Source organism: Orbicella faveolata, unplaced genomic scaffold, assembly GCF_042242905.1.
Source record: "Orbicella faveolata isolate gen_17 unplaced genomic scaffold, um_ofav_v1 contig_4, whole genome shotgun sequence".
Taxonomy (NCBI): domain Eukaryota; kingdom Metazoa; phylum Cnidaria; class Anthozoa; order Scleractinia; family Merulinidae; genus Orbicella; species Orbicella faveolata.
The window spans coordinates 4982217-5235000 of NW_028301569.1; the positions used below are offsets into that span (position 1 = coordinate 4982217).

A 252784-nucleotide genomic window follows, 5' to 3' on the forward strand; every position below is an offset into this window, starting at 1 on the left:
GTAGCCTTTAACTTCTCCTGTCAGATGATAAAAAAACGTCAATTAAATTACTTATCATGTTAAGCAGGGACCGATCAATCTGGTCAGCAAAATACAAGTATCAATGCATTAATTTTAGTAAGCTACTGTAGAAGATTGTACAGCCACTGTTTGGAAGGCCCCTCTTCAAAGTACGATTTTCCAACAGTCCGTTTTCATTTAAGAAAACCCTGTTATTTGGAAATACAATGTTTACTTTAAGTCTTAAGATGAACATGAACTCTCACCTTCAGTTTCTAAGCTGGCTTCTTCGGTTCTTGGGGCTCTGTCGTTAGCAATAAAAATTAAAGTTGTCAAAATACAAGTACTTTTTGCTAATAGGACCATGCCGTATCTATTGAAGACCTGTTCAGGCCTTCAGGAATTGTTTGATGCTAATTCCACTTTTATAGGGTTTCCTTTCATCATTTAAATACCCCCAACATTTGTATGTAGGGGTCCACTTCCAAGCCCTACCCTCTTAAACCTGACATAATAATTTCAAAGAGATCTCGCCTGTCATACCTTGCCCTAAGTTGGCTAACTTTACAGCAATTCCGTGCCTCACAAAAAGCAACTCCATGTGCAAAGCTTCTATCATCCTCCCCAACAAGTTGGGCTCCACAGGCTCTGTGACTTTATCTTCAATCTTGAGTTTACTTACAGTTGAAGAAGGCTAATGGAAAGGGAAAAAACAAACAAAGAGTTGGCACTTGGGGTGCAGCGAGGTTACTAACACTGCGCTGTATTGGCAGAATTGTCCGCATGAAGTCAATGTTTCATGCAGTGCTTCACACGGGTTTTACGGTAGAATTCTCCCTGAGTTGCGATCCTTTTGTTCTAAGTAAGTCTGTCAAGGAATCACTGAAGCGACAAGCTCATTATTTCTCCATCTTGCAAGACTCGTTTCTCAACTTGATTCTCGATACTCGATGCTCGATCCGCGATACTCAATTCTCGCGAGAATCGAGTCTCAAGTCTCGATCCTTGACTGAACTGTGTGTCCCAATAAAAGCTGTTGGCATATCAAGTGCGCTAGCCATTAAGATGTATTTACTCTCTAGAATGTCCTTACCTTAATCCAGCTGATATCAGCAATGTTCCTCTTGCTTATATCAATCACTGTATCACGTGCCCCGGTAATATCTCGTAATATAAGTCATTTTAAAGGAAAAAAATAACGACTAGAGAGCGCCATTTAATTTGCATTTTCACTACAAGAGTTGTGAGATCATTATTTATCACTTCGGTATTTAATATTTATTTTCTGAGAAAACCAGGCAGGAGGTCAAAGATGGGGGTCAGCCAAATTATTCCATACTAACATCATAGGTAGGTTAGGTGGACTAAGGGATAAATATACTTAAGTTTGCTCTTCAAGTGTTTTGGTACAGAAGATACCAGATGCACTCTCTATCACTCACCTAGGTCCTAGTTTTTCTGGCAAATTTGACTCAAATTTGACAACGGGCACAAACTGTAAAATTTAGTGAACGAAGTTCCTGTTTTGTACAAATGGACATAAAACTTCTTGAGAGGTGCGAAATAATCATAAATCAGTCTACACCTTTAAGCTTTTGAATGCCTATATTTCGAATTAAATTTGTGAAGTAGCAAGAAATTGGCCATTTTCAACCTCCCGCAGAACACTGCACAACTATAACTTTAGCAATAATCGGATGCCAAAACCAAACACTCTTACCTTCACTCTATCACAAACAGCAATATTCTTTTTGGGCTATTCAAACTGCAGGATGCTACATGCCTCCATTTCCCGTATCACCCATTGTCATACACAGCACGAGACGATACAATAGTCTGCAATCAATGTGCTTTTTAAGCCGCTTCTGGATTCCGCATTGGGTTTGTTCCGAAGTTAAATAAATACAGTAGATCAAATTAGTTCCAAACAAAATTCAAATCCATTCTCTTGCCAATCTAACGGAAAGAAAATTAAGAAAAAACGGAAATAACCAGAGCGATGCCATATTGAATTTGATGACCCACAAGGGGCTGGGAGCTACCTATTTTCACGTCGGGTGGTCGGGTAGGGAGAGAACTTTCGCCGACGCACTATTTCCTATGGAGTAGTGATACCTTTTGTGTTTTTAAATTCATCTTTAAATCCATTACTGTACTTGTGGAAGATGAGGGAAGCACATGTAAGGCAAGCAGTGAAGAACACGAACAAGCACTAGTGATGGTTTTTCTGAAGTTTATTTTCTGAAGTTTCTTTTAGATTAACCCTCTGGCAGTGAATCAACAATTACACCATGTTAACATAAAATTATCTCTTTTATTCTTACACTTGCACGCTTTGCTTCATTCTGTTGTTACAATTGATCACAATTAGCATTTTTGACATTATAATTAAATTCAGCTTTCATCGTTTTGTACTTGTATCAACTGAGGATGACAGAAGTTTCTGTCGAAACATGTTTCATAAACTCTGCCGTTTTGTAAAAGAAGTAATGATATTTTACAGTTTATTCACAACTAGCTGGCTCCGTTTTTGTTTCTCCTTACGATAAGGTAGCCTGTGTTGTAGACGGAAATTCCCCTATAATTAAGATCTAGATATGAATGATTCTAATTTGATTTTGATTGTACTTGATCGTAACGTTGACTTAAGATTCTGATCTCGTGGTTTGATGTTTTACTAGATGATAAATGTCTCCGGTAGCTGTGAGCGGTGGTAAACCTTCTCTTAAAAGAGAAATCAATCATAGCCGTAACTGTAATTCATACTGAGAGTCCGACCTCGGATAGCATTTACAAAACGAAGTTCATGATCCAATGTTCTCAAAACAACCCAGCTAAAATTGATTTGTTTACACCGTGACTGAACACTGTTTACACTATATACATTTACTTTTTTAAACTAGGGAGCAGTTTTAAGAGCGCTCGCTTCCGACCAAACGCGGCCCGGGATCGATTCCGACCCTGCGATACATGTGGGTTGAGTTTGTTGTTGGCTCTCGCCTTGCTCCAAGGGTTTTTTTCTGGGTACTTTGGTTTTCCTCCGTCATGAAAAACCAGCATTTTCGAACTCCAGTTCAGTCAGGATAGAGGACCCGCATGTGAAACCCAGCTAGAGCTGATGTGTCTTCCTCTCGAAATATTACAATATATTTTATTCATTGTTCTATTTACATAAAGTATGATATTCATCTAAAGGGAATTTCCTGGCAAATTATTACTTTCTAGCAATCAGATTAGACAACTGTACCGGTGTTGTTATCTCCTGTATGAAGCATTAACTAAGAGATTGTTAGAAATGTCTTCGTGACAAGCTGTTGACTCCAAAATTATACAGAGGGTGACAAACTAAAGGAAAATTTTACACTTCTACCAACAAGCTGAGAGAAGAGCACGAAGAAAATGGCGAACTTAGCTAAAGATTTTGGATGAATGACTGAATATCCAGTTCTTGAAAAAATAGCAACATATACTTTCAATATTGCCCAGGAATTAGTCCTACATTACAACATTACAGTGCTTTTCATCAAAGCGTACTGGCCAGCAGTATCAAAAGAATATAATCAGCGTAATAAACCGCAAATAATTTAGTTTTTAAATGAAATCAGAAAAGTTAAATTGGCACGAGAATACTGCTAGAGAGGTGTAGTTGTAGTTGTTGTTGTTGTTGTTGTTTTTAAGATCAAAAAGTAATTTTTATTATATTTAAACAAGCGTTCAAACTTATTCAGTACTTCTATATTTTCATTATTATGAAAGACATACAGTTGAATCTTATTGAACATTATTTTTGACTAAAATCTGTGCCGATCAAAACCACAATCAATCAAAGATTGTTATTTCAACCAATAATTTCGGCTGGGAAATACGACCATCCCTTATTATTATTATTATTATTATTATTATTATTATTATTATTATTATCATTATTATTTTAATGTTTATTTGAATACACTCATTATTTACAAACTAATATAGCTTACAATACTAACATTACTTGCAATACTAACATCACTTGCAATACCAACATTACTGAGTTCCTATACTAACATTATTTACAATACATTATTTGCAATATTAAAATTACTCGCAATACTAACATTATTTACAATACTAACATTACTCACAATACTAACATTACTTACAATACTTACGTACATTACTCAGTTGCAATACTAACATTACTTAGAATACACTAACATTACTTACAATACTAGCATTAAATTACTAAACTAACATGACTTACAATTCTAACACCACTTAGAATACTAACATCACTTACAATACTAACATTGCTTACAGTGCTAACATTACTGACAATACTAATATTACTTACAATACTAACATGACTTGCAATACTTACATTACTTGGAATACTAACATGACTTGCAATACTTAGATTACTTGCAATACTAACATTACTTTCAGTGCTAACATTACTTAGAATACTAACATTACTTGTAATACTAATATTACTTACAATGCTATCATTATTTATTTATTTATTTATTTATTTAGTTAGTTAGTTAGTTAGTTATCTATTTATTGACAATATTTAGTCTGGAATGCCAGTTAAGCAATGCTGGTTTAAACGGGGCCTTGAGTTACTTATGAGCTAATTAGAATTTACAGGAAATAACATTACTTGCAATACCAACATTACTGGTAGTACTATCATTACTTAGTACGCTGGACAAAACTGTTCCGGATCGACGTTTTACAACAAAAAATTAAAACAAGCAAGGTGACACAAATCATTTTGTGATTGTCTTAAACACATGGAAACTTATTTTTATATGGATCACCCAAGAGAGGCTTGCTTTACACCTTGTCCAAAGTTGGTAACTGAGTCACAAATGTATGCAAAATCACGCAATTTCTGAGAAAAAAGAGCCACATTTGGAGTGTTGTTTTGAGAAGAACCTTTTTCCGTGCTGGCGGATTTTTTTTTGTTGTCAAGATTTTGACAAGAAAGCACGAGAAAGACTTACAACTTATTTGGCCACTGAAATATGATACTATCTTCAGAAACTGATATTCTTTTAAGTCTTGAAACTGTTGTTGCCACTAGATCGGTGGTCGACCTGTTTTAAAGATAGCTGCCTTTAGCTCGAGCTTCGTAGAGGCCACAATTGCACGAAACACTGCTGTGTTAAAGCGCTGTCGGTCAAGAACCTCAGACACGGCTATTTGTGCTTTTAGGAAAGTTTCCGGACCTCTTTCTGGGCTCATCCACCAGAAGCTTGCCATTTTCTCCTATTTTCATGCATAAAAGCGTGAAATTTTTGTTTGGTTTGCCTTCTGGCCCTTCAGTGGTAGCACTACAACATGAATCTTTGATTCTCTAAATCGCTGATGTAACACAGGATTATAAGTACTATTTACATGGATCATCTCTCCTTCCTCATACCATGTCCTCGCCGAATTCATGAAAAAAATCCACGAACACGTAACGATGTTCTTCGCACAACAACACTGGTCTAATTACTCTACGATGTCGATGTAAACCATGAATATTTTTCCCAGAAACCGCGCAATTCTCCGTACTTTTGTGATTCAGTCCGCAAATTTAGATACACTGTGACGCAAGTCTTCCTTGCGTGATCTATGTGAAAATAAGTTTCCATGTGTTGAATTTAATAAGGTTTAAGGCAATCAAAAAATTATTTGCATCATTTTGCTTGTTTTAATTTTTTGTGGTAAATCGTCGATCCAGTTTTGTCCAGCGTACTACAATACTATCATTACTTACAATACTTACATTACTTACAATACTAACGTTACTTGCAATACCACTATTACTTGCACTCTCCATTCGAGTGAAAAATTTCTCCCAATGACACGCGAATGGAAAACTGCATAGACTTTAATCTTAGCGTGGCTGTTTTGGATTGAATAATCTATGTTATACCAGTTTCAAGACAGAATTTATTGGATGACTAATTACTATTTCCATTTTTGAAGGCATGTGCATGAAAGCCAAAAAAATCAATAACAACAATTCTTTTCCAAGTGACAAAATCTCGCAGTTCTACGTTTACAGCACAGCTAACCTGATAAATGAAAAAAATTTCTGATTGTCTCTAGTACAGCTCGTCTTACTCCAGCGATCTTCCAACAGTAAAGAATCGGGTTAAGAGATGAATTGAACATAAGGAGAGTAAATGTGAGTTCCCAAAGGAAGTCAAGAGATGGCGGATACGTTTTGAGTACAGTAGTTAAAATTGTTGCTAAACCATATGGAAGATAACAGGCCACTAATGACATCTGGACCCACAGTACACTAGACACGGTCTTACTGTATCTTGCCATATTCAGTGGAGTTCTTCCTTCGCTCGGTGGTTCTTCGTGCATATTGTCGTGTACTTGAGAATGGTAATGGCGAAGTGTGCGATATATTTTGGTGTAACAGAAGGTGGAGATTGCCACGCAGATTAAAATTCCTATACAGGTGATTGAGGTATGAATTAATAGTTCGTTGAATAGATATGTTAGTGAGGCGGCAATGCTCAAAAGCCAAGACATACTTAAAAAGACTCTCACTCGCCTTATAGTTACAATCTGTCTGTATCTCAGACCCAACGACAAAGCGAGAAGTCTGTCCACACTTATTGCAGTTATACTTTGGATCGATACTCCGCAGAAAACTACAGCTGTGGTAGCATAAATGATATCAACATAGTAACAAAGTGACGTACGGTCTTGAGAAACTAGATATGTAATGTAGAAAGGCTCTAAAATAAGGCCCACACTGAGATCAGACCAAGCAAGGCAACCCAACAACAGCTTTGAAGACGGATGAATAGACGACACCTTTGGAAGAGCAGCAATGATCAGAGCATTCCCCAGAAATGCAGTCATGGATATAAGAATATTCAATGCTAAAAGAAACGCTTGTTGATGTATTCCATTTACCACTCCATAGCAAAAGAATTCTTCGTAAGTTGTTTGGTTTCCATCGCTTGTTAAATTGGCCATTATTTCTTGGTAAGTTCTCTGTTCTACTCTGTAGGTAAACAAGTCTGTTGAAATACCCAGAATAGCAAGGAAGATGTTATTGATTGGTTATTTTCCTCCTGCGGAAAAGAGTGTTGCCTTTAACCTTAATTTAACACCCACCTAAAGAAGAAAATCAGGATAAATATGTTGTACGTGCATAAAAAACCCTGAAATGACTCATCATCCTCGTTTAGAATTTAAAAAAAAAAAATAAGTATAATATTTAAAAAAGAAAAGTTCGAAGTCTTAATTCTTGCTAACGAGCAAAAGCTATACCTATTGGAGAGAAATTATCTTTTGAAACACAATCTTTAAATCGGGGAACTTGGTCTTTCGACATCAAATGGTAGGAAAATAATATTTCCCATTGTCGTAGGAGTGAAATGGAATATTATTTACTCAGGTGAACCTGAATATTCAGAATTATATATTTATTGAATTACAAGCGATAAATGGTTTTAGTGTTAATTATTGTTTATTGTGTATATATTTTCTTATTTTATACAAGGTGACTTAGCATGCTTTCAACGAACAATACGGGAAAGAAATGGAAAGATTCCCTTAAAAAGTCAGTTTATCAAATCGAGCTCAAGTCCGCACTGACTTTATTTACTCAAGATACGAGATTATATTCATTATTTTTTTGCAAATAATTACATATAAAAACTTAAAGCCTCATGTAAATTTATGTGTCATATTAATGGCTCTTTAGTAAACGAAACAAGTGAAAACTGGATGTTTTTTGTGTCCATCGAGTAAAGAAAATTGGCAGTTTGGCAAATTAGCAATTTGTCACTTTGGCAGTTTCACTTCTTGAATAAACTCATAATCTTAACTCCTGACAAATAGAGAAAAAATTTTCTGTGGAAATTTAACAATGAAATAATTAGGTATTTAAGTTACCCGGATTATGCTTGGACGTGAAAATGAAATTAAAACATGTTTTTTTTGTTTAATATACGGAGCACATATTACTAATTCAAAACATTCAGTTCATTTAACTTTCGTCGAAAACGATAAAGAAACTCGAATACATGGTGACTGTACTTGACTCTTGCCGAAAATGTTTAACTTGGGCGAATATTAAACGTCACTGATTTAGGATCGATAACACACGATGGTCGATCAAAGTTCACTTCCATATTATGGTAATTTCGTCTTTATGTTTGGTCTCTTCAATTATCAACCTTACAACCCTAAAAGTTGCGTGTTATGCAAGGTCCCATTTGGCCATTACATCGGTGTCTGTCACTGCCCCTAAACTTTTTTAAAACAGCAAACGGATATTCGCCGATCCGTTTGCTTAATGCGATCGAAGCTCGAGAACACAAACCTTGTACGAAAATCCAACATTTCGAACACTTATCCTGACATTAAGCAAAAGATGCTCTTCGAGAACTAATGATTATAAGTGAAAGCTACCCGCGATTTTTGTGTTATTTCAGCCCACATATCAGCTCTGGTCTTTTAAGATAACATTATATATCTGACTTCCCGAATACGCAATTTCTCATTACTTTCATCAATGTATGCAGAATTCATTGCCAGGGCACTATTCTAAATATACTGTCACCTTTTTTTTTTTTTTGTAGTCAGTGATTTTCAGCTCCTTTCTCTTTCAGGATCTATAAGCGATTTTCTTTGACGAACCAAACACCCGTTGTACAGGAAGAAAGCGGCTTTGAATCCTCTTTGAATGCAAATCGTGATTATTTTTCACCCTTTAATAGCTGAGAAACATCACGTATTGGGAGAGAAAGGGTGACGTCACCTTTTGTGATTTGCATTCCCAACTATATAAGTTTACCCATAATTACCGATCATTATAAGAGCAAAATTCTATATACGACTTTTTATCTAACAATTATTGGACTATTTTATGTGATCTATTTTATGTGATGTACTTCACGACCAAAGTCAAAATAACCTTTTTACACTGAACCCGAAGGCTGATATAAGTTTCCATGCCGAACTATTTATAGCGAGAAGAGCTTGCTGTTCAAGTATCACAACCGTATTTAAATTTAAACCTCTGCAATAGAGTGTTTTCTGATCCAATGAAATGCCTTACTATATAACAAGCAATAAATAGCCATGGTAACTCGCTCAACTTTGCATTGAAAACAAACAGCTTGCTGTTAAAGTATCACAACCGTACTTACATACAAACCTCTTTGTGAGTCACGGTGTCCTTATTCAGTGAGATGCCTTCCTATATAACCAGCATTAAAAAGATATGGCAACTCACCCAAGTTTGCATTGGAAAACAAATGTTCTCCTATCAGGCAATAGATCTCTGGCATGATTTTCCTCATTACCAAAGAAGTAAGACATTATTTAGTGTCAGAATAATACTCTAAGAAATTTGAATCGTAATGCTATCATTTAGTTCTTCTTTGCCGCTCCTATTTGTAATTAAAATTAACAATAAAAGGCTATTAGGGCTAACTCGAAAACCTGCGGTTCCTTTAGCCTCAAGGCTACAATTGGCAATTACCTTCCCTGTTATTTTCGTTGATGTAGATAATACTAGTCACCTCTAAGTGCAAGTCAATGAGGATTGTTTTTGTTATTTTTATTATTGTTCCTGAAAATTTGTATTGAGTGCATCAAAACAACGCCCGCTGCCGATCTGATGTGTGTTTTTTACCCTGTCAGTTTGGAAATTGCCGTTGAATTACAATTTTCACATACAAACTCCTTCATTTTTTTCTAAACTCAGAATAATGTCTGCATAACCTCCTTTGAAAGTAACAAGCTAGCAGCAATTTTTATTTTCAGCCTAGGCTAACGGCTGGGAAACGGTAGGGCTAACTTTGGAAGACAAAATACCGTCCTTATGAATTCTTTCACTGCCGGCTTGTCTTACTCCTCTTATTTTCAAGCAGTAAAGAATCGAGTTAAGAGAAGAGCATCAGCTGATGGGTTTTTGCACTGCTGCGCAAATTGCAAATTAACGGCAAATTGAAGTAATTTTCTCAGTGATTTAATAAGTTGTTTTTATTGTTTCGAATCATCCGAATAATCGAATAATCATCGAATTATCCCTTAAATATCTGTTGAGAACAAATTTGTACTTTTTTACAATTCCTTTATTACATGTGTTAAGATTATAATTTTGGAAAGGTTGAAAGTCCTTACGCGTCGACACAAGATAGTTTCATTATTTTTCAGTCGATTAAGTGGCATTGTTGCGAGTAAAATATTATTCAGTATAATATATATTTACTATTTTATGACATAAACGAGTAAAAGTTAAAGCACATTCATTCACGTACAATACTTCCTTACAGTCTACCTCAATCCATTGGAATGTTAATAAGCACACAGCACTGGAGGAAATCAATAAATTCCAATTAAGTCAAATACGGTGTAGTCTAGAAAGTCAATTTCGCAGCCCAAGACATTAACGTGATCTTCCTTTCCGCAGGATTTCAATCCAAACTCAGACGTATTTACTCAGGCGTACAACATGCATTAAAAGATATTTGCTCAGGAGTTTAACGATATATACTTTGAATATAACTGTGCGATTAAAATTTCTGGTCCACTGATGCGATTAAATCCACAGAAGTCTTTCCCTAACCATATTATATAATCTCATTTCGGGTGTTTTTAACCAAATGTCAGCGGTGAAAATAAAGAGCTTTAACGTGTGAACAAAAGTCGCTCGAAAAATTGCCAGATAGTTAATCGTTTTTAAATGTGAAAAATATTCATGGGTACATAATTTTAAGACAATTTTCAGGGCAGTATCTATTATGAAATAGCCCGGTATTTTGTCGTTTGATTATTTAGACGAGGTAATGATATCAAAAGCTCACGATATTAAAACTCACGGTTTATTATAACTTTACTTCGTTTTGACATGTAATGTTACTCACGCAAGGAAGTTTACTTTAACTAAAAAAATAAAATCGAATTTCCTAGAGTCTTGCCTTTAAACGTAGAGGTTTACAACAATGGGCCATATCGTACCTTCGATTTTTGGCGTAAAATAATGATAATAATAATAATAATAATAATAATAATAATTATTATTATTATTGTTGTTGTTGTTATTATTATTATTATTATAAAATGGCTACTAGAAGGACACCATATGATGATAACTTAGTCTCAAACTTTTGTCTATGTGCAACTTCCTAACGGCTTACATGTTTCAACTCAGCTGTAAATATGTTGCGAAGGTACCACTTTACACCAAGTTAAGTCTGTACTACAAGTTAAGAAGAAAGTTCAAATAGCCTATGGAATTAATAACACGACATATCAGTTTACCAAATCAACGTTTAAAATTTGGAAATCACAGGATAACAAAAATAACTCACGGGACATTTTTAACGTGTAGTATAGCTGCACATTTTTACTTTCCAATTTGATTTTGAAGCGCCCTACAGGCTGGCCAAAATAGTGTTACACATTAAAATATCGAAAATGGTATATTTATTTGCCGAGGGCAAAACACTAACATTGCGAGCAAACCTATGCCGACATATAGCAAATGAACAAGTCTGGAAAATGGTGTTCACTTCTGCTCATAAAGATTTTCGTGTCGTTTCAGTGACAGCTCTTCAGTTGTGGGGCAAACTAACGCGATTTATCCCCTATTTAGAGTTTACACTTTACAATGTATCTTATCAAGTTAATATTATGAGCTATTACTGAGTTATGTACTTGCCTTTTTAAGAGTAGCTTCGCCTAAATATCAACTAGACTTGGAAATAGCGAAAAAATCGAATTTCTTCAAACTCGCCCAGAATGAAGCCCTACGGGCACTAGTTACAAAAATATCGTTTTAAGTTCGATAAATCAAAAATTATTTTTTTCCGCAATTTTTTTGTTTCGATGCCCCAAATCGGCCAAAATCCATCGAAAATGAGCGGCATATTCAGAGGCTCGTAAACTCAAAAGTAAAAATCTTCATTACAAACTGATTGCACGTCGTATTTGTACTTCCTTTCTTGTCTATTTAGAGCTAAATAGATCGTGATTTGATGAGAACTTAAATATTTGACGAATTTTCTAAATTAACGACCCAAGACAGCTTTACAAGAGGTCTACATTTAGCCTATTTTCAAATGCTAAAAAGGCGTTCTGGTACACGGCTTTTCCCAAAACGACTAGTTTGGTGTGAAAGAGCATTCTTTCTTCTTCAAATTAGTGAAATAAAATTTTCGGGTAAATAAAATCGCGAGCGCTGAGATAGCGAACTAAATGCAGCACTTCTTCCTGAAAACGTGACCTTTGACCCGAGCGTAACGAAACCGATTACTGCAAGAAAACCCGGAAGAAAAGCAAATGCTTCGTTATTTTGAAACAATTTCTAGTGATATCTCTCCGAAACCATGATTGCAAGAAACTATTTCCAGATATGAAATCTTACAGGGTCAAAAAAGGAGCTAAAGGGCGCATTTTGACACAATAACTTTGTTTGCTGAGAATTGAAGTCAATGACCGTTAACGAATTCCAGTGAAATTTGCAAACTTGAAGTATGTTAGCCGATACTTACCTGAATATTTATATTGATAGAAGAGTCGTCTTCTTGGATTAACCTTCAAAAGAAGCAGGATCCAGATTTGAAAACCTCTAAAAGAAGAAATGTTTAATGTTCCGTGACCTGCCCGCTGCTATAAATTAGCTTAAATTCCATGCACATGCCGACCGCATGTTTGTCGTAAAACCAACTGAACTCCACTGACGGTTTCCATGGGCAACCCCAAAATAAACAATCCCCAAAAATGTAAAGTGAAATTGGCTGTCTTCATGAACAGTTAGAAGCTAGAGTCAAGTTCCATTACCTTTTAAAGGTGCTTGATTCTACTTTGTTCACTCAGTAGTTACTGTCACGTTCGAATACTGCGTAGTATCGGTCACGCCAAAACACTGCAGACCGTGCAGACTGAGTAAGTTTCCGATACAAAGTCTTGTACGCGTTTGTCTATTGAATCAAAAGTCAATTCTGCGCTTGTGCAGCCTGTGGATAAATGACAGACTTTCAGATATATTTAACACTATTTTGTAACTAGACCCAAAAAAAAGAGTCACAATGAAAAGCCCAAACAAGTGTCTGCAGTAACACAGCGGTCAAACGTCTGCGCATGTGCGAGCAGTGGAGCAACTAAAAGGCGGCCAAAATATTTTCATGACAGTGTTCTTTTCGTGGGTCATCGGTATCCTATAAATGACATTTTCCTCGTTATTTATATATTTGTTTATGTTTTAGCCGGTACAACGAGAGCTAACAGAAATGACTTGAGAGTTAAAAATTGTTCTACCTTCTGCTTGTTGCAGGTCTTTCTTTTCCGTGGTATGTATTTTCCGTGTTCCTTGAATTTTTTGTCCGCCTCGACTTTGCACTTAGTACACCAGTTTTTTCCAGGTTTGTAGTTTAGAAAAGATTTTCCCACCTGGTCAAAGACCAGATACAGTCGGTTTGGGATCGCTATTTTGGCCAGCTATGCCCCCATGACGATGGACATGAACTTCGTTTGTCGTTTCGATTCATCTCGTTCCTGTGCTTCAGACAAATCAAGGATCCGGATGGAATCCCTCAGTCCTTGCCAAAATTTTTCCAGCTCGTCTGAGCGAAGCTGAATCACTGCAATTGTCTTTTTCTTCTCCCATTTTTCCTTCTTTTACACATCGTTGTCGTCCGTTTCCGGCGTCACGCATCGTGTGATTAATAAAAACAAATAAAAATATACTACGCCGTCGGCTCGTAGCATGACACGGGTTTTAAGACTTACAAACCTTTTTTGGTAAAGCTCAAAACAAAATGGTAAATCAACAGAATACCGGTAACTTAATAAACTTTGTGTCTGAAAAGTCTTAAGTTTTCCTTTTACCTGCTTTCTTTTCCTTTTACAGATTTCTATGAACTTTTCAATTTTTTTTCGTAAATTTTGCGTGACACCGGTTGTTTCCCATGTTTTCCTTTAAATTTTTGCGCGGGAAATTGGCGCGCGGCTGCCAAAAAATGTACCAATTTGCGCATGCCGACGTTTGACCGCGGTGTTTTCTGCAGTCTGCACGGTCTGCACTGTTTTGGCGTGACCGATTCGCGGCATTCGAACGTGAGAGTAGTGGACAAAGTCGACGCAAACAAATAAATTCAAACACTTTTAAGGTAATGGAACTTGACTCTAGCTTCTAACTGTTCATGAAGACAGCCAATTTCACTTTACATTTTTGGGAATTGTTTATTTTGGGGTTGCCCATGGAAACTGTCAGTGGAGTTCAGTTGGTTTTACGACAAACATGCGGTCGGCATGTGCATGGAATTTAAGCTAATTTATAGCAGCAGGCAGGTCACGGAACATTAAACATTTCTTCTTTTAGAGGTTTTCAAATCTGGATCCTGCTTCTTTTGAAGGTTAATCCAAGAAGACGACTCTTCTATCAATATAAATATTCAGGTAAGTATCGGCTAACATACTTCAAGTTTGCAAATTTCACTGGAATTCGTTAACGGTCATTGACTTCAATTCTCAGCAAACAAAGTTATTGTGTCAAAATGCGCCCTTTAGCTCCTTTTTTGACCCTGTAAGATTTCATATCTGGAAATAGTTTCTTGCAATCATGGTTTCGGAGAGATATCACTAGAAATTGTTTCAAAATAACGAAGCATTTGCTTTTCTTCCGGGTTTTCTTGCAGTAATCGGTTTCGTTACGCTCGGGTCAAAGGTCACGTTTTCAGGAAGAAGTGCTGCATTTAGTTCGCTATCTCAGCGCTCGCGATTTTATTTACCCGAAAATTTTATTTCACTAATTTGAAGAAGAAAGAATGCTCTTTCACACCAAACTAGTCGTTTTGGGAAAAGCCGTGTACCAGAACGCCTTTTTAGCATTTAAAAATAGGCTAAATGTAGACCTCTTGTAAAGCTGTCTTGGGTCGTTAATTTAGAAAATTCGTCAAATATTTAAGTTCTCATCAAATCACGATCTATTTAGCTCTAAATAGACAAGAAAGGAAGTACAAATACGACGTGCAATCAGTTTGTAATGAAGATTTTTACTTTTGAGTTTACGAGCCTCTGAATATGCCGCTCATTTTCGATGGATTTTGGCCGATTTGGGGCATCGAAACGAAAAAATTGCGGAAAAAAATAATTTTTGATTTATCGAACTTAAAACGATATTTTTGTAACTAGTGCCCGTAGGGCTTCATTCTGGGCGAGTTTGAAGAAATTCGATTTTTTCGCTATTTCCAAGTCTAGTTGATATTTAGGCGAAGCTGCTCTTAATTAGTCGTCGGAGTTCTCTCCCTCGTTTTTCTTTTAAGAACAATAAACAATTAATGCAAATTATTAGTATTCAACTGTTCTGGATCGTGGGAAATAAGTCAAAAAGACAGCTGGAGATCGATTAAAAATATATAGTAACGTCATTTCCTCAGTTGTATAACTGCTAGAAAGAGCTGGAAATCGGAAACTGTTTCCAGCCACCTTAAGTCGTTCGGAACCCTACGTATTTCTTCTTTTACAATTTGTGAAAATGTATACTTTGTTCGGTAGACCAAACTACTTCAAGAACGGAAAACCGGCTTTGCATCGAGTTTTCCGATTAATTTATTAGTCTCACTCATTACCAAGTTGCACGGTATCCCGAGAAATAACAACGATGCAGAAGAAAGCAAATTACTACCATGTTATAAGAGGACACATGTAATACACTTCAGTTACTCCAAATTTTAGCCGTTAAACGATTTTTGTTCAATTCTTCCCATGACGTTAAAGGTTCTCACATTTTGTACTTGGTTATAATATAAGCTCCAGGTTCCATTGTGAAATTGTAGTTGGCACTCTTTCAGGAACATGAACGACCGGCAGGTTTTCTATGCTTGATAAGTTCTCAAGGATATTTGGAGACTTAGCAAACAGCAAAATCGACTAATGGTGTCCTTCACTGCTTATTTTATATCTTTAATTTTCTAGCAGTAAATAACTGTATTCAGGAATGAATTTAACAAAACGTTAACTACCGTCGTTTCCAAAGTCCATAGATGGCGAATTAGTCTTGTTATAGCATTGCTTTGACGACACCAAATGAAAGATGACAAGTAATTAAGCCGCTAATTTTATGTGTACCCACGGTGCACTGGACACTCTGGACTCGATCTTTCCGTATCGTGTTATATTCAGTGGAGTACAACCACTTGTCGACTGTCCTGGCATTCCTCCGGGTGGTTGTCTTTGGTGTAGTTTACATTAATGTTTTCGTAATGTAAGATGGATTTTTAGTAAGCAGAAATTATTGAAAGCAGAAATGTTATCGTGCAGACGGCAAAATTGGTACCCATTTATACACCTAAGTGGAGAGAGGCACACTGTTCGGAGTAGTGTCTTGCCCAAGAACACAACACAATGTCCCCGGCCGGGGCTTGAACCCGGACCGCTAGATCGATCGGGAGTCAAGCACACTAACCAGGAGGCCATCGCGCCTCCCGTACGATTGTAAGATCAACATTTTAATGGTAATTTTTATAATCAGTTATTTACGTCAACTCTGGGTTTGCTAACTGGTTTAGTCGCATGTTAAAAAGAAACGGATTGATATAACTGAAATACTTTCGGTTGACAATGTGCGGCCAAAAATTCAATTCAATCCCGAAACAAGATTTGATTGGATGGCGACCTCATTACAGGTATATAGAAAGCATTTCATTAAAATAATTAAGGTTGTAGTCAGTAAATTCTCGCTCTTGCTTTGACTGCTCGTTTTACTGTCATGACATCCAAAAAAAAAAAAAACGTAACCATTCAATAAATAAAGACAAGAATCTAGTATGATAGACGATTCTTCTATAAACAACCTCGCTGATATTTAAGCCTGTGTGATTTTTCTTTCGCGCGTTATTCGGAGTAAAGTTTAACCCAAATTTTTAGAGATTTGTGGAGACGCCACGCCAACATGACTACAGGACTAGGGTGAAAGCCTTGCTAGATCGTTACAGAAGGCTATGACCCGGTGCGCCCTTGTGATCTTTGTATCGAAAAATTTCGCAGACTGCTTTGCGAACGCAAAGAGTTCAACAATTTTATTGCCTGTTGTCTCGCTGAGACGTCTATCGGAAAGATTTTCAAATTGCAAGGTCAGAGATCTCACGTTTGAAACCAGCAATCGATACTTCTCTTTGCCACACCTCGAGCTGATCAACCTCAAAAACAATGGAAGTTTTGTTGCTGCTTTTTATTTGAAGAAATCGACCCTGACTGTTAGTATGAGCCCGGGCTTTTGCGCTACAGTGTACATGACAAGGCTCGCGTAAATCACCACCCTCCGGGAGATCACGTAACCTAATTACCAATCTGATTTCATTTTGAGACAAGCCTTTTCCAAGGAGCTCTACAGCTTCCTTTTAAGTTGATAAGCTGCATTACTATATGGCTAGTTTCGTGAACAAGCAAGATGAACCAAATCCTGCGCTGTGATCGGGAAAGATGGCGCTATCTTGGTCGCTCAGGACCACCCACTGTGTCCGGCCAGAAAAATTACCGCGAAAGCTATATAATAAATCCGTTATTGACCAAGTTTGTTGACCAGGGGCTAGTATGGGAAATGGAGTCTCCGGGTCGTGGGCTCCTGATGAACTAATGAAACGACCCATTTCTGTTTAGAAAAGAATGCTTCATCGCGCTACGTTTGATTTATTATTTTTTTCACGGTTGACAGAAATCTTGAAAATTAAATATCATTGTTTTAACAAATTCAAATTTATTTGTCATGTACCTTCATTTATTTTGATTAGTTTAAACCGTTTTTTTAAAAGTTATTCGGACCATTCCGGGATGGAAACAGTGTTACGATTAGATTTGTAGACTAATCTAGCTAACACGCCCAAAAAGGTACGGAACTTATTCCGGTGTCTGTAGCATGAAGTGACTAGAAATATTTCTACGTCCCTCTGGATGGGATACTAGTCCATCGCAGAGTTACCCCCAGCATTAAGTTCGCCGGTACCCATTTATACACCTGGGTGGAGAGAGGCACTGTGAGAGTAAAGTGTCTTGCCTAAGAAGACAACAGAATGTCCCCGACCAGGGCTCGAGGCCGGACCGCTCGATTTGGACACGAGCACACTATACACGAGGCAACTGCTCATCCCATAACAAGCCACAAAAAAAGTCTTGATCATGACAAGAGATTATAATATCTGCTCTGGTAAGATTGTGAGAAGGAAACCTCAAAGGGAGGATATCTTTTGAGCAGGTGCTTCGATTCTTCCCCTCCACTCCCTCCCCCTCTCCCCGCCCACCATCGCATTTTCTTCTTTGAGTTCCTACAGTTTTTCTTCGATCATTTATTTACAGTTAATGTTGTTATAAGAAATGTGAATGACATGTTTCCGTGCTTGATACGTTCTTTAAGAAATCTGGAGACATTTACCATGAGCAACAATATAACCGGCAAATAGTATCTTTCCCAGCCTGTCTTATTTCCTTGATTTTCCAGCAGTAAATAAATGGATTTAGGGACGAGTTTAACGAAACGATAACTATCGTTGTTTCCCAAGCTAACTCAATAGATGATGTAGCTTGTCCAGTAATAGCTAGTACCGCTATGACAACACCAAAAGGAAGATAGCAAGCCACCAACGTCATTTGTACCCACAATGCACTGGCGACTGACCTTTTGTATCGTGCTATATTCAGTGGAGTAGATCTCGTGGATTGTCCTGAGCATTCTTCCTTTGATTGGGCTTGCGGAGTATGACTCCGTAACTGAGCTTGATGTTTTCGTAATGTAAAGTAAATTTTTGTATAAGAGCAGGTTGAAATTGTTATGCACAGCAGTAAGATCGCGCATACAACAAAATCACTAATCGAAAAGACAAAAAAGATTGTAATTACAATGGCAGTTATAGAGAGCCATTAACTAACAACAACGACCCATATTCGCCTTAAAGTTACCACGTGCCTGTATCGTAACCCCAACATCAGAGCGAGAAGTCTGTCGATACTTATTACCGTCATTGTCAACAAAGATACTCCACCGAAAATGAGACCTAACGTATTATACAGGACCCAAGCATAGTAACAAAATTTGGAATGTCCTGGAGACATCAGATAGGTAACACGAACAGGCTGTGCAATGAGGCCAACGCCGAGATCGGTAACTGCCAGGCAACCAAACAAAAGCTTTGATGGTGGATGAAGGGACGACGGCTTCTGAAGTGCAATGATGATTAGAACATTCCCAAGAAATGCAGTGATGGAAAGAGGAATATTAAATGCAGAAATAGCTATCCTTTGATTTACGTCGAGAAGTCCTATTGTACTGTAATATAAACCTTGAATCGCTGTCTCGTTGTCATTCACAGTTAGATTCACTATCTTCATCTTGCCTTTACTGGTGTACATGCCAAGAGCTCCACCTTGTTACATTCACGTGCTAGGAATGTCTGTGAGGATTCCTGACTGTTTAATACCTCTTCTTCTTTCTTGATTGTTTGTATAACTATCTAAACACAGCAATAAGACCTTGACCTTCTTTAGATTGGCCTGCGGCAATGGTCAGTGTCAGTGTCACCCTACAATCTCTTGTTTGGAGGAGTCTCCTAATGAATATAAAGCAGTAAGTATGGCAATCACAAAAAGGAAAGTTAATCCCACGAATAAGTATTGAGAGCTCTACTAAACACTCGGTGAGATCTCTTTGCCTATAGTTTAAAAGCACGGTACTAATTTAAGAATTTATCTTTCTTAGCATCTGCCAACGCAACAGCCAATTTTAAATGAACATGTCTTAGTTAGTCTTGTTTGTTAAAAGCCGTCAGCTGCTTGAGGAAAAAAGACATGCACGCACAAAGAGAAGAAAATCCCATTAAGTTTTTGAAAAAAATATTGAAATATTTTGAGTCTTTCGATGGCTTTCGGTTTACTTATCGGTGTGCTCGATTTAACATGCAGGACTTGGTCAATTTACGAAGTTTTATAAGGATCCGTTTCAAACTCATGAGAACATGGGACCCTAAACTTACCAATTTTAACAAAGAAATGTACATACCAGCCCCTTACTTCACTAAATTCGGCGTGAGATATTGATCTATGGAGGTTTCTTTTTTGCTTATATGAAAATACAAAAAGAAAAAAAAATTGTCAATTGTCGTTTGAAGGTTCGTCTGTTATTACTTAGCGGAAACACCTTAAAAATTCGATGCGCTATGCTCTATTGGGCGCGAAGAATCGATTTACGGTGAGCCATACTAGCTACAAAGTGACTGATGGCGAAACACGCGACGTTTCATGCTTATTAAAACATTTTTAATCGTAATCCCACTAAAATGCAAAGAGTGGAGAATAGATGAGGAACATAACTCTCAAATCAGAACTTACAAAAATAAGATATAAAGAGTAAAACTTTTTTCTCTCTTTTCTTTTACAAACGGAAATATTTTATTACTGCTGTCCCTTTCACGAAGATATTCATGCTTTTAAGTAGCTACAACGGCGACGCCGAGGACATTATCCATCAAAAAAAAAAGAAAAAAAGAAAAGAAAAATCATATTTTATCCACGAGTCTTGCGATACTCTAAAGTCATCTAGTTTGTTCATCTTTGTCAAAATCTCGAAACTGAATATAGAACACAGAGCAAAATTCGAAATACAAATTTTAAAAAACTGCCCTTCGTGGTTCACGTTTTTCAGACAACGCAAAATATTCACGTTGCTTTTTTGCAGAGGACGGCGAAGAAATGTACCAAGAGTAACGCAAGCGCACAGTTGCTCTATTGCTCATCAAAACGACGTTCCCCTTGCCGTTGCCGTTGTGGTTTTCTTTCAGCTCCCTTCTAAAACGAAAAAACATGTACGTGTTTGGATGCACGTCGTAAAGAGATTCTCATCATCGAACTTTTTTTAAATTACGGGACGTACTCACCCAGACCCGAAATAAATATGTTAAGTCACACACCTTTTCAATAGAAACGTTTCCTGCTTTAGCTCAGCGCTCCTTCTTTGCCACACGAATTATAATGTTTACAGGTGGCAGGTTTAATTTATTTGTTTCCATACACGTCAGCAAATATATATATAGGTACCTCACTGAAGGCAACTTCCTTTGTCAGCTTAGCAGTTTTTAAGATTAAAACAAATTGAAGCATTTCAACTCTGCCTAGTTTAAATGCAAAGCAGTAAAATAGTATTATTAGTATTTGGATAATTTGCGATGAAACGACGCTAATAATTATTTATAATCAACAGTCGCTAAGAATCAGTCAACAAAAGGAAACACGTATCATAAAAGCAGGATATTTACTTTCCATGTGTCTTGTTTTTTTAGAAGTCGATTCTCAGTGCTTTATTCTAAAGGTTCTAATTTTTTTTTTCTTTAAAAGAGTACTAAAACTAAATGTTACCATTCTATCGGATGAGAAAACAAACAAGAAACAAATAAACAAGACTTTTCTTTTACCTCCAAAAAAGCTTCATAGGAACATCTTGTTTCGAAACGAAAAGCTAGAGAAGGGAATATCAAGAAATCAGTAAATATGTGCCCTACAGTAATCAATAATCTGTCAACATTATTTTCAAAATTGCATAAAATGGTTACGTATCATGAACGCGGCATTTTTGACTGGATTGCTTTTCTGGGACTTGTTTCTATTTCACGAAATTCGATACACGGTATACTTCATTGCTCGCTTACATGACAGTAAAGAAGAAAGGCAAAACATCTTTGACTAGTTTTCAGTTAGGGAGACGCTGAATCGAAGAAAACTCTAAAGGTTTCTTTTAGAATTGAACCTACCAAATCGCCTCTGGAAGTGGCAACTGGCTAGTCCAAATCGCCTGTTCACTATTGTCACTAGTGCTTTATGCATGTTTTAAGCGGTCAAAAACAAGGTTCTAAATGTGTAATCTGAATAAGAAAAAAAAAAAATGGTTTGTTTCTATCCAGCAGCTATACCATTGCTGAAGTGACCAGCATATTTTTAACACAGGTGGCCCAATTCGAAATATAATGATTGTATTGGAAAGACGGTTATGTTCTTGAGCCTAAAAATACGAAGGAGTATGAACAAATCTTGTTTCAGGTGTCGTTTTCCATGGATCCCTTTGAGGTTTCTTCTTGGCGGTTAAGATGTACTTAATAACTCAAGTAGCTAAAATGCATTCACTGCGTAGTCTCCACTTGTCGACGCCATCTTGAATTTCACACACGAGATTGAAATGGTCTGCCAGACTTTTTCAAACTCCAGATCGAAAGTTCGCATATGCGCAACCCGTGAAAGTATCCCTTCAACAGTGCAAAATGGGGTTAACAGGTCTACACGGTTCTTACAGTTCGTGAAAGCTATACGTTTGCTCTTTTCATTTGATTTAGAGTCTCGCGACCTTCGAATTTCCTTAGCTTCTCTTGTATTTCTGACGGGCACTTTATGCTGTGTTATTGTTAGGAGCAAATTTACATGCCCACACCCAGAGTGTGAGTATATTCAACCTTTAGTTCACGAGGCTTTCTCATAACGACTCATTTGACGGGTCTCAACGAAACCTAGTACAGGAACTGACGGGCGTTTATTATTCCATCTCAGTGTAGATGATCCAAATTGGACGAGAAATAATCAAAAAGGTGTATTATTTTATCTCCGAGCCAACCCATCAAGATTTCATATTAATTTCTCCTTATCATCAATCGGTAATGATATGTTTCTTTTACTCTAAATTAATTTTGATTGGGTATTCTTAATTGTAATGATCCTTTCTGTCCGTCATTTAAACTTAGTATTTTCATTTTTTTTTAAATGCGGCCAAAAGATCACAAGTTTTCCATTTGTTATTTATTCCAGGATTTGTCATGGTGAACAGAACGCTTGTCGTATGGTTTATTGAAGAGCCTGGGTACTAGTTTGTCGAACACCTCGAAGCTCGAAGTCGGCCACTTTTGTTTTTTTTAAATGCGTAGATGAAAGCTGAGGGAGATACTGACTGCGGTCATGTATCCGTTACGACAGCAAGGTCGGGAAGGTCAAATAATTAATACAAGAGGCCTTGGATTAGCAGATGTGGAAATTAAGGTCGTATCTTTTTTCATGGCTAAAGAATTTGATGGTTTTCCACACGTTTTCTCTCTTTGTGGAGTCCAAAGTAAGCTTAAGTTCTTGTTACGTTTTAGCCTAATTGTTTCTGTTTTCGGGCCGCTTAAGTTGTTATCCTTGTTACAACAATCCAGAGGGAAACACGCTTGCAACGACGGAGTTTGTCAGACTCCCAGAGGACTCGGGATCTATTACGGCAAAACAATCCAAAGGGCAGACAGAGAATACGCAGTTACTTGGGTCCAACAGTAGAGTTTAATCCACTAACGTACTCAGAACGTAACCAAAGAATATTTTACACGGCAGGATTATTTAAGCCGAAACATAATTCGAAGCGATCACGCAAGGCTAGTAAACAGTCATAATTAAACATTATGTCATACATTTCAGAAGGCTCGATTGGTTAACGGAATTCATCGTTTACAAGATTAATAACTTTCGAAAACAATACAGGTAGATAACAGTTTAATAAAAGACTATTGCAGGTAGCAATTACAGTTCAATTCTAACTACAGTTATGATATAGTGAATGCTTTGAACCCAGGAGTATCAGTAGTTCGTATAGTGTGATCGTCCGGGTGAGTGTAGTTCTGAAAAGAACTGTTGTTGGTGACTGGCGTTTCGACAACCTGAGCGAAAGTCATCTTCAGAGTCAAGTGAATGGTGTTTGTCAGTCGATGATGTTATAAGTCTGGTCCGTTGAACCGTGATTGGTCAGTATAGCCATGATGGTATTGACTGAAAGACTCGTGTAAAGTTTGATGTGAAGTTTATATGAAATAATTCATATATGAACTGCGGTTGTGGATGAAAGTGAAGAATGTTCATCGCAGTTAATTTTCCAATTGCTTAAATTGGAAAGAAGAAACCTGAAAAAATCAGGGCTTCAACGGGATTCGAACCCGTGACCTCCGCGATACCGGTGCGATGCTCTACCAACTGAGCTATGAAGCCACACATTGGGAGCGAGGTCAATTAGTTGAGTTCATATCTTCCCATGAGGAGTGAAATGATGTGAAGTTTATATGAAATAATTTATATATGAACTGCGGTTGTAGATGAAGGTGAAGAATGATCATCGCAGTTAATTTTCCAATTTAAGCAATTGGAAAGGAGAAGCCTGAAAAAATCAGGGCTACAACGGGATTCGAAACCGTGACCTCCGCGATACCGCTACGAACAGGAACCCTACACCTGTTACTACAGTGACTATACCTTACATTAAGGGCTCTTCTGAGACCATCTCACGGATCCTACAGCCCTACAACATTCGTGTAGCCCACAAACCTACAACTACGTTACGACACTTACTGACCAACGTGAAAGAGAGAGACGAACCTAACAACAGACAGGGAGCAGTTTACAAGATCAAATGCTCCGACTGCCAGGCTTCCTACATTGGTGAGACTGGCAGAAACCTTAACACGAGACTGACTGAACACAAACGAGCCACGAGAAATGGTGATACCAACAATCACATTGCTGTACATCATCAACTGACAAACCACAACATTGACTGGGACTCTGCTCAGTGCTTAACCTACAGTACAAACTATTTTCAACGACTGACTCTGGAAAGCTGGTACATTAACCTAGAACAAACGCCTCTTAACAGATGTCAACAACTACCGGCGCCTTACAAACGACTTATCCATGACGGAAACGAAACCGACAAACGGACTTCTAACAGACCGACTTAACAATACACGGACCAAAAACCGACCTATTTGACTAACAATAGACGGTAATCGAAACCTACCAATGACTGACGACAAACTTTACACGAGTCTTTCAGTCAATACCATCATGGCTATACTGACCAATCACGTTCAACGGACCAGACTTATAACATCATCGACTGACAAACACCATTCACTTGACTCTGAAGATGACTTCCGCTCAGGTTGTCAGTTGACAGTCACCAACAACAGTTCTTTTCAGAACTACACTTACTCGGACGATCACACTATACGAACTACAGTTATGATCTTACACAAACAGCAGGTGTTTGTTACGGTTAATGAACTGGAACAGTAACCTCTAACTCAGAAATGCAAAACCGCGGGAACTAAAATTAAACTATCCACGTTGGATTTCTATATTTTCCGATAGCGAAAGCAAATATGTAAAACATACTAAATTATCTGATTTTCTCTCCTCACAGTATTGTTATATTTTGTACATACACATTGAAATTATAGCTGTGTTAAAATCAGAATTTCGAAACCCATTGATTTAATTTGTATTTTAAAATACTTCAAGCATCAAATTCGAATTGTGTTATCTTTTAATTTGCTGTCGTTCACATTTCATTTTTTTTGTATTCCATGCAGTTCGACCAGAGTGAAAATTTCTTAATAGATGGTTTTCAAGTAAACCTACATGCACAATCGAGTAAATATAAGCTACGCTGAAATATTTTAGTGATGGATAGACAAATTAAGTCCAAGAGACTGTGAAGATTTACTTTTTGCGAGAGAGATATGCTGTCCAATCATGTCGAACATAAGCCGTGTCAAACACGCATGGTGGCTGGTGATATAGAGTTTGTTTTTGCTTCTAGAAATGAGAGATTTAAACAAATTGAAATCAAAACTCGAAATAATTATGAATAAGAGAATGCTCGATACTTAATTGTCAACATAGGTTTGTTTTGTAATCATTGCAAAAATCTATTAGAAGAGATATATCTGCAATCCTTTTGAATGTTTTCTGCATTGCTAGTGAGATTTGCGCAAACAATTACCAAAATATATAGAAACAAAATGATTTGTGAAAGAAAGAAAATTATTTTTATTTAACTTGCATAAACGACGTACAATATGCAGTACCCTTATTATTATATTGCATCAAGCTGTGGGGCTACCCTATCATAGTTGACTAAACTTTAAGTTGCACATTTTTTTTCAGGTTGGAGGTATTAAAAAACTTAACAGGGCAGGGCTTAATTTATTACATTAATTTATCCAATCAACCTACAAACTTCAGAACTCAATTCCACTTGCATGGTTACGTAAACAAAATTATGATTGAATCTATCAGGCCACTATGGGGAATTATGCTGAGTGAGGCTATTACATGTGCAACCTTTGTTGTCAAAGTAAGACTTCGATAACAAATATTGACCAATAGCCCTCATCTTTAAAATGAGGATTTCAGGAACTCCGAAATGGTCTGTTGTATGTTAACTATCTTGTTTTCTTGATTGAAAGGAAAATATGGAAAACTATCTAACCGTAATCACATACTAGCTCTACTAATAGAAACTCAATAAGAGATCAGGTACTAATAAATTGTCAGTTTCACCTAGAAGCAGCTTAATTTCGTAAGCCGAATATGTACGCTTTGCGGACCTATTTCTTTGCTTTTGTTTTTGCGTGTGTGTGTTTTTTCTTTGATTTTACGTTTTTAACTGATTCTTGGAAAAGTAACTTGGAAATTTTGGTTACGTACGTATACTGCGGCTTCTTTGATTGGTTGTGAAGTAATTCCCCGGAGATTTAGAAACACTTGATAGCATTTTGTTGGGTTTACTTTAGATACGACATGAGGAAACGACCCATTTCTGTTTAAACAGCGTGACACGGGCACTCAAGAAAGGATAAAAGAACAAATAATATTAGAGATGAAAGGGAAAGCACGTGAAAGGGTTTCTTAGATCAAAGTAACCCGCCATCAAATGATTGCATAAGTGATTAATTTAATATTTAGCTCTTATTAACCGAGCTAAGTCGGTCTGTATGGGAGAATCTTGACCGAGGTCGTGAGTGCAGACCGAACGTATTGAGGTCTGTACACACGACCGAGGTCAAGATTCTCCCATACAGACCGACTTAGCTCGGTTAGTAAGATATTTATTATATGGCAAAGAGGAAAACTTGAGTTCGTTTAATGTAACTGGTTTGCTGACATTTTGCTTGCAAACGGAGATGAGCGTAACTTAAACCTGTCGAAATTTGCTCGTCCTCTTTACTTTTTCTTTTTTTGTCATCAGGCTTTTTGGCACTTCCATACATGATTGAGAAGAAGATAAAAAAAAACGGTGAACATTTTTGTACTGGAGTTTGCTACTTTTTCAACGCAAAATGAAACCGGTCTAGATGCCGGTCTAGATGGGAAAATCTAGACCGCGGTCAATATCGATTTCAGCCAATCAAATTCGTGAATTCGGTAGTTCCCAGTCCTTGTGAGACACAGCCATATAATAATGATTTTATAATAATATAACTATAATGACATTAGAAACAGTTCTGTAGCGTCAACTCGCTAATTGCACATGTTAAACGTTAATGCACCAGTACAAATCGAACAGTACACATCATTCTTATCAGCTGCCAACTCTAAAAGTACTAACATATCACTAAAACTAAATGACTTGAACTAATACTGTGTTAGCGAAGCACGCGAGTGACGTCATAACTGAGACAAACTCAGACAAACAAAACGAAATGGTGAAAGATTTGACGCTGTTTCAAGCGCGTAAGCAAGTGTTCCTAAAACGATTTTAAAAAAGAAAATTTGGCGTTCATTTTCCTCCTATTTCTCTCAGAACACGCTTATGTTGCCTGACTCTCGCGGGGCTCCAATAATTTGCATTCTATTTAATTTTTAGATTTCGCGCGCTTCGTTATCGGTGGTAAAGTTGGGACAGGATAGTATTTTCTTTTCTAAATCGTGCGCCCTTAGCCCTTAGTTGCTTTTCACGATAAGCCGTTTCAGAGGAGCTATTATTCCAGATGATTGATTACTAATTCTATAGCAGCCTATATACTAGATGTTGGGTAAACAATATTCTATTGCAAAATGGTGAATCACTGGAGAAATACACGTGGTTCCTAAATGTATTTGCCCCCAATATGCGCGTGCAGAAGGAAACTTATAGGAATACACCTTAACTGAGACATTTTTTGCCTCCACTCAGCTTTCCACTCCATTTCATCATTTTGATTTAATTCCTACAGTTGTTCTTCAATCAGATAAAGTGGCAAATATTGTTTTCAGGAATATGAATACACTTGTCTCCTAGGCTTCATAAGTTCTAACAAAATCGACTAATGGAGTCCTTCACTGCCAGTCTTATTTCCTTAATTTTCCAGCAATAAATAAAAGGATTTAGTGATGAATTTAACATTGCAACAACTATCGTTGCTTCCCAAGCTAAGTCAAAAGATGGCGTATTTAGTCCAGTAATGGCAAATATAGCTATGACGGCACCAAACGGAAGATAACAAGCCACTAAAGTCATATGTACCCACAATGCACTGGCGACTGACCTTCTGTATCGTGCTACATTCAGTGGAGTAGATCTCTTGGATTGTCCTGAGCATCTTCCGTTTCGTTGGGCCGGAGCATGACTCTGTACATGTAGTTGAGTTTGAAGTTTTCGCAATGTGAAATAAATTTTCATGTAAGAGCAAGATGAAATTATTATACACAGCAATGTTATCGCGCAGACGACAAAACTGGCACTAACTGAAATGTAAAAGATTATAATTAAAACGGCAATTAAAGAAAGCCAAAAACTAACAACAACAATCCAAATTCTCCTTAAAGTTACAACGTGTCTGTATCTTAGCCCCAATATTAGAGCGAGAAGTCTGTCCACGCTTATGGCAGTCAGTGTCAACAGAGATACTCCACAGAAAATGAGACCCAAGGTAATATAAAGGTTCCAAGCATGGTAACAAAGTTTGGAATTCTCTGGAGACATTAGGTATGTAACACGAAGAGGCTGCGTGATAAGGCCCACACAGAGATCGGTGATTGCAAGACAACCAAACAAAAGCTTTGATGATGGATGAAGGGGCGACGGCTTTTGAAGAACAAAAATGATGAGAACATTCCCTAGAAATGCAACGATTGAAAGAGGAATGTTAAAAGCCGAAAAAATTATCTTTTGATTTACGCCGAAAAGTCTTGTATTGCAAGACGAATCTTCAATTGCTGTCTCGTTTTCGTTCCCAGTTAGGTTCGCCATCATTGTCTTGTGATATACTGAGGTACCTGCCAAGATATTTTCCTTGGTACATTCAGTTGCTTTGAGGTTTTCTTGATTATCTTACACCTTTTTCTTTTCTTTCTTGAGTATTTTCATCAAGTTGTTTAAACAAAGATAGGTTGCTTCTTGTTTCCTCTACCTCCCTTTAGATCAGCTTGCGCTGATGATCAGTTAGTGTTTACAGCCGTTGATCGTGAACGTCTTTCACTGGTTTGGGGGACTATCCTAATAAATGTAAAGCAGACTTACTGTAGAACGGCAATCGCAAAGTTCAGAGCTGAGCAATAACCGTTGAGAGCTCTACTAAACCCACGGCGAGATTCCCTTGCCTATAGGAAGCAATACTTTGAAATTTTTTTCTCTTTCGAGAATCTGTCTTCAGTCGATTTGTACGTGTCTTATTTAGTCTTGTTTGCCATAAGCCGTTGGATGTGACGACTTTTACTTAATGCAGTAAGTTTGAGTTAAAAGGCATGCACTAATCCCGTTAAACAGAGTGTTTTATGGTGGATACAAACGATTTTGACATACATATGTTCGTAAAAACTGGCAATTTTCGGGATCCGTATATTTTTTATAAGTTTCCAACGGATTCTTGTAAAACTTGGCATATTTCCTAAATTCGGCATGATGAATTGATCCATGGAGCTTCTTTTTTTTGTCGATATGAAAAATACGATAAACACTATTGATCGATATTGCGTGACATCGTAAAAATTGTCCCTCAAGCTTGATTTTTTGCGCCCAAAGACGGTCCCGAGAATGCAACAAATTTGCTAACATTTTATCGGGTTGTGATTGTTGTTGTTGTTGTTGTTGTTGTTTTTTTTTCTGTAAGTACGAAACTTTAAAGCAGGAGTTACTTGGCACTTCTTTGAAAGTTTGTCCGTAATTATTTATCGAAATCACCTTGACAATTCAATGAAACGATACCAACCGTGTTGCACTTTGTTGGCGAAAAAGTACATGGTAAAGAATCGTACAGTATTTCATGCCCATGTAAATTTTTGTTAATATATATTTTTTAAAATTCGTATTCACGCTCAAATACAACTAATGGTAATAGACGTAGAGCCAAACTCTCAAATCCGAACTTACTTAATTAACGTGTAAAGAGAAAAATCGTTTTCGTCTCTCATCTTTTAGAGACGAAAATATTATTCTAACTGCTGCCCCTCTCCCCATGATAAGAAGCCAAGAAAAACGATCGCAAACCAACGGAGGATGAAGTTGTTTTTTCATAAACTGTATACAATAAATATTAATGGTTTATCAAATTTTAAGCGAATGGAGGATTTTATTTTAGTAAAATGTTACATATTAAGTAATAACTAATATAAATTAGGAAAGCAACCCGTTTGAGTTAATAATAAAATGATTTCAAACTTGCAAAAAAGTAGTCAGCTGACAAAAAAAAAGAAAACTGAACGTCAATGAATGTTTGTTGCAAATATATTCTTATTATTGAAGGTTTCTAATTTATGCAGAATACTCCCCAGACCAGCAATAAATATAAATAAAGTCCCTTACTTTTTCACAGCTTAGAGCAAAAAGCTGTCATGTTTGTCGACGTTGTTCTCCTTTGTAAACAGACACTTTTCGTGTTTAGCTCAGAGCTTTTCTTTGCATCACAAATTCTAATGACTACACGCAGCTGTTAGTCTTAATGATTACACCAAGGTGATTATCTATTGTTACCTTATCGCGCCTGAAGAGTATTTCCTTTAATTTCCTTTAGATATTAGATCCTTACTCAGTTTTTATTGAACATTAAAAGTTAAGAAAAAACGCTGTGAAACTTGTCCACGTTGTTCTACTTTTTAACAGAAACGTTTCTTCCTGTAGCTCTGCGCTACTTCTTTGCATAAAAAATTCTCATGTCTACAGGTAGCAGTTTGAATTTGTTTTCGTGCATGTCAGCAATTATAGGTACCTAACTAAAGGCCAGTTCCTTTGTCAGATGTTGGGTTCCTAACATGAAAAATTATATCTTTAGTAGTTTTAAGATTAAAACAAATTGAGGCCTTTCAACTTTGCCTAATGTAAATGCAAAGCAGTAACCTTGCGTTATTTCTATTTGGATATTACCATATGTTGTTTGCTTGTGAATAGACTATTTTCGTATTCTCGGTATTGGACCAGAAGTAGTTTGCAACTAAGGTTTTTGCGGGGAGTCTGTTCAAAAGCAAATGACATCTCCCTTTTTAATGGTGGGCGCTTTCCATTCGACCAAAATTTCGAAATTTTCGAAACCGGATCAAATGGTACAGAAATTTCCTAAGAAAAGTTCTAGAAAATCCGGAAATTGTTGAATTTCCGAAAAGCGAACCATTCGGCCGAAAACTCTGGAAATTCCGGGATGAAAATTAAATGGAACTGAAATTTCCAGGGAAACGTTTTCGAAAATTTTGGGATACCTCAGGAGGTAGTCTTTTTTTTCGGAAATTATGTAAATTCGCAACTTCCTATTCTGCACTAGTTCTTTTGGCCACGATCCCAGCGAGTTGGACAGCTCACGCAAGGATGACGGCGACGCGCATTCGAAAACGGATCAATATTTTACTTTAGAGTCTTGCCACTTGTCTGTTGATAAATAATAGCGACAGCTAAATTTGTTAAGAAAGCGTTTAATTCCAATTAAATAAAATACGCATAGGTTGGCTACGACATTTACAAAGATATTTAACGCGAGCGAAGCCATTGTACCACTCATTAAACTCTTTGTTTTGCGACTTTTCCGCTGTCGTTGTGGTTTGTATAAGGTCCCTGCTGTACGTTGTGGTCTATAAAAATTCGCCATTTCGACTTATCAGTGTTCTGTTTGCTTCTATATTTGCGATTTAACCTCGAAGTCATCGAAAAATTCCAAGCGAACAAAAGTGCCGTTTTCCACTCTGGTGCAGTAAACCGGAAAATTCTGTTCCATTGGCCTCATGAAATGTCCGAAAATCAACTCCGGAATTTTTGGTCGGATGGAAAGCGCTCAGTGTTTTAATTTCCCCGTACAAGCCTCCATTTCAAGCTAGTTCCAGTCCAACACCGGGAATACGAATATAACCGCTATTGCTCAACAATAATTATACGCTCGCCTATTGGAGATCCAGAGCATTATTTTTTAGGAGCTGACTTGTGATATGATTTCAATATTTTAAGAAATTTGAACTGATAATGTGTACAAAACTTAAAAAAATAAACCCTATATTTCACCATTGAGAAGGATAAGAGAACACCAAGACTTTCTTTCATCTCCAAAAAACTCTCACAGACAAAGATTGCTTGCAAAGGAAAAGCTACATAAGGGAATAGCAATATCCATTACCTGCTGATAATTTTAAGAGATAGAGAATAAATGTGATACCGAGTAAATGCATTGTGTCTATAATACATCCAACAAATGCAAGGAATCGTTGATGTACTTGTAATATTTCGATATAATTCTATATCATCGTCAGACTGAGGTGACATTCAGGTAGCAGAAAATTAAATACTGCAAGATGGTACATTAGCATTAGCACGTGAAAATACAAAACAAAGACTATACTATCAAGAGAATAGGCATAGCTCCCTACTGGCTTTTAAACCAGTGTTCAAATATGTTGCTGAACGCTAGCGCTTGATATGGTACGCTTCTTTATATAGTAATCGATTCCAATTATCATCGCTGTCTGTTGTGTTTGTGTTACCACGAACGGCTTGGGTGAGAAATTCTTTGTTCATTGCGGTAGAAGGTGGGTTGTTCTCATTAGGTACTTTAAGCAAATCGCTACGGCTGGCGATGATACGGGTGCCGGAATTAAATTTCCCTCAAAATGAGACACTGCGCATGTACGTCGGTTGCATCCAACCGTAGCGTGAAATCTGACTACGTGAGTCGGGATGTTTTGTCGTAGTGGCTACTACGTCGGGTTTATTTCGCTTCTCTGGCCCTTTTCAACCGACATCTCGGCATTTTAAGAATTCCATTGGATACTATATCCTTTAAAGTCAATTTAAATCAAAGATTGTGTCAAGGTTGCCTCTCAAAAGCTTGTAAATCCGTATCCTGAATTTATGATACGTTTTGGCAAAGGTGTTGGAATAGCGAAGTGAGTCAAGTATGTCAAGTAAAATATTTGTGTCGAGCACGAGGTTGTTTTTCTTCGGTTAAGTTTGCTTTGAGGGTTTAGTGAAGATGTTTTATATCTGGATAACTATACGATGCTATTTTACTTCTTTGTGTATTGATATATTTGTGTTCTTCACTCGATATTCTTTGAGATATTTGTCTCTGAAATTATATATATATATATATATATATCATCCATCGAATTGTTATGGCACAAAGTGTAAGGCATTCGCTTTCGCTCAGAAATAATCTATTCGCTTTAGCTTTCTTCTATCCAACAATAGGAAGTTTTAATTTTTTTTTAGTGATCATACAGTTTAAAAGCAGGAAAGCAAAGTAAAATTAAAAAAAAAAAAAAAAAAAACTTGCGTTCGCCTTAACAGGGACGAGCTAGGTCAGTTTGCCGCCATCTTGACCGGCCAATCTGTGTCAAAAAGGGATGTTCCAAGGAAACATAAAATAACATAGAATAAAATAGTTACTTAAAAATTAAAGCAATGGTTTGTGAGCGGTGGAAATTGCATGACATTTAAACATTCCAATTGCAGTTTAAAAAGATTTGCTGTCATGTTTGGTATCAAACGAAAAGTCTCGATTTCGTCGTTCCCGCTGACTTGGTCTGAAGCCTTCAGAGATTATCCCATGAGCACCAAAAAGCTTGGAAAAGTCGCACGTGAAGGGCCCGTTGAGTAGTTCCCAGGTTCTTGACAATATACACGGTCAACTACGCCATTTTGGCTTTAATAGCCCTTTTCACGGTTACCTCTGCTCATTTGCAGTACAATAAAATCTAGCATGTAGGTGAGGCAATTTCGGGCTATTTTGTAGTTTTAGTCCGAAATTGCCTCGCATCCACGTTGGATTACATTGTAATGCAAATGAGAAAAATTAACCAAGGAAAGGACTACAGCATGAACAGAAGGTCTCGACGGCTGACCCGGCGTGCGCGGTCAGTTTGCCGCCATCTTGACCGGCCAATCTGTATCAAAAAGGGATGGTTCCAAGGAAAAATAAAATAAGTAAATTAAAAATTAAAGCAATAGTTTGCGCGCAGTGGAAATTTCATGGCATTTAAATATTTCAATTGCAGGTTAAAAAGATTTGCTGAAAGACTTTTTAGTGTCTGCTGACCCTGAACAAAATATTAATTACTAGGATAGTTGCACGATTTTTTTTTCCTCTCGTCTGTGGTTGCTGTAGTTTTCATTTAACAGTAGCGCAATGTTAAATAGTTATTGGTAGTTTGCTTATTCATTAATTTTTAAAATTGAAAGTTTTAATAAATCAAAACGAAGCAAATTCAGCTCAAAACAAGTCAAATAAATTAGGTCCGGTCCAAACGCCGCTCCACTCATGTGCCGAACCAAACTTGATTAAGTTCGACTTTAGAGCGACTTTGGAGCGACGGCTGGTTCAGACGGCGTACTTGCGTCGAACTTAATTCGATCAGCCGGTGGTAACAATTCTTGACGAGAAAATAGGAGTTCTGAATTCAAGAACTCTGTCCAAATAGAAAAGCTGTGACTAACTTTTCGCTGTTATAGCAATAGTTAGGGAAGCATATTCAAACTCAAGGTTCAGTATTTGTATTTCGACAGGTTTTCTCCCGGTTAATTCGACTTTTTAAAGGGAAATCTCGTAAGCTGAGCTATTATCTCGAAGAAAAAGAAAAAAATGAATTTGCGCTAAAAAAAAAACTCGCTTATACAGTCTCGTTTCTCATAAATCGAACACACATTTTGTTGCCTTTATTTTTAGCGACGATTTCGAGCTTCATGGATGGCTCTTCACTCCACTCAATTTTGAGCCAATCACGAGTCCCGTTATATGAAAATACTTTACAGTAATTTATGCATTAGGTTCGACACATGAGGAGAACGTCGTATGAATCAGCTGCCGCTCCAACGTCGCATAGTGCGACAGAACCTGCCGAATTTAATGCTGTTTGCCGCACCAAACCTAACTTGCTGAACCAAACTGATTCAAACGTCGCTCTTCTGCCGTACTTAACTCATCAGTTAGGTTCGGCGCATGAATGGAGCGGCGTTTGGAACGGGCCTAATATATTTGTTTTTGTTTGAGAAAACGTGGTTATTTTCCGTTTAACATCAGCGAGAAGCGAAGAGAAGCGAAGAACGCGTGCGAGAAGCGAAAAGCGCGTGCGATAAGAAAGTTTGTCGGGTTCACGGTTTTGTTTTGTTTTTTCGCCTTTACCTTTGTCCCTCAATAAAGAGATTTAGTAGATTTTGACGACTATCCACATCCTTACAAAGTAAGGTGCCTGGCTATTTATTTGTACTTACAACGTTTTTTGGATATGTTTCCATCCCAAATAAATATAAAAATCCTATCTTATTGGTATTAAACAAGGACAACAAAATTGAAACTGATTAACAATTCAATAAATTTTTGAAACTTTAGAAAGCATGCTCTCACTCCTTTGTTACAACTGACTGGGTGTTGGTCTTTTCTACTAATTAATTTTTTACTAAATTTTCTTTGATTTTTATCACAGAGGTGTTTTTTCTCATCCACCATGCGGCTCTGCCCACCTTGTCTCTTCATGTTCACCGTTCGACGTCTGATTCCCTTTTCCTGCATTAACATTACTGCTTACTCCAACCTGCCTTGACCCTAAGATTTTCATTTCAAGTTCCTCAGCTTGTGTAATAGTTTTTCTTGATAACAACTGAACGAAAGCTACGCGAAAATGTCTTATTCTAGCAGCGTAAATCAAAGGATTACACAACGAATTCATTACTGGTAATAAAGTCAAAAGATATATAGCAGTAGCCCTTATCTTGGGAACAATTATTTCCTTTAAAGAGATCAGAATAACAACACAAACCTGTGTTGGAATATAACACAGTAAAATAACTAGCAGTACAATAACAGTCGTGTAAAAAGCTTTCCTTTTCTTGAGTAACTTCTCCTTGGCTTCTAAAGAAACTTGGTTAGCAGCAATTTGTTTCTTGTTGCGACGGACTTCCTTGTATACAGAGACATTGAAGTAAATGGGAAGAATGATAAGCAGTGTTTCAGCAGCTATTACTATTGCTGTGGCCAAAAGGTTTTCGCTGGAAAAGATGATGGCCACAGCCCACGCCAGAGCCGAGGCCATAATGATGCGAACTTCAATGACCTTGGTGTCGTATACGAATGGGTGTTTTATCGCAATATAACGCTCGGCGCTCATCAAAACCAAATGATGAAAAGAAGCCAGTACACATGTTAATGTGACAGTTTTTGATAGGTAGGTTATAGTACAAAACATGATGTCTCCTCTGAGAGATGAAATGTCGCTTGCAATTTGTAGAGGTTGAAGAACTAGTCCAATTATAAGATCAGTTGTGGCTAAACACGCGAGTACTATGTTAGATTTGGTGCGAAGCTGCGGTTTGGTTTTCACTGCAAACACCAGCAGGGTGTTAAGCACAATGATGAGAGGACAGGTGAGAGCGTTCACCACGATTCTGACGATTAATACAGCGCCAATATCAGGAGAAACGTTTACCAGATTTTGAGGGCGAAGGCAGAAACCAGAACTAGAGAATTTGGTGTGGAATGTAGTGTTATTCATCTTTGCTCGATTCTGACTAGTCACTTCTTCACTTCGTGCTGTTGACTGAGTCCGTTTACCTGTGTTTTGCACTTTGCCAGTTAAATAGGTCTGAAGAGATTATCCCTTTTCTTTGATTTGGAATGATACCGCTTTAATCACCTTATCACAATTTCATGAACTTACTTTACATTTGCGTTATTTCATTAGCAAACTCTAATTAATAGTTTACTAATTTTAATCGTCTTTACATGGATTGAGCAGATTTCTTTTTTTTTTTCTTTTTCTTAACACGCAAAATGAACATTTCTCTTTCCTTGGCGTCTGTGCTAAGATTTTGTCATGGCAATAAAATATCTGAAATATTCGTGCGTTTACAAAAATTTACTGATCCGAATTTCTCTTTCTAACATCTTGTCATTACAAGTGTCGTTGTTTTCCGAATAGTAAATTATGTTTTTTTTTTTGTTTCATTTTGTTGTGTTGTAGACATCTGTGTTGCCTTTGAAGCTTTGCGTTCATCCCCTATACTCTACCTGACTTGTTTATTACACCATGTTCAATGATGTTGCTTTCTTTAATTCGCAAGAGATGGTTGTCGTTTCTGTTGGAGACATCCTAGCAGCTTGCACTAATCTGGTTGTTAAATTTTCTTAAATCTTCAACACAGTGGTAGCTTTACCCAATTTTTTGCCTTTAGTTTTAGAATTTAAGTCTCCGCTACTTCTTATGTCTACCGCCTAGATCGAGGCGCAGTCTTCAAAGAGAACAAGATCAATTTCCAGTTATCCTTGGGGGCTAAGCCTGGTCAACAAAGCATGGTCCTAGTAATTAAATTCAAACAATAGTTTACACTGAACGGAAATTTCATGGTATATACATATTCAAGTTACTGTTGAAAGGCTTTACTGAAAAGACTCTTTGAGTGACCTTTGAGTCTGGACAGAACACTCATTACTCCTGCAGTTACACGACAATTCTCTTTTCCATTCTCTCTACAGTTTTCAGTGAGCAGTAGCGTAAAGGTAAACCCTATTTTGCAGTTGGCTTTTTGATAAGTTTTTCCTTGAAAAAAAAAAGTGGAAATTGCAGATAAAGTAATTCGAAAATGACATCAAGTCAAATCAAATAAAGTTAGCGTTAAAGAAATCCTGTTATTTTCCGTCAAACAGCTGTGATACGAGAATTTTCTCCCAGGCTAAAGGTGAAAACATGTGCGCCTTTTAGCTAAATAAATTAAATGAATAAAAATAAAGCAGCAAATTAAATTTGACTACACCCATGTAACGCTGTTTCGCGGTATCACTGTATTTTTGTTTCTTACAAATATATATATTATTTGCCGGTTAGGAGGTCCGTATAGTTAAAAACTGTGACCGAGTTCTTTTTCACTACAGTGGATATGGACCAAAGTCGGAAATTAACAAGTTTATTTTTTTTCCTGCAATAAATTGGTTTTAATTACACATGGGTTTGTTTACGCAGCTTTATCATTGAATCGGCTCGTATGCTGTCTAGTAACGATTTGTAAAAAAATCTTTGCAACGAGCAAGTAACTCAGATACTAGACAAAGAAAGATGTATTAAAGAACAGATCTATTTCCAACTACTTTATGTTAGTTGCATTTAGTTCACTATTTAAGTTTCCAAATTTTTTTTTACCGTTGTGAAATTTCGTGCCAAATTTGAAGTTGTTCTACAAAAACAAGTACTTTCAGTCGTTGCAAATCACTTGAAATCGACTTTTCTACCGTAAAAAGCGAGGAAATCCGTTAAGGGTATTCCACAGAAATTCGTGTAAATACACTCAACGATCAGTGGGTAAACTCGACTGAAATTGATTCATTTTTACTTAACATTTTACGGCGAGAGAAGCACAGAATTACGCGCCAATACGGCGCCGAGCTACGAATAACGAAGCAAACTCTCACAACTTCAAAATGCTCAATTGAATTTACTTATAGTGACTTTCCTTGCCATTATAAAGTGAATAGAGATAGACTTGCGTTGATTAATAGTCGATTTTACTGTGAAAATGCTGGAAGATTGACGATTACCGCTAATTCGTTCAAAAAAATAGATCAACACGACGTCCCCCCCTCCCTCCACCCTCCACCCGTCAGCTGGCCGTATGGGAAGATTTCACCTGCTGCCAGAACCAATCAGATTGAAAAATTTGTTAAATACTGCCCGCTCACGAAGTGAGAAAAAAATAAATATATGTTACTGGCCGGCTGGGAGGTCCGTATGGAAAGACCGAGTAAACGCTCCTGGAGTGTTGTTTATTATATGGTATTTTTCATCTCGGCCTGATATACAATGTATGTCGGACTTCACAAAAATTTGTGTTGTTTTTCTTTATTTTCATGTGTTACGATAATCGATTGGGCTATTTCCCGTACTTATTTCAGCTCGAGCGGATGCTAATTGTAAAAGCTTAAACAGCATATTAATTCACGGTTTATTTTGCAGGAAATTCTGTAAACGAGTGTTAACTTCTTTTGTTTAATGTCAAAGGAAACAGATTTTGTTTTCAAATTAAATAATAGGTCCATAAATTCAAAAATACTCTTAGGTTATTAATTTTCATTTTATGTTTCTCTGATTCACCTTGCCTTTCGGGAATCAAGAAAAGCTCTCGTTAATTTAATGCGTTCAATTTACGGATTTTTAAAACGGTATCAAAATGTCACCGAAAAACATTGGCGTCAGAATTTTCCAAACAGTGCACGATTTCACTTTCGTTTCTGTTTATCATAATGTAACCGAATTGAAAAAATACAATTTTGTTAAATGACAATTCATTGAGCACGAACAGGTGAAACTGCACAATATATTAAACAAAAGACGACAGAAATGCACGAATTCTTAAGAGCACGAACCTATTACACATCACAACGGTGAAGACATGAATTTGAGCGCTACTTCGACAAGCGGGACTATCTCTCATGAAAGTGAAACCTATCACTTTCTGCGAGGAAGTCCTTATCATACGGCTACTGAGGCGTACGCACTGCTTATCTTCATAACAGTCGTGAAAATCATAACTTGTTCCTTAACCATCATTTTGAACGTACTGGTGATTATCGCTGTGAAAACCAAAGCTCGACTGAAAACTAACCCCAACATTGCACTCAGCTGTTTAGCTCTCACGGATGTGTTATTGGGAAAAATCGCCCAACCTGTGCTTAGCGCAGTCACAATATCAACCTTACAAGGTGAAGCATTTAACAAAGACTGCACGAGGCAGGGATAGTGAAAACTGCGCTCACGTCATTAGTTGGAGGTGATTCAATCCGTCATCTGGTCTTGATAAGCGTGGAACGGTATCTTAGCCATAAAACACTCGTTCACCTACACTACGATGGTTACTAAAGCTCGGATACTTCATTCATCTGGTCTGGCTTGAATGACAGTTCTCGTGGCAAATTTACCTTTACCCTTACAGAACAATGTTATTATTATTGAACAATATTATCTTGCTAATTGTTATGCCCACTATAGCCTTCTGCCAGACTACAGTCTTCATCGAAACTCACTGGAAGCCAGACAATTTTTATTTTATTATTATTATTATTATTATTATTATTATTATTATTATTATTATTTTATTTTATTTTTTTTTTATTTTTTTTTTTTTATGGAGAAAAAAGCTTTTAAGTTAATAACTGTCCTGCTTGTACTATTGTTGTGTTATTCACCACTGTTTGTTGTTCTAATACTACTGGTAAGTTCAAAAATCACAACTGTAAATATCGCTTACAGTGCCATTTTTAGTGCACTTTTGATATATTTATAGTCATTCTCAATTCGTTTATAACCCCTGTCGTTTATTGTGTCAGAATAAGACAGTTTCGCGTAGCGTTCATTGAAATATTGCGAAGAAAAAACCATACACAAACTGAGCAATTTGGAAGGCAAATGTTAGGAATGAGGAACGCCGTGGGACCGCTTGAACCACGAAAGGAAATAGACGATCAAAAAGGCAACACCATAAAAATTAAAACAACATTGTCGCATCAATAACAACATTACCAAAAGCAATCTATGACAATGACAACAGGAACAACAAAGAAAACCGTGTGTCATATGGTTATTGTAATTTCGTCGTAATATTTGGAGAAGGACTTTAACATGCTTAAATTCGTTATAAAAATTTTAGTAATATACCAAGTGGTAGCAACTGATTAAAACGACATCCTACGCGTAACGATATCATTTTTATTCACACATGTGGGATGTCATTTTCTATGACATTTTTGTCTCTTTAACCGCCTTTAAATTTGTTGATGTACGATCGAAAATCTTGGGATCTTCCTCAGAAGTCTTCGGCCTCGGAAGATGTTCGGAAAAGTTTGTCCGGCCTTTGAAAAAAAAAAAAAAAATTGGAGCATCTTCGGAAATCTTTCTAATGAAACTACACATAATCACTAAATTCGGCATGCGGTTTATTTTTGGTTTGAATAAAAAAGAATCGGAAAAGTGTGACATCGAGTCACATCGTGAAAAAAAAAAAAAAAATTATAGTGATTTAAATTTCTGGGTGAAATCTGCCCACCACAAGTGTCGTTGCTTTCCAAATAGGAAATAAGGCTGTTTTGTTGCATTTTGTTGTATTTGAAAAAAAAAAAAATTCTGTTACTTTTGAAGTTTTGCGTTCATCAGATGTACCTAACTTCAAGTGTTAAATTATGTTTAATATTGTTGCTTATACTATCGCGACAGATATTTCACGTCGTTTCTTTTGTAGCCATCCAAATTAAACATTTTGAAAAAAGGGAAAAAAAGATTAAACAAGAGTTTACACGGAAAGATCATTTACTGGCAAATAGACATTCAAGTTGCAATTTGAAAAGCTGTACTCAAGAGACTTTCTGAGTGTCGGCGTCCGGTGAGTTTTGACAGAATATTTATTACCTCGGCAATTACGCGAGATATTATTTCTTAACTCTCGTCTGCTACTTCTGTAGTTTTTTTTAACATTATTAGTAATTTGCTTTTTATTTAATCGTAAAATTTAAAGTATACATAAGCGTATCTTTTAAATTCCAGTTATTTTCCGCTAACCAGCTGTTAGGTACATTTTTGAAATAATCATTTTTGTTGTTTTTCTTTTTTATCATACAAAGAATAGATTCGCAGCATCTCCTGTGTTGCTCCGTGATGAAACATTCGCATCTATTTAATTTTGAAATAATTACTTTTGTGAAGTAAAATGATAATCTTGTTGTCAACGTTAGAGGAATAGAAAATTATAGGTAAAAAAACTAACACTATTAACATTCTTGTAAAGTATATTTTTCTATTTTCTTGTCTACCCCGTATAAATGACAAAAGATCCCACTTCATCAGTAACAAACAAGGACAACAAAATTGAAACTTTTACAGTAAGAAAGCACGCTTCCATTTCTTTTTCACAACTAATTGCGTGTCTGACGTTTGCGTCTTCTAATCCATTTTTTTTTTTAATGTAATTTTCTTTGTTTTTATCCCAGAGGTGTCTCTTCTCATCCGCCATGCGGCTCTGCTCGTCTTGTCGGTTCGTAATTATCGTTCAATGTGTGATTTCCTGGTCCTGTATTGACAATAACGTTGACTCCTATCTGTCTTGTTCCAAATATCTTCCGTTCAAGTTCCTCAGCTTGTGCAGTAGTTTTTCGTGGCAACAACTGGATGAAAGCTACGCGAAAATGTCTTATTCTAAAAGCGTAAATCAATGGATTAAACAGCGAATTCAGAACTGGCAATAGACTAAAAACATACACAGCAGTAACCCTTATAATAGGAGGAACTCTTTCCTTGAAAGAAACCAGAATAACAAGCAAAATATTTGATGGAATATAACACAATAAAAGAACTAGCAGTACAACAACAGTCGTGTAAAAAGCTTTCTTTTTCTTGAGTAACTTTTCCTTGGCTTCCAACGAAACTTGGTTAGCTGCAATCTGTTTCTTATTGCGACAGACTTCCTTGTATACTGAAACATTAAAGTAAATGGGGAAAATGAGAAGCAGCGATTCAGAAACTGCTACAACTTCAGTGGGCAAAAGGTTTTCGACGGAAAAGATTATGGCTGCAGCCCACGCCAGACAAGAAGCTAAGATGATCCGAACTTCAGTGATCACGGCCTCGTATGTGAAGGGATGTTTAATCGCAACATAACGTTCGGCGCTCATCAAAACCAAATGATGAATTGAAGCCAGTATACATATAAATGTGGTGGTTGTTGATACATCGGTTATAGTGCAAAACATCAGCTCGCCTTTGAGAAGTAAGCTTGTCGCGGTAATATGTAGAGTTTGGACAACTAGTCCAACTATAAGATCGGTTGTGGATAAGCAGGCGAGTGCTATGTTAGATTTGGTGCGAAGCTGCTGTTTGGTTTTCACTACAACCATCACCAGGATGTTAAGCACAGTGGTGAGAGGACAGGTGAGAACGTTCACGACGATTCTGAAGATTAATACAGCGCGAACATCAGGAGAAATGTTTTTGAGATTTATAGAATAAAGGGAATTACCACAACTAGAGACTGTGGTGTTGAATGCAGTGTGATTCATATTTGCTCGATTCTGACTTGTCAAGGCCTCGTATTTTTGCGTTGTTGAAATGGCTTAATTGTCAGCGTTTTGCACTTTACACACTTGTATTTAATTGGTTTGAGCATGCATTGGTCAATATTCTCTCATTTTTTCTTTCATTTGGAGCAATGCTTTAATCATCTGCTCTCGATTTCCTGAGCTTAATTTATATTGGCATCATTTCATTTTCAAAGTATAATTAAGTATCTAGTAATTTTAATCTTCAATGCACATATTGGGCAGAATTTATGATGCACCGTAATAAATCAAGACTTTGAATGGAAAAAAAAGTATTCAGTAGAGATGGAACAATAAACTCCAAATAGAAAACACTTTGTGATGGGATTTGAGACCGCTAAGTGCTATTTCAAAGTTTATTCAGAATATTTTTTTGCTATAGGACTATTACGAAAGCGGTGTTTTCCAATGCTTGACACCTTAAGCATTTCTCTTTCCTCGTCTTCTGTGCTAAGAATTTAAGTAATAGAAATTAAATATCTCAAATAGTCCTGCGTTTACCAAGATTGTGCGATTTAAATTTCTGTCTGACATCTACCCAACATAAGTGTCCTTCTTTTCGGAATTGGAAACAGTGTTGTTTTGTTCATTTTGTTGCATTAAAAAAAAAAAAGATCTGTGTTACCTTTGAAGTTATCCGATATACAGAATTTGATTATTAGTTTGCTCTATTAATAATGTTGCTTATTTTCGTTAGTCGTTTAGGTTGCAGCCATTTTTGCAGCCATTCTAACAGCGTGCAAGAAACTAGTTCAAAAATTGTTCTTTTTTTGAACTTACTTCTAACGTTAGCTATATTTCTGCCTTTAGTTTTTAAATCAAAGTGTTCGCTATTTCTTGTGTGTACCGCCTAGATGGAGGCGCGGTCTACAAAAAGAACAAGATCACTTTCCAACCATCTTCAGCGGCTAAGTGTGCTCCATAAAGAATGGGTAAGTAATAAAATTCAAACAATAGTTTGCACTGAACCGCAATGTATTGGTAAATAGTTATTCAAGTTGTAATAAGTTTGAAAAGCTTCGCTCAAAGGACTTTTGAGTGCCCAGTCATTTAAGACGGAATACTAATTACATCGGCAGTTACACCAAATATTATTTCTTAACCTTCATCTGCTCTATCTGCAGTTTTCATTTAACATCATTGGTACTTTACATTTTATTTTGCTACTTTCCTCAGAAAAAAAAAATTGCAAGCGATATATAACAAATTAAAAAGCCTTGACTGTACTTCGTTCTGTTGTAAAGAGAGCAGGCGGTAAAACACGAAAGAAACACGAGGTACGTAGTCAAGTGTTTCTTCCTGCTTCTTGATTGCTCTACTTCTTCCTAAGTGCTTTACAACAGAACTGAGCACGCTGTTAGAATGGCTGCAAAAATGGCTGCAACCTAAACGATTAACGAAAATAAGCAACATTATTAATAGAGCAAACTAATAATCAAGTTCCGTATATCGGATAACTTCAAAGGTAACACAGATTTTTTTTTAAATGCAACAAAATGAACAAAACATTGTTTTCAATTCCGAAAAGAAGGACACTTAAGGTGGGTAGATGTCAGACAGAAATTTAAATCGCACAATCTTGGTAAACGCAGGACTATTTGAGATATTTAATTTCTATTACTTAAATTCTTAGCACAGAAGACGAGGAAAGAGAAATGCTTAAGGTGTCAAGCATTGGAAAACACCGCTTTCGTAATAGTCCTATAGAAACAATATTTTGAATAAACTTTAGAAATTCATAAAACAAATATTAAAAGAAATAGATAAAGAATCCATAGCTTTCACACACATTCAGCTAATATTTTCAACCCAGACTTTATTTTCAAAACGAGGAAAAGTGGCGTCAACGTGTATCTGTTCTCTGAGAAAGCACGCTAAAATAAGCAAATCAGAATCCTTGTTAGGAATATTCAAATAATTGGCTAACAAGACAACAGCTCTCAATCAAAAACTGGACTTTTCCAATGGAACTGACGAAACAAAGAGCTCAAAGCTTGCGGATGAAAATGCGAAATTCTGAGCTGTATTTGAAAGGAGTTACAGGTATCTACGGCTTGCAGCAAGATTGCCCGGAGCGTTTACTTTGGGTCAGATTTGTCAAATCTCCGAAGCAAAAATTCAAAATTTAACTTATCGTGCATATTTTTTTTTTCTGATAGAGCACGCTGTTTAAGCCAATAAGAGCGCGCGTTATATGGAGACCTCATCATAAATAAAATTAAATAAGGATGGAATTAACTCAAATAAAATATAATGACCGTTTTTTTCATCCCTGTTATTTTTGGTCAAACAGCTGTAAGGTAATGCGTATCAGCTGTTAAGGAGAAGGAAACAAATCATTTTCTTTTAATTTATTTTTTTCGCTAATTTTCCCCTCGCCGTTCCCGCCGATTCCCCTCAATTTTGAAATAATTGATTTTGTGCCGAAAAATGAACTTGTTGTGGTCCATATAGAGAAAAGAATAAAGGAGTTGCCAGTAATCGGATACACGTGTCTGCGCAAAGAACTCTGGGATCGTCAGGGGGCAAACATTGCAAGTCGCTAGAAGGAGTCAGTTGTACAGCGAAAAGTTGATTCGTGATACAGAAAAACTGTTTTGGAGAAAGTTCAACCCTTTTTCGCCGTCTTTTTATCGCAAATTTGGGCAATGTTCATACGTGGAGAATGTTTTTTTTTTTTTTTTTTTTTTTAATAACCGTGAAATATGTGATAAAATCTACAGATAAACTCCCTTGCATCCGTGAGGTTTATTGTGAAATTTACATCGTGTAATGGTCTGAAAATATTACAAAATATTTATTAATTAGGTATAAATCGAGAGGAAATAACCCAGTTAAGCTTTTTAAGCTGTGCACGGGCTACTTTTGGGTATTTTGAACCTCAGATAAACAAATAAAATTGGAAGTAATCCCGGTGGCGATCATTGTGCTGTGTGGGGTTGATTAAAATGAGTAGACAGACTCATGCTTGTTGGCTATTGTGTCGTTCAAAGACTTTGTTTTGCTTTTAAAAGCACATCTCTAAGCGATATTCCTTTTCTAATATCCTATCGAGGATGGCTCCTGAATATCTCTTTGAGTATTTGTATTTAAAATTGCCATTTGTCCGTGATCATGCATTTCAAATTTTCGTAAAGACGGTTGAATTTACGTGACGAACGGTAGAAGTTTCTCGTGCGTTCTCGTTTTCTTTAGAGCTTCTTTTCCGTCTTTATATTTAACTTTTCAGAGGGTCTTTTCTACCATTTGCTCCGGGTAGCCTCTCGAGAGAAGGCGTGTTTTGAAATTTTAAATATTCTCTTTAATGTAAATTTCACAATAAAACTCACGCAAGCAAGGGAGTTTATCGGTAGATTTTATCACATATTTCGTGGTTATTCAAACAAAAACTTACCTTTTCCACGTAACAACAATACCTAAATCCATTTACGATAAAACAACGGCGAAAAAAGGTTGATCTCTTCCGAAAATCGTTTTTGTTTTTGGACGTCGAAACTACTTTTCGCTATACGTTTCCTTCTAGCGACTTGCGATGTTTGCCCCCTGACGATCCCAGAGCTCTTTACGCAAACACGAGTAACCGATTACTGGCAACTCATTCATTACAGTGGAATTCAAATTATTAGAACCTCCGAGGAAAATGAAAATCAGTCTAAAATATCGCGTAGTTTCAGAAATTGAAGCAAAATATCGTCGCACACAATTGATAAAAAATAGGTCAATAGTACCTATTTGTAGAGCTCCTTTTCTGCAAGTTTACTGACCGAGCCGCAGTCGAGACCCACAAACCTGTAAAGAAAAAAAACGAGAGCAATATTCTTTGTTACGGACCGAATACTAGCTAGTTCAATTAGGTATTCATTATAATGGCTCTTTCTAATCTGCTGATAAATTGATGCGTTGTCACGATTCAATATCGGTAAACGCGCGCGTGAAAAGTAAGCATTTATTTATGTTTGACAAAGCAATTCATCAAAATTATTTCGTCAGTGGGTGATGTTTTCGGTCTGTATTGCAAAAATGTGGACCAAGTTCTCCTGATGTTAAAGTGCAATAAATCTAACCAGGTAATAATAGGCAATTGGCTGAGAAAATTAAAACCGCATTACAGCTAAAGGACGAGATTCGTCGGTTTCTATCCAAAATGTTGTATTTTTAGGTACTTTCTCGAATTTTTCCGCGTCAAAATTATGAGTGATCATATTTTTTTTAATACAGATATTTGTAGGCTAAACCTAGTACATTGAGCTGATAAAAGTCATAATTTATGGAGAGTTCCCGCGTTTGAAAAAAATACATTTGGCTATGTCAGCCAAAATGGCAAATACGTTTTCTAGAGGATAAGGAGATTGAGGAAAGAATTGTGCAAATTTTGGAGTTTGAATTTCCGGCCTTGTGTGGTTTTTGAGGTGCGCTTACAAAAAAAAAAAAAACTCTTCAAAAAATAAAGAAAGCGGGTCTGTCAAAATAAAGGCCATTTTCGTTCATTACATGTGTTGCTTGACTTGTCTGGCAAAAATGAAGGCAATTCATTAGCCACAAAAATTTGAGTGGTCGCTTTTTACATGGACACGCTCTTAATATGTACCTTAAAAAATAAATTGCTGTGCTATTTTCCCGGTTATTGGATATACTGAAGTTGTTTAGTCTATGGCCAATAATGTTGCCTACTTTCGCAATACATGTTTGTCGTTTCCGGTTTAGCCATCCAAACGGCCTGAAAGCAACTGTTTCGTTATTTATTTTTTTTTTTTAACTACGTTAGGTCCCACTTGATTGGGACCTGCAACTGTTTTTGATGTATATTGAGAATCACTAATCGCTGGCCAGGCTCGAATAAACTCAAGCCCTGTAACTTTGCCTAAAGAACACTTTTAGGGAATCACTTTCGAAAATATCATCCCGATTTTCTGCGGAGAATTTAAGTCTTTGAGAAATTCACCAAGAAACGGAAATACAACTTTCTGCCTCATTAAATACGCAAAAATATCGGGAAAAAAATGAGAAATATCTCGGTAATTGCACTGAAAAAAAAATGACAATATTAGAGCGCGGGATAAACTTAGCTTAAGAGCTTTACCTTTCTTCTATCCAACAATAGAAAGTTTTGATTTTTTAAAACGTCAGACACTTTTAAAGGAAGAACGCGTACGGACAACACTACGAAATAGTATTCAAATGAATATGAAAGCAGCTTCAGTTACGTTTTCCGTGTTTTTAAGCGTTCGCCTTAAGGTTACTTCCCACCTTCGCGGGTGCCCTTCGGGAAAAAAATCGTACGCGCGCTAGTTTCAATAAAACCCAAACAAACTATATATCATAAGAAAGCTTAATAAATGTACTTTACGAAAAAATACAATTTCAGCAATGCTTTCTTTTAGGAAGTGTCAGGAGGCGGTAAGGCGTGAAACGATCGAGGCTTCTTCTATTCAATTTATCGGCTATCGGATTCTGCAGTACGAGCAAAATGGCTGCACAGTCTTATTCACAAGGCATCAATCGACGAAAGCGTGTCGGGCTTTTTCGATATTCTGATTGGTTGTCTAGATATCCACATCTAAAGTTGGAGTAGCTAAAAATATGCGAGACGTGTTGCGTAAATGGACGCCACGGGAAAAATGTGTTAAATATCAAAATTTTCCGACAAACTTTGATTTGTCATTATCTCTGGAATGTTCTGGCGAAATTTCACGAAAATCCGTCAAATCTGCATACCCTATAAATTCGCTCAAAGTGGATGTATTCCGCCAAAAATCAAATGCGAGATTTTAGCTGGTAAAGGTCCGTAAACAACTCGCGCCACGCCCGGAGATTATCACGCCTAATAAAACCGCAAACCAATGGAACAACAGGACCTCCTAGTGTCTATGACAATAGATCAAGATTTCCCGGGAAAAGCATCGCATTGCAACATTTTTTTTTTTTTTTTTTTTTTTTTTTATCTCGCTCAGTGGAGTTCAATTTAGGACGGCGACGTAATATAAAGGGCAAAGACGCTAAAGGTAAAGGCAAAGGCGAAACCCGCGCCAAAATTGTTTAAAGCGGAAAGTGTGCCGCTGAAAAAACAAGACGTTAAGGAATCGACGGACAGCTTATAAAAATACCCTTACCGCTGAAATGAGTTCCCTAGGGTAGGTTTCATTTTGTTCATCGCTTGTTCGCAGCCTGCATTGACGTTGACTTTGATTATTAAGCTGCTTGTTCCGAGCTTTTTCTTTCTTCTTTGGGCCGATTTTTTTTCCTTTTCTTGACCCAAGGACTTTTTTCTGCTTTTGATTTTTCGATAGGAGTTAGCGTAAAGAACTTTCACGTGGGAATTTTTGTACGTGATGTAAATAAAACTATGCAAATGCCACGAAATACGAGCGATGAGCGTTTGCCGCGAAAATTTCCCCAGGGTTCTCGCCCGTTGACAAGATTATGACGCCTTCCTTGTTTATTAACTTTATTTGAAAATACGTTTTTCTAAAGAACTCGGCCGCTTTTTGAGATTTTTAATGTTTTTCCTTTGGAAACACTAGATAAAATGACGAACTTAAATTTTGTCAAATAAAAGAAAAAACGATTTTTGGCCTCTGAATGTGGGAAGTAACCTTAAGAGGGACGAAGTCAGTGTGACGCCGTCTTGACCGACTAATCTGTGTCAATAAGGGATGATTCCAAGGAAAAATAAAAAGACATAAATGAAAAATAGTAGTTAAAAATTAAACAACTGTTTGTGCGCGGAGGAAATTTCATCGTATTTACACGCTTAAATTGCAGTTTAAAAAGATTAGCTGAAAAGACTTTTTAGTGTCTGTTGAGCTTGAACGAAAAATTAATTACTAGGGCGGTTACACGAATGTTTTTCTTAACTCTCGTCCGCTGTCGCTTTAACTTTCATTTAACAGTAGTGTCATGTTAAAATGTCATTGGTAGTTTGCTATCTCATTGGTTTTTAAAATTGAAAGAATTGAAAAATTGAAAAAAAAAAAAAAAAATTAAGGCGAATTCAACTGAGATCAAGTCAAATAAGCGATTGTTTTGTTTTTTTACATAAAGCGGTTACTTTCCGTTAAACATCTGTCAGATAGTGTACGTCAGCTGTTTATGATCCACACCTAAGAACAAAAATGTTTTATACGCATTTTAGCGCAGGAAATGAAAACAGTTTCAAACTGCCCTCATTTAAGTCTAGTCTTGCAAAAAGCGAAGAGGGCGAGCTATAATGAAGTTTGCTGGGTTTACGGTTTTGTTTTGTTTTCTTGTTTCGCCTTTACCTTTGTCCTTCAATGATCAGATTTTTTACGACTATTCCAATTTAAAATACTTACTTTTGTGTAGCAAAATGATAATTTTGTTGTCAAAGGAAAGAAAAATTGAAACTTATGGATTTAAAAACTGACACAAACTTTAGGAATGAACGCTTCCATTCCTTTTTAACTACTGCTTGGGTGTCCGTCTTTGTCTTCTACAATTTTTGGTGACTTTTTATTACAGAAGTGTTTCTTCTCATCAACCATGTAGCTCTGCTTGCCTTGTCGATTCGTGTTCATCTTTCAATGTCTGATTTCCTTGTCCTGCATCAACATTACCATTGACTCCAATCTGTCTTAGTCCAAAGATTTTCTTTTCCACTTCCTCAGCTTGTGAAATAGTTTTTTTTCTTGTCAACAACTGAATAAAAGCTACGCGGAAATATCTAATTCTAAAAGCGTAAATCAACGGATTAAACAACGAATTCAGAATTGGAAATAAAGTAGAGGTAAACAAAGTAGTAACCATTACATTGGAAAGGACCTTTTCCTTGAAAGAGACCATAATAGCAGAACAGATACTTGATGGAACATAACACAGCAAAATAACTAGCAGCACGATAGTTGTTGTGTAAAAAGCCTTTCTTTTCTTGAGTAATCTTTCCTTGGTTTCTAAGGAAACTTGGTTAGCTGCAATTTGTTTTTGGTTGCGAAGGACTTCTTTGTATACAGAGACATTGAAGTAAACGGGGAGAATGATAAGCAGCGTTTCACAAACTATTACAATCACTGCGTACGGATGGCCTATGATGTAAAGGATGATGGCTGCAGCCCACGCCAAAGCAGACGCCATGATGATGCGAACTTCAGTGACCTGGGTCTCGTGTGTGAAGGGGTGTTTTATTGCAACATAACGCTCGGCGCTCATTAAGACTATGTGATGCAGTGAAGCCAGAGAGCATATAGATGTGGTAATTGTTGCTATATCGGTTATGGTACAGAACATGATGTCACCTCTGAGAAGAGAACTTGCGCTGAAAATGTGTATTGGTTGAAGAAATAGTCCAACTATAAGATCAGTTGTGGACAAGCAGGCGAGTGCTGTGTTAGATTTAGTGCGAAGCTGTCGATTTGTTATAACTGCAACCATCACCAGGATGTTGAGTACAGTGGTAAGAGGACAGGTGAGAGTGTTCCCGACGATTCTGACGATTGATACAGCGCGAACATCAGGGGAAATGTTTGCGAGATTTATAGAATAAAGGGAATTACCGCAACTAGAGACTGTGCTGTTGAATGCAGTGTGATTCATATTTGCTCGATTCTGACTTGTCAAGGCCTCGTAACGTTTTCCAATTTGCCATTTAGATGGATTTAATTGTTTTGAAAAGGCACTGGTCAATATTTAGTGTCACTTTTCTCCTTGATTTGCATGGAGTAATGCGTTAATCACCGGATCACAATTTCACCAACTTAATTTACATTGCCATCATTTTTCTCATTTTCAAAATATAATTAAGTAATCAGTAATTTTAATCTGCAATACACAGATTGGGCAGAATTTATGACGCACTTAAGTCAAGATCCTGAATGGAAAATATTCAGTAGAGAAGACACAACAAACTCTAAATAGAAAACGTGATGGGATTTGGAACCGCTAAGTGCCATGTCAAAGCCCCTTTAAAGGTTGTTTCTATAAGGCTACTGCGAAAGCGGTGTTTTCCAAAATCCCGTCGTAATCTTGCTTTTATTAACACGTTTGGTTTTATCCTTTCTCGGCTTCTGTGCGAAGAGTTTAAGTAATGACAATTAAATATCTCAAATATTCATGCGTTTACCAAGAGTTAGTACTAATTTCCATTTCTGTCTGATATCTGCTCACCACAAGTGTCGCTGTTTTCCGAATAGGAAACAATGTTTTGTTGCATTAAAAATAAAAAAAAAAGTGTTACCTTTGAAGTTATCCGATTTACAGAACCTGATTAATAATGTTCTATGAAGTTGCTTACTTTCGTGAAATATATTTGTCGTTTTGGCATCGTTGCAACCATTCTAACAGCGTGCAAGAAACTGGTTGAAAAAGTTCTTTTCTCGAACTTAGTTCTAGCGTTATAGGTATTTTTCTGCCTTTGATTTTAGAATTTAAGCGTTCGCTATTTCTTGTGTTTCCCGTCTAGATCAAAACGCAGTCTTTAAAGAGAACAAGATCTATTGCTAACCATCTTTAGCGGCAAAGCATGGTCCGTAAAAATGGTTCTAGTAATAAAATAGACATTAGTTTGCACTGAACTGTAATTTACTGGTAAATAGTTATTTAAGATATAGTATAAAAAGCTTCGTTCAAAAGACTTTGGAGCGCCCAGTAAGTTTAGACGGAATACTAATTACATCGGCTTTCTTAAAATTAACCCTCGTCTGCTCTATCTGTAGTTAACATCATTGATCATTTACATTTTGTTTTGCTTTTCTCCCCAGGAAAAAAAAAAACCAACAAAGAGAAAAAACAAAAAATAAAAATAAAAATAAAAACCAAACACACACACACACACAAAAAAAAAAACAATTGCAAACTTTATTTGACAAATTATGAAGCCTTGACTGTGTTCTGCTCTGTTGTCAAGAACGCAGGAGGCGGTAGAGCACCAAAGAAACACGAGGCGTAGTCGAGTGTTTCTCCCTTCTTTTTTAGGCCTCTACTGCCTCTGAAGTGCTTTACAACAGAACAGAGCACGGTCAAGTCTTCTTTTAATATTTGTTTAATGATGAAGAATCCATTTATTTCCCCACACATTCGAATAATATTTTCAACGCAAACGTCACTTTAAAAACGAGGAAATCGAAAGGTGGCGTCAGCGCGCATCTGTTGTTCTATAGAATTGTTCAAATAAACTAAAAAGACAACAGCTGTCAATCACAAAAAGGACTTAAGAGCAGCTTCGCCTAAATATCAACTAGACTTGGAAACAGCGAAAAAATCAAATTTCTTCAAACTCGCCCAGAATGAAGCCCTACGGGCACTAGTTACAAAAATATTGTTTTAAGTTCGATAAATCAAAAATTATTTTTTTTACGCAATTTTTTCGTTCGATGCCCCAAATCGGCCAAAATCGATCGAAAATGAGCGGCATATTCAGAGGCTCGTAAACTCAAAAGTAAATATCTTCATAACAAACTGATTGCACGTTGTATTTTTACTTCCTTTGTTGTATATTTAGAGCTAAACAGATCGCGATTTGATTAGAAGTAAAATATTTGACGAATTTTCTAAGTTAACAACCCAAGACAGCTTAACAAGAGGTCTACATTTAGCCTATTTTCAAATGTTAAAAAGGCGTTCTGGTACACGGCTTTTCCCAAAACGACTAGTTTGGTCTGAAAGAGCATTGTTTCTTCTTCAAATTAGTGAAATAAAATTTTTGGGTAAATAAAATCGCGAGCGCTGAGATAGCGAACTAAATGCAGCACTTCTTCGTGAAAACGTGACCTTTGACGCAAGCGTAACGGAAACCGATTACTGCAAGAAAACCCGGAAGAAAAGCAAACGCTTCGTTATTTTGAAACATTTTCTAGTGATTTCTCGCCGAAACCATTATTGCAAGGAACTATTTCCAGATATGAAATCTTACAGGGTCAAAGAAGGAGCTAAAGAACGCATTTTGACACAATAACTTTGTTTGCTGAGAATTGAAGTCAGTGACCGTTAACGAATTCCAGTCAAATTTGCGAACTTGGAGTATGTTAGCCGATACTTACCTGAATATTTATATTTATAGCAGAATCGTCTTCTTGCATTAACCTTCAAAAGACGCTGGATCCAGCTTTGGAAACCTCTAAAAGAAGAAATGATTAATGTTCCGTGACCTGCCCGCTACTATAAATTCCATGCACATGCCGACCGCACGTTTGTCGTAAAACTAACTGAACTCCACTGACAGTTTCCATAGGCAACCCCAAAATAAACAATCCCGCAAAATGTAAAGTGAAATTGGCTGTCTTCGGGAACAGTTAGAAGCTAGATTCAAGATCCATTGCCTTTAAAAAGTGCTTGATTTTACTTCGTTCACTCAGTAGTTACTGTCACGTTCGAATGCTGTGTATCAGTCACGCCAAAACACTGCGGACCGTCAGACTGAGTAAGCTTCCCATACAAAGTCTTTTACGCGTTTGTCTATTGAATCAAAAGTCACATACAGCACTTGTGCTGCCTGTGGATAAATGACAAACTTTCAGATATATTGAACAACATTTTGTAACTAGCGCCCAAAAAAATGAGTCAAAATTAAAGGCCCAAACAAGTCTGCACGGTCTGCAGTATTTTGGCGTGACCGATTCGCGGTATTCGAACGTGACAGTAAGAAATACTGCGTGAACAAAGTCGACGCAAACAAATAAAATCAAGCACTTTTTAAAGGTAATGGATCTTGAATCTAGCTTCTAACTGTTCCCGAAGACAGCCAATTTCACTTTACATTTTGCGGAATTGTTTATTTTGGGGTTCCCTATGGAAACTGCCAGTGGAGTCCAGTTAGTTTTACGACAAACATGCGGTCGGCATGTGCATGGAATTTATAGCAGCTGGCAGGTCACGGAACATTAAACATTTGTTTCCAAATGTGGATCCAGCTTCTTTTGAAGGTTAATCCAAGAAGACGACTCTTCTATAAATCAGTATAAATATTCAGGTAAGTATCGGCTAACATACTCCAAGTTCGCAAATCTCACTGGAATTCGTTAACGGTCATTGACTTCAATTCTCAGCAAACAAAGCCCTTGAAATGCGCCCTTTAGCTCCTTCTTTGACACTGTAAGATTTCATATCTGGAAATAGTTTCTTGCAATAATGGTTTCGGCGAGAAATCACTAGAAAATGTTTCAAAATAACGAAGCGTTTGCTTTTCTTCCGGGTTTTCTTACAGTATTTGGTTTCGTTACGCTTGGGTCAAAGGTCACGTTTTCAGGAAGAAGTGCTGCATTTAGTTCGCTATCTCAGCGCTCGCGATTTTATTTACCCAAAAATTTTATTTCACTAATCTGAAGAAGAAACAATGCTCTTTCAGACCAAACTAGTCGTTTTGGGAAAAGCCGTGTACCAGAGCGCCTTTTTGGCATTTGAAAATAGGCTAAATGTAGACCTCTCGTTTAGCTGTCTTGGGTCGTTAATTTAGAAAAATCGTGAAATATTCTAGTTCTAATCAAATCGCGATCTGTTTAGCTCTAAATATACAAGAAAGGAAGTAAAAATACAGCTTGCAATCAGTTTGTTATGAAGATATTTACTTTTGAGTTTACGAGCCTCTGAATATGCCGCTCATTTTCGATCGATTTTGGCCGATTTGGGGCATCGAAACGAAAAAATTGCGCAGAAAAATAATTTTTGATTTATCGAACTTAAAACAATATTTTTGTAACTAGTGCCCGTAGGGCTTCATTCTGGGCGAGTTTGAAGAAATTCGATTTTTTCGCTATTTCCAAGTCTAGTTGATATTTAGGCGAAGCTGCTCTTAAGGTGGCCGAGCACAGTTTTCGCGAGCGCTTTTGCTGATGCAATTAAGCGCGCGCACAGGGATTGCAAAAACAAACATGCCATCAATAGAGCGATCATTTTATTTACTCAACACCCGCACTATCTGTGCTATATTTCTCTATTATTGAACGCAGTGCGTTATTGATGGTTTTAGTCTTTTATTACAAAGATATGTCAGAAAAGGTAACGACGCAAAAAACCCAGCAATTCTCGGCTTTTTCTTTCTCACCGAAAGAACCCAGTTAAATGCAGCGCATGCGCAGTTGCTCGAAAAATTGAGACCGATTGCTTTTGCAGAAACTTGCCGATTTCTGACGATCCAGTAGTTAGAATTTCAAGAAATTTGGCAAAAAAAATAGTTCAGAAACCACGTGAATGATCTATCGCAAAAAACCTGAATTTTGACATAGGGAATTTTTAATAATACAGAACATGCAGTGAAAACGATTTACGGCGAATTACGAAAATCGCCTATGTCAAAATTTGATTAGAACAGTGTTGACAGAAGGGATTTAATGTCAATTCGTAGTGGGCAAATGATGAAAAAAATCTAACGACTGGATTTTTTTTAAATAAACAAAAACCATTTTTTAAGCCTTGTTTTTAACCAGCCCCGTTGCCATGGCAACAGCACACACCTTAGCCAAAATGCGAGAATAAACTTTTCTGTGATTAACCTTGACTCTTGCAAAAAACGGGCGCCAAAGCATAAATAGCTTAAAAGAAATGGTGAATTAGACATAGGCTCTTGAAAACTGTGTTCGGCCACCTTAAGCTAAACTTTCGGTTTCGAGTGGCTTTCGAGAAAAGTACGATCGTTTCAAGGTTCGCTTTTTAGTTTGATTTAAAAATAACGATCTAAAAGTTTCTAGGCCAGAGGATTCTGGACACATTCTGGCCCATGAAAACGTGCACTTTTCCAATGTAAATACGAAACAAAGAGCTCAAAGCTGACAGATGAAAATGCGAAATTCTGAGCTGTATTTGAAAAGAGCTAAATGTATTTAGGGCTTGCAGCAAGATTTCCCGGAACGTTTACTTTGGTTCAAATTTGTCAAATCTCCGATGTAGAAATTTAAAATTTAGTCTACCGTGCATCTTTTTTTTTTCTGATAAAGCAGGTTGTTTTAGCCAATTAGAGCGCGAATAAGAAAATAAGAATGGAATTAACTCAGATAAAATATAATGAGCGCATTTTTCATTCCCGCTATTTTTCGTCAAACAGCTGTAAGTTAATGTGTATCAACTGTTAAGGAGAAAAAACAATTAATCTGTATTATTATTATCAGTAATAGTAATTGGACGGAGTAACCGGGAGTAACCGCGCGAGAAATTTCAAAATTGGAGAGCGCGAAGCGCGAGGTCGGTAAGAAATTAAGAGCACGATTACTCCCTGAATTGTACGACACGAGGTCCAATTACTAATTAATCGTATCTATAGCAAATTTCGGAATTAAAAATGTCATTTGAGAAGACTTCTTTTGAGTAAAAACGTCTGTAGCGCTTTTCAAAAGCTTTGAAAACTGTGGGAAACAGTGCGAAGAAAGCCATTAAAGCGCGCGTAATTGACGTGCGAATCACGTGGGTATCCAGTTACAGGTGTCCAATTATGAAAAGTTCAAATTGGATGCAAGTAATTGGACACCCACGTGATCGCGCCCCGAATACGTGACCAATAGGCGCGCGGAGAACCAATCACGATTATTATTATCATCATCATCATCATCATCATTATCATTATTATTATTATTATTGAAATAATAATAAGATTTTTATTAAAAACCTATCGCTCTTTCTATTATTATTAATATTATTATTAATATTATTATTATTATTATCATTACCATATTTGAGACAAGAAATATAAGCGATAGAAACCGACGTTTCGGTGCATCTTGCGCCATTATCAAGGTTACATAATTAATTTGACTGCCTTGTTAATGAAATGCTGTGTATTCAAGATCTTAAACCAGCACTGAATGTGCAGTCTGACTCTCTTCGTGCTTAAGTATTCATGTAATTAGCTTGGCACTCTTTTATGCAAATTCGCTTCAACTTAGCCTCTTCACAAACCGCTCTTTATCTTTAATTACGTAACCTTGATAATGGCGCAAGATACACCGAAACGTCGGTTTCTATCACTTATATTTCTTGTTTCATGTATTTCCAAATCGTTTTTTATTATCATATCATGATGATAATGAAAGTCTGCCGTTTAAACGCTAACCGGGTGTGTGTCCACTAATTTTAGGAAAGTTGATGATGGCATGAGCTTGTGAATTAGTATTTTAGGATCTCATGATATTTTCTATTTTCATGAAAATTTTAGTCTACAATAGTGGAATGTGTGAAGATTTGTAAACAGGTTTTCTGAGGAGATTTTAATAAAGTTCTTGTTATATATTATTATCATTATCATTATCATTATCATTATCATTATCATTATCATTATCAATCATTATCATTATCATTATCATTATTATTACTATTTTTAATATTATTATTATTGTGCTGCTTTTACCCTCCCCGCTCAATATTTTTGAAATAATTAATTTTGTACAGAAAAAGGAACTTGTTGTAGGCCTTATAGAGAAAAAAATTACAGTGGAATTCAGATTATTAGAACCTCAAAGGAAAACGAAAATCAGTCCAGAAAAATTGCGTAGTTTGAGAATTCGTAGTAAAATATCGTCGCACACAATTGCTAAAAATAGGTCAATAGTACCTATTGATAGAGCTCCTTGTTTGCTAGTTTACTGACCGAGCCCCAGGCGAGACCCACAAACCTGCAAAAAAACAAAGAACGAGAGCAACATTCTTCATAACCTACCAAATAAGCTAATTTAATTAAGTATTTATTATAACAGCTCTTTCTAATTTGCTGATACATTGATGTGTTAATTGTCACGATTAAATGTCGGTAAACGCGCGCGCGAAAGGCAAGCATTTAATTACGTTTGACGAAGCAATTCGGCAAAATTATTCCGTCAGTGGTTGATGTTTTCAGTCTGCATTGCAAAAATGTGCACCAAGCTCTCATGGTGTTAAACCGCAATAAATCTCACCAGGTAATGTCAAGCAACTGGCTGAGAAAATTAAAACCGCATTTCAGCTAAAGGATGAGATCCGTCCGCTTCTACACAAAATGTTGTATTTTCAGGTACTTTCTCGAATTTTATTCCGCTTCAAAATTATGAGTGATTATACTTGTTTAGACAGATATTTGTAGCTTAAGCCTAGTACATTGCGCTGATAACAGTCGTCGTTTATCAAGAGGTCCTTCTTTTGAAAGGAATGTCTCTGTATGGAGGCTATGTCAGCCAAAATGGCAAATACGTTTTCTAGAGTATAAGGAAATAAAGGAAAGAATATCATGCAATAATTCTGGAAGAATTAAATCGTTTCCTTAAAATGACAGACCGAACTGTGCGATCTTTATATGTGCTACTTTTAAGAAAGTATAAGATAACCCCAACGCACGTACATGCTGCGAGGATTTTTTGCGGATGTTGGGCGGGGAAATGGCTTCCGAAATTCCCGAAATGTTTTGTGCTTTTGGCCCACAACTCAATACATTCATGTCTGTTGGAATTTTACTTCAGTATTTTCGTCCTCGGCTGCTCCAGTTTGAGTGAAGTAAGACAGTGTCGAATTTCGTTATGTCCCGCTTTATATCACTGATCAAGTCGTGTTCCCCTGGTTCTTTTACAAGAGCTCCACATTACTCCACTCTAAGTTTTACATATGTTGAAGATTAACAGCTTTTCCATAACACAGCAAAAAATTAGTTGGATATACTTGGATATGGCAGCGTTTTAGGACGTCAAAGTTTCCCTCCTCTTGCCACACGCTTGCGAGGATTTCGCAGGAGTCTGTCGCGACCGAAAAGTAAAAAAAAAATAAAATAAAAATAAATATTGCAATATTGAATTTCGCCTCAATTGTAAGCAACGCTTGATGTTTCCTCAAGACCCAATAAGGGACAATAAGTTTATGTCTGTAGATGCTGCTCAGTTTTGTTTGTGTAAAAATCCAACAAATTGTCTGCTGTCGATGAATATGCGCACCCGCCGATGAGTGTTTTGTACAGCCAGTAAAACATGACAAATTGGACTTCCGCACTTTCGTGTGAAAACGTTCATCGAACTCATATAATATCTCTATTTTTTAAATACGTTTACAGTTCTAAATAAATTTTTGAGAACATAATATATAGATTTAGCCAAGCCTGAAAGCGGAGCTCCACAGTTATTTTTTTGGAATGTTGTTACTAATGAAAATAATCCAACATGTACATGAGGTATATTGCGAACGATTTAATAGTTTCAGCCGGAACTAGGATTACATCAGCAGATCGAGGTGTAAGATGGTGTGATTATGAAATATAGAGCCATGATTTCAAGGATTTCTGGGAAGTCACCAAAAATCCTGATCACATAACAGAACTGTCTTCTCTTCTTTTGGTGGCATTTCTTGTTCTTTCTTACCTTATTCAGAAGACAAGACATTGTTATTAATCATTATATTCTTTCTTAGTTAACATGGGGACTCCCACACAAAAGAAGTTAACACAATTTTTTGTTGTGGGGACTGATTGAAATGCAGTGGTTACAATACTCAGTCCCTAAATCTCTACCAAATCAAATCTCACAAAAATACCGCAAGGAGAGCAAAGGGCTTCATGAATCAAGTATATAGCTTTTTGAAGAGATCAAAGAAGTAAGGTAGGTCTATGCACCATCAATTTTACGTAGTGCTCACAAGTACCTACACCATCCTAACACCCCCCCCCCCCTTGCTGCAAGCCTAATTAATTAATTGAAAAATTAATGCATTAAACAAACATTAAAGTTTACACCTTATGGCCATAGTGCCATATTGCCATAGTGCTTTAGCGACGTCAACCTTCAAACCACCCCAATAGTACACTCTGCACTAAAGTATAGTATACATAAATTATGTAAAAAGTTGGAAAGTTTTGTTTTCTAACTTGTCCCCAAAGATACATTTAGCCATCTTCACTTTCGTATGGAGTCTCCTCCGCCTGGAAGGGTTTGCAATAAGCAAAATCACTCTCGAATGAATGGTAATTATGATAATTTTTTTGCTGATCATGAATACTTGCTTCTAATAATAATTTTATTATTCAATTTCAATGTGATTTGTTCTTCTTCTCGACTGAGATTGTAGACTACAGGAGCTGTTATTGGGTTCCATTAATTAATTTTACTATGATTAAATTATACCAGAATTAATATATAGATTTAGGCCAGCCTAAAAGCGGAGCTCCTCAGTTATTTTTCGGAATGTTGTTACTAATGAAAATAATCCAACATGTATGAGGTAAATTGCGAATGATTTAATAGTTTCAGCCGGAACTAGTATTATTTCAGCAGATCGAGGTGTAAGATGGTGTGATTATGAAATATAGAGCCACGATTTCAAGGATTTCTGGGAAGCTACCAAAAATCTTGATGACATAACAGAACTGTCTTCTGTGCTTTTTGGTGGCATTTCTTGTTCTTTCCTACCTTATTCAGAAAGACAAGGCATTGTCATTAATCATTATATTCTTCCTTAGTTAACATGGGGACTCCCACACAAAAGAAGTTTACACATTTTTGTTGTTGTGGGGACTGATTGAAATGCAGTGGTTACAATATACTCAGTCCCTGAATCTCTACCAAATGAAATCTCACAAAAATACCAAAACAGTATACATATGTGAAAAGTTGGAAAGTTTTGTTTTCTAACTTGTCCCCAAAGATACATTTAGCTATCTTCACTATTGTATGGAGTCTCCTCCTGCTGGAAGGGTTTGCAATAAGCAAAATCACCCTCACATGAATGGTAATTACGATATTTTTTTTTTGCTGATCATGAATACTTGCATAGGCTTCTAATAATAATTTTATTATTCAATTTCAATGTGATTTGTTCTTTTTCTCGACTGGCATTGTGGACTACAAGAGCTGCGATTGGGTTCCATTGATTAATTTTGCTATGATTAAATTATACCAAGAATTATCAGTGAGCTAAGAGGAAGTTATATTATGTACATGTATTTTGTCTGCACTACATAACCAAATGCACTCAAAGGTTATGAGGCATAGGTACATTTGTCAGAAGAGCCCAGCATATCCAAGATATGTTTTGATTGACACATCAATTAAGATAATTTACAGCAAAATGGATAAAAAATACATCAATATCCTACATGCACCAAAGCCAGACATGGGGTTATAAGGCAATCGTTTAAACAACAGATTGAAATAATTTATAAATTAGAGAACACTATTTCTACAACAGAATGGAACAAATTAACCTTATCGGACATTGCGAATGGCAAGGCTGTCTGTAGAATGTCACAAATTTCTCAACCCTTTCTTTCTACAAAAATGCTAATCCTGCAACTTTGCTTAAGACCCAGTTCTCCATTTCGTGTTGGCAAAATATCAATTTATGCCATGTCCAATGCAGATTATCACAAAATTGATTTAAAAGCTCAATAAATATCATTTTAAAGCCAAAAAGCCAATTATTTAAATAAACCATGAGTAAATTATCTCTAAGAAAAACTGATTAAATTAACAGGCACTTAAAAATAATTAGTTAATATGTGTTTCTTAATAATGTAATGCAGTGTATCTGTCACAATGTTGCAGCTATGATATTACTACAAACAGGATGGGTTGCAGAACTGAACCTCCAAGTCAGTTTATTCAATGAACTTGGTGCAGAAATATAATCCCATCAAGTTGTCTGTAAATACAGAGAAACTAAACAAAGCATTACAATCATAAGTAATGAATTACTAAACTCTTTTACATGTACTGTATGAACAGTGTATGTTCCATTAATATTGGGGATCTCTCAGAAGCTGCATCCATGATAAATTAATTTGTTCCCAGATGCATTTGTTTATAGAACTTTTCACAAATTAATATCTGTCATAACAGTGACCTCTGTGTTCTCCAACCAATAGCACACAAGAAAAATACACTCAGTAAGATATTGTTTACAATAAAAATCAATGCCTATAAGCAATCATAAGGACCTTAAATTTATATTACCTCATTATTGCAATGTCCTCCCCAATGGTCATATTTGTTCTGTGGGTCCAAACTTGAGCAAGTAGATTCTGCATCGTACCTAGGAATTGCCGTTAACAGTAAATTAAGGTGGTCTGACCATATCTCATCTATATCAAGCAAGGCGAGTCGATCCTTGGGGGTGATAAAGAGAAATCTTTGGAACTGCCTCAGGAAAGTACGCGAAACGGCCTATACCAGCATCGTCTGACCCAAATTGGAGTACGCAAGTGCCTCGTGGGACCCACATTACAAAAAAGATATTTTAACCCTGGAGAGAGTTCAAAGGAAAGCTGCTCGTTTTTCCCTTCAAAACTTCAACAACACAGCAAGCGTGACAGACATGCTATCTGACTTGAAATGGGACACATTAGAAACAAGACGAAAGAAAAACAGACTGACTCTAATGTACAAACTTAGTCATAACTTAATGGACATAACCACAGAAGAACACTTAATACTAAACAGTGAAAAAAGAACACGCAACAGCCATGCTTTTAAGTATAGGATGCCAAAAGTATCTAAGGACGTTTTTAAGTTTTCTTTTTTTCCTAGATCAATAACAGAGTGGAACCTACTGCCCGCTGACTTAGTAAATTGCAAGTCATTATCTGATTTTAAGTTAAATTTAGGAAAACACGTGAAATGAGTAAAGTAAATTGTACTTAAGAATTATTTTTTAATTATCCTTTTTGTCTAGCTTATGCATATGTGCATATATGTTTGGTACAGTTGATGTGATGTCTTGCGGGACTTTATCAACTAAATAAATGTAGATGTAGATGTAGATGAAATATCTCACCAGGCCATGGTTGCTTTGAAAACCTTTGATGTTTTAATACAGGCTCCCCATCTGTAACCTGTCCATATATTGACTGACAGGAACAGGCATGTAATTCCTTTCTTTGATATACAGTGTACTTCATTGTTAGCTGTTTACTGAGTGTTAGTAGTGAATCAAATGCTAGGGGTTGGTACTCCAACTTTCACTGTGGCAGGCTCTGCCCTGAGATACAAAGCAAACTTACATAACTGTTATGAACTTTGCCACTTGCTTTCGAGAGCAAATGCAATTTGCTTCAAACAAGCAACTGGAACATTGAGGGTTACAACAATGTGCACAGTCCCAATCACAGGGTCATCCAGGCTGTTTGGTTGTACATATAACTGTACAACTGTATATGAGTTCAGCTTCCAGAAGAAAATCAGAGTTTGTCAGGATAAATACTGATGTTCTTGCCTACTCAATGAATGAATGTGCAGTTCCAGAAGATATTGATCACACCCAACACCCATTCACAGCCAGTCTTTAGAAATTCCAAATTAAAGTATCAGGAATCAAGAGCTCTAATAGAGAAAAAACCTCCATGTGGGGTATGAATCTTTTCTTGAAGAAAACAATGTCTGAGAAATCATTAATTACAAAATGTTTAAGAAACATCTTACCTTTCAGAGAATTTTGTAATCTACACTGTCTGGCCAGTTCATATACATGTATTTGACAAGTTGACACTGGGCATGTTTGTAAATTTGTGCACTTCAACATCACATTACTATGTAGTAGCACTGGCCAACTAAAAACAAACAGCATAATTTGGTTAATTAATATACACTGTACATTATTAGGTTGAAATATTGGTGTAGATTGTTGCACATCAACAGATACAGAAACTATTTGCACCTGAATCATAATGAGTGAAAAATCGTGCATGAGACATTTGCATGTACATGTAACAGCCCTCCACCTCAGAACCATCACAGATATGATACATTTGATATTTTTAAACTCTCTGAAATTTCAGATTATTCAAGATTAACATATGCACATACATCATCTGGAGCAACCCTAAAACACTGAATTTGGAAACCGAAATCCGGAATCCAGAATCTGGAATCCAGAATCCGGAACCAAAAACCAGAATCTGGAATCCAGATATTATGAATGATGATAGAAATAATTCACTTCAGCAATGTCTAATAAATAAATATGAGCAAAAATCATTTTGTTGTTATTTATTTTCTTGGCTTTACTTCAGCCACAGACTGTAATTGCTAAAAAATTATTGACTAGTTCTGAACAACCCTTAGCTATATATCTGGCCCCGTTGTTCAAAAGCTGCATAAAGCTATTCATTCGGTACATCACTATCCAGTCAGGGTTACTGATTTTTTGGGTGGATAGAGTTACTCATAGCCTGCGAGCAGGCTCTAGTATCTGTCTCTATTGTCTGAGCAGGCTAAATAGGTGTCTAGTGTTTTTCTGCATTGGCATGTCACCAAGAGCCTTCATGCGGCTTTGCCAATCACACCCCCAGCCCAAACACGAGAACCTGCTCATAGGCTAAGTTACCCATCTTTTGTTCAAGCTGGCCCTGGTGAGAGCCCGGTTCTTGTCTAGATCAAATTGCTCTGAGAAGACTGGTGAGCAGCACATTAACAACAAGCTATTATAGGCTATTGCAGTGAGTTTCTGGCAGTCTTTTAGCATCTTTGAACAGCATGTGGTCTGATCTGTCAGCAAGTGAGAAGCAGACGGAAGTAAGTGTGCAACATTTCTACAAATTGTTTTAATATGATGGCCGCCAAGAATATGAAATGCTGATTTGTCACAGTATGTGTGGAAATTGTGTTAATCTGGAATTGGTCTCGTATCTGTTGGAAAAATCAAATTTCATATTTAGACCAGACGGGTTAGCCCTTGGACTTCGAAATTGGGGGGCGTGACCGTCAATGTACAGGGGGCTGCCACTGATGGATATCCTGTTCTCTATGACATTTTCTATCTTGTTCAGTATGTACTAGACATAAAGGATAAATTTATACTTCCGGTAAATTGAAGATCACTTATTAAACAAAATGGCAATTACCAGCAAGCTTATTTTAGACACTCTCAAGGTGCTTGGAGTAAAATTAAGATGCACTTTACTGAGATTCTCATAATCATAGCCCTCACTAAAAATAACGGTTGCACAATTTCAACAGACGGGGAATTTTTGTTTCAAAAAAGGTTAAGTTTGAGGTCCTTTTTACTTGGCAGCTTACTTTTTACAGTCGAAAAGCTAAGCAAAACAATTTTCGCGTACTTGAAGAACTTACTTTCTTTGATTTGCGGATTCTGGTTTCCAGTTTCTGGATTCCGGTTTTTGGTTCCAGATTCCGGATTCTGGTTTCTGGGTTTTAGGGTTGCCCCATATTTAACATATTGTTTGCTTCACATTCAGTTTACACATGGCTGTTATCCAGCATAGGCAGACTGATAAGTTTTCCTTCAAAAATATATTGCAACAACTATTGCATCTTTCGTTACCTATTCTTGTGATGAAATGACACAAAATTCAAGAACAAGAAGTCATAAGCATAAAACTAACTTACATGGTAGTGCTTACAGTTCCTCTTACCATCTGCATATGCTGTCCATAAACTGATGCTGCCTGGACAATGTACTCATTATTTTTCTGATCACACCTTTTAAAACGTCACTGTTATATAATTTGTCCTGAAAAAGCAATACATGAAATGTTATGCCTTTGGCACTCACCAAATGCCTTTACAAGATGTATAATGTACACCATATCAACATTCACAATTCTCTTTACTTTCATTGTAACTCTTTTGTGTCATTTTCCCTCACTTGAAGACAGGACTTCCACATTAGGTTATAACTGCCTCTGGAATCTCTATGAATTCACAGGGAGTGATAACAATTAAATCATGACTAATTTTAGCAAAGGAGGCATTCAAATGCCAGATTTTAATGCTAAGTTTATACAGTAACTTTACATTACTCTTCGTACATATATATAACCTCTCAATTATTGCACCTATAGACTGAAGGTGTGCTGGGGGAAGAAATGTTCTAAACCCTCTGAACTTTTCCCCCTTACCTGTAATAGGATGACTATTATGAACTACAGTTTGTAACCAACACCAACATCAGGTTATGTATACACATGTATATTTGTTGTCATCTGTAATCATAAAAAAATAAAAATTTAAAATCCCCCATAAAGTTCACACTCAATAACACTACTACATGTAGCGCTGTTACTGGAAATCAATTTAAGTGAAACTGTTGAAACAGCTCTGCCAAAATTTTTCCTAGCAGTTAAGGCAGGATAACAGAATATACATGTAGCACACAGCAAAGGCTAGAGATACTCACATGTTAGTTATCAGTTAGGATTTGGTGAGCTTCTGTGCTGTAGGTATGGTGGAAAATAATAGATTATCAGAAATGAAGGTTCCTGAGACATTTTGACAGCACTGAGAGGAATTAATATATAAATTCACAAAAGAAGGAGAAGTTCTTGCCCTGTCCAGTTCTCTGTAATAAAAATATCATTTACATGAGTCATTTATAATATGTGGTTTGTGTTTAAAGCCGATATAATGCACACTCTGATTCGCCAATTCCAGTGCATTATTTACATTTACATGGTATACCTCGGTAAAACCATAAAACATTGCGTGGGACTAAAATAAAAAATATAAAAAATAAAAAGAAATGCCTAATTCATAACAATTTAAAATACTCAACACTAAAACGAATGTAATTCTTTACTTGAAAATTATTCTCCCGTAATGCCCATGGGCCAATTACAGGCAGGTTAAAAAGTCCTAACACAAAGTAAAAGAAAATTAAGAAAACTATTGCTTTTTTCCGGAAAATTGTAGCGACTGAAGACAATGATGGAACACTCTGAGAGTGCATTCTATCAACCTGATGAGATAAAATTTAAGGAGAGTAGAGAATTCACGAAGTTATATCACAAACAAATTGGTACAGGACAGGAGAAAGGGAACTGTACAGCCAGGAAGAAACTGAAACTTTCTTCGACCAGCAAAAAAGTATGCATGCACAACAAAGAAAACAGTCAGTGACATTCATTTAATAAGTTAGTAAATAAAAAATTAGTGTGAAGAAGAGAGTAAAGAGAGAGAGAGAGTGGAGATAGGAGAGCACTCTCTCCAACTAAATTGTGTATATATGTATGTAAAAGTTCTTCTTATTACTGAGAAATGGTCAGGGCAAGAACTTCTATTACACTGTTCAATTTACCGAGTCAATTAGTACTATCTCACTTTTTTGGAACATTTCCATATTAAGTGTAAATACCGCATTGGGGAATAACCTCTTATTAACAAAATACGGTCCATGTACCCCCAACCAAAAGCAATGGCACAAATAACATGAAATAGCCAATCAAAATCAAAGCAGAGCTTCATTTGCAGACAGGATTGCCATGCATAATCGTCTACTCGACATTTTGGACCATATAAGCATTTCACCAAACCGAACTAATTGGACAGACAACAAAATAAAACGAGGAAATCTACATTATAAACACAAGATGCATATCACTACATCTGAGCTCGAGTATCAACAGCAAATCCCTTTTCAGTGAACGGTGACCGAATAAAAGAGAGGGTAAAGAAAATTCGTTTAAGCTTGCGGTGTTAAAGTTGAAAAATTATTCACGCTTAAATTTGAATATTACTGAGAGTCTGTATTTTTGCCGACGGCTTAATTTAGCTATTCAGTCATTTCATTGGCAGTAGCCAATTTAACCTCGGAATTCACAAAAGCATTTCGCCAAACCGAATAAATTGAACTAACAAAACGAGGAAATCTCCATACTTTGTAATCACAATATGCAAATATTCACATAGGAACGAAAGTAAATTTAGCAAATCTTGTTCGCTTCGGCTTAAAATGATTTGTAGACCTTTCTTGGTTCAGTTTTCAACAACAGAAGAACAAATTTTAGCAGTCTACGAAGCGGCAGTGCTACCTAAATCAGAGAAAACTTCAAAACTCGCCCGGCCGTGTTTACAAGTACGATTTTGGTTAAGCTTATTTTTAGATGTGAGGTTATAAGCTTAAATTGACGACGAAAATCGATAGAAAACATAATTTGTTTACAACTTACAGCAACCTCCAAAGCGACCCACTTGTTATTGTTTAGAGACGAGCGAAATTAAAACGATGCAATTTTTAAAATCTCTTACAGCATGGCTTCAAATAAGGAAGACTTTTAATGGATTCCAATTGAAAATAAGCTTATATCGCCGAGGAAACTTGTTAATTTTCATACCAAACGCAACAACAAAAGTCACTTACCGCAAGTTGGCAATTCAGTTCGGCCAGTGTAAATCTTCCAGGCAGAAACTTGCAGCAAAAGTTGTGAAGACTAAACTGAAGTTATATTTTCGATAGATCAACGAATCAACCACTTCTTTCCGCTACGTTTAGTGTTTTGCAATTTCTCTAAAACACTCGGGTACGTTTGATTTCTCTAATGTTCATCACCTGACCAAATCAGGTGACTTTTGAATTTTCTTGCACGGCTGCACAGCATCACGTTCGCGCGAATTTTGAACTTGGCCATGGGGAGTTCGGCAGTCTTCTGAATCAATTTGTCGGGTACTTTCGCCTCCTTTCTATAGCCCTCGTTAGCTTTGGTTCACGGCATTGTTCGGTATTATTTCACCTCCTTTCTCTAGCCCTTGACTAGCTATAATTCACGGCATTGTTCAGTACTGTTTCGCCTCCTTCCCCAGCGCTGGCCCTCTCAGTCTTTTTCGCGATATTCTTCGCTACTTCTTTGCCTGTTAATTCTTGCTTTCTGTCTTTTGCTTCAGCGTAACCCTGTCTTAAAAATATTAAATCAACCTCCGCTATCGTTTTTCTTTAAAAATCCCGCCAAGAAAAATGGCATTCACCCGCTACCAACTGAGGGTGCATGTCTCTGTCAACCTATTAGCTGGAGTATGGCCGCCATCTTACGCGACTCCGTCGTCGTCGTCGTCGTCGTCGTCGTCGTCGTCGTCGTCGCCGCCGTCGTGCGTACGCGCCCACGAGCAATACCGCTAGCCATGATAACCATGAGAAAATCAATTCATGGGTTTCCTTTTCTCCCCTATATGGGTATGGGGCTCCGCCGGAGCTCCGCTATAAGTAAGCTAAGAGTAAGTTATACTATGTAGATGTATTTTGTCTGCACTACACGACCAAGTGCACTCCAAGGTTATCAGGCATACAGTAGGTATATTTATCAGAAGAGCCCAGCATATCCAAGATATGTTTTGATTGACACATCAGTTAAGATAATTTACAGCAAAATGGATAAACAATATACCAATATCTTACATGCACCAAACAGGACATGGGGTTATAAGGCAATCATTTAAACAACAGATTGAAATAATTTATAAATTAGAGACTACTACTTGAACAACAGTAGGGAACAAATTAACCTTATTGGACATTGCGAATGGCAAGGCTGTCTGTAGAATGTCACAAATTTCTCAACCCTTTCTTTCTACAAAAATACTAATCCTGAAACTTTGCTTAAGACCCAGTTCTCCATTTCGTATTGGCAAAATATTAATAGAACTTTTCACACATGAACATCTCTGTCATAATTATAGTGATCTCTGTGTTCTACGAGAATTGGTACACAAGAAAAATACACTCAGTAAGATATTGTTTACAATAAAAATCAATGCCTATAAGCAATCATAAGGACCTTACATTTATATTTCCTCAGAAATATCTCACCAGGCCATGGTTGCTTTGAAAATCTTTGATGTTTTAATACAGACTGCCCATGTGTAAACTGCTCAAAATATTGACTGATAGGAACTTGCTACTTGAACACCACTGTTATTCATATAAAAACATATCAATTATAATTTATTATAATCATTGCAGTACACCAAAAGATGACATTCCTTTTTTTGATATACAGTGTACTTCGTTGTTAGTTGCTTACTGGAGTGTCAGTAGTGAATCAAATTTTAGGGGTTGGTACCCCAACTTTCACAGTGGCTCTCTTGCTCTGCCCTGAGATGCAAAGAAAACTTATATCACCTTTATGAACTTGTCGACTTGCTTTTGAGAGCAAATGCAATTTGCTTTAAACAAGAAACTGGAACATTGCAAATTACAACAATGTGTACAGTCCCAATCAAAGGGCCATCCAGGCTGTTTGGTTGTACATATACAATGTAACCATACAACTGCATATGAGTTCAGCTTCCAAAAGAAAATCAGAGTTTGTCAGGATAAATACTGATGTCCGTGCAAGCTTACTAAATCTGAATGTGCAGTTCCAGAAGATATTCATACCCAACACTCATTCATGGCCAGTCTTAAGAAATTCATAATATTTCAAATTTCCAAAGTATCAGGAAGAGAGAGCTCTAATAGAGAAAAAAACCTCCATGTAGGATATGAATCTTCTCTTGAAGAAAACAATGTCTGAGAAATCATTAATTACAAAATAATGTTTAAGAAATATCTTACCTGGTAATTCCAACTTTCAGAAAATTTTGTAACCTAGACTGTCTGGCCAGTTGATATATTTCACAAGTTGACACTGGGCATGTTTGTAAATTTGTGGGCTTCAACATCACATTACTATGTAGAAGCATTGGTCAACTAAAAACAGCATAATTTGGTTAATTAATATACACTGTACATTATTAGGTTGAAATATTAGCGTAGATCATTGCACACCAACAGATACAGAAACTATTGGCAGCTGAATCATAACAAATGAAAAACCGTGCATGAGACATTACTTGTACATGTAACAGTCCTCCACCTCAGAACCATCACAGATATGATATGATATTTTTAAACTCTCTGAAATTTCAGATTATTCAAGTCTAACATGCACGTACATCATTAAGGGCAACCCTAAAACACTGAATCCGGAAACTGGAACCCGGAACTGGAAACTAGAATCTGGAATCCAGATATTATGAATGATGATAGAAATAATTCACTTCAGCAATGTCTAATAAATAAATATGGGAAAAATTATTTTGCTGTTATTTATTTTCTTGGTTTTACTTCAGCCACAAACTGTAATTGCTAAAAAATTTTGACTAGTTCTCAACAACCCTTAGCTATACATCTGGCCCGATTGTTCAAAAGCTGGATAAAGCTATCCATTGGGTAAATCACTATCCAGTCAGGGTTAGTTTCAACAGCTTTTGGCGAATAAACATCACAGGTTGCATGATTGCAAATTTGGCCAAGAGGAAGTTTGGGTCTGGACACAGACAAAAAAAAAAACACGGGTAGAACATGAACTGCGCTCGGCCCATGGCCACGCGGTTAATTACCAGCAAGCTTATTTTAGATGCTCTCAGGGTGATTGGAATAAAATTATGATGCACTTCACTAAGATTCTCATAATCATAGCCCTGACACTTGAAATAACGGTTGCACGAATTTCAACAGATGGGGAATTTTTGTTTCAAAAAAGATTAAGTTTTAGGTCCTTTTCACTTGGCCGCTTATTTTTTACAGGCAAACACCAAAGCAAAACAATTTTTGAGTATTTGAAGAACTTGTTTTCTTTGATTTGTGGATTCCGGTTTCTGGTTTCTGGATTCCAGTTTTTGGTTCTGGATTCCAGATTCCGGTTTCCGGGTTTTAGGGTTGCCCCATCTTTAACAGTGTGTTTGCTTTACATTCAGTTTACACATGGCTGTTATCCAGCATAGGCAGACTTATAAGTTTGCCTTCAAAAATAAATTGCAACAACTGTTGCATCTTTCATCACCTATTCTCGTGATGAAATAACACAAAATCCAAGTACAAGAAGTCAAAAGAATAAAACAACTTACTCGGTATAAATACTTACAGTTCCTCTTACTGTCTGCATATGCTGTCCATAAACTGGTACTGCCTGGACAATGTACTCGTTATTTTTCTGATCACAAATTTTAAAACGTCACTGTTATATAATTTGTCCTGAAAAAGCAAGACAAGACAAGCACTCACCAAATACCTTTACACAATGTACAATGTACACAGTATCAACGTTCGCAATTCTTTTTACTTTCATTGTAACTTTTTTGTGTCATTTTCCCTAACTTGAAGACAGGACTTCCACATTAGGTGATAATTTTCCTCTGGAATCTCTATGAATTAACAGGGAGTGATAACAATTAAATCGTGACTAATTTTAGCAAAGGAGGCGTTCAAATGTCAGATTTTAATGTTAAGTTTATAACTTTGCATTACTCTTCGTATATATATAACCTCTCAATAATTGCACCTATAGACAGAAGGTATGCTGGGGGAAGAGATGTTCTAAACTTTCCGAACTTTTCCCCCTTACCTGTAATAGGATGACTATTATGAACTACGATTCGCAACTAACACCAACATCAGGTTATGTATACACATGTATATTTTGTTGTCTCCTGTAATTATAAAAAAATAAAAATTAAAACCCTCCATAAAGTTCATACTCAATAACACTGCTACATGTAGCGCTGTTACTGGAAATTAATTTAAGTGAAACTGTTGAAACAGCTCTGTCAAGAATTGTTTCTAGCAGTTAAGGCAGGATAACAGAATATACACGTAGTACACAGCATAGGCCACACATACACACATGTTGGTTATTAGTTAGGATTTGGTGAGCTTCTGTGCTAGGCATGGTGGAAAATAGACAGTTCACAGTCCCCTATTTTTCCGTGAGATCGTAGATGTCAATCGTTGAGTTCGACAGGCCACCATCTTGGTCTCTTGATGCGAGCGAAACTGGGGAGAGTACAAAATGCCCGTGGGTAGTGGCGGTGGGGCTAATAGCGTGGGGGTGAATTTTGAACTCTCCCCAGTTTCGCTCGCATCAAGAGACCAAGATGGCGGCCCGTCGAACTCAACGATCGACATCTACGATCTCACGGAAAAATAGGGGACTGAGACCAGTCTAGATGGAAAATAATGGACTATCAAAAATGAAGGTTCCTGAGACATTTTGACAGTGCTGAGAGGAATGAATATATATATATTTACAAAGAAGTTCTTGCCCTGTCCAGTTCTCTGTCATAAAAATATCATTTACATACATTTATTACATCTGGTTTGTGCTTAAAGATGATATAATGCACACTCTGATTGGCTAATTCTAGTGCATTATTTACATTATTCATGTGCGACTAAAATAAAAAAATAAAAATAAAAAGTAATGGCTAATTCATAGTAATTTAAAAATACTTAACACTAAACAGATCTAATTCTTTATTTAAAAATTATTCTCCCGTAATGCCCATGGGCCAATTACGGGCATGCTAAAAGGTCCTAACACAAAGTAAGAGGACACTACACGCTTTGCTGCGCGTACCCAGGCAGTCGTTATACTGAGAAGCAATAGCTATATTGCAATTGAGCTAAATGTTCTGCATCTGAAGTTGTAGGAAATTCAATCGAATTGATGTGCTTAAGCTATTCTGCTTTTGATTGCATTTCTTGGAATCGATTAATAGCTTATTACTCGTCTGCAAGTCTTTAGGGTGTGAAATGAATCAAGGTCTTTATATCAACCTATAAACGTTTCAGTCTATTTTCCTTAGCCTTTGTCGTTGTTACCTGCGTTTCTCAAGCAAGCGAGATATTTTGAATTTCATAGTTATGGTGATGCGTGGCATAGACCTACGAACGCGGTTGTCGAAATCATATACTTATCTCGTGATTTTTAGCCCATTTAGAAGTTAAAGTATTAGGAAAAGTGCTTATGTAAATGCTTGTTTGTTCAGTACAGATAATCAGTCGCCTAGATAGCCAAAGTAAGTTCCAGATGTTTACAATATTTTCCGGCCGCAATGTAGGTCTACCGCGGAGGTACACCAACATGGCGGTTCCATACTGGTCTCTGTAAATTTGTGCAAATATTTCGACGAATATCTGAGCTTGGGAAAACGCACAGACTTAAACTTCGAGGAGTGTCATCTTTATTAATCTCCTATAACATCACAATTTCTTGATTTTATCCACTAAATGGTTTTCGAACAAATTTCTTATTGCGTCAGGATTGCGTGACAGTGCGAGCCAAGAATTGTTTTGCTGGGGTCAACATACTGTACTACATTAGTTTCTTTCAGCTAAATGTACAATAATTTGCTACATGAGTTTCACTCTTGTAAAGACACATAACTCTGTTACAAGCAAATAACGAGAGAATATCGTTTAGTTCGAGGTTTTATCTTTATTATACTTTACGAAGTTTCTCAGAGCATTTTACTTAGGTGTACTCCAACAGATGAATTGGTAAACAAATTCTCTAACCTCTCTGCTCTTGTCAGACGTTCTTGAGCTCGTGCTGGGATTCTGCTTGGTTCACGATCATGTCTGAAAATACGAAGACGCTTCTGAAGATGCTTTTTATCAAGTTGAAGAGTTGATAGCCCCGGTTGATGGCTCCTTTGGTATAACATGATTCATGATTCACTCAAAATGCTCACTCGTAAATTTATCTCTCGTAAGGCTTTCCGCGACCCGTTCCGAAAACGTTTAACGCCCTTCAGAGTTGGTCTACCTTGAACGGTGTGTTCGTTTGTATGTGATTTCATCGCCCTAGAAATCATGGAATCCGTGCTCACTTTTCTCGACGACAACCTCTGTAAGTCCCATGTGCTATACGCATGCACAGGTGGCGCGATTGACTGCGATTTGTGACTGAACGTGGAAAAAAAAAAACGGAGCCGAAATTTAAACCCAGGCCTCACTGTCTGGGTAATTATGAAAACTATTGCTTTTTTCCTGAAAATTGTAGCGACTGAAAACGATGAATGAACACTCTGAGAGTGCATTCTATCACCCTGGCGAGATAAAATTTAAGGAGACTAGAGAATTCACAAAGTTATATCACAAATGAATTGGTACCGGACAGGACAAAGGAAACAGCGAGGAAGAAACTGAAACTTTCTTTGACGAGCAAAAAAGTATGCATGCCCAACAAAGAAAACAGTCAGTGACATTTGGTTAATGAGTTAGTTAATAAAAAATTAGTGCGAAGAAAAGAGCAGAGAGAGAGAGAGAGAAAGTGGAGAGAGGAGAGTGCTCTCAGTAACTAAATTGTGTTTAATTATATGTACGTAAAAGTTATTTGTATTACTGAGAAATGGTCAGGGCAAGAACTTCTACACCCAAAATTTTTTCTAAGTATGTAAATGTCATTTACACTGTTCAAATGTTCACTGTTTTTTTTGTTAGTGCTATCTCACTTTTGAGGAACATTTCCATTTTAAGTGTAAATACTGCATTGGGGAATAACCTCTCATTAAGAAAATACTGGGCCCATGTACCCCCAACCAAAAGCAGTGGCACTAGTAAAATGAAATAGTAAATCAAAATCAAAGTAGAACTTTATTTGCAGACAGGATTTACATGCACATTATCGTCTACTCGACATTTGGACTATATAAGCATTTCACCAAACCGAACTAATTGGACAGACAACAAAATAAAACGAGGAAAGCTACATTATAAACACAATATGCATACATGTATCACTTCATCTGAGTATCTACAGCAAATCCCTTCTCAATGAAAGGTAACCGAATGAAAGAAAGGATAAAGAAAATTCGTTTAAGCTTGCAGTGTTAAAGTTTAATAATTATTCACGCTTAAATTTGAATATTACAGTGTGTATTTTTGCCGACGGCTTAAGTTAGCTTTGCCAGTCTTCAACCAAATTAACCTGGGAATTCACCCAGGCATTTCGCCAAACCGAATAAATTGAACTAACAAAACGAGGAAATCTCCATACTGTAATCACAAGATGCAATTCTTCACATAAGAAAGTCAAAAGTAAATTTAGCAAATCCTGTTCGCTTCGTCTTTAAATGGTTTGTTCACCTTTCTTGGTTTTCAACAACAGAAGACGGAAGAAATTTTAGCAGTCTACGAGGCGGCTGTGCCAACCAACACAGAGAAAACTTCAAAACTCGCCCGGCCGTGGTTACAAATTCGGTTTTGGTTAAGCTTATTTTCAGACTTGAGGTTATAAGCCTAAGTTGACGACGAAAAACGGCAGAAAACTTTTGTTTACAACTTACAACAACCTCCACAAAGCGATTCATGTATTATTGTTTAGAGACGAGCGAATTTAAAACGATGTAATTTTTAAAATGTCGCACAGCATGGCTTCAATTAAGGAAGACTTTAAGAAGGATTCAAGTTGAAAATAAGCTAATGTCGCCGAGGCAACTTGTTAATTTTCATAGCAAACGTCCCAACAAAAGCCACTTACCGCAAGTTGGCAATTCAGTTCGGCCAGTGTAAATCTTCCAGGCAGAAACTTGCAGCAAAAGTTGTGAAGACTTAACTGAACTAATCTTTTCGACAGATCAACGAATCAACGACTTTTTTCCGCTGTGTTTACTGTTTTGTGATTTCGCTAAACTGACTCGGGCACTTTGATTTCTCTTGTTCATCACCTGACCAAATCATGTGACTTTTCTTACACGGCTGCACAGCGTCACGTCGCGCGAATTTTGAAACTTGGGACAGCAGTCTTCTGAGTCAATGGCCGTTTTCACACTAGAGACGGATAATCCATCTAAGATGGGTTATCCGTCCAGGACGGATAATCCGTTTTAGTGCGAAAACGGAACGGTGTTCATTTTAGACGGATAATCCGTCTGTTTTTATCCGTGCGATTATCCGTCTATATAGACGGATTTGAGGACGGAACATCCGTCAAAGACGGATGATTCGTCTTGAATTCACATCAGGACGGATAAAGTCATCTCATTTTGCCCCTGAAAAGCCTGGAACTAGAAAGAGCGCACTGAGTTCTGGGAAGGAAAACATGGCGTCTAAAGTTGCGAAAAGGAAAACAGGAAAGAAACCTAGAAAGAACACGTGGAAGGAGAATGAAGTCTTCCTTTTTGCTACCGTGTTGTCTTCTTTGGAAGGCAGAGACAAACCCTGGGCTCTTATTCTGGAAACTTTAGCTCTGAAGAAGACTGCCAACGAAAGTATGTTTAGGGAGATACTAGAGGAGTTTGATGATGTATTGGCGAAAGAAGGTAAAGACGAGAACTACCGGTTTAAAGTGGCACAACTTAGAGCAAAGTACAGGTGGTTCAAAAAAGAATGGAGAAGGATAAACACGCAGATCAAAACAGGAAGAGTCCTGGAAGCAAAGGATACCGAGGCACCAAGTTGGTATGATCTTCTTGATCCACTTTTTAGCGAAAGTGTCGATGATATGCTATCTGTCAGCAGTAAAGCAAGCGACTTACATGGTTCAGATCAAGATTCAAGTGACGATAGCTCAATAGATGAAGAATGTCAAAGTATTGCCTCGGGTCATTCAAATAGTGGAAGTGTTGACAACCTAACTCTGCGTAAAACATCCTTAACCCCAGTCCCCACGCCAGATGATGGCGATCTTGTTGAAGAGGGTGGTAGTGTAGATAAAGGCGATCATGATAACGAGTGCCTACCACCCAAGAAGAAAGTAAAGAAAGAGACTGCTGTGAAAGTGGCATCAAAAAATACGAAACACCCCAAAACACAGACGGTAGCCATGTGGCAAATGATCCAGAGTATTGAACGGTGTTCAACACAACAAGAAAAAAAAAAAAAACAGCGACGAAAGGCTGGATGCCTTGCTTGAAGCCGAAAGGAAAAGGGATGAGCTATTTTTAAATTTTCAAAGAGAACAAGCAGAAGCCAATAGAAGGCATGAACTGCAAATTGCACAACTACTCATGTCTGCAGCAGGCCAAAGCCCCCCATCATTTGCCTCAACAAGTGCGTTTGGAACCTATCCACCTGTACCTGGGCAACGACCACGAGCCCGGTATGATGACGCAAACGGTGCTGAACAACCGTCGGCGAATAATATGCCTTTTTATCACCTAATGTGATCTGGACATCGTTTTAGTCTTTGTTCAGTTTATGAAACTGCCTTAATGATAAAGCTCAACGTTAACCATTGCCATTGTGAGAAAATACGAGAAGGCTGTTGTTGGTGTGGTTCTTTAAACTTTTTTAATGACAAAACTCAACGATTGTTGTTGTTAGAAAAATGGTTCTTTTAACTCATGGTAATTCTACAACATTGTTTATGAAAATTTAATCTTTACACCACCGTTATCAATGTGCTTTCAGGTTAACTGAAATCAAAACTTCACATATTTGGCCATTGTAATACCTATGGGAGTTAGTGTTATTACATGCTTCGTTGAAATTACAAGTTGAATACTTATGGTCTGCTTTTGCTATTTACTTCAAAAACATCAACAACCCTTTTTCCTTGTAAACAATAAAAGAATGTTTTGAAATATGCATTTTCTTTCTGGCTCGAAGCCCCCTACATGCATGGGTGTGGGGGATGGGGATAGGAAGAAATCATAGTTCGCCGAAAGTGCTCTCACCAGTTTAATAACACGCTGTGCAAATGTCATAAAGTAAATAGCATGATGGTTATAGCACTGTTTAAAGGAAAACCTAAATAACCCATGCAAAGATCGCAACCAACTAGTAATCTTTTGTCGAATATCCTGAGCTAGCATTCTATCTTGCGTTCGTTTTGTGGCCTTTCTAATAATGTTAAGATCCTCTATTTCAAGCTTCCACCTTGGATTGCATGGGTCGTTTCTCTTTATACACAAGGTATGAAGAGCTATGCAACACATAATGACTGCTGTAATATTGGATCTTCTACATTCAGTTTTTTGGTAAAGGATTCGCCATCTTCCTGTAAGCATGCCATAGGCATGCTCAGAAACAACCCTGGCAGATCTTAATTTGGCATTAAAATTCTTTTCTGTAGCATCTTTGGTAGTGTCTGGAAATACTTTAAGCAACCACGAACGCGAGGGAAATGCAGCATCACCCACTGTAGTAAAGGGGAGTCGTCCATAGTCAGGTAACATCAAAACCTGATGTAGAATGCAGTGACCAGCTTCAATTTCGTTGAATATGTTTCAGGACTGAAGGAGTGTTGAGTCATGCATAGAGCCTGGTGCTCCGACGCCAACCCAAAGAAATCATTTATTTGAACCAATTAAACCCAAGTTTGTTACTGAGTAACGCTTTTTGAAACTGAAGAAGTTTTTAAGGTAACAATTTATGTAGACATGGAAGCCGTCCCATGCCCCCACACATGGATATTCCCAATCTTCTAGAAACGAAGTAAGCTCTTTCTTCCATTTCTCTTCATTTTAAGGCAGCCTCACCAAATCATCATACAAAGATTGTACAATGACTTTAGTCGCAGTGTTAAAGATCGAGCAGGCAGTAGATGGTGACACGCCAAACAAGTCGCCTACTGTACCATACGAACATCCATGTGCAAGACGATACAGTGTAAGTCCTAGCTGGCAGTTTGGAGAAGTGGGCTCTTTAAATTTAGTCGTCTCCTTCCTAATTTGATCAGAAATGGAATCGAGGATGAACTGAAATGTCTCACGTGTTATCCTCACTCTTTTCTTAAACTGCGCCTCATTCCAGTTTTGGTAACCATAATCCCACCAACGATGGTTTCTTTCTTCGTCAGGTTCCTTTCGAACCCTAAAAGACGACCCAAGCAACACGCCACTAGCTGCATACATAAGAGAGGAAGTGTTTGCCAAGAAGTGTTTCCAGAGTTGTAATTCGCGAAGCTTTCCGATAGAGCGTTAAATTGTCTTCAAATTTTCTTTTTCTCCTGGTTGACATAAGAAAGTACGCCATGGCTGCCATATTGAGTACTATGGAATTGTAACCGCGCCTGAAAAAAAAACCCGTGTTCTATCCGTCTATTGTGAATTCAAGACGGAAGAAATTCAAACGGTTTATCTGTCTCGAATTCATACCAACACGGAAAATGTAGCAGACGGATGATCCGTCTAGACAGATTATCCGTCTCTAGTGTGAAAACGGCCAGTAGGGACTTTAAGATACCTGGACAGTTGGTTTAGAGGACGGCTGACCGGAAGTAATTTAACACGTGTAGACTATATTGCGCATGTCTGCACAACACGTGTTGCCGTCCTGCTGTTCTCGAGGACTTCAGAGTTGGAGTGTTGCCGTCCACAAGTGAACGTGAGTACATTTGTCGTGATTTCCTTTTAAAATTCATTATTTTTTTAATTGACAAGGCTGCCCTTACTGTTACTTATTGTTTTAAGAAACAAAACTTAAAATATTGAATTGTAAAATACCGTCGCGAATGAGTATTTGTTTGTCGTGCTTCGTAGTCATGGCGAATAAGTCAGCTAAACGCTTTGGGGAAAATTTAATTTTCTTGCTTTTGGTTTCTACAGTTATTTTGCTCAGTCTGTGCATCCCGTAAATTAAATTACCGCTATTCACCATAAACTTTCAGCTAGAAGCGCCAATTTCTATTTTTTTTTTTTTTTTTTTGACCACTTGTGATTTAAGACTCAGAAATTGCGTTGTTTGTGTTTACACGACGTTCTTCTCTGCCGTGAAATACTCGATTCTCAACCCTTCAAGTTCAAAGAAAGAACTGTCGAGAGAGGGAAAATCTGGGACGAGATTGCCAATCGACTGAATAACTGTCAAACTCTGAAATTCAGAGTGAACAAGCTATCAGTCAGTCAGCGATTTAAACTAATCAAGGAAAAGTTCAAGCGTAAAATTCAAGAGGAGGAAAAGGCGTCGGGGATTGATGTAGAACCCGCCTCAGAACTTGAACAAGCTCTCGAGGACATTTAATTTGTGCATTGGAAGAATCGCTGCCGCTGATTTTTTTCAGGCTTCTTCTTTCCAGTTGCTTAATTGGAAAATTAACTGCGACGATAATTCTTCACTTTCACTTTTATGATTCATGTCACCTTTTTTATCCATATTACCTGTTAAGTGGCTAAATCACTCGGCTGCAACATTAATTGTTGTTGTTTCTTGCTACTGAATCCTTCGTTGTATGTTTGGTTTGTTTTACCAGTTTTTTGCAGTACCTTTTCTGTACTCAGTTTGTTTGATTTAATAAGACTGCATTTAACTGATATCTGTCTTTTATTAGGCTTCACTTTTCTTATCACCAAGGCAACTGACAACTATTGTCAGAGTATTATTATTGTAATGATAAAAATTATGGCTTAATGGTAGGTGCAGAGATCTGAACTTTTCATCATGGAAATGAAAATAAAATTTTGCTTAAGCGAAATATTCCTCAAGTGTAGGTGGATCTAGCTTGAAGTAGCTTGATGTCGAATTCCCATAAAGGCAAGTTAACGCATTCCTCAACAGGGCACATACAACATATAATTTTCCAATTGAGCTAAGGCCTATTTTAAGGTTTTTCTTAAAGTCCATAAACTTGAAATACGCAACAATGTCTCCAAACAACCATTCAAAAGACGTTCGTACATTGAACATAGATTTGTTGAAGGCTTCCATTTGTGTTGTTAGGGCGGCACCTCTAAATGGGGCTATGAGATTTACTCTTAGAGGATAGGCGGGGTCCCATATATGCACATTCCCTGTTCGGTTGGGGATACAGCATACTGCTCCAAGGCGTTAAGGAGGTTAGAATCAGCGAGCATTGCAGCATTATGCCCCTTTCCTTCTGAAGATAAAGAAGTAAGCTTATAAAGGAAGTTTTCAAGGGATGAGCTGTTAATTAAAAAAAAGAAATCCTTCATTCCTAATTCTTACCCACAGGTCCAAACAATTGTCCAATAAGGCCGTTAGGGAGGGCAACAGCCTGAAATTTGAGGGCATGAACTCTCTTGTCCCCATTGTATACCATCCTTTGATGCTCTCCTGGTCTACAAATCCGACGGACCGTTCCATCTACAAACCCAAAACAGTTGTTGAGGGCAGCGCCTTTGTCAGACACAGCATCAGCATATTGTTGAAGAGCAAGTGGATTGAAAATAGCCTGATTCCAGGCTGTGATTCTCCGATGATGCAGATCGTAGATATAGTCAAGCCCAATGTTCGATATCATACACAAAACAGGAACTGGTCTTGCAAACCTGCTAACCATGTCGCTGTAACGAGATGGATAAGCAAGCCGGAGAAGAAGGATACAAAGTCCCTCTATTCGGTCGCAAACACTTCCTTGTGGGCACTCAAATGTGGGTGGCAATTGAAGCACATCCGCGAGACGCTCGATATCTCCCCTTTCAAATCGAAAGTCAGCTTTGCATTCGGCCTCGCTAATGATTTCTTCTAAGTTAAATTCTTCGTACTCGTAGTAAGGCAGCTCTAAATTATCAGGTTTATTAGCTTCGTGCACGCGCAGAAACAGAAACTCCTCGTCGGTCAGTAGCTTTTGTGCGTAAGCAATAACAATCATTTCGCGAGTGTTTTTAAAAGATGCCATTATTTACGAACAGTGCTAAAAACTTCAGGTTCGCTGCCATCCTCCGTTCAAACAAGCCGCTCCTTAACGTTGAGAGTTTCCCGCCAAGAACGTCGGTTTCGGCCCAGTCCTCCGTGCCTAATATTACCGTCCTCGAGGTCAACCGTCCAGGTACCTTAAAGTTCCTACTTTGTCGGGTACTTTCGCCTCCTTTCTATGACTCTCGTTAGCTTTGGTGAACCGCATTGTTCGGTACTATTTCACCTCCTTTCTCTAGCCGTTGACTCACTATAATTCACAGCATTATTCAGTAATGTTTCGCCTCCTTACCCAGCGCTGGCCCGCCCTTTTTTGCGATCTTCTTCGCTACTTCTTTGCCTGTTAATTCTTGCTTTCTTTTTCTTTTCTTTTCTTTTTTTTTTTTTTCTTTTTTGCTTCAGTGTAACCCTATCTTAAAAACATACAATCAACCTCCGCTATCGTTTGTCGACATAACAAATAGAAATGAGTTTTCTTTTCTTTAAACATCCCGCCAAAAAAAATGGCATTCTTCCGCTACAAACCGAGGGTGCATGTCTCTGTCAACCTATTAGCTAGAGTATGACCGCCATGTTTGGCAACTCCGCTGCCGTCGTCGTCGTCGTCGTACGTACGCGTCCTCGAGCAATACCGCTGGCCATGAAAATCATGAGAAAGTCAATTCATGGGTTTCCTTTTCTTTCTCATATGAGTATGGCGCTCCGCTTGCCGGCCCTTCGGGCCGCCGGAGCTCCGCTATTAATAACTTGGTTGAAAATATGTGAATACAGCAGAAATCATCAGTAAAGGTAGGATGACGCTTTCTTTAATTCTTGGGTTTCACCCACGTGACTAATAGCTTAACAACGACTACTATCCGCCATCTTGGTGTCCCTCAAGCGTAAACAAAGCGTATCCAAAGAAGAGTTCATGTGAGAAAGAAGGGATGGTTTTATCCGTTGTTGTTGGCTGTTCGAGCAAAAGTGGAAATCGTTAAGGTTTAGGGGTTTTGCGTATACCTAAGATTATGACAAATCAAGGGGAAGAACAGGAGGAACTCATTATTAGGAGGAGAAACGAGTGGATTCCTGCGGTGAGTCGCGGCGACGCTACAAACAAGAGAGTGCTAGAGAGTGAACGAGTTTGTAGCAAACACTTCGCTCTGAAACTACCTGAACAGGGTGGCTTTGGTCGATAAATTGGTCAGCAAAAGGATGAATTAAACTTAAGGCTACTACTTTAATTTTGCACTGGTTGAGTTTGGCATAAAGCTGATCCATTTCCTCTTTCGAAGGTGCCGATGCGCGCTGCATGCGCTGAGGCGCCGGTTGATGCAGTCCCAGAACTAGAAGCTGCTGCATGGTTCGAGGCTTGCGCCTGTTGTAGATCCTCAATTTTCTGGTCGAACTTTTCTTTGAGCTTGTTAGCCGATGAAAAATCGATGTCCTTAGCCCTCGCATCCGGCACTTCATTGACATATGTCGGCAAAATCCATGAGCATTTTGCCTCTAAATAAAATAAAACACTCGCGATAAGTGAGCATGACTCAGCCAGTCCAGCTTTGCACCCCAAGCAATGGGCTGACAAAATAGTCCCATCGTTTTCGGAAATGATCCAAATGTTCACTAAAGGATCATTCATACGCTGTGAATGCCGAACACTTGCCGGCGATTACTTTGCCTACAACTGAGGTTACAAATCCCGACACCATTTGATTAAACGCCTCTAGACTCTTGAACGCCTTGAACTGCTTGTCCGAGACTTCCACAGGAGGCAAGCATTCTGGACTGAACTTCTCGGCTGTTATGCTTGCGGGGTCAACCTCGATTACTGAGGTCATTTGCGAATATCTTTCCTTTTTTATTTACTCGACTCTCTAAGCTTTTGGCATACTCAGAGAGCACTGGGATACCTTAAGATGAATGCGCGGTACTTTTTTGGTTTTTTTCTTTCTGGAAATTCATGTAGTTGTCGAAATAATAGAGCGATAATAGAGAAGCTTCACAGTAGAAATGGACTATTATTAGCATAAATTTGACACCCGAGGGACACCAACATGGCGGACACTGATTTGATCAAAGTTTGTGACGTCACGTGAAACCCAAGAATTAACTCGAACAACGATTTCGATTTTGTTGGTTGAGTTATCAAAACTCCTTGTCTATTTTATTTCCGCATTATGAAATTTCACTATGTTAAAGAAACACACATGATGTTAGTAGCTTTTTGGCTTTGGTAAAAATTGTTGCAGCATGCAGCACGAAAGACAACGGAAGAAATCTTGGTCAAGATTTGTTGGCAATTGAAAACACCGACTCGGACTTGAAAGTGCACGCACTGCACCATGCAAGTGAGCTACTTAATGTACGCGTCAGACTTTCCTTTCAAAAACTTTTGCAAACTCGCCAAACAAGCAGAAACAATAAGAAACTATCAGAAACAGGTTTTGGTTATGATTAAGCGTTGTTTGGGAAACTCACAAATTAACTCGATACCAAGGTAAAGGGTTTTCTTACATAACTTTTTTTACAGAACAAACCCAAAAGCTTACTCGTACAACTAGCGCGAGGAGATATTATATTATTCATTCACAGCGCGAAATTGAAGGCTTGATTTCGACGCTGAAAAACTCACCTTTTACATTAGCTCAGAGCATAAAATTACATATAAGAGCCCTGGTTCTTATTCCCTGCCTTATTCCCTGCCATCGCTGTGAAAAATTTGCAAGAGAATCTTGTAACTCTCACCATTTGATCACGCATCGTGATAGCATCCACGCGAGAACCCCCGACATGTACGCGGATTCGCGCGGATGTGTCTTCAGGGTGGCGCAGTTTGATCTAAAAATAGAAAAATTGTCCCATATCATAGGTGCGCGCGGATCTCAAGACTTCCGGTCTCCGTCACCGATCATGGCTCCTAGTCTTGTGTGGTTTTTGAGGTGCTTACAAAAAAAAAGGGAGGCGCGGTGGCCTCATGGTTAGTGCGCTCGTCTCCGGATCGAGCGGTCTGGGTTCGAGCCCTGGCCGGGGACATTGTGTTGTGTTCTTGGGCAAGACACTTTACTCTCACAGTGCCTCTCTCCACCCAGGTGTATAAATGGGTACCGGCGAGCTTAATGCTGGGGGTAACCCTGCGATGGACTAGCATCCCATCCAGGGGGGAGTAGAAATACTCCTAGTCGCTTCATGCTACAGAAACCGGGATAAGCTCCGGCCTGATGGGCCACTTGGCTGGCATGCAGACTTGACCTTAACAAAAAAAACAAAAAAAGACTCCTCAAAAAATAAGGAAAGCGAATTTGTCGAAATAAAGGCCATTTTCGTTCATGATATGTGTTGCTTGACTTGTGTGGAAAAAATGAAGGCAGTGCATTGGCCGCAAAAATTTGAGTGCACGCTCATTACACGGACACGCTCTTAATACGAACTTTTAAAAGCATAAATTGCTCTGTTATTTTCCCGGTCATCGAATGTACTGAAGTTGTTGAGTCTATGGTCAATAATGTTGCCTACTTTCGCAATACATGTTTGTCGTTTCTGTTTTAGCTTTCCAAACAGCCTGAAAGAGACTCTTTCGTTAGTTCTATTTTTTAACTACGTTAGGTCCCACTTGATTGAGACCTACAAACTGCTTTTGATGTATATTAAGAGTCACTGACTGGAAATAAGAAGAATCGAAAACCCTAAAACTTTGCCTAAAGAACGCTTTTAAGGAACTACTTTCGAAAATATCATCCCGATTTTCTGAGAATTCAAAGTCTTTGACAACTTAAAAGAAAAAAAGAAAATACATCTCTCTGCCTCATTAAATATGCAAAAATATCGAAAAATTGAGAAAGATCTCGGTATTCGTACTGAAAAATATTCACAATACTAGAACACGGGATCATCTTAGCTTAAGAGCTTTACCTTTCTTCTATCCAACAAAAGGAAGTTTTGATTTTTTCAAACATCAGACCATTTTAAAGGAAGAATGCGAACGGAAAACACTACGAAATAATGATTAAATGAATATGAAAGCAGCTTCAGTTACTTTTTCCGTGTTTTTAAGTGTTCGCCTTAAGACGGACGAGGTCAGTTTGCTACCAACTTGACCGGCCAATCTGTATCAATAAGGCATGATTTCAAGGAAAATTAAAATGACATAAAAGAATAGAAAATAATTAAAAATGAAACAATAGTTTGTGCGCGGTGGAAATTTTATGGCATTTACAAGCTTAAATTGCAGTTTAAAAAGATTCGCTGAAAAGACTTTTTAGCTTCTGTTGAGCTTGAACGAAAAATTAATTACTAGGGCGGTCAGTCAGTTTGTTTTGTTTTGTTTTGTTTTTGTTTTTTAACTCTCGTCTGCTGCCGCTGTAACTTTCATTTAACAGTAGTGTCCTTGGTAGTTTACTATTTCATTGGTTTTTAAAATTGAAAGTTTTAATGAAGAAAATGAAGTGAATTCAACTCAGACCAAGTCAAATAAGAGATTGTTTTATGTCGTTGTTTCGTTTTTTTGTTTGTTTGGTTGTTGTTTTGTTGTTGTTTTTTTTGTTGTTGTTGGTTTTTTTTTTTTACATAACGCCGTTATTTTCCGTTAAACATCTGTCAGCTGTACGTAGGCTGTTTATGATCCACACCTAAGAACAAAAATGTTTTCTACGCATTTTAGCGCAGAAAATAAACATAATTTCAAACTGCCCTCATCCAAGTCTAGTCTTGCAAAAAAGCGAAGAGGGCGAGCGATAATGAAGTTTGCTGGGTTGACGGTTTTCTTTTCTTTTCTTTTTCGCCTTTACCTTTGTCCGTTAATGATCAGATTTTCATGACTATTTGAATTAAAAATAGATTGTTGTCAAGCGAAAGAAAAATTGAAACTTATGGATTTAAAAACTGATACTATCCAAATCTTTGAAAAAGTAGGATACCTGGCTATTTATTTGTTCCTAGAACTGTCTTGGATATGTTTCTATTTTGTTGCCTACCACGCGTAAAAAAAAAATTGAAATATATATGTCCTATCTTAATGGAATTAAGCAAGGCCAACAAAATTGAAACAATAACAATTCAAGAAATTTTCAAACTTTGAAAATGTACACTTCCATTCCTTTCTATCAACTAATTGGGTGTCTGTCTTTGTATTTTGCAAATTTCTCGTTGATTTTTTATACAGAAGTGTTTTTTCTCATCCACCATATGGCTCTGTTTGCGTTGTCGGTTGGTGTTCATCTTTCAATGTCTGATTTCCTTGTCCTGCATCGACATTACCGTTGACTTTAATCTGCCTTGGCCCAAAGATTTTCCTTTCAACTTGCTCAGCTTGTGAAGTAGTTTTTCTTGCAAACAACTGAATTAAAGCTACGCGGAAACATTTTATTCTAACAGCGTAAATCAACGGATTAAACAACGAATTCAGCACTGGAAATAAACCAGAAGCAAACAAAACAGCAACCGTTACACTGGAAGGGATTCTTTCCTTGAAAGAGATCAGAATGACACCACAGATACCTGATGGAATATAACACAGTAAAATAACAAACAGTACGATAGTTGTTGTGTAAAAAGCTTTTCCTTTCTTGAGTAACCTTTCCTTGGCTTCTAAGGAAACTTGGTTAGCTGCAATTTGTTTTTCGTTGCGAAGGACCTCTTTGTATACTGAGACATTGAAGTAAACGGGGAGAATGATAAGCAGCAATTCCAAAATTACTACAATTGCTGCTTGCGGATGGGCTACGATGTAAAGGATGATGGCTGCAGCCCACGCCAGAGCAGACGCCATGATGATGCGAACTTCAGTGACCTGGGTCTCGTGTGTGAAGGGGTGTTTTATTGCAACATAACGCTCGGCGCTCATCAAAACCAAATGATGAATTGAAGCCAGTAAACATATAAATGTGGTAGTTGCTGATACGTCGGTTATAGTACAAAGCACGAGTTCACCTTTGAGAAGTAAGCTTGTCGCGGTAATATGTAGAGGTTGAACGACTAGTCCAACTATAAGATCAGTTGTGGATAAGCAGGCGAGTGCTATGTTAGATTTGGTGCGAAGCTGTCGTTTGCTTTTCACTGCAACCATCAGCAGGATGTTGAGCAAAATGGTAAGAGGACAGGAGAGAGCGTTCACGGCGATTCTGACGATAAATACAGCACGAAGATCAGGAGAAATGTTTGTGAGATTTATAGAATAAAGAGAATTAGCACAACTAGAGATTGTGGTGTTGAATGCAGTGTGATTCATATTTGCTCATTTCTGACTTGTCAAGGCCTTGTAACTTTGCGTTCTTGAAACGGCTTAATTGTTTGCGTTTCGCACTTTACCACTTAGATGGATTTAATTGATTTGAACAGGCACTGGACAAGATTCAGTGTCATTTTCCTTCATTTAGAGTGTTGCTTTAATCACCTGATCACAATTTCATGGACCTAATTTACATTTGCATCATTTCATTTCCAAAGTGCAATTAAGTATTTAGTAATTTTAATCTTCAACACATATATTGGGCAGAATTTATGATGCACTTAAATCAAGATCCTGAATGAAAAGTATTCAGTAGAGAAGACACAACAAAGTCCAAATAAAAAACATGATGAGATTGGGAACCGCTAAGTGCTCTGTCAAGGTAGTTTTAAAATATTCCTTCAATAAGACTCATGCAAAAGCGGTATTGTCGAATGCTTGGCGCGTTAAGCATTTCTCTACCCATCACAAAAGTCATTTTTTTGCGAATAGGAAACAATGTTGTTTTGTTCATTTTGTGTGCATTTAAAAACAAAAAAATCTGTTACCTTTGAAGTTATCCGATATACAGAAATTGATTATAATTTTGCTCTATTAATAATATTGCTTATTTTCGTTAGTCATTTAGGTTGCGATTGTTGCAGCCACTCTAACAGCGTGCAGGAAACTAGTTGTAAAATTTTCTTTTATCGAACTTATTTCTAGCGTTAGCTATTTTTCTGGCTTTAGTTTTTGAATCAAAGAGTGCGCTATTTCTTTTCTGTACCGCCTAGATCGAGGCGCAGTCTTCAAAGAGAACAAGATCAATTTCCAGTCATCTTTAGCGGCAAAGCGTGGTCCAAAAAGAATGGTGCTAGCGATCCCGATGAAATTTAAACAATAGTTTGCGCCGAACGGTAATATAAAGGTAAATAGGTTTTCAAGTTGTAGATTGAAGAGCTGAGCTCAAAACACTTTTGAGTACCCAGTGAGTTTAGACAGAATACTACAGTGCGCAATTACATCATCAGTTACACCAAAAATTTTTTCATAACTCTCGTCTGCTCTATCTGCAGTTTTCATTTAACATAATTGGTACTTCACATTTTATTTTGCTTTTCCCCAAGAAAAAAAAAACTTACATTAAGCTATATTTAACAAATAAAGAAGCCTCGACTGTGCTCTGTTCTGTTATAAAGAACGAAGGAAGCGGTAGAGCACTCAAGAAGTGTAGGGGAAACACTAGAAGTAGTCGAGTGTTTCTCCCTACTTCTTGAGCGCTCTATTGCTTCCTAAGCAACAGAGCACAATTCAAAAACAGTACAATTCTTTAAATATCTGTTTTACGATAAAGAATCCATTAATGTATCCACACGTTCAGCTAATATTTTCAAACCGAACTTTACTATCAAAACGAGGAAAAGTGGCGTCAGCGCTGGCGTGCAGCTGTTCTCATATAAAGCAGACTAAAATAAGCCAATCACAATCCTTGTTAGAAGTGTCAAATAATTTGATTGGCTAACGAGGCAACAGCTGTCAACCAGAAACTGGACTTCAGCTAAAGTTTCGTTTTCGAATGGCTTTCGAGAGAAGTACGATCGCTTCAAAGTTCGCTTTTTAGTTTGATTTAAAAATAAGGATCTAAAAGTTGCTGGTCTAGAGGAATGCGGCCGCATTGAGGCTCATGAAAATATGCACTTTTCCAATGGACATTGCAAAACAATGAGCTCAAAGCTTGCGGATGAAAATGCGAAATGCTGAGCTGTATTTGAAACGAGTTACAGTTTTATTTACTGCTTGCAGTAATATTTCCCGAAGTAGCGTCAAAGTTTGAAATACTAAACTGCTCCAACTGGTTCTACTCCAAGTACAGGAGAGAATATCAGAGCAAGCTTTCAACTCAATACTCGTCGGGTGAGCGTTGTAATTGTTGATTTTCACTTCGCTGAGATGACCGGAGATCGTTGTTTGGATAACGAGCGTTACAAAGTTACGAAAATAAAGCTTCTCATCATCTACAGAGACAGGTCAATTGATGTTTCCTGTCGTTGTTTTACCTCTAGAGTATAATTTCTGCCTTAGCAACAAATATAATGTCTTTTATTCGCTGGGTTGAGAATTTGTTTATTTCGCACCTGATTACCGTTTTGTCGGAATCTAGCAAAACTTGTTATTAATGTCGTTGTTCCTAGCGAAAGTAAGTTAACCGTGGTGACTTGCGATTGAACCAGAGCTATTACTCAAATACAAACAACTCGTGATGGCGTTAATGGGGGAACACTGCCTTGCGTTTGGTTAGCCCATGCGACTTCCGGCGATAGCGTGACAAAACAACCTCACTTATCTCCCCAGCACTACGAGCTGAATGACAGACAGCACGTGCTGGATCGGACAAGAGTATCGGTTAGCAAGCGATGTTCAAAGGCGATGAAAAAACAACAAGCTTGGGGGAAGTCGCTGCGCAGACTTAACCGCACCACACAGGAGTGACCCCTTGTTTATTATGCAGGAAGACATGACCAACCTCGTCTCCAAAGGGAGGGAGGGAGGGAAAATTAAACGATAGATTTACAATAAGTAATAGCTACGTTGCTTAGACGAACTCAGAATGGACTCCGAACAGTTTTCCGAGCTTTTATACGGAGACGTTCGTCTGCTTGTAAGCCAGTAGAAAAGGCTGTACTACCGAACAGCTTACCCTAACACGTGTAACATCTTAAACATGAATAGTGCTTTAATGCTTTGCACCAATGCTATGGTACGTTATAACGTTCAGAAGATAACAAAGCTACAATGTTTTAGGTTTAGCTACAATAACGCTTACAGTTTGTTGACCTTTGGAATATAACTGCTCAATAGCTCTATAGAAAGTGATGCCGCCATGAACGGCTCATTCAGAACGTACGTCACGCTCCATTAACTATATTTTACTGGCGTGACAGTAAAATCTCATTTAATGTCGTTGTTCCTAGCGAAAGTAAGTTAACCGTGGTGACTTGCGATTGAACCAGAGCTATTACTCAAATACAAACAACTCGTGATGGCGTTAATGGGGGAACACTGCCTTGCGTTTGGTTAGCCCATGCGACTTCCGGCGATAGCGTGACAAAACAACCTCACTTATCTCCCCAGCACTACGAGCTGAATGACAGACAGCACGTGCTGGATCGGACAAGAGTATCGGTTAGTAAGCGATGTTCAAAGGCGATGAAAAAACAACAAGCTTGGGGGAAGTCGCTGCGCAGACGTAACCGCCACTGATGCATGCAAGGCAATGCATCCCCCCAAGCCATGGAAGCCGGTGAGAAGCTAGTTCGGCGAGAAACGTTCAACAATGTTAGCCATCCTGGGAGCTACTGACTCTAATGTAGATTGAGGAGTTCTTATATAAAGCTGGTAACAGTCTGAGGACCAGCGACCCACGACTTTAATAAGCCAGTCTGGCAAGCCGGCAGCAGCGGCAACCGACGCAGCACCTATGCGGAAGCTGTGGCCCTTGAGACTCTGGTAAGGAAGACCTGCGACCCTCGAACTGTCCCGTAGAAGGTGCGAAACCGCTCCCCGAGTAAGCAAATTACCTGACTGGAAGTAAAATAAGGGACCTTGTTGCGGCCGTGCTAAGAGAAAGTACTCTCGCATAGCCGAGACCGCGCAAAGGGTGGACGAAGTGCGAGCGATGGTGAGAGATTGCCCTCGCCTGTAAACATCTGTTTTTGAAGATTTTAGCTGCACCGTCATGCGCTGCGGGCATGCCAGGGTTGGATGAAAGGCTATACAATCAGTAGAAAGATCAAAAAGCGGTCTAAATTTGCGAACACTGTTGTAGGTAAATTCACTGCATCGCAGGAAGGCGAAAAAGGCTAAATTGAAAGCGGCCCAGATCATGGAGAAATCCCGGGGGCTAAGCCATGATTGCAGAACAGGACGGATTGCCGAGAGAACCTGAGGGGTAACCGGTTGACGGCGAATACGCTGTTCGCCTTGGTAGCGGAGAATACCGCGTAAAACCTTGTGGAGAAGAAGCTTGCCCTTCAGAGGGTCACTGTACCCAGCAGTGATATGGAGGTTGCGAACAGCTGCTAAATAGAGTTTAATTGTGCTATGACGCACCGTTCTAGCGAGATAGGAGGCAAAATAAATAAGAGTACCCTCGGAGGCGGGTAGGACATCCCCGTCTGGACCTAGGAGACGATTCATCAGGCAGAATTGTAAAAAGCGTTTTTCCCCACAGCTGTAGGCTCGATTTGTGTTCTTGGAAAGACCCCAAGAAGCGTAGGTGAGCACTTCCTCTCTCAAAGGGTCATTAGTGAAGGCGGGATGGTACAAGGAATCTGGTCGGCATCGGGTGCGAGGGCCCAGAAACGCTGCATCTGAAAGCGGGAGAGGGCATCAGCAATCTCATTTGAAACCCCAGGGACATGACGGGCCCGTACAAGAAAATTATGTTCCATGGATAGGAGAACAAGCTTTCTGACCAGTTCCATGATAAGGGGAGCTTTTGAATGCCCCGAATTTATGATAGATACCACTGATTCATTATCACACCAAAACTGCAGACGTTTTCCCTTGAAAAGTGGGTGCCATATAGCGCAGGCAACAACGATGGGGAAGAGTTCTTGCCACTCAATGCTTATACCCCGCTCTCGGTTCAAAAGCATAAGGGGAGGCCAGTGCCCTTGGAACCACTTTCCCTGAAAATAACCGCCGAACCCCACGGAGCCCGCTGCGTCAGTGTAGAGCTCTAGGTCTGGAGTAGGGGTAGTGGTGGACTCAAGAAAAAGGGAGCGCCCGTTCCATTTGGAGAGGAAAACTTTCCACATATCGAGGTCCCTAAAGAACTCCCTGTTAAGCCTGATGTGATGAAAACGACTAGGGACACCCTTAGTTAAATTAATGGCGCGTTGAAGGAAAGTCCTGCCGGGGACTACCACTTTACATGCAAACTGGAGAGTACCAATGAGTGATTGTAACTCAACCAGGCGCACGGAGCGGCGTTTCTTAAAGGATGTCAGCAAGTCATAAGTCCTGGAAAGTTTGTCCTGGGGTAAGCGGGCCTCCATGCGAATGCTATCTAAAACGATCCCCATAAATTCTATTTCTTGGGAGGGGCCTATGGTCTTGGACGCTACTACCGGGGCCCTAAGTGACATGAATACCCGTAAAAGAGTGCTGAAGCTAGTAAGACAAGCTAATCTAGAACTTTCAGCGATGAAGAAGTCGTCCAGGATGTGAATGACCCGCTGGAGACCATAGTTATGTTTTAGGATCCACTCGAGCCCATCGGAGAGCTGATTAAAAATGAACGGGGCACTGCGAAGCCCGAAGGGTAAGTACATGTCCACATAGTATTGAGATTTCCACAAAATACCCAGTAAGTTCCAGTCTTCGGGGTGGATTGGTATAAGGCGAAAGGCTGATTTAAGATCAGTCTTAGCCATAAAGGCTCCCTTTCCCAGGGACTGGAGGATATGAATTGCATCGTCTACCCGAACATAGCTCAGGGAATAGGGATCCTTGGCAATGTGGTCATTTATACTATTTCCCTGTGGGTAGGAGAGGTGATAGATAGTTCGCCAGTCATTTGAGTGTTTTTTAGGAATAACTCCCACTGGATGACACTGGAAATTTGCTAAGGGAGGGGCAGGATAGGGGCCGGCTACCCGTCCTAAGTTCACTTCCTTTTGCAGGTTGGCAGAAACTACATCAGGGTGCTGCGTCGCAGATATAAGGTTGGGGCAAATCCGGGCTGAACGCGGCCCACAATAACCAATACGAGCGCCTTCTTTAAGCGTACTTAGCAAATTAAAGACAAAATTACGATCTGGGTGATCGGTTAATTCTAAATCTAAGCGATAAATGTCAATAGGTGAGGATACTAATGGCTTCTGATGACGCCTTTGCTGCTCCACTTTACTTCTTGCTTCGCTCACTGGGTCTGGGGACTCCCGCGTTCCGGGCTTGGCCACTGGATTGTTGCTGAGGGCAGTCTTGGACGGTGTGGCCGTTTGAGTAGCAGCGGCGGCACACGTGCGGGTAGCTGCAGTTTCGGCGCCGGCACCCAGAGGACTTGTTGAAGTCAAAGCACACCGTCTGGGAACGACGCTGTTTTCTGTAGGGGTCAGCGGAAGGACACACATCTTCAGCGTGATAGGGACTCGAGCAGATACCGCAATGGGGCTTAGCTAGGCCCGAGAAGGTCACCGTCCATAACTCCAGGTCTACTTTGTCCCACTGAAGGGACAAATTGGAAGAGGCACGGCGACGAAATTGCTGGTCGTAGGAAAGCCAAGCAAGACCCTTGAATTTAGTTACCGCGCGACTAATTATCTGCTGGTACTTAATCAGCTCAAGGGCCCGTCTTGGATAGGCAGTTACAATGACCAACATGTACACCATGTAGGCCTCCAGCCACTTCTGAAAAGAGTCTATAACGGGTTTTCTTTTCCTAACCATGGTGACCGGGGAACCCAGGGGACCTGAGGACGAGTCGTCTAAGCGGAGCTGAATTTCAGGGGCCTGGGACTGATACAAGTTGTCAGGTAAGAGTAAGGCAAGATCAACGTACTCACCCCGGAGTATTTTGTCCTCCATATTACGGTCCACTGGCCTCGACAGACCCAAAGGAGACGCCATACCCGAAGCTGCGAGAGTTTGGCTGGAGGGCGTTGGGCTGAAGGCGCTGTTTGTACGAACGGCGTCCAGAGCGCTGTGTACGGACCGGGATACAATGTCCTCAATGGCAGAACGCTGCGCTGGACTGAGGGCGTCTCTTTGATCAGTAGAGTGATTAGTATGGAAGAGATCTTCCTCTGTATCTGACTGCAGCATGTCCTCAATAGAAGACAACGAGGCGCGGTCGGAGAGGGCGCTGTCCTCCGGAATGCTGAGACGCCGGCCTTGAGTGGCGTCGATTTCACTGGCTGTAGTGGACGGCTGTTGTGTGGATGTTTTGTTCGCCGTATGACGAGTGCGTTGAGGCCGACCAGGTCTTCGTTTAGATTGACTGGCCTTTCCCGTCGATGCTCGCTTGAGCCGGGCGAGGAGTTGCACTTTGGAGCCTGTTATGGGCAAATTCAGCGATTGAAGACGAAGTTTGAGGACCTCGCTGGATAGCTTCGATAGGTCCTCACTTCTGGTAGCGACCCGAGCAGTATTCGACGAGCGGCGAGAGCGAGCCATGGAAGGTTTACAAAAATTAAACGATAGATTTACAATAAGTAATAGCTACGTTGCTTAGACGAACTCAGAATGGACTCCGAACAGTTTTCCGAGCTTTCATACGGAGACGTTCGTCTGCTTGTAAGCCAGTAGAAAAGGCTGTACTACCGAACAGCTTACCCTAACACGTGTAACATCTTAAACATGAATAGTGCTTTAATGCTTTGCACCAATGCTATGGTACGTTATAACGTTCAGAAGATAACAAAGCTACAATGTTTTAGGTTTAGCTACAATAACGCTTACAGTTTGTTGACCTTTGGAATATAACTGCTCAATAGCTCTATAGAAAGTGATGCCGCCATGAACGGCTCATTCAGAACGTACGTCACGCTCCATTAACTATATTTTACTGGCGTGACGGTAAAATCTCATTTTAACACTTCTGTTGCTATTGTTAAAGTTGGCCTCCATGCAGCTAGGTAGCAGAAAACTGCATTGGTCTGAGTCACAGAGAACGTTTGATTTAAATCAAATTTGTCTAACTTTGGAAGCAAAAATTTGAAATTAAGCTTACCGTGCATCTGTTTTCTGATAAAGCACGTTGTTTCGTCCAATCAGAGCGCGCGTTATATGGAAACTTTAACATAAATGAAATTAAATAAGAATGGAATTAAATCAAATAAAATATACTTCTGATGTATTCTTCTTTCCTTCTTTTGTTGATCAAACAGCTGTAAGATAATAATGTGTATCAGCTGCTAAGGAAAAAAAAAAAAGGTATACGCCTTTTACACAGAAAATAACACGCAGTTTAAAATGCAATCACGTAACACTGTTCCTCAAAGCGCCACGGAAAATTCATTTTTGCACTATAAATGTTTATTTTGATTATAGGTTTTTTTTGTTGTTGTTAATTTGAATTTTTTTATTTCTTTTATTTTTGCGCTGCTTTTCCCCTTGCCGTTCAGTATTTTTGGGACTTCCATTTTGAAATAATTTATTTTGCGGTGAAAATGGAAATTGTTGTAGAGCACATTATTACAACCTCCAAGGAAACCGAAATCAGTCTAAAAGCATTAAAAAAAGAAAAAAAAAAAAGAAAAAAAAAAAGACATGAACGAGATCAATATTCTCCATCACGGACCGAAAAAGCTAGTTCAATTAAGTACTTAATTATTGCAAAGATTCTTTGTAGTCTGCTGATAAATTGATGCGTTTCCATGATTCATTCTCGGTTACGTATCTCAGGTTGCTTTTATGCATATTGAGTTAAAATTGAAAATTTCTAAAAAGATTTCTGTTTAAATTGACAAAGCAATTCGCCAAAAAAACGGAAAAAATCGTGAGTGGCCCTTTTCAGCGATCTGTATTGCAAAATGTGGGCCGCTAAGAGAATCGATCAGAATTCTCCTTTTCATCGCGGACATTTGAGCCATATAAATACTTCGTCTTATAAAATACTTGCCTACTTTCAGTCTATGGTCAATAATGTTGCCTACTTTCGCAGTACATGATTGTCGTTTCTGTTTTAGTCTTCCAAACAGCCTGAAAGAAACTGTTTCTTTATTTTTATTTTTTAATTGGTCCAATCGATTGGGACCTACAACAATTTTTGAAATATATTAAGAGTCACTGACTAGACTGAATAAGGAGAATCGCTGGCACGGTTCGAATAATCGAAAATCCTGAAACTTTGCCTAAAGAACACTTTTAGGGAACTAGTTTTGAAAATATTATTCCGGTTTTCTGAGAATTTAAAGTCTGAGAAATTCGTCCGAAAAAAAAAAGATATCGGGAAAATTGACAAAGTTCTCGGTATTCGCATTGAAACAATTCACAATACTAGAACACGGGATAAACTTAGCTTAAAAGAGCTTTACCTTTCTTCTATCCAACAATAGGAAGTTTCAATTCTTTGAAACAACAGCCACTGTTAACATAAAAAAAGGAGAGCAAAGTAAACTTTTAAAAGAAGAACACGTGAAAACAACATAATCATGAAATAATAATCAAATGAATATGAAAGCAGCTTCAGATACGTTTTGCGTGTTTTTTTGCGTTCGCCTTAAAAGGGACAACGTTTGTTTGTTGCCATCTTGACCGGCCAATCTCTGTCAATAAGGGATGGTTCCAAGGAAAAATAAAATAACATCAATAAAATAAAATTAAATAATCAAAACGGCTTAAACAATAGTTTGCACGCAGTGGAAATTTCATTGCATTTGCATATTCAAACTGCAGTTTAAAAAGATTTGCTAAAAAGATTTGCTGGAAAGACTTTTTAGTGTCTGATGAGTTTGAACAGAATATTAAATACTAGGGCAGTTACACGACTTTTTTTTTCTTAACTCTCGTCTGCTGCCTCTTCAGTAGTTTTAATTTAACAGTAGCGCAATGTTAAAATGCCATTGGTAGTTTGCTTCTTCACTAGCTTATAAAATTGAAATTTAATGTTACCGGGTTCACGGTTTTGTTTTGTTTTCATTTTGTTTTTTTGTTTTTTTCGCCTTTACCATTGTCCCTCAAAAATCAGATTTTCACGACTATTTGAATTTACAATAGTTACTTTTGTGCAGTAAAATGATGTTCTTATTGTCTACGATAATAAAATAGCACATTATGAGGTTAAAAACTGACACTATACACATCCGTATAAAGTAAAAGGCCTAGCTATTAATTTGTTATCACAACTTTTATGGAGAAATTTCTGTTTTGTTCCCTACCCCGAATAAATAAAAAGATATCCTATCTTATCGGAATTAAACAAGAACAAGAAAATCAAAACATTAAAGAAATTTTCAACAGGGTAGGAAAGTACGCTTCCATTTCTTTTTCACTACTACTTGGGTGTCTGTCGTTTGCACTTTTTAATTAATTTTTTCGTAGATTTGAATTGCTTTGATTTTCGTCACAGAAGTGTTTCTTCTTATCCATCATGAGGCTCTCCTCGCCTTGTCGGTTCTTGTTAATCGTTCAATGCCTGATATCCTTGTCCTGCATTTACATTACCGTTGACTCCACTCTGTCTTGGTCCAAAGATTTTCTTTTCGAGCTCCTCAGCTTGTGAAATAGTTTTTCTTGACAACAACTGAATTAACGGCACACGGAAATATCTTATCCTAACAGCGTAAATCAACGGATTAAACAACGAATTCAGAACTGGCAATAAAGTAAAAACAAAAAAAACAGAAATCATTATATTGGGAAGGATTCTTTCCTTGAAAGAGATCAGAAAAATAGCACAGATATTTGATGGAATATGACACAGTAAAATAACTAGCAGTACAATAACAGTCGTGCAGAAAGCTTTCCTTTTCTTGAGTAGCTTCTCCTTGGCTTCTACTGAAACTTGGTTAGCAGCAATTTGTTTTTTGTTGCGACGAACTTCTTTGTATACAGAGACACTGAAGTAAATGGGGAGAATGACAAGCAATGTTTCAGAAACTATTAGAACTGCTGTGGGCGGAAGGCCTGCGCTGGAAAGGATAATGGCTGTAGTCCACACCAGAGCAGAGGCCATTTTGATGCGTACTTCACCGACCTGGTTCTCGTGGAAGAAGGGGTGTTTTATCGCAACACAATGTGGCAGTTTCTGATATATCGGTTATAGTACAAAACATGATGTCTCCTCTGAGAAGTGAACTTGTGCTGGCAATATGTAGAGGCTGAAGAACCAATCCAACTACAATGTCAGTTGTGGATAAGCAGGCGAGTGTTCTGTTAGATTTGGTGCGAAGCTGTGCTTTAGTTTTCACTGCAACCATCACCAGGATGTTGAGCACAATGATGAGGGGACAGGTGAAAGCATTAGCGGCGATTCTGGCGATGAATATAGCACGAACATCAGAAGAAATGCTTGCGGGATTTAGAGGAGAAAGCGAAAAACCACAACTAGTTCTGGAGAAAGTGATGTTGAATGTAATGTGATTCATCTTTGCTTGATTTTGATTCGACAAGGCTTCTTCTGCGTTGTTACGTTTTGCCACTCAATCGGTTTGAACAGGCATTGCTCAAGATTATCATTTTCCCTTGATTTCGAATAATGTCTTAATCACCGGATCATGATTTCATGAACTTAATTTACATTTGCTTTATTTTATTAGCAAACCATCAGTATTTGTAATATTCATAAGTTTTCCAAGGTGGATCAAGCGAGAGCGTATTAAAAATCAAGCAATAGTTTACACTAAACGAGAATACGGGAACCAATGTTTGTAAATATCGACCAAACACCAGCACAAGTCGAAAAATTGATTCAGCTCATTTGTTGCCCATAGATTGTCCCCAGCTAGGAAACAGACAGAAACATAATGAAACACTTTTAATTTTACCATTTTTAAAGGCATCGTTAATTAAAATCAATTCACTTGGACTTTCACGTTACTGCTCTGTCGTTTTTAGTTGTCATTCTTTCTTTGATTATTGTAATTACAAGAACGAGTGTTAGAGAAAAAAAGAACATTTTTTAATTTCATTTTTTAAGCGAAATAACAAGTTGATGTTGTTGGGTTGTAGCCTTACGTGATTTGAAGTAACACTGCTATACCGTATTTGCCGATTTCGCAACATTTTAGCGTTACATATCGCAACATTATGGAAACATGATTGCCATCGCAGTTATATTCACAGCTTCAGCAGCAGTGAAATCAAAGCCTGAAAAAAATTCAGGCTTGAACGGGATTCGAACCCATGACCTCTCCGATACCGGTGCGATGCTCTACCAACTGAGCTATCAAGCCAACTGGGAGCTGGCCACTTTGTGAGTTCGTAATATACCTGTAGAGGGCGAAGATACAAGTGAATATATGAAAGATCATATGTGTTGGAACCGAGGAGCAAGATATGAAGACATGATTAATCATCCCAGTTATGTCCACAACTTAAGCAGCTTTGAAATTTAAGCCTGAAAAAAAAAAAAAACAGTCAGGCCTGAATTTAATTTCTTTCCAGTTTAAGAAAAAGAGAGAAGTATAGAGCCCCGGACTTCAAATAAGCAAAGCTTACCTTTAATTCTTTCAATTTATTCGTGTACTACTTTAGTGTAAACAATTGCTTGTATATGTACTTGTACTAAGGCTAATAATAACGGTATCCTGTCCAATTATTTAGGACTTAATATCTCAGTTGTAAAACAAGGTTTCTTTAACAAAGAATCGTTTGTGCACGGCTCGCCATAGAAGTAGATGAGCTGACTGCCCACTTGAAGGTAAATGTTAATGCCTGGTCCCTATCCAGAAGCTAATTTCAACTTTTTTAAGGTGTTTTGTTATAATGTTCTTGGCTTTGGTACCGTAGTGATCGAGCTTGCCCCAAGGGACTGTCTATACCGCCTCTTTCCGTTTGGCTTGACATAGAGAAGGGAGTTTAAGCAAGTATCAAGGTGACGCCGAGGAAAAAGTCGATTAAAAACGGGGTTATATTTTACCTGCAATTCTGGATACTTAAGAGCAGCTTCGCCTAAATATCAACTAGACTTGGAAATAGCGAAAAAATCGAATTTCTTCAAACTCGCCCAGAATGAAGCCCTACGGGCACTAGTTACAAAAATATCGTTTTAAGTTCGATAAATCAAAAATTATTTTTTCCGCAATTTTTTCGTTTCGATGCCCCAAATCGGCCAAAATCCATCGAAAGTGAGCGGCATATTCAGAGGCTCGTAAACTCAAAAGCAAAAATCTTCATTACAAACTGATTGCACGTCGTATTTGTACTTCCTTTCTTGTCTATTTAGAGCTAAATAGATCGTGATTTGATTACAACTTAAATATTTGACGAATTTTTTAAGTTAACGACCCAAGACAGCTTTACAAGAGGTCTACATTTAGCCTATTTTCAAATGCTAAAAAGGCGTTCTGGTACACGGCTTTTCCCGAAATGACTAGTTTGGTTTGAAAGAGCATTGTTTCTTCTTCAAATTACTGAAATAAAATTTTTGGGTAAATAAAATCGTGTGCGCTGAGATAGCGAACTAAATGCAGCACTTCGTCCTGAAAACGTGACCTTTGACCCAAGCGTAACGAAACCAATTACTGCAAGAAAACCCGGAAGAAAAGCAAACGTTCCGTTATTTTGAAACAATTTCTAGTGATATCTCTCCGAAACCATGATTGCAAGAAACTATTTCCAGATATGAAATCTTGCAGGGTCAAAGACGGAGCTAAAGGGCGCATTTTGACACAATAACTTTGTTTGCTGAGAATTGAATTGCAGTCAATTCCAGTGAAATTTGCAAACTTGACGTATGTTAGCCGATACTTACCTGAATATTTATATTAATAGAAGAGTCGTCTTCTTGGATTAACCTTCAAAAGAAGCTGCATCCAGATTTGGAAACCTCTAAAAGAAGAAATGTTTAATGTTCCGTGAGCTGCCCGCTGCTATAAATTAGCTTAAATTCCATGCACATGCCGACCGCAGGTTTGTCGTAAAACTCACTTAACTCCACTGACAGTTTCCATGGGCAACCCCAAAATAAACAATCCCCAAAAATGTAAAGTGAAATTCGCTGTCTTCATGAACAGTTAGATGCTAGAGTCAAGTTCCATTACCTTTTGAAAATGCTTGATTCTACTTTGTTCACTCAGTCGTTACTGTCACGTTCGAATACTGCGTAGTATCGGTCACGCCAAAACACTGCGGACCGTGCAGACTGAGTAAGTTTCCCAAACAAAGTCTTGTACGCGTTTGTCTATTGAATCAAAAGTCAAATACTGTGCTTGTGCAGCCTGTGGATAAATGACAAACTTTCAGATATATTTAACACTATTTTGTAACTAGACCCAAAAGAAGGAGTCACAATGAAAAGCCCAAACAAGTGTCTGCAGTCTGCACGGTCTCCACTGTTTTGGTGTGACCGATTGTATGATTCGCGGCATTAGAACGTGAGAGTAGTAAACAAAGTCGACACAAACAAATAAAATCAAGCACTTTTTAAAGGTAATAGAACTTGACTCTAGCTTCTAACTGTTCATGAAGACAGCCAATTTCACTTTACATTTTTGGGGATTGTTTATTTTGGGGTTGCCCATGGAAACTGTCAGTGGAGTTAAGTGAGTTTTACGACAAACCTGCGGTCGGCATGTGCATGGAATTTAAGCTAATTTATAGCAGCGGGCAGCTCACGGAACATTAAACATTTCTTCTTTTAGAGGTTTCCAAATCTGGATGCAGCTTCTTTTGAAGGTTAATCCAAGAAGACGACTCTTCTATTAATATAAATATTCAGGTAAGTATCGGCTAACATACGTCAAGTTTGCAAATTTCACTGGAATTGACTGCAATTCAATTCTCAGCAAACAAAGTTATTGTGTCAAAATGCGCCCTTTAGCTCCGTCTTTGACCCTGCAAGATTTCATATCTGGAAATAGTTTCTTGCAATCATGGTTTCGGAGAGATATCACTAGAAATTGTTTCAAAATAACGGAACGTTTGCTTTTCTTCCGGGTTTTCTTGCAGTAATTGGTTTCGTTACGCTTGGGTCAAAGGTCACGTTTTCAGGACGAAGTGCTGCATTTAGTTCGCTATCTCAGCGCACACGATTTTATTTACCCAAAAATTTTATTTCAGTAATTTGAAGAAGAAACAATGCTCTTTCAAACCAAACTAGTCATTTCGGGAAAAGCCGTGTACCAGAACGCCTTTTTAGCATTTGAAAATAGGCTAAATGTAGACCTCTTGTAAAGCTGTCTTGGGTCGTTAACTTAAAAAATTCGTCAAATATTTAAGTTGTAATCAAATCACGATCTATTTAGCTCTAAATAGACAAGAAAGGAAGTACAAATACGACGTGCAATCAGTTTGTAATGAAGATTTTTGCTTTTGAGTTTACGAGCCTCTGAATATGCCGCTCATTTTCGATGGATTTTGGCCGATTTGGGGCATCGAAACGAAAAAATTGCGGAAAAAAATAATTTTTGATTTATCGAACTTAAAACGATATTTTTGTAACTAGTGCCCGTAGGGCTTCATTCTGGGCGAGTTTGAAGAAATTCGATTTTTTCGCTATTTCCAAGTCTAGTTGACATTTAGGCGAAGCTGCTCTTAAGACTCATTCAGTTTGTCTTCTGATTGTCAAAGCTATCTTAAAAACTGAGCTTGTGAGACAGCGTTTAATATGAAAACGTAACTTACAATATTTGCCGTTGTGGCTCGCGTTGTCAGTTGAAGCAGAGTCTCTTTTGACTTGCAGTTGAAGAGAGAGCGGCAGACATCTGCCAAGATTTTAAACGCGCGTGGAGAGCCATTGTACTGCTAAATAATTCTTTTCTTTTGGGGAGTTCCCGTCGCCGTTATGGTTAATTCAGTACCTGAACTCCCCTTTTACAGGTGTTAAACATACAATGAGCGACTAAAGTATTTCACCCGTCCCCCCACTCCAAACAATGTGATGTTCTCTATTTCTGAGACTGCGAAGACCACATTATCTAGACAACGTTGATGGAGAAGGGGGTGGGGGTGGGGGGAGGGGAGAGGTTAAGGATATATCAGAGAATTGACGCTAGACGCACGTGAAATAGAGTAGGATGTTAAATATCAAAGCGTTATTTTTTCCGAAAGTGTCTAAACTACCTTTGTGGCTCATTTTAGGCAGGAAAAATAAGCGTCCAGGACAACTTGTACGCGCCTGTTCAGAAAGTGTCATGACGACAATTTACTTTATTGTGATCTCTTGTTCTTAGTCACATATTTAACAAATAAAGAAGCCTAAGCCGTGTATCACACTGAGATAAAAGATGACGGGCATTTGGGAACACGAGGGAAATGTAGAAAACGCGGGCCGCAAGCGAGTGTCTTCTCGAAAGAAACACCAAACTAAGAGTAGAAAATGTCTAACGCCAAAATTAAGTTAACAAGAAAAATATATAGAAATAGTTTCTTTTCCAAGCCGCTAACTTGGTTGGGAAGAAACAGCGCTTGAAACATCTCTCATGAACGCTACCAAAACTGACAATTGAGAGTATTATCAACACCACGCAATATGAACTTATTGTTTGCTATTTTTGCAACGAAAATAGAGTAGTTAATGACGGTAAATTACTGGATTGCCGCCAGTAAGGCACTTACCGGTCTCAAGTCCGCTTATAATGATATCTGGTGTTTTTGAAAACATCGCTTATCACGTTGTGCTTCGAATCCAAAGCTATCTTCTCTGAATACCTTTGGAATCTGAGTTCAAGTTTAACTTAAAATTAAATCCGGCTACGGCTTATTGTAGCTGAACGGTAAACAAAGGCAGATTGCCAATCCAAGATAAGAAAAAAAAAAAAAACCCTTAACCTCATAGTCCAGTTCTGGCCCACTCTCTGTCACGCAACACTAAGGAGGTCTCAGGTCCTCTTATCATTAGGGAGTTTACGAAACCACGACGGCGACGCCGAGGACAACGTCGATCAAAAAAATGGATATAGTTTTCCCTACGAATCTCGCAACACTCTTAAGTCATTTACTTTGTTTACCACTGTCAAAACTATCCCACAATTATATCTGGAACAGAGCGATAAGTTTGAAATAAAAATTTAAAATATTAGCCGTCGTGGTTCACGTTCTCCAGACAACGCAAAATTTGGTCATTTCACGTTGTTGTCTTGCAAAGGACGGCAAAGAAATGTACCAAGAATTATAACGCACGTGCACAGCCACTGTTCTGTTCATTAATTCTTTTGTTTAGTGACGTTGCCGTTGCCGTTGCCGTCGTGGTTTCGTAAACTCCCTACTATAAGAGGACTTGACGCCCCCCTAGTGTTGCTGGTGTTTTTTGAAAACATTATTGCTAATCACAATCTGTCTTGAATACCTTTCGGATCTGTGTTCAAGTGTGTCTTAAAATCCGGCCACGTGCATTTAAGATAAGTCCTTGCCTGGCATTTTAGAACATTGTGCTAATGTAATGTCAAATTTTAGTTGACCAAATTGTGAAAAAGTAATGGGACAGTTAAGTTCGTTCCTCTTCAGATGGAGAACTCCCTGTAAGATCTAAGCTAAGATGGTCACTTTTCATTTTCATTAAAGGTGCCCGAGCGCTTGATTATGGTCCTCGGCCTGTAGCCTCGAGCCATACACAAGACAGAGGGTCCATGATCCATAAGGGTCCATGAGGGTCCATAAGGGTCCATGAGGGTCCTTGAGGGTCCATGAGGGTCCATGAGGGTCCATGAGGGTCCATGAGGGTCCATGAGGGTCCATGAGGGTCCATGAGGGTCCATGAGGGTCCATGAGGGTCCATGAGGGCCCATGAGGGCCCATGAGGGTCCATGAGGGTCCACGAGGGTCCATGTGTCTTATGGACATTTGCCAAATTAACAAATAAGAACATTTAACATCGACACAACACAATACAAACTTACTGTTTGCCATTTTCCAACGAAAACCAAAAGCGGAAATGGAATAATTAAGAACGACAAAATGCTGGATTGCCGCCAGTGAGGTAATTACAGGCCTCAGGTCCTATTGTAATGATATCTATAGCACCCACAGAAATAACAGGGACTATAAATTCACTGGTTCCCCGCCAGTAAAGCACTTGCCGGTCTCAAGTCTTCTTAAAATGATATCTGGTGTTTTTGAAAACATTATTGCTGATCACATTGTCCAGTTTGGAATTCAAAGCTATCTTTACTGAATAACTTCGGGATCTGTGTTCAAGCGTATCTTAAAATCCGGCTACGTGCATTTAAGATAAGTCCTTACCTGGCATTTTAGAACATTGTGTTAATGTAATGACAAATTTAGTTGATCAAACTGTGATAAAGTAATTTAGAATTCTGTCAATGCACAAAAATACTGAAATAAATAATATCCACATTGCTGCGTAGTGACGTGGCCGCTGACAGGTTTACAGTGGAATACTTATCCCCGCTCCCTCAAAATATCCAGAATTTAGATGTAGGGCAACTGGAACTTTTCCTTCCTTTCGATGTTTGAACGTGAAACAAGCAAAACGCTTAAAAAACTTTACAAACGCTATCCGCTTACGGAAGTCCGCCAAGTTTCTTTCCCACGAAATCACTACTTAGTCTCGCTCGGCCAAATTCTTTAACTGGGGCGATTATAGTAGAAACTCGGTTCCAGAACTCGCTGCCATATTAAGTATGGTACCCGTGGTATGAAACATGTAATAGGAGAGAGGGAAAAATAAAAGCACAAACTTAAAATGGATTACCTTGGATTCAGTGAATGTGTTAAAATCACAAATCCTAGACGTGTTAATAAAACTTTATAAATTTTGGGAGAATGGAATTCTTGGCGAGAGGCTAAGAAAGGAAAAATAATTTTATTGTAATTCGTGACGGGTATTCTTATTTCCTTTTTCTTTTATGTTGAATTTGTTAAAACGCCGCTCTCCCTTTCGATAAGTTTATATTTTATTTTTTGAAAACGCTTCATCTTACTTTGTGAGTTCATTTCTTCCATGTTTGATTCATAGAGTTCCCTTTATTTGAGTTTTCGCCTGAGCAGGAGTACACATGAGACACGAATAACTTTTCATTTGAAATTGTTAGCATAAATAGTGCTCTCTCCAAAGACCTCAGTAGGATTTTAAAAGGAAAACAAAAATCCTCGAATAGTCCTTACAGTGCAGTTTTTCAAACTGCACCTTGCATATAGACACAATTCCCATTCCATTTTAATTATTGTTTGACTTCGATAAGAGAGCAAAATCTTTGAAGAAACCCTTCCACTTTGTCTTTGAGTATACTTTTTATTTACAAATGATAACTTGGTTTCTTGGTTTCTCATTGCAGCTGAAGAGAAAAACAAAGGCAGATTGCCAATCCAAGATTAAAAAATCCCTCAACCTCATAAATTCTGTTTGGACATTCCAAAATAAATAAGTTCAGATCAGAAGGGAATTAAAAGAATTCTGTTATTCAGCTCTGTGAAGGAAACCCTGCTTTTCAGCAAAGATATTTTAGGCTCCCTCTACGCTAAGCTGGAGAAATTTGAAACACAGCAATCGCCGGCGGCAGAAACGCTTGTGCGCGTCATCGATTGTTAGAGTAAATAAATACATAATTGTGAAGTCATTGCTTTCGAAAAGGTCCGTTTTTAAAGTGTTTCCCTTTCACACAAAAAATATCTCCGGTTCGAAAAGCGTTTTCGAAAAGCTCCGTTTTTTGGTGGACATTTTTTTCCAGATTAGTGTGGACGGTAGGCTTAAACGTGGAAATAAAATATTTCTACCCGAAGACTTCACAAACGCCAAAAAATATATAACTGTACTTCAGCAAAGTTTTTTCTTTCGTTCTAGGTTGGCAAGAAACGGCACTTGAAATATCTCACATGAAGTTAGCAACACTGTCAATTGACAACATTATTAGCACAACGAAAAAACAAAACACTTATCGTTTGCTATTTTGCAAGGAAAAATAAAAACACTTGAATGACAGCAAATTGCTGGTTCCCCGCCAATAGGGCACTTACCGGGCTCAAGTCTTCTTATCTTATCTTATATCTGGCGTTTCTCAAAACATTTCTAATCACAGTGTCTTTAAAACTCAATGCAATCTTCTCTGAATACTTACAGGATCTGTGTTCAAGCGTATCTTAAAATCCGGTCCGGCTACGTGCATTTAAGGTAACTGCTTACTTAGCATTATATAATATTGTGCTAATGTAATGACGAAATTAGTTGATCAAATTGTGATAAAGTAATTTAGGTCAATGCACAAAAAAACAATAACGTTTCCCCAATTAATGTCCCCTTTTGTAGTCAAACTGTAAAGGAAATTAAGGGCTGAACTCATTTAACAGGGGAAGTAAGAAAGGTGAGCGATCTGAAAACACGAACTTTAACACACGGACTTTAACACACTCAGTCAGTCGAAGGAAGATGAATTTCACCACTGTCAACCGCACAATCATTAGTTGTGGTGTCGCATTTCTTCCTATACATCCCGAAAATATTTCTCTTGATGTTCGCGTTGTGTTCATTATCAGAATCATCGTTCACCTTCTCATATGCCCTCTCATCATTTTGCTCAACATCCTGGTGATGGTTGCAGTGAAAACCAAACGACAGCTTCGCACCAAATCTAACACAGCACTCGCCTGTTTAGCCACAACTGACCTCGTGGTGGGACTACTTGTCCAGCCTTTACATATCATACTCTCAAGTTTTCTTCTCATTGGTCAAGGAAACATATTCTGCAATCTAAGCAAAGTATCAATAACTGTTACCTCCAAGTGTTTGATGGCATCGTTTACTCATTTAATTTTGATGAGTGCAGAGCGTTATGTCGCGGTGAGACACCCCTTCGTGTATGAGAACTTGGTAACTGAAGCTCGTATTATCATAGCCTCTGGTCTGGCGTGGGTTATAGCGCTATTGCTTCCCATGGAAGAAACCCCCAAAACTAAACCAGACTTTGTGAAAATCGTTGTAGTTTTTGTAGTTGTACCAGTTTTGCTTTATTTTCCCGCAATGATTTATTTCAATTGTGTTGTTTACAGGGAAGTACGCCGCAGCGAAAAACAAATTGCTGCTAACCAAGTCTCTTTAGAAGCGAAGGAAAAGATACTTAAAAATAAGAAAGCTTTTTACACAACAATTGTTGTTCTACTCGCCTCTTTTTTTTGCTATTTTCCAATAATTATCTTTTACGCTATTTTCGCTTTCACTACCGAGAGAAAGAGTACTGTTGGAGGAGAATCTGCTATTTATCTTCTTCCTTTGATACCAGTGCTGAATTCTTTGTTTAATCCGTTGATTTACGCTGTTAGAATAAAGTATTTTCGCGTAGCTTTCATTCAATTATTGTCGAGAAAAAGTATTGCACAAGCTGAGGAAGTTGAAATGAAAATCTTTGGACCAAGACAGATTGGAATCATAGCTAATGTCGAACAAGGAGAAGATATTAGAGCTAGCGCTAGCCGAGAAGAACAACAAGGAAATGAGATATTGAACAATGAACACGACACTACACTGCGAACACAGCCGCAGGTGGAATTGGAAGAAGCAGCTCTGTAGAGAGACATCAGTTATCATTTTCAGTAAACGTGTCACCTTTTCTTTAAAAAAGTACTTTGAAGGTCTCCGTTCAGAAAATCAGTTTCGATAGAAAAAGAGACATTTCTAGTTGTTTATGGCTTTCTTTATCGGTCTGGTTTATTTTTGGGCCAGTCATGGTATTATTTTATGCTCTCCAAAGACCATAAAATCCAAGATGGCGGATTTAACATCGTGTCTCTTCAGAATCAAAGACTGGAGAAAGAGGTTTCCGTATTGCACATTTAGATAACCTATGTAGAGACGATTACCTTTTTTTATGCTTCGTGTGCGAATTGGTAGAACTCTACACTCGGTAAACTGCTGGAAAATTATTTTTTTCCAAATAAATGAAATTCATACATGTATAGTTTTGTGAAAATGTTATCCTTGAGTGGCAAAGTACGACGCGAGCGAGAAAGAGGAAGTTCTAATGGGAAATGTAATATTCTTATTCGACGAGTTTTTCGTTTTTCCATTCTGGACGACTTTAGCTTACCGAGGGTAGTCCCAATTAATAAATGAATGAACAAACAAACGAATAAAGCATGAACGAACGAATGAAGAAACCAACGAACCAAGGAGACCACGAACCAAGTAAGGAGCCAAGGAACGCACGAACGAATGAATCAATAAGATTTTATTAGCCTGTGGAGGTAGACACTATTTAAGTTAAGTTAAAATATATTTGCAATAATTTGTTTCTCGAAATTTGCTAAATTACGCTTGTGTTATCTTTGCAGCTAACGCTTGGAAACTTCAATGTGAAATAAACAGCTGAAGCACAGAGGCTAGAAAGCTGTTTGAAAAAAAAAAAAAAAAAATACATGATTGCCATCGTTTTCGTGGCAAAAATGCTGGAAAAACCAACCACCAAGAACTTGTTTTTAATATTTGCTTGCTTGAGTAACTGTGAACGGAGTAGCCGCCAAAAAAAAAAAAAAAAAAGAAAAAAAAAAAAGAAAAAATACCTGATTGCCATCGTTTTCGTGGCAAAAATGCTGGAAAACCAACCACCAAGAACCTTTTTTTAATATTTGCTTGCTTGAGTAACTGTGAACGGAGTAGCCGCCAAAAAAAAAAAAAAAGAAAAAAAAAAAGAAAAAATACCTGATTGCCATCGTTTTCGTGGCAAAAATGCTGGAATAACCAACCACCAAGAACTTGTTTTTAATATTTGCTTGCTTGAGTAACTGTGAACGGAGTAGCCGCCAGAAGAAGAAGAAGAAAAAAAAAAAAAAAAAAAAAAAGAGAAATAATTTTAGGGTTCCAAACCACGGGATATTCTTTAGGTCTTTTCGTGAAGCTTTTCAAAGAGAGTTCAAACACTCAAACAGGAAGTATTCATTATGGAAATTATTTTTGCTGGATGCTTTCTACTTCAGTATCCATAAAAAAAACGCTGGACTTAAATTTTAATGTTTCTCATCGCAGCTGAAAGAAATACAGGAAACCAAACAGAAGAGCCTTCCGGCACTTTACTGTCTCCACACGGATACAGCTTTTTAATTCAACATTAATTTAATTTGCAAATTAAGTAGCCATGTCAAATTAAAAGCCAACAGGCTCGGTAAAATACGCTCTGCAATATTACACTGAAAATATTGCTTAATTTTAAATAATCGCAATTAATGGGGGATGGGAAGTGAGAAGAAAAACTTGGGAGGGGTGTTTGGGCAGATATTAAAAATAAACAAATGAAAAAATATATTAGGATCGCAAGGTTTTCGTCCAAAATCCGAGAAGGCTTCCGTAAAGTTTCCTGGTAATTTTATTTCAGGGAAGGGTTTTACTCCTCGGAGCATGTGTAAGTTGTGATTAGATGGAGGGAGTATGACTAATTTTTTTCCACCGCGTATTTCAGCGCGCACCTTTTCCATTTACAACCTACAGGAAGGATGAAGTACAGTAAAAGTGCCCAAATAAATTCACTCGTAAATAAACAACAGCGATACTTCTTTTTCTCTCTCCTTACTCTTTTCTAACCGGTTTTTCCGGATCGAGTAACGTGCTACATGCGAATCATTACTTCACGTCAATGTCGCAATTTGTCCCATTAAACTACCAGGGAGGGGTGGGAGGGGGGAATATGCGGATAACCGCTTGTAAAAGAAGGGAAATGACATCCTGTGTGTTGGAGAGGAGGAAATATTCAAGTTCTTACTTCTCATCAAACCATACAAACACAGAGATTGAAATTTAACTAGTTCTTTAATTAATTTGGAGACAGATCTCTTTGTAACACCATAAATGTCGACAGTTTAAGAATTCGGGAACGTATGTAAGTAAATTTATACAACTATTTTAATTATGCGCGATGAACTTCAGAAACTGCTTTTTAAAACATTTCTATTTGTAAAGATGTCAACCTTTAAGTTGCCTGTGACTCGAATGGAATAGTACCGTAGGCGTTTCTCACGATAGCCGCCATTCTGGCTTTAACATTATAATGCGCTTAGCTGCGCTGCCAGCCGGGAGACAAACATTGAAAAGAAACCAACTTGCAGACAACAGCTCTTCCCAATAGTCAAGTGCCTGTGCCAAAATCCTAACTAACAGCCTGACGATATAACATTACAATCCCTTCCAATATGGCGGCTATCTTGCCATAGTACTGAGATTTCCAAGAGAGGATGAATTGTCAGTGAGTTTTTCCCCATAAAGGGCTTATTCTCAAGTAATCCATTTCATGTTTAGACATGGTACTTGACGGATTTATTCGAGGATGAAAATGCGTGTAAAACCGCTCGGGCTGTCCACGTGACCAAATTTCTCGTCACAGGATTGGCCGCTTCTAGACCTTCCTGGGATTTCCGTGACACGGGGTGAACTAAAAATAACTAGAGAAAGATTACCTTGCGAATCAGGCCTATATATAGAGGATATTACATCGCCGCGCGGAGATACGAAACTTATCTCAACTGACACGAGAAGATAAATTTCGTATCCCCAAGCGACCATGTAATTTTCTTTTTATTATATAAAATATTCACAATACAGAACGTTTGTGGCAATTTTCCGGACATTTTCCGAAGATTTCCGAAGATTTCCCGAAGATTACCGAAGTTAACCGAAGACGACGGAAGAACATCCGAAGATGTTTCGATCTTTCACCAACATATTTAAGTGTAGTTAAGGCCATTCAACTGAAGTAGAACCTGCTCTGAGATTTTTGTGAAACTTTACCTATTGATTGTTTATATTATAGGAACAAATTTTGAAATAAAAATGAGGGGTCCCATGTTCGTTTAGGAGCAACAGCACCTTGTTTACATCCAATAAATCCTTCTAATAGCACCACGCTTGTAGTCACGATTACTTGCTAAATTCACGTTTCCGACGATTGTTTTTTGTTCTAGACTGAGAATTGGCCCATATTTATTTTATACAGAGAAATTTACTACTCAATTCAAAACAACAGAAAAAACATAGGTCTGCAAAGCGTACTTGTCTGGGCTTAGATTTATTTTTATTTCATTCAGTTGGAGTGCTAGTTTTAAACGTTAGTATTCGGGAGTTAAAGTACTACAAGTGAATAGGCAATCACTAGAGAGATAAAGGTATAAATTTAAATAAATAAAGTAATACTGACTATTAGGTATCAACATAGGTGAGTTGTTATTAGTTTGAGTTGACGCTTCAGATCTTTAACCTCAAAATGTCGCAACGTAGTCTGTGTCATGTGAGAGCAAAAGACAGTGGCCAAATTTAGCAAGCATCAAGATGCTTAAGTTCGCTCTGATTGGGTGGTTTTCAGGATTCTCACGTGAGGTCATCCAAGGTCGATGAATGGATGATTAGAAAAGCACATGGCTCAAAATAGAAACAAGAGTTGTTGATTAACTGAAATTTATTTCATATGTTCAATAAATTGTGATTTGACACACTATATACCAAAGTACACCTATCTTCTCAATTGAAACGAGAACTAAGGAGAAAAAGGCGACTTAAAATTACAACATCTATGTCAAATAAGATCAGATATCCAAACACCATCACAGTTAAGATTTACATTGTTTAAACTTGATGAGTTACTGATGAGTTTGAGAAAATTATTTGAAAATGCTTCTGCAAGTGAATTTTTAAGAGACGTATATTGGGCATTGTTTGATGTCAAGAGTAAGAATAATGAACAATGTATTAAATAGCATTACGTTGCATTAATTGTACATTCTCACAAAAACCGAAACTCTTCCATCCCCGTTCAACATGTGATAAGGCATCCTTCGCTTCCTCGACCGGTATTGTTCAATTGATGTCCCCATACTCGCAGTTAATATTGCCATGTAGTTAACAAACAGCTCCAGTACATGTAAGTTCAGCAGTTTGACTGCATTCACAGCTGCTCAAAATAACTGCACAGTGCAAATACATGTACACGATTCACGTGATAATAGTAGAGTCTAATAACTGACCCTCGTTTGGGTAAAGAAGGTGAGTGCTTGCGAAAGCGAATACTTTTCCCGTGCAATCCACACTGAACACGAGCCGAGCCTGGATAAGTTTAAAGGCTTGCGTGAGAAAAAAAAAATCATGTTTCGCCGAAGAAATTTTTTACGAAGATCTAACTGAAATAACAAAGAGAACACAGTTCTCGACGGCAGTGCGGGAAGAAAGATAATATATAACAAAAACGAGGCAAAGCAATTTAGAAATGGAAAATAACTTACCTTGACTCGCGACGGTGAGCTGTCGAAAAATATCTGAAATATTACATGTACACAGCAATGGCCGCCGTATCGAACGATCACGTCATATAAGCCTACTCAATTCCTCCCAGAAGACCTCGCGATACGCGACACGTAGACAAATAAATTCCGCCGACGGTTGCATAGTGGAGGTTGAAGTCCCCACAAAAATGATAGGTCACCATACTCGTTTGCGAGAAAATGACGATTTTCCTCTATGGCGAGGTCTAGCCGTAAAGAAAAAGCCGCCAGTTTTTAGTGCGCGCGCGCTAATCACGCGTGAAATTATGCGCAGTAGGGATGCGCAATGCAATGCTGGGGAATGACCTTAAAGGGACAAGAAAAATTGGTATCAATATTATATCTTCACATGTGAGGATATCAGATCTTTACATTTGTTACCACTCGGTATACTGCTAACTTTTATATAATAAATGGAGGTTTATTCTATTATTCTCCATCCTCTTTTGAAGTTACCTCGTAGCTACACTAGTCTAACTGTGAAAAATCTATATCTTAATAAACAGACAAACTTACGCAGAAACCTTGTATGAACGCTACCTTTCATAAGTTCAGACAAACTACACCGTACACCGCAAAATACAGAGAGTGTCTATAAATTAAACACATATCCCTGTCACATATTCGGTACCCAAGACTACAAGTAAGTTTGTTGAATTATAAATCGTATTCTTTATACGTCAAGAACTTATAAAAAAGAATGTTCGATGTCCTCCAAAAGGAATGATCATATTCTGAGGAGGAGGACACTAAAATAAAATCTGCAAAAATATTAGGATGTCCACTTCGCTGGTGCAATACCAGATTTATTTCCCTCTTCGACAGCTTTATATTTTATCGGTAACAACCATTTTAAAATATTTGAAAATTAACCCTGGATTCGGCTACAGGTTCCTTTACATATATTTCTAAGCAAAATTCCATTTCGTTTGAGCTTAGCGGAACGACAAAAAAATAAAAAAAACCTTCCGCAACCAGGGTAGACACTTTTTTTTTAATTCTGCACATTTGCAAACGCCAACATTTACTATTAGAATTAACCTTATACGTTTATCAAATCTACAACATATACATGTATATTTATACCGATGATATTATGCAAAAATACTTAATTTGAATTCTATCTACTTTTACCGAAAACTGCAATCCGCCCCGTAACTACTAACTAACGTCAGGTTCCTGCACATCTGTAGCTTGCGGTGAGCTGGAATCTAGTGACGAATTGGCAGCTTCGCTTATTTCCGGAATATTCACTTCCTGTTGCTTGAAGTTTTGAAGTTCTTTTGACATTGCGTCTATGTCCTTCGAAGGGAGATGAAGAAAACAGGCTTAATGTAGAGAATCTTTAAATCTACGTGTTTGGATTCTCATAGACCTCCATCTACTACTTGCCACTCTCATGGAATAAGCCATTTCCGAATAGACCATTGTACAGTTGTCTGCTCAGTGACCTGGCCTTTGAATGACAGTGAGGCTGGAGGTGACCTTGTTTTGATACAGACCTCACTACTTTTGTTGTGTAAATCAAGTTGTTCTTATGCTAGCTTGTCGGCATTTAAATGAGGAAAGCAGAGAGGTCTGTATGAAAGCAAGGTCACCTACAGCCTCGCTTGCATTCATAGGCCAGGTAACCAAGCACATAACTGTAAAATGGCCTATTGCTCTTTGTTGCTTTGTCAAAACTAGCCTTCGCACAAAACCAGTCATATGAAAACGTGTTTCATCTGCAGGCTAATTTTCATGCGCATCAACTCATTTTCATAACAAAAGCTTTGCAAGCAAAAGAACTCGTTTTGAAACATACACTAAAGGCAAATTGGAAATGCATGGCTGATTTGAATCTGCTCAAAAGTTCCCGCCGCGTATTTGTCTAATTAACAATGTTTGATCTATTTACCCGCTGAAGTTGTACGTTCTTCGTGAGCGTTTCTTCCAACATAAGCTGGATCTTTCTCGTGTTCTCTTTGCCTTTCGCAAAAGGAGAGCGAATCTTTTCTTTCAACGAAGAAATAGATGCCACTGGAGATGGTTTAGGAGACTCTGCAATGGGACCTGAATGAAAGATACGTAAATAGTTTTAAGAACATACGAAAAACTACTAATTATGACTGGTTTACACTGAGGGCATTTTTTGTTTTGTTTTTTTTTTTTGCTCTCTATGATCGTCGAGGAAAAACTTACACCGAAGATTGCCTATTATTTCTGAGTAGACCCGAAGACTTCCGAAAAAGGATCCTTTACAAAAATAAATTTTCGAACGTTATCAAAAGCCCACAGTTTAAGATTAAGTGCACATATTGCAATGCACGACAATTATTGGTTTGTTTGAATAACCTCACCGATTTTGGTTTCCATGGCGTAGGCCTGAATTATGGCTGACTTTTGTATCAGGTCCTCCGCCAATGCCGCTCCAGTTTCTTCAAGGTGACGAACCTGTAAGAAACAAACAACTCAGAATTCCAACTAATTGTTCCAAACAAAAGAGACTGTTGCGTGACAAGCAATTGCTAAACCGGACTTAGGTAAAAAATTCGCTTGTTTGGCTTGGACACACCTAAGCCCCCTCCATACTACGCTGGAGGAATTTAAAAACGGAGGTTCAACTCTGAAAGCGCATCAAATGTTTTCCGCCCACACTACGCCAGAGAAATTAGAAAGCGCAACAATTACCGATCAGTTTAAATTTGAGGTTGAGTAAATCTCGGTCAGGGAGATCACGTGATTGCCGTCGCAACATCGTTTTTGAAAAGCTCCGTTTTCAAAATGTTTTCCGCCCACACTAAAACGTAAAGTCGGCGTTTTCAAATTCCTCTGGTTTGAAGAGCGTTTTTCAAAAGTTCTGTTTTCGTGACGGATTAGTGTGGACGGTAGGCCTAACCGTAGAAATAAAGCTGCTTTTTGAAATTCGCCTGGTGTAGCGTGTGGCCAGACTTTATTCATCATGAACCGTATTTTTTTTTGGTATTTTCTTCTCTCCCGCACCTGATACCAATTGCACGCTTTCCCTCGTTTTAGGTTTCCATCAGTGGAAATATGTTTTTGAGGTCTTGAATTTTCAAAATCATGTTCGTAAAGGCGCCCCTTTAAAGAGTTGTTTTAAAACCGCTCTCAAATGTACCTTTTCCTCAAGTAACCACTTGTCTTGCTGAGCATCTGCAAGTCGTTCTATCAAGTCGGTTGTATCGTCATTCAGCATGCTGATCGTGGAAGCCGTGGGGCTGGGGGGCTGGAAATACATAAAATCAAATTGCAAAAATTACTTGAACAACATTGTGTAAAAAAATTGTCCCTAGATTTTCGTTTTGGACATAATAATTTTGGACACCCCAGTTTATCTACCCCCATAGCTCCATGGGCTTAGGGTCGTATCGTTTATGATTTGACGTGTCTTTTTAAACGTTTTTTTTTTTTTTCAAATCCATCAAAAGTTCCTGTTACACAAGTATAGGGTGATGGCTGTTTGCTTATATTAGCACGTTTTATTCAAATGCTCTGTTCCCAAACTCACTAATAATTCATCAGGTTTCAACAAAGACAAATTAGCCGCGGAGGTTGGTGTTCTTGTCTTATCTTATTTGGATAAGATTCGACATTTTTGGTTTACCGTTTTTAAATTAGTGTTAATTTTGACTAACAAGATATATCAGACACGGGAGACAGTGTTTTACCATATTTCCATCTCGCACTTCGTCGTAACTCTCTTCTCGATATCTGAAAGTAGCGAGCATGATCTCGAGTGTTTGATGTTTTAAACTCGGTTTTGATAATTGGCCAAAAGATTTTGTCAGCTTTAGGTCTGGAATAGACCATAACATGAGGTTAACAAAGGTTAATTCATTACCCTAAATTCAGGACTGTCCACTTCACTCCTCGAAGGCTGACTCGGTATTGATGAGTCACTGAAAATAAACAAAACAAACAGAATAAGCACTATAAAGATAGCGACCGCCTCGGTCGTTTTCAAACGGATCATCTCTAAACAAAATGTCGTCACGCCACATCTGACATGGCCTGCGAATAAAGGAACCTCTCATTGCTTTGACGTCCATGACAGAGGTTACGGACAGATTTAGACCCTATCCATTGGGAAGTAGGTTGGGGGAGGGATGGTGGGGGGGGGGGGGGGGTCTGAGAGTTCTAGGGCCTACTAATCATATAGAACGTCAATGACGTCATATGACGCAAAACCTCTAAACTTGTTGAAAACCAAACCAAGACTAAACGGTACAAGAAAGGCTTACTGCGAGTGACAATAATATTACTTCGCTAGGTAACGAGAATTGCTAACAAATCACCATACATAAAGACATCTTACCCACTGTTTCGCCTCTGATTTTCTTTGCCAGAGAATAAATCGTCGAATGCTTTGCGAGAAAAGAGAATATCAGCATGAAGTTTCTCAAATTAATTATTACTCAGGTAAACAGTAGTGGAGATTATCCCAGCCGGTTTTCCTACCACGAGGGTGCTATTCAAGCGCATTCCCACTCCCTCCTGGATGGGATGTAAGTCCAATGTATATTACTCCCCATGCAATATTCTGTCAGGTCGCCCTTAGAATTTACGAAGACCTATTAAAGCTAATGGGTGGAAAGAGGCATATCGAGAGCGCAATGTCTAACATAAAACAAAACACAGGGACCTCGGAGAAATTTGATAATGCAGCTTTATTAGATTCTGCGCTGGGCCTACCGTCCACAACAAGCCAGAGAAATTCTCCGCTGAAAACGGAGCTTTCAAAAACGATGACGTCTCCATCACCATCGTGTCATAACCCTATCCCTTACGGCGATTCCTCACATTTGCATTGCGCATCCTTACTGCGCATAATTTACGGCGTCATTAGCGCGCGTTCGTGCACGCGCACATTGGAAACATGGCGGATTTGCCTTGATATCGAGTTCTGTCAGTTGAAAAATGGTTACAGCTCACTAACGAGCTCGGGGACCCCAAATTTTTTTTCCAGTCATTTTAATCAACTAATCATTAGCTTTGCGTGGGAAAAGACTGATCTGATTTCTATGTTTGAAAATTGAATAAATAAGAAAAATAGCAGCTGCACTGTAGTCTTTTTTATTTTGCAGTTTGATAGCCGTGACAAGCAATTTGGTTCTAATATTTTAACAAAGATTCAGCTGTCTGTCAAAATTAAACTTAAAAAGTTTATTTATGTCTGACACAAGTATTGACTGTAGTTTGAGGCGTGTTTTCATGAGTCTGGGCTCACAAAGAGTTTACAATAACTTGGAATGCGTTCTTGTAATAAGCATTAAATAACGCTAAAATGGGACATTTTCAATGCCTCACTGCTCCTTAACGAGCATGGGCACCCCCCTTTTTTATTTTTTAATTTAAGTTCTCATATGATAAATATTCATTGGACAAAGTTTGAACAAAAATCTATGTGCAGTGTTATTTCAGGGGAATTACCTCAACATTTTATCACCGGTGAGTGTTGCGTTTTCAAATTTCTCCGGCGTAGTGTGAACGGAAAACATGTGATGCGTCTTAAAAGTGAAAAAGCCGTTTTCAAATTTCTCCCCAGCGTAGTTTGGACGGGGTGTTAACGGGCGCAGTGGTCTGTAATCCACAAACTTGGCGTTCTTGCTGTTAAATCCACGTGCACATGGATGGTCAACATATAAATTACCCTAACTAGTCCCAATTCCTTATTACTAATAGTATTATTTGGGAGAAATTGCTTAAATATCAAGACGTTTGCCACTTCCTTACTGGTCATGATTGCCTTAATTCTCACTACTTTGTTCTTGAACTTGTATGGAGCAGGGCGGCCGATCAATCTTATGCATAAAATAAATAAAATAAAATAATAAGCGCACCAGGTTTGACTCTGTTCTCAGTCAAAGCTTCTTGTAATTTTTGCTGTAGCTGTTCGGCTCTTTTCCTTTCTAGTTTGAGTTGACGCTTGAGATCTTTAACCTGCAGTGGAAATATAAATACAAATGGTAAGACAATTGACGTCTGGTACATCCCGCCGGGTCGGCAAGAAGTCGCACCACTTCCCGTCCCCTCTCTTCTCTTCCCGTCCCGTCCCTTCTCTTCCCGTCCCGTCCCTTCTCTTCCCGTCCTGTCCCGTCAAGCCTTTGTAGAGTAAAGCTACAATCGTTTTATGCACGTTTCGGTTTTAAATTGCAAAATGAGGCACAAGAAGTAACAGGGCATATTTGATTCTAATTTAAATATACCACGTGAATTGTATTGTATTTTACTTTATTCTCCATTCATTGTACATAACTAATGTCACAATCAGTCAATCAATCAATCAATCAATCAATCAATCAGTCAGTCAATTAGTCAATTAGTCAATCAGTCAATCAATCAACCAATCAATCAATCAACCAACCAACCAACCAACCAATCAATCAATCAATCAATCAATCAATCAATCAATCAATCAATCAATCAATCAATCAATCAATCAATCAATCAATCAACGGCAAGGGACCTAAAAAAAAATCCAATTGGGCTCGCAAACTTAGATCCCTCCGCAAGCAATGCATCATTCCCCTGCTCTCTGCCCACAGCAAAATAAAAAGCAACCCTAAACAAACAAAAAACAAGAACAAAAAACAAAACAAATAAACAAAAAGACAAAACCAAAAGCAAAAAGACAAAATAAAATGAAACCCAAAAACAACAACAACAACAACAACAACAACAAAACAAATTTAAGGGAAAAGCAAAACAAACAAACAATTATCGTTAAATTAAATGAAAAACAACAAGAAACAAATAAGCAGACGCTGACCAGTTGATCTCCTTTCTTTCCAGCGATCCTATTCTCCACTTCTTTGTCCTTAAGTTCCTGCCGCAGTTTGTCCATCTCTTGACCTTTCTCTTCCATTTCGTCTTGAAGAGCAGTGATTTGAGATTGAAAAACCTGAGGAGAGAAAAATAAAACAAGAAAAAAAAAATTCACCAAACTCTGTTTGGACCTTACCTCTTGAGCAACAGACACGATCTTATTAGAAAGTGAGAGTGGCCAACAATGGAAACTGTGAAAAAAGACTAAAATATGAGAAGATTTGAGGAAGGTGGCTAACTTTATTGCGTTCAGCTGCAACTTCTTTAACACTTGGAAGGCAACCCTATTCTGGGCCATATCTGGGTATCTGGGTACGAGTACGGTGTCAGGTTTTGCCATGCTCTCTTTCAAACTCTCAAGTGTTCCAAGACTATAGTTTCCTGCAAAGGACTGGTGACTACCAACCTCTGTTTCTTTGTCTCGTTCTTCTTGTAATGCTTCCAATTCACTTTCACGTTCTGCCCGTAACTCGGCCAAAGATTTTTCACTCCGTTCCTTCTCTGCTTTCAAGTTATCCTAGTGAAGTAAAAACAACAATATAAACAACCACTATTAAAGACTCGCACAGTACATTTTTAATATGAATACCACGCATATCAATAGACATTCCGGCTCTAAACGCTTCTGCCTCACTTCAAACGTAAACAACAAAAGCGCTTCAAAGTAATTTAAGAGAAAACGTAAATTTTTGAAAACAGAACTTTGCCGTTTTCACGTAGAACACGAATCGTTATTCACAAGCAGTCACTTTGTTAACCCTGTACCATTTTTCAAACCAACACCCTTTCCCACACGAGAGCTACCCGTAATTGAAGCGATATTTTTGATATTCGTATTTCACGAACAGTAGCACAACATACTTCTGTTTCAGCGAGCCTTCTCTCAAACCAGCCACTCTTGCTTTCCAGTGACTGTACTTTGGCCTTCGCTTCTGCTAGCTTCAGTTGGGTCTCTTCAACTTCTTTGCGTAGTTTCTGCCAACAAAAAGCAAATGAAATATCACTAAATTCGGACTCCCCATACTGTACAATATCAAAGTAAAGGTCAAAAAAAGCCAACGCTGAAAACGAAACAATTTTATCAGTGGGAAGCTTCGTGGATAGCTCAAAACGGGCTATCTACATATGGATATATATGAAGGGAACTTTCATCCACGGTTTTGTTGCTCTAAGGGGAACTACTGTAGCTTAAGACAAAACTAAAGGGCAAAAAAAGAACCCTTGAAAGAGAAATAAAGACGACTGGTTCAGTAAAACTAAGAATTGCAGTAGAGGATGTCGTCACTGATTTAACACTTTCAGTGTCGTGCCAAAGCGGAAAATTGCACGTGACTCCAAGCTAGAGTAATTCATCAAAGTATACCAAAAGGCAATCAATATTTCTTTGAAATAAAACAATGTGTTGTTAAGCCGACAGGTAATGAAAATACTATTCCACCGACAAAGGGAACTATAAAATTCTCACAAACGCTATTCAATGACAGACCTAGTAACCATGAGGGAAAATTGACATTTTGAATGTGGACCTAAAGGTTAGCTGTTGACTACTAACTTTGAGGAAGTAGAAACCATTTCCATTACCTTTTCTCCTGTTAGGTGCTCCCTTAGTTCACTAAGCTCTTTCTACGAGAAACAGCAGATAAATGTCATCATTAATAGGTTAACACGAAATAGACTCTGCTAAGTAACATTAAATGCAAAGTCAAAGTCGATAAAAGCATCTCGTACATCTTCAACGTGATCTGAACTACCTCTCACTTCTCAGTCATACATATTTCTAAGAAGACAGAATCGAATTTTCTTTGCCTCGATTTTACAGAACAGGAACTTCTCCCCGTTTTCAGATGTTGTTTGGGAATATTTTTTCACACTTCACGGGAAATACCCTGAGAGGGAAACGTACTTCTACAATCATCAGTCAGAGCCGGTGTTTTGCCAATCAATCAGACACAAGACTTGGGTATGATTCACCTGTGCCTTGGCTCACGCGACTTTTCCCGCGCTTAGCACCAGTTACACATTTTTCCGCGCTTACCATTCGTTACTCGTTTTCCCGCGCTTACCATCCGTTACACGTTTCCCCGCTGTTGATGGAAGTTACATCTTCTTGCCGCCCTTACTAACGGCTACATGACACTACATTTTTGTTTTTGACAAGGCATTAAAAGCAAAGTTTATCCGCCAACCTTGTGTTCTTCCTGTAGCTTGTCCAGCTGCTCTCTGTGATTTGTGTCTGCTGTTTGTTTGTCTATGGCCAGTTCATCAACCAAGTTCTTACGACTTTCAGCGACCTGAAAAGAAAAGAAAAGATTAATGCATCACTTAGCTTCAACTCCAAGGCCTTTACGGGCAAAACATAGAGGATTACAAACATGCTGTTCAGAATGCCAAGAATATTCGGTTTCTTTGTTCGCTCGGAATCCTGCTTTCGACATTTACAGTCGAAACTCCATTAACGGCCACCTCTCTACAGCGGCCAAATATTTTACTCCAAGTCGAGAGATTTGCTCTTATTTTATTCCTCCCAACAATGGTCAGTAAACTCTGTCCCCTGGGTGGCGGTTGAAGGGAGGTTCGACTGTGGTTACAAAAGGAGATTTGCTCTGTGCCGTTTCGTATCAGCGTACATGTAGTACTAAGCTAACAACAGTAACAAAAACAACAACAAGCTTTGTTTTCCCCATTCGGTCAACATACAGATATTTGTGCATAACTTATTGAAAAGAGAGATTTAGGAGGGGTGGTTACTTGAAATAAACTACATAGTTGAAGAAGGCAGCAAGCCATTTTTACAAGTATATTAATACAAGTTTAGGTCGGTGCACACACGAGAGAATACACATACGACACAGAACACACAGTAAACACAACATAAATACTAGACTATAATGGTAATACTAAAGAATAAATAGGAGAAATGTCGAGCAAAAAAATCTATATATCTAGATACTAATGATTAATTTACATACTAACACAAAATAATTTAATAGCTAGATATATCGTGAAAAGCAGTCCGGTGTATGAATCTCATATTGCAGGCTTTTCCTAGTATCTTTCAAAACACTGATCTTTTATCTTTTTCTTGAACATAGATATTGATGATAACTTTATATCACTATCAATAGAATTCCTAATTGAGGAGCCTTGAAACCCTGGAAACCTTGAAACCGCTAATGGACAATCTTCCGTTTCCTTGCAATGTTTATCGCAAGAAGCGGAAAATCTTTGTGTTATCCAGGGATAAGCTAAAAGCAATATTTGTTTTCTCAGCTGAAGTTGCTATTTTCCACTTTTAAATGAACCGCTTCATTTCCTGACTGGAACCGATAAGCAACAATTCTACAATTTCCCTGAGGTTTGACGTTTGTAGGTTGAAAAGGGCAACAACAAAAACAATAGAAACTAATACCTTAGTGATTTCCTGCAACGAATCTTTCAGCTGATCGCACTCGGCGGTTAGTTGTGAAATTTGTTCATTCCAGCCATCCACTGCCGTGTTTTGCTCCTGTGTTGAAACAAAGAAAGAGCTATCCTGTTCCATAAAATACGTTTGAATTGTGAATGGATGAAACTTAAGCAAAAATCACTCCCTCAAGGCGTCACCCTGATTGTTGCTTAAACTTTCTTATCTCTACAAAGGAGAACGAAAAATTGCTTGAGTTTGTGAACCAAAATAAAGAGCTCGGTCACTGCAGTACCAAAGCCAGAAACATTACAACAAAATACGGTTAAAAACAAGTTGAAATTGGCTTCTTAGCTGGGACTAAAGCATACACTTACCTTTAAGTGGGCAGTCAGCTCATCTACTTCCATGGCGAGCTCTGCGCAACGAGTCTCTGTTAAAGAAACCTTGTTTTCCAACTGAGATATCAAGTCCTAACCAAATGAACAGGATTATTTATTTAGTACAAGTGCATACGAGAAATAGTTTACACTAAAGTAGGCCCCAGTCAGGAGAATAAATTGAAAGTGAGTTGTGATTGATTATTTCAAGTCCAGGTTAGTGCTGTATATTTCTCTCTTTTTCTTAAAGCGATGAATATACTGCATTTGGTTTATTTCCATAGAAACTTGTAACTTTTAACTACCCGAGTAATTACTTTTCTCTTGAAAAATTAACGGACACTCAAAAGTCTTTTCAGCCAAGCTTTTCAAACTGTAACTTGAATATGTTTGTACGATAAAATATTGCTTAATTTGTCATTGTTTCTTTTTTCTTTTATTTTATTTTTTGGATTGGAACTATACCTTATTTGACCTGCTTGGCTGATCAAGACGACTGCAAATTGAACCCTCGCTGATGCTTGCCGATTCTGAATTTAAAGTGAGCTGTTGTTTTGGATAAGAATATGGCCAATTGATTCTATGTAGGAAAAATAGCATCAAAAAGTGCGGAGGTAATAGCGTATTTAATTGTTATGCAAAACATTTCGCGCGAACTGAATTGGCCTCCGTGTTAAGTTTTGGTTTCATGTTCTTGATGAACAGCACCTCGTTGATCAAACAGGAATAACGGGAAAGAAACTTATAATCACTGCAACTGCTTAATCTATCGTTATATGCCCAGGGCACAAAACAATGCTTACAATAACTTTGTAATGAGGTACATAGCAGCCTGTCAAACGTAAACCTTTAACTTATGATTCTCCTCGCAGAGAATTAAACAAATCTTTGAAGAGTTTTAAAGAGATAAAATAGAAATAACCATAATTTCAAGTTCAAAATTTTACCTCCGATTCTTCTTGTTCCTCTCTGGCGGTTTTTACTTTCTACAGGAACACCAATAAAAAAAAAAAGTATATAATAAATTTAAGGTAACGATCGAGACGAAGGTCAGGAAGTCAGGGCTATCGATAGAAGCATGCAACTAAAGCGGTTATTAATGGCAACTGCATTGAACGTTAGGTGACCAGCAAACCAAAGTTTGAAAAGAAGAAAAGAAGAAATCCCTTGCACATCATCTGCAAAGGCCCCGTCCAACGCCGGAGGAATTTAAAAACGCGGGTTTCACTCTGAAAACGAATCAAATGTTTTCAGTCAACGCTACGCCGGAGGAATTTAAAAACGCAACAATCCCCAGTCATTTTGAATTTGTGTTTGAGGAAAACTCGGTCAGGGAAATCACGTGATTATCGTGACGTCATCGTTTTCGAAAAGCACCGTTTTCAAAATGTTCTTTCGTCCACACGAAAACGTATAACCGGCGTTTTCAAATTCCTCCGGTTTGAAGAGCGTTTTCGAAAAGCTCCCTTTTTCGTGACAGATTAATGTGGACGGTAAGCGTAACCATAGAAATAAAGCTGCGTTTTCAACTTTCTCAGGAGTAGTGTGGACGCCGCCTAAATTTGTTCTTAGGTAATGAATACCTAGGTTTTATTATCAATACAAGAGGACCAATGATATAAAGTAACAGCATAAAGACAACATTTTACCTCTTTTAACGCTTGAACTTCAGTGACCAGTGACCCATTTTCTTGTCTAGAAATGACGCAATAGAAGAAAAAATAACAATGACATCGAAACGCAAGCGTTATTTCACTAAGAAACTAAGTTGACCCTTTTTAATTGGCACTCGCGAAGTTACTGTAGTCTACTCTACAAATCACCGTCAATTCGTAGCAAACGATCGCTGAGTTTTTATTCCTTCCTGTTTGTCATTTCATTTAATCATGCAACACAATCATCTTCAATGTCCATGTTTGCCAAATGAAACGTTTGATTTCTGCCCAGTTGCATCAAGTAGGCGATATGAGTTGTGTTTTAAGCGTACATGTATATGTAAAGCTACTATGATGCACTCTAACCTCAAACCGGCCAAAACCTGTTCTGATTCTTCCGCAGATAACGAGGCCTGAAATCACAAGCAAATCCAGAACCAGACTGAGTTTCAGCTGGTCAATGAGCGGTCTTCTATTTTCAGGTCAACTACGAGCGAAATAGGCCGGAAAAAAAAAAAAATAACAGAGAGAATACAAACAAGGCCAGAGAGTTTGAATTATGCGCCGCCCTCACAAAGCAAAACTATGACTGGCTAATGCTTGGAGCTTTAACCACAAATTCTTAACATTGGAGAACTCGGCCCGGTACGATTTCAGTTTAATATACTGCAATCAAACTGACAAAACTCATTACTCACAATTTACTCTTATCGTATTTAGTATAATAGTTATTACAAGTATTTGCTTTTTTATGAGCATGTCGCGCTCTTGGAGCACAGGGTACGTCAAGGGAAAATATTCTTTAAATAAAATACGATTTCAACAAAAATCAAAATAGAAAAATTGAATGATCAGTTTTTTTTTTTGATAATCGCTGGAGGTACTAGGAGGAAAGTCCCCAGCCAGCCAGCTGACTACCTAATTTCGTTCCCAGATGTCTCGTGAAAAAAGTAAAAGGCGAGATCTGGCCCAGTCGGAATGATTAATCTTTGCTTTGATTGGCTATTCAAACTGTCTTTTAGAGATATGCGCGCGAGGGTTAAAATCGCTCGCTCAAATAACAAATAAAAAATTATTACCACGCAACTAAGGGAACTGGGAACTAAATCGAAAAATACCAAACAACATGATTTTTCGAGGGCGTATCTTCCAATAACCTTACTCGTGGAAACAATTGGTAACAGCTGTCGTGTTTATGTACTAATTCAGGTGTTTCCTCATCAACCCAAACTACAGCCTGTGTTTCTTTGCACAATACCTGGTTGAGCTGGGAAGCCAAGTTTTCTTCAAGTCCTCTAATTTTTCTCTCTGCTTCCTCCTTAAATTCCATGTAATGCTGATTACAACAAAATAACTCGATCAAAAACAGGCCGACACGAACATAAGCGACTCAATTGCGCTGTTTTGTGATCTCGCGTACATCTAACAATGAACAGGCAATAGTAAAATGGAAAACAAATATCGGTGTTCCAAATGGATGGGTGGGCTGCATGACACAGTGCGAAAAGTTCAAAACTTATAAACATTGTAAATTTAAATAAATGTGTAAAAAAGTTAAATTATTAGCTGACGTTTCGGGCCAGGGACCGGTTTCTCGAAGGTCCCGAAATGTTTTGGCACCCGGAAAGCCGCAGCAAAATCTCAAACATGATCATTATTGGCTATTTTATTTACATATTCTTAATATGACCAGAAGTTCCCTTCATACAAGACGTTTGAGGCGTATACACCTTTCTGTTTTTGGATGCAGATTAACTAAACATGACTTTGCGGGCCCGAAATGTCTCCGGGGCTTACGAGAAACGGGCCCCTGGCCTTTCTTCAGTGCTAAGTTTTGAAACAAAATGGAAAAAAAAAAAATGAATAGCAAAATGTAATCTACTTGTCATGTAAATTTTGATTCTCAAATGTCTGCACAAGCTTGCTCGTGTTTCTCCGTAACATTATGGTGAGAGGTCACAATTGTGAATATCTATTTTACCACATATCAAATGTAACTCAAAATCTTAAGACTCAGTTACACGTGGTCTATTTAGTGTATATTGAATGGCAATCGACCAATAAAAGCATATATACTATTTTCATCACATTACAACTGGATTTATTGCACAAACCTTATTAGCAGTGTTTAACATGTCTTGCAGTTTTGCCATTTGCTCAGTAAGGGTCTGTCGTAATTAAAACGAATTCAGTAAGAATTAAGTCCGTAACCCTTTTCAGACAACACTTTCACATGACTATATCACATACAAGTAGCTGGCATAATTGAAACATTTTCCATACTTTGTCTGTCTTAACGTGTCGAAATTTTGTTTGCTGAGAGGAAACACCCTTCTACTAATTGAGGACACTTAATATAATCAAAAGCCTACTAACTAGTGTCAAATAAATTAGCAAAAATCCTACCAGCTATTAACTAATGAGATAAACAATTAAAACCTTAGCTAAGGAGAAAAAGAAGAAGTGGAAAAAACTATAGGAAAGAAAAATTCATTGCAAGAATTACAGAGTGCAATTTGAGCAATTGTTGTCTTCTACCACCACACTTAAATCACATTTACGAAATACGATTTACAAGAGTTATTTACGTAAGTTACTCTTCTCTTTATAAATAAGGTTCGTGACGACCCAAAGGAGAACACAGTTATACTACAGAGCGGTTTTCAATTGGGTGTCGTAGAACCAAAACCAAAGTAATCACTTTAGCCAATCACAAAGGACACAGAACATCGAATGAACCAATCAAAACTCGAAGTAATTACATGTAGCTGACGCAAAGCGCGGGAAAACGTGTGCGAACGCGTAACGATAGCTTTTGGTTTCACTTTTAATTGGATGAAAAGTGGCGCGAGTTTTTAAAGCCAATCACGTAGCGTAGTTGATGCAAAGCTGAAAGGCCGTTTCCGAGTTACCTTTTGCCTCTGTTTCAAAACGAGTCCTCGTGCTAAAGATTCGATACGAAAATGAATTTGATTTGCGTGAAAATGAACCTGTCGACGGAAGACAATTTCATATGAATGGTATCGCACGGAGATAACATGGAGTAGTAATTACTACTTTACTATTGTATTGAAAACTTTGAATTTTATGGTGTTGCATTAGTTCTGTACTTAATAAAAAGAGGCTATGTTTCGTCTAGTTGTCAGAAAAATCAGGAAAGAGAATTTCAAACTTCAACCAAGTCAAAGCGCGTTTACGTGCAAGAAATAATTACAGAAATGTAGTTATTTACCTCTGTTTCTTGCTGTTTAGTAGTTTTTAACTCTTCCAGGGACTTCCTAAGGTAGCAAAGCAAAGAAAAATAAAACTCTCGCTTCGCAATATATAATTTACCAAACCCACCCCTCTGTTTGATATTACCTTTAGTTATCACAATAAAATTTTCCCAACATAAAGTTTTTTTCTGCTAGCGTTTCTCGCATTTTTTAAGATCGTGAAAATTCGATGTTGCCAAAAAGGGAAAGTTCTAAATCTAATGGGTAGATCATTATTTTGACTTTTGAGTGAAGGGTGGAAAGTAAAATTCATGTACCGGACCACTATGGAAGAAAAAAAAAAAACGAAAAAAAGCATGTTATACTGCAAAAAAATCATCATGCATACATACGTCTCAAGAAAAAAAAAATCCTAATGTATGAAAGGGTTGAAAAAAAAATGGGTGCCTGCACCAAATCACCCCCACCCCCCCCCCCACACACACCCCCGCCCACCCCCTCTAAAAATGGGTAAGCTAAGTATCCCAAAATGTAATTTTCCAAAATCGTGACATTAAATACTTCCAAAAATATTCGTTATTACGCAGCCAAAGTCGTTGAGCTCCCGCGATAAAAATTATAATTCTCGTAATCGTTTGCCGTAGATTGCTATCAATGCTGGCTTTGAGAATTTGGCTCTGCATCAAGACAATAACACCAAGTGGATTGGTTTCTTTCTTCTCAACACCTGTCTACCAGATGATTTATTGAAGTTGTAAGGTGAAGTTACAGGTTGATCTTACTTGTTTTCTGAGTAGAGTTTCTCCTTCTCTTCTTGAAGCTGAAGATAACTGCGAGAAGATAAACAGGTAACAATGTTTTCACTTAATTGAACGTTTATCAGATAACTGAAATAGGCTTAGCACTATCCTGGCTTTAAGTATGAACTACTTAACTCTTATTGACCGAACACAAGGGCCGCACTGGGAGAATATTGCCTGGAGTCTTCTCGGCCAAAGCAAGGCAACAACCTGAACCAGCAAGGTAAAATGAAGATTTTGAGAACTACGGCTAATTCAATAAAACCTCGTTGTAATCGTGCACTACTGGCCCGACTAACAGTGCAAAACCTTTTAGGCATGCTCTATAAAACTGGGAGTAAATTCGATTTTATTTTTCGAACAAAAACAAAAACGGCAAAAAAGCCAATAAGATGTGTAGGGGTGACAGAACAACATTTGATACATTGCATCATTTTGGATTGTTGGATCATTCAGTTCTTATCGTTTTCCAGTCATTCAAAACCCTTTGCTTGCAGATGTTGTACAAACAATATGTTACTGCTTTGACTTTCTACTTTTGCTTTCAAAGGAACTACACTGTACATCACGGTTTTCGCATATTGAAAGGTTTAGCCAAAAATTTTCAGGCTCGTCGTCTGTAATCCGTGTTAATCTTCTCCATGCTTAACCATCCTTGTTCCTTTATGGTTTAATATCATCTCTTTGGTATTTTTTTGTTGTTGTTGTTGCCTTAGTAAACTATCATTTTCAGGTTTCCTTCAATTTGAAGTTAATTTTGTAGTTTTTGGTAATTTGAAGTTTTTCCAGTACATTGATTCTATACTGGACAGTACAATACGCAGACATTCTTTTCCTCTGTGTATAACACAGCAAACTGATTCATTCTGTAGAATTATATACAACATCAGGAACAGGAAAAAGCTGACAAACAGTAAAGTAACTGTAGACATTATTTCGACTAATCTAAGGTAATTTTTTTCTTTTTCTGTCAGGGGGGGGGGGGAGGGGGGGGGAGCTAAGATGTCAGATAAAAATACCAAAGTTTCAGCATTACTGCCTTCTTTACTTGATAGTTCAATTCATTATTTTGTAGTCGTAGGCAAACTACTTGCGCTTGTCCAGATATGTGTGAAGTACCGTCCACACTACGCTGGAGAAATTTGAAAACGGAGGTTTCACTGCTCTGAAAACACATCGAATGTTTTCCGTCCACACTACGCCGGAGAAACACTTAACAATCAACGGTCATTTTGGATTTGTGTTTGAGGAAAACTCGGACAGGGAAATCAAAAGACTATCGTAACGTCGTCGTCCTCGAAAAGCTCCGTTTTCAAAATGTTTCCCGTCCACACTAAAACGCAACTACGGCGTTTTCAAATTCCTCCGGTTTGAAGAACGTTTTCGAAAAGTTCCGTTTTCGTGACGGATTAGCGTAGACGGTAAGCCTAACCGTAGAAATAAAGCTGCGTTTTCAAATTCCTCCGGTGTACTGTAGTGTCATGGCCTGAGACTTCGGCAGTATTTTAGCGCCCGGAGGAAAAAAATACTTAATCTATCTAGCTCAAGGCGCTACGCAGTACTTATTTCTACCTCGTTACTTGAGACCTTTAAGGTGCATTGAGAACGCTGAGAGAAACACGTTTCCCGCGGGACAATCCCGGGAAGAACGCGATGAACGTTTGCATAGTAAGGCCTTGTTCATACTAGCGACATAACGACTTAACGACATCGTCACGAACGACATAAAAAGGACGTTATGTTTGTAGTGTGAACATGTAGACATAATCACATATTAGCAACATAACAGCACGAACATAACAACATAAAGATAAAACTGATCTTTTCCTAATGTCGTTATGTCGTTAGTGTAATGGCATAACAATGTCGTTATGTCGGTTATGTGAACCAAGCCATAAACAAAATATCAGTTTTTCCCTTATGTCGTTATGTTCATGCTGTTATGTTGCTATGTAGTTATGTCAGGATGTTCACGCTGCAAACATGACGACACAACGTCTTTCTATGTCGTTACAGCTGTATGTCTTAATGTCGCTAGTTAAACCTGGGCCTAACAAAGCCCGGAAGCCCAGTCTTTAAAACCAGATCACTGTTGTTTATTTATTACCTTTCCTGTTTTCGCTTTACTTTCTCTGTCAGCTGTGGAAAGATACAGTCAAATTAAAAGATTTTTAAATGATCACATAGCTTTAGAATAAACCCTGTAATTAAGCTGTTTCCGTGTAGTTTCTGTTTTATTGACTTACTTTGATTGTGTTACGAAAAGTTATATGCTAAAATAACCATTTTGTTTTAAGAAAAGAAATTTTGCACCCTCGAAACAAAAAGGAAAAAAAAAAGATGTAAGGTTGCACCAATACCCCCCCCCCCCCCCCCCCCCCCCCATAATGGCCAGTTCTCTACAACGGACACTTTCCTCTTTCCTCCCCAAAGGTGACCGTTGTGGACAGGTTCCACAGATCATGACTGTATGTGCATGTGCGTAATGTGAAGAATTCAAATGCACACAAACCATGTTAACCATATTCAACAATTATTCTCTAAAATCCAGGTTAACAGGTGCTGTTTTTTGTTGTAATTTCCTCCCTCTCGCCTTGTGGCCGACATGAAGAATTTTCGCAGACATTTTATTTTTTAATTCGCCTTTCTCCATTTTCTCTCTGTCTGCGTAGGATTCGTTTTACTGTAGAAAACCAATCCACAAAAATGAACTTGTTTAAGCTGAAAAAAATTGTTGTTGTAGTTATTGCATAATAATTATCAGCGAGAATAGCTCGTAACAAAACTATTTTCTTTTTGCCTTTATACATTTCGAGGCCAATCTTTGCTGCCTAATTTTTCGTGCTTTCTGGGAAGACATTATCAAGTATTTCCAAAATGCATTGTCTGATTCTGAAACACTGCCAAAACGCAGGTTCACGCCGGCCATGTTGTCTCTGTTTTGTTCCCGCAATACCCACTCAGTAGGAGGTTTATAAAGTCGATTATTTAAGACTGGATCATTGAATCACCATCAAAGTATAAGAACCATTACACAATGCTCTATTAACATGGTGAGTGCCGCATACCTTTTTGTGGCGCTTTTATTTTTATTCTGTTTTCGTTTTCTTTATTTTGGGGAGGTAAATAATAAACAAAAAATAAAAAATCGATGCTACGTGCCTCATAGGTTGTCTACCATCTCATATCTAATGCGCAGCTCGTGAATAATTATTACATTGTAATTAGCCCGAGATAGAGATCATTGAGTGTGTATATAGTTAAGCAACAGAGCACTTTTTTTCGTGTTTACATACCTCATCTAAACACGAAGGGATTCGGAGAATTCGAGACAGTTATGCAAACCCCAGACGCAGTCGAGGGTTTGCATAACTTTCCAGAATTCCCTCAATTCCCCAAGAGTTTAGATGAGGCTATGTAAACACGGAAATAAGTAGTCTATTGCTTTTAAAAAATGTCCCCCCCCCCCCCAAAAAAAAACGCGCGAATATGAAACGTCACAAACCTGTTTACATACTCTCATCTTAACACACCTATCGACCAATGACAGCGTGCGTAGTATTTGAGTTATTTTATAATAATGTTTATTAAAAACCTATCGACCAATGAGAGCGCACGTAGTATCTCATTTATTTTATAATAATGTATATTGAACACCTACTTTGGCCAGTTCTTGTTCGAGCCTTGTAATTTCGAGTTTGCTTGATGTCTACAAGAAAATCAATAGGCGTTTTATAAGCATCATTAATTAATGTCACTCTGAAAGCTTTACATGGAATTCAGAGATGTCAAGCACTTCAGCACTGCAGGGCAAGAAGAGAATCCATTTGCTTTCTCGCGGTAAATTATTTTTTGACAGTGAAAACATTTTGGCTGCTCAGGGGACTGGGATTGTGATTTCACCAAGTGGTCACGTTGTGTGCACGTGAAGCTTGGGTAGTCCTATTTAAACAATAGAGTGTTTCTGTCGAGGAAATATCGGCTGATAGACTTTGCCCCGCGGACATTTGATGTTCTTAAAACAAAGTTTTAAGAACAAAGTTTTAAAACAAAGTTTTAAGAACATCAAATTTCCAATGCACAGCTATCAAACCGATAGTTTCGAGACATAAACACTCCATTGTCTTTATTGTTTGCCACTAAATTTTCTTCCGCGCCCCAGTTAACAAATCATATTGAATATTTTCATCTTTTTTAGATGATAGGCGTGAAAGTCGAATGTAAAATTTGAGAAAAGAAAACAGACAAATTGCGTCGTTGATTTGTTTGTTTGTTCGTTTGTTTGTTTTTCCAATAAGCCCGCTTGTTTACAGAAAATTTTCTTGTCCGAGTACTATCCAACTATGGGCAGTGGGTTTCTCTCCGCCGATGAACGCTATCGCGTCACGTCATCAATTTAAACCAATAACAATCGGAGAAAATTTAGTGGTGAACTATAAAAATGATTTTCATGGGACCTGGACATTATTTTGATGATTACTTGCATGTACACCCTGACAATAAGCTGAACGAGTGACCAACAAGTTGCACAGATATTTTTTTATATTACTCACCTCGGCTTCTTGTAGCTGTTCTTGAAGGAGCCTCTTCTCCTCCCGTTCTGTGTCAAGTTGTAGTTGGAGCCCTGCCATTTCCTTAACTTGTTTTTCCAGAGTCACACTTCTAATTTCAACCTAAAATTCAATCAATCGATCGATCAATCAATCAATCAACCAATCAAACAGCCAATCAATCTTATTTGCATCGAAATTGAATACTAGCTGACTGTCCATGTACGAAGCCATCGGGGACACCTATGTATATACGACTTAACACAATAGTTGCAAAGCTATGCTATCAAATATAAAAACCGTAAGCCATCATCACAGTCCAAGGGTGCGCGCTCATGGCGTGAACAAAGTAAATACTCTCCCTTCGCCATTTCGATTGGCAACATTATAAAATAATATACAAATCATTGATTGATGCCGCTTGGGTCGTCCATTATCGAATTATGATGCACTTGGAAAGTTTGGGGAGCACTCCATAAGCTAAACCAAGTGTATAAGATTGGCACACACCAGAGGATATGTTTCGGGGTCATGAGGTTGGGACATGTTGTAGCAACAGTTTTTCTCGACGTGTGAGATGCATGTTTTTGCTAATAAAGTTCTGTTCCAGAAACAAACTTTTTTTATCCGCAACATTTCGCATGAAATTCAGCTCGTTTGAAATAGTGTGTCATGGAGCAGGGACAAAAGGACTTGAATTTTCAATATCGCATCGTGTGCATTGCTCCTGCAAACTGTCTCCGTTACAACACATTCTTATGCCTCAATCTGCTTTGTGTGCACCAGCTTGCTTACACTCCCTGCAACATGCGTCCCATATACGCAAGAAGGGGCCTGTATTCGCTTCACGTCCCCACAACATGGCCCATAGTGTGTCGAATTCTTTACGCTTCTTACGTGCTCTATATACTTCCCGTCTGTATCACAAACTCCAAGATGAACGCTAAAGCACGAATTGTTAGTAAAGGTACAGGTCAATAGCCGGATTTCACTTGAAAATTTAGATATACTGTAACAACCATTAAATCAAGTAATGAATTGCGCTTAAAAACTGACCTCTTGACGGCGTTCTCTTGGCGGACTCCGTACTAATGATGTTCTATTTAACACATCTGTCCATGAATGAATTCAAACATGAAGTCAACATTTATATTTTTAAAAACTAATCCTTTTTTTTTTTTTTTCAAGCTTGAACCTTCTCTGTAGTGATGTACTTGTATAGGCAATTAAAATCAAAATCCAACAAAACGGCTGTTAACGTGGCTCAAAACAGTTTCCAGAACTTTCCAAGACGTAGATGCTCATTATAACCACTCTTTATCAGTTGAAGCCATAATCATGGTATCTACAAAATGCCCAATCATTGATGAACATGTTGGTGTCAATTTCATGGCACGATAAATTACCATTGCAACAGCATGACATGCTAAAAACAACCTCAATTTTAGCTTTATGCGCATTTATCTCAAAATCTATCACAGTGACCCCATTGATTTGTGATAAGCAGTGCCACTTTAAAGGAGAAGGTCACTCCAGAAAGCTAACTTTTTTAATCTTCACCTATAGCAAGTAAGCATTCAGCTTTTCCACTCGCCAAAGTTTCAGCCTCTGAAGTGCCTGCTATCCTGAAGAAACTCGTCTTGAAAGATCGACTTCGGAGGCCACCATTTTGAAACTGTCTTGGAAACCAGACCGTGTTTATGTGACGTCATTCTGTCTGACTTGAAAATTTTCGAAAATTTAAGGTGGCTTTCAACCTTCTCTGCATATTTTTTTTTAACTTTGTAAAAAGTTGCATCTTATCATGCTTATCACAAATCGATAATAAAAAAGGGGGTCACCACGCTTGTTTTTGAGATATAAGCACTGAAAGCTAAAACTAAGGGTGTTAATAGGTTGCAGTGTTGCCATGGTAACCTGTTATATAAAGAAGGATGATTGCAACTTGTTTACCAATGATTAGGCATTTGAGCCATACTGGTATTGTAGCATTACTTGTTAAACAGTGGTAGTATTTATCCTTTAAAAAAATAGCTGTTGGAAAAGTGCTGGAAACTGTTGCCAGCCTCCTTAATACAGTCAAACCTGTATAATACAGACTAAAGATAATCCAGGTTTCTCTGAAACCAAGTGAACTGTCTGTATTGGTAATATAAAGGTGTCTTAATATCAAAGAGGTGGCCATAATTTGGAATAAAGAATAGATCTTACCTTCATTTGAGCAAAGAACACCAATCAAATCATCAGTGAGTTTTCTCTTCATATTATCTATTTCTTCTGCAATTGTTTCATTGCCTGATTTGTGATTAGCAGTAGATTCTTTGCTGTCTGTTTCAGTGCTATCCTCATGTTCTGCATTTCCCTCAAAGCCTTCTGCCACTTCATGTCTCTCATTTGTTTCTTGTTCCTTAGAAACATCACCAGTTCTACTACTGCACATTTTCTCACAAAATACTGACAATTCCCTGTTTAAAATTTCACGTAGTTTCTCTTTCGATGTCTCTAACTGCTCACTTTTGTCAAGTGTCTGACCACTGTCAGCATCTTGCTTTTCTCCATTCTTGGAAAAATCCGCATTATCAGGAGTACCATCACTTTGTAACTCTGACTGACAGCTGTCACCATGTCCGTCAGACAAAGACTGAAGCTTTTCTTGCAGCTGTAATAGTTCTTCTTCATGCCTCTGTTGAGAATCTGAAATTTTGCAGAAGTAGCTTGGAACATAATAATTTTATGTTACGTTGTGTTATGTCAGGTAGCATTACGTTATGCTATGCTACCATACCTTATGTTACGTTACGTTGTGTTACATTACATACAGGTAACTCAGCTGATCGAATGGCTTGAGCAAAAACATAGAACTTTACCGAGATAATACAACTTACAGCTAAAATGAGACTGTCTTCCTAAACGTAAAAAAAATCAGAATTTACAGATCAGATTACAAGATGTACTTACTTGTTAAACTTTTTTGAAGAGCAGCATTTTCAGCTCGAAGTCTTCTTATTTCTGTATCAGCTCCTAAATCAAGGCCACCTACTTTTGCAGTTACTTGCCTCTGAAGTTTTTCATTATCATCATTCAGCTAAATGCCATTTCAAAAAAAGTAATGTAAATTAGTGATTATGACAAAATAAAGACTATGTCTTCATCTACTTATTCTGTAACAAGTAAAAGTTACTGACTGACTGACTGACTGACTGACTGATTGACAGACTGCTGCACTGAATGCCAGCTAGCCAGCCACATTGACAGACTGGCGGATTGGCGAACTGGTGGACTTGTGGAGTGGCAGCATGATAGGCTGGTGTTCTGATGGAATGACTGACTGACTGATTGACTGATCGACGTTGGACAGATGGAGAAATGGATAGATGGGTAGACACATGGACTGAGTGACCGCTGACCAATCAGACTGGTGACTAACTTACTGAAGACTGGATGACTAACTGACTGACAAAGGACCGACCGACCAACCGACTGCTGACTGACTTACTGAAGGCTGACTGACCAAGGCCAATGACAAACTGTCAAACAAACAAACAAACAAAAGAAAGGGAATCACATTACCTTGCTTATTTCCTCAAGAAGAGTTTGGTTTTGTAATTTGAAATTTTCTTCTTGTGTCTAAAATTTAAAGACAAACAATTTCCATCATCAGATTAGTCAACCTCCAGAATTTTTGAGAGGAAGTGAATATGCCAGATTGCTAGGAAAGAATGTCCAAGAGAATCATACAAAAACATGATTGTTTCTTTACCATACATATATGTGTATACCTCTTCAAAGTTGATCATCATTAATTAGAAGTCACTGTGTATAAGATTATTAATAAATAAATTACCTGAAATTGTCTCTGCAAATTTTCATTTTCCTCCAAAAGAACAGCATATTCCTGTATTCCAAAGAAACATTAAATTATGATCAGAACCATTCTCAAGTTAACTATATACTACGCATATAATTTACTTCAAGTGGTTAAAACTCAGAACACTGCATTATGTGGATACTGCTGAACTTAAAAATAAACACCCCTTAAAAAGTAGTATACATAACATTCTATAAGAAACATACCTTTCTGTTTTTGCTTTTGTTTATAATCTGTCCAAATGAAAAAATATGCACAATCATGTTAAAAGTTCAAAAAGGAAGTTTGATGTGTTGTTGGCATCTGTTTATGTTAAAAGAAGAACTGATACAATGGGTTGCTGTGCTTAGTCTGGTAACAGGATTTGTTATTTGCATGCAACTTGCAGCTGAGGTTACAGTTCTATATAGTTGAGGTGCATCTACACACCCCAATACCAAGGATTGTCATGTACAGTACATCATTTGCATCCATGTCCAATACAGCCAACTAGATTCCATCAGAAGAAGAGAACGTAAATGTTTGATTTGATGAATGGATAATTTAATTCATGATCTGACAAGTGGAGTTGGAATTACAATTATGTAAAAGCACTGTTATTGATGCGTAAAATTCTTGTCCTTTATAAGTGCAGTCTAAGTTAATCACTCTACCTTGTTAGCCTTCTGAAGTTCTTTTTCCTGATTAACATATTTTTCTTGAAGCTGATCAAGTTCTGTTCATCAAAAATAAAAATAATGGAGTTAAAACTTTGTAAGTTTACATTTCATTCCACCCTCGCACTTTGTTGCCAAGGACCAATTAGGACCCCCTGGCTGAAAACCATACCCTTCACGGCGACACATATCACACCCATATAGCTTATATAAGTGGGAGTCAGGGGGCATTTTTAATAACTAATGATATTGATAAGCCTTTTGTTTTTCAGATCATAGAGGCAACTTTACAGTACACAATGTATGTCTTGAATGCTCATATTACCCAAGTTATTTGCACCTAATAACTGTCTACATCACAATGGATGACCCATGATAACAATGAGATTCGCATACCTAGTTTAAACTGTGCAATTTTATTTATTTACTAATTTATAAGAACATATAAGCTGAAATTAATTTGTAAGCTTTTTAGAACTGACATCAAAATTTGATATCAACTGCAGGGCTCGAAATTGCAACTCACTGGTCGCCAATGCGACCAAAAATTGAGCACTGGCGACTAAATTTTCAGAACTGGTCGCCAGCTGGCGCCTCGTGATTTGTACGATAAGTAAAGATGACCACAACACAACTTTTGTTTTTAAATCTTTAGATAGGGAAATTAATTGGATCTGGTAGCTAGTAGACAATTCACCTTTCTGTCCCCACTAAAATAATGTCTGAATATTACAAGAAAATCATAAAAATTACTTCGACACGTCGAAACTGCATTTGCCAAGCGCCATATTGTTTCGGCGGCCTCTTCCAAAACTGGGATCACAGGCACACTACAACACCGTGCGCTTTTCAGTTGACGCGAGAACAATGGCGGCAGATGTGATCAGTTGTGTAGGAGCCTAGACCAAGCACAGTGTTGTTTATCAGCAGCGAAAGGTGACGAAAATAAAGAACTGCGTTTTGAAGAAATACGAAAGGACCCGTGTTTGTGTCATTACAAAAACCATGGACGTAAAAGTTTTTGTGCTTCGCTCCATTTAAAATAACTTAGAAGAAAACCATCACCTGCGAACCAGAAACATTTTTGAGACGCGGACGGTAACCGGAAGTGAGCATTTTTCACTTTAAACTTGTCCTCACACAACCATATTCACATTGCTAAGTATCTTTTCTTCATTAGAGATGAGTAGTATAAAAATCTGGGGGACAATACGGTCCAAGCATGCGAAATCTTCTCCTCCGGTTGCCGTCCGCTTCTCAAAAATGCGCGTGCTTAAGCTCCCTATAATCTGAGAACAACGGTATCTTTATAACAGTTAATAAGTCCTACTCGTGCTGTTTTCAAAAGTTTTAGCTCTTCATTTGACTTTCTTGCATGCAAAGTAACGTACAAAATCATGTTAGTGTTCCCATGTGAGTTATATATAAAATAAGTTGGCGACCAAAATTTACGATCTGGCGACCAAATTTTTCCCGTTAGTCGCCAGCTGGCTCCCGAACGAAAAAGTTAATTTCGAGCCCTGAACTGAGAAACTTTACTACATGCTTTGAGTCGAAATTTAAAATATCAGGCAAAATAGCTTTATCAAGAAGGACATGTCTTCATGATTGCAATGTACTTTCCACATCTTATTTGCTTTTTTTTTTTTTTCTGTTTTGTTTCTTTACCGGTGTGTAATATGATACCAAACAACCTTGTCTTTAAAACTGACAGCAAAGCTTCCGTGTTCCTCTATTGGCTTCAACTAAAGCTCAAATTATTAAGCTTTAGAATCATTAAGAAGTAATTAAGAATCCCCAAAAGGCAAACGTAATTAACCTTAAGTTATTCTTAATCAATGATCGATAAGTTTTATTATTCACTTACCAGCCTGATGTCGCTGACAATTGCCTTCTAATTCGTAGTTCAAGGTGCGCAGTTCAATCAGCTGTGTCTGCATGGAACAAGAGGTAAACATTAAACCAGTCAAAACTAGATCAAAGGTTTTGCTTATATTTTGTCACACTACCTGCATTCGAGAAAACTCTTCATCTGATAAAGACGACGCCATCTTGGATAGTGGCAACTTCCTCCCAGCATCCCCTGCAGTTCAAAAAGCCTCGATTTGCCGCTAACTTCCGGATCCTGGGAATCCAACATGGCGGCCACCAGTCGTTTTCCTAGAAATGGTAAAGCTAATTATTTTTCTACGAATCCTAGCTAATCTAACTTAAATTGCAATCAGGTGGCATTTCTCTATATTTGATTCTATTATTCATGATATTTAGCTTTGGCGAAAAAGCAATTTTACATCTAAACCTTTGAACTTTCGCTGCTCGTTATCGCCGGCCTAATTACACCAGCTTACACCAGGGAAGGATCAACACGCAAGGAAACATAAGCTTAAGTTTAAATACATGAACTGAAAACTAAAAGGTAAGTAAACATATGTGTACTGTACTCTAAACGATCGGAGGTCTTAGGTCTTAGGTTTTGATATTCGGAGGGTCTTAGGTCTTAGGTCTTAGTTTTTAAGATTCAGTGGGGGACTTAGGTCTTAATTTTGAAATTCGGAGGAGGACTTACAGTGGGGGATCCAGGGGAGGGGCTCGGGGGACCCCCCCCCCCCTTTCAATTAGGGTAAAAAAAGAAAAAATCACAGAAGGAAGAAAAGCTTGCAGGTCAAGCAAAACAAAGACCCCCTGCTTAGCTCAAGGTCTGGATACGCCACTGTCTTTAAGGTCTTTTTTGTTTTTTGTTTTTTTTCAAGGTCTTAGTTTTTGAGATTCAGAGGGGCTCTTAGGTCTTAGATCTTAGGTTTTAGGTCTAGTTTCTGAGACACCTGTACTTAATTAGCTGTGAGGACATCAAATGTTTTGTTAACCTTTTTCTTATAATCATGTATGTTGCTACAGCTATGAAACAGTACGAGGCATTATGTCAATTCGTAAAGAAAGTATGATTGTGAAAATTGAATGTCAATGAAAATGAAATGTTGGTAGTGTACTTGTATATACAGTGATATTAGAGTATGACTACTTGAACCAGGCCACCTAGAAGAAAACTAACCAATCAGAATGTAAACTGAGAACAGCAGAGAGGTATCTTTTCTCGTGAAGACAAGTAAGGGTCTGTTTGATATGAGTACATGAATTTTATTGACTCCCCTGTATTATGTACACTAAAGGCCCCAGTTGTTGGAAAGGTGGATAACACTATCCACTGGATTAATCGCTATCCAGCGGACAAGTGTTAGCAAAACAAACCACATTATCTACTGGATAGTGATTTATATGGCAGATAACATTATCCACCTTTCGAACAACTTGGGCCAGATTCAGTCCTTACCGGAAATAATCATAGTATCATTTCAAAAAAGATAGCTATCCTTTGTTCTCAAGTAACATTCTGATTGGTGAATTACTTTTCAAGGGGCCCAGTTCAGATAGTGGTCACACAGCAGTCATACTGTAAAAATATGTTGAACCTTCTATAAGCGACCACCCAAAATGTCAAGGATAGGTGGTCACTTAGGAGAGCTTAGACCATATTGGGTCAAAATTTTGCCTCATTTAAGACTGGCAGAGAAAAGTGCATGTACATTTTATTCTTTAAAATTTTAAATGGTTAATTCCTGTGAAAAGTCAATTTAGAGAAAACATCTGGTACTTCCCATTGAGAAATTTCCGTCTCTTGTACTACGCAGGAATGCGATAATGTTACAACACCTTATTATCCATTTTCTGTTCCATTATCTGTTAAGTGGTCACTTAAGGGAGGTTAAAAACAAAAGAAAATTTCAAACTTTTACATGTAGCTCTAATAGAGGTCGTGATCACTTACAAGAGATTCCAAATGTAGTGATTTGGTATGGAAACTTTTGGTATTTTGGAGAACTGGTCGCTGAGGAGAGGTGGTCACAACTGGAGGTTGGACTGTATTAATATTACACCTCTATATTTATACCAAATTCTCTATATAGGAGCTTGATCTTTTGATAAAACAAACCAAGTTATAGGTCCTTGTGATTTACAGGTACAATGTATGTGTTGACCAGAAAATATCCAAATATATATGATACCTCCCCCTATGATACCCCTGCCCCCGCCCCCTTCCCAGTTGTGATACACATGCATTTATCCAAAAAAATATCCACATTCCCCCCCCCCCCCCCCACCCCCCACTCTTTTGGACTTTCTAGTGCCCTTCTTTTGTGTACAGTGCAATTAGGTGTGGATATTTTGTGGAAGTGGACAATCTGAATCAAAGATTTACCCATAAGAAATGCCATCTAACCTTATTCTATTTTTTCTTGATAGTATTTTCCATTAAAATGCCTCGAGCAAAGAATGATTACAAAAAGAATGTTACCAAACAGTTTTGGAAGTATCTATCAACTGAGCGGCTCAGGCCGTCAACAAAGATGGAGCTCAGACAGGTGTATTACGATCAGTTCAAGAAAACATTGGATCATTCCATCCCCACAGTTTCCTTTTCCACAATCTTGTTTCAACTGAAGAGGATGAAAAAACTGGTAAAATGCAAAGATGGTTCTGACACATTGTTGTACTTTGAACGAAAGGGTCGCCGTTTGGTTTTGGCTGTAGACCAGTCATTTGTGCAACGAAAGCAAAGGACTGCAGCAAAAGAAAAAGGAGAAGATGATGAAAAAGATGTTGATGAAACTGAAAGGGAAAAACACTTTGAACAGGAAGAAGATGATCCAGTGCTAGAGCTGAAGAAGTTATTTCTTAAACACAAGTAAGTGGCATTAGTATTTTAGTCAGATATACAGTATCACACAGTTTGTAATTGGGATACCATGCAGTTTGAAAGGAAAATACAAAAGACTGACTAACTGACAAATGGATGGATAGATGGATAGATAGACATTGGGCAGACAGTTGGCCAGACAGACAGAGGGACGAATACATGGATGGACGGACACTGATGAACTGACTTACCAATTGTAATAAATTATTTTATTATAATTATATGTTTATCATTTTTTTATTCTTATTTATTTAATGGTATTTTTAGGGTTAGGGTTAGGTTTTTTTTTATTATTTATTATTATTTGTCTTTGTTTTTTTGTTTTTTTTATTTCCAGAGAATCTTTCATTCAAGACAAGAATGGAATACGGGTTTGTTCTGATTTAGACAGAGAACATGGATTAATTGACTTTGGTCAAATGCAATTAACCGAGAGTGCAAAAATCACAGAAATCATTGTCAACAATGCTGGAACCAGTGCTGTGAGACTGAAACGATTTGTAGCCTTGAACTCAGTGAGTGATTTCATGCTTTCTGACAAACACAACGTTAGTACATTTACAGGAGGGCAAACCAAATCCAAAGTGCTCAAAATTCCGGCCGGCAAGTCTTACACGATATCAGCACTCTTTAAACCAAGCGGTCTTGGTGAATTCAAACAGCCAATTGTCTTTGAATTTGAAGAGGAAGGCTCGACAACCGACACTTACCATATAGCACGGTTTCTAACAGGACAAGGAACTAGCGAGGATGTCGAGAGTATCCTGCCAACCCACAAGTATCGGCATCCCAAGCCTGTTGCAAGGGTGGTAGACCCGAAGGTACAAGTGATTGGTGGAGTGCCTCCCCTACGGTAAACTATCTTGTGCAAGTTATCATAACTAACACTGCTTTTAATAAGATATGTGGAAGGCAACAGCCCTTGTACAGCAATATTAAAGAACCCACACACTCATTGCAAAGATTATGGGGTTCCCAGTGTTGCGGTGTGGCCTTGTCTCATGGGTTGGTGTTTCATATCCATGGGTTAACTTCATTGCACCCCTCCCCTTGGACAGAATTGTCCAAGAAAAATTGCTATGTCTATGTCAAATTGTTGGAAGGCAATTAACTGTCCCATTTGAAAGCTTCCTCCATTTTCTGCCTTGTCTTATTGAAAGCACTGGTTTTTTTTTTCCTCCAGTTAAATTTCAGTGTTACTAGTACCTATTTGAATCTGCTTTACATGTATGTTTTCTTAAAAAAGGAAAATTCTAGTAATTATTTTTGTACTGTGTTGATTGCTCCTGCAATGGGAGTGTTATATGTTTTTGACAATACACTGTAGGTACTGTGTAACCAACATTTTAAAATCACGCTGAACATGCCACTACCAAGTTGTTGGTGTCAGAAACCAGGCTGGAGAAATGTTGGTACATGTAGTCTGCAATCGGGAAGCACCCACAATTGCAGTCTTATAATCATGATACCCCTGGCGAGTCATGTCTTGTTGTGCGGGAAAAACTTCTTCAAAAGTTGAACGGCAGTATTCATGAGCCATTAGCCTCTTGTGATCCTGACATAAGAAATGGATAATAGTTTGTAAGTTATAATTTTTGGTTTGGTGTGTGTGCAGAAGGGAGGAAGAGGGGGGGGGGGGGGGGGGGTGGGGAAGTACCAAGAAAGATTCCAGCAGTTGAGAAAGCGCCAAAAAAAGAGAAAGCACCAAAAAAGAAAAGAGAAAGGGGAAAAAAAAAAAAAAAAAAAAAAAAAACTGATAAGCAGCAATCCCATATTTATAATGGAACATGATATAAATGCTTTGTCTTGTGAATTGGATTATTTTCTAGTAGACATAAATTTTTGTAAACAAAAGTAAGGAAAGATTGAATGTATTTCCTTATCATCCACAGACCAGACAGTAAGTTACGTTACCCAGTCCCTCTCAAAGACTACCACATTCCCTTTCAATTACGCTTGGGTTTAAACCGAGGCCAACCTGGTGAAGAGCTGTCAGCGCTGCTCGAACAAGAAGTAGGCTTACAAATGCCACAGTATCCTGAAAAATTTGCATCCCTTCTTCACATCGAGGAGCTTCAGATGGAGGTAGACATTCGACACTATGATATGGAGGACACAATACTTATACCAGAAGGGCAGTTTCTTGTTCTAAAGGTATGGTGTTGAGAGAGTTGTAAAGCTAAAAGGGACTGTTTTTTGGTGCAAAGTTAATAGGGAGAAGTGTAGCACTTGGTGGCCTGATGGTTAGCTACATGTAGTGTGCTGGACTTTGTAGTCGAGCAGTAGTCCAGGAGCCAGCCTTGGCCTGGGTCATTGTATTGTGTTATTAGGCAAGACACTTTACTCTCACAGTGCCTCTCTCCACCCAGGAGTAGAAGCCTAAGAGGGGGAATGTTGGGGTCAGAGTGGCCTGACAGTTCATTAACAAAAGTTAATGGAACCAGAATGAAAATGATTATTACGGTTACACAGAACTTACCCAAATGATGAACCTGATGAAATGTGCAAATTATAAATAATTTACTAGTACATGTATAAAGAATTCAAATTTATAACTTATGTGTAAATAAATATATAAATAATATTATTGCTGCCATCAAGACGGTGATTCTATTGATACAGTCAAACCTCTATTAAGCGGTCACCCTCCAGAAGTAGCCAGGTGACCACTCAATAGAGGTTGACCCTTTATAAGAGGTGATCAGAATTTAGTGCACTATTGTGCAGAAAATTGAACAAGAAAACAAAAGTACATACATATGCGCAATCTACAATTTAATGGAGGTCAAAGATACAGTAAATACGTGAAACGCAATTTATTAATTTGAATGGTGACCTCTTAATAGGGGGTGACCACTTAACAGATGGGTTTGACTTCATTATTTGATTTTAGGTTCCTGGTCTTGCCGAGAATCGCCCATCAGTAATCAAAGGTGATCAGATCTTAGTAAGAGTCAAAGATGACAATGGACAACTAGAGAAGGAAGAGTATCAAGGATTTGTTCATGTTGTGGGATTAAGTGATGTTCGTCTTAAGTTTTCTCCAAGGTACTACTACATGTCATGTCAGGCTTTGATAAATCAGTGATGTTCACTGTGCATCTTAACAAGATATTAAATAAATGTAATAACTTTTACTCACTAGTAAGTACTTTTGCCAGAGTGATCTTTTATGTCCAAGATTTTTTTAAAAAAATTATTGAACCCCCCCCCCCCCTTAACCCTCCCACCCCCTCCCTGGGTTGGTATAGGCTCATGTGGTGAAGATCACTAACTTGTTGACAGACCACAGAAGTTGTTAATCACTGCAACATACTAACTGTATTGGATTTTTTGTTCTGCCTGAGTACTAATCTTACTTTGCTTATGAATGATGTTTTAGTTTTCACAAGAAGTACATCAAAGGGATGAAGGTGAATGTGAGATTCACATTCAACAGGACACCATTAAAACTGATGCACAGAGCTCTAGAAATTGGATTCAAGATGATGGAAGAAAAAACACAGCTTGCTTCTTTACAATTAACAATTGGCAAACATTTAGACCCCCTCTTAGAGGAGAAAGAACAAGATTTTAGGTAAGTGTGCAATATAGGATCTCTGGTCCTTGCCTGGTCCCTTGCTTTTGAATCAGTTTTGATCTGTACCCTCAGAAGTCTGTACTTGTAAGGCTGTCCTGTCAACTTGCTGGAGAGAGAGCACTGTGGGACGTGAACCCAGACCTGCTCTACACCATTTTTAGAAAAGGAACTTTTTATAATTCAATTCCATCATTAACAAGTGCTAAATTGGCATAATTATGTGCACATGTATAACTAACAAGAAGATCCTTTAGATCTTATAACCGCTTCCACAATTTTATGTAATAACTGTCTCCTTAGCACTACAGTCGCAACGCAGTGCATTTCCCAAAGATTCATTGATTACTTTAGACACCACATCACTTGATCAACACAAACTGTATTATTGCACCATCGCTCTTAGCCTTTGTGAAATCTTAAATTTAATTGTTTTTTCCATGAGTAAAGGGCTAGCAAAGTTATCACACAAGTCACATAATTCAAGAATTATGTTATCCACGGCTATCTTTAGTATGGTGGTTATTTCCCTACCAATGATGTAATCCTTGCACGTTCTGACACTTTCTTTGCTTGGCTTGCAAATATTTAATTTTCCTTCTGATCTCTGAACTCGCTTCGGTAAAACAGCGGGACAATTCACTTCTCTTGTCTAAAAATACGAAAAATACCTGGAAAACTAAAAAGGCTGTCGCTTCTGGCGAAATAAACTTGCAAAGTAAACATGATCGTATTTGTCACGTAGCGAAAGTGAAAGCCGCAACGTCAGCGCATTCCATGGCTGATGTAATACCTTTTTTTAGCGTATTTATTTAAGTTTGGGTCTGGTCACCAACAAAACTAATAAAAAATTAATTAATTAATCCTGTGCAGAGCAAGAACTGCACTCGGCCCATGGCCGCGCAGTTCACGGTTAATAAGTGAACGTGGTGTCGGTAAGAGTAAACTCTGTGTAAGCTTAGACAAGGATGGCTCACATAGCCAGCACTTAATCACTCAACTCTGGTTTCTACAGGTAGGGTTAAACAACCAGGAGTATCTCTATTCCCTCGTGGACAAAATGCTGGTCTATCACAGGGATACCTCCACACCACTAGCCCCTCCCCCTCCCCTTATTCTTTCCCAATGCCTTAATTCCCTGGTCCCCACCAATCTGGGTTGAAAGAAGTACTGTACAAATTAATAAGTGTCTTTGACAAGAACTTACATGTAGTAAATGTATTCCAATGATGCAACCAACCTCAAACTTGCTGTACTATCCAGTGATCTATAAATCATCAGGTCACTCTGCCTCCCTCTATATGTAGCAAGAATCAATAGATTGACATATTACTACTACAATTTCTAGATTTTATGATGCAAAACTTCACAACAATAAAGAACAAGAACAGGCGGTAAAAAACATTGTTACTGGTACATCCAGACCAATTCCCTACTTGGTGTTTGGTCCTCCTGGAACAGGGAAGACTGTTACCATTGTGGAGGCCATCAAACAGGTATAAGATACCATTGCTTTGTTGTTATACACAATTACAATTTAGCATTATGCAATAATTGTATTTACTAAATTACTGGTATGTATGCAGGAGTCTCTCCTGTTAAGTAATTGCAGCCCTTTGGACACATTGCAGACCTACATATATTCTAGATATTATCAATAGACTCACAATGTGAGGTATGGTGAATGGTAGAAATGCAAGACTTTGCAAGGAGATGAAACTAGCGTTAGCCCGAGACATTTTGACCTTTTAAATTGTGAGGTCTACATGACTTCATAGTATTTTGAATACAAGTGCAAGATGGTCAGATGTCATTTATAAAAACAAACAAACAAATCCACACTTCAAGAATTTCTGATCCAGCCTTGTAAAAAATCTATTCTCTGAGACAGCCTTGTCAAAACAATTGAGACTACATCTGAGACATACATCTGTACAGAACTGCTAAAAAAATAGGACCACAAGATGCATGAATTTTGACCAAAATTTTGTAAGACCCATGGTTTTTGAAGAACCATTTTTGCCATCCCTAATGCGGGTAAAGAGCAATATGCTTCAAGCAGGTGCAGTCCTTTGCATGAACAGTAATGTGACCATCTGTTTGTTTATTGTTTGTCTAGTCTATTTATTTGTAATTTATTCGGTCACCAGATATTGAAACAGTTTCCTTCGAGCCATGTCCTTGCTTGTGCCCCATCCAACAGTGCTGCAGACCTGGTGTTACAGAGAGTTATGGAGCACACAGTCATTCCAAAGTCACAGATGATGAGGCTGAATGCTTTTGGCAGGTCAGCGTTCTCTCTTCCAAAAGATATCAAGGTATACTATAAACATGACCATTGATTTGAACCGTCTTGAATTAATAACCATATGAAAATGGTTGTTTTGGCATTTTATCTTGTTCAGATTACAGTTGCTCATCTATCAAATTTCTTCACTGCAGGATGTTTGCTGCATCACATCTGGTGGGGACTTCTTTATGCCATCTAAAGAGGCCATTATGGAGAAGCGCCTTGTGGTTTCCACACTGATCACAGCAGGAAGGTTGCTATAAGTTTTGTCACCCAATTTGCAGTCTAACCTCATGAGTGTCTGTGTAATAGAGATATCCATACAAAGTAATTAACTTTTAATGGATTCAAACATTTCATAACATGCACTCTGATTGGTTGAAAAGTGGTGATATCATTGATTTCATTTTGTGGATCCCTCCCCGATGATGACATAGCCTGATGTTCATTAACAAAAAGTTTGAAACCCATTTATTTAATAAATAATACTTATTTATTAATGACTAATTATTGTCTCAAAAGTTTGGATCTTTTTAAGCAGTGCAAGTCATGTTTTACATTTAATGGCCAATTCCCATCTATGAGACATGCCTGCAGGGAATCATGGTTGTTGTATTCATCAAATTACAAATATCCAGTCTAAGATGGTGAATGCAACCACATGTACCATGATTCCCTGCAGGAACACCCCATAGAGGAGACTGGCTATTGGTTAGTCAGACTAATATTACCAGGTCTTTCAAATTCAGATCTATGATAAACTATCCTCACATATGTTTTCTTTTGCCTTTCCAGATTAGTATCGGGAGAGATTCCAGACCAGCACTTCACTCATGTGTTCATTGATGAAGCAGGCCACTCCCTGCAGCCTGAATGCCTCGTCCCCCTGGCAGGACTGTTCAGTACAGAGACTCCAGGAGGGGGCCAGCTGGTTTTGGCAGGGGATCCCCAACAGCTTGGTCCAATACTTCGATCACCAATAGCCATTAAGGTAAAAAAAAGGATTATAATTAAAACTTTGACATGCAATGTGAAGTAATATATCAAACACAGCAGGGGGTTTGATTACATTTCCGAACATCAAGAAGAAAATTGAAAAAGTGACATGCAGCAGAGTATTATTTTTCGTTGAACTTCACGAACTTTTTTATTTTTTCAAAGATTACTGAATGATGTTCATGTATGCTAAGTAATTTGAATTAAATTAATTTTGTTAATTCCAGTATGGTCTTGGTATGTCTCTCTTGGAATGGATGATGACAAAGGTGCCTTTCTATGGCCGAATACCACAAGATGAAGAGGATGAACTTGGTGATTATAACCCGCTGATTATTACAAAGTTACTGAAGAACTACAGGTCACATCCATCGATTTTGGAGGTAAAGTCTAGATCTGAAATCACAGTGCATGTACATTGTACATGTACATCTGAAAGTATGTAATAGCACAATGTATTACAACCTTGTTCATCGACAAATGAACTGTTGAATAGTGTGTAAGTTAAACCTAATCCTGCCTTTAATTATGATAATTGTTGCCTTGTTCCAGAAATATCCACTATTAAATAAATTTAATTGAATTTGTGATTTTTCCAGCTTCCCAATGAGATGTTCTATGATGATGAACTGGAAACTTGTGCGGACAGACTGAAAAGAGAATCACTGTGTAACTGGAGCCGACTTCCTTGCAAGGGATTCCCGATCATTTTTGAGGGGATCAAGGGCCGTGACATGCGTGAAGAGAAAAGTCCATCATTTTTCAACCCAGAGGAAGCAGCTGTGGTCACACAATATGTCAAGGACTTGAAGGATGCCCGAGGAATCAACGTGCTTCCTTCCCAGATTGGGATCATCTCGCCTTATAGAAAACAGGTACAGTTAAACTGAATATCTTAATGTTGTTAACATTAAATTCATGCTTTACTGTATGTGTTTTTTTAAGTATTAATTTTTCTATGATTAATACTGACCAACAAAGAGATCTAGCCTAATTAATGTACCCATAGTCTCCTATGCAGCAGCTATTAAGGTCGTCTCACAACACTCCTTTATTGAGGATGAGTGTCGCGTGACAACCCGAATCATTGCTGCATATGTTAGGAGATTTGTTTGCCATTGACCCACTGACCAACCTGCCAAACACCCAGCTGGGCATCGACATCAACCAACCAATGCATCAAATGACCAATAATAATGATAATGATAATGATAATGATAATGATAATGATAATGATAATGATAATGATAATGATAATGATAATGATAATGATAATGATAATGATAATGATAATGATAATGATAATGATAATGATAATGATAATGATAATGATAATGTAATGATAATGAATAATAATAATTTATAATAATAATAATAATAATGATAGAAGGGGGAGTGGATGGGGGTTAGAAATGCGTGGAGAAAGGTAGGAGAATCAACCTTTTCTGCCTCATATTTCTCCCTTCTCCTACTAGCAATTAAGTTGCTGTAATCATATCACTAGTCTAACTACGTTACTTAAGCAGTCTCTTTCTTTTCCAAGCAAGCAATAAAATGCATGAATGTGAAGCGAAAGCAAGACCATTCTGTTCTCATTTATTTCCCTAAATGTTTGCATAAGTTTAGCCATTTCAGTCTCATGGAGGATTACAGGAACAAGACCCGACTGCTCATAGTCTGTCATTTCAGTGACGTTAATTTTAGTCCAGCTTTGAAAAGTTTCTTGCTTTGTGATTAATTGTCTTGCTGTGGCACTCGTTTCAGGTTCAAAAGATAAGGACTCTTCTTGACAAGGCTAACATCTCAGATGTGAAGGTTGGTTCTGTTGAAGAATTTCAAGGACAAGAAAGACGAGTGATTATTATTTCCACTGTCAGGAGTAGTCAGGAGTATCTACAGATTGATGCACAGTTCAAACTGGGTTTCTTGAAAAACCCAAAGGTTTGTTAAAAGCAGCTGTTAAATATTGTAATGATTTGATTTACAGTTAAATAATATTTTTTGTAGTGCCTTCCTTTATAAAAATAAGACCCCTTTTGTAGTAGTATTGAAGTGCCTGCCATTGAAAGGGGTGACAATTGGAAAAATCCGACACTCTTCAAATATCAAGACCCTTGTTTAAGAATCAGAGACTGAGATTTAAACGACTTTAAGTTAGACACAAAAAGGAATGAAACTCAGAAAAAATAATGAGACCTTGTGATTCATTGTGAAGGCCTTTCGAGATTTCAAGACTGGGCAATAAACTGTAGGTAGCATTCATCACCCCTTTTGAATGTGTTCTTGTATATTTCAATAAATGATACCTATAAGGACTGTCATATAAGCACCCCTATTCCAAAAATTAGCACCCCTGTTCTGTTCCAATAACAGAACCATCAACATACACTCCAAAACTATCCATGATTTAGCTGCCTTGTAAACTTCTCCCATCATCGTTGCATTACAAAGAACTACTCCCCATTCCCCAAAGTTCCATATTTTTTTTAGTCCACTGTTTTCCTGATGTAAGGTAGCCTGTGTCACATTCCAGGGAGAGGCGGCTGTGACACAGGCTAGATGTAAGGGCAAGTATAATTCTTTCAAACAAAAGATCCCTCCTCCATTTTTTGCTTTCCAATATTCACATATGCATACTGTACAAATAAGAACCCTGCTATTTACAAGTTCCCCTTGAAGTGCTGCGCATGCACAGGCAGTAAATATTTTAGGTGCTAAATTAATTTAAAATGAAATTTTCCACAACCATAAGATATTAATAATTAAAAGCTTGGAGCACTAACATTAATTTTAGAAACATTTCTATCCAAATTCATTTTTCAGAGGTTTAATGTTGCTATCACAAGAGCCCAAGCTCTGCTGATCGTAGTGGGAAATCCTCATGTTCTTTGTAAGGACAGACACTGGAATAGGTAACTGGTCTCTTATTAAAGTAATAATAGGATTTTCATTAGCCTGTCTGAGTAAATAAACATTTATTTACCACTTTTCACTTACTTTAATGGGCAACAAATGGTGAATTTGATTCTTTGCAAGACATCTACAGAACAGATGACATATTTCACAAGCCTGAGACTATCTACACCTTGCTAAAGAAATCAAGACTTTTATTTGTGATGGTATTGATCACAAAAAAAAAAATAATAATAATAATAAGTAAATGAAGGACCACCCCTCCTGTACATAAGTACATAAATTATTTAACTTTTAAGCTCAATTCAGTTTTTTTTCTTTTTTTTTTTTTTTTTTCACAGATTCATTCAGTTCTGCATCGATTCAAAAGGCTACCGTGGGTGTGATTTCAAACCTACATTAGAAGATGACCAGGACCTCATAGCTCGCCTGAGACGTGTTCATCTGGATTCTAAAGAAGCATTAGATGCTGTGGAGTCTGTTGCAGATGATACTGTAACACAAGCAGAACAGCCAGCATGGCACAGACATGAAGAGTTTTAGATGGAAAATTTTAATGTGCTGTTACAGCTAAGCTATGAAATACCATTATGTATACTTATTAGATTGTTTTAGGACCTTTGCTTAGCACTAGAGAAAAAGAATGTTAACACCTCTTCTCTTAAAGTCAAATTTTGAAGTTATTGGTGGTTCTCTTTGTTAGGCCAGCCATACAAGGTGGTTCTAACTTTTCAGGTCCGTGGATGAAACCCTAGTGTGTGACCATTCAAATGAAAGCTATTGAGCAGTTCTTCCATGTGGTATTGTTTATTATGCTGCACAAGGTGGTTCTAACTTTTAGGTCTGTGGATGAAACCCTAATATGTGACCATTCAAATGAAAGTTATTGTTTTCATGTGGTACTGGTTATTACGCCCTTAGTGTGTGACCATTTTAAATGGAAGTTATTTAGCAGTACCTTCAAGCTAAGGACTCTTGTCACTAGTTTTAAATACAATGTTTTATGAAGAGTGCATTAGTCTTCTAGTACCAGATCCACAGTCAATTCTTTGTAAACACATCTTGTTCACTTTCAGTAGTATCTCTCAGAGCATGACCTAAGGGCTTGCAAATGCTTACTGTTGTAAAGTTGTCATGTCTCTCAATTGAACATTCCTGAGTGGCTAAGTCAAAGAGTCAACTGCATATATTTGGCCATTGCTGTATTTAAATAGACTGTTTTAATTACTGTAACAATTATTTTATGAAAATTATAATATCATAAATTATTTATTATAGATGTATAGTAGTTAGCTGGGATCAATTTTATTATAAACTTGTTGATCCCAGAATTAATTGTCCTGGCTGTCAAAGACATGTTCCAGAATACAATTTTTTGCATATATATTATAATGTATAGAGGATTTTTTGGTGGAAAAAAAGCACACTTTTATATTCTACTGTTAATTAGTTTTACCTTAGTTTTTAATTGTAAAGTGTACACTTGGGAACACAAATATGGGATATTATATTATTTGGCAAAAGGAACAATATCGTTGTGCAGGCTTGGAGATAATTTGGTGAACTTAACTTTTACATCATTTGCATATTGTAGAAAAGAGCTGTTTGTAGTATCAAGAATTTAACTCTTCTTTCTGGTCTCTATTTCTTTTATTAATGTTTTTGTTGTAGCCCAAAATGTCAGTCATCTCACCGTCATGAAAATGCAAGCCATCTCTCGCCTGAGAGTAATAAGTGCAGGAGACGACTGACACTTCATGTAATTTTTGTTGTAGCCTTGCTGATATGAACATATCAAATTGGCTTCCCCATAGGGAAATTCCCAGCTGGGTTGATCAGAGGGACTAGAAAGATTCTCTAAGGCAAAGTCCTCTTGTTAACATTTCCTGCACAGACTACCCCCCCCCCCTGAAATCACTGTCACAGTATTGCAAATTCCCCTTTCCCCATCCCTTGAATTTCTCTTTTGTGACATGTACACAGTGGTACTTAATTCACATTAATAAACTTTTTTTTCAATGCCTAATTTTAAGTAAATTATACATTTTCACTGTTAGAAATACCAGGGAATACTAATAATAGTGTAATGCTGTAATTAAGTACGCCTAGGACGTGAACTGCACATGCACAGTCTGAAAAGTCAAGTTTCATTCTTTGAATAAATAACTATCTTCTGTGTTTACATGTATATCAGGTTCTCCACGTTCCTGTGTACTTTCCCAATGAAGGCGGCGAACAAGTACTGTGGCACTGTCAATACTTACAACACCATTGTTAGGTGCTACTTGATCGATAATTTGATCAACGTCATCCAAGTTCCAAAACCCGACAACACATGACATGGTCTGGGCCTGCTCCATTTTGAACTCAACAGACTGAACCGATAATGACTGGGTAGCAAAGTAATCTGCAACAGTTTTCTTGCTCACACTACGAGGCAAATGATCAATTAACACCATCATGCTTCGATCACTCTCCTGGCTGTGTGTGTCACTGTCCATGGCTCTAATGTCAACTTCTTGTAGTTCTAACTTCTTTCCACAAACAACATGAGCACTTTGCAAAACATTCTCTACAGTGTGCTCATCCTGAAATTCTATCGTCGGCAAGCCTGGTCGGGTCCTGAACATCACTCCATGAATATTAACATGAGTGGATCGGTAATGATCACTTGTCAAATCCATGCATGAAATCTTACCAAACTGTTCAAAATAAAGCTGTAATACTTCCAATGTTATGTTCGCAGGTGTATCACGTAAAAGAATAGTTTTAGAAATATTGTTATTCAATATTGGCGTCACATACAGCTTTCCTCCAGTGGCAAGTTCTTGAACTGGTTTCCCTGTGGCCATATCTGCACTAAGTTCTGTTTTGAACACCACCATACATTGATAACTATGTTTATTATTTGAATCTCTTCCGTGAATTTTCTCGACCTCTCCAAATCTTAAAAAGTGCCCTACTAATTCGTCATCAGAAGTATCAGGTGACACATTATAAACACTAACTGTCCTTTTCACTCTTCTTGTAATCTCATTTTTGTCCTCTCGTCGTAAAGGCTGATCCACATTGATTTTCCAACCTGCAATTGAATGTAAACGTTTTGATAGCACTTCTTTAACACTTTCTGGAGTCTTAAATGTTACAAACCCATAGGTTTTAGAAGTAACTATCCTTGCCTCTTCCACTTCTCCAAAAGCTGAAAAATATTCCTTCAAGTCATTGTCAGTTGTACCATGGACTCCTGTTTTGAGCCCAGAGACAAAAAGTTTTCTTTCTTCTTTTTCCGTTGAATTACTATCCTTTACAACAGAAATTTCACCGGACTTTGTGACAGTTTTTAAGGCTAAAGACACTTTAACACCGTTCCCATCGATTACGTGAGTTGATGAAGACAAAATTTTCCCGACGACTCTTGAGTTCTTAAAAGTGACGAATCCATAACCTTTTGATCTACCAGTGAGATGATCTCGGATTATTTGAGTTCGAACCACCTGTCCGAAAGATTTAAAATAGCGTTCCAAACTCTTTTTCGATCTCTCTATATCGTGTTCCCCGTCTCTCAATCCAGCCACCATGATTTTCCTGCCTTGGTCTTCGGGACTTTTAGAAGCGTAAAACAAGCATCTAGAAAACAGTAACATACTCTTTCCAACTGGATCTAGATTGTATGTACTGAGTAGTCCACGTTTTCCAAACGGCATCCTTAGAAGTGATCTTTCTAATGACAAGGACATTGCTGCCGCCATATTGGATGTCCCGACTGCATCATGGATAGGATGGACTTGCACTTAGCGCCCTCGGGCATTTTGCTCAGCAATAAGGTAGTTCCCAGATCCTTACACAACCAGACGATTTACGCAGGCACAGTCATCTCATCAGGGCCGGATTGTTCGAAAGCCGGTTAACGCTAACCCAGGATAAGAAGTTAATCGAAGTATCCATTTTTTGCTCATGGATGTTATGTAACATCCGTGAGCTTAGGAAACAGTCGGATGGCGCTCACTCACTGACTCACTCCATTGTAACTAATTTATTCATTAAACCTGGATTAAACTATTTCCTCCTACCTCCCCTGCTAAGTATTGCTTTTGTCCGAGAGTGTTCGGTCGTCTTAAGTGAGGTTCTTTGACGAGGGGGGACTAGAAAGGCGTACATTTTTGCCTGATAAATTGAGAGCCTGGGTACGCGATTGTCGAACACCGGGAAAATTGAAGTCGGCCATTTTGGTTTCATCGTAGTTAGTAACTATGGCTTCATATGATTTTCTTTCGTAAATATGTTGTTTTTTGCCTATCGGCTTTTGCTCACACCTAGATGAAAGCTGGTAGAGGTATTTATGACCGTGGTCATGTATCGTTCACAACAGCACGGTCGGCGAGGTCAAAGAATTGATACAAGACACCCGGGAAGAGAAAGCCAGAATTAAGTGAGATCGTGATTAGCTTATTTTCTTGGCAAGAGAATTTGATGGTTTCCACTCGCTTTCTCTCGTTGTGTAGCCTAAGGTAAGCTTAAATTCTTGTTAGGCTTTAGTTTCATTGTTTCTTTATTGTTTTATTTTGTACGCACACATTGAAATTCTGCCTGTGTCGCTATTGCAAGCTCGAAATTTGTAAGCTTGTTTTAAAACGGGACGTAACGCACCGATCGAAATCGATCATCGGAAACCTAATCGATAAATCGATATTATTCGATTTTAATCGGTAATAATCAATCGATTAAGCAAATTATTCGATCAAAAACGATAATTACAGTAGTTTAAGCATCGGGTATCGATTTCTATCGATTTTGAGAAACTGTAAGGATGCCACGACAAAACACCGGCTAATAATATACTCAGGAAGCCAATTTGATCAAAACAATAGTGTCGAGAGTGTCAGTGATATCAAGGCATCAGGAATACTGTATACTGTCATGAATAGGGGACACTGACTTATTGCAGGTTTAGCTTGTTAACTGTCACTTCTTACCTTACATTGGTGACCTCAAGTGTGAAATGCTAGCTTAGGAAACACATTTCATAAGCAAGCATAAGCCATGATTCTCAGCAAAAATATAATTTTCATTATAAACGCATCCATTCATTACATTACGAAAATGTAGTCATTCATCCACCAGGCTAGAGTACCTTTATCAGTTTCATAGCCGAGGTTACTTATACTGCTATACTATGGGGTGGAGCAGTCAAAACAGTTTGCATCTGAATGAAAAGTACTGTACATATCGTGCACAAGCAAGGCACCATATGAAAAGGAGGGGATACTGAGGAGAGGGTCTACCTGCATCATTTAAATTTCTTTTTTTTTCTCTTCTTCTTCATACAGGTACCTTGATTGTATTGGGCTGCTTCAAAACTTGTTATTATTCTTTTATGCTTGTGTTTTGTCTGCTTTGTTGCACAGGCTCAGATGCATTATGCCAGATTATGCTGTTTCCAGCAGCGACCCCCCCCCCCCCCCCCCCCCAAACAGCCCTGGCCTGTATGTCCCTTGCTTTGCTCTACGCCACTGGTTGTTAAACCACACTGTGAGCTAGACGTAAAAAGTAACAGCCAATTTAAATAATCCTGTTGTACCGAACGTCTTAGGTTAGTTCGCAAACGTACATGTATATTCTTCGCGGATTGATGGTGTTATATTCTTTGTTCTGAAATCAACGTTAACGAACTGATCTGACTGACCGTTAGCAAAACAACTGGGAGGCGAAGCGACTGCAATTCTTTCAGCATTACACGTCAGGATTGATTGAAAGTTGCTTTTCCTCAGTCCCTGATATAATCGATCAAAAGCGATACTAATCAAACTTTAATTAACGAAATCGATCAAAATCGATAATCACAAAGAACCTGGCCATCAATTTTGATTGATTTCTGATATTAATCAATTATTATCATCGATGTTTATCGATTTTGATCGATTTTGATCGAGTATCGGAATTATTGATGTGTTACATCCTGTTTTAAATACTTAAGGGAAAAAGAATTTGAATTGCCGTATCTTTTAGTTTTGTTGTCATTCACACTACATTTCTTTTGTATTCCATGCAGTTTGACCAGAGTGAAAATTTCTTCATGGATGATATTCAAGGCAACCTACATGTACGATTGAGTGAATATACACTGCAATATTTTAGTGATGGATGAACAAATTAAGTCCAAAAGACTGTGTAGATCTATTGTTTTGCGAGAAAGACATGCTGTCCAATTGTGTCAAAGAGCCAGACGCATGGTGGCTGGTGATGTAGAGATTTTTTTTTTTTTTTTTTTTTTTTTGCTCCTAGGAGTAAGAGATTTAAACAAATTGACATCAAAACTTGAATTATGGAGAAAAGAATGCTTGATACTTGTCAACATAAGTATGTTCTGTAATCATTGCAAAAATCTATTAGCGGACATATCTGCAATCTTTTTTAATATTACTGCATTGCTAGTGAGACTAGCACAAAGAATTACCAAGATATATACACTGTAGGATTAAAATACCATGATTTTTGTTTCCAGGAGAGAAAATTATTGTTATTTTACTTGCACGCAGTACAATAATTTATGTAGTACCGTTATTGTATTGCACCAAGCTGGGGGACCTCTTCCTACAGTTGACTAAAGGTGCACTTTTTTTCAAGCTGTAGGTATTATAAGACTAAACAAGACAGGGATTTTAAGCAATTGATTATTTATCCCACAAATGAGATCTAGTGGGCCACATTAGGTTTGTGAAAGGGGTTTCAGGCTAGAAGCTACATGTATATGAAAAGAAAGCCTTTCCTGTTTAAAACAGTGTAAAATGGATAAGTTTTTGACCTTGGGCCAGAGCCTCCTTTTAAAAAACTTTGTTACTTCCCTTCTTCCTCTCCATGGACATAGTTCTATAGAAAAAAAAACCCCTTATAAATTGTAAATAGAAACATTCCCTTCACATCAGGTTCATGATTGAAACAAAACTGTCTGAAATCATTCCTATAATATTGAAGGAAATACTTATTTTTTCTATAGATTTCCTGTTTACCCACAAGCTACAATCAAATTGTTTATGTTTGACTTAGCTTATGGTAAGCAAGATTTTGCCAATATACATGTCTCACTTAAGTGAAACTGGGCAAAGTTCTCTTAGCAGTCCTGGCATTCTCAAGTTGATTGTCTAAAATAAATTTCAAAATCATGTATTGTAATTTTTGCATAATAGTAATCATTGTTATACAGCTGTTTCATAATGTTAACTGAACAAGGGCCATAACCAATTTACCTTGACCCAAAATGTACTGCTGACTCATATACATAATTATATTGTCAATTTTGGACTGACTGGTAAATATGGTGAACTCATTTAATGATTTCATTTTGAAACAGACTGTTGTTATTCTTTGACACTATGTCGTGTACAAGTTAATATGATAACAATGTTCCAATTCCAATCAAAATTAATTATTATCCATTTTAACATTTATGAGCTGTCTGTGTAAACAACCTGTTATTTGATTTTTTGTATTTCTTGTCTATTTCGAGCAGTCTGGCCTCAAGCCTTTGCTGGGAACATTTTATTGTGTTCTTGAGCAAGACACAACTCTCACAGTGCCTCTTTCCACTCAGGTGTATAAATAAGTACTGGCAAATTTGATATTGCTACAGAAACCGGGATAAATGCCGATCTGATCGGCCACTTGGTTCATATGCAGACTTTACTTCCACTTCGGAGTTGCTGTTTGCCTCTTTTTTAGCCTGGATGGTAGTACAAAACATTTCACATGAAAATGACTTGATTTTCAAGAGAATGAACGCAAAGGTGACGTGCATTTTCATACAAACAGTTTTGCACAAAGACTCGTTTTGCCACAGAGGCAGAAGTCCACTGTTCATCCACGATCAGGGAGCCTTTGATCTTATATAAAAATGTTTTTCATTGCTCATGTTTTGTGTAGTTTGAAAGTTTTCAAACTCAAACCTGAATGACAAGCAACATAAATAGAAAACAGCACCTAAAAGTCACAAAACTGAAATTAAAATTCTCGCTAATCCTGGGTTAGCTTAATCGGGCTTTAAACAACCCGGCCCAGGAGACCAATTTGGGTGTGGTCAGCTCGAGTTTTATTTGAGCCCTAAAAGAAACTACTTAAAACGGAATAGGCTCAATGACAGCCACTGTTCAGGAAAGTAGCCTGCACTAGGAACCTAAAAACAGGAATAAGAGGCTTCCTTATTATCATTATTTCTTTAAGTGCACCTTAATAAAAAGATACTTAGACAGCTAAAAACAGTGGTGTTTCATCATGAACACCCTAGGCGAGACCAAACTCCTCAATTTTACACCCCTGAGTGAGACAACAAGCAGTCCTGACCTTTTCAAATGGGAGTCCCCCCCCCTCCCCCCCCCCCCCCTGGGATGAGGGGTTGTTACCGATTTATGGATTTCTGACTGGGCGGGATTTAGCTGACCCAGACTCATTAGAAGACGAATTTCCAGTGGTGATTCAAATGTATTTGCCATTCTCTTTCCAATAATTTAGCAGCCTCTTTCCAATGATAAAACACATGGTGTTAGGTTGCGATACTGTTGCTACACTATCTTTTATTAGTAATTATTTTATGTACTGTATGATAAATAATTTATAATTCTCATTTTGTATGTTTCAAAAGAAATAAGTGCCCCATTTCAGATGATCGCCCCCTCCCCCCCCCCCCCCTGTCTCTTTCTCTCTCTAATAAGCACCCTTCCTAGAATTAAGCTATCAAAAGTAAATTCAGGACAATACTGACTTTTTTTTTATCATTTGTCTTGAGTCACAAGGTCTCATTTTTGTGTGTTTCATTCCATCTCAGAGTCTAACATTGTATGAAGTCACAGTCCTGGATTTTGAAACAAAAGTCCCAATGTCCAGCAATCTTGGATTTTACTATTCGTGATTCCCAAATTACATGTAGTACCCAGCATTCAATCAAATCATTCTGGTAAAATAGTTGGGTCTGCAGAACTTCAGTACAATACACAACCAAGCTTTATCCTCCAAGAAGAAAGCTAGAAAATCCTTAACAAGAACACTGCCAGAAACAAGGGATACGACTACTTCCCCCCAACCCCTTCCAGAAGAGTCCTATACCATCATAAAATAAACTAACAGGTGAATGGATGCAAATGATGGCAAGGAGGGCAGTAAAGATTAGTGGTACCCCACCCCAGTCCTAATAGCATGAAGCAAGTTGGGGTATTTCTACCCCACCCCCAGTTAAAATGCTAGTTCGCCCAATGGGTAAACTTTGCCCAAGAGCACAATACAACCCAGCTCTTACCCAGCCAAAATACAAGCCCAGATCACTTGGCCCAAGTCCAATGCACTAAACAATGGGCCACTGTATTTTGCATTCATGAACTGGATGGCAAGAGGCACAGTAAGAATGAAGTGTCTTCAGCCCAAGTAAACAACAGAGGGACAAGGGGACAGTTACGCATTAACTATTCTGACTGATACACAAAAATCCCATGCTTACGAGTCTAGAAATTGTATAATTCTATAAAATATCCATACCTCCACCACAGCAGGGATTTTTTTCCAAGACCCCCCCCCCCCCCCCCCAACCCTCTGGAAATTCTAATGAAGCTTGATACATTTCTTGAAATGTTTTGGTCTTAGAGAACCCTCACCCCCCAGGAAATCCCAATCCCTTCTGTGGGGGAGTATGGATATTTTCTGGAACTGCACAATAATTATATGAGTCACTTCTCTCCAAAGTGCCTTATTTATTTTCATCTTCATTGTAACATAATATAATAAAGGCAGGTAATTTTCATGCATTATGGCAATGCAAGTCTAATACCTGAAGGTCTCAACAAAAATCATTTGTGTAAAGACCAGTAAAAAAATTATTACATTGGTACTTCTCACACATAGCTAAAAATATGGACTAACTTATTAATTGTACTCGGAAACTACAAGACTCATTCTTTACATTGAGAACTATTTTCTGTGTTTACATGTAAATCATGTTCTACCTCTTCCTGTGTACTTTCCCAATGAAGACGACGAACAAGCACTGTAGCGCCATCAATATTTATAATGCTGCCGTTTGGTGGCACTTGATCAATAACTTGATCAATGTCATCTAAGTTCCACAAGCCGACAACACATGACATGGTCTGGGCTTGTTCCATTTTGAATTCTATGGACTGGACTGGTAAGGACAGGGAAGTAAAATAATCCACAACAGTTTTCTTACTCACATTACGAGGTAAATGATCAATTAGCACCATCATACTTCGATCGCTTTCCTTACTGTATGCACCACTGTTCATGGCTCTTCCATCAACCTTCCTTATTTCTACTTCCTTGCCGCAAATAACATGGATGTGCTGCAACACCTTCTCCATGGTGCATTCATCCTGAAATTCTATCGTCGGCAAGTCTGGTCGGGTCCTGAACATCACTCCGTGTATATTAACATGAGTGGGTCGGTGATGATCACTTGTTAAATCCATACGTGTAATCTGTCCAAACTGTTCAAAATAGAGTTGTAATGCTTCCAATGTAATGTCTGAAGATGTACCACGCAACAGAATAGTTTTAGAAGCACTTTTCCACGAAATTGGCTTCACATAGATTGTTCCCCCAGTGGCAATTTCATGCACTTGTTGCTCCATGGCCATTTTGGCAGCACTTTCTGTCTTAAACACCACCATGCATTGACTGCTATGTTTGTCTGAATCTCTGCCTAGAACTTTTTCAACCTCTCCAAAAGCTAACAAGTGGCTTACTAATTCCTCATCAGAAGTTGCAGATGATACATTGTAAACATTAACAGCCCTTTTTGCCTTTCTTGTAATCTCAGTTTTCTCATCTCCACGAAAGGGCAGTTCTACGTTGATTTTCCAACCAGCGATCGAATGCAAACCCTTTGACAACACCTCCGTAACACTTTCTGGAGTCTTAAATGTTACAAAACCATAGCTCTTAGAAGCAACTATCTTCACCTCTTCCACTTCTCCAAAAGCAGAAAAATATTCCTTCAAGTCATTGTCAGTTGTACAGTGGACTCCTGTTTTCAGCCCAGACACAAAAATCTTTCTTTCCTCTTTTTCCCCCGAGTAAACATGCTTTACACCCGAAATGTCACCAGATCTTGAGACAGTTTTAACGGCTAAAGACACTCTAACACCCTTCCCGTCGATCACGTGATTTGCGGCAGACAAAATTTTGTCGACAACATTTGAGCTCTTAAACGTAACGAATCCATAACCTCTCGATCTGCCAGTGAGTTGGTCTCGAACAAGTTTAACTCGCTCAATGTGTCCGAAAGATTTAAAATAACGTTCTAATATCTCTCTGTCTGTCTCATGTTTGCCTTCTCTCAATCCAGCCACCATTATTTTCCGGCCTTGATCTTCGGGGTAAAGATTTCTAGAAGCGTAACACAAACGTCTGGAAAAAAGCAACTGACTATTTCCAACTAGACTTAAAGTGTGAGTAAACGGTAGCCCAGGGTTCCCCAAAGAAATCTTGAAAAATGAACATTGCAATCTCTTCGCAAAAGACATTGAAGCCGCCATGTTGAATTCCCTGCTAGCATCATGGGAAGGACGATGTTGAACCCAGCGCCCTCTGTCGTTTTGGTCAGCACCAAGCTCGTACCCAGATTCCTCGATGACTGGGCCAGACACAAGCTAATTAAGGTGGTATGGTACCCTAAAATATGGCGATGTTCATGAAAAATTCAATTTCTTGGAAATACAAGACTTAAGACCCTTGAGGACTTGTCAAAAACATTTTGAAACGATCTTGCCGAATTTCCTTCCAGATGAGTGTGAAATTTAAGGAAAGTACACAGTGGTATAAGTTTTTTCACGTGAACGTGACCAAAAATATAGATTATTTTTAACTTATATGAACGAAACTATTTAGAAAAAACTTTTAAGACATGCACAACTCGATTGGTATAATTATTTGTGAAAAGCTGTGCCATCACAGGCTCATTCATTTCCCTTATGACAAGGAATATTTCCCACAACTGCGGTAACTTTTTACAAAATAGAACAACCATTGCACCCCCTCCCCCGAGATCCAATCTGCACCCCCCCCCCCCACTATTTGTGACTCATTAAATGCTTAATACTTCGTGTAAAAAACTTAAAGTGCATTTTTCTCAAAAGTTTACTTTTGCACCGACTGACTTCGCGCCAACATTTCTACTTTGCAAGGTTTTTTAAGTAGAATTTCTGAAACTTGGACTCATCAAAGACCAATAGTGTCATGATGATATAAACCAAAAAAATCGTAACATTTTAAGGTCTGCCACGTGACATGAGATGATTTTGTCCACTGGGGGTGGTAAAAAATAAGGTTATTTCCAAATAAAGCTGTAAAAAGCACTGAAAATAAGAGTTAACTGTCAAAACTTAGGTTCATATCACAGAACAAAACAGAAACTTACATGATATGCTTATTTGACAGTCAATTCTTGTTTTGTAAAAGAGCAGGAAGTGTTGGCGTCAATACTATAAAACACTACTTCAAAAGGCTGTGGCTGGTTTCCATAGCAACCATTTTGAGTAAAACTCTAGAAATTTAATTTCTCTTCTTGAGTGCAATAGCACACAATTGATCTTTCTTCACCATATTTAAACAAACTTTTTGGTCCATATTGAGGGTACCATACCACCTTAAGCACAAATAACCAGCCGATTTCTCCGTTGACTTTTTCATTTGCATTACACTGTGTCAAACTGACGGTATTCATCAGATTGTCATTTTGTTTTCGCCACCTATTGTAATTTAATTGATTGCTTAAAGAAGGCTTACAAAAGGGGGGGGGGGGGGACTCAGGTACCCCAGGACCTCCCTAGCTACACCCCTGTTCTCTGAATGGGTACTACTCCCTCGCAGGTTAAGATGGAGTAAAATATGAGAGGGTGGGAGAGACATTTAAGATTACACGCTAGTTTAGTGGCCCATTAAGGCAGAGCATGAAGCATCTTGGATTATTTCTACTCCCGGGCAAGCCTCCAAATGTCTTGCCTAAGAGCGCAACACTGTGCTCTTATCCCAGCAAGGACACAAGCCCAGATCACTCACTTGGTGGAAGTACAATGCACTAGTTAGACAATGGGTAGTACATTGAATATTTACCAGACTCCCATGACGTGAATGGGGAGAGACAATAGAGAACAAAGGGTTTCACCTAAGAACACAGTTACACAGGGATAAAGACCCGGCTACAATAAATTAAAGATCTCTGATCTCTTGCTTACAGCAAGTTCAAAGAAGTTTTACCGCATTATCCTAGGACAACACTGTAGCTGGAGTGATATTAAACTAAATTGGTTACCTCCATGTGAAAGGACGGAATACTATTGAGCTTGCTGAAATTGGGACCGTCATAAGGCATTGTTTAACTATTAGAGCTTTCTGAACCATTTTCAACTACATTTTCACACTTTATGTTATTACTAATATCTGCAACTGTTGGTCGCGCTGACACTTTCTGTTCCTGACAAATCAGACACTTGTTTTACTCAATGGATGCTCAATCATTCAACACTCTGCCAGACATTGTTAGACATTTGAAAAATGATTCTCCACTTGCAATGTCACATGGAAGTTTTTATTTCAGTAAATAAAAGTGCAAGATGTTTAAATTCTCATTGATAACCCTAATTCTCACCGCAATACTTTAAGTAAGTCATTCACTGTCATAATATTTAAGCTTACTTTCCAGTAGCATATGCTATTTAGGTCTTAAAAAGCCACCAAGTGGATGTTGTAGTTAATTTTTGATCGCAGGTTTTTATTTTATTTTTTTTTTCCTAGCTAGTTAACTTATTTTTCAATTTATCCTTGGAAAATAACTATTCTTCATCAGGGATAAATTGAAAAAAGAAAAAAAAAACGTAACTAACTAGAAGAAAATAAATGACATATAGCTGAAATCTAGAATTAACTGAGATAACAAATTAACACCACGAACAAGTTGTGGAATAAACCATTATTAGAAAATAGCCAAGAGAAAATACACGTGCTGATTGGTTTAAAATCATGTTTCTATAACTCAAACTAGCACGAGCTGTTAACGTAATGATGGCACAAACAAAGAAAAGTTACATTTTCATGGTCAAAGTAAACAAGTTGTTTTCTAAAAGAAATAGAATACATGTTTTCAATGTCTCTTATGAGTTTTAGAAACACTCATGGAAGTTTGGGAGAACTTGAAAAAGCTGTGCAAATACTCCCTTGTTGGCTTGTGTTCCCACACCATTTTCACTTGTGTTTCTGTAACTTGATAGTAACACAGAACATGTTTTCTATTTCTTAATTATTGTCTAGAATAATTATATGACTCACTTACATTGTACTACTTAAGTTCTTGTTTTCATAAATAAGCCAAGCACTTTGCATCAATTATGCACAAATATAATGTCTTAAGGTCTCAACTTTGATTGCATGTGGAACTATAATAGTATATAGACAAAATTACATGGCTGTGCGGAGATAAAAAATTTCTCTTCAAGTGTTGAAAAATATTTCACTTGTTTGCTGCGCTCACTCGTGAAAGAATTTTCGATAAATTTTGTATCTCCAAGCAACCATGTAACATTCTATTTATTATATCAACACCAATGAAATAACAAACGTTTCAACTTTTGCTGCAAAAGTATGTTACCATAGCAACACGATCTTTTTTCAAGTGAAGATATATGTTATTTTCTCGTGAGAAGATATCATGTTTTTGAACAAAAGCTCGCCTGGTATTTCATTGGTGTTTATATAACAAAATTATTTCTCACACAGAGGTAACAAATATGGGCATCTAAACATGAGTGATGTGTACAAACCTCTGAAGAGCACTCATGTCGATACCTTTCTTTTAGCAAACGAGACAATGTTATGCTGTGATTAAAACAACATAATTGAACATTGTCAAATTGAAACAGATGGAATATATGAAATCAAAAATCTTCGGGTCTCAACCCTCCCAGGATTGAGGGTGAATGCCTCCACTCAAAATACATGTTAGTAATAATTATTCAAACTATTGAACTCATCTGAAAAACAAATCAAGTTTGTACAAGCTTCACCACTGATTTGTGAAGATTAACTTTCACCAAGATTCACTCCTTCCTCTTGTGCTTTGACCCAGTGAAACCGACGCAGTGAGATTGGATTTCCACCAATGACATGCCCCTTTGAACCAGCAATGTCCACTAATCTGTTCACATCACGCAAGTTCCACAAGTTAGCGATACAAACTGTCGGCAAGAGAAATCTCACCGACTTGACTCTGCAAGACTGTCCCAATAGATAATCTTTCACAGCTAGTTCATCAAGATTTTCTGGTAATTTGGTCATCAATACTCTAAGACTCAGAAAGTCAGATGGCTGACCAGCAAATGAGCGGTTTGCTTTCTGTACTCTCAGCTTGCACCCATTTACTTCATGAATTGTCCTGTTCAAGGCATTTTCTAGTGCCTCTTCATTGCTAAAAGCCACAGAAACGCCTGTCAATGTTGATGCTACCTTTTCAGAATGATAATTTGTGAACCCTAGGTACTCAATAGATCCGAACCCTTCAAAATAGTTTCGTAACATTTCCAATGTCACATCCTCAGGAACATCACTCACATGTAGTTTTGGCAAATGGGGTCGGCCTGAAAATTTATCATCTACAACTTTCACAACAACAGCCTGATCCTGGGAAGATATCTGATGAAATGTATCATTTAAAGATCCAATTCCACCATCAATAGATTCAAAGGCAACTAGGCAGGAATCTCTTGTGTCACCAGATCGATGTTTGTTGATAAACAGGACTTCTGCTACTTTCCCGAATTTCGAAAAATAATCCTGAATTTCTTTCTCTGATGTTTCTCCAGTGATATTGGACACCCAGATTTTATTTTCCTCTTCTTGACTACTCCGACGATTCTTGTGGCTTGCCAACGACATTTTCACATAAATATCTGTATCGCCAACCTTGTGGTCTCCATCTTTCAAGACCTGCTCTGCAACAAGGACCTCCTTAAATGTAATATAACCGTAACCTTTAGAATCCATGATGAGTATCTCTTCGATTTCTCCATAGCAAGAAAAATACTCTTCCAAGCTTTCTTTGTTGATAGAATGTTTAAACCTTGAGGGAGTCATGAATACAACTTTCCTTCCTTCTTTTTCGGCAATTTTCATATTCCTTGGATCTTGCTTGGCTTTCACTTCATCCATTGCTCTCTCAAGCCGCAGCAGTTTTTGGTTTTTATCAGAATATGCTAAGATTACCAGAACCATGACATCATTGATTCTATGGTGCGGCACACACATGACACGCTCAACACTATCTGCACTCTCAAAAATTATGTCAATAAGATCCTTGGTTTCATGAATACTTTCTATCTTTCCAAATGCTGAGAAATAATCACGCACACTTTTTAAGGACATTTCTCCTCCAGATCCTCTACGTCGTGAGACTAAAATCTTTCTTTTCTCATCTGCGGGGCTTTTGGTCCATGAAGATGATGCTTGGGCAAATTGTGTTTGCACAGATGCTGACAATGCAGATTTCACTTGTGTGGATGCTGCCTGTGCAGATATTGGTTGTGGAGATGCTGCCTGTACAGTTGCCATCTGTGTGGATGCCATCTGTGTGGATGCCATCGGTGTGGATGCCATCGGTGTGGATGCCATCGGTGTGGATGCCGCCTGTGTAGATGCGGCTTGCATAGACTCTGCTTGTGGAGATGCTGTTTGTATAGCTGCCTCCTTTGCAGGTGTTGTCTCTGCAGACATCCATGCAGCTAACGCCTGTGCTGATACTGACCGAGCAGACGCAGACTGTGCCAATGGCATTCTTTCAGATGATGTTTCCACCGATGCTGCCCCAGAGGAATCTGACTGGGTGGATGCCGTCTGTGCAGATGCTGGAAACACCAAAACTTGCCTGCCATTCAACGTATGTTGTTTGGAGGCTACGGCTTGCTTGAGGGAAGCTGTACTGGCAAATGAAACAAACCCATATCCTTTACCACCATCAAGATCCTTCTTCTTGGGTTGTACCCAACTCACATCTTCAATCTCTCCATATGCTGAGAAGTATTCAAGCAGATCTACCTCGCGTAGTTGTGGTACTAGCTCTCCTTTTCTCCTTCTTAACACAACCATGATTCTTCGATCTTTGTCCTCGTGATCGGCTTGCTTTCTAGCAGAGACACTCGTTGATAAATGTCGTAGCGGATTCCATCTTCTTCCACCATGAGGTCTCCATTTACATAAACTTAACTTGTAGAGCCATCTTGTTTCAAATGTAACAGAGGGTTTCAAAAGATAAGTCCGTAAAACACATGATCGCACTCGGCCACCAAACAACATCGACACGGCCGCCATATTGCACACATTTAGTTTCCAGGCAAAACCGCGTGTGATACCACTTTCGTACCCAGAGCTCCGCCTCAGCCGTAGCAATGGAACCAGCAGGAGTTCGTTTCTCGAAAGCCCCGGAAACGCCATTATCTAAAAACAGAGAGGTGTATATGCCTGAAACTTGTTGTATGAAGAAATCCTCTCTTCGTATTTAGAATATGTGAATGAAACAGCTCTGTAATCATAAGGTTTGAGATTTTGCTACGGCTTTTCTGGGACCCGTTTCTCGAAAGCCCAGGAAACTTTTCGGGCCCGTAAAGCGATTTTTAGTTCATCTGTATCTAAAAATAGAGAAGTGTATACGCCTGAAACTGAGATGCAAAGCGTTGAAGCACTAGTGGACTGGTCCACCGTGGAGAATTCAGGGCCCCGAGTAAGGGGAAGGTGCTTGGGCGGTTGCTATTTCTTGTGTTTTAGTCTCAGCGCCTCTCCTTCCCGCCTAATAAGGGATCTAGGGATCGCTCAGTGTTGTTTAGGGCGTTTGAGAGTTAGGGATATCTAGCTATTTTTTCGTATACCCCTAAAGGTTTGAGTTATAGGGTTTCAACTGTAAATATCAGCCGGATTGACGTCAATCCAGCAAATAGATTAGATTTCCCTCCCTAGTCCCCTCGAGCAAGTATTTCACTATTTTTCGTCCCCAGGGCCACCGGTCCCTTTCATCCAGCGGAACCTTGGAACAAGCTAAGAGGTGGCTCTGGAGATGCATGATTTGATTGGCTACATTTTTCTCTGCTTTCCAATCGTCCTCGTTCATAGACCGCCTTTTGCTCTTAACCTGCGACGTGGGGCCTTGGCACGAGGAAATTAGTGGTTCTGGGAACACATGACTTGATTAACTAGATCTGTAGCTACTGTAGTCACACAGTTTTGAGGAAAGATCAACCAGTGAATTAGACTGTTCAGCCCTTTGTTTCCTCGTATTTTTGTTCGATGGTTGAATGCGCAGACAGAATCGCTAAAGAACTGGGTCCCAGCGCAAACCGGGAGACTTGACGAGGTAAGGGGTGGCGTTTTACTGTCTCATAATTTAAACATTTCCCCTGTTTCTATAGATTTGAAGAAAACAGAATTTTTCGACAATGTGAACAGCTGTGAACACATGCACACAAGACGCAGACGAACATTTTCACAGCTTTTTTTTTTTTTTTTTGATTTCTCCTAAACATTCATATATAGTCACGCAACGCTTTCTCCCCACGGAGAGGCGCTGTCTGAAGACCCTAATAACGGCTGCGAAGGAGACTAAAACATTCACGTCGATACCTCAGCACATGCCAAGATTTTCCCAATACCAGAGCTAAAGGACACTTAACGATAAAGATTAGCGAAAAAACTGAGCAACGACGTTTCGGTGTCATCCTGGCACCATTTTCAAGTTAAAAAATATTTGTGCGAAAAGTAAATTAATTTATACCAATGGTAGAGGTGCGAAATTGAATAAATTAAGATTAAGATAGCTGTTCAATGTTCATGTTCATTCCAATGAGGTGTCAAACACTGGTAATGAGTTCAGTGTCTGTTCAAAGCCTAAACAAATACTTTTGCGCGAATGGAGTCTGACTGTGTGTTAAGGCTCGGTTTCTTCTTGCGAATCCACAACATTTCGTGGATCAAGCAATCGAACTTTCCCTGACATTTCTTTAGGATCTTAAAGTTGTTAGTCAGGTCACCAACTGTATCAACTCGGTGTTCATTTTGAAGGTGTTTTCCGATGGCGGTAAATCGGTGTTCCTAAATGCGCTTGTAAAGATGACGGCTAGTGTAACCGACGTATTCTGCATCACACAGATCACATATATAGTTATAAACAACGCACTGTTGATTGATCAAAGGTGGTTTTGGCTCTTGTACTTTGAGATCATCGCCAATTTTACGGCTTCTGAACACCGGCTGTAGTTTGTGATCAAGTTTATTACTCAAGTCCGAGAGATGTTTCTTTACTATGTCCGCTGATTTCTGGTCTTTAAAAGGAAGGACAATGCGGTAGATATTCTCTGTTGGAGGCGTCGATCTTGTGTCTGGTGACATCACTGAATTAACGAAACGGGTGATTGTGGAGTTCACAAGAGAATCTGAGTACTTGAGGTTAGAAAAGATCAGTTTAAGGCGTTCGCATTCTGTTGAGAATAGTTCCCATGTTGAGGACAAGCGGTAAGCACGGTTTAACATGGTTTTAACTAAAGATCTTTTATAGCGGTTGTCGACATGACTTTGGTGGTGTAAGAGGAGACCAGTGTTTGTGGGTTTACGGTAAACACTTGTTACCAGCTTGCAGCCCTTCTTGCATATTTCAATGCCGACAAATGGTAGCTTACCGTTAGATGCGATCTCCATGGTGAAGGATATGGATGGATGACAGTTGTTCAAAGTCTTCAGAAAGGCTTCTGCGGTTGGTATGTCTTTCATTGTGGCTAGTGTATCATCCACGTAGCGTCTGTAGAAGTCTGGCAACTTGTTCTCGTTTTGTAGCTTTTCCTCGATAGAACAAAGAAAAGTATTGGCCATTAGGGGACCCAAGCATACCAACCGCAGAAGCCTTTCTGAAGACTTTGAACAACTGTCATCCATCCATATCCTTCACCATGGAGATCGCATCTAACGGTAAGCTACCATTTGTCGGCATTGAAATATGCAAGAAGGGCTGCAAGCTGGTAACAAGTGTTTACCGTAAACCCACAAACACTGGTCTCCTCTTACACCACCAAAGTCATGTCGACAACCGCTATAAAAGATCTTTAGTTAAAACCATGTTAAACCGTGCTTACCGCTTGTCCTCAACATGGGAACTATTCTCAACAGAATGCGAACGCCTTAAACTGATCTTTTCTAACCTCAAGTACTCAGATTCTCTTGTGAACTCCACAATCACCCGTTTCGTTAATTCAGTGATGTCACCAGACACAAGATCGACGCCTCCAACAGAGAATATCTACCGCATTGTCCTTCCTTTTAAAGACCAGAAATCAGCGGACATAGTAAAGAAACATCTCTCGGACTTGAGTAATAAACTTGATCACAAACTACAGCCGGTGTTCAGAAGCCGTAAAATTGGCGATGATCTCAAAGTACAAGAGCCAAAACCACCTTTGATCAATCAACAGTGCGTTGTTTATAACTATATATGTGATCTGTGTGATGCAGAATACGTCGGTTACACTAGCCGTCATCTTTACAAGCGCATTTAGGAACACCGATTTACCGCCATCGGAAAACACCTTCAAAATGAACACCGAGTTGATACAGTTGGTGACCTGACTAACAACTTTAAGATCCTAAAGAAATGTCAGGGAAAGTTCGATTGCTTGATCCACGAAATGTTGTGGATTCGCAAGAAGAAACCGAGCCTTAACACACAGTCAGACTCCATTCGCGCAAAAGTATTTGTTTAGGCTTTGAACAGACACTGAACTCATTACCAGTGTTTGACACCTCATTGGAATGAACATGAACATTGAACAGCTATCTTAATCTTAATTTATTCAATTTCGCACCTCTACCATTGGTATAAATTAATTTACTTTTCGCACAAATATTTTTTAACTTGAAAATGGTGCCAGGATGACACCGAAACGTCGTTGCTCAGTTTTTTCGCTAATCTTTATCGTTAACTGTATTTCCAAATTTAATCTTATAAAGGACACTTGCGTAAAAAAAAAATCCTTACAGATACACGTGGCTTTTTTCAGACTTCCACTCTAGTCAGGTAATGAATTACTTGTGTCGAAAACGCAAGAAAAAAAGTGAGGGTTAATGACGTCGTTTCAGAGATAAGGCGTGTGGAAAAATCATCTGATTTGGGAGAATTAGTATCTAAGCCTGGTCTTTAGGGTTTTGACTTAAAAATATTGAAGATGATTCCATGGAAGCAAACTATATCTCAGTCGTGTTTTATATACACAAGTCGGTTAATTGTTGCGCAAATTTACTGAAATAATTCCAAACGTTACTGTCCTTGTGATGATGCATACTCAAACATTGTCGTGCAGCTTAACAAAGAGCTCAAAAGAGCGAAAAATGAGGTTGTGTGGAGTAGAAAATTTCAAATTAACAGACAGATTCCATGATGCCGTTCGTCTGTTCAGTAATAGATCACAAATGACATCAACATGTGGTAAGAAAACAAAGTGGCACACGAGGTAATAGCCCAATGTGTAACTGATGTTTTTATCTCATTTTGACGTTTTCTGTGATCCGTTCCTGATCAAACAGACGCACGGCAACATGGAATCTACTTGTATTATATAATAAAGAAACAGAAAAGGAATGTTAATGGCGTCAGCTATGCGTCTATTCTCTAATAGATCATATATAAATGCAAGAATAATTAGACTTGTCATAAAACTCACAATACGTAGATTTTATTAATGGCGTATTATTTTGTGGATTTAAACTAACGAGGCGCGAAATTGACTTTAATAACACTTCCAGTCCCGTTTGCATTTCTGTTCAAATTTGAAAGCACCCTCTCCAACGGTGAAACTCTCCTGAGTTGGACTGGCGAAGGTGACACGCCTTGATGGTCTCTTCCATTACCAATATGCCACTGAATTTGATGTAGTTCGTTAACAGTCAGACCTGAAATGAAAGTATACACAGATGCTGATAATATCATCGACTATAGGCCCTTTCAAGTCTGGGGTCAGGTGACAAACATTTTGACCATTTTTTTCGTTTTATCGGTTATAACTTAAAAAATGCCAGAAATACGACAGTTTATATTTTCGAAAAATTTAGAGGATATCTATGGAAAATACGTTTTGCTCTCAAGCATGCCACTTTAACTGAAAGAAACAAGTATATATCAACTAAACACAACAAACAGACAACGCTTCGGTGAGAGTTTTTTTCCTTTTTGTTTTTTCGTGTAGTTTTCCTGGAAATTAATCACTGACTCTGTGGGTAGCTCAACAAGACCTTTCTAGCTTGAGCTTTTTGTTTTCTCGTTATGTAAATGTAAAAACTATGTAAATCTTCTTTATAGTGGCCATGCACTTAGCTATACAAGCACTAAGCTTAGCTAGTTTACAGGCATGTCACTGAAACAAAGGAAACAAACATTTCACATGAACGTAATATAGTTAAAAATCCCAACTGGCAGGAGGCAGACCAGTTGGCTATTTACAAAGCGTGACCGAGGATTTGAACCAGGGACTACCGAGAAACATATCCCTCTAGTGGCCGGGTGGAGGCCTTGAACCCGGGACCCCCGGATTATAACACCAGCGCCCTAAACCACTCGGCCACGCTGCCTCTATTATATTCTTATATCACGTGCTATTCTCAAGAGAATTTTTCTTTGATCCAATTAAAAACTGTTCATTCATATACACCCAACTATTTGAAAATCTGAAAGCAGGAATTCTCAAGTATCATCACTTGGTCTGATGAAAAATGGAGTAACAAACTATCCAAGCTAAAAAAAAGGTTTGTTGAAGCTAAGGAACATGAAGGATGAATCAGAGATCTAAAATGATTAAAATAAAGGCTAAAGAAAGATAATAATTTATTTATTTATTTATTTTTTTATCATAAATAAAACTTTCGCCGATTATTTCATAAGTCGCAAACTTTCTCTGTTTAATAGAAATTACACCTTTCTGAGGCTTAGTTTTAAGTGCTGGAAACCTTTTAGCCAGCGTTATTTTAATCAAGATATGTTTACAATTAGCTTGATTAAAAATAAATTTAGTGATTAAAACTTAGAATTCTCTTTAGTTTAGCTGTGTGGAAACATTTTAATGCAAGTTCTGAGGGGTGAAAATGTGATTATTCGAATATATTTGCTACATGTTTTTTTATTCCTTTCATTAACTTTAGTGTCTGAGTCGTAAGATGTATGTGATGCCCCTTAAAATCTACCTCTCGCCAAAGCAATTACCATATAGCCTCATGTACAGCTTCCACATCAGGGAGATTAAGCCCTAAGCGAAAACAAACGCGTTCTAACTGAAGCAACCCGTTGGCTGGGTACACCAGTGTTGCGCCTCCTTCTTACATTGTTCTCACCAAGCTCTTTGTCGAAAATATGCCATAGTTGTTCTGGATTTGTTTTGCGAAACGTTTCGCTGGAATCTATGCTCCAGAGAACCATTTCGCACAGCAAATCCAGATTAATAACATTATGTGGCGAGAAATTTTTCAGTAAGAATGATTGAGGCCTTCGATTTACAAGACAGAGATCACAACTCTAAGAGTAAATAGGACTTTGTTAATTTCAATTTTCTGTCCCTTAGAAGCTACACTTATTCCATCATTTTTATGTCTTAGGCACATTTTGTGCGTAACCTCAAATACTTTGTTATAATTTCAGCTCCATTCTGAACAGGTATTGCGGCATATCTACTGATATAGTGCCTCTTTAAATTGGTGTAGTCCAGTTGTCTTTTTATTACCTTTGTTAACTTTGCCTTAAAAATTGTTTCTTTAGTAGTTGGTAATTTAATTCATCAAATAACCTTTCGGCGATATCAGCTCTTTCCGCCGTTTTGTTAGCATAACCTTAAAGGTGTACAAAAAGTTTCTAGTATTACGGGATTCCACGATTACAGCAATGTCACTGGGCACATAGGTAAGAAAACTACTTTCTTTTGTTCTTGAATTTTTTCTTGTTTTAGACTTGAAGGTTATAACTGCAGTGAGGAAAGAAGTTATAATTTGTGCCATGTTTCATTTGTTGATGGAAATTTAAGGATGGCAACATTTTTCCTCCTACAATATTCCTTCATCAGTTCATAGCACTCCGAAAAAAGTTTTCAATCAAGGAATTGTGTATGAGTAAACTGAAGAAACGTTAATTCTTTCCATTGGGATAGAATCGAAATCACTTATTGATTTGGGTACCGAATAATCCGTCAGCATTCGTCAGTGCGAGAATTTCTGTAGCATGCTCCACGTTAAAAGTTTGTCTGTGTCACTTAAAATTTGTAACAATTTCATTGTACGTTTCCTAGCGATTTTCTTTCTAAAAATCCTATCCACGAAAGTAAATGACTCAATGATCCAAAAGATTTCGATTAGTGCACAAGAAGGAACGGAACTGAAAAATTTGATTGTTCCTTGTGATAGTCTTTGGGTAAGAATCTAACATTAATATTAGCATTAGGTTTAAGGAGAAAGGAAGCACTAAAATCTAAAACTATATATCATTATAGTAGGCAACATTTTCTGCTAACTATTCAGTAACTAGTATAGATACCAAGTGTAATACTGCGAAGTGATTGCACATACAACCAAAGCAGCTGAACTGCAAACCCTTGTCTGCTCAGCCGGTACGTTAGTAAAAAGAAAAGAACATACAGCTAAAAGAACAATCAATTCAAGTTTCAAAATGCACTCCCGAGTTGAGAAAACGGTCTCCTTAACTACAGAATAGACAAAAGAACCAACAATCAAATACTTACAAGCAAAGTTATCGCCTATCCTGACGAGGCTTTGGTATTCATGGCTGTGATATTGCGCCGATCTACACCATTTAGCATCGTTATATTTCTTTTACCTTTTTATATTTCTCCAAGGACAACTGCAAGGACAGCAGCAAAAGTATGGGATAAACTGCATCCTTCCGTTGTGTTCTAAACTATACGAATTAATTCTGAAAGGGTCTAAAAGCATGCCAAAGACCCCCCAAAACTTGAATAATTGCAATACATGGACCGAAAATAGAAAAATACAACGCGAAATCTCTCATGTTTCTACATCTGTAACGAATTTCCCACTGAGCTTTGTACGTTCTTCGTGGCATTTTCTCTACCATCCTGAAACGCATAGAAACTGCGACGACAAAACATGTAGTCAATGTTAATTTTTATATGCCATTTTTTTGGCCTTAATCTGTTATAAAATAGAAATAAAATGTCCCTTCGAAGAAGGTGGATTAGTGTATGTTCTTTTACAAGTTTGCTCTTGAATCACACTATCGAAAGCAGTTAATTATGTGAACTATACATCACCAAAACGTTTTACCCGTGAAAGAAAGTAAGCAAAACTTACTAATCTTGTGCAGCTCTTCTTCCAAAAGTGCACCTTCGTTATTGCAGGGCTCTCTGTTGAAAGTGATGGGGAATGTGGTATAGGCGTTGTCTTTAAGGGACCCTGTAGATCTAATTAGAAAAATAAAACTGACATATGACAAGTGATAAATGGATACCTAAAACGTAGGTGATCTCAGCGAAGACAGCTTGTGTACAGCACATGTCTATACGTTTTTCACCAGAGAAGGGAGCGGTTCATATCTACACTTATACTTTACTGCATCTTTGTTCTGCGTTTTCGTGAGGCAGTGAAAAAGTATTTAGTGTTCTTCATTTTATACACATTTTAAAAGATCCTGAAAGCTCTTAAAAATCGCGTTCAAAGTTAACGATTTCAAACAAAAGACGAGAAAACTTTCTAAGTGGAGTGGACAAAGAAGACATGCCTGCTGTTTCTAAGGAAACGAATCAAATAGTTGGTAATATCTTAAATAAAAATGAGCTCCAAAGAAAGCGAACTGTGACGTTAGGGAGTAACTCGGTGAAAAGACACATGGTGACTGTTTCACTGCTTATTTTACCATTTGTATTAAAGCTGCCAGTTATTATCATACCAGTAATCAATGGTTAGCAATTCTTGGACACTTTTCATAATTAGTTATGTCAATAAAAGCAATCGGCCGACAGCTGTGGTTATCAAAAAGGAGGCAGGTAATAAATATAACAGACAGACTTACAGATGCTTGGAAGTATAACTTGTTACCAGCGAAATTGATCTTTCAGTTCACGATGTCCTGTTAGGTGAGATAAAACTTACAACAAGAAGGAACTGTGAGGTGTGAAATAATTGGCGTGAATGGGCCAACAGGAGCAAACAAAAATCAAAACAAAACAAAAAAGAAAATGCACGACACAAGCGTACAAAAGGAACCACATGGTTTTACCCTAATGGAAAAGGGCTAAAGATGATCTGTTTGACATATCGAGCGGCAACTATTGCAAATTTCTGATATCTGGTTATTATGAACAAACAAATATTGAGTGATCTGTCATTTAAGTGCACGTAATAACTGAATAGATTCGCAGATGTAAATAAGACTTTCAGACAATGTATGTTTTCTGACATTTCTGTAGCAAAAAACGAGAAACATTAAATGAAAGTTAAACCCTAAACGTTATTCTCAGAAAAAAAATAGAGACCAACAAACATTTCCAGAGTTATAAATTAAAATCCATTTTAGGGATAATTCTTAGCACGAAAATTCAGCTTAAAGCCTAATTTTGAAGCGCTTAAAAGTTACTTCTTATGACGACAAGAAGTACTTAACATGCTATGATTCAAGAAGTTGCCTCTCAAGATGTATTTTAAATAATAGTTTTTTCGCCAGTTGTTTTCTCGTCGATCCTCGTGCTCGAGTTTCCAAGATTTACAAAATGTGATATTTCTGTTAACAACAACAATCTTTACTTATTTTATGCGAAGAATTAGTTACAGAGATATACACTGATGTAATGTGGTGTTACTGATGTTATGTTTATAGGTTATTAAACTACCGGACGAATTACGGTACTGGTTATTTCAAATAAACTCCTCCAGAAACCGTTAAGAAATTGTTCTTATGTTATCATCTTTTTTTATTACAAAAACGATAAAAATGCATGCACCAGAATTAAAAAAAAATAAGCCGTTATTTCGGCAATTTGAAAACGCGCCACGATTAGTTATTTTCTATGCCCGCGCTTTCTGCCATGAAATGGGTGTCGTATTTTGGTCAGTAAAAAAAAAAAAAATGGCACGTTTCGAGAAAAGATTGGTCGCTTCACTGATAAGCTAAGTTTATCTTTATTTCCCCTTTTATTAAAATGTTTTTCATGAGGGAGAGAATTTTTGAACAGTTTATTTCATGGATAGGAGTGTTCGTGATTTTAGAACAGTCATGGCATCGAGTTATATGGAGGGTTTCCAAAATGAAATTCAGTTTCTTTCGTCTCAGATAGCAGCCTCGCCGCTTTCGTTTTTATTTCACCATGTTAAATAACATCAAGTCCCTGGTGAGAAGAGTTAAGATCTGGCCTTTTTTTCTGTCTCTCCAATGACAGCAACTACTAGCTGATCTTTCATTATATCTAGAATAATCTAGGGCGAGATAAAAGTGATATCAGCCCGCTCAACCTGCTGCCTCGACTAGGAATACTTAGCAATTCTTAGTCCATCATTGTCCAAACATTACTACAAAAACCGAATTCAATTATTGTTTTATTACACATTTCTGTAGTGAAATTATGGATAGAACTTACATTTAGTTGTGAGTGAAACCAGGTTTGGTTTAGGAACACTGACGGAGACTTCTCTACTACAGTTTCTAACACATTTCACTTGCCTTCAGTTTTCTTCGATCATCTTCGCCGTCAGATAGCCGATCTTATAAAACTTTCTTGGCTTCTTCCGTGGAACTGTTTTCTTATTTTCCACATCGCAATTATCAGTTTTTGTTCTAGAGTTTGTGCATGGTTAGAAATGCATTCAACGCGAAGAAACTTTGCAGCTATGTGACCGCCTTTGTGGTTTCAGAAAAGAACACTGGACTATCCAATATGCTACTGAAAGACAACATTTATCGCTTTCCGGATTGCATTCGCAGCTAGCGATTTTGATTTTTTGCTTAGTTTGTCCAGAATAATTTCCTGTCCCCCTGAATATGACAAATAATTAATCAGGCCAGTATCAAGCCTCTGATATGAACACTAGATAAAATTCGATAAAGTAACGAGAAATTGGTGACGACAGAACTAAGCAAGGCGACTAGTTGAAGCTATTAGAATCTACAAACATTTTACGAACATTTTTCAAAGAACAAGTCTAAAAACTAAACAAAATGTTTGGGAAGTAAATTTACAAACATTTTATTTCTAACAAGGAAAAGTACCAAGTCTGAAAATTCAGGATCCACAGACATTTCGTAAAGTCTGCAAATGTTCCATATTTCCCACTAATTACAAATTAGGAACACTGGCTGAAATGCAAACATTACCCATTTAACAGTTACTCGGAAATTTCATCTAACATCATCGAAAAAAGTCTAAGATCTACTGAAACTGTTAATCCCACAAAACTTTCCTTTCAGACATATCCTCGGAATTAAGAAAAGCCATAATGTCAATGAAAAATAACGAATCCGCCCTTCGCTGCAGAAATCGAGCAAGTTGAAAACCGTGATGCCTTGAGTGTAAATGTTTCTGAACTATCACAACGCTGATAAGTATATTTTATCTTTTTTATATTTTCTAAGACCTGCTCGAGCATGATCTAGAGGTGCTTTGAAATAGCTTTGGAGTGAAAGCAAATGACCTTAGAGTTTGATCTTCTAGCTTAAAGATATTGTGTACGTCATCTTTTAGCCCCAAAGAGGAACACCAATATGGCGGCCTTAAGTTTACTACTGAAATTTTCTCAAAATAATTTTCCCTGTAACTTTGTTGCGAAAAATGTTACAAGGCAATTGTTTTGGTTCTTTCCTTTTTTATAATTTGTTAGCTATGGTTTGTTCTGATATTTTTTCATGCAAATCAACAATTTGCAAGACCCTGACGAAAACGGCACCAACTGAATGATAACGTTCGCGAAAGTTCAGTAGTATTTCATATTTAATTTTTAGTTTTCGCTCTGTTTTCTTGACGTCATTCTAATTTTTAAAGTTAATACCTAAAAAGGTAAAATAGCTGCTAAGAATATATCCCTTCCAGGTCGAATAAGTTGTTTGTTCCTTGCGAAATTCCGAGTTTTCGATTTTGCCGCTCACGGATCGACCGAGAACCTTATATGCATGACCTTATGTATCATCAATTTTCACTGCCTGACTTACCCAGCTATCGTATATCGTTGAACATGGTTTCCTATAACACGAACTACCTTTAAATAACAATTACATACCATTTCAGACAAGTTCCACTAAGTTCAGTGACCGCATAAAATAAATTGAAAGCTTAAATCATAACACGATGCCCCTCGTACCGGCTAGAAAAGTAAAACACATATGACAAATGAAATTTTTCACAAGCGTGCACGTATCAAATCCTGGCCAAGAAATCCTTGGACCTAGATAATTGTGCAAATATGGACTGTAAAAAATACTTACCCAGACATATACTGAAGCTGACCATTCAGAGCGCTCAAGTTTTAAACAGTAATCGTCGACAATTACTTTATTTTTATACCTTTAGTTTGACTCATTACTGGTAAGAAACAAGCACATGCGTGTTTTACACGCCGCGCAGAAAACTAAACGAACCTTTCTTTTTTACTGAACTATTTAGAAAATGGCAGCAAAGCAAACGATAAAAACAATATAGAAATAAATATTTGACTGTTTGGCATTAACGAGGCCCTGTTAGGATTAATTCTCACAAGCGAGGTGTTGAAACAGCTGGGACATGGAGGAAAATGAAATAGCGAACGAGACTGAACAAGACTTGTAAAATTACGAGCAACGTAAAGACCTGGATAATATTGCTTGTTTTAAACGCTCAACAACAAAGAGGTATATTCACAAATGCACTGAGGTATTTAGTGAATATTAAAACGCTGAGCTCAGCCGGAAACTTACGGCTCGGCGAAGTCACACCTTTTTATCCATGGTCTCAACTAGAAATTACGAGAAATTTCGATTAGTGTATGTGGAAAGATTTCCATTCCGTAAAGAATGTGTTTTTCGTCGATCGGAAGTTTTTTCATTAAGTGAGAACTTTTTGTCTTAAAAAATTCCATCTGTCGTCAATGATTGCTATAAACAAAACAGTTAAAGCTGACTTATATTGAAATTCCCAAGAAACTCCTGCCTCGTTCACTTAGTTGAATAGCTTTGTTTGGATCGAGAAATTGAACCAGTTTTAATTGCCTTATTAAAATGCCTAAGAAACGTCGGCTCTGTGTACTTAAAAAGGTTTTGTCGTTTTTATTCGATCGGGAAGTAAAAAAGGTTTTTAAGTGTCCATAACCTAATTTTATTTATTTATTTTTTTTTATGTTTTTTTTTTTTTTTTTCACATCACCCAAAGAAGTCATGAGAAAAGCATTCGTGAATTAATCGAACAAAACTCTTTTTTTTTTTTGTATATATACATATGGGTTATTGACAAAGCTTGTTCAATCAAGATGGCTGGATATTCAACGGGCCAAGTTCTTAATGCGCGTGTTTATGGACAGACGGACTAAGGTAAATAGCGAGCAAAGATTGCGGCACATTTAAAAGTTTTCGAAGATTGCTTATAAAATCGCGTTATGTTTTTTTTTTTTTTTTTGCAGAGGTGAAACCAAATACCTCGAGCCCAAGTATTAGCTACGCCATACTGACGAGGCCTAGCAAGGTCGAAACAGCTTTCCGTGGCTGCTAATACTCTAGGCTCACTCTTGGTAGCTACAGGGTTAGCACCCTATGCCATTGTCGCCTTTGTAATATAAGCGCCAGTAATCTGAGGATGTAGGCTTTACACCCTTACACTTAAGGTTTCCTTAACTCCGGCACAAGCTAAACTATCTGGGAGTTTGATGAGCTTGTTTTTCATAGTAAGCGCTAGGTTACATGTATAAGGCGATATTACTGTTGGCTTTTATGGGAGGCACGGTGGCCTCGTGGTTAGTGCACTCAACTCCGCATCGAACGGTCTGGGTACGAGCCCTTGCTTGGGACATTGCGTTGTGCTCTCGAGTAAGACACTTTCAGTCTCACAGTGCCTCTCTCCACCCAGGTGTACAAATGGATACGGGCGAATTCAATGCAGGGGGTAACCCTACGATTGGCTAGCATCCCATCCAGGGGGGACTAGAAATACTCCTAGTCGCTTCATGCTTCAAAAAAACGGGATAAGCTTTGGCCTGGTGGACCACTGGGCTCGAATGCAGACTTTACTGTTGGCCATTTTAATGACGGTATTACAAGTAAAATACTGACTTGAGAAATAGTTAATTAATTAGAATAAGTATGGTGAAACTTGGGATCTAGCTTGAAGTCTTCTATTTTACAATTGGGCTAAAAGTTCGAGTTTTTTTTTTTACTGGGGTTTCTTACTAGCTGTGATTGTTCAATTCCTATTTATATTCATGCTTCGTATCATATATTCAGATGAGGGATGGGTGTGCAGCTCGAACTCTGAGCTTGATTGTACCACCAGTGTAGCGTTACATAGCTCAAATGAGATACTATTTACTAAGTACACAACAAAATAACTACCACTTAGGCTATAAAGCTTGTGCAACAGCCTGAAACAAAAACCCCCGAAACCAGTGAAAAAAATGGGAACTTATTTCTCAACAAAAATGCAAGCAGGCGTGCCAACCTCTGGGGCCTGGAGGTGATATCAAGACAACCTCATTCCCAGGTTCTCTCATCTTCCGGGGCTAAGTTGATATCAAGATTTGCAGACGTTCAGGGTATGAATAGAACTTAAAACAAAATTTAAAAGTCTGAGAGCTGGGATGAATACATTGCCACTGTCAAACCTAACATACGCTTATAACAAAAGATATGGATGGATGCGAATGCAACAAAAGATATAAATGGATGCGAATGCAACCATAACGCTACTGTAAAAAAGACCTGAAAACATTTTCAGGCTATGAACGGGATTCGGACCCACAATTTTTGCGCTACCGGTGCAATGCTCTCCTAACTGAGCTATCAAAGCCACATGAAAGCGGACATGTGTGGGTTGACCCTTTACGTTCAGTGAACGTAATACTCGGCTCAAGTATGTGAATTCCATAGTAATAGCTGTCCAACAGTAGCAATTAAATGTAGACATGATGATACATGCGAATACAGCCATAACGCTACTGGAAAAAAGAACCCCCCAATTTTCATTTTTTGCACCGGTAACGCAAAGGTCGTGGGTTCGAATCCCGTTCATAGCCTGAAAATGTTTTCAGGTCTCTATTCCAGTAGTGTTATGGCTGCATTCCCATCTATCATCACGTCTACATTTAATTGCTACTGTTGGACATCTATTACTATATACATTCTTTGTCACTGTCACTTAAAGTCTAGTTCCGCCGAATGTAAAACACATTTAATACGCTCTTTAGAAATAAGAAAAGGGAATCAACTAGTAAATGACGTTGTTTTTGAGACACTCAAAACCCTGCAACGAAATTCACAGTAAACCCAATGAAATAATGAATTAATAAGAGTATCTGAAAGGCGGATTTCCGAGTTCCGTTCACTTAGAAATAATAGCAACTGCAGTAGCTGCTGGACACCATGGGTCAAACTATGCTACGGGTAATCTCAATTTATCATGTACTATTGTTCGTTTATAACCAGGGCCACACAACGAGCCATTTTGTCAAAATTCATCGGAAACAGTATGGCTCAGTATAAAGTAACGATTAAATAAACATTTCTAAACCATTTTCTAGTTGCTGGCAAATTTTAATCGTTTCCTTTCTCCCAGGAGAAACTAGCCTATATAATGACCCACCCACTCTCATCGAGAAAATCGGAGCAAAGACGCTCCCTTCCGATTTTTCTGGAGCAGAGCAGGCGGCTTTACACAGGCTAAGGTGAAACATGTCTAAATTTCCCTTTTGCCGGGAAGTTCCAAAATTCCAACCAGCGGACTGAAATTTACCACACACTACACTCACCAATTGGGTAGCTGGGTGTGGTCGCAGGTGAGACACCTTCAGTGCGGCGAGATGGAAAGGGAAGTGGGGGGGGGGGGGGGAGGGGAGGTAGGAAGGTTGATTCGCAGAGCTGACTTCCTGCATTAGATATTAGCAGTTCGCTTAGGAAAAGGAATCGTACGCGTTTCAATCAGTGAGCGACTAATTCCTGCAAAAAAAAAAAAAAAAAAAAAAAAAAAAAAAAAAAAAAAAAAAATGCATTTTGCGAGTTGGGATGAGGTTAATTTTTGGGTACCCCTGCGTTTGTCAGTCCTGTTCAAAACTTCCGCTTGGAAACAGACATCAAATTTGTTGGACCCTCTTATAAAAACAGACACGAGGTTCTCGCAGTTGTTTAAGGCAAACGTACTTATTTAATTGGACAGCTTACTCGTCAAGTGAATAAAATTGTGTTACTTAAATTAATCATCACACATGAAAAATAATTATATTAAACTTATTGATATTCTATTACATATCAGTATAAATCTACTAGCGTTCTACCACGAATGGCGTTCTCTCAGTGATTGCCTACGTACACTACTCACCATCTATTCTGTTGTAGATGGTGAGTAGCGTAGTAGTGTGCGGTTGTGAATAACACGATGGATGGCCGTTTCTTTTCGTTTTCGCAGTGTCTGTGAAGGGATTTGTATAACGTTTTGAACGACCAGTAGGTTTATACTTAAACAATTATATTATTTGCTCTCGATTTATTTGCGTAATAGTTGATTCGGACTGCGGTCTAGTCAAATATCACGCGATAGAAATCTCAGGCTCGTAATGTAATTGTTTAAGATAGCAAAATAATATAATACCGACACGAAAAGAACAGATGATTGTTATTAAGGGGCTGGCTGACATTTTGCCATCATTGTCTCTTGGCTTTATATTACTTTTTAAAATAAGGACATTCACTCAGAACATTTTTCTACATGGTCCTTTACGCCCCAATTAACTTAGCCCCAACAACGTTAAAAATATTTCCTCCTTACAAATTTGTAAGTAAATAAATTATTTAGTTCATACTAGATCGAAAAAAAAAAAAACCGCATCTATCTATTGTCTATCTATCTATTGGCTATTCATCTCTTGCATCTTTTAGGAAAAAACATAAAACATCTATTATCAGCAATTACTAATTCTGTTAAGCGTAAAATACGGCTTGTCAATATGTCATTTACTATAATAATAATGTACAGCTTTAGTCATCGTGTATTTCTTGGGAGGGAAGCTAAGTTTACAAGCCCCGTGGTTTTTATTAGGTTCCCTCGTCATTTCTTTTGTCTATTTCTTGCATACTAACAATTATAATTTCTTTGTGTCTTTTTTATGACAAATAAAAATAGAATAAAATAAATAAAATATTAAAACAGAAGTCCATAAGACCATAAGTCTTTGCAATTAATTGATATAGGACGTTTCCAGAAAATATCATGTCATACAGTTTTTGTAGTGTCCTTTTATCATTTGGACTTTATGCAAAAGACGCCAAGACGCGAGATACTCGGTTAACTGATATAGTGATGGTCAGGAAGGGGTGATGGAAAGTCTGCTACAGTTAAATTTTCAGCGATCTCACTGCTACCGGTTAAGATTTCATTCATTTTTCAACAATCAATTCACATTGCAGCCAAGCTCTCAGCCGATAGGTAAATCTTGCAGACCTCGGATCTCAGCTAGCAGTTGAAACCAACACACGTCATTTCACAGCTGACAATTTAAATTCTGATCTTTTTTTCAGCTCAGTTAAGCCCCATCCAGTGTTACGGTATCGCTTGACCGACAGAAAGATACACTACGAAACTCTTCTATGAACCCAACGACTTATTTCTTTAACAATATGTAATGTAATCTTAGCTACAAAGGAGCGATTTCTGAACAATACAATCTACTACCAAACTAAGTTAAGCCTAATGCTAAACTTTAGTCACCACTGACACGAACTCACAACAAATCTCGGTGTCACCAAAGAAATCTCCTTACGGTCCACTTGACCTTGAACAAAGTTCCTCAATGGCTTTGACAATAACAATAGCACTCTAAAGCTTTTCCACTCGGTCTCTGCCGAGACAACTAACGGGAACTCTATAGCTTCTTCTCTCGGTCTCTGCCGAGAACTACTAACGGGGACTTTATAGCTTCTTCTCTCGGTCTCTGCCGAGAACAACTAACGTAGCAATCTATACTACATAGCTGTTAGTAACATTCTAGAACATTCCTGGAGCTTCTATTTATGTAACATTACATCATAATTACATCATTCAATAGATTGCTCTAAACTGTTCCATAGCGTGACAGTAGAAGATTCTGGCACAAACATTGCGTGACTTGACATTCTAGAATTTTCTAGAAACTTAAATATTCACGTCTGCTCTTCATAACACCAGACCCTCAATGGTTAGCGCATCGGACTCTGAATCGAGCGCCCTGGGTTCAAACCCAGGTAGCCGGGGTCACTGTGTGTTGTCACAGTGCCTCTCTCCACCCAGATGTTTAACTACTTTTAGTGTTAGTTTAATGCTAGGTAGAGGGTGACCAGCATCCCTTCAAAAGATACTGGTAATCGTGTCATGCTAAAGAAGCGGTATAAGTTCCGGGGGTATGGACAATCTGGTCCAACACACATTTCACTAATAATCCACTCGTGTAATAAAACCTAACAGCTAAATTAATGCGCTATCCCAAAGTCCTACTTTGGCTCTTCACCATTAACTATAGATTTATCAGTCAGAAGCACTTCGCACTCTCAGAGTTTTGAATCTGTCGACAAGTCCTTCAGCCTTGGAGTCTTTACTAACAATGTTGCCAGTTTTCCTCCCGTAGCGACATCTCTTTTCCTAACGCTATCAGGATCCAAACGAAACAGTTTCATCACCTTGTCAAACCAGTGCTCCTCATTCATCATCTCCTCAAACGAGGACTTCGCATCCGTCATCGCGTCAAACCAGGACTTGTCAATCATCATCGTGTCACGCCAGGACTCCTCAGTCATAGCCTCTAAAGTGATCCCTACTCTGTGTAGATCCTTGAGGCCATCAAGATGACGTTGTTTGTCTTTCTTTGTTTGATAAGGATGTGCAAATCGGATGGTAAGTTTCCGTACTGGGCTTTCTTTATCTTCATAAAATTTTATCAAGTCGTCTGCACATTCTTTGCATGGCGAGTAATTACTCGTAAGAATAGAGTCGACCTCTTTAGTTTCATCTGAACTATATAGTTTCTCTATAAAGTTTTTAAATTCTTGGTCTTTAAGCATTTGGCTTTCTGTATGGTGTTGGTTAGAGGAATCCTGGCGTGGTAATGTTCGGTAATTTTTCTTCCAGATTACCTTTCCACTCATGTTCTTGATGACGACGATGAGATATGCTGTTTTAGGCCAATCTGTACCTATAATTCCTGTCGTTAACAATTTTTTCATGAAGTTCGTACTTCCTTCCGCCATTGTTTTCAGATAACAGTATTCTCAACCACTAAAGCAAAACATGTGGAATGGCAGTTAAGTCAGCTTTGCAACAGCACCGAAACATGTGTAAAAGTAAAAGCTAAACTGGATAAAGAAAAGTTATAGCTTTTACACTGGCGGCAGAAACACTACTATACTTTTTCAACTATTTTAACCACAGAAAGATAAAGATCGGACTAATTTAAAAGGCGGGGGTGCACAAGAAAACACACCATTTTGTTCAATTTTTTTTTTTTATTTATTTATCCTGGCTAAGATTTAATTCCAAACCATAGCAAAGTATTCATTTTTAGAAAGATTGAAGACCAAAGATTATGAAAAAAAAAATTGCACCCTAGAACTGTATTGTAACCTAACACCAGCTAATTCAATCTGCAATCGGGTATTCAAGGGCGTACTTTTTTGAGAAAAGGTAATTCCTGCAAGAACTGAACAAAATAAGTATTTTTTTGACTTTTTTAAAAGAAGGCAAATAGCTTATTGTTTTAAGCATGGAGATTTTTGAAAAGTTAAAAACACATGAAATGGTGACCTTTGAGTCAAATCTGATACGGAATATCCGGCATAGACCAGCATACGTTTCAATGAATAACTTCGACAAAATACACTGGATGGAAACGTTCTATGTTTAAAACACAAAACGTACTTAGAACAACAAATCCTGAAAATTTCAACTCAATTGGACAAATCCTTCTCAAAATATCTTACAGTAACAGAAACTCTCAGAATAAAACTTCAATACCTTAAGTTCATTTTCGTTAAAAAAAAAAAAAAAAAACTGAAGTTTTTTACAGAATTTTATGTGTACTCAATTAAGAAAACGTTACAAAAAAAAAAAAAAAAAAAAAAAAAAACCATAGGAAGTTTTAAATCTTTATAAAATATGCTTTATTTTGAATACTATTCCAGTTTTTCTCAGATCAGTGAAACATATTTAGAACATGGTGATAAGTGATGGTAATAGAACTAAGTGGAGTCTCTGAATTCAGTCTGTATCATACGAGTGATTAATAAATTAGACCGACCGCGAAGCCTCAGTCCAATTTGAATTGGGCTCTGCATAGGACTAAAACATGCAATTAATATTTGCACTAGAAGTCTAAAGGTCGTATTTGTGCCATTGCATTTGGATTTCTGTTATGCAGGTGAAGTGTATAAGCGTAGTTGACAGATTTTAAAAGCTGTATTAATTTCAACAAGGCCTGAAAGCAATAATGGACTTTTTTCAATGGACGATGTTTCTAAAACTGCACCAACCGCAGCTGCCCATTAATACAAAAATATATTTTCTTTCAACGCCACCTATATAATGCGGTAATGCTGTCTCAAACTTAAATGGCATTTAGTTTTGTATCGCGATTTAAAGATGATTTCCAGTCAGTACTGCGCACTCTCGGGAGTTTGTTTAGGTTTTTTTTTATTTGATTGATGTAAGACGTCACAAAATGTAACATTTCGCTACCAGTTACATGAAGTGAATTAAACTTTTCATGTCAACCCCACCTGGATGCGAAGCTTTATGCTTCATTCTTCCTGACATCGCTTGATAAAACGAATTCATACTGAGCTGTAAAAATCAAAGAAGCTGCTGGAAAAAGAATTTAAAAGGCCTCAAAGATAAGGTAAGCGGTTCGTAACGAATAACAGTGATTCGTATTCCACCGAGTGAGACTCACAAACATTGGGATACTGAGACTGCGCAGTACGAACTGAAAAATCATCTTTAACCATTCTTTGAGAAGCCTAAACGGAAAAAAAACGCGACACCATTTTGTGATAGAAAATCACGTTAACAGTTCGTGATCACTTTAAAATTTTTTATTTAATTTGAGACCACTCGTGGAGAGGCACCTCGGCAGAAACCTAACTCGAACTCATTAAGATAGAATTAATATCCTGGAAAGGGAATGAAATTACTCCCTCAGTTGAAAAGCTTGCAACAGAAAAAACTATTTGTGTTCAAGTAGACTTGTAAGAGGTCGACCTACGACAGCTCTTGGCCGGTTGGTCAAGTTAGTGAATTAAAACAGTGTTTGAAAGGACTTGTGGGAAAACCCGAATCCTCCTAAACACCGGAGGTGCCGAGCCCTAAGCGAAATCAAACTCAATCGCAGAATCAGTTCAGAGAAACCCGTTATCACCATTAAAAACTAACTGCAATCAACTTAATAAAAAAGAATCAGACTTAATCAGACTGCGTACCTGAAGACTTCCAGTCCAGTTTCAGAACTCAACCTTCTCATTTATAGGTTCCAAACTAACGCCCGGTCGATCTTAGTTGAATTATTTTGGATCACGCGATTCTCGTAAACCGGCAAACTATAATTTTGCACTTTGCTTTGTTTCCGATGTATGCTAATTATAATGTATATGAAACAAAGGAAACTTACATTGAACCGCAACATATACATAAAACGTACTCTCTCCATTAACTTCCTTGTTCCCTCTTGGTCGATAAAGGGTTCCTCTACAAATGACGGGAGTCTAATGCGAGCCTGAACTTAAGATAGAGCGGATACTTCTCAGAATTAAGAACGAAAATTGCTCCGTTAAAGTAAGGCGTGCTACAGTGAATCGTATCTGGTGCTTAGAATACTACTGAGTAGAAATGTAAGTCGACCTTCGGTGGTTAATTGAGTTAGGATATTAAAGAACCGCTTTGAGTTATTTCATTGACCGGTGGCTGGTTTATCTGCGCATCCTCGTGCTCTCAAGCTGACGTTTTCTTTTTTTTCGAAACCAAAATGAAAACTGGACCGCATCCTTTGGAATCATATCTTTTCTTGTTGCTCGTAACGATTGTCGTTAACGGTCCCCGAAAAAAAAATTGCGGTAAAAATAGGCTTTCAATGTTAGTTGCCAGTGCCTTTAATTTTGGATATTCTATTGAAAAAAGATATCATATCAAAGGATACAGTTCTTTTTTTCTGCTGTAGTTACGAGTAAAACTACTATTTAAACTTGCCATAACTGAAAGTGCAATAGCAAATGCAATGAACTTATTGTCACGAACATATCAGATCATCTTGAACGCATTGTAATTTAATTCTGAAACAGTCTCGACTCTTTTCGTATCGAACCCTACTTAGCGGAGTTAATTGGGATGTGTATAACGGCTGATAAACAAGATTAAGTGAACCAGGAAGTCTAGAGATTCGAGGACCAGAGTTTAATAATGAGCCTTATTTTATCAGTTCGACGATATTACGAAAACTGAGCCAGCCGCAGGTACCCTGAGTTGAAACATCGCGTACTGTTTCTCAAAACCACTTGACTCTCTAAAAACCACATCGCTTCTTCATATAACACAATTTTTTGACCGCAGGTGAAAATCATGTCATTGATTTCTCGTGTTAATTAATAACTCGTCCAGTTTTGCCTAAAGTTCCATGTGAGCTAAAATTTCCTTTCTTTGCTTTAACGGAATCTAACGCGGACTCTAAAATAAGTAAATGGACCTTCTAACATCACCACTGGTAAAAACTAAAAACTTGCTCGAAAGCGGCAAGCTCAGTTTAGATGTTATCTGTCAAATTGTACCTCTTTTGAAAGAGTAGTTCCTCAGAATATAATACAGGATACTTGATTAACTATAAAAGTTCTATTGTTTAAGCAATAGAGCACTCTTTCTGTGTTTTCATAGCCTCAACTAAACACAAGGAGGGCCGGAGTTGGGCAAATTCGAGACAGCTATGCAAACCCGAGACGTAGTCGAGGGTTTGAATTACTTTCTAGAATTCTCCCAGACCCCCAAGTGTTTAGATGAGGTTATGTAAACACGGACTGAAAAATATAACATATAACATTTTCGAGGCTTGGTTACTGAACTCGGCACTTGTTTGCCATCTCGGCAAGTAAATAAACATGGCGGACAGTTGCTGAATCAAATTTTTATTTATTCCAATTACATTACTCCAAGTCCAGGATACTTGGAAGGATGGAGAATTTTCAAAATGACTGCTGTCGCCCTTGGACCAAAATTTCTTTCAAGAACTCGTATTCAAGGAATTTAAGAATCGCCAACGCAGTGGTTACGTTGATCGCCAGCAGGTCAGATCGATTGACCGAAATTTATTTTTCCTCAAACTAAAGCTACTCATTTGTAGACGATGAGGACAGCTCAGTGTTATGAGGTCAGCAACGATAAAACAAAGGTACGGGATGAATTTATTTTTCGTTGTGTTTCGCTTGTTTTTTTTACTGGCCAACTTGATGTGTAAATTGATTCACAACAGATAAGCTTTAAAACTACGACTGCAGGCGTTTATGCAAACGAACAGTCTCTTTTAGTCGTTATTCTGTGTTTCACCTCTGACAATTATACTAAAACAATTATTCGCCTCAGGCTCAGTGAACGTTGGTACATATTCACCTCGACTTCGTCTAGGTGAAAATTCACCAATGTTCACCTCGCCTTCGGTGAATAATTGTTAAATAGCACACGTTAGGTCATCGTCGCCGGCGCATAATAATTTAAAGAAAAAAGAGTTAAAGAATTAATTAAGCCATCGATTCCAGTCAATAACATTTCCATTAAGAAATCTTTTTTGCGGTCTCTGGCCTAGCAGTGAGGTGTTCTAAACTACAAAACAAACCAAATACAGTAATGAACATCCCGTTTGCGACACAATTAACAAAAAAAATGGCGAGGTCTGACAACGTTTTCTAATTAAAGGAAGCTTGCACACATAAATTCGCATACATTAAAGCCTTTAAACCATAGATTAAGAGGTTTTCAATTTCGCGTCGAAAGTAATTAGACAATTTCTTTGGTTTTGGTTTTAATTTACTACGGTTTGAGAATGGCTGAGCAGTCTAATCGGCAAATAATTGGTTTGGTTTTGGTTCAATACGACACTCGGTAAATGAACTTAAAACACTTGACAGAAGAGATTTCATTCACCGGAGAATCGTGATGGGGGAAATTGAAAAAAAAAAAAAAAAAAACATATACAGTTGTCGACGGAAAAACAGGAAGTATTATGCGCACCGAGGGGGTTGAAACATGATTCAAATCAGGATTGTCAGCAAAATGTTCATTCAGTTCTTGAAACTTGGGACAAGAATTTACACGGCAGAAAATGAAGAAAAATCCGCGATTGTAGAAAGATGGAACTGAACGAAAGAACAGCTTAAAAATATTTTTCGCTTCGAATTTAACTCAAGGACAACAGGTTTTAGCAAATTAAACTGTTGTACAGTGGAACCCCGCCTTACGACCAACCCGTTGATACGACCACCTCGTTATTACGGCCACTTTATTCTGCCCCCCCCCCCCCCCCCTCCAAAAAAAAAACTCAGTCCGTCATTTCTTTATTTAAAGAAACCCTTTAATTCGACCACTCCGTTGATGCTACCAATTTTTTCGTGGCCCGAGGGTGGTCGTATTAACAGGGTTCCACTGTATGAATAATCATGCCCGCAGGGCACAGATCACGAAAATGTCACCCGTCGAAGAGAGAGATAAAAATATTGAATTCGAAAACAACTTTGCGTTTTTTAATCGGCTTGAGATGCGAACGGCGGTGAAACAAGGAATCTAAAATTCAAAGTTGGTGACCAAAAATCAGAATTTCAAGGTTCAAGAGTAAGACGTTTCACAAAGGCTATGCCAACTACACCCGATAAATTTTTGTTGATGATAAAAGTCAAAACGCGAATGAAGTCACATAAAAATTAAGACTTAAATAAAGAAAAGATAAAAGCATCATTAAATGAGCGAGAGCTTCAGAATTCTTCGCGGTAAATATTTCGCATTGAGAAAGTTTTGAAGAGAACTGAAGAAAAAGGGAAGGCAGTTTGGTGAATAAGCGAGGATATTCTGATGAAGCCAATAGCACGGTTCCCCTGAGTGACGTTCAAAATAGATAAAACGACCGAAGGGAACCTTCGAATCGAGTAGGTTGAAGCCTGAATGATGGAAAGAGAAGCAATAGTGAGATATTTTGAAGTACTATATTAGGTCAAAATACCTTGCAAGAAAGGTTACGTGGATTCGTCGTCGTTGGCAGTTCCTCGTGAAGATGTTTTCTTGTCAGTGTACGTTCACTTAATGGATTCGTTGATGACTGTCTGTGCAGTCCTCAATTCTTGAATGGCAAGTATATTCGCAAAAAGGCTGGGCGTCTGAACTCTGTGGTACGAGCAATCGGTTTTCGTTTCTGAAATCCTCTGAAATGTAAGGGAAGAAACGAAAAGGCAATGAGGCAAGACAGGAAAAAATATCAGTTGATATGGAGAAGGGACTGTAATATGTTCTTTGGCTACGGAATTGAAATTAATGAAATTCTCGTTCATTGAGAAACGAGGAATACTCCTTGGTTGATCGCCTATCAATCTGACAGCGAATTTATCTGATTTGTGGATGTAAAAAGCGCCTTCTGGATCGCGAGGAGCTGGCACGAAGGGAAATGCTAGGCTGGAAACCACAAGCCACCCGAGCAACAAGAAGTTATATCATTGCTTTTAAATGGGAGGGATGTTTATGTCGTGCTGCTGATCATGACTGGTTTTAAAAGAGCCGTTTTCACTGGAGAGCCAAAAGTCATTGGTTTTGCATCAACTACACTACACGATTGGCTTAAAATACTCGCGCCACTTTTTCATCCAATCAGAGGTAAATCTAATTCTAATCATGACTCGCACGCACTGGTTTTCCCGTGCTTTACATGAGATACGTGTAACTGCTTCTAGTTTTGATTTTTTTCACAAGATTGTCTGTATCTTCGATGATTGGCTAGAATGATTACTTAAGTTTTGGTTTAACGACACTCAATGAAAACCCGCTCGAAATAGTCTTTTAGAAAACAATCCTAAGAAAATACGCGCGCTGATTGGTTAAAAATAGTGTTTCCAAACTCGATAGAAACACAGAACTAGCACGAGTTGTTTACGTAATAATCGCGCGAGCAAAGAGAATTTACAGTTCGATAATCAAATTTAAAAAGTTGTTTTCCTTTTTTTCGTCGCGGTGTTTTCTAAAAGAAGGGGAAAACATGTTCTCCGTGTTTCTATCGAGTTATAGAAATACTCGTGAAGGTTTGGGAGAACTCGAAAAAGCTGTACATGTACCTGCGGCTCGTGTTCCCACAACATTTTTCGTTCTCCCAAACTTCCACTCGTCGATAGAAACACAGTACATGTTTTTTATTTCCTAAATAATTTAATTATTTACCAAAGCTTTGTCTTCGCCCAAGAAATCATATCGGCATTCGAGTTAGCTTACAAAACCTGGCATTATATCGATTTAAGAGCAACAATGATATTATTTTGCAAACTGGGAGGAATTATTAAGCAAATGGGTGTCAAAGGAGGCGGATTGAAAAGATCGACAATGCCTTAAGAGTCCCTTCCTTTTTTCCTTCTTTTCGCGCATGCGCTTCTCGCCGCTCGATCATTGCTCTTTTGCTTTGAATTCGTGTCTTTGCGTCGCACGCTAGGAAGACAAAGAGCCTGCTCGCAGTCTGGCTAGTAGTCGATAAAAATTCTTCGGGTAAAACCACTTGAGCTCTCTGCCGGAGTGAATTCCGTTGCACAGGATTGACCTACTGATTTCTAGACTCTCCTTCTAGATTTCTAGACTTTCTAAAACCGGGCTTGTTCTAAAAAGAACTTGGATAAGGGCCTAAAAGGGTATTCTAATAACTAACTGGTTGGCTGAATTACTGTTTACTTCGGGGGGTGGGCTCTGCCTATAATAAACTATAAATATGAAAGAGTATGGATTGCGCGAGTTAATATGTATAAACAGCCCGCATTACTCAATTCTAAGCGTATAGAAAAGGGATGCAGAGTGTCAGTGTAGCTATTTAAGATAGATGCATTTTTTTTTTATCTCAGTATATGAAAGGGTTACCTTTTTTGATAATAATGGTAGGGGTTTTGACCATGGGGCAGAGCCTCCCACTGTTAACATTGTTGAGTACCCCACGGGGAACTGGTTAACGGCTGTGGAAAGGGACCGGCATGAATTCTTGGGTTTCACGTGACGTCACAAGCTTTGATCAAATCAGTGTCCGCCATGTTGGTCTCCGTCGGGTGTCAAATTTATGCTAATAATAGTCCATTTCTACCGTGAAGCTTCTCTATTATCGCTCTATTATTTCGACAACTAGATGAATTTCCAGAAAGAAAAAAACGATAAAAGTATCGGGCATTCATCTTAAGGTATCCCAGTGCTCTCTGAGTATGCCAAAAGCTTAGAGAGTCGAGTAAAGGAAAGATATTCGCAAAAGATCTCGGTCACCGGGGTCAGCCGAGCAGTTCAGTCCAGAATGCTTGCCTCCTGTGGTCTCGGGCTTGCTGAGTTACCTCGTTCTTGAGACCAGCTTCTACACCAACAAGCAGTTCAAGGCGTCCAAGAGTCTGAAGGCGTTTAATTAAATAAACCTCAGTTGTAGGCAAAGTAACCGCCGGCAAGTATGTCGTGAGAGCAAGTGTTCGGTATTCACAGCGTATGAATGATCCTTTAGTGAACAGTTGCGTCATTTCCGAAAACGATGGGACTATTTTGTCAGCCCATTGGTTGGGATGCAAAGCTGGACTGGCTGAGTCATGCTCATATATCGCGAGTGTTTTATTTTATTTAGAGGCAACTACACGAATTCATAGCAAGCTGGCTTGCACACAGGTAAAATGCTCATGGATTTTGCCGAAATATGTCAATAAAGTGCCGGATGCGAGGGCTAAGGACATCGATTTTTTATCGGCTAACAAGCTCAAAAAAAAGTTCGACCAGAAAATTGAGGATCTACAACAGCCGCAAGCCTCGAAGCATGCAGCAGCTTCTAGTTCTGGGACTGCATCAACCGGCGCCTCAGCGAATACAGCGCGCATCGGCACCTTCGAAAGAGGAAATGGATCAGCTTTATGCCAAACTCAACCAGTGCAAAATTAAAGCAGTAGCTTTAAATTTAATTGATCCTTTTGCTGACCAATTTATCGACCAAAGCCGCTCTGTTCCGGTAGTTTCAGAGCGAAGTGTTTGCTACAAACTCGTTCACTCTCTAGCACTCTCTTGTTTGTAGCGTCGCCGCGACTCACCGCAGGAATCCACTCGTTTCTCCTCCTAATAATGAGTTCCTCCTGTTCTTCCCCTTGATTTGTCTTAATCTTAGGTATACGCAAAACCCCTAAACCTTAACGATTTCCACTTTTGCTCGAACAGCCGACAACAACGCATAAAACCATCCCTTCTTTCTCACATGAACTCTCCTTTGGATATGCTTTGTTTATGCTTGAGGGACACCAAGATGGCGGATAGTAACCGTTGCTAAGCTATTGGTCACGTGGGTGAAACCCAGGAATTACCTGGTGAGTTCCTATGTGTTCCGGTGTTTATACTGGTTTAAGTGCACATCCGGTAGCGCAATTACAACCCCGCCTTACGATTAATAATAGTAATTGGACAGAGTGGAGTACAATTCAAGAAGCAATCGCCCGAGGCCGATTTGAAATTACAAGCAGGATTACCCTGTACGACATGAGGTGCAATAACTAATTAATCGTATCTCTAACGAATTTCGAATTTAAAATTTTTTTTGGGAACTTCTTTTGACTGACAACGTTAGTAGAGCTAAACATTAACAAGGAAGCCCGTAAAGTGCACGTAATTGACGTGCGAATTGCTTAGGTATCCAATTACAGGTATCTAATTTTAAAAAAGTTGCAATTGGACACCCACGTGATCGCGCGCCGACTACGTGACAAATAGGCGCGCAAAGAACTAATTACGATCGACAATTTTGTTATAGATACGATTACCATGTTTATCAAAACTATAACAAAATTCTCGAGCGTGATTGGCTATCGGCAGCCCGATTTGAGCATTAATTGGACAGTGTACACGTCCTGCTTGTAATTGGACTACGCGTCATTTTGCTCGCGCTGTTGCAGTGCACTTTGTTGAGTAAACTGCTGTGTTTTTCAGCATTCATAACGATGTTTAATCCCTCAGCGCTCAATCGATGGTTTGTTCGTCTCTCGAATTTTGTCATAGTTTTGATTAATTGGTAACAGGGCTTCGTGTCGTCCAATTCAATCTGTAATCATACTCGTGATTAAGAAATCGGACTCCCGCTTCGCGGTCGTCTGATTTTGTTAATCACGAGTATGATTACAGACCGAATTGGACTCCACTCAGTCCCATTACCACTATTAATCGTATCTATAACAAAATTCTCGATCGTGATTGGTTCTCCGAGCGCCTATTTGTCACGTAATCGGCGCGCGATCACGTGGGTGTCCAATTACAGGTATCCAATTTGAACTTTTTTGTAATTGGATACCTGTAATTGGATACCCACGTGATTCGCACGTCAATCATGCTTGCTTTAATGGCTTGCTTCGCACTGTTTCCTACAGTTTTCATAACTTATGAGAAGAGTTACAGACGTTTTCGCTCAAAAGAAGTTCTCAAAAGACATTTTTAACCGAAATTTGTTATAGATATGATTAATTAGTAACTGGACCTCGTGTCGAACAATTCAGGGAGTAATCGTGCTCGTACTTCAAATCGGCCTCGCGCTTCGTGCTCGTCCGATTCTGAAATTGCTCGCGCGATTACTCCCTGAATTGTACTCCTCTCGGTCCAATTACTATTACTAATACGCTAGGCCAGATCACCGACATTTTGGATCTCGTTATTTCAGCTCTTTCTTTTAGCCCGAAAAAAAGTTCAGTTAGTCATTTCTTTTTTCATGCCATACCAATTACGGGACCGTCAAGAACTCAGATAAACATATCATTCAATGACTTACCAATGCCTATTAACAATCACCATTATTCTAGTCAGGTCCCATATTGCGTTTAAATTTATCTCTTGTTTTTAATATTAACTTAAAGATCTAAGAACCATTAAAACAGTTTTCTCTCCAGTGGCTCGAGATGAGTTTGTGGAGAAACGCAGAGCTAGGTGAGTGCAGGCGCAAAAACGGGAATCAACACTCGAGTCTGCACTTAATTCTCTCCGCGGATTACCTCGTTCCCAGATTCTTTCAACAAAGAAGGGACACATAAAGCCTATTAAAAACGTTTCTTAGCAAACGATGAGTAAATTTCCTGATAGGTCTTTCAGCTGATAGCTAAACTAAGAGCCAAAGCCTGAAATGTAGGCTAAAGTTCATAGAAATTCAGAACGAATATCAACAAAAGAAATGTCGTGTTGACCAAAATAGATGTCTAAGTAATGGCATCAATTGGTAGGAGTTGTATTGCTCAAAAATGTTCCTAACGCTAACTGAAGTTCCTTCAGCACTAATTTCATAGATCCGGAATCTTCTGTGTTGCTTTTCTTGCAGGATTTTACCACTTGTATGACGTCACACGCCATGTCTTTGATTTCTTTCAGCTCATTGGTGCAGAATTTGACCTTCTGTTCTTTCTCTTTGTTCTTTGATCCTAGAGATATGAAAAAAATAATGGAGCACCCGTAAACTAGCTGGTGCGTCCTGTAGACTCTGCTTATCAAGTCTATGGGACACACCGTTACATATTATTAGATACCAGTCTTTTTCTTTTTCTTCGCGTTTAAATTTCGATTGTAATCTAGTTAACGGTCACTTCTGAAGATGTATGTTGTACATACGAAACGTCAAGGAAATTAACTTTGTTTAACATGCGTTTTGGTTCCATGTTTATCACCGCGGTTTGCGTTTTGTTTCTTCTAAAGCACCGTTATCATGTGTGTGACCAAGTAAAACAAACTGTATATGTCTATGTCTGAGTCCAAACTAGCAATGAATAAAACAAAATGGTAGGAAATTTTTGAATAATTTAATAATTACTTTAAATCACTAAGGATGGCTGCTCAGTCTTATTAGCCCATTAGGGTTTTTTCGGGCAGCCATGTACTCTTTTATTTTAACTGATTTTTGTTGCCCTAACTCTAATTTCTATGCTGAGTACAAATAAAGTTATTTTTGTTGTTGTTGTTGTTGTTGTTGAAAACACTTTTGTCCGATTTACTTATAGCATATCGGGGGCGGATCTAGGGGGAGAGTGCAGGGGTTGCGCACCCCCGTCCCCGTGATAAAGCCTTCTTCTTCGTATTCGCTTTGGAAAGTTGTTTACCTCAACAGTCAGTTACGCCATTCCTAATGGTGCACCCCTCCTAACAAAAAACCTGGATCCGCCCCAGATATATGTTCTTCACTCTTAGTGAATTACAGGATAAACAGAATTAAACTGCAAGTTATTCCTTTTTCAGCCGTGTAAACTTGAAAAAGAAGAAAGAAACACTGTATTTAATTTGTTTTTTCTTACCCTTTGATGTGCGACGAGCGACAACAGCAACTTTCTTCAATACAACGTGAATGATGCTGCAGGCCATATCAACATGACTGAAAGAGAAAAGAGAGAAGTAAGGAACAAGTCAACTCTGACATATAATAGTTGACCCTTGTTCACGTCCGCGATTCTTTTTCGTTCTCTTTTGCTTTTTCTTATAAACGTTTTTATTTTGCTCGTGCAAGACTATTTGCAGGGTAAAATTTCGATTCATCCGCTATCCTTTAGTCGCTAACTGGCGCATGGGGCATCAACGAGACTCCTCCATCTCTGTCGGTCCTTGGCAAGCCGTGCCGCTTACTCTAAGTTAAGGTTTAGGGCCTGAAGTGCTGCCTCTACAGTCCTCCTCCAGGTGGATTTTAGAAGGCCTCTTCCGATCAGGCTTCCTTTATTTCCTTTATTTATTGATATATTTACGAGACCGAAGAACTAAGCAAATAGTTTTAATTATAAAATAAATTTATAGAATGGGAGTGGGCGAGGGTGCTTGCCAAGAAACACTAAGTCATATGATATGAGGCTTTCTCGTTATAGCAGAAGCTTAAGGTAAAGACGGTCAGCTGGGTATGAGAACTAATGACAATAAAATCATTTTTTTATTATTCTAAATCTGATTCCGAAACATTTTAAAAAGGATCTTAGAACGATCGCGAAAAGAAAAAATGAAAACTATATTTTCTGGACAGAGTCGTTCCATACCTCGTGTGATGTTGATTAGAAATAAATCCTTTAAGCTTTGGAAGGAGAAGTACACAAAGATCTAGTGTCCACATCGAGCTGTCAAAATGAGACAGAAAAAAAAAGGTTTGAAATTGAAATGTACTTTCCTACTGTGAGGTCAGTGTTTTTATTTTACAAGATACTTGCAGGACAGCTCCACTCAGCGATAGCTTTGTAACCGGTGATTCACATGCAAACTCTCATTACCACCTTCAAATGTCACAGGCAGTTGCTCTTTTTAATTTCTTTAGGGGATTTAAACGAAATGGAAGTATGAAAGACGATATATAAATAGCTGCTGAGTATGATATATATTTACTTTTCTCTCAAATAAACTAGTTTCGTCACATCTTTTAAATGCTCGGCGGATTTGACAAATAACATTTACAAGTCCGCACTGCTACATGTATAAATACACTTCAAATAATTTTTTAGTCAATCAGCAGGATGCTGATAAAGAATCAGACTTTGAAAACGGTTTCAAGTACTTTGGTTTTTTTTTGTTGTTTTTTGTCAATTTTCTATCGATAGATCCCTAACGAAACTGTCACTAAAAAACTTGAAGTAACCTTGCTTGTAGACACTTCACTTTACGCCACAACCAAAAGAAAAGGTTCTCTTGTTTTATCAATCACGCGAGAAAATGAATCAAGGCCGTAAGCACGAGTTAAGACTGTTAGAATCCGATCTTCTTTCCCAGGTCACCTTTCAGGATACGCACGCTTATCATTCACCTGTGGCCGTGGGACCCTGAGGGAGAGGGAACTCTTAGTGTACCTTCGAAGACCTTACTTTAGAAGGAAGGCAAGTACACCTCTCTTTTATCTTACCAGCTGCTTGGCAACTGCTGAAGAATGTTCAGAAATAGTGCATAATCACGTGACATCAGGGCGTACGGAGAGTTGAACCTACAAGTAGTGCCCAGATCCTTCTCGACATCCGCCATTCCTGTCAGCTCGATGCAGGTTTTAATGGCGTCCGTCGGTTTCCCACCATTCCACAGTTCATGTACGTGAAGTATGATCTAATCAAGAAGAGAAAGAAAATGTTATGTGCTCTTTTGAAACCGGACTTGGACACTTTGTTAATAAAATACTGAATAGTGGTTGGGTTCAAGCCCTGGCTGGCGACATTGTGCTGTGTTCTTGGGCAATATACTTTACTCATACAGTGCCTCTCTCCACCTAGGTGGATAAAATGAGTACCAAATAAGTACCGGCAAATTTGTAGCTTGCGGGGTAACCCGCAATGGACTAGCATCCCATCAAAAAGGAGGGGGGGGGGGGGGAGGTAGAACACCCCTAGCCGCTTCATACTTGTTCGATCTGGAGTCGAGTGCACTAACCAAGACGCCTCAAGTAGATTGGATTAACACTCACCCAGGTTCTCTTGGCGAGTGAATCGTACACATCTTGATGATGACTGAGCATGCTCTCAATCAGTATCTCATCCTAAAAATGAACAACATGAAATAATCTTACTGTCGAGACGAAAAGAGGGTCTGAAGCTGTCTTATTTTTTGTTAACGATTTGTCAAAATATGCATTCACGCGTTTTCTATTAATGTTACGAGGCGGGCGGCGCCATCTTAGTTTCTATCAGAACCACACGACAGTGCTGCTGTATCTTCTTTTTTGTGTTATTCCACAGCTCAGCCGGTATTCATCGACTGTTGTTAATTAGTATGTAACGCATTTGTCTCGTTAAAAAACTAGAATGGACTTGGTACTTTGTATTTGTTACAGGAGAGCGGAACGATATTTTCCTTCGATTTGTTTATCAATTATAATGATTAACTCTTAGTCAGTGGTACTCTTGATCCGTAAAGAGCCTCGTTTTAATAGATCTATTAATTTTGATGTACCCTTTAACTGGCCTTCTTGCAAATGAATATGGATGGTTTTAGCTGCCATTTAACTTGATGAAAGTGTGTGAACATACCTTATGAAATATCATTTTTACAATAACTGTCTAATTTCTCGCGCGCTGATTGGCTCATTTTTATCATCAGTAAGAGTACACACGGATAAAATGTTAATTTATGCAAGCTTTCAAGTTCAAGTTTCATTTGTCAAACTGTCAACTCTTTAACCAATGAGATTTTATGGACTTTTTTAAGTTGCCAATCACAAAGCGAGAAAAGCTATTGACAATGCTCGCGTCATTTTGATTAAAATTCACGTACGGTATCTTTGTTTACGGCAAGTTTACGGCGTCTTTTCCCCTGATTTATTCCCGGCATTTGACCATTCTGGGGTCTTGTTATTGTGAAAAGCAAATTGACATCAGTTTTTTATGCGTCTGTCCTCTTATTGATGATAAATTACGTCATAACATTGTCAAAGTTTACTGCGGAACGACTCGCCTGCGGCTCGTGGTTCCACAGCCACTTTGACAATGTTATGACGCAATTTATCATCAATAAGAGGACAGACGTATAAAAAACTGACGTCAATTTGTTAAATTTATGATTTGCAATTGTATAGAACAATAATTAACTATAATAACTTAAGGCCTAAAACTGATTATCTCAGGTTCATTGAGTGATTCCAAGCGTTAACCAAACTCGAACAAAGATTTCTGCTTACCTCTGATACTACAGGGCACGACGTTGATCGAACAAACTTTGACGCGGTACTATCCGGCCGACAAGAGGAATGGAAACCATGAAAAGTTGCCTGCAAATCTTCGCCTCCAGGCTCCGTAGCGCACCATTGCCTTCTCTCCGAAGCTTGAGATTCTGACACAGTTCTTTTGTAAAGAGGTTTTCGACGATAGATGGACTCGTTTCTGCCACCATTGTCGTGCTTCTTTGCTGGTAAGTTATTTGTTTCTTTCGTCGCTGCGTTACTGGAAAAGCCTCCCACAAAAATGCTTGGAGAAGCATGTTCATCTTCTTTTTTGGCCCTTTCGTTTTCTTCTGAGTTCAATTCGTTACAAAAACCGCTTTCATCAGTTTGGGAACAAGTGTTGTTTTCACTTTCTGAGTCTTTCTCGTAATTTGTTTCGTCCAAATCGTTTACAGAAGTAACAATGCCGATATCAATGCTTTTCTCCGATTCTGTCTTTCTACTATCCTCATTTCTTTCGACGGGAACTTCTTTAGCACAAGTGTGACAACTTACAGAGGTCACACCACCCCCTTCTAGTGAATATGCACTCTCGTCAAACTTCGCTTTTGTGTCAAGCTGATCGTTGGCTAAGACCTGCTCATCATGTGAGTGTTCAAATTCAGAGCTCACTCCTCGCAAAGGTTGAGAATTGTTTGTCGCTTTTTTAAGTTCAGAGTGGGTATCTAATTCATTATCAAGCACATACGTTGGCAAAGAATCGCTATTCGTATTTGGTTTATGAAGCTCCAGTGACTGACTTGACGAATTGGAGGAGTTTGCTGTCAGGCTGCAATTACTCGACGTTGGTGATTCTACAACTTCATTGCCCATCTCATCACATTGGCTGTTGTTTTTAACCTGTGCGTCCCTTTTACTTCGGAGTTTTGAACATGTGTCAAATTTGCTACCATTTAGGCGCGAATTTTCGAGTCTCAATGATTCAGGGATCTCATGTGCATGGTCGGCCGCGAAAAGTTGTGAGTACTTCCACACCTTGCTAAAGCTTGGACTCTCTTGGTATCCATCATTCTTTTCCATATTATCTCTGCTTTGAGAACTAACGTCTTCATCTTGAGATTGTAGATTAATTCTGTGCTTGGCTAGACTAACAACGTTCGTGACAAAGTCCTTTGCCACCTCCTGAGATTTCTCCATCACTATCTTTGAAAGGGCTGTTTCGCAAATCTTACCAACGCGCTCAGCTGCGAAGATATCTATCTTGTGTTTCTGAACTCCGGACAATTCCAAAACACTGCTGCTGCTGTTTTGAGCAACTTCTTGCAATAATAAATCATCTTGTTGTCCGAAGTTGAAGCCTCCTTGTTTTGTAGTTAAAGTGTTCTCCTTGTCAGTTAAAGAATTTCCAGTAGTTTTAATAGAGCTGTTTGACTGTTTATTTTGCACGTATTGCGGACGTGTCTCTTTTTTGTACCATACTTTCTCCTCCTTAGCTTTTCGTTGGTCTTCATTAAGAGTTGTCCCGACATTGTCAAAAGTTGTCATTGAGTGATGGGACGCTTTGTTTTCATCGTCAACATTTACGTTACCGGAATTTTTCTGCGTGTCTTTCACGGCGCCCTCCTTTGTTTTAAGGTTTGTTCTGCGTAATAGCTTTGTACGGACAAGCATGGGCGTGGCCAGGATACCGGCGTTTGAGGTCTGGTGTCTATCATCGGTATCAGAAATGCCTTGCAGGCTAAGAGACTTTTGTGTTAAACCTTCAGTATCAGAGGAGTAACCTGTGAAAAAAATAAATTAAGAAAGTAGTACGATAACAGTAACATAGTTAAACGAGATACTAGGAGTAGGCTCTTAGGTGAATTTTTTTCTCTCCCCCAAGCCTCGCTTTCTGGTCCCTGGATATTCAAGACGGTATTCAAGATGGCGCTGATATACACAGGTACGTTTAGCGATGGAATTGGATAAATGAATGGATGGATGAATGAACGAACGAACGAACGAACGGACGGACAGACGGACGGCCGGCCGGATGGATGGATGGATTAATGAATGAACTTTATTTAAGTGTCGGAGTGTTTAGCTCAAATAACTAATTGTGGGCACTCCGAAAAAAAAAATAAATGAATAGATAAATAAATAAATAATAATCTTATTAATGGATGCTAGAAAAAATAATGGAGAATGGTAAATTTCTTGCTTTAAAAGGGACAGGGGCAATATGGGAAAAGAGCCTCTTCTTGTAGAAAATTATGACGGTTGGTGTACGGAAATTAGCAAGGACTTGAACTAATTTTGCTAAAGAAGCCAATGAGCTCTGGAGTGGCCTTTTGAAGCTGCAGAGATAACGAGGTTAAATCTGGCCAACAAACATATTTGATGTTATATGTGCGTAAGTGTGAAGAACACTTGCTATATTTTTATTTAGTTTCTAACTGATACCTCGTGAACAGTTCTTCTTGGCATCGTCTTTTCTGAAGAAAAGAACAAGCAGAAAGATATATGGGTTATTGACCAAACGTGAGGTCAGTATGGTTGGGTATTGACCAGGATTTGTTTTTGGTCCTTTAACACGCCAGAAAGGTCGAGGCTAATACATAGTCACCATCATCGAACGAGCTTGTTCAATAAAGGTTTCTTGTATGGTATGGAGGACACCATATCCTTGCGGGATACAGCGGGAAATCCCGAGCGGGCAAGACATCCCCATCTTACAAGCTCGGGTAGCCGATCTAATGTATAGATATATAATGCATGTATCGCGCCCATGTAGAAGCTCATTCACTCAAGCAATTTTATTTCATTATATTTTTACAATTTTAGTGGATCCCCCATAAAAGAAAGTACCATGATAACGGCAAAATATGTTCGTTATAGCAAAGCTCTTTTGCGTGCATTAAACGATTACTTTGGTGTAGAATACCGTTATCAAAGGGCCTTCTCATATAAGGGTTTGTTACCATGTGTATCAAGGTTCTCCTCTGGAACATACCTCTTTTTTGACTTCCCAGGCCTCATACAGCTTAATAAGTTGACTCTGTCTCTTTTTTCTTCATCTTTGACTTTTTTAATCGTCTTCAAGTTTATCAGCTTCACAGTCTTTGGCAGAACTTGCTCCTTTAAAAACGTCAACAGTTCTTTACACTTCGTGAAGTCATTCCGTCGTCCATTGCTGATGGTCACATGAAGTGTGGCGAGAACGGGTCCTGGTGGTTTCAGAAACTCTTTGCATGTTTCACGAATTTTTAAATTTAGTTTCAGTCCGTCGCCTTCGTTTTCATTGGCAACCTAGGCAAGATTCAAATGTAAAGCGTTCGTTTAAAGGATATCCCAAAATCTAAGGTGGGGAATATGTGCGAGGCAAAATTTGGATAGGTGGATAAAAACCTCGCATATGGTGACTGCGCCCGCAGTACAAGAGACAGTTGAAACTCAGCTGTCAAAACGACACGATAATAGTGTTTCTCTTTGCAGCTAACGAAAGAAAGGCAATTCTAAAGTTTCTCTGGCCTCTTTTAATGCTTAACTCGAGAACATTGAGTTTAATTTGACAAGAAAAAAATATATTTTGTTCAAAGTAACAAAACTACCTGGCGACACTCGAAGAGCGACGAGCGAGTTACCGAACGCAGGCGACCCAGTTTTGGCGCCTAATTAAAAGCTTGGAGACATACATTTTCATATTCTTCATTTTTTAGCTAGGATCTGGTATGCTTTTTTGAATCATAAATCGCTTTTCGTGTATATTCACTAATGCCGTCTCCAGTGAGAAAAGTTGCCTGACTTTAATGCTTTTCCCGTAAACATACATTGATGTCAGGACAATACAGTGTTTTCTCGCCTGCTTAATCTTGATTGGCCAATTCAAATCTCAGGCGCCAGCCGCATGCAAGGAAGGAGATTTAAACCTCCCAATTTCCATACTTTTTTCTTTAAGTTCCCCCACGTTCATGTTTTTTTTTTTTTTTTTTTTTTTCATTTGTCAGTCATTTCATAAGTATTTACAATACGGTACCGACATGCATTCGATCTGGTCTTTTTATATCAGTCGTAAATAAATTTTTTTGGACTGATCTACAGAAAGAGAGTTTTTCAGTTTTCTTTGAGCCTTTTTTTTTTCGAAAGCAGCTTGATAACCAAACCTGTTAATCACTGCTACAATGCTAATAGCTACACGATATTGCTGTCGGCTTCATCTATCGGATAATTGGTAAATGTGAAATTGTAATATGGAGGGGAGATAAAAATCAGCGCGAGCTAAAAATTACTAGCTCTTGGCCAGCTGTACGCCCAGGCGAAGGCAATCTTGGCATGTTAATTAAAACAGCAGTGTTTCCATGTTTGTTTTCTTCCTGTTTACTAAAGTCACTGCGCTTGAAGAAGGCCTATCCCAGATTTCAAAATTTGTGTTTTTTCCTGACTCTGGACCGTCGAAATGAAATTTTAATAAAAAACAAACGCTTATTAAGTATTCATGGCACAAAAGCTGTTATCGCTCCATCAATTAATTTGAAAAAAGAAAATTGCAACGCTCGACGAAATATCCGGAGTTTTCACTTAGCACTTTTAGCTGGAGAAATAAAACCAATAGAATAAATGTAATAATTTAGCAAGGAAAAATATCTTTCTCTCTAATATGCTTCTTCAAAATATCCACCCGAGTCGCGTTAACTGCCACAACAATCTTCCCTACGGGAGCAAAACATACTTTGTGACAATTCAATTTCGCTAGCATGTACTTAAGTATAAAATGAGATTTTGAAACAGTCGGGAGAAACCACAAGTTTTCATCAATTTGAAATATGGATGTTAAAGCGTTGTTTTAAACGGCAACCTAAGCTTTTGGCAAGTTGATGTTGTACAGGTCCTGCTTATGGGTAAATCACTCGAAGATATAACTGTAAATTGAAAATATATAATCTTTGTCATGACATTTGTGTATACTCGAGGTAATATTCAAATTTGAGGGTAGATGGGCAGCATATCGCGAGCGTAAACCTTATTACATACCTCAAACTGTGCATCGCAGCTAAATTTCTTGCCCAGAAATGAAACAGCCAGCATCTTAGTTGTCGAAGTTTTTTCGTAACGCGTTTCATCAAAAGCGACTCTGATTTCTCAAAGCTCCCTTCGTAAGCGTGCATGGACAGCAGGTGATCCGGCGGAACTACGAATACATTAACCTAAATTATTCACGACTGTCACAAATTAGAAATATGAAATACTCTTTGTAATTGGTAGATATTATAATGAATGAGTTACGAGTTCTTAAAAGCACCGCGCTTATGTATAGATTAGGAAATTATTTTTCCATGGCCTTTGTGTTAAAAGACACAATCTGATAATCTCGTCGACAGCGATTCTGAATAAATTAAGTGCGAATGATTTAATCGAATTTAGACGAAACAAAGGAGGAGAAATTTGAGCAATTCGCAATTTGATAGTGATAAGTAATGCTTGATTTGATCACCTCTGGTTTTTTATGGTCCATTGTACACATTTAATTCGATTTGAAATAAAATACGCGTTTGATGAACTAATAAAAATGTTCGGAACGAACAAAAATAAAAAAAATAAAAACAACATAAAAAGATTTTGCATGACTATAACTTGGCTAAAACGGTGGAATAAATTTTATTGGCAATTCACACAGTAAAGTGTTATTTGATAACGTTGTCAGAGACAATTAGGCTTTCTAAAAGTCCTTTCCACTGAAAATAAGCGAAGGATTAAGCAAAGGTCGACTTGTGGCAAGTCTACAAAGACTTACACGAAGGCTAAAACCATGAAACCTTTAGCTTCATTCTGAAAAAGAAAAGCAAATAAAAATGATAATAAAAACAAAAAAATAATCATAATCATATGTTCGTTTACAAATTGTACTGTACTCCAGTGTTTCGATGTTTCAAATGTTATTTTCAGACTGAAAAGAATGGCAATTTAAAAGTGCCATTTGACATTTGAATATTAATTATTGAAAACATAATCGGTATTTTTTTGCTGCTCAAAGTTGGCTTTGAGAATAAAACATGATTTTTTTCTAGATGCATACAACGCTGTATCAAGTTGTTTGCAAACCACAATACTTTGCCTTTCCATGGGAGTGTTTTAGCAAACCGGCTTTAGCCTAGTTTTCAAATTAAAAAAAAAAAAAATATTAAGTATAACAATAGCATATAAAAAGAAATTAAATAATGCATAACGAATAGATATTGTTGAAAATGAATCCAGGCAACTTTCTGTAACATTTCCCACCGTATCACAACTGTGTTGTCAAGAACGACGTAGAGTACTGGGTACGAAAATGCTTTCTCCCGAAGCCGCGATCTTGTTGGTCAGCAACTGCAGTCGCAAGAGATAATCAAAATGGCGCTGATAACACACATGCTGTCGAACATGTCTCGATTGTGGCGATCAACGTTGATAATTTCACAATGTCATAGGTCTACCTGGAGGCTTTCGTTCGTTCAACATTTAGCTTCTTCGCCAATGCAACATTTTCAGAAGAGAGGTCTTGCTTTGTCCAAATTCAGCGAGAAATCGTCTGCGTCAAGTCCAAATTATGACGTAACACCCAAAGAGGAAGAAGATCTAAAACGCAAAGACAACAGCGAGACTTCAGAGAACAGAAAAATCTTCATTGGAAATCTTTTGAGGGGAAGAAACTACACCACCGAAGATAAGTTATGCAAATATTTTTCGCAATATGGGGAAATTGAGGCGTTGGAATTCTTTCGTACTAAGTTTACCAATTTGTCTCGAGGGTTTGCATTTGTAACTTTCCGTGATGTCAAAAGCGTTGAAAGAGTTCTGGCTGAATCTCACTTCATCGATAACCGAAACGTGAAGATAGAAGCTGCATTGAACAAGCGGAAGAACGTTGCTAATCACAAGAGAGACCTGACAGTGCTTGTGACTAACATTATGAAAGACATCGACAGGGAAACAATTGCAAAACATTTCTCTCAATTTGGAAGAGTAGACAGAGTAATTTTGGCTAAGGAAGGTGATAATGAACTCAACAGTTATTATGTCTTATTTTCAACCTTGTCTGGTGCCACAAACGCCCTGGAAGAACCAAACCAGCGGATTGCTGAGCAGAACATTGATTCTCAAGTTGTGGCCCTAGAAAAGGTTTCCCCAGTGACAATGAAGTATACTGGAAGAACAAATTGCCTTACTATTAGTTCAGTACCAGACAATTTAACTGTCGAGGATTTAAGAGATTACTTCCAACAATATGGCGATGTTCAGTCCGTTGACTTTATTGTGCAAGGTGGTAAGAGATCTTACTTGCAAAAAGATTCCAATACAGTTTTTGTTCGATTCTTAGATGAAGCCATAGTTGGCAAAATTTTAAAAACTAAGGATCATGTTATAAATGGCTCTGAGGTCCAAGTTTCAAGGTATAGAAGCATGCATGTTCTTCCTCCTGAGGAGGCGAGAGAGCTGAGGCTTTCAGTAGAAGGGCTCCCTCATGTCACAAGGCCTAAAGAAGTAAACAAATACTTTGAAGAAACCTTCGGGATAGTGTTAAATGGAGTCTTCTTTACTAAGAAAATGATCTGTATCGTCCGATTTTCCAACCAAGCAGATCTTGAAAAGTTTTTGAGGGAGCCCAAGGCATCTTTTCATGGATTTCCATTGTATTTCCGTCGACTTGCTTGGAAGAAATAAATCTGGACAGGATTATTATATTGTTAATAGCTTTCAATCTTTCATGCTTTACAGTGTTAAATTTAAAATTGCAAACAAATACCACATGACAGTACTGCTCATGAATTTAATTTGGAATGAATGGTAACACACTAGATCCTGATGGTACAAAGTTCTATCATCAAATTATTTTTATTTTATTATTATTTAGACTATGCCAGGATTAATTACTGACCAAGGTTTTTATTTATGTTGCTTCAAGCCTTTTTCACACCCATTTTAGATCTAAGTCATGATAAGTCAATTTATTTGAACTTACCTACATTTTATGTTGCTGACAGTCAGGAAATAACATCAAGAGACTTCTGTTGTTGGTAACTTATTTAATATGAAATGAACTTAAGCTGATGCTAATTTATCATTTAGCTCTTACTAACCGAGCAGGAGGTCTGTATAGGAGTATCCTGACTGAGGTCATGAGTACAGACCGAACGCACACAGTGAGGTCTCTACACACAACTGAAGTCAAGATTCTCCCATACAAACTGATTAAGCTCGATTAATAAGATGTTTATTATATGGCAAACAAGAACAATTTAATTTGTATGATGTAACTGTGATAACTGTTTTGTAGGTGACTGACATTTTTCTTGTGAACGGCGATGAGCTGAACTTAATTCTGCCAAAGTTTTCTCGTCCTCTTTCCTTTTTTTCTCATCAGACCTTTTGGTACTTCGATAAATAAGTATTTTTAGAGGAAAGAGTCAATATTTTTGCATTTTAGTTTGCAACTTTTTCACCGCAAAACATTACTGGTCTAGATGTTGGTCTGGATGGGAAAATCTATACCAATTTTAGCCAATCAAATTTGTTAATTTGGTAGTTCCCAGTCCTTGTGAGACACAGCCATACATTAATGTGTCATAAAAAAAAGGAGACCAGAGTTGTACTGAATAACAGTGAATTCTAGCACTTTTGAATGAATAACTTGCAGCATCTAATAAATTTTATGTCCAATTTTTCTTGTAGTTTGATTGATTCTTACTTATAATCTATTGGGAGATGGACATATAGATGACGTCATTTACAATTTTGTTGTTGTTTTTTACCATATAAAACAAGTAGATTGTATGTTACTGTCAGTCTGTTTATTAACTTAGATTTCAGGAGACATAAAAATGTGGTAAGAACATCAGTGGCCCACTCACCTAATGGCTCATGTGTTACTCTTTGTTCTTACCACAGTTTGATGTCATATGTGAGCTATTAATGAACAGGTGCGTGACAACAATGGAATCTATTTGTTAAATATACACACTGATAATGATGATCATGATCATGACGATGACGACGACGACGACGACAATGATGATGATGATGATGATTTGCCCCTTAGCTCCAGCTGAAGTATAGGCCATTGACCAGTTCAGTTCTCCACCGGCTTCTGTCCTGGGCAAGCCTTCCTATCGTGTTCCAGGTGTGCTCCCACTTCCTCATTACAGACTCCACGCCCCTTCTCCGGGAGTTCCCTGGGCAACCCCTCGTCCTCTTGCCCTGAGGGTTCCAGCATAGAGCCTGCTGGGTAGAACATATAGAACTAGCTTACAATCACCATCCGATCATAAAATTTACGGCTGTGATTTCAGACAAAAATAACCTTACTGGATACATGTATCTATAAGGGCGAAAGATTCAAAAGGCGATCTATTCTTGATGTGCGCACACATTTTAAACCGACAATATTTCCGATTCACAGAATTTTCCTCCTGTCACCATCCAGGTGTCAGAAAAGGCTTCCTTAAAGGTGCTTAGAACTAACTCTTCGAAGAGAGCTTTTGAAGAAAACATTGGACAATTAAAACGAAGATTGCGAGCGAGGAGTCATCCAGATAATCTTTCGGAGACGATTCTTTCAGAAGTTAAATTTAGTAATAGACTGTCAGCACTACAAAATAATTAAGATGCGCAAAAGAATTTTACCTTTTGTTACATAATATCGCCCTTCTGTGCCTAATCTTAAGAATATTCTGATGACAAAGTGGCACGTAATAAAGAATCAGCCTGTGCTTAGAGAAATATTTAAAGACCCTCCCATTCTTTCATACAGAAAAGGAACATTTAATCCAAAGGAAAGAGTCTAAGTATGATCTCCGTCATCAACATCGTGTTAGCGTGCAACGTTTTGAAACTTATTATATGAAAAACTCTATATCATACAGAGGATCCATTTTTTCAAACAAGTTATGTAATGTCTCTGCTTGGCCAAAGGAGCTCTTCGATCAAATTACACTGCGAGCAGTCTCTCTTTTCCTCGAAAATCGGTGGGGAAGAACACAAAACAAGTGAGCATGCGTGCATGACTATGAGAGTGAACTGCATTCTTCTTTCCGGGTTACATTCTTTGCATTCTTCTTTCCCTACGGATTTTCAATCAAAAGAGAGACAGCTGGAGGATAAATAGATGAGACAATACATCTTTTTAGCTCATGACAGCCATTTTAAATTTTAAACATGCAGTCCTCTGATACAAGGTCTGGGGCAGAAAAAATTAACATGTCTGAGATGGCCGACAGTATTTGGATATTCTCAGGCATCTGATCAGGCACCAGGAATTGTTCCGAGCAGTTAAGTTTTCAAACATTTCCCGGTTCCAGACCTCACACCAGATAATTGTGTATACAAATTTAAAATGGCCACCACTCAACAGGTTTACCTGTCATTCATCCTTTGAGTTGTTGTGACTGCTCCTGTGCTTGGTTGTTGCTCATTTATGAATTTTCATTTGTGCAGTAAATCCAGTAATTGAGGGAGATGGAGAAAGGCATGTGAAGAGATATGGCTATTTCCTTGGGGTAGGCAGCCATTGAACAAGGTTTGGTTCATATCCTACAAATCAGGGGTTGTCAGAAGGCTAGCCAGGTGCGATCCTTTCCGCCAGTTGTGATACAAAAGACTAATAATACTGCTAGGTATTCCTTTTCGAAAGAATGTGAATGTGTCACAGCTTACCAACCCCCCACCTCCAACCACTCCTTCAAGTCCTAGCCATTTATACCCAACAGGTGCGAATCTAGTGGTCCACTGTGTGAATGAAATGCTACAACAACCCGCCCAGTGTCCAAACCCAGGCTGTTCAATCAGGCATTTAGCAAATTAAGTCCACCATGCCCAGCTGTCTCAAAAACTAAGATCTTAGGTCTTACATCTTAGTTTCTGAGATTCGGAGGAGATCTTAAGTCTTAGGTCTTCGATCATAGGTCTTAGGTCTTAGTTCTTGAGATTTGGAAGAGGAGGGGGGTGGGTGGGTGCGTGGGGTTCTTAGGTCTTAGTATTTGAGACATCCCACCACGCCCATCCATTCCTGTGGGTACCTTCCAGGAATTTTCACTCCTTACCCTCTGACTGCTGCTAGCTGTACTGAATTAGAACGTTTTTCTTGTGCTACTCCAATTCTTTCCTTTACATTCAAAGCTTTTCTCCACAACGTAACTGTACATTGCTGCTTCCCCTCCATCCTTTCCCGTTTCATATTTTCTTACCCAATCTGTCTCATTCTAAGGGTATTTGATATCATTCAAACAGTTTGTCATGTACAAGCAGGATTCATAACAAGTATATAAAGATGAGACAGTTTGTCAGCTATTCTAGACCTAGGAAAAGTATGGAAGTGAATTTTGGGAAAAAGCCAAGGAGTCCAATTTTATCCCATCTTCAGTAAATTCCCTACCCGTTCCATCCTGGTCGAGCGCGAAGCACACCTCAGGGGCTGGGAACGAGTTGATTGTCGGTGCCATTTGTTGACGTCATCGATCAAATCGCGTGGAAGGAGCAAGGCGCCTGGGTTCTTGGCTGTCCCAGCTTCAGGGTTGAGGATTTTCAATGAAGTCGTGTGTGCCCTTAGTCCAGGCAAGTGATTACACTCGTTGCATTGATCCTTCAAAAGAAAAGAGAAAAAAAAAGTAAAAAAACGCTTGGATTGTCAGTTCAAATACATCAACGAACCCTGGGTTATGAAAAGTCATTGTATTCTTTTTTTTTCTCTAGACCATGGAAAAGTCAGACAATTTCTATCTGGACGGAGGAATAGAATTTATGAAGGGACGTTGGAGAACCCCTTTTCAACTTTTTAGAAAACAAATTCTAAAGATGGTGGCTTATCAGGTACTGATATCCCTTTTAGTAGGCAAAATATCAATATTATTATTTAAACCAGGCTGATCATATTCGGACCGGCATGGGTCCGACCCGACGCGTACCGAACCAAGCCGACTGGACTCGATGTGACCCGACTCGACCCGATGTGATCTGACTGTCCCGCAATACAGAAGCCAGTCCACATACCGCCAACTAGCCAATGAGATGTAAAAGGTTTTGTCACACGTTATGTAATGAAGTCAAGTGACGTGACAAATATCTTGTTTCATTTAATTATTATTGCCTGTAACGTTTGAATCGCGTAGTGGAGGGGGGGGGGGGGGGACGGGTTAGAGGTGGTGGTGTTTTAGCCTCATCCCTTCCCATATTAAATTTTCAAATTCCTATCAGACATGATGTTCTGTTTATTTTCAGATTCGCAGGCTGATTTAGGAATCAAAGTAAGCGCCTCTTTCTCTCTAGAAGCCTCCTCTTTCTCCAGCCGTACCATCCCCATCCCCAAAAAATCTTTGAAAGCTTGCAACCACCCTTTTCGTGTGCTTTAAAGAGGATTAATATTAGCCAAAGATAAATTTTAGTTAATTTTGTGATCTTTTGAGAAAGAAAATTACACTTTAAAACCAAATATCATTTCTAAGGCGACAATTTGAATAATTCCCGCGCTCACTTACAATAAGAAACATAAGAAGACGAGCCAATCAGGTAAGTGCATTCTACTTGGCGTGTGTTTGCAAACTTTACGAAATTATAATTGCAAATTATGCGTATGATGAATTTTCTTCTCGCGTTCATTTCGTTCGTAGGTGAAATGTCCGTGTTGAAACTTAAACTTGCAGAAATCCACCTTTGGCTCTGCTTATTGCTTCGAAGGAGTACCAAGCTTCAGTTTAAGATGCATGGCCTTTACGCTTGGAGCTGTGACGAAACACAAAAACCTGTCACAGGAACTTTGCTTCAGGCAAACTCTGAGAACACGTGCTTAAAGAAACCAAGATGTCGCGCAGCAAATGGATTTTGAATCCTTCCCAAGGTAAAAATTGTGCTCGAACGTAATGTTGTAGGTTGTAAAATTGATTTAATTTTCTTGTCCTAGTTAGTCGGCGCTAAACAAGATATGTTACTGAAAAATGTCAACGACGGCCAATATTGTCAGTTGTACATGCAAATGATATTCCTCGTTCACTGAGTCAAAGTATTTGGGTTATATTAAGAACTTCTGACCATCAGGTTTCCTGAACAGGGGTTACTGAAAATATCAGTTATTGCAGAAAAATCCCATAGTAGAGCTGATCATGTTTAATTTACTACCTGAATTCTGCCCAGTTCTTCAGAAGTTATGTCTTGTATGTTATTACGTGAAAGCCGTTGTTTCTATTTTGTCACAAAGTCTTCTACACATTTTAATGTTTAACTATATTTCATCGTTTCCCTTACCAGTTCGAAATTGGCTTAATCCTATGATTTTTGTTTGGGTTGTCAATTTAATATTTTGCGGTTTGCTCCACGCAAAAGGTTTTTCTTAAAAGCTTAGAAATTTTGTTCGTCACGATGTATTAGAGAGCATAAACCCAATTTGTGTTGTTTATGTGACAAGACGGGTTATAAACCTACATGCTAACAAAATACGGGAAATGGCTGTAAATGGGTTGCTTAAATAGTCTTTTTGATCCTTTTTCAGATGACGATGCATCGATTACAATGGAACGCTACATGGTACCATGACATAATGACTTCAGGTAACTTGACTCTTTAATTTTCACTTCAAAGCTCAAAATTTTAACTCTCCCTACTGGTTATTACACATTTCTTTCTATGCTAGTTGTGAGAATTTGGGGCATTACATCGAGACAGTTTCCCTAGTTGATGAACTTTTTTATACCCACCACCTCTTTGCTTGACATTCATTGATTTCGTAAGGAGAAATCAGATCTTGATCAAGTTTAACATAATCTACATAGAAATCAAGCGGAAGCTTTAGGAAAAACTGAGCATTTAAGCTATGAAAATTTAATGTGTTTTTGAAGACGTTTTACATATATTTACTTTTACAGATATGAATACGTACGCTTTGCTGAAAGCTGAAGCTCCGGCGACATTTTCTTGAGCAATTAGCTCAGTAAATCAAATCTGTTTGTTTATTTTCAGGATTTGTGACAATGAGAAGAAAGGAAGCAATGCTCTATGGTGTTGGAAACAAACTGAAAGCAATGCACCGAATATATGGAAGAAACGAGGAAACATAATTACGAGAAAACACTAAAGAGAATACTAGACGATGGAGCAAAGTAAGATAGATTGTTAGATTTAATTCCACCCGAAAATATGTTAATATCTGAAAATTTATTCAAGAATATTGGGCTCGGCTAGGTGACGATTTTTTTTCTCTTGAATTAATCAACAACAACGAAGGAATATTTGAAGAGAAGACGATGGTCTAGAGCCATGCAATTTGGAATGTAGATTTTTCGAACTACTGAAAACAAATTTCATCGTTTCAGTTTCATTAAGTTTTATTGTTTCATTAAAAAGTTTAACGAGGCCATTTTGTGCGAGCCTCTTAAAATTCGTTGCTGAATTCTAATTGTCTTGTTTGTTGACAAACGAGCCTCGAGTACTGCTTTTCACTAGCACTGCTTTGTCACATTGTAAACATTTTGATGCCGTGCAGAGTTTCGAGCGACCTGTTTACAAAGTTAAGTTTTTGAATTTTAAACCTCGCAAACGTTTAAGGCGTTTGGGTAGTAGAATTCTTTTCTTGACAGGGTAATCACGCATTGTATAGCTGTAATAAACAAGTTGGTAAAATAAATTGATTTATCTTAATATTGTCGTGATTTTGAAGCGTTTTTTAGAAGACCTTGCAAAATTGCAGAGCTTGTTTCTTCGAAAAGAAACTGCAGCCGTAATTGCGCAAATTCCTCGGAATAACGCTGTAATTTCACTACAAAGTTTTGACAAATCAAGTTTATTTTGCCAACTTGCTTATTGCGGCTATACAGTGCGTTGTTTTTTGTTTTTTTTTGACAATATTGTTGAAGTTTATCTTAACGTTGCTCAAGACATAGCGTTTTGTATAACTGTTTTCAAGAGTTTTCCTTTTTTCACCAGAATTGCAAAATTTTTAAAGATGTTATTAAATTTCCGTTGACAAGTGTCGGGTAAAAGCTTTATTTTGGAATTCAGCCGAATGCTTGTCTCTATATGCTCATCAAGGTTACCCCTGTTGAAAATTTTTATTTTCCCGCCAAAAAACTTAGAAAAAATACGGCGCCCAAAATACGCATGCGCCAATTATTTTTTTAATTTTCAAGGATGATATTAAAATCATATTTCAATCTTAAGCTTAATTTATATTTTTATTCATTGTCAATAAGTGGAATATTGTAATGAAGGGTGAAGTTCTCTTGTAATTTTCATTAACTAAAAGTAAATATCTCAATAAAGAATAAACAACAATTGTTTCCTTTCAAGCCTTTTATTTTCTTAAATTGTTATAATACAAAACTTAATGAAGTAAAATTTAATTAACTTAATTACTAAGGCGTCATCAAAAATTTGCCCTATATATATTAAGACTTTTGGCGGGAAAATTTGAAAAAATTTGCACAGCGTTTCCCCTTACAACTTTTTTGACAAAAATTTTAAGGGGGTACCCCTTGAATTTTTCCCGCCAAAAAATTCAAACACATACCATCTTGAACACAAACTAACGAAAAAAAATTTGATTCGAGTCTTTCAAAAAAACAACGATTTTGAATTCGGTAAATATTTGTTTGTGTTCAAGATGGTATATTCCATGATGATATCTTGTTAAATAGTCAGCCGTAAAACGACGAGCAGCTAGAAACCTATTTACAAAAATGAGAAGAGTAATTTAAAATTTCTACAACTGCAGCGTTTCTACACAACGTTGAGAGGATGGAAATATTTCCAAATCGAAATATTTAAGAAAGCGTATAAAGCCGGATAACTCGAGCCCCAACTACATAAACTCTCTTAACTATAGCGATTCTAAAATGTCTCCACCATCTTGATTTTGTGCAGAAACGTTGCAGTTGTAGATATTTTAACTGGCTCGTCTCATTCCTGTAAATAGATTTCTAGCTGCCCGTCATTCACAGCTAAACCATTTAACATGATATCATCATGCAATATATTTCAAGAAGACAACAAAGGCAAGCGATGAACCCGATAACTCCTACGAAATAATAAACTGCGTTTCAAAAATTTTAGAACTTCCGTCACTTCCAGCCGAGATGAATAAGTTAAACCCGAAAAATTGAAGGCCAATTTTAAAAAAAAAAAACTGTTCATGGCTTGCTTCGTTATCTACTAGAAATTACTTCCAGCGAGGTGTTAAAGATTAATATCTGGTTATCAAGCTTCAAATTGTACCACTGTATATCATATGGCTTCTGTTATAAACACTTTTAGCAAAACTATCGGTCAGAAATGAGAAACATTTTAGAAGAATCAGACAAGTGGAATAACATCTTTGGAAAAAGTTTGTCCGTATGGTAGCAAACGATAACGAAAATATTTTAGAAGAATCAGAGAAATGGAGCTACGTTCTTTTATAAGAAATGTAAAGTGAATCAGAAAATATGAAAGCGATAAAATTTTCAAAGAATCGGACAATTGGAGCCAAGCTTTGGAAATCAGAGATGTAATGGTGAATTCTATCTGTCTGTCGGTTGCAGACGAAAGCAATACCATTTTAGAACAATCAAACAATTGAGACTACAAATTTTTGTAAACAACAGATCTATTCGTGAACATTTTTGATAAAAATGTGTTGTGCCAATAGTAGCTTTAACATTTTAGAATATTCAGACAATTGAAGCTATACTTCTAAAACTCGATATATCGGATAGTACAAATGAATGCCAAAACAATTTGAAAAATCAGACAATTAGACCTGCATTTTTGAAAAGTGATAATGGAAAGAGTTGCTTGATACCAGACGTAATTCATTACAGCCTCGCTGGAAGTTAAACAAGAGGATATATTTGGTTTCTGGTTGACCTTTTTGCGCTTATTTCCCTTCCCAAAAAAGAAACAAAACGTAACAAAACAAAATAGCAACCGAACGTTTTCCGTACAGAAATGTGTAAAAGAATATCTCTTCTTGAAAAAAATAAAATAAAATAAAATAAAGAATATCTGCCGATAAATGTTGTCTTTTCAGGATACGAAGCTCAATCCAGAAACCCAACTTCCTCTTCTAGAGTTATTTATGTTCTGGGTGGCTCTGCATGCAAATACCCAACAAACGTCAAAAAATGTTTGCACTTTTTACTAAAGCGAATTAATCGAAAAAAAAGAAACACGATCGAAACAACGAAGAAAGCGTGAAATAATTTGTTGTGATCATGTCAACAAATGTTTCAAATTTAAATTCTTGAATAGCAAAGATATCAATATGCAAACCAGAGAACTACTGGTTGGTGAAACAAAGAATTCTTTAATTTGTTTAACGTTTTGAATACTTGAATACCAAAAACAATGTTCGTAAACAAATATCTCTATAAAGTGTCGAACAAATTCAAATATGCAAACGAGTCTTTAAAGTGTTTCAAAATTTCAGATGATGAAAGAACGATAAAAATAGTTTCATTGACCACTTTTAATTAACTTCAAGCTGTAGCATTTTCAGATCAATTGGGTCATTGATTAATTTTGAGCGAGGAAATTGCTCTTTTAACATACACAATTAACTCAGATGAATTAACCACCGTGACCTTTCTAAGAAAAAAAAATTAAATGTTCAGGTCTATTGACTGCTGTTCGAGGAATCAATCAAAAACTAATTTAATTTCGTCTCTGAAAATGCTAAGATTTGAAAAGAAATAATTCTCCTAGAACATTAAGTTTGACGGCTAAACTGAAGCAATTGTCCATGACCAGTCATTATTGTTTTTAGCAACCGGATTTCTCTTCAACAGACAATTCACATCATGAATTGAAACTAGACCTTCAGGTAAACTTAGTGCTTAAATGCGATTTAGGAGAACACGACAAATTAAATGTTCAGCGTTGTACTTTTTGTCCAATTTATATCAAAACAGAATTTGTTATGTTTGACATGATCACGTAACCAATAGTTACTATCACGGTTTGGTTCCCACATGCAGCGCCACCTTAAAATACTCTACAAATGTTATCGCCTGGTAACAGGTTTTCAAACGTGGAGAGTTAAGCGGTTATACACGAATTTGAAATTTTCAAAAAAAGAATCAAAACATACTCGACTTAACAAAGTACACGTCGTAAAGCATGCAAATATCGACCGATGAAATAGAGTTCAATCAAGTTGATGATCGCTCGAGCTCCCCACCAATTGAAAACATGTACTAAATGATAACTGGAAAGCGCTTAAAGCCTCTACGTCAAAAATGGCAGAATTAATTAACAGTCACTGCCGACTGATTTTATTTTATTTTTTTGCCGCACCCGAATGTCCGACTCGAATGCAAATACTTCAGCCGAGAAAAACAAAACAAAACAAAACAAAACAATTTTCACTGAACTACGAAGTTTTGAACTCGATAGTATCTTCTCTAGTTTCAAGACTGCCATTTCTTATCGGAGAGATTTCAATTTAACCAAATTCTCGCAATCTATTCTCAACTTTGTCGTCATCCTCCTTGCTCAAATCCTTTTGATCTCCTCCCGTCTTGTTGAAAACCCTGCAAATAGAATAGGTAAAAACTGTATAAAGAACAAACCCAAGTGTAGAAACAAACGATTAAATGAGGAATGAAAGAATTCACTGATTTTTTTAAACAAGAGTGCGCGTGGACAAGCGCAATACAAAGTTTGGCAAAGAAACGCCATTTTCATGTAAAAGGCCAAAATTTCATCGAAGAAACCGCTAAGAACCTAGCGTCTCGTGTCGTTCCTGAACTAGCTTCTTACGGTACCTTCTACTCTGTTATTACAAGAAATGTAAACCGAGTCCGGCAAGCGCACGTGGTAGGACTTCAAGCCGGTATTTTTGGTTCAAATTTTACTTACGAAAGGTAGAATGCAAAGACGTTGATACTAACCATCGGCAGAAATGGGTGTCAACCGTCTTCTCTTCCCCAAACGTGGAGACCATTTCTTCCTCAAAGTAACAATTCGCCTCTGGCGAAGAAGGGAACGGTACACATCTTACTCCGACGGCAAACATCTCAAAATAACAAACAAGCACCTCAGGTCAGCAATAACCATTATGAATATGCAAAATAAGATTAGACCAATCAGCTAGCAGGCACCTCTCGAATTTTAATGACAACACCCTTTGCACGCTTTCTCCTGCTACAAATTTGCATTTCCTTTGATTATATGGAGCCCACGTGAACCCGCTTATAGGCTGATGAACACAAAAGGTCGTATTTTAAATATTTTAAATCTTTTTACAGTTTTTCTGGAAAAAAAATGTGAAAAGAAAAAAATGAAAGACCTTGCCTAAGTTATAGTCTTTTTTAAAACCCTTATTAAATCTTTACCAAGCAAAAATAAATAAATAAATAAACAAATAAATAAACAAAAAAAAAAAATAACGTCTCTATCAAGATCCGTTCTCATACAAGTCTTCTCATGTTGGATACAAGCTAATAAAGGGAACTTAAAGAAAAAGACACAATAAGTTGAATATGCTTTACGGTCAGCCAGCCTTGTTGTCCTTTCTTAAAAGGTCTTTTCATCCCTAACTTGGTGGAAAAAAAATGAAAGATTGTACGCTACGGGAAAAAAATGGATCCAACAAAAATATAAAAACAAAGAGTCCCCTGCGGGGCCTGAAAGCCATGCCCTTCCGAAGCGAAGCTCGGAAATGTAACCACTGCGCTACAGGGAGGACTCCTTGAATTGGGTAGCAAATTTAACGGTACCTATAAGCGAATGAAATGTAGTTTTAATTGGCAGCCTCATCTTGCTTTGGAAAATATGCAGTGAAAGAATGAAAGACCTTGCTTAAGTAATAGAGTCTTTTTAAAATCCCTTATTAAATTATTAAATCTTTCCCAAGCAACAACAACAAAAAACTTTGCCATCAAGATCCGTTCTTTTGTGGGTCTTCGCCCACTGGATACAACCTAATAAAAACAGCTTCCATCAAAAAAGAAATAATAAACTGAATATATTTTACGGTCAGCAAGGTTTCTTGTCCTCTGTTAAAAGGTCTTTCCATTCCGACCTTGGTTGAATCAACAAAAAAAAAAAGCGTGGGGTGAACGCCATGCCCTTCCGAACCGAAGCTCGGAAATGTAACCACTGGGCTACAGGGGACTCCTTGAATTGGGTAGCAAATTTAACGGTTAATATGGATACAATAGTTTTTATTTATGATTATACGTGACAGTGATGACTCTCCTGGGGGGGGGGGGGAGGTACTCTCTTATATGGGCTATATAGGCAAAGTTAATGGTAAAATCTTTATTCGTGTTTTAAATAAAGGATTTTACTTTACTTTACTTACTTTACATTTGAACACGGTATTTCCTTCAGGACTTAACAATATTGAAATAAATTAGTCCAATTACCTACCTAATAAACCGCTAATAACTACCACAATAAGGTATTGTGTTGCCCCAAAGGGTATTGTTTTTCAGCTGTTTTGATCACGAATAGGGTTACGAATTAATTTGGCCATTTTGGTCACAAATATTGTACGGTTGTTGCACTCTATTGATAGTCTTGAACTGGGTATGCTTTTTTTAGAAGAGGCTACTTTTTCATTGTTATCGATAGGACCGTCAACAAAAGCCCTTCACGAGGCCTTTAACATCGGTCTGAACTAGATAACTAATTATCAAGCAGGTATAAAACAGGGTATTGACCAAAGGGTCAGGTCATAAATAGAGTATTAAATTTTTTATCAGGTCATAAATAGGGTAGGGAAAATCGCAGATCTTGGTCATAAATGGGGTATGGGTTTTTGGGAAATGGGCAGCACACCTCTACCCAATCAGTTTTTTGGAGTAACCCCCCCCCCCCCCCCCCCCCCCGCTCAGGAGGAGGAGAGGTTAAAACCATGGTAGGTATTTAGGGGTTTACGGTGGTACACACACACACTTTATTTAGACACGGTAAAAACATCAGTTAAAAGATTGAGGTATATTAAAAAAAAACTAACGAACAAACAAAAACTTGATTTACATGTTTGCCTTGTGGGAGTACGAGGAGGACAGTTGGCGATTTATCTCATATTTTAAGTTCATGAAAGATCTAATGGCTCTTACGTTAGGTGGAAGGCTATTCCACAAATGTGCCCCACTGTAGCAGAAACTACGCGTCAAAAAATCGGCACGGGGCTTAGGCACAGGCAACTTTTTTTCACTATTTCTAAGTTCGTAGTCCGTGCTAAAGGGTTTAAATAGGCCTTTCAGGTACTCCGGAGACTGATCATTCAAAGTTTCAAACACTCCTTCTGATATAGAGATTATCCTATCCTAGCTTATCGTGGAGGGCGGTAGCGCTAGAATAGTAAAGAGACTTGATGATAACCCTAATGGCGCGATTTTGTAGTTTTTGTTGTTCGTTGGCTAACTCGTTGTTCAGACCGCCCCACACAGGACAGCAATAATCAAAATATGGCTCTATAAAATAAAGCAATATAGCTGTATCTTCGCAAATGAATGGCCTCACTTGAGTGGTACATTTGTGGATTCACCTCGCCATATAACTGTGTATCTTTCTTATCAAAGTTGTGCTCAGGAGAAATCTACCCTGTGTGCAATACAGACACCGCTAGGAAACAAGAACACGGTGCTGGTTACCTGCTGAAAATCATGACGGCATTAAAAATCCTTTAGTCCATGATCGTTTCCTCTATTGGATTGTCCGTTTTAGTTTAAAATTGAACGACACTTACCTGAAAGTGGAAGTTCGATAATAATTCTACCGATCTGTAGAGTGACCATGAGATTGCATGAGATATGCGCTGCTTATGTACCGATCACCTTCCAACGCCTGATGTGCCAACCACCTAAAACCTAAAACCTCAATGCAGGTTTGACTTCTCCTCTGGGAAGGAAGGGATGTGCATGCAATCTCATGGTCTCTCTACAGATCGGTAGAATTATCATCGAACTTCCACTTCTAGGTAAGTGTCGTTCAAGTTTAAATTCTACCTCACTGTCACGTGACCTGAGATACCATGAGACTTCAAAGCCAAAGTTGGCACATCAGGGAAAACAAAAATATGAGCCAAATGGCAACTAACAAACACAATAGATAGATTTCAACCCGTTTATTACAAGGTTCTCAAAAGGAATCATTACAGTGTCAAAATAGCTTCCTGAAACTGAGAGGCACTACTCTCTGAAGTGTCCAAATTCTTCTCATAATAAATGGCAAAAGTTTGAGCAGATAACCACCCAGCTTTGCTGAGAATCTCTTGACTAGGCACCTGTGCCCTATGGGAAGCAGACAATGAAGCTGCCCTGGTACTATGTGTTTTATAAACATCTAAATTAATTCCAGACATTTGCATGACAGTTGCTATCCACCTACTTATGGTGTCTCGCGATACAGCTTTATGAGGTTTCTGAAAACTGATCAAGAGTTGAGAACCAGTAACACGAGGAGTCTCGGTTCTCTGAAGGTACTCTTTTAAAGTAGAAAAAACACATGAGTATAGGCCTTAACTGAGAACCAGAGGTTTTAGTTGTGTCCTTTGATTAGACTGCTTGAGGGGCTTACTAAATGTAAACACAATACTCGAGTGATACGTAGACATAACATTAATATCCAACAGATGTAAAATTTGTCCTCTCTGAGCAGTGACCAAACTAAGAAGCATAACCAGTTTGAGGCTAAGGTTCTTCAAACTGAACGATGCTACTGGTGACAATGCCTTCAAAAATCTCAACTCAATAGATACATCCCACACTTCCTTATATCTTTGTACTGGTGCTCGTAGATTAAAGACACCCTTCAGGAACCGCACTACAAGAGGGTGGCTGCCGATGAACATACCATCAACAGTGATAATGGTAGATAGTGCACTCCTTGCAGTGTTCAGTGAGCTATAGCTGAGATCCTTTTCAAACAGTTTTGTCAAAAACTGAATAACATCTGCTACAGAGGGATGAAGTGAATCAAGTTCCCTTTCGCAACAGTGGTTAGGCCACTTGTTGATATAGGCGTGATACTGTTTCTGTGTTCCTGAGCGCCAAGATGCGAGGCGAATCTTGGCAGAGTGTCCTGAAATGTTTTTGCTCTCAAGGAATTTCCTGATAATTTGCATGCCAGCAGTTGAAGCCTTGGAAACAGTGGATGCCGACGGCGAGGATCGTGTGGAAGCTGAAGTAACTGTGGTCGACTTGGAAGAACTAGCGGTAGACTCAGCAACATTTCCATGGCTTTGGAATAGTAAGGTTGTGCTGGCCAATTCGGAATTAGAATTGATTCATAGCAATCTTCAGTAGACATCTGCCTAGCAAACTGAAAGGTGGATAACATTAAGTCAGTGGTCCACTCGAACTGACAATAAAGGCATCTACATGAGCGGCCCCTGGTTCAGGCTTCCACGAATAATAACAAGCAACTTAAGCATTTGAATAAGAGGCAAACAGATCAATCTCTGGTTGTCCCAGTTTCTTTGTAATTTATTCAAAAGTACTGGGATCTAATGACCACTCTGTTCTGTCATTAAAATTCCTTGAAAAAAAGTCTGCCTCCTTATTTAATTTGCCAGGAATATGGGTGATGGCTGTCCATACATCTTGAGTCATGGTCCACAGCCATATTTCTTTTGCAATTGCATTGCAGAGCCTAGAGTGAGTACCTCCCACATTGGAATTAGAAAACAGCCCTAAGAAAATACGCGCGCTGACTGGTTAAAAATCGTGTTTCTATAACTCGATAGAAACAAAGAACTAGCACGAGCTGCTTAGTCCATGGGCCAGAATAAATTTCCAGTTTTAGGGACAAATTATGAGTAGTATCATCTTGAAGAATGGACCAAAGTACTGAAAAAAATTATGATGGCCATCTGCAATTTGTAGCTTAAGGGTTTAATTTTAAAGTTTAAAATCTCAAAACTTACTCTCCGGCGTGAAAACGAGGCTCTAAAATAAAAGTGTCTCAAATATGCAGAAATTTGGAGGCGTTTGATAGACAGGAAGAAAAATAAACAGAATACGTTATTATTCGGGCTTCCGTAGGAAAGCCCGAGTCATAAAATGCAAGCGTTTTCGTCGCCAAAAGGGGGGTCATGGTACCAGGCGTTCCATGTGTAGACCATGGAAACTGGGGACGAGAAACGCGACATTGCTCGCTCTTCGTGACAGAATGCAGTGTTTTTCGAAGAAAGTTTTGGTGAGAATCGCGCCTTATACGTTCATCTCGCATACCAAGATGTCGATCGTTCTCGGAAAGGGTCGGTCCACGAATTATATTGCTTGAAAGTCACTCAGGTAAGCAAAGGTCCCGTAAGATAACAACTGAGCCGATCGCGGTATGAGTTCAAACTACGAAAACACTGACAAAAAATAGGCAGTCAATGACGGAACGTGGCTACTGATGTTATTATTTAGAACTCTGCAGTAAAACAAATCATATTGCAACAAAACGAGCTAAACACGAAAACGATTTTGGACTGGTAGCTCATTAAAAACATGCGACTTGTTTCTTGTACAGCGCGAAATATGTCGATCTCCAAATTTGTAAAGAAAAGACTTTCGGTAACTTAAATTAAATATCTTAGTTCCAAGTTAGTTGGCTTGATTTTGGAGGCAAATTGTGCGGGAAAATTAAAACTTCTATTGTGCAGGGAATTGTGCGGGATTATTGGCGAACCAATGTTCTTGCCAAGCCCTAAGGAAAATCTGCATTGATCATGACGATAGTTTAGCCAAATTTATTTCACTAGTAGTTCAAATATATTTACCAGTCTTAGCGATCACCAATTCTTTTAGAAAACTCTGTCTGACTGCTAAAGAAAATCATGTTGCGTGACCTGAACTAGACGAGTATGAAACCAAAATAAATAGCAAAACAGAATGCCGGATCTCCCCTTATAAAGCAATTCCCTTTTAAAAAATACTCCTGCCATGATTCAATAAAAATATGTAGGTTAAATATTTCTTCATAAACTACGTTAAGGGTCGCAAATTCTCGGAAGTTATCCGCAAAAAACACAACTCAAAAGTTTATGCAAATTATGTGCCATGCAATTTGCGCCTTGTTATAGGGTTCTTGTTTTTGCAAAGGAGTTTATCTATTCGTACTCCAAAGGAGATATGACTCTTGAAAAGGTTTTAAGATCGCAACTCGGCAAAGATGTTCAGCTGCACAATTCGCTCGGATCGCCACGACCAGTAAATGAACTTCGTACAATTTCTGCCAGCATGTACAATGTAATCGCCATAAGTTGTATAAAGACCAGAAAAATTCTTTCCAAACAAATGCGTAGACAGCTGTGCTTGATTCTTGAACCAAAATGGTTTAAACTCACATCTTGCGATTGGATTAGGAGGATACTCAACCAAGCAAATTGAATAGTAAATATCTACGCGGAACTCTTGTGCTGAAATATCCCGATTCTTTAATTTGTTTTTATTGTGTCTAATACGCGTTTTCGTAAAGCACGATTTGATATCGCGATGCGAAGCCCAAGTAAACGCTCTCAGAGCGTTTTTGAATACTTTTGCAATGTTCAGTTCAAAAATGGGTTTATTTCTTAACACCTTTTTTTAATGGTGTAATGATATGCTTGATTTACTAGGCATCATGGGTAACCAATATGGCGAGCAATTTAGAGATATCATTGTCAGAATGGGAGCGTTTCATACCATCTGCACTTTACTTGGAATAATCGGAGAGAGGTTCCAGGGTGCTGGTTTGAGAGACGTATGTGTAGAGTTCCAAGTGATTGCAGAGGGTTCAGTGCCGGAGTGCTGGAAGGACGGAAATATAACCGTGCCGTGCGGCTGCACAAGCTTGTGTACGAGGCCCTGATGAGACAGGTGTAATCTGGATTCAAAAAGTGGGTAACAGAGAAGCACGATAAGAAGACGTCTTTAGTAGATGAAATGTTTTCTGGTCTTCAGAGCTTGCGCCATAACGTTTGCGAAGCTGAGTTCAAGAAGAAACTTTGCGAAAACTCTTTCTCTGAGTTTGCCGAGCTGTTTGAAAGATACATATCATTCTTTCGCCGCGAGAATGGTAAGCTGTCAGAGTTCTGGGTCTCCTACCTTGACTTGGTGGATATTCTGCTGGCAATGATATGAGTCTCAAAAGAGGGTGACTGTGATCTTCACCTTTCATCCATCAGAAACCCCATGCCGTGGTGCTTTGCCTGCGACAACATAAATTACGCGAGATACCTCTCGTCATATCTGTCGGAAATGTCTCACCTGTAAGATGAACATCCAGACATTTTCACATATTTGAAGTCTGCTAGGTTTGCTGTTCAGTTAAGAGAGGACAATCCCTTCGGTGAGATCCCTGTCGACCAAGCATGCGAAGAGACAGTGAACAAGGACACACAAACTCCTGGAGGCACCAAGGGCGTTAGCCTGATGCCCAAAGCAGTCAATAAATATTATTTGGTTGCTGAATATAGAAGTATTTTTATGAGGAATTTGAAGGACATGCTTCACTTGAGCAAAATCAAACTTTCACCACAATGACCTTCAAAAGAGTAGAATTGCAAGAGATGAAGCTGATATACAGTCCTTATTGACAACTCTGGAGGGCTGGATGAACCCTTTTCAGGGCGACATGCAAGACCTTATCTGCTTGTCCACAGGTAAGATGGCTTCTGAGGATGTTGCTGGTGATCTCCTACAAGCCAAACATTTGAGCGAGTTAGCATTCCAAAGTTTTAGCAAGGAAAGGTTGGAGGCTAATCCCCCCAAAGTAAGATTTCATGATTCGATGTCCAAGGCAATAAAGCTGAAGACCTTCAAACACATGAACAAGAAAGAGGGGCTCCGAAAACGAAATGCTAAGAGATTGTTCTTAACGCCGACCGTACACTATTCGCACAGATGATTGTTATTGCAGAGGCATGGCAACTCAGCATGAAAGAAGTGTTCTCCCATCCTCTCGGTCCGCTACCTTGGTCTCTGTCAGCTCCTGATGGCTCTCTAAAGAAAACAGCGAAATCCTCATTAGCCAAAGAGTTGCAAAAATATGTTCCGGTAGTTGAAAGTCATCTACCGTTCGGCTTGCATTATCGATGGCATGGGAATGGTTCAAAGTCTTAAAGGGGATCAAAAAACGTTTAAAGAAATTACAGAGATGCTGTTGGCCATGGCTCTTCGTGAGGGAGGTAGCAGCACCAGGATCGATGTTGTATTTGATAATTATCGAGAAATATTGATAAAGAACTTGAAAAGAGAGAAGAGAGGAACCGAGATGGGTAATACATACTGGAGTATCCGCTCTGACTATCGTGTACAGAAGTGGAGGCCGTTTTTGTCCAACACAGAGAACAAACAGCAACTGATTCACTTTATTGTTAACGAATGGCGGAAAGAATGTTGTAGTGTCAAGCTTGCTGGGAAGAAGCTATACGTCACAGTAGCGGAGGAGTGATATAAAATAACATCAGGCGGATCAGAACTGTTCGAAGAGCTTGGATCTACACAAGCGGAGGCAGACTGGACACAAAGCTGTTGCTACACGCGTATCATGCAGGAAGAAATGGATTTACCACAGTTGTGATTTCATCTGACGATGCCGATGTGTTCGTGCTAGCGCTTGCTTTCAAGAGTTTCGTTCCTTCCTCAGTGTATATTAAGTGCGAAGCACAGGCCAGAAAGAGGTATATTGACATCACGTATGTTGTTCAGCACCATGGTTCAGAGGTGTGTAGATGTCTTCCTGGACCACACGCCTTTATTGGTTGTGACACTGTAAGTGCCTTTTCTGGAAAAGGCAAAATGCCTGCATTTGAGGTTGACGAAGCGACACGTGAGATTGAGAGAGCTCTTCCAACTGGTGAGTACAGATTGGGATGTGTCAGATGAGCTGTTTTCACGTCTTCAGGAGTTTGCCTATTTCATGTACAGCTCAAATCCAGGAATGAAAGATGTCAATGACTTGCGGTACTGCCCCTTCTGCGCCAAGAAAGGGGACCTTGACTCTAACCACTTGCCACCATTTGTCGACACTCTGCGCAAGCACCGTGAAAGAGCCAACTACCAGGCTGCGATCTGGCGCCGGAGTCTCCAGAGCCACACACAGATACCCTCACCAGCTGGACATAAGTGGAGTCTCGAGGAAGATAGCTAACTGGATGAGTGGGGAGCCAGCGCCTGTGGCTGTGTTTGACTGTGTTTGAATGTTTTTCAATGCACGGATTTGTGTACATTGAAAGACTGACAATCGATATGAGAACCCAGTTGAGGCTATCACTGACACATATGACGAGGTAGACAATTACACACATACCACTATCGAAAAAATCTAAACCCCGGTCTTGTAGTGATGAAAGATATGACCGTAACTAGAATCCTCTTACCGGTATAATTGCGATTTTGAAGAGGTATATTCTGTTTCTACGTCATGTTAGAAGACAAGAGATTTATGTTTATTTATTCCGTATCTGTATCAATGTATTCAAAGAAATATGGCTTCCACAGAAGTGTCTTTTCACTCAAATGTGCTTCAGGTTTAATATTTAAATGCTAAGGAAGAGTGGTTGTTTTGTTCTTGTCAAGAATACGACTAAACTGTGAAGAATTGTTGTTAGAAGATCGCAAAGAGAAACCAAAAAAAATCAAGAAAAAGAATATGGAGAAACTTTTTAAGAAATGAAGCTTGGTTGCGATAGCAACCAAATAGAAACGCCTTTACAAAGACATCTCAACCTCGAAATATGCACCTATTTATTGTATTTAATCCAGAGTTAGTTCAATTTTTCAAAGTAGAACATTTTATATATTGCAACAGTAAGTCAACAAAGGTGATCACTTAACAATATCAGTGACGTCACTTGACCACGTGATTTTAAAATGGAAGCCACATTGTTAGCATACATAAAGATAAAGTAGAGTGAACAAGGTTTCTAAAAATGTATGATAGCGTTTGTCCTTAAAGTGCCACTGAAACGAAATTTTCGTACTCTCTTTTATTATCCCAATCTATAGTTTCAAGCGTGCTTAAAGTAATGGTGAACTTCATTTCTGTCAAATCCTAACGGAAAGTGCTTTTTTTAGCTGTTGAAGTCGACTTTTTGGAGCAAAACTGTGTCCGGGCTCTGGAACCGAGTTTAAGGACCTTGTGACGTCACTGGTTGTATTCACGCAAGAAGCGCTATAGATTCTTTCTTGTTTTCACTTGATTTATTCAAGTTTATTCTTCATATTGTCGATACCTACTAGTTTTCTACCTTGTAATTTCTGTCCAGCCTTGATAAGAAATACACATCATAAACGTTGGGGGGCGCCAGAGAGTGTCGATTCACCAAAATAAATGCTACAGATTAGAACAGCTCAGTTTACTTTTCGAACATCTTGAGTACTCGATTGGATGTTTCGAAGACGAGTGTGGCAACTTTTAAATCACGTCCTAAAGCCTAAACACGATATTTCGTCGTCTGTTTTCAGCTTAGTTCTGAAATTTGGATTCTCACGTTTATCTAAGGTCTATTAACAAGGTTCGAATATATCCTCGGCAACTTTTAATACTGCATTAAAAGCCGTAAGGGCATCAGCCATCCGCAAAATCACGAAGTTATTAACGGTCCACAAGCTTTGAGTCGAGTACTTCTTTGCACACAGAGGGCATCTTTTTATGACACTAATAAGTGAGAGTTCTTGTGGTAGACAAAATGTATCTTTGAAAATTTGATCCGCAGCAGGGTTTGGTTTATCGACGCATACGTATCAGTGTAAACAAAGCGGGAATTTCGCTTCTCTTTTACACGTATCTCCCAATTGCAATATTTCACGGCCGATGGATTACTTTGAGTTTCTTAGCACATACTCATGTTTATGATCTTCATTTAATAGTATCCAAGTTCAAAACAATTCGTTAAAATGTCACTAGTTTACACTCCTTTCGAAGCTTTATTAAACATAATTTGAACTAATTTGCATATATGACCTTTCGCCGCCGACATTGTCACGCTTTCTCTCGTTTCCTGAAAGCATACCTGCTGGGTCATGGCAGCTTAGTTTACCTTCGCTTAGTTTAAATTCGCTCCCTCCTATAAAAGAAGAGGGTTTCTTAAATTGTTGCTGTTGTGATAACTTGTAGGATGTAGCAGATACAACTGGACTAAAGGTCATTGTGGCACAATCTCGTCCGCTGTGAAACTCACAAAGCGTCCGGTCTCCTCGAAGCGAAGCGACTCGAAAACTCGAAGCGTTGTTGCTGCGATTCGTGCAGCAGCAGTCCGGATATTATTTTCAAAAGCCGCTTCCTCTTGTTTTCATGTCTTTTTTACTTTATGAGTGTAGATATTGTTTAATTGAGTGCTGGCCATTTCACCAAGAGTCCCGATCATTTTGCGATCTAAGAACTCCCACTCGTTTGCTTGCCTACATAAAATATCCTGCAAATATCCAATTAAATAGACTGGAAAGCCCCAGGATCGACTCTCGACCTCTTCATCTCTAAGGCTCCTGTTATTATCTGCTTTACAGCTCTGAGATGTCCTTAAGATGTTTTTTTGGGGGGCTTCGAACAGTAATCTCTTCTCCCATAATCACTCTAAATTTTCAGCGCGCCATGAGAGTAATACAACCAGTGACGTCACTAGGCTGTTTTGGCCGCGCCAAAATGGCCGCCAATTTTTGGGCTTAACCAGCCAACTTCGAACGGCTGAAAAAGCAGTTTCCGCTTACCGTATGCGAAAAAAAAGTTTGCAGTGTTTCCAAGTAAGGTTGAAACTTTATTACTAAGCAAAAATCTCACATACAAAAATTTCGTTTCAGTGGCACTTTAAGAGTGGTAAGAAATTCGATATTTTGTTGTCCTGGCCCATGGACTAGTTGACGTAATGATGGCGCGAGCAAAGAGAATTTACATTTTGATGATCAAAGTAAACAAGTTGTTTCCCTTTTTTTCGTCGCGGTGTTTTCTAAAAGAAATAGAAAACTGACATGTTTTCCGTGTTTCTATCGAGTTATAGAAACACTTGAAAAAGCTGTGGAGACACTCGCCTATGGCTCGTGTTCCCACAGCATTTCTCGTTCTCCCAAACTCACTTCATTTCTCGTTCTCTCCACTCGTGTTTCTATAACTCGATAGAAACAAGGCACATGTTTACTATTTCTTAATTACCATACACCAGAAACAAAGGAAAATGCCAAATAATAACAAGGGTAAAATTGAACCACGACAGATATGTTACAACAAACGAAATTAAATTCGATCTTGCTCCTGCAATAGTCCAAATTTTCTTTTGAATGGTTCCCATTTCGCATCTTCAAACGTTTTTTCGGAAATTTTCGAACCATTCTGTGCTGTTTTCTTTTTCTTTATTTCCACAATATGGTCGCGTGAAATGCTTTCCGTGAGATCAAAATTCCCTGCAATTGATCGTTCACTAGGCTTCAACCATTACAGGCTGGTAACCATGAATTACAGGCATATATTCGCTGCGACAGTCGTTCTTTCCATTTTCATTCTAGTTTCGTACTGGAGCTGAAAATCAAACTTACTAACAAAGAGTAGCATCTCAGGTATGTAGACTTAATTTATTAACGAGAAACTAATGCCAAGCATGTTAAGAGAAGCTTTTGTGACAACGGGTTTTTTCGCTCTGAATTCTAAACTGGAGAGACGGGCGTTGAGAGGCCTAACTGGCTGGAAACTTGTGTGCTTGACTCTATGAAATTAACTTGACTGATGGGGAATTAGCTCACAGACACTCGCTTGCTACGGGAGAGGAACTTGTCTCGGGTTCCAAAGTACCGTCGGATTTGCTACAACTGAAATCAGGACACTCAGAGAATTTGGACTTCACACATTTATTCTTCGTACTTTGCTATACGTCTACGATGTACAATTCGTTCATGTAAAATCGACTTACAAGAGTGCGAGCATTGCTTTTGTATCACACAACTCACCAGAGCTATACATTACATTCTGCACTATCTGAGATTGTCTCACTAGTTACTTTAGATATAGGATATGCTTCGTTGCATACTGATCGTCAACGGCAAAAAAAACTACTTCGAGATTTCGCAAGACCACCCGACGACCTCCGAAAATGTTTAAGCTGAGCACTTCTGATGATGTCCAAATATGACACTTTCTAAGGTTGTAAATTATTCAAACAATATACAACCTTCCAATTAATATTCTAATCTTCTGAAGAAACTTTCCTAAAACTACTTAACGTCTTTATTGCACTTGTTCCTCTTAATTGTGACAAACTTTAGAAAAACGCCACGTCGAAGCCTCTTTCAACAATCGACCAGTTCCAGGTGCCATCTTTTAATTGTTAGCCAGGTAACCTTCGTAGCCACCTGGCCCGGGTTGTTTGCAATGTAGATAACGCTATCTACCGGATAAATCACTCCAGTGGATAGCGTGGTTTGTTTTGTTAACACTTATCCACGGGATAACGATTTATCCGGTGGATAGCATTATCCAGCCTTCGAACATTCGGAACCTGCTTGCTTCCTTTCTCGCTTGGTTAAAGCAAGTTCATTTTACTCCCGCAGTTCAAAAATATAACCAGCGACAACATATTTACAAGCCTTGTTTAAGTTATCAGCATCAAGCAGATTGAGTTAGCAATTTCTACAGTTCACTGTTTCTTGCCGGCACCAGCTTCACCAGTAATCTCCTCTAGTTCGCTCACGATATTCTTGCAAAAGAAGCATTCTTTGTTGTTCATTAGGTGGCGAGATATGCAGGATCTACAAAGAAAAAACAAGAACTGCGGGTGAAAAGACTGCCGTCTGAAGTAAAGTTCCATTTAATTAAAAATGACGCGTTTGAGAGAACTCACAAGGTTTTTCTTCATTTCAGTGTTATTGGAATTGGGGAGCACGTATGACGCAGTGATGAGAGCGCCCTGCTCCCTATTCTCGATTCCGGCCCGGTGCCATATGTGAGTTGAGTTGGTTGATGGTTCTCGCCTTGCTCCGAGGGTTTTTCACTGGGTTCTCCAGTTTTGCTCTCTCTCTCCCCGCACCTTCCCCCCCCCCCCCCCCCCCCCACTAAAACCAACATCTCCAAATTCCAATTCCACCAGGATAGAGAACCCGCATGAAAACCATCTAAGGCTGTTGTGGGTTCCTCTCTTAACATTGTATTTTTTATTTTATTTTCTATTTTATTGAAATTTCTAATGACGTAAACCAGAAATTTTACAAGACAACAAATAATGCCCTGACCAATATACTCAATTGCTAAAAAAACCAACAACAAAAACAAAAAAGACAAAAAATAAATAAATAAATAAATAAACAAACAAAGTAATATATTTCTAACGCCTAATACTTATGACATCTCTAGTACCCACTGTCACGTGACACCAACCTGCATGATGCATGACCGCACGGAATGAACCTGACGGAGATCTTGACTGCGCAACAGATGGGACATAATTCATCGACATCCACGGATTCCTGTTGGAAACGAGCCGCATTGAGTAAATATCTCATGACTGAACTGCCGACCACAATTTATGTGGTTGACAGCTCCGTCCACACTACGCCGGAGGAATTTGAAAACGGAGATTTCACTCTAAAAACGCATCAACAAATCCAAATTTTCAAACTACACCGGATCACAAGATTCAAAATTGTGTACTAGCTTGTACAACTATACAGCTTTCTTTTAAACAAACAAACAAAGAAAAAATAAAACAGAAAACAAAGAAACCCAAAAACGGGCTAAAAAAGCCAAACAATAGGAAGAAAGAAAATGACACTTTCTTTCAATATATCGCAAAAGTGTTTTCCATAGAAAGTTAAAAAGCGTTATTGCACGTATTTAAATTAAACCCTTGTTGCAAGTTGCAGCAAAATATCGCACCGAATTGACCTCGTGTCTATTTAGCGCAACAAGTTGCCGTAAGTTGCAACACGTACTGCAATATGCGCAACAGCGCTTCTCGACTAAAAATGCAACGTTGTTGTGCGACAAAAAGATGTCGCCTGAATTACGAGGCCTAAATCTTACAACGTTTTCAGCATGTATCGTAATGGAATAAAAATGGCGAACGACAACGCTTTCCTTAGCCCAAAATTCGAACCATATCTAAAAAGGGGATTACGTCAAAGTGATTTAATAGCCAATCACAGCACGTTCTAGCACAATCATGATTGACAAGATTCTGACGTGACGAGTCGTAAAGCAGTACAACAACAGCACCTGTTTCTGGAGCCCAGTCTCCGAGTTCTGCCCGTCAAGATACATCACTAGATCTTCGACACGCTGTACCTCCTCTGTCGTTACGTCTTTGTTTACCACTGTAAAATAGTAAAGCATGAATTTATCCAAGGCTATTGCGCATATTAGTTTCATTTCTCCGTGGAAACTCTCAACCCAACTGTCAAAGGTTTAAATCAGTTTTAATGGCGCTCAATATACTTAATAGTCTGTTCAAAACATTCAGTGAGTTCTATCTCGATAAACAATTTTATTCTTTTCGGAGGAAAGGAAAAACACAATTTTATGAAATGTGGGGGATAACTCTAAGGGTATATCATCAGATGGAAGCAAATTTTGCCTAGAGTTTACATTGCGTGATGTTTTAAGAAACATCATACTGACACGCAAGAAAAACAAAACTTGATGTGTCATTAACCAAAACGAACATGAAATATGTTTCTTGAATTTTTTGAAATATCTCTTCGTCGATGTTTGTTGGTAAAAATGGCAATTTCAGACTTGTACACGAGGTGGAGACCAGTAAATAACTGGACCCGGAAGGATCTACGGACCGCACTTCACAAATCACTTGGTCATGCCTTATTTCTTCGCCGAAAAAGTGGATCTGCCACTTAGAGGTGACTACGTTTTGGTTAAAACAATTAATACGGTAAATCTTCGAATTAGCGCCTCCCCTCGTATAAGCGCCCCCATCTTCTCCTAAATTTGAAATATGCGCCAGGACGCTAACTCGACGATTTACGGCATTTAGAGAAGCAGCAAACTAGACAAAACCAAGACAGAGAAAGTCATTAAAAGATGCACACCTCGCGTTGATACTCGAGAAAGTTCATCACTGACTCTTCGTATAAGCATCCTCCTGTTTGCGAGTTTTCTAAAGATCTGCTTCAATTGACCAATCAAATGTCAGAATTGGGCGGGTTGAGGTTAGACTTCCTCCCAGTGGGTGGAAAAGATGATGTATCACCATGCCAACTGCCGCCAACCCCCCGCTCCCATAGTTAGCTTTTGACTTGCTAAACTCGAATCACCGCATGTTTGTGGCAGACCAGATCAAATGAGACACAAAATAAAAAGGTCAAATATTATTTAAAAACTTCCTAACTTTCTCGAGTGGCAACGCAAGGCGCGCATGGTTGTAAACATGAGGACTAAAATTGTTTAGAGGAAAAAAAAACAAAACAAAAAACCAAGTTTTTAAAGTACATGTTTTGAAGGAGAATTTTTGTGATGATTCAGACGATTTCTCGCCAGCAGCTGTCTTCCCGCCAACTAAAAAGCACACGGTGTCCAGACTGTACCCAGGCTCCGCTAACAGGGCTGAAGTGGCTCTCTCCTTGCTGTAATAATAATAATATTGTAACAATAATTATTAGTAATTATTAATCATTGGAGGTGGCTCTTGTCTTGTGACTAAAACCCTAGTGTGTGACCATTCAAATGAAAGCTATTGAGCGGTACTTTCATGTGGTACTGTTTATTATGCTGCACAATGTGGCTGTAGCTTTAAGTCTGTGGATAAAACCTAGTGTGTGACCAATCAAATGAAAGCTATCGAGCAGTACTTTCATGTAGTATTGCTGTATGTTCAAGGTCATTCTAAATATTACGTGTGTGACTGAAATTCTAGCGAGTGACCATTCCATTCCAATTTGAGCACTTTTTTGGATGAACAACGTTTGAAGTTTGAAACAAACCTTTCAATTGTGCCTTCCATAAGCAGCGTCAGCAGGATGCCAGTAACAGCACCAAGAATTGGAAACCTATCTACTGTTTCCAGTCCTGAGGAAAATAAGAAAAAATAGAGAAATAAAATTTAAACAACAACAACAACAACAAAAAATACTAAAATGAAGATGAAAAGTCTGTTTCTAAGCATGAGTTTGATCTTGATCTTACCAAACAGAAACTAGAAGAATTGAACTCTGCTCATCCCCTCCCCCTCCAAGATTTCTTTGAGGTTTCTCTAACAATTCAACCGCCTGTGCTTATGCAAACCATCTGGACAGGCTGGGTGGAAAGACACAAAAAACTTCCCTCTTCCGAGAACACGACTTCTGAAACTCATTTATAATTCCTCAAGTTAAAACAAAAAATTCATGGCCGTGACGGTGGTTCGGATACCCGGTCTTAATTAGCATAGATCTTGACGATTTTACTTCTCCGTTTACTCCTTAGTTTTTGTTCCGATTGAGAAGATATATCAAACACTCGAGACAGTGTTTCATCGGCTATCCAAACACCTCGATTTTTGCTGTGCATCGTGTTTTCAAGTCTCTTCTCGATGTTTGGATATCCCGATGAAACACATTCTCTCGTGTTTGATATATTACATACAATACCTCGACGAGGCTATAACCCAGGTCTCCGTATCATTAAGCAGCTGCGCATTTCATATTTTAATTTTATACCGATTCATAGCCCTTCTAAGTTGCACGTGGCGATTTTACTTCTCATATGATAACGACGATAAGGAAAAACTGGCAAACTTAAAACTAGCAATGTTTTGCCACTTTTGCGATACCAAATTGATCTTTTCCTGTTTGGAAGAAATACAGTGTATAACATGAAACATGGTTGCCACATCGAAACGTCGAATTGCGTTACTCCTTATATTTCTTGTTTTTCCTAATGAAACTAAAATTTACTTGACCAAATACTAAATATAAAACGTCAGATAAAGTACTGTAACGGCTTCTTGCCTCCCTTTCAGCCGTCTTTTCCATATATTCATTAAGAATGATAAGTTCTCAACAAATTTTCCATCATCATTGACCCAAAATGTTTCTCTCAGCCTTCGGTGGTAGTAAATCACCCGTGTAAAGTTATTTTACAGTGCGATAACTCAAACCGGGCCGCCTAGAAGAAAACTAATCAATCAAAACGTAAACCGAGAACAACGGAGTGGTAGCTTCTTGTGACGGCAAGTAACGGTCTGTTTGACGTGAAAATATAAACACTATCGACTCCTCTGCGTTATATACACTCCAACAAATATATAATAAGTCCTTTCACGGCGAATTATCATAATTATAAATCTCGCTCGAAAAATTTAGCTAGAAAACTCACTTTGCGACAACTAAACCAAACCCGTCGAAAAGCGTACAAAATTTAGTATCAAAACTAACCAATCAACAATGGCAACGTTACCTGAGAGGTTCGCAACACTTCGCACTTTGTTGGTTTTTAATTTTGTTAAGACCTATTGTTCGTATTCTTCGATGTTATTGGTTTATTTGAGAAACAGATCGCTACCCTTTGTTCTCAAGTAACGTTCTGATTGGTTAATGAACTCTTTCCAAGTGGTCTGGTTCTAGTAGTCACACTCTAATTTCCCCTGACTTTTATTTTAAATGTCAAATTCCCTGACTTTTCCCTGACTTTGAAGAATTTTTCTTTTACTCTAACCATTTCCCGACCTGGAGCAACTCTAATGAAAGTATTACAATAATTCGTTTTGTAGAAGACTTCCACAGACATTACCTGGTAGATGAAGCCTCGTTACGTTCTCAAACAGATTTGAACTGGCTGTCACACGATTAAGCACCTGAGTTAACAACTTGAAAAAGAAAAACAATAATACAGTATAATCGATATCCAGATCATTTCATGATTCCACCAAAAGTGCCATGAGACGTAAAGGATAGCTGCAACGAAGTCACTGTCGAAAATCGCATTTAACATGTCTAGCTCTCATAGCTGGTTGTTTGCAGATCTGTGTAACTTGCTACACTATCTCTAATTCAGCGTAAAGCGCTCTTCTCTCTCTTCACTCGCATTTTAGACGAGATTGCGCGCAGCTAGCATGCATTGAAAACGTTCTTGGTTGGTAATCCACAATCCCTTTTGATCCCTTCTGTATATTTACCTGGAAAAGGCGAGCGATGTGAAGTTCAGCGGACTGTCGTTTCCAGTCCGTGAACACCTCAGGGGCAGCTGTGGCGACCATCTCTAACACCTAAGAATATACAACACAAGCATGAACAACTAGGATTCAGTTTAAGACCTTTTATATATTCACGGAAGATAACACAAGCCTTTTCACAAAAATACCCCCCCCCCCCCCCCCACAAAAATAGTGCAACAACAAATTTCGATGACGAAAAAAAAAAAAATGTGTGATCGACAATTCTATGCCAACACACGTTACGTGTAAACTATTGCCACACTACGCCGGAGGAATTTGAAAACGCAACAATCGTTTGAAACTAACTCGGGCTGGGAAATCACATGATTATCGTGAGTTCATCGTTTCAAAAAGCTCCGTTTCAAAATGTTTTCTGTCTACACGAAAACGAAAAGCAGGCGTTTTCAAATTCCTCCGGTTTGAAGAGCGTTTTCGAGAAGTCCCGTTTTCGTGACGGATTAGTGTGGACGGTAGGCCTAACCGTAGAAAATAAGCTAGGTTTCCGAATTTCTCCGGCGTAGGGTGAACGCTCCCTGAAAAGATCGAGAGTAAGAATTAACAACTCACCCGCATTAACCCGACAGTCAAATCAAAACAAACTGCGCATGTTCGTAACTGGCGGGAATCCAGTACAGTCTCCATGCGATGTGTGGCCTGTTGAATCTATAACATATACAGAATGTTTACAAATTTTGCTATCTACAATCAGAGATCTTTTAGAATTTAACAGCAAACTCGTTAAGCATGGCACTGAAGGTCTCTAAAGAGTCTCTTGGCCGAGACTGCGAAACGCCGCGTCAGACTTGCCACGAACTATTTATTTCTCATCATGCAATTTTTCTTTTAAATATCTGCAGATCATTTTACGTACTAATTTTCAAAAATAGTATTCTTGCTGGTGAGAGGTAATATTTAGTAAAAATAGCAACCTCAAGGTAATTTCCAAGAAATAAAAATGATTTTAAAAAATGTTACGCAAAAAAGCAGTTAAAACTATGCACACTAAACGTTTTGATCATTGAGATCATCATCACAAAACTGATTAAGTACCATACCTCTTGTAACATTCCTATAAACTCCGAGAAAGACCAGTTCAACTGGTTTAGCAGGCCGTTAAGAAACTCGTTTGCCAGTTGGTTGTCTTTAACGCACAGCTGACCAAAGAGTCGCTGGCATTTCTTAGAAGGATGAGGAGCTGAAATAAAAAGGCAAATAACACTGAGCGTGGTTGGGAAAAAAGGTTGGGAATTAGGACGAAGTTACTTCATTTGAGCTTCAGGAGGGAAGTACTAGCGTGAGGGCTGAAACGTTTAGCAATATTTTACAGTTGTCAATTTCAAGGATCCTTAGCGTTGAAAAACCAAGCCCTCACAAATTTGGAAACACAGGAACAGTTGTCTCTAAGAGGTATTTCATTAGTGACTTCATTTATGCGGCAGAATTTGTAACATATAAGCGTTTCTCTGAGCCATTTTCTTTGCACTGTAAATTTAAAGAGCTTCGCCGAAACTTCATTAAATACTTACGTTGAAGACTGGCTCGCAAATGGCCTGTAAATGCAAAAAAGTGCATGTCAGAACGGTTTCGTAAGCCATTTTTGATTGATTAAAATTCTAACTGGGCTCCGAGGCTTAGGAAAATATAACAAAATAAATCGCATCGTGCTGTGAGAATGGATGAGTCATTTCATCCAAGACTCGGAGCCATGTGAGTATTATAATATGTCGAAATGGGCCTATTGGTACACGAGCAAAGTCGAAGCACTGTACCCATGCACATGGATAAAACGTCTTAAGGAAGAATCGCTAGTGATTTTTCTAGGAATTAGATGTAGAAGGATGAAAACACCCAAACAAAAAGATTCCCTCCCACATGATGGCACTTTGGATTGGTAGCAGGCTTTTCCAGTGTCTATCTGTCAATTATTAAGTAAAAACATCGCATGCAAGATAATGCCGCGTAAATAAAACACACTTTGTCAACTTACCTTGCTCAGGCAATCCCAGCGTAATGACGTCTGGCGAACTCGTGTAACGAAACGCAAATCCACAGCCCTGTTACCCAAACAAACAGGAACATGAAAGTTCTGTTTAGGAGGGAGGGAATGACGAACACGGGAATCAAGGAGGGCGGGGGGGGGGGGGGAACTCTATGGGAAATGGTAGATGGGAAAATGTGGGAAGACAGATTCTCAAGGTGGCAGGAACCGGGAAAAATGAAGGACGCTTTCCCTCCGATGAATAATTTGGTTTGAATTTCCGGAAATTTCCAGCGACGCATGGTGCAGTATATTCTGTAATTTCCAAAATAGAGGACAACCTCGCGAGGTATACACAAATTTTTCGCTAATTTCGTACCGTCAATCTCCATTCTATTTGATTTCCCTACCGGAATTTCCAGAATTTTCAGTTGAATGGTTCGCTTTTCGCAAATTCAGCAATTTCCAGTTTTCTAGAAACTCTCTCAGAAAATTTTCCTGCCATTTTCCCAAACTTCAAAATTTTGTGAATTTTTGGTTGAATGGAAAGCGTTCAGAGAACTAGAGAAATTCAACATTGGATAATATCTTACAAGAGAAAATGCGCCACGAGGAAGCGACCACCAACGAAGGGGCAAGAACTAGGGGTAAAAGCTACGGGCTGTGAGTAATTCACAACATCTTGTCCATCCCTCTTCTGTATTTAAATACATCTTCTCGTTACTGGTGTCCGCATATGTCTCTCTGTGCTAGATGGGATAATTTACTCGGGGTGATAAATATAAAGGCTGCCAACTCACTTGTAAGTTGGTTCTTAGTTTTCTTTTTACTCATTTAACTCACCTTCCATATTCGCACCAGAATCCATGTTGTTTGAACCCAAGATCGTTTGTCATAAGCCGCCATAAGAGAACGAACACATTTTTCCAACCTGATGGTTTGTCGAAATTATTAAATTAAAAGGGCAGTTTTCATACAATACTATAACAACCTTGAAGAGGCGCGGTGGCCTCGTGGTTAGTGCGTTCTACTCCGGATCGAGCGGTCTGGGTTCGAGCTCTGGCTGGAGACATAGTGTTGTGCTCTTGGGCAAGACACTTTACTCTCACAGTGCCTCTCTCCAACCAGGTGTACAAATGGATACTGGCGAATTAAATGCAGAGGGTAACCCTGCGATTGACTAGTATCGCATTGTATAGGGGGAGTAGAAATACTCCTAGTCGCTTCATGCTACAGAAACCGAGATAAGCTCCGGCCTGATGAACCACTTGGCTGGAATGCAGACTTTACCTTACCTTACTGTAATAACTAGATTTCTTTGTTTATCTCAGTCATCGTACTCCTTTATCACTCTTCAAAATCAATAGGAGGTCCTGTTTTACATGTTTGTCTTTCGAATCTTAAACGATTTAGTACAAAAGATTAATTTGCCCAGTTTATGGGTCGCATCTTACTCATGTAATTTAAAATTCAAATCCCTGACAACAAACTAAATTCCTTAGGTCAGCGCATTACCCACACGAAGAAGTTAAGCAGTTTTTGCTTCATGAATGCTTTAGATTCTCAGACATTTATCTTTAGGAATCGTTTTCAATTATCGTCAACAACAACAGCAGCACCAGCCACAACAACAAATTTGGTTACTGATCGGTTTAAACTAAAAGAAAAACAGAAATGACTTACAGAGCTTCTGGCATGTTCTCCATTGCTGCAAGACTGTCTGGGTAACAGACAAATGCAGCTAAAGCTTGAATAATAACATCCCGTAAATCTAAGGGTGAAAGAGAAAATGATCACACATTTGGTACAAGCCTCAAGAAAGGATGATAAGAAAGAAGGGAGGTAAGAAAGAAGGAAGGAAGGGGGGGGGGGGTAGGGAGCATGGGGGCATGGGATCAAAGCAGCACGGGAGCATAGGAGCATAGGGACATGGGAGCTTGGGGGAATGGAAGCATGGTAGCATAACAGCATAGAAGCATAGAGTATGGAAGCATGGTAACATGGGAGCACGGGAGCAAGGGAGCATGCTGATCAGGAAGTTTGTGGGCAAGGGAGCATGTGAGCATGGGAGCATGGGAGCAAGGGAGCAAGGGAGCAAGGGAGCAAGGGAGCAAGGGAGCAAGGGAGCATGCTGATCAGGAAGCTTGTGGGCATGGGAGCATGGAGCATTGGAACATGGGGGCATGGGAGCATGGGAGCGTGGAAGCAAGTTAATCAGGGAGCTTGTGGGCATGGGAGCATGGGAATAGGGAGGCATGGGAGTATGGGAGCATGAGAGCATGAGAGCATGGGAGCATGGGAGCATGGGAGCACGGGAGAATGGAGCATGGGAGCATGGGAGCATGGGAGCATGGGAGAATGGAGCACGGGAGCATGGGAGCATGGGAGCATGGGAGCATGGGGGCATGGGCGTATGGGAGCGTGGGAGTATGGGAGCACGGGAGCATGGGAGCATGGGAGCATGGGAGCATGGGAGAATGGAGCATGGGAGCATGGGAGCATGGGAGCATGGGAGAATGGAGCATGGGCGTATGGGAGCGTGGGAGCATGGGAGCACGGGAGCATGGGAGCATGGGAGCATGGGAGCATGGGAGAATGGAGCATGGGAGCATGAGAGCATGGGAGCATGGGAGCATGGGAGCATGGGAGCATGGGAGCATGGGAGCATGGGAGAATGGGAGCATGGGCGTATGGGAGCGTGGGAGCATGGGAGCACGGGAGCATGGGAGCATGGGAGCATGGGAGCATGGGAGAATGGAGCATGGGAGCATGAGAGCATGGGAGCATGGGAGCATGGGAGCATGGGAGCATGGGAGCATGGGAGCATGGGAGAATGGGAGCATGGGCGTATGGGAGCGTGGGAGCATGGGAGCACGGGAGCATGGGAGCGTGGGAGCATGGGAGCATGGGAGCATGGGCGCATGGGAGCATGGGAGCATGGGAGCATGAGAGTATGCTGATCAGAGAGCTTGGGGTATGGAAACATGGGAGCACGGGACCACGGGAAATACCGAGGCAACATGTCAGAAAAGGAGAAAGACGACCAAGTGAATTGAGAATAAGCTGTTGCTTGCAACGTACCTGGATTGATAATTTTTTGGTTGATAAAGTGCGTGCACAAAAAGACCGCCATTTTTTGAAGAGTACCATTGGCATCTAACGAGAAAAAAAAAAAATAATAACAGGAGGAACGTCTGTTGGTGAGAACTGAATTCATAAATCGTAGAAGCTGTAGACAAGATAAAAGCTCGCAATGTAAGTGAGGCAGTGAAAAAGTTTTCAAAATTTATTTCCTTTCTGGTATAAATAAATGCTGTTGTTGTTGTTGTTGTTGTTGTTGTTGTTGTTGTTGTTGTTCAAGATCGTCACGCAAACTTTCGGGTCGCGAGAAAAAGCGTTATGCAATGACGTCAGCAAGAACACCTCAAGAGACTGGGTTTGAGTGGAGCCCAGTCTGTTTGTAACAATAAATATCCGTGTAATTCAGTTGGAAGTGGAACGAGAACTTGGCATGTTTCCATGCAAGCAGAAAACACCTTGCTAAGCAACTTCCCACATGCTCACTACAAGAAAACCACTCGCTTTTTGAGCTCTATGACGCGTTTACTTTGTCAGTAAAAAGAAGCAAAGCAACAAAGAAACGCTTTGTCCTCGAGGCGATAAAAAAGTCTTCACAATGATCCCATAATGATGCGAAGTATGCACGACTATTTGAAATAATAAAAAAAAATGTTTAAAAAGCAATGGACCTGAATTCAACAAATTCTGGGTTTGGCGAGAACGTGAATCAAAGTGATTGTTTTCACTTCAAATTTTTTTATTGTACGTTGTTTGTATACATTAAGCCCGGTGACAGAACGATTTTCACGTAAGTGTCAAAAGTAATATGCATTTTGTACTTTGGTGTTGCACTGTCACGCTACCCAATTGCCGTGCAAAAGTCACGCCACTTGGTCATCCACTCATAAGTAAAAACAAAACATGTTTTTGCAATAACTGCAGAAATTCTGTCGCGCTCATTAGTTAATTTTCATTGTCAGTAAGAGGACAGACACATGAATTTATAATTTATGAAAGAGCGAAAGCAGACAGTTTAATAATTCGTTATTGTAAACAACAAATTGACGTCCGTTTTTCACCCGTCTATCCTGTTATTGACAATGAATTTCGTCATAATATTATCAAGGTAGTCTACATTAGTAAATTTGAACAGATAACTGACACAAAACAGTTGACGGGCTTGACTCTCATGGTGGTGTTTTCTTTGTATCCAAGTCTCTTTTGGAAATTGAAAGACAAAGGAAACTTAAAAAATTTGTAGTTTTGACCCGAAAGCCTCGGATCGACGACTCAAAACTCATCTACTGTGTCGTCCCGAAGGTAGGAACTTGAAGACAACACGGAAAAGAGTGATAGCAAAATCTCGCGAAATTCAGCCAGGAATCAACCGCTAGATTATGTGTAAACGTTTAAGCAATTACACTGAGAAAGAAAGGAACGAACGACTTACAATTCATTTTAAATTGGTCTTCGTTCGTGAACCACTACAACGCTTACTTTCAGCCAACAAGAAAAAGTTTCTACAAATTCCCAGCTACACCAAAGACCTCCGTAAAGAAATAGTACAAGCTCTTCGACCTCAAGATTTTAAGCCAGAGGGAAAAAATTTCGTTATATTCAAAGAGTTCATTCAGTATTTTTCCGACAATATGTCACGCAATGAGCACTGGCGACAATATAAAAAACTCTGTCACCAGTGTGTTATTGACTGCGATTTCATTGGTCACTTAGAGACCTTAAAGAAGGACGCGGCTTTGTTGCTGCAAATGGCGGGAATTGACGGCCGCGTAACTTTCCCGCCAATCCATAAATCAACCGGTCCATCTGAAGTGTTGAAGTATTATTCAACAGTTCCCCTGAAGTATATAAATCGCTTAGGAGAGCAGTATCGCAATGACTTTGAAATGTTCGGCTACGAATATCTTGGTCCTGTGAAAAAGCTTTTGAAACAATCTTCGAAAGACTAGCCGTTCTGCTTCGCGAGCCCAGAGACAATTCCTTATAAAGGCGAAATTATAAGCAGGAAAACAATGGCTGTTCCGAAAATGAGGAGATAAAGAATACAAATTAAAAAAATATATACGATATGAATTAACATAAAAAAAACCTAGAATTCTAATAAACTAAATATATAGCTAAAACAATTTAAATTAAAATTTTAAAATTAATAAATGAAAACTTGTTTAATAGGGCCTACAAAAAGTGAGAAAGAATAATCTCAGAATTCTCGTCTCGATAAGAGAGTACGGTGTTAACTGCCCTAGGTACTGCAGGGAGCCGCCGTAAGCAAGGTTGAGCGCTGATCATACATTTCCGTATTTGGTTATACGATAGAGAATGGGGGTACGCGAGTAAATACTCCATATATAAGCAGTGAACTTCAACAGATGCTTACCGTAACACTTAGATTCATCACTTACATAGCTGAATATACTGACAAATATGAATCTTCTCCTCCCTGTGGAACGCTGGCTGGTTTATGATTTG

At 38.3% G+C, this 252784-nt stretch overlaps 16 protein-coding genes, 3 long non-coding RNA genes and 7 pseudogenes across 24 annotated transcripts in view; 7 read left to right on the forward strand and 19 right to left on the reverse strand.

Moving 5' to 3' along the window:
• Nucleotides 1-5696: 5696 nt before the first annotated feature.
• Nucleotides 5697-9033, reverse strand: LOC149101152 (adenosine receptor A3-like). Its single transcript, XM_089276291.1, has one exon. It carries the CDS (start codon nt 6973-6975, stop codon nt 6046-6048), a length of 930 nt encoding a protein of 309 aa, XP_089132417.1. The 5' UTR covers nt 6976-9033; the 3' UTR covers nt 5697-6045.
• An 8660-nt stretch (nt 9034-17693) lies between these two features.
• Nucleotides 17694-21183, reverse strand: LOC149101153 (melanocortin receptor 5-like; annotated as a pseudogene). The gene is made up of 2 exons (XR_016203142.1): nt 20006-21183; nt 17694-19556 (listed from the first exon to the last, which is right to left on the reverse strand). The product of XR_016203142.1 is annotated as a melanocortin receptor 5-like (transcript).
• Nucleotides 21184-25809: 4626 nt separating this feature from the next.
• On the reverse strand, nt 25810-30939 carry LOC149101154 (melanocortin receptor 5-like). Its single transcript, XM_089276387.1, has 2 exons — nt 30569-30939; nt 25810-29263 (listed from the first exon to the last, which is right to left on the reverse strand). The coding sequence occupies exon 2, from the start codon at nt 29018-29020 to the stop codon at nt 28079-28081; it is 942 nt and encodes a 313-aa protein (XP_089132513.1). The 5' UTR covers nt 29021-29263; nt 30569-30939; the 3' UTR covers nt 25810-28078.
• A 4393-nt stretch (nt 30940-35332) lies between these two features.
• Nucleotides 35333-38116, reverse strand: LOC149101155 (trace amine-associated receptor 5-like). Its single transcript, XM_089276517.1, has one exon. It carries the CDS (start codon nt 36721-36723, stop codon nt 35671-35673), a length of 1053 nt encoding a protein of 350 aa, XP_089132643.1. The 5' UTR covers nt 36724-38116; the 3' UTR covers nt 35333-35670.
• A 1470-nt stretch (nt 38117-39586) lies between these two features.
• LOC149101156 (uncharacterized) lies at nt 39587-40256 on the forward strand (annotated as a pseudogene).
• Nucleotides 40257-42176: 1920 nt separating this feature from the next.
• LOC110041199 (beta-1 adrenergic receptor-like) lies at nt 42177-43277 on the reverse strand. The gene has a single exon (XM_020746480.2). The coding sequence runs from the start codon at nt 43260-43262 to the stop codon at nt 42210-42212; it is 1053 nt and encodes a 350-aa protein (XP_020602139.2). The 5' UTR covers nt 43263-43277; the 3' UTR covers nt 42177-42209.
• Nucleotides 43278-48031: 4754 nt separating this feature from the next.
• LOC110041150 (uncharacterized) lies at nt 48032-53703 on the reverse strand. Its single transcript, XM_020746426.2, has one exon. It carries the CDS (start codon nt 51846-51848, stop codon nt 50796-50798), a length of 1053 nt encoding a protein of 350 aa, XP_020602085.2. The 5' UTR covers nt 51849-53703; the 3' UTR covers nt 48032-50795.
• Nucleotides 53704-61952: 8249 nt separating this feature from the next.
• Nucleotides 61953-73764, reverse strand: LOC149101157 (uncharacterized). 5 transcript variants are annotated; one of them, XR_016203152.1, is made up of 8 exons: nt 73291-73764; nt 71460-72920; nt 67314-70997; nt 67036-67119; nt 66524-66647; nt 64598-64725; nt 63954-64157; nt 61953-62822 (listed from the first exon to the last, which is right to left on the reverse strand). It is a non-coding gene; the product is annotated as an uncharacterized LOC149101157 (long non-coding RNA). The 5 variants fall into 5 exon arrangements; XR_016203151.1 differs by lacking the exon at nt 73291-73764 and adding an exon at nt 63134-63212 and having other exon boundaries at nt 69273-70997; nt 71460-72375; XR_016203150.1 differs by lacking the exons at nt 71460-72920; nt 73291-73764 and adding an exon at nt 63134-63212 and having other exon boundaries at nt 66550-66647; nt 67314-68827.
• An 8309-nt stretch (nt 73765-82073) lies between these two features.
• Nucleotides 82074-83342, reverse strand: LOC149101158 (uncharacterized; annotated as a pseudogene).
• Nucleotides 83343-83622: 280 nt separating this feature from the next.
• LOC149101159 (uncharacterized) lies at nt 83623-85580 on the reverse strand (annotated as a pseudogene).
• Nucleotides 85581-88279: 2699 nt separating this feature from the next.
• On the reverse strand, nt 88280-89469 carry LOC149101160 (uncharacterized). Its single transcript, XM_089276345.1, has one exon. It carries the CDS (start codon nt 89467-89469, stop codon nt 88417-88419), a length of 1053 nt encoding a protein of 350 aa, XP_089132471.1. The 3' UTR covers nt 88280-88416.
• Nucleotides 89470-99020: 9551 nt separating this feature from the next.
• LOC149101161 (uncharacterized) lies at nt 99021-100541 on the reverse strand (annotated as a pseudogene).
• An 8827-nt stretch (nt 100542-109368) lies between these two features.
• On the forward strand, nt 109369-110921 carry LOC110041198 (histamine H2 receptor-like). The gene has a single exon (XM_020746479.2). It carries the CDS (start codon nt 109439-109441, stop codon nt 110573-110575), a length of 1137 nt encoding a protein of 378 aa, XP_020602138.2. The 5' UTR covers nt 109369-109438; the 3' UTR covers nt 110576-110921.
• Nucleotides 110922-116087: 5166 nt separating this feature from the next.
• LOC110041212 (GRIP1-associated protein 1-like) lies at nt 116088-142765 on the reverse strand. The gene is made up of 33 exons (XM_089276530.1): nt 142664-142765; nt 142522-142588; nt 140652-140713; nt 140205-140231; nt 139975-140025; nt 139701-139757; nt 139089-139215; nt 138342-138824; nt 137187-137242; nt 136134-136253; nt 135242-135289; nt 133688-133719; nt 131563-131610; nt 130798-130843; nt 129680-129733; nt 128824-128901; nt 127932-127978; nt 127560-127605; nt 126858-126896; nt 125908-126003; nt 125537-125632; nt 124314-124418; nt 123709-123750; nt 122989-123102; nt 122534-122644; nt 122072-122203; nt 121143-121242; nt 119618-119666; nt 119144-119201; nt 118421-118528; nt 117642-117735; nt 117200-117354; nt 116088-116604 (listed from the first exon to the last, which is right to left on the reverse strand). The coding sequence occupies exons 1-33, from the start codon at nt 142703-142705 to the stop codon at nt 116464-116466; spliced, it is 2931 nt and encodes a 976-aa protein (XP_089132656.1). The 5' UTR covers nt 142706-142765; the 3' UTR covers nt 116088-116463.
• Nucleotides 142766-142774: 9 nt separating this feature from the next.
• LOC110041197 (RNA helicase MOV-10-like) lies at nt 142775-157371 on the forward strand. Its single transcript, XM_089276529.1, has 16 exons — nt 142775-142823; nt 142923-143070; nt 144954-145395; nt 145745-146260; nt 147300-147561; nt 148301-148455; nt 148790-148984; nt 150333-150480; nt 151135-151302; nt 151427-151527; nt 152070-152265; nt 152498-152653; nt 152870-153145; nt 154035-154211; nt 155094-155182; nt 155525-157371. Exons 3-16 carry the CDS (start codon nt 144968-144970, stop codon nt 155724-155726), a joined length of 3069 nt encoding a protein of 1022 aa, XP_089132655.1. The 5' UTR covers nt 142775-142823; nt 142923-143070; nt 144954-144967; the 3' UTR covers nt 155727-157371.
• Nucleotides 155721-158963, reverse strand: LOC149101162 (uncharacterized). The gene has a single exon (XM_089276531.1). The coding sequence runs from the start codon at nt 158930-158932 to the stop codon at nt 157331-157333; it is 1602 nt and encodes a 533-aa protein (XP_089132657.1). The 5' UTR covers nt 158933-158963; the 3' UTR covers nt 155721-157330.
• A 5931-nt stretch (nt 158964-164894) lies between these two features.
• On the reverse strand, nt 164895-167010 carry LOC110041195 (uncharacterized). Its single transcript, XM_020746477.2, has one exon. It carries the CDS (start codon nt 166715-166717, stop codon nt 165113-165115), a length of 1605 nt encoding a protein of 534 aa, XP_020602136.2. The 5' UTR covers nt 166718-167010; the 3' UTR covers nt 164895-165112.
• A 700-nt stretch (nt 167011-167710) lies between these two features.
• On the reverse strand, nt 167711-172658 carry LOC110041209 (uncharacterized). The gene has a single exon (XM_020746491.2). The coding sequence runs from the start codon at nt 172656-172658 to the stop codon at nt 170256-170258; it is 2403 nt and encodes an 800-aa protein (XP_020602150.2). The 3' UTR covers nt 167711-170255.
• A 4252-nt stretch (nt 172659-176910) lies between these two features.
• Nucleotides 176911-181714, reverse strand: LOC149101163 (uncharacterized). Its single transcript, XR_016203073.1, has 4 exons — nt 181282-181714; nt 180564-180673; nt 179975-180093; nt 176911-177149 (listed from the first exon to the last, which is right to left on the reverse strand). It is a non-coding gene; the product is annotated as an uncharacterized LOC149101163 (long non-coding RNA).
• A 6838-nt stretch (nt 181715-188552) lies between these two features.
• LOC149101164 (uncharacterized) lies at nt 188553-191719 on the reverse strand. Its single transcript, XM_089276504.1, has one exon. It carries the CDS (start codon nt 191644-191646, stop codon nt 190951-190953), a length of 696 nt encoding a protein of 231 aa, XP_089132630.1. The 5' UTR covers nt 191647-191719; the 3' UTR covers nt 188553-190950.
• A 7768-nt stretch (nt 191720-199487) lies between these two features.
• LOC149101165 (uncharacterized) lies at nt 199488-200457 on the forward strand (annotated as a pseudogene).
• A 2010-nt stretch (nt 200458-202467) lies between these two features.
• LOC110041121 (uncharacterized) lies at nt 202468-213552 on the reverse strand. Its single transcript, XM_020746396.2, has 9 exons — nt 212253-213552; nt 210235-210530; nt 209685-209716; nt 207261-209023; nt 206052-206123; nt 205503-205696; nt 204652-204729; nt 203929-204005; nt 202468-203064 (listed from the first exon to the last, which is right to left on the reverse strand). The coding sequence occupies exons 1-9, from the start codon at nt 212304-212306 to the stop codon at nt 202859-202861; spliced, it is 2772 nt and encodes a 923-aa protein (XP_020602055.2). The 5' UTR covers nt 212307-213552; the 3' UTR covers nt 202468-202858.
• A 15-nt stretch (nt 213553-213567) lies between these two features.
• LOC110041219 (uncharacterized) lies at nt 213568-215919 on the forward strand. Its single transcript, XM_020746499.2, has one exon. It carries the CDS (start codon nt 213609-213611, stop codon nt 214917-214919), a length of 1311 nt encoding a protein of 436 aa, XP_020602158.2. The 5' UTR covers nt 213568-213608; the 3' UTR covers nt 214920-215919.
• A 3903-nt stretch (nt 215920-219822) lies between these two features.
• On the forward strand, nt 219823-222523 carry LOC149101166 (uncharacterized). Its single transcript, XR_016203133.1, has 3 exons — nt 219823-220083; nt 220732-220789; nt 221199-222523. It is a non-coding gene; the product is annotated as an uncharacterized LOC149101166 (long non-coding RNA).
• Nucleotides 222524-238956: 16433 nt separating this feature from the next.
• Nucleotides 238957-252784, reverse strand: part of LOC110041157 (E3 ubiquitin-protein ligase RNF123-like) — a 48132-nt gene continuing 34304 nt past the window's right edge. The window contains exons 26-39 of the mRNA XM_089275879.1: nt 250319-250393; nt 248921-249008; nt 248081-248168; nt 247247-247313; nt 246786-246809; nt 246315-246454; nt 245827-245922; nt 245221-245310; nt 244836-244911; nt 243050-243134; nt 242559-242692; nt 241332-241429; nt 240495-240583; nt 238957-239869 (exon numbers count right to left, since the gene is read on the reverse strand). Of these exons, the coding sequence (XP_089132005.1) occupies nt 239758-239869; nt 240495-240583; nt 241332-241429; nt 242559-242692; nt 243050-243134; nt 244836-244911; nt 245221-245310; nt 245827-245922; nt 246315-246454; nt 246786-246809; nt 247247-247313; nt 248081-248168; nt 248921-249008; nt 250319-250393 (1262 nt within the window). The 3' untranslated portion in view covers nt 238957-239757. The remainder of the gene's footprint in view (nt 239870-240494; nt 240584-241331; nt 241430-242558; nt 242693-243049; nt 243135-244835; nt 244912-245220; nt 245311-245826; nt 245923-246314; nt 246455-246785; nt 246810-247246; nt 247314-248080; nt 248169-248920; nt 249009-250318; nt 250394-252784) is intronic.
• Nucleotides 250642-252264, forward strand: LOC149101167 (carbohydrate sulfotransferase 14-like; annotated as a pseudogene).

Coding starts and splice junctions, on each gene's coding strand:
- LOC149101152 (XM_089276291.1), bottom strand. CDS start 6,975: ATGGCCAATTTAACAAGCGATGGAAACCAAACAACTTACGAAGAATTC.
- LOC149101154 (XM_089276387.1), bottom strand. CDS start 29,020: ATGATGGCGAACCTAACTGGGAACGAAAACGAGACAGCAATTGAAGAT.
- LOC149101155 (XM_089276517.1), bottom strand. CDS start 36,723: ATGAATAACACTACATTCCACACCAAATTCTCTAGTTCTGGTTTCTGC.
- LOC110041199 (XM_020746480.2), bottom strand. CDS start 43,262: ATGAATCACACTGCATTCAACACCACAGTCTCTAGTTGTGGTAATTCC.
- LOC110041150 (XM_020746426.2), bottom strand. CDS start 51,848: ATGAATCACACTGCATTCAACAGCACAGTCTCTAGTTGCGGTAATTCC.
- LOC149101160 (XM_089276345.1), bottom strand. CDS start 89,469: ATGAATCACACTGCATTCAACACCACAATCTCTAGTTGTGCTAATTCT.
- LOC110041198 (XM_020746479.2), top strand. CDS start 109,439: ATGAATTTCACCACTGTCAACCGCACAATCATTAGTTGTGGTGTCGCA.
- LOC110041212 (XM_089276530.1), bottom strand. CDS start 142,705: ATGGCGTCGTCTTTATCAGATGAAGAGTTTTCTCGAATGCAG. Junction 139,758..139,974: donor ATTTGCAGAGACAATTTCAG/GTAATTTATTTA, acceptor TTTAAATTTTAG/ACACAAGAAGAAAATTTCAA. Junction 129,734..130,797: donor CTAAACAGCAAGAAACAGAG/GTAAATAACTAC, acceptor TAATTACGACAG/ACCCTTACTGAGCAAATGGC.
- LOC110041197 (XM_089276529.1), top strand. CDS start 144,968: ATGCCTCGAGCAAAGAATGATTACAAAAAGAATGTTACCAAACAGTTT. Junction 148,985..150,332: donor GAGAAAGAACAAGATTTTAG/GTAAGTGTGCAA, acceptor TACAATTTCTAG/ATTTTATGATGCAAAACTTC. Junction 152,266..152,497: donor GATCACCAATAGCCATTAAG/GTAAAAAAAAGG, acceptor TGTTAATTCCAG/TATGGTCTTGGTATGTCTCT.
- LOC149101162 (XM_089276531.1), bottom strand. CDS start 158,932: ATGGCGGCAGCAATGTCCTTGTCATTAGAAAGATCACTTCTAAGGATG.
- LOC110041195 (XM_020746477.2), bottom strand. CDS start 166,717: ATGGCGGCTTCAATGTCTTTTGCGAAGAGATTGCAATGTTCATTTTTC.
- LOC110041209 (XM_020746491.2), bottom strand. CDS start 172,658: ATGGCGTTTCCGGGGCTTTCGAGAAACGAACTCCTGCTGGTTCCATTG.
- LOC149101164 (XM_089276504.1), bottom strand. CDS start 191,646: ATGGCGGAAGGAAGTACGAACTTCATGAAAAAATTGTTAACGACAGGA.
- LOC110041121 (XM_020746396.2), bottom strand. CDS start 212,306: ATGCTGGCTGTTTCATTTCTGGGCAAGAAATTTAGCTGCGATGCACAG. Junction 206,124..207,260: donor CGTGCCCTGTAGTATCAGAG/GTAAGCAGAAAT, acceptor GTTCATTTTTAG/GATGAGATACTGATTGAGAG. Junction 204,006..204,651: donor TCTAATCAACATCACACGAG/GTATGGAACGAC, acceptor TTTCTCTTTCAG/TCATGTTGATATGGCCTGCA.
- LOC110041219 (XM_020746499.2), top strand. CDS start 213,609: ATGGCGCTGATAACACACATGCTGTCGAACATGTCTCGATTGTGGCGA.